Source organism: Fusarium pseudograminearum, chromosome 1, assembly GCF_000303195.2.
Source record: "Fusarium pseudograminearum CS3096 chromosome 1, whole genome shotgun sequence".
NCBI lineage: Eukaryota > Fungi > Ascomycota > Sordariomycetes > Hypocreales > Nectriaceae > Fusarium > Fusarium pseudograminearum.
Window position 1 is genome coordinate 2,974,071 of NC_031951.1, and position 222,980 is coordinate 3,197,050.

General features: G+C 48.6%; 68 protein-coding genes across 68 annotated transcripts, besides 23 other annotated features; 32 read left to right on the forward strand and 36 right to left on the reverse strand.

Moving 5' to 3' along the window:
* Nucleotides 1-383: 383 nt before the first annotated feature.
* On the reverse strand, nt 384-1,861 carry FPSE_01429 (uncharacterized protein; the record flags this gene model as incomplete). The annotated part of the gene is made up of 3 exons (XM_009254549.1): nt 384-1,072; nt 1,135-1,603; nt 1,649-1,861. 3 exons carry the CDS (start codon nt 1,859-1,861, stop codon nt 384-386), a joined length of 1,371 nt encoding a protein of 456 aa, XP_009252824.1.
* Nucleotides 1,862-2,873: 1,012 nt separating this feature from the next.
* Nucleotides 2,874-2,908: a repeat region.
* Nucleotides 2,909-3,310: 402 nt separating this feature from the next.
* On the reverse strand, nt 3,311-4,636 carry FPSE_01430 (uncharacterized protein; the record flags this gene model as incomplete). Its single annotated transcript, XM_009254550.1, has 3 exons — nt 3,311-3,709; nt 3,784-4,357; nt 4,416-4,636. 3 exons carry the CDS (start codon nt 4,634-4,636, stop codon nt 3,311-3,313), a joined length of 1,194 nt encoding a protein of 397 aa, XP_009252825.1.
* Nucleotides 4,637-5,976: 1,340 nt separating this feature from the next.
* Nucleotides 5,977-6,843, forward strand: FPSE_01431 (uncharacterized protein; the record flags this gene model as incomplete). Its single annotated transcript, XM_009254551.1, has 1 exon — nt 5,977-6,843. One exon carries the CDS (start codon nt 5,977-5,979, stop codon nt 6,841-6,843), a length of 867 nt encoding a protein of 288 aa, XP_009252826.1.
* A 3,640-nt stretch (nt 6,844-10,483) lies between these two features.
* FPSE_01432 (uncharacterized protein) lies at nt 10,484-13,108 on the forward strand (the record flags this gene model as incomplete). Its single annotated transcript, XM_009254552.1, has 1 exon — nt 10,484-13,108. The coding sequence occupies one exon, from the start codon at nt 10,484-10,486 to the stop codon at nt 13,106-13,108; it is 2,625 nt and encodes an 874-aa protein (XP_009252827.1).
* Nucleotides 10,834-10,965: a microsatellite.
* A 1,256-nt stretch (nt 13,109-14,364) lies between the features above and the next one.
* FPSE_01433 (uncharacterized protein) lies at nt 14,365-14,924 on the reverse strand (the record flags this gene model as incomplete). The annotated part of the gene is made up of 2 exons (XM_009254553.1): nt 14,365-14,790; nt 14,847-14,924. 2 exons carry the CDS (start codon nt 14,922-14,924, stop codon nt 14,365-14,367), a joined length of 504 nt encoding a protein of 167 aa, XP_009252828.1.
* Nucleotides 14,925-17,931: 3,007 nt separating this feature from the next.
* On the reverse strand, nt 17,932-19,186 carry FPSE_01434 (uncharacterized protein; the record flags this gene model as incomplete). Its single annotated transcript, XM_009254554.1, has 2 exons — nt 17,932-18,951; nt 19,001-19,186. 2 exons carry the CDS (start codon nt 19,184-19,186, stop codon nt 17,932-17,934), a joined length of 1,206 nt encoding a protein of 401 aa, XP_009252829.1.
* A 1,412-nt stretch (nt 19,187-20,598) lies between these two features.
* Nucleotides 20,599-20,659: a repeat region.
* A 3,277-nt stretch (nt 20,660-23,936) lies between these two features.
* FPSE_01435 (uncharacterized protein) lies at nt 23,937-24,519 on the reverse strand (the record flags this gene model as incomplete). The annotated part of the gene is made up of 3 exons (XM_009254555.1): nt 23,937-24,001; nt 24,098-24,129; nt 24,305-24,519. 3 exons carry the CDS (start codon nt 24,517-24,519, stop codon nt 23,937-23,939), a joined length of 312 nt encoding a protein of 103 aa, XP_009252830.1.
* A 2,632-nt stretch (nt 24,520-27,151) lies between these two features.
* Nucleotides 27,152-27,178: a microsatellite.
* A 7,975-nt stretch (nt 27,179-35,153) lies between these two features.
* Nucleotides 35,154-36,143, reverse strand: FPSE_01436 (uncharacterized protein; the record flags this gene model as incomplete). Its single annotated transcript, XM_009254556.1, has 3 exons — nt 35,154-35,174; nt 35,289-35,504; nt 35,862-36,143. 3 exons carry the CDS (start codon nt 36,141-36,143, stop codon nt 35,154-35,156), a joined length of 519 nt encoding a protein of 172 aa, XP_009252831.1.
* A 462-nt stretch (nt 36,144-36,605) lies between these two features.
* FPSE_01437 (uncharacterized protein) lies at nt 36,606-37,886 on the reverse strand (the record flags this gene model as incomplete). The annotated part of the gene is made up of 3 exons (XM_009254557.1): nt 36,606-36,842; nt 36,893-37,637; nt 37,687-37,886. The coding sequence occupies 3 exons, from the start codon at nt 37,884-37,886 to the stop codon at nt 36,606-36,608; spliced, it is 1,182 nt and encodes a 393-aa protein (XP_009252832.1).
* Nucleotides 37,151-37,264: a microsatellite.
* A 1,764-nt stretch (nt 37,887-39,650) lies between the features above and the next one.
* Nucleotides 39,651-41,309, forward strand: FPSE_01438 (uncharacterized protein; the record flags this gene model as incomplete). The annotated part of the gene is made up of 1 exon (XM_009254558.1): nt 39,651-41,309. One exon carries the CDS (start codon nt 39,651-39,653, stop codon nt 41,307-41,309), a length of 1,659 nt encoding a protein of 552 aa, XP_009252833.1.
* Nucleotides 40,355-40,387: a microsatellite.
* A 1,860-nt stretch (nt 41,310-43,169) lies between the features above and the next one.
* Nucleotides 43,170-45,514, forward strand: FPSE_01439 (uncharacterized protein; the record flags this gene model as incomplete). Its single annotated transcript, XM_009254559.1, has 2 exons — nt 43,170-43,654; nt 43,708-45,514. 2 exons carry the CDS (start codon nt 43,170-43,172, stop codon nt 45,512-45,514), a joined length of 2,292 nt encoding a protein of 763 aa, XP_009252834.1.
* A 1,439-nt stretch (nt 45,515-46,953) lies between these two features.
* Nucleotides 46,954-48,803, reverse strand: FPSE_01440 (uncharacterized protein; the record flags this gene model as incomplete). The annotated part of the gene is made up of 3 exons (XM_009254560.1): nt 46,954-48,444; nt 48,507-48,590; nt 48,660-48,803. The coding sequence occupies 3 exons, from the start codon at nt 48,801-48,803 to the stop codon at nt 46,954-46,956; spliced, it is 1,719 nt and encodes a 572-aa protein (XP_009252835.1).
* A 407-nt stretch (nt 48,804-49,210) lies between these two features.
* Nucleotides 49,211-49,268: a repeat region.
* Nucleotides 49,269-51,702: 2,434 nt separating this feature from the next.
* Nucleotides 51,703-53,897, forward strand: FPSE_01441 (uncharacterized protein; the record flags this gene model as incomplete). Its single annotated transcript, XM_009254561.1, has 4 exons — nt 51,703-52,136; nt 52,186-52,687; nt 52,736-52,830; nt 52,880-53,897. 4 exons carry the CDS (start codon nt 51,703-51,705, stop codon nt 53,895-53,897), a joined length of 2,049 nt encoding a protein of 682 aa, XP_009252836.1.
* Nucleotides 53,898-58,179: 4,282 nt separating this feature from the next.
* SYN1 lies at nt 58,180-59,249 on the forward strand (the record flags this gene model as incomplete). The annotated part of the gene is made up of 2 exons (XM_009254562.1): nt 58,180-58,942; nt 58,999-59,249. The coding sequence occupies 2 exons, from the start codon at nt 58,180-58,182 to the stop codon at nt 59,247-59,249; spliced, it is 1,014 nt and encodes a 337-aa protein (XP_009252837.1).
* Nucleotides 59,061-59,095: a microsatellite.
* A 751-nt stretch (nt 59,250-60,000) lies between the features above and the next one.
* FPSE_01443 (uncharacterized protein) lies at nt 60,001-60,711 on the reverse strand (the record flags this gene model as incomplete). Its single annotated transcript, XM_009254563.1, has 1 exon — nt 60,001-60,711. One exon carries the CDS (start codon nt 60,709-60,711, stop codon nt 60,001-60,003), a length of 711 nt encoding a protein of 236 aa, XP_009252838.1.
* Nucleotides 60,712-62,004: 1,293 nt separating this feature from the next.
* Nucleotides 62,005-63,305, reverse strand: FPSE_01444 (uncharacterized protein; the record flags this gene model as incomplete). The annotated part of the gene is made up of 4 exons (XM_009254564.1): nt 62,005-62,100; nt 62,205-62,776; nt 62,845-63,076; nt 63,126-63,305. 4 exons carry the CDS (start codon nt 63,303-63,305, stop codon nt 62,005-62,007), a joined length of 1,080 nt encoding a protein of 359 aa, XP_009252839.1.
* Nucleotides 63,306-66,158: 2,853 nt separating this feature from the next.
* Nucleotides 66,159-67,423, forward strand: FPSE_01445 (uncharacterized protein; the record flags this gene model as incomplete). The annotated part of the gene is made up of 5 exons (XM_009254565.1): nt 66,159-66,461; nt 66,520-66,589; nt 66,635-66,652; nt 66,705-66,909; nt 66,955-67,423. The coding sequence occupies 5 exons, from the start codon at nt 66,159-66,161 to the stop codon at nt 67,421-67,423; spliced, it is 1,065 nt and encodes a 354-aa protein (XP_009252840.1).
* A 584-nt stretch (nt 67,424-68,007) lies between these two features.
* FPSE_01446 (uncharacterized protein) lies at nt 68,008-68,775 on the forward strand (the record flags this gene model as incomplete). The annotated part of the gene is made up of 1 exon (XM_009254566.1): nt 68,008-68,775. The coding sequence occupies one exon, from the start codon at nt 68,008-68,010 to the stop codon at nt 68,773-68,775; it is 768 nt and encodes a 255-aa protein (XP_009252841.1).
* Nucleotides 68,776-69,065: 290 nt separating this feature from the next.
* Nucleotides 69,066-70,658, reverse strand: FPSE_01447 (uncharacterized protein; the record flags this gene model as incomplete). The annotated part of the gene is made up of 3 exons (XM_009254567.1): nt 69,066-70,022; nt 70,075-70,575; nt 70,626-70,658. The coding sequence occupies 3 exons, from the start codon at nt 70,656-70,658 to the stop codon at nt 69,066-69,068; spliced, it is 1,491 nt and encodes a 496-aa protein (XP_009252842.1).
* Nucleotides 70,659-72,629: 1,971 nt separating this feature from the next.
* On the reverse strand, nt 72,630-73,898 carry FPSE_01448 (uncharacterized protein; the record flags this gene model as incomplete). The annotated part of the gene is made up of 1 exon (XM_009254568.1): nt 72,630-73,898. The coding sequence occupies one exon, from the start codon at nt 73,896-73,898 to the stop codon at nt 72,630-72,632; it is 1,269 nt and encodes a 422-aa protein (XP_009252843.1).
* Nucleotides 73,899-78,813: 4,915 nt separating this feature from the next.
* On the forward strand, nt 78,814-81,339 carry FPSE_01449 (uncharacterized protein; the record flags this gene model as incomplete). The annotated part of the gene is made up of 2 exons (XM_009254569.1): nt 78,814-79,339; nt 79,391-81,339. 2 exons carry the CDS (start codon nt 78,814-78,816, stop codon nt 81,337-81,339), a joined length of 2,475 nt encoding a protein of 824 aa, XP_009252844.1.
* Nucleotides 81,340-83,483: 2,144 nt separating this feature from the next.
* Nucleotides 83,484-86,540, forward strand: FPSE_01450 (uncharacterized protein; the record flags this gene model as incomplete). The annotated part of the gene is made up of 1 exon (XM_009254570.1): nt 83,484-86,540. One exon carries the CDS (start codon nt 83,484-83,486, stop codon nt 86,538-86,540), a length of 3,057 nt encoding a protein of 1,018 aa, XP_009252845.1.
* Nucleotides 86,541-87,405: 865 nt separating this feature from the next.
* On the forward strand, nt 87,406-90,564 carry FPSE_01451 (uncharacterized protein; the record flags this gene model as incomplete). The annotated part of the gene is made up of 1 exon (XM_009254571.1): nt 87,406-90,564. The coding sequence occupies one exon, from the start codon at nt 87,406-87,408 to the stop codon at nt 90,562-90,564; it is 3,159 nt and encodes a 1,052-aa protein (XP_009252846.1).
* Nucleotides 88,615-88,793: a microsatellite.
* Nucleotides 90,565-90,835: 271 nt separating the features above from the next.
* On the reverse strand, nt 90,836-92,388 carry FPSE_01452 (uncharacterized protein; the record flags this gene model as incomplete). Its single annotated transcript, XM_009254572.1, has 2 exons — nt 90,836-91,859; nt 91,907-92,388. 2 exons carry the CDS (start codon nt 92,386-92,388, stop codon nt 90,836-90,838), a joined length of 1,506 nt encoding a protein of 501 aa, XP_009252847.1.
* A 595-nt stretch (nt 92,389-92,983) lies between these two features.
* On the forward strand, nt 92,984-95,704 carry FPSE_01453 (uncharacterized protein; the record flags this gene model as incomplete). Its single annotated transcript, XM_009254573.1, has 1 exon — nt 92,984-95,704. One exon carries the CDS (start codon nt 92,984-92,986, stop codon nt 95,702-95,704), a length of 2,721 nt encoding a protein of 906 aa, XP_009252848.1.
* Nucleotides 93,366-93,399: a microsatellite.
* Nucleotides 93,524-93,598: a repeat region.
* Nucleotides 93,709-93,765: a repeat region.
* Nucleotides 95,705-95,920: 216 nt separating the features above from the next.
* On the reverse strand, nt 95,921-96,902 carry FPSE_01454 (uncharacterized protein; the record flags this gene model as incomplete). The annotated part of the gene is made up of 4 exons (XM_009254574.1): nt 95,921-96,184; nt 96,239-96,743; nt 96,794-96,822; nt 96,873-96,902. The coding sequence occupies 4 exons, from the start codon at nt 96,900-96,902 to the stop codon at nt 95,921-95,923; spliced, it is 828 nt and encodes a 275-aa protein (XP_009252849.1).
* Nucleotides 96,903-97,521: 619 nt separating this feature from the next.
* On the reverse strand, nt 97,522-99,474 carry FPSE_01455 (uncharacterized protein; the record flags this gene model as incomplete). Its single annotated transcript, XM_009254575.1, has 5 exons — nt 97,522-98,057; nt 98,124-98,404; nt 98,451-99,017; nt 99,072-99,157; nt 99,214-99,474. 5 exons carry the CDS (start codon nt 99,472-99,474, stop codon nt 97,522-97,524), a joined length of 1,731 nt encoding a protein of 576 aa, XP_009252850.1.
* A 1,272-nt stretch (nt 99,475-100,746) lies between these two features.
* On the reverse strand, nt 100,747-101,409 carry FPSE_01456 (uncharacterized protein; the record flags this gene model as incomplete). The annotated part of the gene is made up of 1 exon (XM_009254576.1): nt 100,747-101,409. The coding sequence occupies one exon, from the start codon at nt 101,407-101,409 to the stop codon at nt 100,747-100,749; it is 663 nt and encodes a 220-aa protein (XP_009252851.1).
* Nucleotides 101,410-101,812: 403 nt separating this feature from the next.
* FPSE_01457 (uncharacterized protein) lies at nt 101,813-103,552 on the forward strand (the record flags this gene model as incomplete). Its single annotated transcript, XM_009254577.1, has 1 exon — nt 101,813-103,552. One exon carries the CDS (start codon nt 101,813-101,815, stop codon nt 103,550-103,552), a length of 1,740 nt encoding a protein of 579 aa, XP_009252852.1.
* A 195-nt stretch (nt 103,553-103,747) lies between these two features.
* FPSE_01458 (uncharacterized protein) lies at nt 103,748-105,444 on the reverse strand (the record flags this gene model as incomplete). Its single annotated transcript, XM_009254578.1, has 6 exons — nt 103,748-104,668; nt 104,719-104,786; nt 104,840-104,876; nt 104,928-105,106; nt 105,163-105,286; nt 105,346-105,444. The coding sequence occupies 6 exons, from the start codon at nt 105,442-105,444 to the stop codon at nt 103,748-103,750; spliced, it is 1,428 nt and encodes a 475-aa protein (XP_009252853.1).
* A 1,901-nt stretch (nt 105,445-107,345) lies between these two features.
* FPSE_01459 (uncharacterized protein) lies at nt 107,346-109,799 on the forward strand (the record flags this gene model as incomplete). Its single annotated transcript, XM_009254579.1, has 1 exon — nt 107,346-109,799. One exon carries the CDS (start codon nt 107,346-107,348, stop codon nt 109,797-109,799), a length of 2,454 nt encoding a protein of 817 aa, XP_009252854.1.
* Nucleotides 109,800-110,852: 1,053 nt separating this feature from the next.
* FPSE_01460 (uncharacterized protein) lies at nt 110,853-111,820 on the reverse strand (the record flags this gene model as incomplete). The annotated part of the gene is made up of 4 exons (XM_009254580.1): nt 110,853-111,144; nt 111,245-111,433; nt 111,507-111,552; nt 111,610-111,820. 4 exons carry the CDS (start codon nt 111,818-111,820, stop codon nt 110,853-110,855), a joined length of 738 nt encoding a protein of 245 aa, XP_009252855.1.
* Nucleotides 111,821-113,225: 1,405 nt separating this feature from the next.
* Nucleotides 113,226-113,265: a repeat region.
* A 30-nt stretch (nt 113,266-113,295) lies between these two features.
* On the forward strand, nt 113,296-115,189 carry FPSE_01461 (uncharacterized protein; the record flags this gene model as incomplete). The annotated part of the gene is made up of 3 exons (XM_009254581.1): nt 113,296-113,444; nt 113,501-114,983; nt 115,034-115,189. The coding sequence occupies 3 exons, from the start codon at nt 113,296-113,298 to the stop codon at nt 115,187-115,189; spliced, it is 1,788 nt and encodes a 595-aa protein (XP_009252856.1).
* A 406-nt stretch (nt 115,190-115,595) lies between these two features.
* On the reverse strand, nt 115,596-118,178 carry FPSE_01462 (uncharacterized protein; the record flags this gene model as incomplete). Its single annotated transcript, XM_009254582.1, has 1 exon — nt 115,596-118,178. The coding sequence occupies one exon, from the start codon at nt 118,176-118,178 to the stop codon at nt 115,596-115,598; it is 2,583 nt and encodes an 860-aa protein (XP_009252857.1).
* Nucleotides 118,179-118,670: 492 nt separating this feature from the next.
* Nucleotides 118,671-119,997, reverse strand: FPSE_01463 (uncharacterized protein; the record flags this gene model as incomplete). The annotated part of the gene is made up of 3 exons (XM_009254583.1): nt 118,671-118,777; nt 118,824-119,450; nt 119,508-119,997. The coding sequence occupies 3 exons, from the start codon at nt 119,995-119,997 to the stop codon at nt 118,671-118,673; spliced, it is 1,224 nt and encodes a 407-aa protein (XP_009252858.1).
* A 730-nt stretch (nt 119,998-120,727) lies between these two features.
* On the forward strand, nt 120,728-121,855 carry FPSE_01464 (uncharacterized protein; the record flags this gene model as incomplete). The annotated part of the gene is made up of 2 exons (XM_009254584.1): nt 120,728-120,895; nt 121,253-121,855. The coding sequence occupies 2 exons, from the start codon at nt 120,728-120,730 to the stop codon at nt 121,853-121,855; spliced, it is 771 nt and encodes a 256-aa protein (XP_009252859.1).
* Nucleotides 121,856-122,006: 151 nt separating this feature from the next.
* Nucleotides 122,007-123,936, reverse strand: FPSE_01465 (uncharacterized protein; the record flags this gene model as incomplete). Its single annotated transcript, XM_009254585.1, has 6 exons — nt 122,007-122,107; nt 122,158-122,683; nt 122,735-123,120; nt 123,174-123,219; nt 123,345-123,746; nt 123,829-123,936. 6 exons carry the CDS (start codon nt 123,934-123,936, stop codon nt 122,007-122,009), a joined length of 1,569 nt encoding a protein of 522 aa, XP_009252860.1.
* A 1,231-nt stretch (nt 123,937-125,167) lies between these two features.
* On the forward strand, nt 125,168-125,343 carry FPSE_01466 (uncharacterized protein; the record flags this gene model as incomplete). The annotated part of the gene is made up of 2 exons (XM_061988429.1): nt 125,168-125,225; nt 125,327-125,343. The coding sequence occupies 2 exons, from the start codon at nt 125,168-125,170 to the stop codon at nt 125,341-125,343; spliced, it is 75 nt and encodes a 24-aa protein (XP_061844458.1).
* A 745-nt stretch (nt 125,344-126,088) lies between these two features.
* FPSE_01467 (uncharacterized protein) lies at nt 126,089-127,726 on the reverse strand (the record flags this gene model as incomplete). Its single annotated transcript, XM_009254587.1, has 9 exons — nt 126,089-126,110; nt 126,155-126,180; nt 126,212-126,233; nt 126,353-126,391; nt 126,908-126,911; nt 126,952-126,970; nt 127,062-127,137; nt 127,595-127,632; nt 127,664-127,726. 9 exons carry the CDS (start codon nt 127,724-127,726, stop codon nt 126,089-126,091), a joined length of 309 nt encoding a protein of 102 aa, XP_009252862.1.
* Nucleotides 126,754-126,779: a microsatellite.
* Nucleotides 127,596-127,621: a microsatellite.
* Nucleotides 127,727-128,867: 1,141 nt separating the features above from the next.
* FPSE_01468 (uncharacterized protein) lies at nt 128,868-132,351 on the forward strand (the record flags this gene model as incomplete). Its single annotated transcript, XM_009254588.1, has 2 exons — nt 128,868-130,151; nt 130,213-132,351. The coding sequence occupies 2 exons, from the start codon at nt 128,868-128,870 to the stop codon at nt 132,349-132,351; spliced, it is 3,423 nt and encodes a 1,140-aa protein (XP_009252863.1).
* Nucleotides 132,352-133,443: 1,092 nt separating this feature from the next.
* FPSE_01469 (uncharacterized protein) lies at nt 133,444-136,791 on the reverse strand (the record flags this gene model as incomplete). Its single annotated transcript, XM_009254589.1, has 3 exons — nt 133,444-135,052; nt 135,102-135,845; nt 136,562-136,791. 3 exons carry the CDS (start codon nt 136,789-136,791, stop codon nt 133,444-133,446), a joined length of 2,583 nt encoding a protein of 860 aa, XP_009252864.1.
* A 2,840-nt stretch (nt 136,792-139,631) lies between these two features.
* FPSE_01470 (uncharacterized protein) lies at nt 139,632-143,167 on the reverse strand (the record flags this gene model as incomplete). The annotated part of the gene is made up of 3 exons (XM_009254590.1): nt 139,632-140,259; nt 140,304-140,395; nt 140,447-143,167. The coding sequence occupies 3 exons, from the start codon at nt 143,165-143,167 to the stop codon at nt 139,632-139,634; spliced, it is 3,441 nt and encodes a 1,146-aa protein (XP_009252865.1).
* Nucleotides 143,168-146,234: 3,067 nt separating this feature from the next.
* Nucleotides 146,235-146,944, forward strand: FPSE_01471 (uncharacterized protein; the record flags this gene model as incomplete). Its single annotated transcript, XM_009254591.1, has 3 exons — nt 146,235-146,387; nt 146,508-146,607; nt 146,664-146,944. The coding sequence occupies 3 exons, from the start codon at nt 146,235-146,237 to the stop codon at nt 146,942-146,944; spliced, it is 534 nt and encodes a 177-aa protein (XP_009252866.1).
* A 2,240-nt stretch (nt 146,945-149,184) lies between these two features.
* On the reverse strand, nt 149,185-150,778 carry FPSE_01472 (uncharacterized protein; the record flags this gene model as incomplete). Its single annotated transcript, XM_009254592.1, has 3 exons — nt 149,185-150,201; nt 150,253-150,652; nt 150,717-150,778. The coding sequence occupies 3 exons, from the start codon at nt 150,776-150,778 to the stop codon at nt 149,185-149,187; spliced, it is 1,479 nt and encodes a 492-aa protein (XP_009252867.1).
* Nucleotides 150,779-153,618: 2,840 nt separating this feature from the next.
* Nucleotides 153,619-153,658: a microsatellite.
* A 2,150-nt stretch (nt 153,659-155,808) lies between these two features.
* On the reverse strand, nt 155,809-156,209 carry FPSE_01473 (uncharacterized protein; the record flags this gene model as incomplete). Its single annotated transcript, XM_009254593.1, has 2 exons — nt 155,809-155,982; nt 156,033-156,209. 2 exons carry the CDS (start codon nt 156,207-156,209, stop codon nt 155,809-155,811), a joined length of 351 nt encoding a protein of 116 aa, XP_009252868.1.
* Nucleotides 156,210-159,025: 2,816 nt separating this feature from the next.
* Nucleotides 159,026-159,799, forward strand: FPSE_01474 (uncharacterized protein; the record flags this gene model as incomplete). The annotated part of the gene is made up of 1 exon (XM_009254594.1): nt 159,026-159,799. One exon carries the CDS (start codon nt 159,026-159,028, stop codon nt 159,797-159,799), a length of 774 nt encoding a protein of 257 aa, XP_009252869.1.
* Nucleotides 159,800-161,864: 2,065 nt separating this feature from the next.
* On the reverse strand, nt 161,865-163,068 carry FPSE_01475 (uncharacterized protein; the record flags this gene model as incomplete). Its single annotated transcript, XM_009254595.1, has 5 exons — nt 161,865-161,984; nt 162,087-162,229; nt 162,288-162,385; nt 162,436-162,631; nt 162,681-163,068. The coding sequence occupies 5 exons, from the start codon at nt 163,066-163,068 to the stop codon at nt 161,865-161,867; spliced, it is 945 nt and encodes a 314-aa protein (XP_009252870.1).
* A 2,890-nt stretch (nt 163,069-165,958) lies between these two features.
* Nucleotides 165,959-165,987: a microsatellite.
* A 9-nt stretch (nt 165,988-165,996) lies between these two features.
* Nucleotides 165,997-168,138, forward strand: FPSE_01476 (uncharacterized protein; the record flags this gene model as incomplete). The annotated part of the gene is made up of 5 exons (XM_009254596.1): nt 165,997-166,702; nt 166,990-167,318; nt 167,382-167,721; nt 167,771-167,959; nt 168,011-168,138. 5 exons carry the CDS (start codon nt 165,997-165,999, stop codon nt 168,136-168,138), a joined length of 1,692 nt encoding a protein of 563 aa, XP_009252871.1.
* Nucleotides 168,139-168,357: 219 nt separating this feature from the next.
* On the reverse strand, nt 168,358-170,733 carry FPSE_01477 (uncharacterized protein; the record flags this gene model as incomplete). Its single annotated transcript, XM_009254597.1, has 4 exons — nt 168,358-168,547; nt 168,604-170,067; nt 170,128-170,353; nt 170,715-170,733. 4 exons carry the CDS (start codon nt 170,731-170,733, stop codon nt 168,358-168,360), a joined length of 1,899 nt encoding a protein of 632 aa, XP_009252872.1.
* Nucleotides 170,734-174,084: 3,351 nt separating this feature from the next.
* Nucleotides 174,085-174,109: a microsatellite.
* A 712-nt stretch (nt 174,110-174,821) lies between these two features.
* FPSE_01478 (uncharacterized protein) lies at nt 174,822-176,711 on the forward strand (the record flags this gene model as incomplete). The annotated part of the gene is made up of 1 exon (XM_009254598.1): nt 174,822-176,711. One exon carries the CDS (start codon nt 174,822-174,824, stop codon nt 176,709-176,711), a length of 1,890 nt encoding a protein of 629 aa, XP_009252873.1.
* A 1,218-nt stretch (nt 176,712-177,929) lies between these two features.
* Nucleotides 177,930-177,954: a microsatellite.
* An 85-nt stretch (nt 177,955-178,039) lies between these two features.
* FPSE_01479 (uncharacterized protein) lies at nt 178,040-179,143 on the reverse strand (the record flags this gene model as incomplete). The annotated part of the gene is made up of 1 exon (XM_009254599.1): nt 178,040-179,143. The coding sequence occupies one exon, from the start codon at nt 179,141-179,143 to the stop codon at nt 178,040-178,042; it is 1,104 nt and encodes a 367-aa protein (XP_009252874.1).
* Nucleotides 179,144-181,137: 1,994 nt separating this feature from the next.
* Nucleotides 181,138-183,211, reverse strand: FPSE_01480 (uncharacterized protein; the record flags this gene model as incomplete). Its single annotated transcript, XM_009254600.1, has 3 exons — nt 181,138-182,118; nt 182,167-182,703; nt 182,756-183,211. 3 exons carry the CDS (start codon nt 183,209-183,211, stop codon nt 181,138-181,140), a joined length of 1,974 nt encoding a protein of 657 aa, XP_009252875.1.
* A 1,250-nt stretch (nt 183,212-184,461) lies between these two features.
* On the reverse strand, nt 184,462-185,922 carry FPSE_01481 (uncharacterized protein; the record flags this gene model as incomplete). The annotated part of the gene is made up of 3 exons (XM_009254601.1): nt 184,462-184,749; nt 184,801-185,834; nt 185,889-185,922. 3 exons carry the CDS (start codon nt 185,920-185,922, stop codon nt 184,462-184,464), a joined length of 1,356 nt encoding a protein of 451 aa, XP_009252876.1.
* Nucleotides 185,923-187,737: 1,815 nt separating this feature from the next.
* FPSE_01482 (uncharacterized protein) lies at nt 187,738-188,772 on the forward strand (the record flags this gene model as incomplete). Its single annotated transcript, XM_009254602.1, has 1 exon — nt 187,738-188,772. One exon carries the CDS (start codon nt 187,738-187,740, stop codon nt 188,770-188,772), a length of 1,035 nt encoding a protein of 344 aa, XP_009252877.1.
* Nucleotides 188,773-189,550: 778 nt separating this feature from the next.
* FPSE_01483 (uncharacterized protein) lies at nt 189,551-189,950 on the forward strand (the record flags this gene model as incomplete). The annotated part of the gene is made up of 2 exons (XM_009254603.1): nt 189,551-189,582; nt 189,632-189,950. The coding sequence occupies 2 exons, from the start codon at nt 189,551-189,553 to the stop codon at nt 189,948-189,950; spliced, it is 351 nt and encodes a 116-aa protein (XP_009252878.1).
* Nucleotides 189,951-190,414: 464 nt separating this feature from the next.
* Nucleotides 190,415-190,444: a microsatellite.
* Nucleotides 190,445-192,118: 1,674 nt separating this feature from the next.
* On the forward strand, nt 192,119-193,791 carry FPSE_01484 (uncharacterized protein; the record flags this gene model as incomplete). Its single annotated transcript, XM_009254604.1, has 2 exons — nt 192,119-192,371; nt 192,422-193,791. The coding sequence occupies 2 exons, from the start codon at nt 192,119-192,121 to the stop codon at nt 193,789-193,791; spliced, it is 1,623 nt and encodes a 540-aa protein (XP_009252879.1).
* Nucleotides 193,792-194,324: 533 nt separating this feature from the next.
* Nucleotides 194,325-195,517, forward strand: FPSE_01485 (uncharacterized protein; the record flags this gene model as incomplete). Its single annotated transcript, XM_009254605.1, has 4 exons — nt 194,325-194,654; nt 194,706-194,839; nt 194,889-195,065; nt 195,121-195,517. 4 exons carry the CDS (start codon nt 194,325-194,327, stop codon nt 195,515-195,517), a joined length of 1,038 nt encoding a protein of 345 aa, XP_009252880.1.
* Nucleotides 195,518-197,812: 2,295 nt separating this feature from the next.
* Nucleotides 197,813-197,840: a microsatellite.
* A 7-nt stretch (nt 197,841-197,847) lies between these two features.
* FPSE_01486 (uncharacterized protein) lies at nt 197,848-200,751 on the forward strand (the record flags this gene model as incomplete). The annotated part of the gene is made up of 3 exons (XM_009254606.1): nt 197,848-198,176; nt 198,753-199,022; nt 199,302-200,751. 3 exons carry the CDS (start codon nt 197,848-197,850, stop codon nt 200,749-200,751), a joined length of 2,049 nt encoding a protein of 682 aa, XP_009252881.1.
* Nucleotides 200,752-201,215: 464 nt separating this feature from the next.
* FPSE_01487 (uncharacterized protein) lies at nt 201,216-202,124 on the reverse strand (the record flags this gene model as incomplete). Its single annotated transcript, XM_009254607.1, has 1 exon — nt 201,216-202,124. One exon carries the CDS (start codon nt 202,122-202,124, stop codon nt 201,216-201,218), a length of 909 nt encoding a protein of 302 aa, XP_009252882.1.
* Nucleotides 202,125-202,906: 782 nt separating this feature from the next.
* FPSE_01488 (uncharacterized protein) lies at nt 202,907-203,882 on the reverse strand (the record flags this gene model as incomplete). The annotated part of the gene is made up of 2 exons (XM_009254608.1): nt 202,907-203,789; nt 203,845-203,882. The coding sequence occupies 2 exons, from the start codon at nt 203,880-203,882 to the stop codon at nt 202,907-202,909; spliced, it is 921 nt and encodes a 306-aa protein (XP_009252883.1).
* Nucleotides 203,883-205,995: 2,113 nt separating this feature from the next.
* On the forward strand, nt 205,996-207,322 carry FPSE_01489 (uncharacterized protein; the record flags this gene model as incomplete). The annotated part of the gene is made up of 5 exons (XM_009254609.1): nt 205,996-206,160; nt 206,219-206,323; nt 206,379-206,755; nt 206,813-206,880; nt 206,940-207,322. The coding sequence occupies 5 exons, from the start codon at nt 205,996-205,998 to the stop codon at nt 207,320-207,322; spliced, it is 1,098 nt and encodes a 365-aa protein (XP_009252884.1).
* A 235-nt stretch (nt 207,323-207,557) lies between these two features.
* Nucleotides 207,558-208,796, reverse strand: FPSE_01490 (uncharacterized protein; the record flags this gene model as incomplete). Its single annotated transcript, XM_009254610.1, has 1 exon — nt 207,558-208,796. The coding sequence occupies one exon, from the start codon at nt 208,794-208,796 to the stop codon at nt 207,558-207,560; it is 1,239 nt and encodes a 412-aa protein (XP_009252885.1).
* Nucleotides 208,797-209,605: 809 nt separating this feature from the next.
* FPSE_01491 (uncharacterized protein) lies at nt 209,606-210,917 on the forward strand (the record flags this gene model as incomplete). The annotated part of the gene is made up of 2 exons (XM_009254611.1): nt 209,606-209,728; nt 209,790-210,917. The coding sequence occupies 2 exons, from the start codon at nt 209,606-209,608 to the stop codon at nt 210,915-210,917; spliced, it is 1,251 nt and encodes a 416-aa protein (XP_009252886.1).
* A 328-nt stretch (nt 210,918-211,245) lies between these two features.
* Nucleotides 211,246-211,888, reverse strand: FPSE_01492 (uncharacterized protein; the record flags this gene model as incomplete). Its single annotated transcript, XM_009254612.1, has 2 exons — nt 211,246-211,502; nt 211,564-211,888. The coding sequence occupies 2 exons, from the start codon at nt 211,886-211,888 to the stop codon at nt 211,246-211,248; spliced, it is 582 nt and encodes a 193-aa protein (XP_009252887.1).
* A 386-nt stretch (nt 211,889-212,274) lies between these two features.
* FPSE_01493 (uncharacterized protein) lies at nt 212,275-212,735 on the reverse strand (the record flags this gene model as incomplete). The annotated part of the gene is made up of 2 exons (XM_009254613.1): nt 212,275-212,432; nt 212,510-212,735. 2 exons carry the CDS (start codon nt 212,733-212,735, stop codon nt 212,275-212,277), a joined length of 384 nt encoding a protein of 127 aa, XP_009252888.1.
* Nucleotides 212,736-213,176: 441 nt separating this feature from the next.
* FPSE_01494 (uncharacterized protein) lies at nt 213,177-214,779 on the forward strand (the record flags this gene model as incomplete). The annotated part of the gene is made up of 3 exons (XM_009254614.1): nt 213,177-213,692; nt 213,749-214,356; nt 214,407-214,779. The coding sequence occupies 3 exons, from the start codon at nt 213,177-213,179 to the stop codon at nt 214,777-214,779; spliced, it is 1,497 nt and encodes a 498-aa protein (XP_009252889.1).
* Nucleotides 213,474-213,550: a mobile genetic element.
* Nucleotides 214,561-214,716: a microsatellite.
* A 2,206-nt stretch (nt 214,780-216,985) lies between the features above and the next one.
* FPSE_01495 (uncharacterized protein) lies at nt 216,986-218,261 on the forward strand (the record flags this gene model as incomplete). The annotated part of the gene is made up of 2 exons (XM_009254615.1): nt 216,986-217,082; nt 217,138-218,261. The coding sequence occupies 2 exons, from the start codon at nt 216,986-216,988 to the stop codon at nt 218,259-218,261; spliced, it is 1,221 nt and encodes a 406-aa protein (XP_009252890.1).
* Nucleotides 218,262-220,725: 2,464 nt separating this feature from the next.
* On the forward strand, nt 220,726-222,476 carry FPSE_01496 (uncharacterized protein; the record flags this gene model as incomplete). Its single annotated transcript, XM_009254616.1, has 3 exons — nt 220,726-220,974; nt 221,088-221,285; nt 221,343-222,476. 3 exons carry the CDS (start codon nt 220,726-220,728, stop codon nt 222,474-222,476), a joined length of 1,581 nt encoding a protein of 526 aa, XP_009252891.1.
* Between the last annotated feature and the right edge of the window lie 504 nt (nt 222,477-222,980).

Below are 222,980 nucleotides of genomic sequence, written 5' to 3' on the forward strand. Positions count from 1 at the left end.
GGGGGGGGCGAAAGGGGAACTTTGCAGAGGATAGCATCGGAATACCCACGATGCCCGGCGTATGGAACCATTTTGGCAGCTCACTTTCGTACTTGGGATTCTGGAACTGGTTGATTGGTTTTGGGGGGCGTTTACGTATGCACCATGCACCATGTACTTTTTGCCTCTTGAGTTTAAACCAGAGGCCATATTATAATCTTGTTATGATAGACAAGGCGTTTGTATTAATTTCTCGTTATGCGTCGTGTCAAAATCGTTACACTTGCTCCTCCATCTTGATGCACCCATCGCTAGTTTCCATATATACATGAAACGAAGTATTCGACAATGCAAATATAGCCACCGATTACATATCCTAAACTAGATCAACCCGTCTCTTTTCCTCACATACGCCTCTCCGCCTCCTGTCTCCTCATCTCATCACGGAAAGCATTACCACCGGTGCCCTGGTGCGAGAAGTTGGCATCGACAGGGCTACCAGCCAAGCTACCGAGACCGTCGCTGTCGGCACGAGCACGCTGAGGAGCATCGCGGTACTCGCCGGGAGGAGGGACGGAAGCATCGAGCTGGATGCCGTTGTCACGGGCACCAAAAATGCGGCGCTTAGCACGACCGGTGTAGCCATGACGGGCGCGGCCAGAGATGTTACCGAGCCCGATGTGGCGGGTCTTGCGGTTCCACAGGAAACCACCGATAATGAGAAGGAGAAGGCAACCAAAGACGACGGGTAGGGCGATGATGAGAGTCTGACCCTCAGGGAGCTTCTCGTTCGCCTTCTCGGGGAAGTCCTGGTCTTGGAGGTAGAGAAATAGAGTCGTGGACTCGGTCTTTTCCAGCGAGTTGTTGCTGTTGCTGTAGAGCGTGAGGGAGATGTTATGCGAGTGCTTGATGTAGTCCGACTTGGCATCGAAAGGCCAGTAGCCCCAAGCAGCGGGGACGGCGGAGTCGGTGAAGTCCTGGTACTTCTCCCACTTCTTGCTTGTGCCGTTGAAGAAGTTGAGACGGGGGGTGATCATGAGGGTGGAGTTGTTAGAGGACTTGGTCTTGTTGAAGTAGTCAGGGTCCCAGGTCACTGTAGCATAGATAGTTAGCAATTGGTCGTGAATTGATGCGCTGATAGCTTTGGCAACTCACCGAAATATGTCCTGCGAGCATCAAGAGTGCTGTTCGCGTAGGGAGAGCAGAAAGGAGCATTATCACCATCCTTGTTGTAGCATCGCGAAAAGACACCCTCGCCGTGCTTGCCAGTCGCCTGAGGGTTGGGAGGCTCGCCAGTGCTGGTGTATATCTTGGCCCAGCTGGTGTAGGTGTAGACGGTGGCAGTGAGGTCGTGGGGAGCAGCGTCAACGATGGACGTGGTACCGTCGACGGTAGTGTACGAGGGAGTGTAGGTCGTGGCAGGCTGCTGCTCGTCATCGACGGTGACCCAAGCGGCGGTCTTGTCGGCTCGCTTCTCGAGAGCGGGAGCATCGGCTTGAAGATCGCGCTCGTAGCGAATGACAGTTGCATTGACGAGGGCCATGAGGCCAATGGAGGCCAAGATCTTGGAAGCGTGCATTGTTTTTGTTTTGTTGCTTGTTCCCTCGGTGATGCCGATCCCTTTCTACAAAACGAATGGAGGAGCTCTTTCTTATGGGACTCTGCACACGAAGAATCGCCGACGGAGAACAAGGGCGACAACGATGTTCGAAAGAAAGTTGAAGATATACGAAGAAGAGAGAAAAAGAAAGGAAAAGAGAGGTAGAAAAGCTGGAACACGGGAGATTTGAATGCCAATGCGATATCCCAGTTCAATCCGAGTCCAGCCCAGGCCAGACAGAGCCAGGAGAAGACCGCCGATCGGGCCGGACGGAAATGCCATGGCCTCAAGGTATCAGAAAAATTGGCCGCTAGAAGCATAAGAGACGAAATTATTAGGTCAGTTTGTGCTATTTAAGTCACACTCTTTAGGCTGTTTTTTTTTGTACACCAAGACTCGAGGGCGCCTACTAGCATGGAGCCAACCACAAGCTGGACTTTTTTCTTCCATTCCCGTTTTCTCATATTTCGCGCAGGTTGATAGTGGGCCTAGCGCGCATTCCCCAGGCGATAGCCAGGGGTTTTACGGGGCTTCATGCATTGGACGCTAGGTACGTACCTACTTATGGCGTGGAGCAATCCATCGCCAAGACTGCCCAGACGGGTGAAGGAAAGATGGTGTTGATGGGAGCTGGGCGTGATGTCATGGTGATAATTTTTAACGGTTGATAACGAGGTCGAGAGAGTATATAAGAGGCCTATGAAGGATAGAGTGTTGGGAGAATATGACTCTGGTGGTTCGGATGGCCAACTCGTGCAATTAAGGGCAAATCACACCCAGGGATCACTGAGCCATCGTTTCTTCCAAAGAAACACAATCGAGACGGGACTCCGAGATTATGAACAGTCCATGCCATAACATCCAAGCATTCCAGGATCTCACATGCGGCAAGCTCGATACATGCTTCGTTTGTCGGTTTGCGATGACAAAGTTGCCTACTTGAGCCATAAGAGACGAAAGTAATGGGTCAGCTTATGATATTTATGATATTTAGACCAAACTTCTTAGACTCTTTATTTTTGTACTCCAATATTCGATAGACCAACATTCCTGCTGCCCATTATCTAGGTACCTAGGAAAGTTGTTGAACCCGTTCTCGCTCGACAGTGAAAATTGAATCAGCATGTATGTACCTGCTAAAATGGCTGCCGTTCATCAAGCGGGTCTATAGACTCTGCAACCTTCCGGTGAGATGGCCGAGTTGGTTATGGCGCCAGGTTAAGGTTAACCTTAACACCAATTTCCTGGTGGAGCAATCCTCCTGGGTTCGAGTCCCAGTCTCATCAAGATTATCTTTTTATCTTTTTATCTTTTTATTTTTTTTTTAATCGTACTGTCTTTCTATTACGATGAATTTAGTACTTTGTTTTTACAGCCCTATGGAATCCGGTATATCACCAAACTTTCACAAGTCTCAGGAAGATCTAGATATGCCTGCGAAGAGTTTCATTAATGCACTGTCAATTTGTAGGTAGAATAGCTGCAAGACTCTTCCCCAAAAAGGTCGAGGATTCGCATGTCGAATCCATGGTCCCAAATCGAGATCGCAATAGTTGAAAGCCACAATGGTAAAGCGGGCCTACAGATCACCTGTAACCTTCAGTAAGATAGCCGACTGTCTATTACAGTATATCCATCGTATCCCTTCTTCAAAGGCTCCATGCCACTCAGCATAACGACAAACACCTACGAGTCTGAAGTAGGATGCCGCTATGTTTTAAGTCTGTGGTCCTATTCCCCCTCGCGTAACTCGGTGAACGTCCCTCCATTATCAAGGCGGTAGCCATAGATACAAGCTCCAAGTCCGCGTCTGCAAGCGGGACAATAGCATTGTCCGCTGGATTCATAGTATACCCTCACTGTACGCAAGTTTGGGCAAGCGCTGATGATGCGGTTGGTAAGATTGACATTCCACTGGACGAGATCATCTTCGTCGAAACTAAGGCTGTCGTCGACATAGTCATTTTCGTCAAATAGGTGCTCACATTCGGCTTCTGATTGCCCTTGTACACCTATGGCGATGGAAAGGGCTAGAAACTCATCGTCAAAGCAGTCTAAATTAAGACCGATGGCAAAATGCTCGACATTAGAACTGTTCAACGCTTGACAGAGCCTGTCAACATCGCTGTCCTAGTCGAAATAATTAGCAAAGTATATCACTATAACAGCATGTCAGTCGCTTACGAAGCATATCAGTCGCTTACGAAGTACCAGTAGCATTGATGGAAGGGTTCGTCAAGGGGCCCCAGGCGTTTACAATGTTTGAGTAGGCGGGATCCATGAATGTACAGATGCTTGAGACCAGGGAAATCCTTCACGGTTTGATGCACCCCATCTATGTATTCTTCAGCCACTAGGCCCATGTTGTAGTGTTCCGAATGGGGCTTGAAGCATAAGGAGAGGGCCTTGAGTGACTGCGGCTGAGCTGAATACATAGACCGGAGATCTAAGTACTCGTCGCTTGTGTCGTTGATGCTTTGGGACCAGGCATTAAGTGACACACTCTTCAGAACGTCACGATCGCAATGGTTGAGAGCAGCAAGAGCGATGGGCGTTGAACATTCCAGGCAGAGTGTTGTGACCGTATTCCATCGAGGGGTCCCGGTCAGAATACGAGCGAATTGAGCACCATTTATAGGAAGACAAAAGCGTCTCTCATCATACAGAATAATCTCCTTGACTTCGACCATCTTCGAGAGACTATCGACAAGGAGCTTAATAGGGTCGGCAGATGATGGGTAAGACTTGCTCCAACCCTGTATGTGAATAGTCGCCTTTCTATACAAGTCAGTTAGCAATTATATCAACTGCGACAATAGTGAGATAATAAGCCTACCTTATACGCTTATGTTTCTCGTCATACTTCTCATCAAGAAAGAACTTGAAGATGGGAGATAGATGATCGATATAGCCGCAAAACTTGACCTCTCTCCAATTGGTTGAGTCAAAGTAGTTGTAGAACTTTTTGCAGGTCAACGAAAGATTCAGGCGATCCTGTTTGGTGAGAAAGGAGCTGATCATGCCGCGACACTCTTGTGGGATTTTGTCCATGGCCATGGCCAAAGGAACGCCGAGGCTACACCTCGGAAGAACAGGCGGATGGAGGTGCAGACGTCTGTATGCCTACTGACAGATCATCTGACAGTAGCGTTAGCCCGAAGGACGTAAATGAAGGGATGCCACGATGTGAGTTTAGTGGTGTTGGAAGGTTGAAAAGATTCTGGTGATGAATGATGCTCCAAATGAGAGAGTCGCCGGTCACCTGCAACTGTGCTGTAAGATAGCGGAGGGAAAATAGGGCAATGCTGCGAAGTAAGGTTAGTGCTGGGTGATATTTTAAAGGAGAAAGTCGCATACATTTTGCAGATGTGCTGTAGTATGTTGTAGGACGAGTGTGATGCAGGAGGATGCAATAGCAAGAGGATGATGATGATGCAAGAGAACGATGCAGCAGCAAGACAATGATGCAGGAGGATGATGATGCTGCTGCACGAGAAGGTTGCAGGTAGAGGATGAGAGGAGAAGAATTTCAGAAAAGAGGAAGGCCAGAAAACCGGCTTCTTTTATACCTACCAATGTGAGTGCAGTGCCAGGTGGCAGTTAATCATTGCAGTCGGCCAAGTGGAGTAATTTCATAATTCTATTATGATTTTATGATTCTCTTTAGGCAAACTCGCATCTTTTTTATAAGTACAGCCCTCAATGCTAAGTGTGTCATAGAAAAAGGAGACTCAGATACTAGAGCTATTGCAAGAGAATACGAGGAGTCAGGGGGGAGGAAGACAACGACTCGATGCTCTAGCCCAGGCGTCTAACGAACCTAATAAGAAGCCTTCAGAGACACCAGAATAGAGAGTGTCTATCAAATGATAATGATTCTGACGACTCTTTTGACACTAAAGTGGTGGCGATCTAGAGGAGACCCAGTGCTGCGTGTTCGTTCATCTACGCCTGTCCCTGAACATCAGGTCCTCTACATCTATTCAGCTTGTCGACAAAGCCTTTTTTGTGTTCATTGTTTTTTGTACCAGACTAACTAAAGTGAGGCATTGTGTTTTCTGCTATCATCTGCTGCCCAAGTAACAAAATGCTATGTTCAACTTTTGGGGAAATGAACATGATCTTTGTTCTCATATTTGCAAAACAAAATGTTTGTATTCTTAACTGGATACTATAATTGGGATAGAGAGAATGCATTAAAAAGGCTTCTTCTATCTGCTAATATTCCTCCTCAGTAGACTAACTCATCATCCACAGATTTGTATTTGCTGACAAGTTCCAAGTTTCTTTACAACCACCGTTAAGCCAGTCTCGACGGTAAACATTGCCTAACCAAAGATCCAAACGACTATTCATCAGTTTAAATCACCCAAAACAGAAATTTTACTTCTATCAACATGTTCTCCTTCTTTCAAAGTCGGATCTCGCCCCCTGGGTTCAAGATCTACATGCCTCTGAGCAGCGACATCGGCGTAGAGCGATACCTCTGCCAGATTAACATCAGGGATCTCGCAAAATGGAAGTATGAGCTTTCCCCAAAGATACGTGCTAATCAGGTGAACAGGTTCTATCAATCTACCGCCGCTATCAAAGGTAAGTGGACTCTAGGAAACTCCTCCTTCTCATTAAATGAGGCCATGGACCCGGTCGAGCATTCGCCTGCCAGTGTGTCCTCGTGCGACTCGGCAATGTACACACTCGAGGAGGCGCGTCTTTTCATGCCTGGAGAAGAGAGTCAGATCAACGCCGAGATCATCGCGGAGCGGATGAAAACGAATCTGATCCTCGAAGGTAAGTTGATTCCTCCCCCTTGTCGCGACTATGAAGGTGATCTTGCTGTTTTCTTTCACGCCATGGCCATCAAGGAAGAACGCGAGAGAGCTCGCCGTACTGTACTTGGAAGGGTCAAAGAAAATTTACACTCTCGTCTTGCTAGAGATGCTCCCAAGGGCTGGGAGCATCTACACCCCATCATCTACGATGGACAGCAAGAGTATCACGGGTTCAAAAAATTCCCTCGGTATCACGCTAACCAGAGAGCTTACCTCGTCACTCGAGAGTTCAGGGACGGTATTTATATCGCGACCGCGATTCGAAACCTCAGCGCTTGCTCCCAGAGGGAGATTGTGAGGCTGCTTGATGGGATTGAAGACCAAGGACGGGATGATATAATCTATGTGGCCAACCAAGGTGAGGAGATTCCCTACTACTTCGAGAGCGAGGATCCTGATTTCATTGAATGGATAGGGACTCGTTTGGTATGAATGAGTATGGGAAAGGGATTATGGTAGGGGCAAGGATAAGGAGTTGAAGGATGAATTTGTATAGGAATAAAAAATGCATTGATGGTGAACATCTATACCCAAGATACCAACTATATATATTGTGATCTTAACCCGTATGTTCTAGATATCTCATAAATTCAAGACTTAAGCCAACATTGAATACACCCAGGTACTCCCTTTGGTCATAAGGTAGGCTCAAGTCAACATAAAGGGCCAGAATTGGGCAGCTGGCAAGCACTTTATTCTGAACTGCTCTGCCACTGTGATTCACTGTCAAGCGGATAATTAACGAGCGCTGATTTACGAAAGCCTAGATTGCTGCCTGGTTCAATCTGCATACATCCATCTGCTTGTGGATTCCTTCTCCTCCCCTCGCTGCAACTTGACTTTATAGACCATCTTGCACACTATCTACGATGGACAATTCCAGTTCAATTTTCGCCTTCAATGATTCAAATGTTTCCTACAATACAGGCAAACCCAACCGAACCGAGTTCCAGTCCATCCGCATAGAAAAAGTTATAAAAGACAGTACAGCAGCTGCAGAATGTACACGACAGCCATGCTATCTCATCGAGCAACAAGAACACGCTCGCAAAGCCCTAGACCTTAGTGATGCTCCTATGTAAGCACTGATTTTCTATTTGCAAGTGCATAAGCTAATATAAGACAGTGAAAAAGTAGTTGGTAGTTGGAGAGTATCTACCAGGAATGCTGCCTAGTTTCAACCATAAAGACCTTCCGGAGAACCCAGGTGATTTCAAACAAAGAAAACACCGCTACTTGGCAACGAGAGACAGGACTGCTCTCATTTTCCGAATGGTCAGCGATCATAGGAATATCTTTTACCGTTTATTGAAATGTAAGGACGGACTCTGGACTGCTGGCCCCTTATCCGTAGAGATCAACGAACACATCTTCTTCTACCGCGAATTTGTGCGCGACGTTACAGATACACAGAAAACCCACCGATCTATCAAATATAGAATGAACACCCAAGTAGAAGCAGTGAGGGTCTCCAACACCTACACTAGAAACCGCATCAACGGTTCCAACAACAAAAACCACACCAATGGCGCCGACGACGAGAACTATACTAGTGATCCTAACTTCACTAATGGTTCTAACGATGAGAGCCATACTGACGATTCTAGCAACTCTGCACAAGCACCTATCTCTAGGGTTGAGCCTAATATTGTTATGCAAGAACAAGAAGATACCGATAATCTTCTTCTTACACGGGCTGCAGAGGATGTGTGCGCTTTGCTTCGGACCGCTAACCATTCCGCTCGCAATCATCCGGTCCCACGGAAGAGCATTGATATTTTCGAAAAACTGTTTCGCCGACAAATTGTTGACGAGGGTGCTAAAGCTGTGGCTGAACAATGTGTGGTATGTTTTGCAGTTAGGGGCGAGAGCAAGAGGAGGAAATAACTAACAGATACATATCTAGGCGCTATGGAACCATGACTGTCCATTACCGGCCATTTCAGCACTGGCACAGAGCGTCTGTAATGGTGCATTAGGTCAGATAGATGAGGAAGCTTACCTGGCACGAACTTTGATCTACAAGTTTTGCACTCTCTACGAGGTGATAGGCAGTATTGCCGACCACAATACGCTCGCCCTGAAAGCTTACCTACTCACTACGAAAACTGTCGACAGGCCGTACATGCACGATGCTACAAAACAGGAGGAGAGCGTCAAGATTCTGGATACCATGCTCAACATCCAGAACTTACAGATCAAATCGATTGACGAGACGCGAGAAGCTGATAGGGCACGGGTTCCCGATTTGTCCGAGCTGCTTGACAAGCTTGTAAGCCACATGGGCCATCCCTATGTAGTGGAAAGGGCAAAGGAAATATTGGCCTCGCAGGGAGTCAGGCATGACAGAACCATGGGAAAGGTTGCGGACATGATCAAAACAGGACACGAGGGTTCGACAACGCTGCGGGAGACCTTGGCAGGTCACAGCGGCGAGTGCGAAGACAGTGATGAGAGTGATGAGAGCGATGAGAGTGATATCGGGATGTCTTAGGGTTAGACCGAGAGAGACTGGGGGGTTGCTGTTACATTGTGCATACAATATGTGCTATGAATATGATACCCTCACCTGGAGCCACTATGGGTCTAAAGGTCAGACAGGGAAAGATTTTACTGGGAATTTGTTATAATACTTGGGATTTCCAGGTAAAGGTACTTTCAACTCTTGTTAAACAAAAACGGGACCAGACATCATGGTTTACAAGCCTGTGCTGTGCATATTAGTAGACAATGTTTTATAAGGGTAACCTGGTGATGCAGGGTCCGGTTGTTAGGTATATTGTGGATGGATGTCTATTTCGTTTAGAATTATCGTTCATGCCCCTTGTTGATATCACAATCATTTAAGGTATAAGCAGTGACCATTGACACTGGGGAAAGCCAGATCCTTGCTTAGCTTGTTAAAATGCATAACATACATGACGAACAGTGCCGTTAATAGTTTGCATATTCATTTAGTGCATAATCAAGTCCAAAGGCACGAGATTAGGCCGAATGTTGTGGAAGAAGACTTGAGAATGCCGCGTGGCAGATGTGAGGGTTGACCATGACATGTTTTCTTGGTGGAGATAACTTCAAGTTGGTTCCTACCTTAGTAGCTAGCACAAGACAAAACAACATTGGCTGTTGGTTTGTTTTTGCTAGTTTCACGTCATGAACTCTAGTATCCCTGTAGACTACAACTATAGTTCTCACAGAACAAGGTTATGTTGACTCAATTGACCCTTGGATTGACCTACAAAACTCACGATCCAATGCCTCGTCTATTGGTTCTTGTCGAGTTAACAAGAGATTTGAGATTTATCGAAGCTGGCTGGTGGTCTGAAACGTGAGGGCGTTACCCCACTAATGGCCACGCCTGTCGAACGCTGCCACATGTTCAGTGGGCTTGTTTTGGTGAGTTTCTCCCCTGTAAATATGGGGTAATGTAGTGGATCTGGAGCTGTTCGATGATCCGAGGCGGGTAGGCGGGAGGCAACTGACGATGTAAATGCTGTAGCAAAACGTGGGACTCAAGATTAACGAATCGTTTCTTGATCCAAACCATGTCTCATATAGTGGAACTCAGTGATGTACACTCTGATAGAAACCCAACTGCCCACTCTGTGATGTACTACCAAGCATGGATGCATCTCACTGTCCTCTCAGGCAGGTTACTAAGAGAATAGGGACTTGAAGTAGTACAGACGAAATCATTAGTCCACTCTTAGGCTATACATACACTAAGAGTAATCTAATATTTATATCAACCACTAAATCAGTTGATGCATCTGCAACTGCTGCAAGCTACTGTACCTACTAGTGGACTTTCGGCAGCCCCAAAATTCTTCCAACAATGGATCAACCCACCTTTTGATCGTGCGAGACGAGACGCCTCTGGATGATCCATCCGCTTTCATATCATCGTGATTGGCGAGCCTTCCACTTTGCCGCCAGTCCGGGGCGGTGACAGCTGTTCGTGTGTGTTTTTGTTTATTCTGTCTTGTGTTTCTGCCTCTTTCCCCTGCATATACTGCCTTTCTGGTTCACCAATGGAGATTCATTCGTCTTGCAACACCATCAATCAATCATCATGACCGACAGACGTAGTCGTCGTGACCGCGATCGCGAGAGCCTTCGAGTACCCCGCGCTCGACCCCACCGCAGCTCAAGGAACTCATCCGTCCGCTCTTCAGCACGCTCCTCGGCCAACTACGAAGAACCTCGTCATCGTCATCCTTCGACCGGTCCAACTTCTTATCCAGCAGCTGCTCCAGCTCCTTATCCTACCAATAGTCCTTATTCCTATCCATCAGCCGCGAATTCTGCTCGATCGCTAAGAGCTGCCTCGTCTCGCTTTTCTCTCAATGAGCAGTTCGCTGCTACTCGGCAAGACTTCAACCTCTGGGACGATGATGCAAGTTCCATCTATGACCAAGGGATCAACGAAGATGACGAGGAGGACGATGATGAAGATGAGGAAGACGAAGACAAGGATGGGGACAAAGATGAGGACGAGGACGAGGAAGACTCTGATGATGACGACTCCGACGATGAAGACTCAGAAGACGACGAAAAGGCTGCTCTAAGCTCGACAGAAGGAAATGACGATACATTGCATGAAATCAGCAATGCACCCCCCGTTCTGCAGGCTTCGGATTCCAACTTTTATGACCTCTTCTGCCTCCCACAAGGCACACAGGAGCTCTCGCAACAGCAGATCCGAAACGCATACTACCGCCTCTTTGTTCTCTTTTACCCCGACAGTTATCCTGCACATCTGCGTCCAGTTGCTCGCCAACAATTCCTCCGAGTCCAAAATGCTTTTGAAACGCTCATTGACCCAGTGCGCCGAGCACAATATGACGTGGACCAGTTCCTGCAAGCTGAAGAAACGGGAGCAGTAAAGTCGGAGTACGAAACCGCGTTTGATGAAGCTGTTCGGGACCGCATACAGGGCAGTATCAGTACCAACTCCGATTTGGGTGTTCGACTGGATGCATCTGAGTCTACCAGTGGCCGCCCAAAACTCCAGATCCTGGACTTTGCTCTCAGCCATTCCGTCACGATCGAGCTTCCAGGAGTACAGAAGTTAGTGCAGCCCCAAATTGCCCGGGTAGAGAGTTTTGCTTCAAAGAACGAAAAGGAGGCAGCCGAGAGTCTGTCACAGCCTGGTATTCAAGTAGCTACACCCACAGTTACTATTACTGGATCTACTTATGGTATCTCAAAGGATCTCTCATCAGTGCCAACATCACTCTTGTGTGATCGGTACCAGCCTCTTCTGCCCCTGACAATTTCGAGACATAGACTTATGCAGCTTGTCGAGAACAAATTTGCACCATTGGCCACTCTTCAGTACAGACAAGAGTTCCTCAACCGCAAGCTCTCACCATCGCCAGAGAAGTTTAGGTGGATAAAGACAGCTGTTGAGCTCGAGGCGGATGTTTTGCCTGAGCTTACCGCTAGGAGCCGCCTCTACCACCACTTCCTACTGCCCAAGTTCACTGAGCCTACCATTGCTGAAGCTAGCATACAATCTCCGCGGGATTCTACTGAGTTTCAACCCCGTGTTGCTCTTGGGCTTTATCAGAATCTGCGCCACGGAACTGGCTTCCTGCGCGCGGATAGTGGCGACTGGGCCTTTGGTACCGAACAGTACTCTCGATTCTTCTCTGAGCACTCAACGATAAACCCGGATTTCTTCAATGCCGAAGCACCCGGGGCCACTCCCAGCATTGAACTAGGGTTCCGAACGGGACAATCCGACCGATTGCCTGCCCCAGGTTCCTCGGATACCCCTGGTGACGAGGGTGGGATTCGAGGTCTCGACTACGAGATTAACACATGCCAGCATGGAACATGGGCTATCTCTGCTTCTGCCTCGCCTGTTTCAGCAGCGGGTGCTATAAGATACAGCAAGGACCTTGTTCTGCCTTTCCAAGCTCCGCCAACGTCATTAGACCCAGGCATGCCTGCAGCAGCACGCCTGGAAGCAGAGCTCTGCTCAAACAGATTCCAGGATCAATACTTGGCTGTCCGTAACCTCTGGTCTGTTGGTCGTTTTGCACGCATCGGTATCGAAGTTGGTATGAGCATACACAATCTCCATCTCTCCGTTTACTGGTCTCGCCTTGGTCAACGTCTGAGTGTCCCCTTGCTCATCGCTCCGCGGTCACTACTCGGACCCGATATACTCTTCTGGGCTGGTGCATTGCCGTTCGCCGGTCTTGCCGCAGTGCAACTTGGTCTTAGCTACCGCCGTCAACAGACTGCGCGCTCGCATCGACGTAGTCGTTTAGACATCGCCTCTACCGACAAGCCAGTCGCCATCGCCCAGCACCGATTTGAAGCGGACAGCATCACCACACTTCTTGCACAGCCTGTTGAAGTTCGGCAGAAGGGCCAGATGACCCTCAAAGGCCTTGTGATCCTCAGTGCAAGGTTCGGTATCCCTAGTGAAGATGGCTCACTCGTCCCAGGCGACGAAGTTGCTGATGTGACTGTTGCCGTTGCGGCTTTGATCAGTGAACCTTCTTACGCCAACGGACCTGCCCTTGTCATTCCCCAAGGGGTGCGTAAGAGCCGCTTGCCAGGTTTCTGGGACCCTGCGCCTGGCCAGGATAAGGTTCTCCGTGTTGAGTACCAGTTCAAGGGCAAGGCGGGCTCTATTGAGGTCAGCAATCGTGATGAACTTGTTCTTCCACCGCAAGCTTGAACCATCGAGCTTGTTTTTTTTTTTGTCTCGAAGCGCAAATAGAAAAAAACATGTGCTATGAAGATTGATGAAAATTTGAAGACGAAACGAGAGTTATGATAAGAAAAAAGGGAAAACGGTGTCGGAAAATGGATGATATATGATTGCATACATAGGGTGTTGTATCATGGCGACTGTACTACAGATTATTCGTTTAGCGAACAGAAACGTATAAACATTCAAAGAATAGCATAAACATTGTTTTTAACTCAAGTTACAATACGTCGTGATTGATCCTTGCCAAGATAGAAGAGCCCTTAAGAGTATCAGAAAAATTGGCCGCTGAAAGCATAAGAGAGGAAATTAATAGGTCATCTTATCAATGAAGTCAATGAAGTACTCATTCGATCTGTGAAGAGATATGAGTATAACTGTAAAAAATAAAATAAAATACTACAACATTATGTAAGGAACTGTAGGATAGGTCATCTTATGCTATTTAGACTATTACTCTTTAGGCCATTTATTTTTATATACTAAGACTCCAGAGATTGACTCTTCTGCTACCTACTGGAGAGCTTATATATACTATATAAGAAGAGAACGAATAACTATCAGGGAAAGATACAGAATTCATGAAAGATCATGGATATTTATTTCAACCAGATGTCCTCTCACTTGGAGAGACTGGACCATCCTATTTGCAACTGGCTCTTTCTCTCAACTACATAGTCCAACGGAAGTAGATAGCAGCAGTTGTATATTGCTCAGTAAAAGCGGTTGCTGAAGTGACTGCTGACTTTGATTGATTCTCAAGTAGCTTTCTCATTTCCAAGTCGCCACAGGCTTGGATGGGTTCCTAGCTTGCCGACTTCATACCTGGAGAGTAGTTTTTCGCTACAGAATTAAGTCAGGACCTGATCAGGGTTGCGGACCGGATAATGATATACTCTTTTGCGTTTTTTATGAATCTCTCATGTCGAGTTGTACATAAGCCAATCCGATCTCATGATGCGACGTTCGTGGGCCTGACACAATGCAATTACAGTAGTCCTTCTTTTGGGGGGCTACTGGGTAGCAGAAAAGTTGACCCCCCAAGTCTTGGGGTACAGAAATAAACAGCCTAATGGCATAGTCTAAGCAGCATAAGATGGCCTACTAATTTCGTCCCTTATGCTCTTAGTGGACAATTTTTCTGATACCCTGAGGGGTGGTATTGCGCATAAAGTCGTGCCATCAAAGTATCTCCGGAAAAGTAGTAGAAGTATACGCAAGTCTCAACCAGCAAGCGGATTGGCGTGAATCGTCACGTTTTCGATACGAACTGGCTCCTTCGGTCTGTTCTTTCGATCAACTTCGACAGCCTCCATCTTGGCCAGCGTCGCCAGACCCTCATCTCCGATCACACGTCCAAACACAGTGTTGAGCCCATCCAGATGTGGCGCCTTGTCGAATGTGATGAAGAACTGCGATCCGTTCGTCCCGGGTCCCTTGTTGGCCATTGAAAGCACACCTCGCGCGCCGTGTCGCAACGCAGGTCGGATCTCGTCTTCGAATGCGCCTCCCCAAATACTGCGTCCGCCTTTAGGATTCTCGGGAGGGTTCGGTGTTGCGGGGGCGCCTGTCTGGGCCATGAACTTGGGGATGACGCGGTGGAATGGGGATTTATCGTAGTAGCCTGAGCCGCAGAGGGCGAGGAAGTTCTGGTAGGTGTTAGTCCAGGGTGCATGCAATTGCAAGTTTGACTTTGTTGACGAACCTCTGCTGTTTTGGGGACGCTTTCGCAGTATACCTCTACTTTTATGCCGCCGTGCGACGTGTGTAGTGTGACTGACATGACTTTTGTATGTGGGTGTGGTTGTTATGTCGAATGAAGTCGCATCGAGAAAGTTGGAGGGATGGTATTCTACGAGGCGTGGTGTTGATTCTCTAGGTTGTGTATGATTGGACAAAAATTGTAGATGCCGATGACTAACGTTTTCAACGACATACACTGCCTACTAACTTACCAAGGGAGGCCATATTTCTATAAGCAAATGTCCATAATGTTTCAATTGTGAATATAGTCAACTGACTTTAAGATAAATATGCAATTACTTTGTAACTTATATGGTGTCCTCCTTAATACATTTAGGCATGCTGGGTTGTTGATACTGTGATGAGACTGACAGCCAAACATCCCACCCAGGATTCAACAATACTCTATCTAATTCTGAAAACGACATCAATACTGTATCGAAGCTAATCTCAGATTCAGGACGTCTTTGTAGCTGCACATTATATCAGGAAACCTGAACACTGCTCACGCGCGAGAAGCTTGTCCATCATGAACCTTGCATAAAACAGCCAGCGAATAAGAGTCTCAAGCGACACAGCATAACTCAACCTATGCTCGCCCGCCACATTACATACATCGGATGTGGCTTGCTGTGGCGTCTGTTCGCTACACGCCCCCTTCTTCCATGTTGTATATAATAGTCGGTGTTATTTACATACAAACTGCACAATATGTGAAAAGACGGTGTGCGATTGTTTGTTGTTGCAGTCTCGCGTCGTGGGATTTTTAATCTCCGTCCCAGCCATGCAGTTTCTCCCCGGGTGGAGAAGTTGTAATTTCATAGGCTTTATTCGCTTTCGGCCGAGTCAACTATTGCTACCCTACATGAACAAGAACTGGATCAATGCGCGCCTCGTCAATGCGGTGAGCACTCCCTCACAGTTGACTTATGCGGTGTATCTGTGCTGTTTTGGCTTTTCATCTGGTCTTTGTTTATACTACACGTGTTAGTTATGCGGTTTCGACTAGTATCGTTCTAAAATACGAGTCTAGAAGCTGTGTCTTTACCGTCATTTTGTAGACTTACACCGTTGCACGGGTTCCTGCAGAGTGAGGCATGGAACGGTCTTTGCTAGCTTGACGGGTGATATGCCGCCAAAATAAGACAGAAAATCATCAAAGATTTGGCTAGTAAATGATGATCCTCAGCTATGGGGATCGTCGAAGTCAGCAATTCGGAATCCGTGTCTTGTCTCGGAGGGAGGAAACAGGACAAGAACCCTGTGGCATTCTCACCACCTACACTTAGACGTGAGGAACATGGACGAACCAACAAAGACAAATACAAACACAAGCTGAACCGTTGCTTCCGACTCATGAGACATGCATGCATCCCAGCATCCGTTTATTATTTCCATACCCATTTTCCAGGATGCTGGTTCGTAGGAATGTGAAAAGGTCCAAGCCTCCTGGTAATGTGATCTGAAGAGACACCACACCTTATCACGGCCCAGGAATGTAGGCTCTAGCGCCTTATACACTATGACACGACGTATCTGTGCTTTGACGACCGGCAGCCAAGATTAGCAGTTCCAGGTACACCGCCAATAGTATCGGATTTGATCGTTAAATGCCAACATGCATTATCCAGGGGGCCAAGCCTTAGGAACCTACCTCCCTTACTCCAAGACCGCAAAGTACAAAGTTAAGTTATTCAATACGCTACTAATATGTATCATGCCCTACATCAGTAGTTCTATGCATGTGTGACTCCTAGTCAGGGGTTCTGAATGGAGCGCCGTTAGGGAAAAGAAAAAGGGACAAGAAAGCGACAGCCATTTGGCGTCTGTCCCGAAATTACAGACTCCCCACAGTAGGAAATTCCCCTGACGTCAATGTGCTTTCCAACCTCCACTTGGTGAATCGACGATCTAGACCTCTTCTGCCTAAGAAAAGTGAACACAGAATTCAGAGTCAAAGAGAGTTAGAAGTCTGAAAGTCAGTCAGGAGCCAGACAAAAAGAGAGATACGGCTGAGCCCAAAAGCGCCCATGACCAAGTATGGACTTGTTCAAATCAGATCACAAGGAACAATTAATTGCGGTAGCGACAGTCATGGATGCTGTTTACAGTCATCATGATTGTCATTGGAATGAAGAAATTGAGAAATGAATACGATTTGGAACAGTTCAAAGTTAAAGAATTTTTACTTCTTTTTTTGTGCCTGTCTTTGTTACGTACAACTACCTATACACAGGACAGGGGGCTGCTTTTGAAGAGAGGAACCATAGTCCAAACTTCGTAAATCCAACCAAAGGCACTAGTAAATGCCAAAATCCCTCCCCCGAGACCAACTACCAGTCGGCTTTCCCGACTGAACTCCATGTGGTCCCGTACACCTTTAGAAGAATTATGCAGACGTATCGTGTGCTGCAGTCGTGAAGAGTAGGCTCGCCTCATCGTACCAGACCGAGGTCAAGACACCATCGTCCCCGTTTTAATAAAACAGGTCGGTCCATAGACCGCCTTTTCCCATAACCGGGAGGGTATCCTTTTATCCACTGCGAGGGACCTTTTGGTGCATTCTCGGTCTCCTTTTCGTTCTCTGATATCCGTGTCGTCGAGAAGGCTCCTCAACTGTAAATCTATGTCGCCAACCAGTTTACCCCGGATGGAAACCTGTTGTAGGACCTTTTCGGGGTATGCGGATTCTTTCCACACCGGGGGAGCAAGTCGTATGGAGCCTAATAAAATAAAATGCAGAAAATTTGCTGAAAAATTGAAGAAAGGGGTATGATCCGCGTATTCCTTTTTTTGGTGCCGCTAGACTTGATGTTGATAAGAAAAATGTTGTTGAATCGCGAAAAAAAAAATGGAAACAAGTCGCTAAATGCCAAAAAAAAAGAGAGAGAAAACATATGTGAAAGATCATTCTGTTGTGCGACCATGCAATGATTTCGAACAAGTAATAGAATGTCGCAAAAGATTGTGTATGAAAAGGCAAAGTGATGTACATGGGTGAACGTTGAGGTCGAATTGTCCGATTCAATATCTTGTCATGAAGAGCATTATTGGTTCATGCCATGCTGGTTAACGTATCCGACGTATTGGCTTTGTTGTTGCTGTTGTTGTTGACCATATACTGCCGCATGGTGAGGAGGCGTGGGAGTGACTGGGCATCGAGGAGGCAGGACATATGATTCCTTGGCCAAGTTGTGGTTACCCATCAGAGTGTTACCGTCCGGGGTGATCGGGGGAGTTAGATATCCATCGAACCCCATCGCGCTGTGCCCTTTTGAAGGCGTGCTGTAGATGTTGCTTGTGTGCTTGTTGATAGGCTCGGCAAGGGGGGTCGCAGGGTTGGCGCTGGCAGCTCGACGGGCGATGGCAGCTTGCTCAGCCATGAACTCAGCAAGCTTCTGGGATACGCGAGAAAAACCTGTCGTCGAGTACTTGCGGGCGAGTGTGGGTGAAGGCTGGTGAAGGTGGTGCGATAGAGTAATCAAGGTAACGTTCTCTGTTTGATCCCAACCACCATCGTTAACTTCTGTGCGACCGAGGATGGCACGAGCAAGTGCAAGCGAAGATCGAGCCAGGACTGAAGGCTTAGTGGAGACAAAGTCGCGGTGGTACAGAGCGATCTCACAGAGGTAAGCAGCCATGTGCGCAACCTCCTGGTCATCACCCTCTTCCGCCACCATGAGTTGAGAGAAGAAGTCGACGGTAGGGTGACCAATGATCCAGTCGAGGGTGTTGAGGACGTGCATCTCCATCTGGGTGAACATGCCAGCATCATAGAGGCCGCAGCACATGTTGTTGAGCTCGTGAATTTGGGGAACGCGATCCTTCTTGTCTCCGTACTTGGCAGCGATGAGTAGGGCGGCGCATCCAACCAATTGGTAGTGTTGCTTATACACAACTCGCTTTGAGCAGTATCGGTCCAGTAGGTTGACAGTCAGGAAGAGAGTTTCAGGTAACAGGCCGAAGGCGGCGTGAGCCTCGATGAGGAAGTCGATCAAGTAAGGTCGCATAAACCATTGGATCTCGCGTTGCATATCGATGAGGGAAGCGTCAGGTAGAGTCTCATCCTGTTACTGGTTAGCATATGAGATGTGCGAGAATATCATCTCTACGTACCTCCATTTGTCGCATATGCTGCATGATATCCTCGAGGTATTCGTCACCTGCTAACCGTGAGAGTTCGACACCAATGATATCTTGTCGTTGACGGGCCATCATTCTCGCTGCCTCTTGGGCTGTGATTCTGTGTTGAGGTTCATCGGACTCGACGAAGAAGGTGTCGTCATGTTGAGAGTAAGCCATGTTGGGCAATGTTGATTTGTCGGATAGTGTTGATGAGTGTCAGTAGTCTTGTATGGCTTGGTGTCGAATGAGAGACTGTCGGTTCGCCAGGAATCTTGTGGTCGGATAATTCGAAGTTGAGAGCGTAAATGATTGTTGATTACGGATGCAATAAAGAGTGATGCAAACCGATAAATTAGGATATTAAGTTATTAAAGAACGTGCAAGAAAATGAAAAGATTGATGATGGCTGGTAGAAAGAAACCAGGTGCATGTAGCTTAACGGATAGTGGAGGCAATAAAAGGGATTTGAAAAGGGGTTGTTTAAAGACGAGATCGACTTAAGGGCTCTAATGCGGCATGTGCGTCAGTATGAGGTTTATACTAGTACGTGATCTCGATTTTGTCAGGGACACTCTTTAAGAGCGGTTTGTGCGGTATCCCTTGGGCGATAGATTCTAACAGACAGTCGAGGCTGGGCTGGCACGAGTTTGGTATCGAGGGGGGAAGGAGTAGGTCTTACCTGCACAGGTCGGGGAGATGGGCAGAACTCGTTGAGAAGATGAGACAATCCCTAAAATTGAGTGGAAACAACGAGCTAACGTCTCCCACGGGCAATCTTCAAGGATGGAAAAGAAGCGTCGTTGTGGGGAAGAGAGCGGTATGCGGAAGTAGGATACTAGGCATGCAGCTGTTCGGACAGTTAGATACCCATGCTATTAATAAGGCCAGACCGAATGTCTGGTTAATGACATACCTCTAAACACTCTGGCTTCAAGACAGTCCGATCGAAATTGACAGCGACGGAATCGAACAAGTCGGTGGTTGGTCAGTTGATTGCGATGGTGCTTGATGAACAGAAAGTTGGATAACTATCTTGTCGTGTAGTTCTCCTTTCCTAGTGGTCCGAAGGGTCACTGGGGAATTTGATTGGCGAACTAGTTCTTCGTTGCTTCGATGAAGTGAATCAAGGGAGCGGGCACTTCGATGGGAGGCTTTTCGTCGGCGGCGGGAGCGAAAGCGGGAGCGAAAGAGGGAGTGAATTGAGTTGAGATTGGAATTCCTGGTGGGTTTGAGATGCAACCGAGGAATTTTACAGTCAAGCAAGCTGGAGTGAAGGAATTGGTAGTTGGGAAAAAGAATAGATTCAAAAAGCGAAATACCAGTAAAGGTCTTTTTGATTCACTTTTTTCTTCCTGTTCCTTTTCTGGTTCGGTTCGTCTCACAGTCTCGAAGGGTTTCTTGCTTTCTGGCCTAGATTTAATAGGTTGGGAACAGCGAGAGGGAGAGATGCTGAGCGAAAGAAGCCCTTGGGGGTGGTTGGGGTGAGTGGGTGGGAGAGTCGATGATAATTCTCCTCGTCTCAAATTGTCTTCAGGCCTGCTCGGGAGAGTTGAAGACTTAATGAGAGAATGAGGGAATCAACAAAACGAGAGGAGGAGGGGGGGAGGGAGGTTGAAAAGAGGTAGGAGGAGGATAGAGAAGAGGAAAAAGGACTGGGTGAGAGGTACGCGACCAGAGTAGTTTTAACCAACTGTACATTAACTTAGCTAGGTAGAGTAATGCAGAGCAGCAGCGTAGAGCGAGATTCATGGATCCCATGGATGGATTGGATGGGACCAACCCTTGCTGGGGGGTGAAGGTGGAGAGTTCATGGTGTGTGCCAGGATGTTGGGTGTGCAGCATAATAATGAGAGTAGTAGGGACCAAAGGTAAAATGTACAGTCCATATGCACCTCAGGCTAGAGCTAGTAGTTGTGCTGAGCTGCTTCTTGCTGCTTGCTTCCTGCCTCCTGCCTCCTCTCGCCCTGGGCTGCCTGACCTTGACCTTGACCTGCCCACTTTCCTTGGTTTCCTGGCACGGGTACCGCTTGCGGGTACGCGCTCCAACGCTACTGTTGGGTACGGCAGGCAGGTACCGTTGGTTTCTGCGCGCTGGGCAACGCAACGCAACGCCTGGAGTCGCGGGTGGAGGTACCTAAAGCGGCCCCTGTTAGGAGACCGTCCGAGGAGAGGAGGCCACCAGGAGTCGCACACCTACTACTGGACCCAGCCCATTACCCACTCAGAAGAGCGGAGGAAATCCAGTCAAACCAAATCCTGGTAACAAGACCGAAACATGAGAAGAAAAAGGAAGCTTCGATTTGCTTTTACAGATCCATGAATTGAATTCAATACCAATCAATAACCCGTCTAATAATTAACGTCTCCTGTTTTGCTTTTTCTACTTTTTCAATCTCTACCAAGGGAGTCTTCATCTCCTCTTTCCTCCTTACCGACACATCGGGCATCGCCTCAACATCTCAAAAGCTTCTCTGCACGTATTATTACTGCTTTCGCTTTTGCGGGCTGACTTGCGCTAATACTTTGACCTCGCCATTCAAGGAACGAACCCTCTTCGGAGGCAGGCAAGTGGTAGTAGGGCAGGCGGGGGCATGTCTTGGCTGACTTGGTTCGACGGGTGTGAACTGCACAGCACAGCACAAACTTATCTGCATAGCACAAGCAACGGGGTGTGCAAGGCACGGCAATGTACATACATAAACATACATACATTACCAGCTTTGGGCGGACGCTACTGAGCTAAGATCCAAGGCTTGACGTGAAGCGCGTGTATCAAGCGTGTGAGCCTCCGCTGGTCCTGGACGATTTTGTGCCAATTGTGTCGTGTCGTAGCGTGTTCTTGTCTCTCGGCTTGGGAACATACGGCCTAGCTTTGAATCTCAAAGGCAGGGATCCGCGCGGATGGATATGGAGATGGAGACTGGGCGTGTGAGACGGTTCAAGATGCGATATGTACGAAAGTGAATAATGAAGTAAAAAGAAATGTTGTTTGACGATGAGGCGCTGGAACCAAGAGAAACGATGTCGATTTAAAAAAGAAAGCACTTTACGATCCGATTCCGGTCTATTCTGGTGTTTATTGATCGGATTGATTCATCACGATTATAATTGCAGTTTCTTATTCATCCGGTTCAATAATAGAGACATTTGTCTGATACAAGATGCGAAACAATGGCTTCTAGACAGGTTCTTGATCATGAATGAATGCAGTAGTAAGGCAATCTTGAATTATTTACCGCATCGACGCTATTGCGGAATGGTTGGCGCTGTCATCAGCCAGATTGAATAACCTCAATTTCTCATGCACTTGGCCGAATGATAGGTGAATTAAGACAGTATATTGCATTCGATCAGCGTCAAAGTTGAATTCGTCCTCTCTCTCTTGAGGAGCCACGACATGTCGCCTTTTTATTTATTTGTTTGTTTGTTTGGAACTTCTGCTTCACGGTCGCTTGACGGGCACCAGGCGGCCACAGAAAGCGGCCCATTGTCCTTGTTTATAAGCATTGTACGTCTATTCAGTGACGGGACAGAGACCAAGCGGCCCATTGAGAAAGCACTGCGTAGGCTCACCACAGCGAGTCGGCAGACACCAGCTGTAGAGGACCGTCACATTTACATTACAGTACAGCAAAGCAAAGCAGCATGCAGGCCTTTATCATGCCAACCAAGACAATAGAAAGACATGTTGAAAGAGCATTCAATCATTGTCAGGTGTGTCAGGCCTCGTAGAAATCGTCATATTGATTCAGTGTCAACGCACTGACTGGTCGGGTGAATAAGAAAAGATGGCCACGACCGGGCTTAGTCTGATGTAGACGAAACAAGAATCATGAGATACTTTACTTTTGCTCTCTGTAGGTACTGTACTGTAGCCATCTCAAGATAAGGTGATGGATACCCAGGGGGTTGGTTTGAGACGATGCACCAATTATAGCAGGAAAAGAAAAAGTATAAGTATCATCTGATAGAATATTGCATCAAATCCGTACCTAGCCCACCGAAAAAAGTCGCTGTTGCTCCGGTTGCAAAATGCCTTCAAAACATGGAAGTCTTGTCTTGTACAATGGTAGTGTCATGACTGACAAAGAAAAAGAAAAGGCTTGCTGCAAGATGGCACACGCTTCTGCACTTGAATGGGGTTTTTGCTTCCGTAACTTGGACAACATGAACAATGTACATGGTCATCCAACGAATGGCTGGTCAAGTAAAAACTCAAGCTGCCGTCCGGAACGAGTCTTGCGTTGCGTTGCGGTGCTTGCGTTGCCCGGCACAAGTAACCCGCGTACGAGTTAACGTGGAGTGAGTTAGCCTATGAACCAAACCAACTGCTACTGCGGCTTATCACCCACAAAGCTTGCAGTAGCGACGGGAACGTGAAGCCATCATCGCGTCCCGTCTCGTCACGTTTCGACTCGACAACCGTGTCGTTCGTTCCTCAACGTTGAAATTCATACATGCCTACCCGACGCGATGCTGCGCGACCAGACTTGTATTGATTAGTATAGTACAGCCTTGGTAGTGTAGTGACTCTTAGGTTTGAGCAAACACCTATTGATCCGGTCCAAACTTGACTTTTATCTCAGACAGCCCGACTCCCCATCCCATCGCTGGTGACGGAAGGGGTTTTTTGAGGCGTTGTCACATCAAAGCCTGGACCTATGGCAATGGCTGCTTTATTGAACTGAAAATGGATGCCTTCGTACATTTCGCCATACAGTGGTTGGTGTTAAGTTGAGTGCTGCATCCCTACTTGAACCAATCACTTGGCTATGTCGCGCTTCAGCGTCTCAAGGCCAATTAATCATGCATGCATGTAATTATGGATGAGAGGAGAAGTAGGAGAATAAGGCAGCTCGCTATGCTTCCTGCGCAATTCTCCACAGAGTGTCAGCAGTCGTCCTAAACTTATTAAAGGTGCTCACTACTACCTTAGCTGCTCTACTGTACTGGAGCTGTAGTTGTAGGTAGCCGCAACTGTGTAGGTAGCCACTGAAGTTACCAGATTAGATTTAGCAGATTGATATGCCTCTTCTTTCATTGGCCCTTTACCTCTTGTCCGCCATCTTGTGCTCTTTGCCTTCTAACCTTGGTGAGGTACGTTGTGCTGTGCATCGCAGCTGTCACTTGTACATAAGCAGATGCATATATGCATACATCCCATCCATTGATTATCGACCCTCTAGCTAGAAACGTCAAGATTATTTTTATTTTTTATCGCGGTTCCCGTGGTGTTAGTTCATCGACGCGGTCCTTGTCCTTGTCCTTCGCGTTGCCTGGTTCGAGCTCACATACGGACGGATACGTTGTTCAAGGTCATGCTCATCAGGGGTGACGGCCCGGGCGTGGTACGGCGCACAGCACCAAAAGTTGTGAGACGTTTGGGTTGTCAGCGCTGTACGTACTGTACCAATGTCATCAGGAGTAGTTATCTGCTGGGTTTGAATCTGAGTTTGAGTCTGGGCTGAGCTGAGTCTGATTGCCAAGCCCGCTTTGTTCTTGCGTATCATTATCATTTGCCATCGCAGTAGTCAAGTTTGCTCTCCCCGAGCCCCCACTTTGAAGACGCCATTCACAAATATGACACTATTCGCATATCCCGTACATAAGCATAATCAACCATTCAAGGAGTTTCCTGCAATTGTCTCTCCATATGAGCTGTCAATCTCCATCATCTCAAGCCTCATCTGTCTATCCCAGACATGATCCCCTTAAACAATATTAATCTCAACATCAGGGCTCAAACAAGTGCCAAAAAGCGCCACCCCAATCAAAGAAACACTAACTATTCATCATTTTCAACTGATGGGCATCCGGCTGGATCTCGTACGCCTATTAGACCCATTCTCATAATACTCCGTATTTACTCCTACTCCGTAGACGATCACGGATTTCACCAGACCCCCATACGTATCATCCATGCACGACGGGTATGGTACGGTAGTTTCCTAGTAAAAAAAGGAGGTGCTTGGCGATACTTTTTGACATGCAGTAATAAAACGTGGTGATTATTGTAACGAGGCAAGTTAGTCCTTGTTGGTGCGTAGTGGCAGGTCCATATCAACCGTCATTATACATAGCGCCGCCATGGAGATGGAGACCTACCGCCCGAGCGACCTGAGGCCAGTACCGTACCTTGGTGCGGTGGGTTTGGGTTGATTAGTAGGGGTGGGCTATTTGTAGATTGAAATACCGTGCTGTTGTACCTAGGCATATCATGTCACATCACATTGTGTTTCAAGGACATCTATCACCAACAGTTTTCTCTGCTCGTCCCTTTTTCTGCCCCCCAAGGATATGACTCCTTTTGAACATGTTTGTCTGATTCATCAAAGCCTAGCTTCACCGAAACTCTCGCTCGCTCATCTTGCCTGTCTTGAACGTGCCATGCCTGCCTGCTTGCCGCTTCAATTTGCTTCTCTGCAAGGGAAGAAGGAAAAAATGGTACTATCTCCACCACCTGCACTACCTGTCTAACTGCATACGCCGCTCACACATGACAAAAGGCAAAGAAGAGGTTCCCCATACCCATGCCGAGGGAACCGTAGCTTATGCTTGTGGTTTAGTATAGTAAATGGCTCGCATAAGTGGTTAACTAGGTCACAAGCATAATTGCCTACATATGTGCGTGCTAAGAATCTTTGTGAAGATTATGACGCAGTGATGCTGTGCAAGCAAGAGTCAGTTATCACAGTGGAGGTGAGAACAAAAAAAAAACTCTACTCTCTAGTGAGTGCAAACCTCCACAAGTTGCCCAGTCGACGAGGGAAAACAGGTTCGAGATGGAGGACCGCGAAGGACCAGTAACGAGTCAGAGTTCTGTGGAGGTGGTGCTGCGGGAAAAGGCCTCCATTTGACGATGTCATCATAGGAATGTTGCAGTAAATCATTCAGGGTCCAACATTGTCCACCTAGACCACATGTTTGTCTCTCTACATGCAATTATATAGCGTAGTTAGTTATGTTCCGAATACCAATGTCATGTCCTGCCATGATAACGTCCAGACATGAATTCAGCCGCTTTGTACTTGGTGCCACTGTAACCCCCGTATTGCAAAGCAATGGCGTGCCCATTGACATCACTCGGTGTAAAGAGAAACTGAACTTGTTTGCTTCAAAGTTTCACCAAAGTCAGGAACATTTGCTCGCGTGCCATCTGCAGCCAAGCGTGCGTGGATCGTCAAAAACCTCGACATTATATTGCTCGCGAAAACGATGCACTAACTAGATCCAACAGTTACAGCCCAGACAGAGACACAGGCACAGCACAGGCACAAACAGGTACAGGTAGGCACAAGTACATGTAGACACGCCGAGCTACTCTGTACAATCAGCCGCAATGGGCGGACGTGAGAGAGCGAATGGGCCCGAAAGCCGGACAGCAGTAGTAGCACCAGTAAAACTAATAGTTAACTACACGTCCAACTTAAACGGCAGCACCCCTTTATTAAAAGACCCCGTCGAGTTCGCGCACCCACGTTTTTATAACGCGCTCGCGTCAAATGGCGACGAAGGAGACGCAACGCAAGTTTGCTGGGTGCTCAATCAAGCCAATGAGACGCCTCAGACGCGCACCTCAACCTCAAGACTCCTTCACTCTAGAGTCAGGCTCAGCGCACTCTGGGTTCTGGGCTGGGGGGGTCGGGACCCAGGTTGGTGGACTTGTCACTCAAAAAGGCAAAACGGAAGATTGAACCCATGGGCGAGCTAAGTTTAGTTTGTTGGACCACGAACCCTGTAAACTTGCATGCAGGAGGGAAGTTGGGAGTTTGGGAGACAGAAATCCGTGAGGCAAGGAATAGTTGATCGACAGTATTGAATGTGTGAAAGTGGTAGCGAGGCGAGATTGAACCAAAGCAAGGGCGATTGTTTAATCTTGGGTAAGGCAATTGACATTCGACTGTAAACGAGTGAGTCTCTGGGCATCAATAGCCTGACGATCGATTTCTCATCGAATTCGAGATGCTTGTTTCCTCTCCTTTCCTTTCTTTTTTTTCTGTCATCAAACTTGTTCTTGCTCACTTCTCACATGCAGTAGTTTTGACGCCAATGAGGGGTAGCCCCAGGAACCACGCCTAGGATCCCCTGGACGTTCCCGACGCGGAGGGTCAAGTCAAGATCTGGACTACGCTACCAAGAAAAGGATGGATGGATGGATGGATTGGATGGTGTGTGGTGTGCCAGTCTGTAGATCCTCTAATCATGCAATGCCTCATTCGTTGCAGAATTGCATTGTGCACTGTTTGATGATGATGATTCTTTGTTCCGGTTTTGGATCCATTGTGACTAGGAGGAGGCTGGAGACGCCTGATTGTCACATACTTACTCAGTACGGAGTATACGTCTGTTTGCTCTCTACTATGACAATTTACGGACTATGGTTTAAACTCAGAACAGTTCGTTTAGCCGAACAGACGAAAAAAGGACCTCTTGGCTCAAGAAACCCCTCACGTCAGAGGAAGAACAACTCCGAGCAGGAATCAAGCAACAATTGATGATGTTGAAAACACATTGTTTGAGACACTATTCAATGTTTCCTCCGCAATCAAGCATCTCATCTGTCACTGTAATTGGATATACGCTCTTTAAATTTCAGGGCCTACTATTTCATACACTCAGACAAGAGACAAAACAATAGGTGGCCTGGGCGGATGAGCACAAGCCACAGACAGTCTCGCGGAAGCCCGGTTGAGCCACTTTTATTTTTCCAACGTCGATCCTCCTTGAGAACGGGCCATTGCTGTACCAAAGATTCTGCTTGTCCCTGAATCTCAACACCAAACAGCCTCAATTAGCTGGGATATTCAGTGTAGTGTAGCGTGGCAGATTCGCGATTTGAACGTGAGTCAAGCTGAGTCTAAGCTTAGTCTTTGCGCTACTGTCCTGTACCGGACTGGACTGGAATAGAAATGCGATGTGATATATGTACGGTACAGCCTACCTGGGTAAGTTTGATCCATGTCCCTAGGAAGTGGCTTTTTGCCTATTGTTTAGCATGCGTCAATGGTCTGACTGGATTCAATATTTCTACGTCAATCTGCACAGCTCAGTACCGTATATCTGGAAATCGGTCGATAGCCGCGTCAATCGAGACAAATTCAAGTTCTACAAGGCTTCTGGGCTTGATCAGTTCCCTACTTCCAGGATGCAGGTTTCAATTCTCCCTCACATTTTGTTGACTTGACTTGACTGACGTCTTCACATGGTGGATTTGAGCCTTGCAGCACTTTTCCATTTAAAGCCTAGACCCCTGCAACTATAGGCAACTAACGAGTGGCTTCTGCCCCGCATTCACTTTCAGATTCACGGTCCGACCTTCCAATCAGGGATCACCATCGGGCTCAGCGAACAGACGACGACTCGGCTCCATTCAGCAAAAAGTCGTGAGTATATTAATACGTACTCAGTTGCCTCTTGAGATGCTACAGTCTCCCCAGAGACGACAGGATGGGTGAAACAATGACCAGAGCGTGTTTCGGACCCTTCTATTCATCTGACTCCCGGATCTTGCGCCCTTGACCTCCAAGACCGGCTGTTCTTAATGCAGATTCCCGTGAAACCGTGGAAATGAAGGCCAGGCATTGATTGAATGGGATTGAGCAGAGCCGCAACACGTCGGAAGGACTTGTATTGTCTTGTAAAGTGGACGGTAGAGTAACCTCGGCCATGTACTACTTACTGTGTCACCATGTGTCGTACGGCACGCCTGCACAGGGCTTGCAGAAGTTCTGTCAGTCTCACATGCTGCAGAATGCCAATCGCAAAGCTTCGCAGACGTGGTATACGTCAGGATGTGCAAGCACTTTGGAAACGAGGCTTTGTCAGAGAGCTCGTATGTTCAATTATCAGCTTCACTTTCCCCCTTGCAAAAGAGCCCGGTAGGTTTTGGCTTAGTAGCTTGGCTGTCTTGGTGCTGCAGAGTTAAGGGTCAAGTTACAAAGCCTGCCTGCCTGCCTAACCTTGGGTAAGGGTGCGAGACAGGACAGAGACAGAGACACGGTGATCATCCCGTCTCGGATCGAGTTGCTCAATTCTGGCGCCAGGTCAGGCCAGCCTAATTTGACATCAACTTTTTTTTGTTTCTTTCTGATAATGCACCATCCCTCGCTTCGCCCTGTTGCATAGTGTTGCGTCGTTGCCTCCGCCTCGACACATCCACCAACGAATAACACCCAAGCCGAGACGCTGATGCTGACACTTGACACTGAAAATGACACGGTCACTTGCAATGCAATGCCTGTAGCTGAACCAAAGACCCTTAAGATCTACTCCGTCCCACCCATTCCCAACCCCCGTAACCATTTTTTTACAACGTGTCTGGTGAGATAAACGCCAAAAGGTGACTTGGAAACGCGCGAGCCTTTAGATGATTTGCAGTTCAACACACGTCCCACGTAACATGGGTTGCTGCAACACGCGTGAGATAGAGGAGCCACTACAGTAGTCCTAGTCCAATACACCAGGGGAGTTGGACAAGTACATACATAAAATTATCACCGTCATCGTCATCAGTGACTATTCCACGCCCATACTTAATTGAAGCTTGTCACCAAGGGGTAGGGAGTCTGCATACATTGCATCACATCGGTCACTCCATTCCCTTGCTGGAGTCACCACCGAGCGCAGACTTTTCTTTTGCATGAAGCTGTCACAACCAAACAATTAATTGATGCTGACTACACACACTTTCCGCCTTTTGGCGAATGTTGCGGTTCTATCTGCCGGCGTGCAAGGACCATGACAATCACTTTAATAATGAAATTTGAGTCTACGATGGACATTGGACAAATGATGATCTCCTGATACAGTCGGTTCCCCTCGAATTAGTTGATAACTGCATAACATATCTGGTTGAAAAAGTTGCACGCATTGACTTGAACATCCACTCTTTTTTTTCATCCTCATCGTGTCGGAACCGCCAAAGAACTTAGCGACTCGTGGAGAAAGAGATCTTTGCCTCTCCGAGGACTGAAACCCGAACGCTGTGACTGCGCACATGTCACCAAGTGGTTCGGGGTGGATTTTTCCCTTTTCCCTTTTCTCTCTACTTCGTCTTCATCCGGCCCGCGGCGATGGATACAGCCCCTCTCTCTATCCTCGACAATTGCCGTGAGCCGTTAATTACATACGTAAGATTTAACTTGGTTTGCCCGACAGAGTGGTACTTTATGGGGCAGCAGACGGGAATTCCTGCCTCGACCTCAAAAACTTTTTTCTCTTCATTTCGTCCCCGACCATACTGCAATTTGAGGTTATCCACGATCACCCGCCAAGGGAACGAATGAAATAGCGAAGATGGATCCAGAAATTGCACAAGCACAAGCACAAAACGCACGTGTCAGGATCCTTGAAGCTGCACCTAACTTGGGTTAAGTTATGGTTAGGGGCTAGCTTCTGGACCAAAAATGTTCCAGAAGCCTTCCATGAAGCGGAACTACCCGCCTAAAATGACGGCACCTCTTTTTTCTTGTGCTCTCTTTCTCAGGCTCGCATTGAAATGAGGCTGAATCACCCGAGCGCCAATCTTTTTTTGGGTTAGCACTTACCTCCACATGCCGGGTTCTGAAAGCACTAAAATTACGGCACCGTACCTTCCTCCATTCAGGGTCCCATATTTACGCGCTTCAATTCAGTATAGGGCAAGACGCATCTCTACATACCTGGCTTCTCTCATCCTTTCATCAAACTCAAGTTACGGTTGTCTCCTCTATTGCTTTCTACACGCCTCTTTTCCCGCCACAGCAGCGCCGTTCTGGGTCTCGTGACCAAACGTTATGCAGACCTTGACTTGCCTGCAGAGATGATCCCCTAACTACTAAGCGGGCCAGGCTCCATCCCTCGCTTCTTCACCACAGCGACGCAGGGCAAGGTTGAGAAGCGAACCAGCCAGGCCAGCTGAATTGGATCCATGACGCCTCCACCGATACGGAAACTCCATCGTCTTTCCACGAACGCTTTCAAGATGCAAGGGAGTCTTTTATGCTAATATCTCAAGAGAGAAAAAGAAGCAAAATCCACTCGGGTCTTACTTACCAAGTGCCAAGCAATGCATTGCAGAACGACATCACAACGGCATAGATACATACGGCCTGTCGGTGTCCAAAGAGGGGGGTGAAGAGCCAACTAAGCCAACCTCGTTTTTTTTCCCAACGATCGCTCCAGCGATAAGCATGAAAATCTTAACCTTCCCCCATCCGAAAGATACACCTTTTACTTAATAACTCTTCCCAGCTCCTCTTTCGCGCATCGTTTCTCTGGTGAACCAGGCATTCGCCACTGAACCATGCCTTAATACTCGGTGCTACTGTGCCCCTCCGGCTTGGGATTATTCAACAATCCCAAAGGAAATGAAAACCTCGGCAGTCACAGTACAACGTCGATTCACAAAAGGGCCCCGCAGGAATACCGATGGGTTTGAAATCATAATTCCTACGTATGCCGTTGGCAAATGTCGGTATGCAACCTTTTTGAGACCTAGCAGGCGGAGAATACCAAGCAAGGTGACTCAGAAGAAATTTTCGTGATAGCTTCATCCTGTTGCTATCTCAACTGTGCTCTAGCCCTTGGGTTCTGGCCCTAGGGTCCGGTGGGCCCTCAGGGCAAACATGTCGTGTAGATCGACTTGACAACCATTCTTTATCCAGACATCTCTGGATGGCTGGTTGAAGTCAATCTTTGAGCCTTTATGGATACTCAAATCGACACCAGACTGTCTGATGTGCTATTACCTTGAGCTGCTTCATACCGTGAATACTTCTCTGTTGAAATGGAAGGGTTTTACAACCTTACCTGCTTGTTCAGATCCTCTTGCACTTTTGAGAATGGCAACAGGGTCGGCATTCCGTTACAATGTCTCAATGGACCCTTCTGGTCCCTTGACGCAGGCATAAACAAGTTGACGTTGTCAAACTTTGAAGCCATGTCTTTGGCGCTTCTCCAGGGTAGGGTCCACTTGCGGGACTGTTTTCGCGGGGATGCATACACGTATTATCATTGGTCAGTTACCAACTGGGCAATCTGTTCATCAACAAGCTCTCTTGGTTGGTGTTTAGTTTCACTTGAAACTTCCCCGCATCTTGGTTGTTGATGCCCTCATACCTTGATGCTTTATTCCCCGCAAAGCAACCAGTCAACAGGCCGCCAAGTGGTCACGATGTCAATTTTACAAGGTTCATAGGGATGAAACTTGAAAGTCATGACCAAGATATGTGCTTCAAGTCATGCATTATTGTGGCCCAACAGCATCACATGCTGAGCAGAAGCAATAATTGCCTGTCTTATGTTGCTGCTGGCGATGGGATTTATATCGCACGCGGTATGGGATTTCAAATCAACAGTAAACAACAATAAACATAGGCATGGAGATAAGACACAGAAACACCCGAGTGGGTTGTGTTCTGCAGATGCGAGTGAGCGGCATGGGTGTTTTGGCTCAAACACACGATCTTGAATCTCAAGCCGAAAAGGCCAAGAAGCCGGCCATCCAGTCAAAAATTGAGGACGTCCCAAAAAGGATTGGTTTCCAGCTTTGCATGCATTTTGATGACGACGAGTTGCAGTCAATGGTTCGTCTTTGAAGGCCAACCCCTGGCCTTTTTAGGTTGATAGCCGCCACTTTTTACTCCCAAGGTCTGCCCTACCAAAGACTATCCGCCTACCAACCCGTTGCGGACCAAGTCCCAATTGCCTAGTTGGGTTAAATGATTGCCTCCAGGAACTGGCTGACTGGAAACTGTCAGCTAGAGGTGGGAGGCTGTGAAGATGGTCATAACCGAGCAGCCTATCAGCGTCCAGAATCGACATTTTGTCGTGTACGCGAACGTCCCTCCTTTGCAGATCCGCTTATCTATCTACCCATGTGTGAACTCACTGGTGTTGTCGGATTTTGATGATGACGATTTCCATGGGAATTACGGAACAGGATCATAATGATGATACTACTGCTGTATAGCACAACGCTGTGCTGCACCAGACTGTCAATTGATCAATTGGCATGACGGATGATCTACGAACCCCGGATGCATCGGAATGCGGTCAAGAAGCGGCATGCTATTCAGAAACCCTGACCAGACCCAACATTTGTACAGTAAACAACTCTATCACGCAATTCGCTGTCAGAGAATGGCGCTGGCAGATTTGACAGGGCATAGCCTTGTTGGGGATCAATGGTGATGTCGAGATATGACCTCTGGTTGGCTGGGGGCCTTTACATGTTTGCTTTTTCGAGACACCAAACTCGGAAGCTGGAAGCTGGAATCTCCAACGACAGCCACTGAAAGGAGGGGTCCAGTCTAGGCGAGGCCGAGGATTCGTTTGATTCGAAACTTACCTGTCTTGCTGCGGAATCCATCATTATGCATGACAGATGGCCCGCGGAATCTGTCGAGCCGGATAAAACACTGACATTTGCCGCATATCTGTCAAGATTATAAGGGTAGCGAAGCAAGTTGCCATGGCGGACAAACATCCCAATTGCGACACGATATTGAAGCTTTGTCGCCGTTGAGTTGGCCAGAGCGCCGTCTCTCCATACCCCTGCTCCGAACCTTGGCTCGTGCGGCGGTCATACGGTTCGTTGTCTTCTTTCTTGGTTCATCCCCGCACTGAAACTGGAAATGGGACTGAACTTGTGGGGTTCACAATCGTGATTCAAGAGTCGATTCAAATTATTTGATTCAATGTTACCGAGAGAGAAACAACAAGATAGTTACTCAGAGTCTCGAACCTACTACAGCATGCCATGTTCATGTATGGCATGAGACTGACAGAAGTACTTAATGGCTTGGCGATATCGGACTCATTGTCCAACTGTCAGCGTGCTGTAAGTTCAGTCCTGACAATTGAACTAACAAGGCTCAGGGTTGAAGACTAGCTCTTGAGAATCAGCCGATTTACGGACACAGAGTATAGTACGAACAATCTAGCCGTTGAGGCGCCCGCGTAACGCCATATCCTAGGGCGAGCGTGCGTTGTCAAGCCTAGTTTTCTTGATTGTGATCAGTTCTCACGATCCTCCTACCCCATGTTTGTTTCAATAGCTCTAAACAGAGATGCGATGTAACTCGGGTCGTGTCAAAATAGCTCACTCACCATGTGCCGAGTGGGCCGAGGCGATAAGCACCAAGATTCAATAGAGAATAGCATATGATGCCTACTCCGGCTCGTCCTTTGGAACTTATGGCTTGCTGGTTGTGGTCTTGGCCTTGATTGTCAATGGTTAGATATCTCCATTTACGGATTCGATGGCGCCTTCTAACCTATGGCTTGGGGCGTTGTTGTGGCTTGAGCTATTGTTGACAACACAACACAGTTGCAGATCTCTTATTACCTGATAGACATTGGTTTACCAAGAAGACAGTTCTTGTTTACCAAATTCTGCAAGTCAAAGCAAGAGATATGTTTCGCGTGTGCCGAAGCTGCCCTACTGCATGCATCGAATATGTACTGCGCCACGATAAAAGGGCGACTGTCCATGCTAGGCCAGGATCTTTACAGGTTATTCCGTTATTGTTACTCTGAAGCATTCTATTGTTTCCTCTGATTTGACACAACGATCAATAACAATAAACAAACTTTCAATCGGAAAGATCGATATCCGAAGGCATCGAATTCTCCGATAGGATAGGCCGAGTGTCCTCTCTCTCTCTTACCCTAATTCGATAGACATGGCGCCATTGTTGATTCACGGCTGGGCCTCGCCCCCTCTAAGATGCAATCAGTGTGGCTTACCTTTTTCGTTTTTGCTTGTTGGCTTGCTTGCTAACGCATAAGTTCTTCATCCATGATCCATGTAGACAGTTCAATAACACGAGTTTGATCCAATAGAGAACAAAGGCACGATCACGCTATCAAATACAAAGGTCAATGGTTCTTTGTTAATACGCGATGCAGCTGAAGAAAAGCCTGAAACGACTCTCTTGGCCCTGCGCAAGCAAACCCATAGCTGGCAGTCGATTATCGTGGAAATCTGGGATATGGGATACAATCCTTGCTCTCACTTCTGAAGCTACTGTACAGCACAGACCCGCATGCTTGCATACGAATTACATCTTAATCGGCGATTGCTTTGCTCCATCGATCTATTGCTGCCAAGGAATATGGGAAACATGGAAATCTGCTGATTTGCGGTGTTTTTCTCAAGATCCTATGCCTTGGTCAAGAGAAACTAGCACAGGTACAGTAGCAAAATCAGCAATAGTGCATGCCAACTTCGGTCCTTTGTTGATGTTTTGGTGTGCTGCAACCCTGGCTTGCCTGCTTCAAGGTACAGCACACATACAGCATTATTAGCACATCTATAGGGCTGTAAATCAGGGCATTTGCAGGATATCGCCCGTTTTAAACGGCCCAACACATCTGAGTACGTGGGATAGATGTTCGTTGAACCCTTCACGAGCCGCTGTACGACGTCGCGCAAGTGCGCTTTTTTGCCTCCTCGTGCAACAAACGGGATGCAGTCGTCCTTGAGGAACAGGAGCAGGGCGCTTCTCAGGTTCTACAGCGCAGCGTAGTTGAGATAAACAGAAGAGAGGCAAAGCAATTCGCTCGTCGAGGCCAGGGCAAGCGAGATGGATGGACGGCTTGGACGCTACGGCCCGTGGGCGTGTTGGTGCTATAGGTTAAGCAGGCTTGACATGCAATTTGTTGACGGTGATATGACTCTACTTCAGGTATATTGTTATTGTTGTTTTGTCTTGAGCGCGTCTCCCTCTTCGGCGAATCATTAATACAACCTTCCAAGTCTAAGCTGAATCCTCACCGAAACGACCTGGGGGAGCCAGTTGAGTTGACTTCTGTGTGTGCATGTCCAAGATAAGAAGGCCATTAGATCTCGACCAACAGGCTTACTCACACAGACAGTCAGCCTCCCAGCCTGAGACTGGTCAACAAAGGGCGGCCCATCCATTACAGCACAGCCAAAGAAAAGACCCATGGTTAAAATGCTTGCAGGTACTGCCATGACCCTGACTGCGGCCAGGAGTTCTCCTGCCAGGGCTTGTACACTGCTCCCGATAGCTGGGTAGGCGCTTTGATTGGTGCTCTTGATGCGCTGAGGGTAGTTGTCGTGGTTCCAATCGACGCTGTCGATGTTGACACTGGGTGCTTTGACAGGTGCGATAGATGCTGTGCGCATGATTGATTGATTGACAGGTATTTTAGGTACATCCGTCTTCCTGCATGTTGAAGTTTCTGGTTCATGCGATTCTGCTAGATATGAGGCTCGTTATCTAATGCCTAGATGTCATCAAAGAAGAAGGGGTAAGTAGGGGAGAATATGGCAGTATGTGTTCATGTTTGTCTGTCCCGTAGACAGTAAGAAACCAACTGCTAAGGTCATAAGGGGCGAACTAAGTTGGCCTGAGGGCATCGGAAAACTTGGTCATTAGAAGAATAAGAGACGAAAATAGTAAGTCAGCTCATTCTAATTAGATTAGATATTCTAGGCTATTTATTTTTTGTAGCCTAGAGATCAGAAGTCAACCTTTCTGTTACCAACCGGTTTGGTCACTTTGTAGCAACCTGGACTAGTTTTAGGATATTTTCTTGCTGTAATCTAAGTCCCAAGTCCGAAATAGAAAGCCCCAAGTAAGAACTCTTAAATAAGCATAGTTCGGCTGCAGATTGAGGCAAATCGGACGGCACTTCTGATATTGCTGTAAAGGTTGTTGAAGCCGCCTGAGCTGGGATCGTCATGAAGTTCGCAGAATATGGCCGTGAAGTGTCCATACAGAGCTGGATCGATCACAGTTGCAACTCCAGCCAAAGCCCCTTGACGCAATCCCACTGAAAGAAGCATCAGTGTCTGTTCCTCAGTCTTAAGTTCCCACTTCCCCTGAATACTAGTCAGTACAGTCCTGTGTTCGGTAGACTCTCAAGATATACCTTGCAGTAAGACAGAAGCTTTGCAGTATCGCCGTGAGCCAAGAAGCCAGGTCCATTCATCAGGCAATCGAATAGACTTAAAGTTTCATTACTAACTTCGGGCTGCGAGATGGTCAGGCTTGTGTTGGGGGGTGCATCGTGAACGATCTGATCTCTCTCCTCGGACAACTGATCCGAGGTCTCACTCTCAACAAGATGATTAGAGTAAGAGTTCATAGAGTGATAATAACGCCCATGATGGGAAAAACAGCGATGCTGGTCTTCATCGTCGTCGTTGTCTTCATAGTTATTGTTGTATTTATCATCGTTGTTGCCATCATAGTTGTTGATGTCTTCATCATCGTCGTTATCGTCTTCCCAGTCGTTGTTGTCTTTGCGCCTTAGGTAGTTTTGATTGAAGGCAATGATGTTTTTCAAGAGTTTGGACATTCTCTCACGTTTGCTAGTTGTGCTGATGCCCTTTGCATACTCTCTGTAGAAGAAAATACGATCCAGAGCCTCATCGCCGTCCGGAAGGCTGTGGGTGAATTTGAGCGGAGGGCCTTGTCCAATGAGACGATAGAAGGAAGGTTTGTTATCAATGATCTTGCTGACGACAAATTCGGTATCTGTTCTGGTTCTGATGTGGGAGTGATGAGCAGGATGGAATTCGCTCTCGTCAAGACTAGTCGTCTGCCCTCTCTGAAGCCTCTGAAACGATATACTAGGTGGGAGAATCTCTCCAACAACTGCCACTAGATGCTCCCTGGCGTACATCAGTTTTAAGTAAGATACGTAGATAGTTGTGTACTGACCTGGGGACGTTCGGCTCCTTCAGTTCGTCGTACGAGCAGTAACGCTCACCCAAATGCTTCAGGGTTAGCATCTTGAGAACGTCACTCCGACCCTTAGTGCTTAAGAGATGATCGAAGTAGTGTGCTACGTCGTTTTGTCGGCGATTCTGTCTTCCAGTCTCGTAGGCAACACCCTGCCAGTTGAACGCAAAGTCAGCCATGGCTGATGATGCGCCGGGCGGCCTGGAGAGGAGGCAGGGCGGAAGGAAGCAAAAATGTGGTGGGTGTTAGATGCAAAAGGCGTGGGGTGGTTGTGCTTTTCGAGGTGGAGAATCTGTAATTAGCAATTGATGTTTAGGCAGCTGAGCAGGGCGAATAAAACTGCTTTAGTACCTAATATTGAGGCTATTAAACGGAACACCGAGATAAGTCGAGTGCCGGCCCAAGGCTAATATAGGTAATGATGAAAGAGCACCAATATTAATCGTCCAATATCTCCAATAGATAAGAGCAGAATTTCAAGCTTACCAGTCTCTTTAATCCTACAAAACCTACGGTGATTATGCCACTAAGAGGCCTATTGGGACTAGAAGAGAGGAAACAGTCTACCCAGCATACCCAGAATGTCTGCAACACACCAACTATATAGTGATTGCTTATGGGAAGTGTTGTATTTTACGTCTAGGCCCCAGATTTTGTACTGTTACCCCGTGATGAGATTCGTAACTGATATACTAGAGGAAAGGGGAATGCGTTAATACTTCCACAGCCAGGCCCTGTAGTTTATTGACTTGACCACTGTTTATTTCGTTTTAGTTTTTCTGGTCGTAAGGCGGAGCCCTAGCCTTCTCAATATACTCAAAAAATATCAATAATGGATCGATCCGGATCAAAAACTCAATATATTAAATCAAGGTTTTCCTAACAACTAACTTTCCCAACAAGAACACACAGATAATAGAAGAAGCATCTCCCGGGCTTTACGCACAGCAGCTATTTCTTCCTCCTGCAACACAACATCAAGCAACTTCAAAATGTCTACTCGATCCACCAAGTCTCAAGCTACTCCAAAGAGCACCAAGTGCCAGCAAAAGCACTTACCGTCAGTCAATCCCTGGTCCATCACTCCACACAGCTAACCAGCGTCGCAGGCATCGCGCAACAATACAGCCTGGACAAAAAAGCCTCCACAGTGACAATGGCTGTTCCAGCTGTTTATTTCATATAGTTGCAGTACTAGAATGTATTGCTGCGCTCGCATCTGTTCTGGCTGTGGAAGAATGAAGCGAGACCCATTCGATCAGGTAAGAACACAATATATACGATCGGGGCGTGGGGGTTCAAGACTTAGTATGCAATGTTGGATGTTGTTCAGTGACTGAATCGCTTAATAGCTGCTTACATTATCGATTTTCGAATTTATCATCAGTCTGGAAGATTGACGCCGCCGGCGCTTGAACACTAAAAGGCGGAATGGGACCATTGGCCTTTACTCTTGCTTCAAGGTTCAACCTAAGCAGACCATATCTCAGTATACCTACTAAAGACTCTTGAATCGGCAAAGCCTCTTCCTGAAGTTTGGGGTTATCTACACAAGCATGTTTACGGCAAACCTCTATGTTCTATAGCTGAGAACGGTATACTTAGATAACTGAAAGAGTTACGATTGCTGCCTACATACATCTGATAAGATTCACTGTCAAGGTCGACATGTAATACTTGCTCAGTTCATTCTTTTGAGGCGGTCTGGTGAACTGTTTGTTAGTGTTGGTGATGTGTCGTTGGTGTTTAGCTCACGTTCTAACGATTGTACATACAAGTGGAGCTTATCGATAACGCGGGCGTGGATCCATGCAAGCTAGACTAGCAAGCCAAGCTCTTAGCGTTCCAACGACAATCAACTCTTTCTTCGTTGCACGCGTTTTCTTTTGCGACATCAACAACAAACGCCAGCTTCTCTATCATCACGATATAAGAGAGTCGAAATGTCGGCGATCTACAATCTCGAACCGCAACCCACTGCATCCGTCATTATCCACACCACTCGAGGCGAACTCTCTGTCGAGCTGTTCGCCAAACAAGCGCCGTTGACATGTCGCAACTTCTTACAACTAGCCCTCGACGGCTACTACGATAACACGATATTCCACCGATTGGTTCCTGGCTTCATTCTGCAGGGTGGCGATCCCACTGGCACTGGCAACGGCGGAGAGTCGATTTACGATGGAGGCGCATTCAGCGGTGATCTGGATCCTTGGCCCATGGACCAGCGCATGGGCAAGAACGCAGGGCCAACGGGAATCAACTTCAAGGATGAATTCCATTCGCGTCTCAAATTTAATCGCCGAGGCCTACTGGGTTCCGCGAACGAATCGCGCCCGGATACAAACGGCAGTCAGTTCTTCTTCACCCTCGACACGGCTGAGGAATTGAATGGGAAAAACACCATGTTTGGACGAATTGCTGGCGATACGGTCTACAATTTGGCGAAAATGGGCGAAGGAGAAGTGGATGAAGCTACAGAACGCCCAACATACCCGGTCAAGATCGAGCGCATAGAAATCTTGGTAAACCCATTTGAAGATATGAAGAAGCGATCTCGAGTTGCTGCCGTTGCGCCGTCTAAAACAACCACAACCAAAGATAAGAAGAAAAAGCGAAAAGGCGGGAAACAACTGCTGAGCTTTGGCGACGACGAAGGCGACGACGAAGGCGACGACGAAATGCCTGTGCTAAAGAAGAAGAAATTTGATCCCAGAATCGTTATGGAAGCGCCGGAGGAAGCTCCGGAGCAAGACGAAGTTCGCAGCAAACCAACAAAGACCAAGAAGGAGCGAGCATCGGAAAAAAGAGTGTCAATCGCTAAAGAAGAACAAGATAACTCAGATCAGACCACCCCCCGCGAGCCACCCAAGGAGGTTCGGCAAAAACCTGCCCCACCTGTCAAGATGGAGATCGAGGACGAATCACCTGAACCGGAAGCCCCCCGACAGACAGCATTGGAACGAGCCAATGAAGAGATGGCAGCACTCAAGGCGTCCATGCGACGAACGATACACTCTGAAGAACCCGTGAAGGAGAAGATGAAGTCTGCGCTGGAATCTATGATCCCCGAAACATCAATGAGGGGACGAAAACGACGACCAGGAGCGGCCAACACTTCAGCAGCGGACGACGCTAAAGCGCTTCGCATGCTCAAAGCCTTTCAGTCAAGATTGGAGAAGGCACCTCCAGAGAAAGAGAATGAACCAGCGGCTCGTGAAACTACCAAGGATGGGGAAGACGCGCAAGCTGGGGACGAGGAAGCTGAGTTGTGTGATCTGCACTTCATCGCAAATTGCCAAAGTTGCACGTCATGGGACAAGCAAGAAAAGGATGAGAGCGACGACGAGGGTTGGATGTCGCATGCTCTCAGCTTTGCAGCAGATAAACTCGGTAAGGATCTAAGCAACCGCAGAAAGGCGGAGGAGGAGCTCGTTGTGATTGATCCACGCGAGAAGGCTCGGACTCTCAAGGATGAGAAGAAGGCAGCTAGGGACGCACGACAAGGAAACTCGGGTCGAGCGTGGGATCAAGCACGAGATGCAGCAAGGAATGCCAAGATGGCACAAGCCGCCTCGCTTGCAGGACGCGGAGCAAAATGAACGAAGAGAATCATGTAGATATATCTTTGAGTTGTGTTGAACCTGTTGGCAGTTCAGCTTGTAGCCATATTAGGAATAGTCAGTCCGTAATACCCAGCATAGAGGCATTGAGACCATGTTCCGTGCCTCAGGGTTTAGGAATTGGTCATTGGAAGTATAAGAGACGAAATTAATAGATCAGCTTATACTACTTGGACTGGGCTTCTTAGACTAGGTATTTGTGTTTATACCCCAAGACTTATGAGACCATCTTTTTTGCTATCTACTAAATAGTAAATAGTAGCCATACTTGCATTCCTTCTCAGGACCTAACTGATGTTGTCCCTGGTTGTTGGTCTGACATGGGGACAATGTCCATGGTTATCCACTATCACTCTAACTACCTACACAAGAGACAAAATAGTTTAGTTACCTTGTACCGTATTAGACCCGCTCTTAAGCTGTTTGTTTCCTGTATCCTAAGCATGGAAGTCTACTACTATGTACCTCTGGATGGGACGACATCCATGTCTGTTTGGTGAAGAAAAGTGACAAGATGAATTGTAACTGCCGTCCCCACATTAGCCAGATCATGCCGATCGATCGTGATGATGATGATGTTGAGTGTCTTCATTTAGGGCATAATTATTATAAGCCGTGAAAAATTAACAAACCAACTTGTCCTTTAATTTCCAAGACATTGTGAGCTTGAACAGCCAAGTGACAGTGATATTGAAATAGCGTCATCAACGTTGAGACCTGTGGCTTTTCTTCAACGTCGACTTGGGACAGATCGAGAGATCCCTTAGTGGGCAACAGAAAAGTTGGCCTCTGAGCTGTAGTGTATAAAAATAAATAGCCCACGAGATCCTATCTACGTGGCATGAACTGACCTACTAATTTCGTCTCTCATGATCCTAGCCGCCAACTTTTCTGGCACTCTAAGATCCTGTCTTATCATCACGTGGAGATGGAGATGCCCATGCGAAATTCTGTTCTTTGATTGGACTAAAAATACTTGACATCTGATCCGCTCGCTGCAAATGCTCCGGAGACCCATAATCGTAGCGACCGTCAACTTCAGCATCACCACCGTCACGGAACTGCACCACTACCTCTAGCACTATTACTGCCCGCCCACCTACTATCCAAGTCGCAACACCGGTACTTGTCGCCTGTACATCGCCTGTAGCTCTACGTTTCAGAATGGGCACGCTGCCCACCAGCTCTTATCATCCTTGATCTATATAGACTCAGGCCCACCTCGAGTCCAGCAATCTGCCTTTTCTACCATCTACATAACTTTGGGCAGAACGCGCTTCGCAACCCATATTGCTTTAAGGCATCACCACCGCGAGCTCCGTACACGAGGTAGAGCAGAAGTGTGGCTGTCTTTGAGTTCCGAACGTTGTTATCCCCTTCCGCGATCCGATTCGCAAGGCTGCGCTGCGCCTCTTGGCCGCAAGATCTCATTGAATTGCTTGATCTTATCCTTTGCGATAACACATTCCACTTTAACTCTTCCACGCGCACCCGCGATTCTTCGCTACCTACTTTTAACCTCAGTCACGCACGCCTATCGTGTTTCTTTCCCCAACCCCGAGACGGCCGAGCAAAATCATCAATCGTTGACCGCTTACTACGAATGACGTTTGCGCAATCTCGTGCGGAATTGTTAATAAATCAAAAATTTACTCTCCAGAGTTACCGGCCTTCCTAGGCAATCATTACGTGAAATCGACTACTATCAAGGCGACAACTCCTCTGAGAACATCACAACTCCCAAACAAACCCAACAGGATTAGGCATCGAGAGCAGCCAATCCACTCGAAACAAACCCCACCGCTTCTGTTGAAGCGCCCGCATTCCAGAACCCTTCTCATGTCTGCACCCAACCCTAGGAAACGAGCAGCACCGGGAGCATCGCCTATCGTGCCCATACCGCAGCAAATGCAACCACAATACAACGCTGGAAACGGGGCGGGCAATCAGGGACCGCGATGGACTGGAATGGACCCCTCGAACTACATGAATGTAGTGGACGGCCTCATGGACGAGAATGAAAACCCGTTTGGTCTCATTCCGGCACAGCAGCAATATTCCCAGCCCGTGCCGACCCCATCAAACACAATTGCGCGGCGGCAAATGAATCACGCACTTGTTCCGACAAACCAACGAAGTTTTGATGGAGTAGTTGAGCCATGGGGAAACTTTGCCAGTGATGAAAACACACTACTTCAAGGAAATTTCGAAAACCTGAACGAGCAGGACAATGTCGAGGTGCTGGAGGAGAGGGCCCAAAAGGCAAAACGGGACGCGCAAGCCAAACGCAAGCAGATCCCGCCGTTTGTGCAGAAGCTGAGCAGGTAAGTTTGTGTGTAGCCGATGAATTGAAAGAGGCACGCTAACAATCTCAAAGTTTCCTAGAGGAGCGCAAAAACGAAGACTTAATCCGATGGTCGGAAAAGGGAGATTCGTTCATTGTGCTTGATGAGGACGAATTTGCCAAGACTTTGATCCCGGAGTTGTTCAAGCACAACAACTATGCCTCTTTTGTTCGACAACTCAACATGTATGGCTTCCACAAACGCGTGGGGCTGTCAGACAATTCAATGCGAGCCAGTGAACGCAAAAACAAGAGCCCAAGCGAATACTCCAACCCTTATTTCCGACGAGGGCACCCGAATCTTTTGTGGCTGATCAACAAACCCAAAAGTGGGAGCAAAGCCAAGAAGGGCTCAAAGGGTGCCGAGGGGGACAATGACAGTGAAGACGACGTTGCCAACGAGGAGGTACTTACCTCTGGGCTGGGACCTACTGCTGCTCAACCTCCTCGCTCTTTGCCGGCAGGTGAATCCCAACCAGCACCCAAGAAAGAAATGGGCCTTATTCGTGAAGAGTTGAGTAAGGTCAGGGATCAACAGAAGCTCATTCTCGGCGCAATAAACCGTCTGCAGCGGAACAACACTGAACTGTATAACCAGGCTCTCATGTTTCAGACCCAGCACGACCGTCACCAGAATTCTATCAACGCGATTCTCAATTTCCTAGCCAATGTGTTCAGGAAAACACTGGAAGACCAGGGCAATTCGCAAAATGTCAGCGACATCATCTCGATGATAACGAATCAAAACCAGCAGTCTGCCCAGCATGGAAGTGTGTTTGAGCTAGGCGATTACATCCAACAGATGAATCCCAATCCATACGGGACTCCCAAGAAGGCTAGGGGTCTTTTGCCAGCACCTCAGCAGAACAACCGCGCCCAGGCAGTCAGATCGTCTTCTACTCCGAATAGGTCTACGCCTGGCAGTACAGCATACCAGCCTGCCAGTCATCATAATCACAACCCTGAGATGGGTCATGTCACGGAACTCGTCGACAACTCCCCCAGCGACACAACCACTCCCAACCTTCGCCAAGAGCTTGAGGCGAATCCCGAGGAACGAATGATGAGCCTCATCAACGAACACAACAAACACAACAACGGCCATGGCATGGATATCCCTGACGCGGCAGACCTAGTTGCCAGTGCGCCCAGTGCCTTGAACAATGCTCAGCGAAACAGCCTGGCTAACTTCATAGCCGGGCAGACCTCTGCTGCTCCTTCGGGCAGGTCGACTCCGGCATCAACTCCTGTCTCTGCTACACCAATCCCCACTCCTACACAGATCCCCACGTCCAATTCCCACATGGCCATGCCCACGATGTCTACCTCTGCCTCTGTTTCCCCCCCACCAGCCGGTTCCGTCCCACCCCCTTCGCTCTCCTCCATCATGGGCCCGCCAATGGTGCCGCCTTCTATGAACGAGATCAATTCCAACTCGATAGAACTGAACAATCTTCAGCGACTCCATAGCGGACAGGACGCCAAGATAAGCGAGATCGATAACATCCTGGGGCCGTTGAGTCCTTCTGGACATGTCCCCGGCTTGAGTGATGACACGGCAGCGTACTTCGACCCTCAGGCAACTGATTTCGACCAACTCTTTGACATCAGTCAGTTATCAGGTGGCCATGATTTCGCCGATGGCAGCGATTTCGACTTTGCTATGGACACAGACCCAAACCATCAAAACCAAGCACCACTGCACCCAGGACATGTGATGTCGCACACAAGCCTTACCAATACACCCAGTCCTGCCGGCACAGAAGAAATACCCCGTGATGATTTGCGGTTAGAAAACAACCCCCCTGATCGAGGAACCAAACGACAACGCGTCGCCTAGGTGCCCAAGCGTTGAGTCTTTCTCGAGCGGTATTGCAGCTTTTGGCTAGGGCCGTGCTGGGGATGGGTAGATGGGGCATGCCGCCAGGTCTTTCGTTGTATTTAATAAACTACGTACTATGTATAATCCTTTTGGAAATATCCTTACGGGTGGGTTGGGTTTCGTTACAGATAGCGCATTTCAAAACGACGTTCAATAAGGGAAGGCAGGGAAGGGAGAGGGTTATACTTTCAAGTCGGCGTGTTGATCATGTTGCTATGTTATTGCTTTTCAAGGGGGAGAGGTAAGCGTTTTTTTTTTAATCAAAGAAAAAGTTATAGAAACCCATGGGTGAAAACCCCAGGAAGCGTTAAGGGTGCGGCGGCTTTACATAGGGGCTCAGAAACCAGAAACAGAAACAGGAAGGGTTGCGTCTGCGCACCTTATGATATGATGTATGTGATTAGGCACAATCAATAATCCCACTTTTTAATCTGTACTTGAAGTTGAATAACGTGTGTTGGTGATATACCCGAGTGTTTGAGGGTGAGCATATTATTGTGCTAAAAGAAGCCCAGACTATTACCGACTACACTGTGAGTGATAGGCGATGAGAGATGCATGCACTTACGTTGATTTCCGGGAATAAAGAGTCCTAAGCTGGCTTTTGTTAAATTGTAGGGGTTAGAGGGAGAAGGAGGACGAGGAGGAGTTCGAGAAACTTTCCAGAGCAGAGGAGGCTAGACACCAGTGACAGTGCAGCTGTAGGCAGTAATTAACTACTGCAGTCGGTCAGTTTTAGATCAGTGACTGGTGCTCTTGTTTATATGTTTATCAAATTGCAAGAAGCCGTCTTGGGCAGCTATAGGCATCAGAGGCGGTCTTGCTTGTAGACGTGTTGTGATATTGTCGATACACAAGGGCTTGCAAACCATGAAGTATAGTCACATCTTTATACAATAAAGGACTGTTTCATTCTTTACCCAGAACGTAACTAACAAGGACGGCTGTCTCATATACTCCTCGATGGTATTACGTTACGCAACACCGATCGTACTCTCGAAACATGTCACAAGGTCACTCGCAAGGAACCGAGTCCCATCCAGCACCAGAACATCACAAGAGCGGGTATCGAGTATAGTAAGGCAAAAAGAACCAATGCTCATCAATTACTATCTATCATACATCAAAAAAAGAAGTACCACGCTTCTCTAGCCCACACACAACGTCTCGTGCAAAGCGCTGCCCAACAAAGATAGTTCCATGCCTAGCTGAGAGAACCCAACACGATAGAACGCCGAACCCTTTTTTGTGTTTAGTGACATAAAAGAAACAAGATTATTTGGTATACGGAATGTAATAGCGAGAGAATTAGAGCCAGTACATCCACAGCGCTAGGCTTTAAATGCCCGAGAGCAAGAGTCTGAGATGAAAAAGATCAGAGGCACAACCGGAGCGACTTAGTGATTGTGGCTATGGTCATGACCATGGTCGTGACTGTGTTCATGCGCACGAGGACTGGAAGGGCTGTGCGACGATTCACTAGCCCGTCTTGTGGATGAAGCCTTGGATGATGAGTCGGCTGGACAGCAGCCCTGCGCCTGGCAGTCGTCGATACACTCGAGGAGGCAACTATCCCCCTTGTTTGAATCGGCTCCGCCATCGAGGGTAAGAGCAGCGGCGTCGGAATCGTGAGCGTGCTTCGAATCGAAGCAGAACTCGGGCTGTATAGTAGCACTGTGAATGCCGAAACCGTGGAGGCACTTGCGAGCGCGACGAGCCAACTCCATGTACTTCTCGCCACTATGAGAGTCAATGGGGAAGGAAACCTGGAGGTGCATGCTTGCGACGAGCTTGGTGTCTGAGAGCTGCCATACGTGGATGTGGTGGCAGGTAATAACGCCAGGGAGAGCCTCGATGTCTTGTCGAATCTCGGGGACGCTAATATGCTCAGGGGTAGCCTGCAGAAGAACGCGCGCAGTGCCTCTGGTGAGGGGAATACATGTCTTGAGGATAATGGCAGTAATGAACAGGGAGACGGCAGGATCAGCGTAGACCTTGCCAGGCCAGTCGGTAAGCCAGATGATAAGAGCAGTAACCATGACACCAATGTTACCAAGCATATCGCCAATGACGTGGAGAATCATGGCATTCATACCCATATCAGCGTGGTTGTGACCGTGGCTATCCTTCTTCTTGGCATCCTTGGGGAGGGTGTGGTGGTGACCTTGATGAACGCTCGAGTCTCGTCGAGGTCGTCGGGAATGGGAGTGAGAGTGGGAGTTGCTGTGACCGAGAGATGAGCCATTCTTGGCGACACCCTTGAGAAGAGGAGACTCTTCGTTGGCCTCATTCTCTTCCAAGATCAAAGAGTTCTCGGCGTCAGTTTCGCTCTCACTCGTGACCTCGTTGGCATCGCCTCCACGGGTGGCTTCGATGATGCTCTGTCGGAAACTTGCGGGGTGGATGCTCAAGTCATCAAGACTAGCGAAACGAGAATGTCCACTCCTACTGGATCGATGATAGTCGCGGCCTCGTGAGTGTCGGTTGTTCTCGTTGGATTTTCCGTTGGACTTTCGGGAAGTATTTGCGCGTTGCATAACAGCCTCGGGTAGAACCTCAGCGGCGCGGCCGCTTTCATCAGCAAGAGCGCTGTGGTATCCGGCGTTGCCCTCCTCGGCATCGTGGACATGGCTGTGCGAATGTCCATGATCATGGTCGTGGTCGTGATCGTGGTCACCAGGTCCGTGGGAGTGGCCGTGGCCACCGAGGACAAAGAAACCGACAAAGTTGGATAGTAGACCGGTGGTACCGACGATGAGCATGAGCTTGGGGTTGTCGATCTCCGGGGGTTCGATGAATCGGGTAAGGGCTTCGAGGACGATGGAGACACAAAGAGCGATAAGGAAGACGGCGTTGAAGAAAGCACCTAGAATCTCGGCGCGAACCCACTGGAAGACAGTTAGTTATGCGATTCGGCGTTTGAAGTTGTTGCGACTGGGTTTAAACGTACGCCAAAAGTGAACTCATCAGTAGAAGTCTTTTGCGCGGCAGACACGGCCCAGAGACCAATGACCAAGGAGATAATATCATTGAGCTGTGTAGAATTAGTTTCCATTCGTTAATTGGTTCGCGCGCAGTGCGACGGAGAAGTTAATCGACGTACCATGTGAAAGGCATCAGCCATAAGAGCAAGAGAGTGGGCAAGGAAACCAGAGACGATCTCGACGAGGAAAAAGACAGTGTCGATAGCGATCATGACCTTGATCCTGGTGCTCTTGGACCAAGCCATCTTTTGAAGAATACCCATGATGAAATAAAACGGCCTAGAAACAGAACAAAAAAAGGAAGAGAAAAAGTGGTTGTGTTGATGAAGATGGAAAAGAGAAAAAAGCTGGAGGGAATTGCGATTATGGTTTGATCTGGGCTTGGCTGGGTTATCCTTATCCCAAATATCTGCGGGCCCCCCCTCAAGGAGAGAGAGAGAGTGTGTGAGAAGATTTAACTCGGGACAAGCAAGCGCAAGCTACCTCTCACCCCAGTCTGCCTCTAGTTAGTCGTTAGTACATGTATGTGCCGTAGTTTTTAGGTGCTATAGGTAGGTTACTACTATGACGGAATGCAACAGTGGAGAGGTTGATTGATCCCTGGAGTAAGGGAGAGGTTAAGGCAAGGGTCGGTTACGCAGTGGTTAGAGGGTATAACTCCGAGTGACACAGACGATAAGAGAATAAGACAAGGGGGAAAGAGAAGATAGAAGAAGAGAGGAAAGAGATTGAATCGAATTGAAAATCCATGCCAAAGCGCTGATTAATTTATTGAAATAGTTTGTCGAGTAGTGGCAAAGTTTAATCAGCCTTGATCAACGGCACGATCCAATGCACGCAATTAGCACCTCACTTAGCACCTACAGAAAGAGGGACCTACAGACACATTTCTTAGTTGCAGGCTTGCAGCTAAGACATCATCACCCTGCTAGTTCAAATTGAGACAGCCGTGGTAGCCGTAGCCGTTTTGTTGGCTACAGGTCAAATGGAGGGCTGGAGCTATCGAACCTACAGTACTCCTAGCTCGGTACAGATACCGTCGCTCGTTTATAAAAAGAAGTTTTGTATAATTGTTACGGAAAACTCCATCTTTGAAGCTATAAAGTTCCACTACTTGGATGCCTAGAGAGTTACAAGTGGTTCGATAACAATGAATGTCACTGTAGCGGTTGCTGAACATGTTACATGTGTTATGAAACAAGGGACAACAAGCATTAATCATCGTTTCGGTTCGGGGATATTTTAAGCAAAGTTCGCGAGGCAAGAGAATCCGTTCTGCCGGTTCGGCATTTGATCGTCTCTTGGCCATATCGGTTCAACCATTTGACTATTAGTGGAGTTGGACTAGACTCCGATTTCGGGAATAATTGCATCGCAATATATAACTCTATTCATTCATAGAGGACCAAGTAAGAAGATAAAGCATCGAGACTTTACTTATGGTGGTTGATAATACCAGACTAATTCCCCTGCAGCATAGTTTCGTATCAAACATCTCGACTGCCTACCACTCGAGGTAGCGATTCGAAAATACCCATATATACTCTCGAGTACCTACAAATCAGTTCTCATCCTTTTCGTAAAAACAAAACGAAAACTTGACCATTCCCCATCCGAGCGTCTCTTCTCGGCGAGATCCATCAATTCGTGGGGCTTCTCTTCGGGCCATTCTTACTGTAATTTAACAAAATGGATCTTGTTCATTACTACTGCAGCTATGCAAGAAGAAATAAGACGGGAGAGAAAATCCAATGGCCAATCTGGACAACAATTCTGACTCGATCATATCTGACAGTTTTACTTTTGCCGTTGTCTTCAAGCCAGCCAGCCTCAATCTTTCAGCTCCGTAGCGAGTCTGACCACATGCCAATTATTGAAAAGGGGAGCATTCCTACTGGTTGTTTGAGAAGCCACAATATTGGCACTATCGTTATCATCAACATGCAAGGGTCCTTTGCACGCTGATCAGCAAAGCCATGTTGTTTCAAGTTCAGGGTAGAGGACTTGTTTAAATTGAGGAATCTAAAGACGTAACTGCTGTCTTGATGCCAGAAGAACTGGTGAAATGTTACCAAGGTCTTATCCGTCCATCCTGAGGAAAGATACACGTACCAGTCGTACACACACTTCACAAATACACAGCCTCTTCGTTCAGCATTACCTGCCACACCGTTATGCGCCAAGGGACGGGAAGTGAACATCTTTGCATACCTGCCACCACAAGGCTTCTTTCCAATTGTGATCTGATTCTATACCAACCGGGAACTGGCATAAAAAAGAGGGTTCTGATTCCAAGCACAGTTTTTGTACGAGCAATCTGGCAAAATCCCGCGCTGGTTACCGGAGATGTTTTCTTTTGTGCAATTTTCGGTCATGACCATTGTCCTGCAGGACGCTCAAAGCAAACCGATTGCAACTCAATATAGGTGCCTGGAGATGCAAGCCATATTGATTGGTCCAAGACATCTGAGCTTTGTATACAAATACCATGGTTGCCTCACCATGATATCCTTGAGTATGGTTGGTTGTAGGGTAAGAAATGCCAGGTTTGGATGTTTTAATAACCAACAGTTAGTGGAGTCAGTCAACCTTTAGCGCCCTGCCAGCGGCCCTACCCGCACCCGCTCCCTTCCGTCCGTGCCTGCGTCTACAAGCGCGCCTCATTGAGGTAAATGACATCTATTAAACATCTTTTTAAAAGGGTTCAATCGAAGAAGACGCTTTGTTCAGTGGGATATACAAGAGGCCTTCTCTAGAGATTATACTTCCATTGATCTGGATATCATATGATTCAATGCATCGAAACACAGCTCTGCTGCGGCTTGCCGCCCCCTGGTTACCTTGTCGTCCATACCACCATCCTTTAGGCGCCATGCCCATGCCTGTAGTGAGTGACATGACTAGCATGAGCCGTACTGGTTGGTCTAAGTCTTTTTGTCCGTAACAGTCACTGCATGTCCCACTAAACACGAAACTTGTTGGTTGTCGACTTCATGATGAGGCAGTGCTTGTTCGACTGAGGTTCGTGGAGGCGACATGGAGCTCCATTATCTGTCTCTATCCAAACTTGATTTCCATCTCTTCCTTCTTGCCACTTTCCCAAATTACTAGACAAGTATTTGAGTCTTTAACCTAGCCATCGAGTACCACACAACGCACAACATGGAAACTGCTGCCAGTCTTATTGCATTCATACAAGTCGCTGGGAAGATTGTAGAACTCATCATCGAGGTCAATCAACTATGGGGCGAGGCCAAAGATCTCCCAGGTGATCTCAGAGACATACTTGAAGAGCTGGACGACTATGCCCTCGTATTCGAAGAGTTGAAGGAGCAAATCGAATATGACCAGACACATAATACGCGGTCTAACGGCTCCTGCATGAGCCGTAGTTTCATGGCTGCGACAAAAGCGAAGGAAATCCTAAAAGAACTCGTTGAAGAGATCAATATGACCATTCATTCGAAGAAGGAAGGCTTACAGCGTAGGCTGAGCTCTTTCAAACTTCTTATGAAGAAGGAAAAGATCGAGAGGTATCAGAAAAGGCTTCAACGGTCTATCACATTGCTTCAAACCGCCATAAGTACTTACCAAATGTGAGTTCCCACAGTTTGTACTGAGCTACAGTCGAGCTAATAGCCGAAGTGCGATGATGAGACAGAACACGGAGATAATCGTGGGCAGAGTCACAGATAATTTTAGTGAAAAGTTCGAATATCTACAACTGAATCAAACTTCGATGCTTGCCACATCTGCAGCTTACCAGACGGAACAAAAGCAGCTATGTGGAAGCTCAAATAGCAAACAACAAGAATTGTGCACTCCACAGCGAGGAAGACTGCCTTCCTCCAAACAATATACCTCTTCATGGACAGGACACTTTTCCATGAGCCGTACCAGTGCAGAGGGTGCCTGGCAGGCATACCTTCAACTTCCCAGCTGGCTCTCCCAATCAACGCACATCTTCCAATCGTATCCGACTAGGTCTGGTTGGACCTTCAACTATCGTGTGTACAATATCGTTGCTCCAGATTCCGAAATCATTGCGCGAATTCACAATGGGGATAAGAACGGCGTTTTAGAACTATTCAGCGCACGAAAAGCATCCCCTTTTGACAAAGATTCGGATGGAGCTTCATTGCTATATGTTAGTCCAATGCAGACACACCCTTGAGCGACTACTGACATTTAATAGCACGCTGCGCGGTCAAAACATTACGACATCTGCAAGCTTTTGTTAAACATGGGCTTGGAAGATACATTATTTGAGGTCGTAGGCCGTGATAGAGAGTACGTCTGTCCGGTTATCTTATTAATAACTGGCTAACCCCATTTACAGAAGTCCCCTGAAACCGCTTGTGTACAATCCAGAAAAGGATGCCATGGGACATGACTGGGAAAGAATAGTGACGCTTTTCCAAACATATCTTCAAGATCCAGAAGATATGCCTGTTACACGCCTGTTCGACTTCCTTCACGAATGGGCACACTCTGACAATTTTGTCTTTATCTTCCGGACCAGATTCATGCCCAAGTATTACACATGGCCCAGCCGAATCCGGTTTGAAGCAGTGAGACTGGGCTCATTTCATTTGAGATCTTGTGCCAGCCTTCCAAAACTTCTATCAGAGGACTCAAAGGTCTCACAGTTGGATGTGTCTCTGTCGAGCCACGAGAACTTCTCATTGTTGCACTCAGCAGCTATATCTTTAGGGATCCGCTTTGCAGACGAGGCAATACCGAAACGACGTGGAGAGTTCCAATGGGGTACTTACAACGATGGTTGGGACGACTTTGTGATCGACATTGCGTCAGTTTCTGAATCCGAAGACCTTCATCATGTCGAAGCAGTGAGTCCATGGGATGTCTACAAAGTACCACAATGGAAAGGGACCCCCTTGTTCTCCCTTCTTGGAGGTACGCTCTGCTACTTGACTACTGGAACATCCTTCTTCCATTGGAATCATGTATTCCAGAAAACTCTACACCAGTGGCTCGGAGACCTCAAGATAGCAGGGGTCGATTTGCTACGATATGGCACACGAGAGAGGGGTTTTTTCCGCGACCATGTGTTGCGTGGTGCGTTCGATTCCAATGCGATCACATCGTCTCGAGTGTTGATAAGAGAGGCCATGGCAAACGGGTCTTACGATACCAACGTGACCCATTCATTGCGGGAAAATATCTCTGAAAATCGCTGGATCCCAATTAGATTGGTTGACTTGAAGGTTGGCGAAGATATAACTGATTGGGAGATACTGTGGGCTCCAGAGTTTGAGTATATGGCTTGTGAGTTTTGGAGGCTGTTTGAAGAAGAAGAAAACACTATGATTCCAGGCGCATGGGTTGAGGACTAGACAAGTTACATGCGCCTAGAGATAACCGGATGTGGAGATGAATAGCCACGGCCAGGACGAGCCGCTGTTGAACACAATTGTACACATAGACAGCGAGTGTTGCTTTATTGAGATTTGTTACTTTCAAACGAAAAAAACAGTAGACAAGAGAACGAACGGGAAACACGGACACAGGTAGCTGTTCAGCGTCTACACAATGCTACTCTCCGGCAGCAAGACACATTTTAGCCGCGTGAAACGTCATATCACTTTGATGATGCTATCAACAAAACGTTGCATGTGGTAACTCAGTACAGTACCCCGCATGGCGGGGACCTTCGACTGGAGGCATGCCATGTCATGCAGGGAAGGTGCACGACTCAGCTCGTCCTGCTCGAAGTTATTTAAACCTTTGATCTGAAGCTTTATTTTACATCTTTTCATCCCAAATAACAAAAACTCATTTATTTACTCATTTCAGTTATGATGGCTGCAACTCGACCCGCAAAGAAGGCTGGCAGCTGGTATGAGAAAGAGGCCAAGGTGTTGAAGAGTGAGCTTGAAAGATACCTAGCGGCTGTGCCGGAGAGCATCGATGGAGTTCCTGTGCCCATTCCTGGAGCTCGCGTTGTGATTGCACCGTGAGTTTACTCATCCAACGCACCGGATGGGTTATCAGCTAATAACACTGTTTATCAGTCATGCAGGATACAGCTACTCGGGCCCGTGTGCTGCTTGGGCATACAAGACCCTTGATTTAAGCAACGCCAAGCGAGTGTTTGTGTTGGGTCCATCCCACACGTACTATCTAGAAGGCTGCGCAGCTACTACTTTCGGCAAATACGCTACGCCTTTCGGTGATCTCACGATCGACCAAGAACTGGCCAACAAGATCCGTGATGATGCTGAACTGGAAGATATGCCCCAGAGAAACGAGATCAACGAACACTCTTTGGAGATGCACATGCCGTACCTATACCTCCGCTGCGAGCAGACTTTTGGTTCGCCAGGCGATTTTCCCACGATTGTGCCCATGTTGATTGGCAGTAACACCGGGGCCGAGGAGAAGATGTACGGACGGGTCCTAGTGCCTTACCTTAAGGACCCAAGCAATGCTTTTATCATCAGCTCCGACTTTTGTCATTGGGGCGATAACTTCAGCTACCAGGTATACTCGCCGGACAACAACCCAGCAAATCTCGTCAACTTGCGTGTTTCCGATCGGGCCCCTACCGAGCCTCCTATCCATGAGACGATTCGTGTGATCGATGAGGCCGCCATGGAAGCCGTTAAGAGCGGCAGCCATGACGATTTCCTAGCTACCCTCAAGCAAACAAAGAATACAGTCTGCGGCAGACATCCCATTGGAGTCATGATGGCCGCTTTGGAGCTGTTGGGCAAGGAGCCTGAACGTATGGGCAAAGGACGCTTTAGCGTCATCAAGTATGATCGAAGCAACTTGGTCGAGAAGCCGTCTGATATGAGTGTGAGCTACGTTTCCGCCTATGCTGTACTCTAAGGGGCGCTCAGCATGACTACAGGAGTGTGATTTTCGGGAGAACAGAAAGCTTGTTGAAATTGAACGATTGTTTGGAGTTTGGTTGGGATAGAAGCAGCAACGAGTTATGAGCACTTGATGTTGAAGAGGAGTTATCAAGGCTAGAGTATTTGCCCAGTCCATTTGGAGTCGCTAGAAAATACGAGAACCCCATTTGATGGTTTATACAACGTTTAAAAAAAAACAGATTGCCTTACGAGAACCCCATATTATTAATCGTCAAACTAGTATTTTCGGAGCCAACCTAGACGGAGTCTGTTGGAAACAGAGTTGGTGGAGTGTCAGCTTGTGATGCGTTGTAAGTTTCTGCGGCTGAGATGTAAGACGGCTGAACGGCTTCAAGGCGTGAAGCATACATATGTATGTACGGATCTCCGCACGTAAGACGAATGGTGGAGTAAACCAAAGATCCTTGACGAGAGAAGATTACGAGAGGCATTGGCTATTCGTATTATGGGATTATTAGTGGCAACTATGTATGATGCTATGCATTCGGCTGACAATGGCTCGAGTTGCCCATCGTGTACTCTATATCTTTAGTTGACATCAATAAGGCGGTATAGATTCACATGAATGATCGTCTCTACTTTAAATTGAAGAACCGGATTCTCATCTCATCTCATTCGGAAAATATGTACCACAAATAGCTCACGAACAAATGATTGGCTTCCCTTGGCAATGTCGCTACGAGCCACTGTTGACCCACGCGGCGAAGCTTAACTTGGGGTCATTCGAGACCCCTCCCTTGTCTCTGAGTCTGAAATGGGTGGACGCCATTTTTGCTGAGCTGAGGCTCACTCCAACTAGGTAGTCTGTGTCTACGGAACATCTGGTGCGCAAGATTCATCAATTGGTGATTCAGAGTTTGGAGATCTTGGCGATGATGTCGGATAGGGCCGAAGATGCGGATCATTGGACATAAAACACCAGACTTGTTACAGATTTTGCGGTTCAGACTCTTGACGATCCAAGGATGAATGGGCAGCAACCGCTCAAAGGTGAAACAGTGGGGAAGGCATCGCCAATGAAGAGAGACATGGGAGGAGGACTGTAGTTATTTAGGGATCAACCCCTTGTCTGAGGGAGGTGAATAGAATAAGCCAAACATAGAGGATGCTACTATACTGGTAGTGCTGTCGCGAATGATTTTGTCTTTCCATCACGCCCTAAACCACATTCATGTTAAGCTCATTTATAGCCCTGGTGCTACTGCAGGTCTCTCTCTCCTTCTGGATCCAATTGAATGTGCTGTGTCGCATGATTGTCCAGACTCTTAAAGTGTTTCTGGCTGTTGCATCTCTGGTTTTGAGCACACCGAATACCACGTCGCCTGCGTTTTGACCAAGACATGACTAGACCATGTATGACGATGGAGACAAACAACAACATGATCAGATCTCTTACGTAGGTAAAGCCCTGACTGGAATTTACATGTTAGGATACCAACGATTGGACCCTGCATCATCATCAAGGGGCAATCTTGTATGTACCTACGGAGTAAGCAAGCCTTGGGGTATCAGAAAAGCTGGAAACAAAGAGCACAAGAGACAAAATTATGAGGTCAGCTTGTGCTATAGTAATCACCCTTTTAGGCTGTTTTATTTTATACTCTAAAACATAGAGGCCATCTTTTCTGTTACCCACTGCCTCCTAGGCAAGGTGCGGCTTGCTCAACAGGGCTAAGCTAAGGCTAAGCTAAGGTCAAGTGTAATCTTCTAGGGCCGCTAATGGCAGTGAGCGGCGTCCCTCAAGCGCCCTTGATACCCCCCGGACCCGCTAATTACTCAGTGGCTAAGTGCTATGCTATGCTGTCCGGGCTAGGTACTGTCACTGCCACTGCCACTTTCACTACAACCTTTGGATGCACAATCTCGCACTCGGCCTCGCTCGCTCTCTCCCCCATTCCTTACTGGGCTCTTCCTTGTAAACTCCCGTCACGTCTCATTTCCAGATCCTTGAATCTTCTTGTTTTTCTTTAAGCTTACACCCTCCTCCTTCTCTCTTTCATACTTTTTTACCCTATTTGCCATCTGTTTTTCTTTTTTAAACCTTTTCGTATCTGTGTCGACCTACTCCACTAAAAAAAAGGACCTTGTTTCTCCTTGATTACCTATTCTTACTCTCACTCTTACATCTACTCCTTTCTCCTTGCTGCGCGACGAGAACCAGTCAACTTTAATATCGTAACACGGACACGACACCGGACTACCACAAGAGAAGAGATATCATCGCAATCAATTGATCGGATACGAAAGCCCTCAACAAGACGAGGTGATATTGCACAAAGAATCACATTCCACATTCTTTCAGAGCTCCAGCTCAGTCGTTACAATGAGTGTTAGTTGCGCCTCCTATCCAGCCCGCCCTCGCCTTACTCCTGTCTTGATGTCGCTTCAATCTTCGGATGTTCCACAATCGGCGCAAAAGAAGCTTGTTTCTGCACATAATTTCACTCGCTCTCTAGCTATTTGTACACTGCTAACATTTCAATAGTACGGGTATGTTCTAGATCAGCTTCAGTCGCGCGACTCCTCCCGACCAATCTATTAACTCGCGTCCTAGATACGGAAGACAAAATCCTTACGATTCCCCTGACCAGGGCTACGGCGGTAATAACGGTTATGGCAACGGTGGTGGTTACAACAGCCCGCAAGCTCAGGGCTATGGTGGTGAGACTTCCCAACTTTGTTTATCCGTTCTCTTGTACCATTTACTGACATGATTTGAGGGATAGGTAGCGTCGAAATGGAGCCCCTTGCTCACAACGGTAGCTCCTTTGCTCAAAGTGACCCCAACGCTATTCTTAATGAGTGCCGTGATATCGACCGTGGAATCGACACCGTTGAGCAGAACCTCGAGCAGCTTCGTATGATCCAGCAGCGAACCCTCGACGATGCCGACAGCTCGGGCTCCAGTGCCGCCAACCGTCAGCTCGACGCTCTTTCTACTGAGACCATGTCGCTTTACCGTGAGCTTACCGAGCGAGTTCGCACCATCAAGTCCAGTCCCGAGGCCAGCTCTGCCAAGAACAACCCTCATGTTACTCGTATTGATCGCCGCCTCAAGGCTGCCATTACCCAGTACCAGCAGGTCGAGTCGCAGTTCCGAAAGCGAACCCAGGACCAGATGGCCCGTCAGTACCGTATCGTTCGCCCCGACGCCTCTGAGCAGGAGATCCAGGCCGCTGTTGAGGACACAACTGGTGGTCAGGTTTTCAGCCAGGCCATGATGCAGAGTGACCGTCAGGGTCGCGCCCGTGCTGCCCTGAGCGCCGTTCAAGACCGTCACCAGGCCCTTCAGAAGATCGAGCAGCAGATGGTCGAGTTGGCACAGCTCTTCCAGGACATGGACACTCTCGTTGTTCAGCAGGAGGCTGCCGTCACCCAGATTGAGCAGAAGGGCGAGGAGGTTGTCGAGAACCTCGACAAGGGTAACGAGGAGATTGGTGTGGCTGTCAACACTGCCCGCAAGACTCGCAAGAAGAAGTGGATCTGCCTGGGTATCTGTGGTATGTATTTCCGGCCAGAACTTGTCGCTCAGCGATTTGCTAACTTTACAATCCAGTGGCTATTATTGTCGTTATTGTCATTATCGTCCTCATCTACATCTTTGTTATCAAGGGACAGAACAACAACAACAACAACAATGGTAACAACAACAAGAGGCGAGCCATCGAGGCTGCTTCTGACGCTATCATGCACACAGCTGTCATGCCCTCCCGTCTAGCTCGTCGCGTCGCTGGCGGCAACGAGGCCGCTTCTCTCATCAGCAGTGTCGCAGGAAGAATCCATATGCCCCAGCTACCGAACAACTAATTGTTCAAGGTGGACGGAGAATCATAAGCTCATTGTATTCGAACCATGTATAAGGCGACTTCCTTTTCTACTCGGGATATCTATACGCCAAACAACGACAAGCTTCGAATCGGAGGGAATTAAAAAGCAGTGTCAGGCTGTGTTTGTTTTGTCTTTTTTTTTTGCGTATTCCCATTGGATTATAACTGCTGCTATAGCCCGATAGCCTGTATGTTTTTTTTGTTGATACAACCGGGGTTTGAATCTGCCGCTGTCTGGGCTTGGTTTTTCTTTTATCAATTGCATTTGCTAGGGGCGTTTATAGTATGAGCTTTTAATCACATTTCCCTATTTCAACTGCTCTTTGCAAAACTAATGCGTGTGGTGATTCAAGACTCTCGAATGGGTATATCTCAATGGCGGCAGCATTCTAAGAAGTCGGGGTGATAATTTATGTAATAATATACAAGAGCGTCAGGATCCGTACATCTAGTACGATTCAGCAAGCTCGTCAAACAAATTCCATACGCCAAGAGCCATACCCAAAGGTGTCTGGTCCACCTGAAACTGATAACCCACAAAATGTTGGAAGTGGTGTTGTTTTATGTTGCCCAAGCTTTAGTTTTATTGAGTCGCCATCTGATAATATATTAGCATCAGCACGTAAAATACAAGAACGGGTTATAGCTTACCAGGTCATGCTGGCAGCATGTCTTTGTCCATATGTTGAGACACGAGTCTCAAAGGCGATTCAAAGTCTCCAACACAATCATCACTCTTCTTCAGCCTTGGCTTTTCCCTTTCCCTTGTCGTCTTCGTAATCTAGAATCGCTTCATCGGGTGCACTTCCATCATCTTCTACTGACTGACTCTGATCGTTCTCTCCCATAACCATACGCCTCTTCTCACTCTCGTCAACAACTTTCTTTAACACCCCCATGCGTCTCCGAAAGTCCTCTGCCAAAACATCAGCATCCTCACCTCCGATAGCGCCGCTTCCGGAATTAGGCAGGGAATCAGGTCGCGCCTCAACAGGTTCGCGCTCGACGCCTTCGACGCGGAGTATCGCGCCTCCGCTCTCGTCGCCCTCGCCCTGCTGCACTGCAACGCTGGACTCTGTCACGGCAAACTCGGGCGTCAGGCTGGATGCCCATGACACGGCCCAGCGGTTAGCAGAGCCTTCGGGGGCAGGGGCGAGATCTACGACGAGGGCGCGGTGGGATGGATCATGAGAGGGTGCTGAGAGGATGGACTGGTCGTCGTCTGAGAAGAGGTAGTGAATGCGCGGATGAACGGTGGTATTCGTAGTTGAGTTTGTCAATAGTGTGAAGAGCGGTTCGAAGGAGGGCATCCCAGTCTCGACCGGATCAGCCTGGTCGACGGCGGGAGGAGATTGTTCGTGCGAGAGTCCGATATCCGGACCACCCTTGATGGACGGCGAAAGCCCATCTGCAGGAGACGCATCCCTATCGGTAGTAGACATTGTGACGAGAGGTAGGTTGTGCTGTTGAGCTTCTAAAGTGGCAGGGATAAAGCGACCGAGCCAGAAGCATCTTTACTTCCACTGGATCGTTCTTGCTAACAACAAGCTGTTTGAGCTGTCTAAAGTTGGTTGTACATAGATCGAGGATGAAATGATGGGATGACGGAGGGAGCTATGAGGGCTTATCTTATCAGCACGTGGGTACTTTGGTGTATAAGTGGTGATCTGCCTGATTAAATGACAAACGAGATGCAATTTGTACGAGATGAGATTGGATATAGATCACATCTTCAATTCATTCTGACAAAGTTCTGGCCGTTTTTGGAGTCTTTGTTTGTGGCTCAACGTTGTTAAAGGTTAACTTGGAGCTGCATATGCAGTATGCATGGAGAGCAGTATCGTGACTTGACATGTGACTGACTGAATGTCTGGAACCAGCCACCTGCAAAACATAGGTAATCTTCAGTATCTACCTAGGTACGTAGACAGAGCACTAACACGGGAAGCAGATATTTGATTCAGATCTTCATTTAGAGCAACGTCATAATCGCAGGGTCCATATGTGCAAAGACAATCCGGTGTGTTTATGTCAGATGATGCTTCATGGTCGCCAACATGGCCAAAAGTTTAGCCTGGACCCTGTATCTGGCAACTCGCTGCAGATAATAATTTATAATATTTCTTAGTACTGGTATTCTAATAATAATTCGGTTTCTTCATACACCGCGGTTTAAGAGTCTGCATCTTCATGCACTCTGACGTCTCTTGTCACCCATGACTTGTTCGTTTATTGCCCGATATGGCTTTGGTTTCCTGCAGCCCTGACTTGTTCAACACCCTTTTGAAAAATTTATATTACACTTGACTCAACAGTCATAGCCTCCTACGTTCCTCGTGGTTAAATCGTACTAATTTGGTTTAACAACGAGTCGTGTGCTGGAAAAAGGGTGGCTGTGAACTTATGAAAAATGTTGATTGAGTTGGGCAGAGTTAGGCACCTAGAGCCTTCACTAACCCAGCTTCCCAAACTAACGCCGGCCCCGTCTATTGAATCTATCTATGCATGTTCCCACGATGGCTGTATCATTGCCTCTATTTTTGGGTCTTTCCTGAAGACCTTCCCTTTCCCGACCATGATTTCGTTCCCGTGATATCGTGACAAAAGAAATCTATAACAAATAGTAACACCACACCAGTATGTGCCCGCTCTGCAGGCAAATAAAACGCCACGTCGCTAAACGCCCAGTATGCAAAAATGCAGAGTGTAATCGAACAAGAAGCGGTAAAGACTTTTCAGGACGAAGACGAATGCAGGGCACGGAAGCCAGCCGCAACCAAACTTCTCGACTTGTCCTTGGAATCAGCTGGAGCATTCCAGTAAAAGAGTCCCTGTAAACTCATTGTTAGCGGTCTGCCATCAATATCAGATGGTACGATGTCGGTATTGTGCCCAAGACACTACAGCCTTCATCATCCACAGTTGGGCTACTCACACCTAGTCCCTTTTGCTTACAGAAGCCCGCCTTCATCTTGACGGTGTCCGGGTTGTCGTACGTCACGAAGCCACCATCTGCTCCCATGCATTGTGCTGCCACATGGCGTTTGTCAACGACCTCCTTGCAGCCCTTGCGTGGGAGCTGGTTGTACTCGAAGGTGCCATCCTCAGCGCCACCAATGCCCTTGTACTTGTGCCCTGCACCAGTGCAGTGAAGAAAGCTTCGTCCGAATGTTGGAATGCCAAGCAGAATCTTTTTGGGAGGGAATCCTTTGGACATGAGATACGAAACCCCTGAAGAAGCCGATGTCTCTTCCTTGTCCATGGCGTAAAGTTGTGCGTGGTGACCGGCTTTGGGGGTCCACGAACCGAAAAAGTCGTAGGCCATCAAATTGATGAAATCCAGGTATTCGGCAATCTCCATCAAATCTAGAAACTGCAAGACAGCCTTGGCTGCAGGAAGTGCAGCGGTGAGGACATAATGCTCCTCGGGGAGGTGAATTCGGACGGCTGCTAGTAGAGCCAAAAAGTCATAACCTTGTTGCGCATCACAAGGGTACTCCCATGCAACTGTTTGGAAAAGTTGGTCAGTTTCTTGTGTCACAGTAACAAAACTGAGGCAGTTTCAAATGACTCACTGTCGATTCCATCTAGGCCAGAGGCCTCGACAAGTCCTCTGGCTGATCGAGCAAAGTTGTCTCGCAGAAGAGTGCTTGATGCCACGACGGGGAAGATTTCTGACGAGTTTCCTCCACCAATTGACAAAACAACTCGAAGATGAGGATGTTTTTGCTTAAGATGCATCAGAGATCCTAAACCTCCCTGAACACCATCAACAGGCGCACCAGCGTCCGCCCACTCATCGCTTAACTAAACGAGTCAGTATCATCCACTGCCGAGACTTGTAGTGAAAACTTACAAATACACCACCATCGGCTGAAACACTGGCGTATGCGTAATAGACATGATTGATGCAACTGTAGTTAAGCATGCCCGGTGTATCTCCTTGGTATATCCGGTAGTTGGGGAAGTATACAGCGTTTGTGAACATGACATCAGACAAGTTGGAAGCCATCTTGGACTTTCTTGAGGAGCTCATGTTGGGTGGTTTGAGAGAGGGAGAGACAGAAGAGAAGAGAGGAAGAAGAAAAAAGTCAAGTCTGACACACAGGTTTAAAAGAATAAGAGAAAAATGTTCACCGAGTATTTGTTGCTTCGAGTGTGTCCAGCAAGAACCTGCATAAACCTGGGATCAAAATCTTCGAGGTACAACTAAGAACTGGTGTGTCGGTCAACAACGTTAGGCACCAAAAACTTTCTGATGAAATTCCATGATTGCGAACGAGAAGGATCCGAGCTATATAACGCTCAACACCACACCAGCGCAACTAGCTAATAGAAGGAGGGTCATCTAGTTGATGCGAGGACAGCAGGGACTAGCATCCAAATTACGGAGGGTCCTGAATGCGGTCGGCAGTACTGATACATGACATAATTGCGGGGAGCCGTGAGAAGAAACACAAACGCGCTTGCGTTTGTTAGAGCTGAGAAGCAGAGGCTTCTTGGGAGACCGTGAAGTGCAGTTATCCTGTCGGATCGCGTCGCTACCTGCTATTAGCCTGTCTTTTTCGATGCTTTGACCAGGCCTATTCGGGCCTTGTTAAGAAGGTGAAATATGCGCCTCATGAAATGACGGTTGGTGCCCTTGGCAGTCCAGCCCTGAAATGGAGTCGGAGATCCGGGGGGAGAACACTAATTCCCCTTCAAATAGAGTCCGTGTAAGAAGAGACCCTGAACCGTTGACCTGAAGAGGACATGATTCTGGGCTCGACGAACTGACCTTCGGCTGCTGAGGCCGAACGGTGATGCTGAAGCATTGACGGGGCGGCCTTCCCGAAGCATCGAATATCCCTGCTACGATGGACAAAGATGAAACACTTTGACAGAAGGACATGTAAATGACATGCATCTTTAATACCTAAAAACAGTATAGAACGGCGGTCACGTTGTTAAATGCGCCGTGAACCTCGGCGCAAACCGAGACGGCATATGTCTTCGGCTCAAGTCGAGGCATTATTTGAATGGGACTCGACTTGTCATCATTGACCTCTCAGTATCGGAGCGAGTCACCTGCGTAGGATGCAGCAAAGTTCAAGGGATGAGACAGTCTCGGTCAGATAGGACAAGCTCAGCGGCATTGTTCTGGATGACACAACGTCCGCATTTAGTATCAGGACGATCCAGGCACAGTACATACAGCACCATCGTCCTTGCGCAAGGGTAGTCCTAGAAACGCCGAGTCAGAGGCACAACTCGTCGATAAACAGTCGAGCACCCGTGCGGCTCCATGTATTCGTCCTGCTATCAAACTTCTCGAAGGTTTGGAACGCGCTACGGCGAATGGTGAAGTTAGTTCCATAATTCAAACCCGTCAGGGGTGATGAATTATGGGCTCAATCTTGAGTGGACCAGACGCTATGTTTGGAGTTCGCCCTCGGGCATGACAGCGTACGGATAGACAAACCATAACCATTCTAATTATGTTTCTGTTTCAAAGCTCGCGCCTACATGCGCGTGCCTTGGCGTACACAACTGTACATACTTAAAATTGGGGGAACCACCATAGTGAGCAGTTAACTGACTCCTTGCAGTAAACCAATGGTTGCGCTTTGGGTTTTAGCCTCGCCTAGCGGATCTCTCACCTAACTGGCATGTGGAAATTAGCGTGTTTTTAGAAGCCATCCTCACACTCAATTAAAGCAAGAGGCTGAGATCTGCAACATGTCAGGGCTGCAGTGCATAATTATTGTTTGTCCTGATTTTGAGGCATGAATCCTACCAAACTCTCGAGCGCTTTGCCTCAACTCTGCCTCGGATAAATCTGTACCTGCTGGCCAGCACTTCTATTCATAAGGTCATGCGTAAAGTATCGCGACCTCATGCAAGTGTGTGATATTTTGCAACCATAATCCGACATCCCTGTACGCAGATTCAGAACAATAACTTCAGAATGGTTTGTCCAAGGTCGGAAATAAAGCCAAGAAGCGGCAAGAGTTGATCTATCCCCGCTCAGCTGCATTGACGTATCTCATGGCTTCTGGCTGGTATGCTGGGCGATTACCCGAAAGGCGATAACCGATACACGCGTAGTGATGCGGAGGCGGAAGTGAATGTTGGTTCTGCATGTGAGACTCTGGTCAGCAAGTTGGCGGTAGACGGCTGGGGATCCTGCAGGGCTCCTTCGTACATAGACAAGGTGACCTCGAACAGCAGGAGGTGAAAAGAGATGTACTACCGAGCCGAACCCTTGTTGATAAGGTCTGTGCTAGGTTCAACATCTGTCAAACAATCGTGTTCAAATAGTTGTCTGGTGGAGCTGAAATGGCAGGGCGACAACCAACATCCTTCCAAGCCTGGTCAGTGGAATGCGTGAAAGCCTGTTGTGTCCAAGGAAATTCATGTCTGTCTCAGCTTCGACCATATTGAGGGGGATTTTTGGCCTTCTTGGGCAGGGCGATGCGGATCAGGTCCATGGGAAGCAAACAAACATCCAATACACCGCACCCCCAACTCACAGATTGGACCAACAGTCGAATGGCAGATTGCCTATATGCGCCATCCGCACATCCTATCACCAACAACTCGCACAAGTATGTAGGCAGCTGAAAGAGATAGCGCATGTATGCCAATCTTACCAATACTAGAGGTGAAAGCCTTTGTCAGAAGGAGGGGTCTTGGCATCGTGGTAGCAAACGTGCAGTATTCCCATGACCTCTTGCGTGATGTCCTCGAGTAAGAAGTGTCCATCCCTTGTGTACTTGACCGGTTTCACAGGGACGATCATTGTGGCGCAACCATGATCAACAATGATAAAGTGCATTGGGCCCATGTTCTGCACACCTCGAGCAGTTTTGCTTTCGACTTCTAACCAACCCACTAGTCAACAAGCAAGATGCCAGACACTGATAGCCACTCCTTTTCTCTGATCTCTGAGCCGGGTATCGAGACGATATACACACCAACGGAACAAGACACGGACGATTATGATTTCGTTTTTGAAGACGGCCGATCTGAGTGTGTACAGCAAGATGATGGATCGAGTTGTTGCACTTCACTGGCGCCCAGCATGTTGGACTATGAACACTCTAATGGGCGACGCTACCACGCCTATTTGAGCGGGAGATATCCTCTGCCGAATGACAAAGGCGAGCAATGCCGCGAGTTGGCTGAACATATTTTGATGCAGCACCTTCTTGTAAGTCAAGTCTTGTAACGGAATAAAGCTCGGACGTACTAAGTTCCCATATTTGCAGGATGGTGAACTCTTCTTGTCCGACATTGGTGACGAACCGAAGAAGATAATCGATATTGGCACAGGCACTGGTGAGTGTTTCGATAACTGGCCACTGCTTTACTGACCACTTGCAGGAGCTTGGGCAATAGATGGTACCGATTTAACTGCAAACGACTCGGAGGTTATTTGCTAACAGCTCGCTAGTCGCCGACTTGTATCCAGGCGCGAGCGTAATTGGAACTGACCTGTCACCAACCCAACCCAAATCGATGCCGCTGAATGCATGCATGTTTGTTGAGGACTGCGAAGATCCGTACTGGGCAAACGGATACGACTTCGATCTGGTCCATTTCAGAGGAATGGCCGGGTTTCTTCTTGATCTGGACTTCATGGTCGCTAACGCCTATGAGTAAGTAACATACCGCCAAGGATAGTCACCCGCTAACGAACAAAGACATATAAGAAGCGGTGGATGGATCGAGTTCCAAGACTTCGACTACACAGTTTGCTGTGACGACGGCACCATGAAGAAAGACGACCCTTTGCAAGTGTTTTTCGATACCTGCGCTCGGGGAATGCGAAAGTACGGCTGTACCAACTTTGGCATGAGTAATATTCGAGAATCTCTCGTCTCTGCTGGCTTCACTCAAGTTGAGGTGGTGAACAAGAAAGTGCCCATTGCACGTTGGCCAAAAGATGAGGGGCTAAAGGACATCGGGACGATGATGGAAGCCAACATCTCCGATCTCATTGGGGCCATGGCTATCAAGCCTTTGATTGCTTTGGGAATGTCGACAGATGAGAGAAAAGGAATGATCTCTCAGGCTTGCCGGAGTCTCAAGAAAGGCAAGGCTCATCGGTATATGAACTGTCGCATCGTTTTTGGCAAGAAAGATGGCGATGAAGGTGCTTGCACGTCCTGATGCGGAGCCTCGACGTTCGAGTAGTCGACCTGAGATGTTTGGATGAGGTTAAATTAAATCTCATGAGGGGGTGGTGTTGGGATATTTATTAAGAAAGGCGCAGGAGTGAAGAAAACAGACACCTTCGATAATGGCAAGTCAACCTATCGTAGGGTAGGAACTGGCTATTGGAAGGAAGGAGCTTGAGCTGCAGATTGAGCAGGACACTTTCATATATCCATATTGATTTTAAGCTCGGACGAACTAACGAATGTCATGACATGATTAATTTCACTCAAAATTAAAGATACCTCATAAGCAATCCCGAAACCAAGCTCATGTGGAGTGACGTTGGTCGGTTTAGAAGTCATCCCAGTCGCTGACAAACCTTAGCAGAGCCACTAAGTTGTCGCCTGCAGCTGGAATTTGTTAGCTCAGCTTAGTAGCTTTGACCTTGATCCTGACCTCAACACAGCAACTGTACCACGCGCCAAACAGTATTTACAACGACCCTGCGACATAATATTGAAAGCACATCAATAAAACCAAAGTAGCTGCTTCTTAATATCTTCAATAGCAGGCGCTCTGCCTGCGCCTTGCCCATCATGCCCTCCGCCGTCGAATCTCCCGCCGATGCCATCCTCAATCACTCTGCGACGTCCTACAACTTCCGCTTCTCACCCTTCCTCCGACAAACCTACCAGGTCGGCCTCTCCCCCGATCGACCAGTATGCAAAGCCTTCCAGTCCGGCCATTGCCCGAATGGCACGCGATGCCCTGAACGACACGTTTCCGATTCTAAGACGTCGCAACCGACTGGCGGTCTCAACTCGCTCGTGTGCAAACATTGGCTGCGCGGCCTGTGCAAAAAGGGCGAGCACTGCGAATTTCTTCACGAGTATAACCTACGAAAGATGCCTGAGTGTAACTTTTTCATGAGAAATGGATACTGCTCCAATGGCGACGAGTGCCTATATCTTCACATCGATCCTCAAAGTCGACTTCCGCCTTGTCCTCACTACGATATGGGATTCTGTCCCCTCGGCCCCAACTGTTCTAAGAAGCACGTGCGTAGGAAGCTCTGTGTCTTTTATCTAGCTGGTTTCTGTCCTGATGGGCCGGATTGCAAAGAGGGCGCTCATCCTAAATGGTCAAAGGATCTTGAGAAGCCAACCCTCAAGTCGGAAGAAAAGAAGGACGAGGAGATGAGAGTGGAATTTTCCCAGGACGACATGGACAGACAGCGCGATCAACAAAGAGACAGAGATCGGGATGATGGAGGAAGACACCGAGGAGGTCACGGTGGCCATGGAGGACATGGTGGCAGAGGAAAATGGCGAGGAAGAGGTAGATACCGTGCTAGAGGCCACTAAGACAGGTTTTTGCATGTGGTTTTAATTTTATTCAGACGATGATACCCATACAGCCTTTGGGTAGTTATCCCAGGCGCAAATCATCAAAGCAATGGTCGAAAGCAGTTGGTCAAAATCAAAACAATTGGATCTGTATTTTTCCAACAGCCATAACATAAAATCATCAAGAGTTGGAGTCGTGACGGCGTCTATATGTAACAATATCGAATCTTTTTACGTATCCCATCATAATGCGTATCATGCGGACCCAGTGTACATTGCATGGTCAGCATGATTTTCCATGTCATCGTTTATGATGCTTCAGGTGCCTTGTGAGACCAGACAGCCCCAGTGTCTGCGTGCCAGACGTTGTCGTCTGAGACAGCGATGAACTCGCTTGATGTTCCGTCTTCACCCTTCTCGCTCTCATCGTCCTCGTCGTCACTGCTTTCTGAACCTTCAAAGGCGCTTGTCTTCCATGTGGAAAGCTCATCAACCCGACGGATGCCCATCATCCAGGAAACGAGACTACGAGGAGCCCATCGGCCGACAAAGCCATAGACGCTGGCGCCGAGACCGACTCGGACAGTGTCGGCAACGATATCGCCATCAATCACGTCAAAGACAGAGTTGTGAAGACGTCGGAGCGAGCTTCCCTTGAGTCCGCGGATACGGCCTCCAGAGATGGCAGAGCTGGTCTGGGCGACAAAGTTTCTGGCGTAGACATGTCGAGCACCCTCAGGCCAGACGAGAGGAGATTCGGGGTTTCCTGCAGGCATAACAAGACCTTGGTTAGGTCCGCCTCGGGTAGGGACGAAGCTAGAGAAGTCGAATGTGCCAAGTTGCATGTGGGTCACTGGGATGTCGAGGGGTCTAAGTTCGGCGGTGAGGACTTCGGTAAAAGCGGACAAGGCCGAGCACACAGTCGCCTCAGGTGCATGGAAAGGCGGGTTGATTGACGAGATGATGGAGGGGGTAAAGACCAGGACCTTGGGGGGAATCCATTTTTCTCCAATGGGGTTCAAGCGGGATGTGAGTAGTGGGAGGAAAGCTTGGATCGTGAGGATAGGCTGGAGTAGGTGGGTATTGAAGAGGTCGGCAAAGTTTGAAGGTGGGATTGTCGCAATGGGAGATGTCTGGTAATGGAGGCTCGGAATCAGGATAACGGACTTGAGAGTGAGCTGGTTAGACTTCATCCCAGGTCCGGGAGCTTGAGGTGACTGTAGGAAATGGGCAAAGCGCTCAATGGCAGAGCCAGCATGAGGAGGCTAGGAATGTCAGTATAATCACGCTATGACCATCCATCCAAGACAAACTCACGTCGGTGGTATCAATGCTTAGAGGTCGGATATCAGCTCGTTTCATAGCCTGGACCATGGACTCGTCCTCAGCAGCGTTGCAGACGATAAAGACGATGAATCCTCGTCTCTCCATGTCCAAAGACAAGGATCTTGTCAAGGGGAGAGTTGGGGAACCAGCGATAACAACGACATCAGTGCGACCGCCGTTTCTCGCTCTTCTCGCACGCCTTGTCTTTCTCATGGAACGGCCCTCATAGTATCCCTTGTAAACGACGGTACCGCAGGTCAGGACGATAACGCCGGTCAAAATTTTATGCTCCGCAATCCAGGTCTGCAGTCTCTCAAAGCGAGACAGAGACACTACCGCCACCACTTCCTTGACAGGAGGACTCGGCCTCACTGACTCTGGCACCCATTCCGACGTGGAGAGGGTTTCTCTAACGACGACGGCAGCGCGGTCGACATTCTTATCGATGAACTCGGCGGCAATGTCGGAGTACCGGCGGGCCTGGGTTGAGAGCTACACGATAGTAAGCAAGATGGCCTGAAGCAAAGAGCCATAGTACCTACCTGATCCAACAGCTGCTGAGGATCTATCGACATTGTGGTGGTTTGATGAGAGAGAAAAGATTGCTACTGGAGGCTCTGCTCATATGACGGTGACCTTCATGCGGTGGAGAACTTCAAAGGCTTCTGATACCCAACCTCGTTAATGTGAATCTTTCGTGCACGGACCATCCGATCTCCGCGCCGGAACCCGGGATTTAGTAGTCCGATGGTCTACCCGAGGTCGGGTATCTAGACGAGAATATCATCTGTACAGGGTTGGATTCTCATAAGTGAATAATTGTTGATGATTTGTTCTACTGAAGCTGGTAAGTCTCTTATTCGATGTCGACCAGGAGTGCTTCATTGGTCTGTCGATTGGAGCATTATGCCCGATATTGCATAGCAGACCACCGTTTCAAAGTGTTCTGCATGCCCAACCATAGCGATGAAATACAGAACTCAGTCTAGCTCAAAGCCAAGACCAGTCAACCAGGTCGCTGTCGTGGAAGTGGGTAACATGAGACAATACAACGACTTTGTTCGTTAGACAACACGCAACTTCATAATCTTGTCTTGTTGTTCGGTATGAGTTGTTGATGACTCGCAATACAATCAGGTCAGAGTGTTACCCTCTTGAGAAACGTGGCCCAATATGAGTGCTTCACACATTGGTGGATATACAACAACGAATCATCAGTTTACACAAACCTCGTTGAAGGAGTTGGCCAGTACCAACAACGACGTAGCATAACTCAAACACGACTCAGCAGTACTATGTTAATAATATTTGCTTTGTTCGAGTATAATTTGAGTTTCTCATATTTCTTGTGGTTAGGTATCAAGCACGAGGGTTATGTCCGTATTTGAAAAAAGGTGCAGTAGAACTCCACCCCGGAAGTGTATTTCCTATCAACCCGCGCTGGAAGTCTTACTGGCCCTAGAAGTATGGAGTACGAGGGGATACCAAGCCAAAATATGAGACCGTTGTAGATGGCTCCATAGACCCACACTGCTCCCAAACTCAACTCACTTAGACGGGGCCAACTGCTGGTGATATCTTGCTCCTGATGCTTTCCAACTCACAACGGCCCATTAATTCCCCAGAGAACGGTAGGAGCGGAGAATGTGGAGCATCATGCGGTTATCAGCGGGTCCACTCACCGGCGTCTTGTATTGAGCTGCACATGCTTTCTTCAGTTGAGAGATGGCTTACAGATGGACTAATTAACTTGAAAGGGCATCAGACGGTTATTTTGAAGAAGGTTGTTAAAGTGAAGGAGATATTTGTTAATAGAATTGGAGGCAATGTTGCCAGGAACGATCGCCCTCCAGTTCAATTCTCCGGTTGCTACGTCCTAAAATGATCGACGTGCAGATGGCCCAGGACAGTGCTGTGACGAGTATCCCAGGCCGGCCAGGACAGTTACCCCGCGGTCTATAGCTACATCAACGACTTGATCTTCAGATGAAGCGTTGGGCCCACGAGGTGGTCTGAGAGAAGAGGAACACACAGACAAGAAGAGCTTAGACTCTTGCGCAACTGGCATTCTCAATCTGGATTGAGATATTGTAGCCCAGTACTAAGTAGGAGCTTCAAGAGATGAAGATATAAATTTGGTTCAATACTGGAGTCGACTGCATCATTGCTCTGTCGAATGCTACTGCAGCGTTCCCTCGCAAAAGCATGCACGGCACCTTTAGTACCCACGGATACACTGCTGTTTTTTAGTTTATGCCCCTCACGATTCCATGGCTCTTGATGGGAACCAACTCGAACATCGATTACACTGCCGGTATTTTACACTCGGAGAGGTGTGGATACTCAATGAGAGGAAAGCTTCCCTTTGTTTAAACAACCTAGACCAGACCTGAATACTACTGTACAACACATCCCTGTTCTTCTGTTTCAACCCTTCCTTCTGCAATACTTATCCCAAACGACATGCCAACAAATTCGAATCAAGGTGGCATCGAGAAATATAGAAAATTCCGCACTTAACAACATCCTTTGCAGTGCCCTACTGTTTATCTGAACGCTCGCGCGTCAACAAAATCGATTTTGCCATACTTATCTATCACTGGTCTCTCACTAGCATAACAGGTGTACTGCTGGTTGCCTCCATGCTCGATATCGAAGCCCTTGGGCCCCCAAGCCTTCTCCATCTCTTCACGGAACTTTGACTTCGGTTTTTCATCCTGAATGCGCCTTTTTTCGAAGAAGATGTAGGCCGCGTAGAATGCGATGTTGGTATTACCACCGCGAACATCTTTGCAGCCCATAAAGTATCGCAGGTTGGCCGGGGACACTTTCTGTCCATCCTCCGGGAGGTTCTTGTTAAGGGCTCGGATGAAAGCCGCTTGCGTCATACCCTCTTTGGCTAGAAGAGCGCGGATCTTCTTACGAATCTCGTTGCAAGTATCGTAAACGGCAACTGTACCCTGGGCCTCGCCTGGAAGGGGATCAACACTGCTCACATCAAGAAGTTTGTCGATGACCTTTGAAGCAGCAGCCGTTTTCGGCTTCTTGGGTTTGTTCGCCTTGAGGGGCAGTCCTTGAAGCTCACGTCTCTTGAAGAAGTGATGAGCTTTGACAAATGTGTCAGTCTGTTCACCATCCCAGGTACCAGTTCGGTTCATGAAGCTGTTGTAAGACCTGCTGCTGACACCAATGGTCTTCTGGAACTCGCCGACTTTCTGGGCACCTGATTCAATCCAGGTACGAATTTTGCGGCGAATGGTGTTGCAAGTGTCCGAGCCTAGACTTTCGAGACGCTCATCTTCACTGTCAATTTCCGGCACATCGGATGGGAAGAGGTCCTCTTTGGTATTGTCAGGGGAAACATCAGACTTGCGCTTTCTGGACTTGGTAGCTGGTGCAGGTGGCGCAGGAGCCTGAACGGGAGCATGCGCAGGGGACGACATAGCAGCGGAGGTTGTTAGAGGAGGAGGAGGCCCGCCTGATGTTTGGTATCCGGGTGAATGTGGTACAAAGGGTGGTGCTGGGTTATAATAGACGGGTGGTGAAGCTGAAGCAGGAGGTAGGCCGCTGCCAGGAACAGGAGGAGGTGCCGGGTTATTATACACGGGTGGCGGTTGAGCAAAGTTCCCATGACCAGTTGCATAGCTAGGAGTAGCTGGAGTTGGAGCCGAAAAGGGGAGAGGAGGATGGGATAGATTGGGAGCAGACATGCTGGAAAGGCCCTGAGGCGGAATACCAGGCTGCGGTTGATAGTTCCAATTGGATTGATTCATTTGTAGCATTACCTGCTTGGGCGACCAACTCCAGCCCGACATTTCTGCAGAAATAAAGTATTTGTACTCTGTACGGCAGAGAGTCTCGAAGGTTCGTTAACTGCAAGGTAAATTGACGACTGCCGAATTATGACGTTGCGTTGGTCCACGCTTCTTGTTTTTTCACGCGTCTTGTACCTGGACCGAAAAGCGGCGCGTTCATTTGAGTGGGGAGTACCTGCGTCTCAGGAACACTGTCTTTTAGTGTTGATGGGTGCTCCACTTAGATGACCCATCGTTATTTCCGGGTATGACAGGTTGAATTGGAGACATGAGGGGTAGCTTTTTGGCGTCAGTCTCTTTTTCAAGGGGTTTGTGCAGGTGGGAGACTTACTGGTAGACAGGATTGGGTAATTTGATTTTTGTTCAGCCTCGCTCTTTGTAGTAGGTCGCGATAAACCTTCTCGCTCTTTGTAATAGGTCACGATAAACCTTTTTGATGTTGATTTTGGTTCAGCCACGCTCTTTGTAGTAGGTCGCGAGAAACCTTTTTGATGTTGATTTTTGTTCAGCCACGCTCTTTGCAATAGGTCGCGAGAAACCTAATATGACTTGAATGTCGATAGAAATGCGCTGAGGGTAGCTTCAAGTATGAATTGATCTGGCAGATCACTTGGCTCGGCTTCCGCGTTCTGAGTGGAGTGTTCCTGTCCGAGGCCGAGCTGAGAACTGAGAGCATGAGAAATGGAGTTCGTTGGCTGATATGGTCGGCGATGGCCCAGCCCTTGGAATTAAACAGCGCAATGGGAAGGACAGTTGCCAGTTCTCGCATTGTGGGGGCTTTTTCGATCAACACGAGCGGGAACAACTCATTGCAGACGACATGACCGTGCGAAACGGTCGCGCAGTAGCATTAGAGTAACCTTATTGTTGTGACTTGCTGAGGTTGGACCATCCTACCTCCCGATTTCCAAGACGACTGGCTCGATGTCGAAGTGAGAACAGAACTGGAATTTCGCAGCAGCAGTTGTTGTGGATAACACAACACCTTCGAACTGGAGAAAATACTGCGCGAACATTTCCTTGATCCAAGATTTGACAGTGAGAAATCATCTGAGACAAGTGCTGCAGGCGTGAACGAAGACGCTGTGCTTTGCTTTCCAGCTTCCGTGCGACAGCTTGGAAACTAGTTCGACAAGATATGAGCAAAACCAAAGAAAAATAGAGAACGGAAATGACTTACCGCTATCTATCGCAACACCATGTTGGTCCGATAAAGCTACCCAGTTATGGACTTTGGGGGACTTGAAGAAGCACGTCTGAAAATGCAAAGGGTGTGAGGGAGGTAGGTAGGTGGGTAGGTTTGAGTGGAGGAGGTGGAGGATGTCAAGGTGGAGGAACTGAGATGCCGGGGTAGCTTTTGTTTTTGGGCGTTCAGTTGTGCGGAGATTTTTCTTGGTGGGCATGAACCATTGGGGGCCCCACTCCAGGCTCTCTTGCTTCCATCCTCGCCTTTGGAAGGTAACTTTGAGTTTGGTACCTGCTTCTAGGTTCCAGAAGGATCCTTGAGCTGCTTGCCTGGAGTTTAACTGAGCCAATCAGAAGATACCAGTAACACATCAGAGATTGGGCCATTATCGAACTCAATGCATCCAAATTCGAACGGAGCAATACCTTTCTCGTGACCCTCAGCTTAAGACGATACGGGCTGCCGTCGCGCAGCAATAGTTCATGGCCTCGTTTCTAAAGTTAAGTTATTCACTATCGTCAAGGGGCTAATCACTATCAGAATCGGAGCTTGAAAATATCACACTTGCGGTCGAATATGTGTTGGATGCCTGATGCCCTTGTTTGCATGTATTTACTGATTTCTCTAGCTGCCCGTACGCAGGAATCCCCTCCCAATCATCATATAACATGATATGTATACATCAATAACGGGAGGGTTCCTCCATGTTTGCTATACAACTCTAAGAGCCCATCAGCTTTATAAAAACTGCGTGAGATACTTGCTCTCCTCCCACTTTCAAGTCTTGGATAATGCTTCAACGCAAAAGTCTGGTTCTAGCGGTACCTAAGTAGTTTTAGTCAAACGGACAATTGACAGTCACCGACACTGCGCTGCCACCGCTTACTGATCACAAGAGTTAGACAACCCTGATGCCCCAATCTTTATGTGTTTGTACTTTCCTTTGATGCCTCATAGGCAGAAGCTTATACTGACAATAAAGGCAAACTGGGCGCAACCCCTAGTGAGGTGATATTCACAGCCTGGATACTATTATGAATCGCCCTCCGATTCTTCATAACTTAAACTTAGTTATACCATCTTCTCTTTTTCTAAACACAAGAGTTATTCTCTGGCCCTGTTATTCAGCACATCAACAAGTATCTTCTTCCTAGTTGACTTCTGTATTAATAATTTCCTCCGTCTGATACTCCGCTCTTTGCTCTCATCGACAGTAAATGCAGTAATCTCTCAATTTTACAACATTTCCTCTCGCCTTTCCGCCCAACACTGCCGATGATTCATCTGAGTTCAGACGCCATCCCCTCTCCCACATGGAAATAGTGGGCTTGTACTGTCGCATCTGCCAGATATAGTTATACTAAAACGTTCGTAGATCGTGGCCAGGATTGTGAAGATACCATTTACTCCGAAGAGCGATACATCTACCAGGGTCAGGGCGACGTTAAATTCGCTCTTACACGCTTCATTTATATGAAAGCTAAGACGACCAAGTGCCTGGACAAGGGAGAGGAGAAGCAAGATCAGTTGGACAACTGCTTCATGGCTATTGAAGAGGCCCAAGCTAGATTCTTGGAGTCATGACTGTAGGATTTACACGCGTCAACTGGTGATTGATCTTACTGAAGATCGCTCTTGCTCTCGCTTCAGGTCCTCTTGCCTTGACCAGGATAATGATAGTCACCGGCGCGATCGCTCTACTATTACTGCTGGGCGTCATACTCTTGCTCCTGCTCTTGCGCCTACTCTTGTCAATCTCGACAGCCTCTTATCAGACCAACGACTTACCGACGCAGTGCTCGAAGCTCTGCCCGACGTGGTAACCCATCGTCAGCATGGTTATATACGATCCAGGACCATTCTAACCTCACTGTCTTAAAAGGAGGATACTCTCTATCCTTGTAGAACAGGCTGTCAAAGCTATGTTTCAAACTCCTGACAATTTTGTCACTGTGGCCAGCCTATTTTCTGCGATACCACCCTGAACTACAAATAGGAGACAGTCGTCCTCTACCTCGAAAGACGCATATGGTTATGGCATCACTCAAAGTCTTCTCCTACTTAACAGAGACCTGATTACCCAGAAGGCTCGCTATGGGGTCATATTTAATTTGATTAAAGTATTTCTTATGACAAGTTCAATTGCTAGCCTTGCTATTAAGCAAGTGAAAGACGAGTATTCGACAATCGACACCTTCTTACTGTGACTTGCAGAGATCAATAGGAAAAGGCCACAATGGGATAGTGAAGATGTGAGGTTGACTTATGATAGGTGTGAGAATGTTATCCTGACGAGAGGTGCGTAAATACCTAACTAAATCCGTTCGTTCCCCTAGCCTTTCCTTCTTGCACCCGATAGCAACCTGTTTAACATTATATCTTTCTTTCTGACAACTCTGCTATCACTTGCTTCTTTACTTTTCTACATCCACCAGAGCCCATGTCCTACCATCAGCCGACAATCCTCCTGTGCCGCCTACCTGTTTGTCGACTTATCAATGCATCGAATCCTTGTTACGGGACCTCGCAGAGATGAAGAATATGACGGAGCACATATTTCAGGCCATAGAGACCATTATCTCCTGGTATGAAACATTTGACCATGGTTTACTCTCCATGGCTAACTGTAATGACTGCTCTGGATGGGACAACAAGCTGCGCTTCCATAGCATCGTAGAGCATTAAGCGGTCTAGGGGAACTTGAGACTCTTGAAATACAGAAACCAAATAGCCCAAGAACGGGTCTAAGGCGCCATAAAGAGGTAACCAAACTTTGTCCTTTAGGCAAGTTGCATACGGTATTATGGAGCCGTCTCTTGATGAGTGATCATGGTTTCAGAAGCCTGGGCACTGGAGTTTGCCAGTTAGTGCATATCATTAGCGTTTTAATTCATCAATTTGGCTTGAGCTTACGGTTCGCTCAAACTAATTTTGCGTCCTGATGTTAATGATAACCGGCGATATCGTGACATGGAGCCGGCAGAAAAGGTTTGGCTTTGTACCTCACTCGTCACACACATGGTCCGCAACAGTCTATGAGACTGTGTAGCTGATATCCTTTAGTGGCGAGAACTCTGCATGTCGATGTATGTAAAAGCCAATACAGAACACGTGAAGTAGGTATGTTCGGATGTAAGCCGTATCTAAGAGCTGGTCTAAGCTATGATAAAGTGATGGAATTGGTCTGTTTTGTACTGCTAGAGTTAGATTTTTGCTATCCCGGCGCATAGACGAACAAAACATGCGCAGCTTTTGTGGAGATAAACATACGTAGTATCAATCTTGGAATCAGGATAAAGTCGCGTTGATATACTTACTATAGCACATGGTATATCTAGTACCAAGACAAGTTTGACGCATTCGTATTTGCTTTTGTCTTCTGTTAGTGTTGTTGGTTGCTTGCCCGTGGAGCTTGTTGGCCGAGGCTCCGTCGCAGTGTAAGCTTGTACCTGCATCGTAAGCAGTGATTGGCTTAGACAGCTCCCCGCCAAGACGCCAACGTGAACCTCCTCCATCTCCTTTCGCGGAATACCCATGACGTTGCTTCTTGACTCCTCCCTCGATAGCTCAACTAGTTCCTCACTTTTACATCAGCATCGTATCCTCAACGCTCTCTAATCTCCCCGTCGCCTCTGTCTCGAACATGCCGTCGTGTAGAAATGCTGCATCTGCCATCCAATAGTCGCCTCAATCCACGCGCTCGTCGCTGAGCGGCCTCCCTTTCCCGCAATGGCTCCCGAAGCACCGAGCAACATCCGCGTCTTCATACGCTGGCATGATCAGACTGTCTTCGCCGGCGAGGAAGTCAAATGTACGATTACTTTTAAGAACGTAGCGCCTACACCAGGCCAGGCGAAACCACCACCGCAACAATCGGAACGAAGTCGACTGGCCTCACCCTTGCATACCCGTCCCAGGTCAAACCAAGGCTTGACCCCTCCGCCGTCAGCATCGTCAGGCAGAGGACACCGTCGCTCTGCTCTTTCATTGAGCGTTCCTGCATCTCAATCGCATAGCCGAACAGGCTCAGTCCAATGGCCCTCATCACCAATTACAGGCGATCGCCGTTTAAGCCACTCTCACAAACGTTCCGTTTCCATTGTCTCGATCGGATCAAATAATACTGTAGAGGACCACACACAGCGCAATGATCTTCCAACAAGACCTCAAAGACCGCATCGCGGTCACGGGCGCGCTTCAAGTTTACAGATCCTTCCTCGATCACAGGGCCAACTTCCGACTGGGCCTCATTCCGGTAGATTACTCTTGTCTTGTTCTCCCTTGACTACTAGCTAATTAGTGATAGCCTCTTTCTCCCCACACCGTCTTTCGAGTTCCCCATTATTTCACGCTTCATATCCTCCACCTGACCGATTCGGACGAATATCTCGTTCGCCGACAAACTCTCAGACACCCATTCGACGAGCATCCCCGCTGGGATCGCCCTCAGAAAACCCAATGCCGGAATTCCGCTTTCCTGCCGCGCCTTCGCCTACTCGAGAGCCACGCCCAACGTTATCTAGAAGATCAACGAACGAAAACATGCTCAGCCCTAGGAATGCTGCAGTTGATTCGAGCGGATTGGCAGTTCGTCTGAAGGATGGCGTTCCTACTATCAACGAACAAGCTGCCCCTGCCCCTGCAGCCCGGATTTTGGCAAGTAGCGGAATCCTAGGAGGAACGCCGAGGAGTAGCGGAGAATTTTATTCAGTCAGCAACAATTCGTCAGAAACGCTGGTTTCGGAGTACGTGACACAACCGCCTAATCGTGGGCATGCACGACCACTCCGGCGAAGCCTTGGTATGCCTGCGCCGCAAATGAGAGCACCAGAATCTCTCATGATGGGTTATGCTCAGTTACATGGCTCTTTCTCGCTGGACGGCTCATTAGTCAGTCTTGGACAATTCGATCAAGTTAAAAAGAAGGGCATTGTCGGACAGGGAGGCGGTGTTGTTGGACTTGAGTCCAAACGCGATAGTAGTCTACTGGGAGGATTCGGGTGGGGTCGCCTCAGCAGTTCACTCGGCGACTTTCTGGGTGGAGGGGAGCTCAGTACGATCAAGGAGATGCGTGGCGTTGCGAACTCCAAATCTGTGCCTCTCTTGACGACACCACAGTCTATTCTATTCGTCGATCTGCAACTGGCCCCTGGAGAGTGTCGCGTATTCGAGTACTCATTTCGACTACCAAAGGGTCTTCCTCCTTCCCACCGTGGAAAAGCTGTCAAAATTTCCTATAGCCTCGTCATCGGCACTCAAAGGGCCGGCGGCACCAAGGAGCAACAAGTCAAATCCGTCGAGGTACCTTTCCGAGTTCTGGGAAGTGTTAACAGTCACGGTGAGATTTTGGGGCATGATCTGATGAACCCTTACATCCTACTACAGGATCTCGCGCAAGTCAACAGTCCGCCAAGCAGTGATAAGGTCAGTGATAAGGCACTAAAGACCAATGGTGACGGGACGAAAGGACAGCAATCAGCGTTGAATGACTTTTTGCTTTATGTGGATGACCTGGCTCATCGACCAAGAGATGAAAGTGGTAGTATCTTGCTTTCTCCAGGTGCCGGTAACTCTAGGAGACCATCAACATACGAGGAAGCCAGTACTGCGCACGAAGCCATCCATATGGCAATTATGCGAAGCAATATGACTTCTGGTGGGCAACAGAGCCCAAACCGTTTCGAAATTGCCCGCAATGGGCAGAGAGTTGGCGTGGTAATGCTTACGAGGCCTGCCTACCGACTGGGCGAAGTGGTGACAATGGCGATTGATTTTACAGATGCGGATATCCCATGTTACGCAGTGCATACTACGCTGGAAACATCAGAGAAGGTAGACCCGTCTCTCGCGATAAGGTCCGAGTCGAGCATCCATCGAGTAACGCGAAAGGTTCACTCATCATCTTCTGAGGCAACAATGTACTCACGGCGGGTCACATTTAAGCCAACAATTCCAATCACAGCAACCCCAGAGTTCGTAACTAGTGGCGTTAGCTTAGAGTGGAAGATCCGTATCGAGTTTGTGGTGCCTTCTACAGGAAGCGATTCTCCAGACGAGAACGAGAGACGCGCACCTCATCCACTTCTTGAGCAGATCTCACAAGATGAAAAGGGAGGAACAGTGCTTGTGGCCGTTGAAAATCTGATATGCGAGAGCTTTGAGATTGCAGTACCCCTGCGAGTTTACGGAGCCGTTGGAACAGGACTTGAGCGTCTTGAACGAGATGAAGCGTCCGAGGAAGGCCTTGTAGTATAAGGGGAGTTGGATGAACCATAAACACCGAGATTAGGGAGTTGGATACTTGACCATGATGATATTTGAACCAGCTCGGGCTATAAAGATAGCCCTTGTTTTATAAAAGGGTGTTTGGCGTTAACCGGAGATATTCAAAAGAGGAGGAGTACGTATAATCGAACAAGACGTGTTTAGACGCTCGAGCCATTGACATGAGTATGTACGTATATGCATGTGTATTATAACTGTGGTCCTATGTGTTGTTCATGCATTTTAGGATTGCATTGCCTAAGCAAAACCATGTGCTTAGCGAAGGCTTGATGCCAACGCGTCTCCAATATTGCGTCCCCAACATTCGAGGCTGTCGATTTTTGTTTATGTCTTGCTTGGGACATGGGGGTCGAGTACATAGGTGGCTTCCACAGATATGGTTTGAAAAGGAGACTCGTCTCGCTCGTGCACAGATGATTGATTACGTTGCTGAATTACCGGGATTAACTGATCGGCTGGTCTAACGAAAGCCAGCGCACAGGACCTTACAGCCCGAGCTAATTAATGTGGCAATCACGATTAACATATACAATAGAAACAAGCGAATAGTGGCCGAAATCTAGAGGTACAAGACTAACAGAGACGGGACAGTGTTGGGAGCATCTTCATTTCACCAAGCGCCGGGATTAGTTTAGTAGACAAGCGGATAACGGCTATGGAGTACATTGTAGTAGCGGAGAAGATAGGGCTTCAATTAGAAAATGGGGCTCTTGAAGCAGAGTTTGCTTCTTTTGTTTACTTTTGTTTCGGTGTCGATATATGTAGTAGGTACCTTACTCTTGGGTAAAGTGGATGCTTTTGATGTGTTGTTGTTCTTGTCTATGGGGTCGGGTATCGTGGCTGGTGGCTCGACAACAATTGGAGTTTAGAAAGACACAGATCATATTGGGTTGTTTCAGAACGAAGAGAAGTGTAGAGTGTGTTTTCATAATAGAAAACTGAGATTCGTGAACCCCAATTGCTGCTGTGATTGCTCTGGGGCTCTTATCATTGTCACCAACAAAAACTCCAGGTTCAATATCCATCACCGTCCTGGCCTGAAGTGATTCAAGGTGACAGCCACTGATGGGAGAGCTGGACGACAGGGATCAAGCGGCCCAAGAATCAGCTCGCCCAGACCACATGAGAAGAAGCACATGAGATGACCCGGGGTATCAGAAACATTGGCTGTTGGAGCCACAAGAGACGAAATTAGTAGGTCAGCCTGTGCTGCTGAGATTAGACATTTAGGCTATTTATTTTTGTAGCATCAAGCTTAGAGGTCAACTTTTCTGTTACCCACCAGGATAGACGTCAGGGCCCTTGGCTCTCATCAAAGGATGGAACAGGGGCCCTGGGCAACCATGAACAAGGGCCCATGTAAACAAGACACTCGAGCGCCTATCTAGGAGGGACCAAGACTTTTGGACTCTTTGGAGTTGGACTTGGGGCTCTTTTTCTCGACTATTGACGGGAAGGGAATGGCCTGGGGTTAGGCTAAGTCACCAGAGAGTCATCGACATTCCATCCCACAGATTGGTGTGAACCTTCTTTTTCTTCTTTTTCCCTCATCGCCAACCGCTTCCGTAGGTTGGGACGTTTCGTTATTCCTCCATGTCTCCTGTCGCTCATTAACCAAATTTAGATAGCACCAACCTAGTCATTGTAAGTGCAAAGTGCAAGTGCAAGAGTTTGGTTCTCGTAAACTAAACTCTTCCAACCTCTCTCTATTCTCTCCACTGAAGCAACTAACGCCCCTCCCCGCAGCTTTTTTACAGCTTCAAACTTTTGCTTGCCTTTTGCATCTCATAGCTTTTGCAGTCCCCGCTGGCCCGCAGCAGCTACCTGACTTACACCGCCCACCACCCACTCTTCGCTGTACAGCATCATCCGACTTCTCTTTTGCTCATAACTCTGCATATTCTTCGCATATTCGATCGTGGGCGATAGGCATTGGTTGTTCATTCCTTCATTTGTTTACTTGCAGTATTCCCTGTTCTTCTTTTGGGTCTTCATTCGTGCCTGGAGGGTTTCTGAGACTTGGCATTACTTCTTAACGCCTCACCATAGTAGTCGACTTTCTCGACGGTACATAACTCAGCGAATATCCGTCACCAAGTGTCAATGGCAGAAATATGGCTGCGACTCCTTCTCACAGTCGCATGAAGCTTACTCCTTCCAACTCTCCGTTCCTAGGCCGTCCTTCAAGGTCTTCAAGATCGCCAATGCGTGGCCGACCCCAAGATTCTTCAAAGCTCTCCCTCAAGCGTGTCATTGGTACAACCTGTTCCTCGCCTACAGGATTCGATACCCTCTCATCTGCATTTGCATACATTGCTGGCGGTGCTGTTGTTGTGGTGGATGTCGATGGAGAAAACCACTCCCAACGGTTTTACCGAGCTCGGCCGACTGCCGTCCCTCTTTACTCTGTAGCAACCTTTCAGAACACGCCCTCGACACCTTCAGGAACACCAAAGGCGAACGATAGCCGTGGTCGTGCAGGTCCAAGATTTCCCAATTCACCTCATACGTCATCGGACTGGAACGAGTCTCCCAGCAATACATGGACGAGCCGTGAACGGATCAAGGCTGCAACATGCCTTGCTCTCAGCCGAGATGGGAAATATCTAGCTGTGGGCGAGACTGGCTATTCACCCCGAGTTCTGGTGTTTAGTCTCCACGATACCTCTTCCGACAGCCCTCTGATATCGATTAGCGAGCATACTTATGGTGTCAATTGTGTTGCGTGGTCCGCGGACACGCAGTATCTGGCGTCTATTGGAGCCGCCAATGATGGATTTCTCTACATCTGGAAGGTTGATCCGCGGACAGGTGGGGCCAGACTTTTCAAACAAAACCGATGCACTTCCTACGTCAAAGACATGGTCTGGATAGGCAACTCCCTTGTCACCTTTGGGGTTCGCCATGTCAAGATGTGGAAACCTGAAGATGGACCAGCTCTTTCGCCCACGAAACAGAAGTTCTTCAGCGAACAACCAGCATCTACCCCACCCTCTCAAAGGACCTTGTCAGGGCGTAACATCCTGCTCGGTTCCCTTTTGGAGGAAACTTTTACTTGCGCTGCTGTTGTCAAAAACTCTAGCCTCATTATTTGCTCAGAAACGGGCAATGTATGTATCATGGAGGAAGATGATAAACAGATGAAGCTGCAAAAGGTCCTTAACTTGGACTTTTCTATTTCGACGATTGCAGTCAAAGACAATGTCGCATATATCGGCGGCAGTCATGGCCATTTTGCGGTGCTAGACGTTGAAGCTGTGTTGGATGCCCAACCACCATCAGCCTGCATCAAAGACACTACCTTTCTGTCCGAAGGCCAGCTTGCTATGGGATTTCTTGCAGACAACTTTGTCACAATCGACTCGCAGCAGTCCATCGACATCTGGAGCTCAGACCATGTGCCTGGCAAGGATAGTAAGGCCATGGCTAGCATTCCTATCCCTGGACACGGACAGCCCGTGACAGGCATCCAGGTTCTACAGCGACCCAACCACTTGGATGCCTCGTTTCTCACATGGACTGTCGGCGGAAATGTAACCTTCTGGACACTGGAGGGTCAGGTCAAGGCCTCAATTGATGTGCCTATCGGAATGACCGAACCCGAAAATGAGATGGACGCGGTCAATCAGCTCACGTGCGCCCAGACAACAAACGATGGCAAGCTGCTCATTTCTGCTGATCGCATGGGCGTCTTGCGAATGACGGACATTGCAACCAAGGAGCCTGTATTAGACATCAAGGCACACACAGCTGACTGCCGTTCTGTCAGTGTGTACGACAATGATGGTAAATTTCTGATGGCATCATGCGGACGAGATCGAACTGCACAACTCTTTCATCGAACCGCAGATGGATCAATTGAACACTTCCAGACGCTAGAGTTCGCCGCCAAGGTCGTCCAGGTTATGGTCCCGTCCGAGGACAAGGTTTTGACCTGCTCCTTTGATCGAACACTCCAAATTCACGACATCATCACCAAAGAGGGCGACCCAGACTCTATCGCTGCTATCCCCTCGAGGGTCATCTCACTCAAGGCTTCGCCAAGCTCAATGGTTTTGGGCATGGGCCAAAGAACCGTATTTGTTTCCATGCTAGACCGGACGATTTGTCAATTTGATCTCAACACGGGACGTAAGATTTCGTGTTTCAAATGCCAAGATGAGACCCGAGGAGAGTCTGTTGTTCTAGACTCGTTGTGTTTTGGGCAATGGCTCCCTAAAGATCAAGATTTTCTCCTCGGAACTTCCAACACGGATAAGTCTATCCGTTTATACGATGCCCAGACAGGCGGCTTTTTGGACAGAGAATGGGGTCACACCGAAGCCATCAATGGTGTGTGCTTGATCGAAAACGATGACGGAAGTCGCAAGGTCGTGAGTGTTGCATCAGACGGGACAATGATGATCTGGTGTCTGGATCTGGATGATCCCGTGCCTGGCACAACAAGCAGGGAGCCATCACCTGCAAAGGATTCAGTCTCAGCACGGCCACCACTTCGTAGGGTTCTGTCAAAAGCTGAGCTGGCCGAATTTCAGCGACCTTCGCCAACTTCTGGTCGAAAGTCTCCTGCGTCCGGTCGGAAATCACCCCCACGAACCCTCCAACGACGTACTTCTCGATTCAACCTCGCTGCCAGTGTAAGAACATCTGCACAAGCAGCTCCAGCTAGCCCTACCAGCACGGTGGCAGATGATACGCCGTCACGACGGCCTTCGGGCGATGTACGGGCTACTTCTCCTGTATCCCCGAAAGCCAAAGTCAAGAGACGGCCTTCTATTTCTCAGGGCGTCCGCAAGAAGACATCCTCGACAAACCTGCGTGGCTTCGGCTCATTAAATATGGCAACAGAACAAACCTGTCGTCAGCTGAGGTCATATAGGAAGAAGCTCGCCTCTTCAGATCCCATCAGTCAAGAGAACTTGACTGAACTAGACCAGGAGTTGCGAATGACAGCGGCAGCTCTTGGTGACCGGGCTATTCGAAGCAGAGCCATGAACGAGACGGCCCTCAGTGGCCTTTTAGATCAGTACTCAGAGAGACTGATCACATTATTAGACGAAAAGCTGCGTCTTAGTTACCAGCCAAGGTCTCCAACTGAAAAGGATGGAGATAGTCAGGACGACGAGACCCAACGTAGTGTGGATGGGTCCTCTAGTTCGCTTTCATCATAACATATTCCTCCCTTTTGTGTACTACTACTGAAAACCCAGTCTTTTTTTTTTGTTTGCGCTTTGAGATTAAGCAGGCAACGGCGTTATATGGGCTATAGATTTGATGGGATGGGTGGCTATTGAACTAGAGCAAGCACGGAGCGTATCCGGCTGACAAGTTCTGACATGATACCATGGAGTCTGGAGTCTTACTGCTACATGGTGGGATTTATTTCGCTATAACAGGCCGAAACCGGCGTTTTGCAACCAATCAAATGGTCTGATTCGATGACCACCTTAACAATGACTTTCCCTCCTTCCATCTGTGAAACTTGAGAAACGAGATAGTAAATGTTTAGATGATTCGGAAGAATAATTCCTATCCGTTTAGAGCGATTTACGCGCCTGTAAAAAGCGTGTTGGTCTTCAGGGGTATCACGTGCTAAGCCAGGACTTAGCGTAGGAACAGCTTGGGAAGAGACGCAGCCCGATTTTTCTTCCCTGCATCATCGAAAATCAACAACAGAATTCCGCGCAACATCTTCGGCGAAACTACTCACGTGACATCTCAACAGACGATCGCGAATACGAGCAAAAATTAACTACACCACTGGTCCGACTATCGAGCGCGTTTCGCAACGAGAGGTTTTAGACGCCCAGCACCCGATGAAAGGCCTCGAGGTCGCCATAGACGGTTTTGGAGTCATTGACTAAGGTTGCCTGTACGTGTTTTTGATCCATAGAACCCCGGCCATGACGTAGCCATACTCGTTTCGCGACAGACGCCTAACTGGACTTCTTCCAAACCATATAGACCGTGGCGCCAGTCCATCTACTTGCACGACGTGAAGGCCCTCTGGAAAGCTGGCGAGGTGGATCGCGGGGCATGAATCAATCAGCCGCATACACGCCCCTCGAGTCGCTGTTCCTATTCCAGTCGTTATTGACTCAAGGCGCCGACCCTGGGGCCTTCGCGCGTATCTCTGAACAGCTAACGGAGAACTCACTCATCAAAGAGGGAGCCACCTATGATCCCACACGATTAAAGCCCGATGCGCTTCAACATCTTTTTCTACGACTGTTTGGGGAGGAGTTGAGGGGCGACTCGGACAAGGATACAGCCGACAATCCAGCAGCATCACCGAATACTCAAAAACGAAAACTCGAGAGCCCTCCGCTACCGACATTCAAAGATGTGTACGACAATGTCGAAAAGGTGCATTCGCTCGTGCAGCGCCTCTGGCAGCAATATAGCGCTAAGATCGTTGGCCACATTCGGGAGGATGAACAAAAGATCGACGCGTTGCAGAAGGATATCCATTTCTTAGACCGAACTGCACGAGAACGGCGCGCTAGAGCCGCAAGTCAGAACGGTACGCCTGTGCTTGCTGCTAGGGACCAGAAGGCTTCTGTTCCGTCTAATGGGCCAACTCCTCCACCTGCTGCGACGACGGGTGCAGCGACTCCTGTTCGAAAAGGAATTACACCTCAGACGCCAGTGCTCCCACCGAAACCTCCTGTTCCTCACAGCAATCAACCAAGCGTTGCACCGCCCAGCCACTTGCCCGCTGGAACAACGCCGATACGACCTTCTCCGTCACCAAACCCGCCTAATGCTAATGGTTCGGTGCTTCAACCTCCCCCAGGAGTTCCTCAAACTGGACCACGACCGCTGCAGGCATCGCAGCCTCCTAAGCAGACTCTAACCCCTCGGCCGGAAGCTGCAGCGAAGCCGAAAGACAGCACCGCGGTTCCTCAAAATGCGTCACAAGGAGCTGCTCTCAAGTGGGAGAAGCCTTATCAACCACCGCAGACTCATACGCCCCCTCCTCGACAGCTTCAGTCGCCTCTTGCTCAAGGGGCAATAGCTCCGCCCCCAGCACAGCAGCATCCACAGCAACAGCAGTACTCACAACCCCACGGACAATATCCTCAGCAAGTGCCGCAACAGCAGCAATGGTACCCTCAACCAACCGCGCAATTCTCGCCAAAGCCTGGAGCTCAACCGCTTGCGTCCCATCCTCAAACGCCTCAGCACGTTCAGGTTCAACCTCGACCACAACCTGTTGCTCCGCAACCGCCCCAGGTTCAACCCCAGCAACAGGGCCAGCAAACGCAGCAACAGGGTCAGCAAACGCAGCAACAGGGTCAGCGAGCGCAGCAACAGGGTCAGCAAGCGCAGCAACAGGGTCAGCGAGCGCAGCAACAGGGTCAGCAAGCGCAGCAACAAGGCCAGCAAGCACAGCAACAGGGCCAGGAAGCGCAGCACCAGCAACAACGTTCACAGCCTCACATACAACCCCAGCAACGACTACGTGCTCCCCAGACACAGCATTCTCAGCAAAATCCACAAGTCCCTATTCCTCAGCAACAACAGTCCAAGCCTCGGCCGACCCCTGTAAAGCCAGGACTAGCACCCCCACAGCACGCTGGCCAAATACCACCACCACTGCAACCAGCGCCACCACGATCGTCAATAGACTTGACTGGAGGCCAGACGCTCCAGGCTCGGCCATCTTCAACCACACCAGTGCCACATCCTCGTCCTGTTCAGCCAACGCAAGGGCAATCTCAGCATGTTCGACCGATTGTTCCAGCTTCGCCTCCTGTAGGAAGCTCAGGCCCGATTGCAACGCCTCAGCAGCGCCAGCCCTCGGGATACCAGCTCCAACAACCTCAATATGCGTCGCTAGCGGGCTCATCTGCTTCACAGGCCTCAAAGGCAGAGAGCAAGAACCAACCTTCGCAAAATGCTCCCCAGCAGCCGGTACCTGGCGCTTTGGGAAACATTATTCGTCAAGTCTTGAATACTCCAGCGAAGAGACTTGCGACACCACCCGGGCCACGCACCCCTACTTCGACCTCAGCGCACCTTCTTCAAGGATTTGGAACAAAATGGGCGCCTCAGTCGACTCCATCGACCCCTGGCCCTGGCCACGTGTATGCTGCCCCCCAAAGTCCAGCTTTCGAGCCGGTCAGCCCACCTTCTAAGAATGCGACGTTGCCTAGTTCTGCTGCGTCTACGCCAAAACCCAAGAAGAAAGCACCCAAGGCAGTTCCAAAGCTTGAGCAACCAGCGCCTAAGCCCCGGGGCCGAACTGCCAGACCCATTCAGAAAGCTCGAGGTGTTAGCTCTACTCCTTCAATCAGTCGGTCAAGGCGAAGCCAGTCTGTCATGTCTCACACCGATGAGCAAGCGACGCAGGCTAGCGAAACAGCACCCAGAATCAAGGATGAGGATGCCACACCTCGGCCCACTGAAGAGACAGGCGATACGACTGCTGACGAAAGTGTCCCCGGTCGGGCTCAGATTATGACGCCTGGGAGTGTCTCTTCGCGCCTTCAAAAACGAAAGCGACAAGGCACACCTCCTGACTTGCCCCCTGAGACTTCCCAGGTTCTGTGGACTCGAGGGTTTACAAAGGTGTCATCATCTGCTCTTGACCAGATCTCGAGCCACCGTGATGCCAACATGTTTGCTACTAGACTTCGCGAGAAGGACGCGCCCAACTATCGCCAGATTGTGTTGCAGCCCCAAGATATAACATCTATCCGGTCTGCTATCAAGCATGGAAATAAAGCGGCTGTTCAAGCTGCGGCAAACCTCCCTGGAGGTGACCCCAGCACTGCCCATGTGTGGTTGCCAATGTCTGAAGAGCTTGTCCCGCCTAAAGGTATCATAAACAGCGCTCAACTCGAACGCGAACTGGTCCACATGTTCTGCAATGCTATCATGTACAACGCCGACCCTGATCGCGGTCCCGGACCAGCCTTTATGAAACGGTCTCAGGAAGAGGAGGAGGAGATAGTTGGCTACCGCCTCGACGAGAACGGCGTTGTGAAAAACACTCGCAGCATGTTCGTAGAGGTCGAGAAGCTACTAGGCGATCTACGAAGCGCAGAAAAAGAGCGTAGCGCTCCTCCACCGTCTGCTCGCCCAGCCAGCGTCGCCACACCCGCCGAGGAAACGGGTGACGATGATGACGATAATGGGGAACGCGAAATTGGAACTGCCAAGAGACGTCGCATTGGAGGCAGGGGCTAATCACCCTGGATTGATATGGATATCAGCTTCATATGCTGCTAGGAAATACAGGCAGCTTGTACTTGTTTTTATTGTTCTGTCAAGCGTCTAGAATAGCTAGCTCACTGTTAATTACCACCCACCACTCAAGGCTCGCGTTATTTAACGCAAGAGTCATACACGCATAATCTTTGTCTATCCGCTTCGTGAACTGTATCAAAATGTTCCTCCAAAACCTAAACTCCTCGCTCCTTTAATTACACCATACCTCGTGGACAGAAACAGAAATAGTTTATTCCAGTTTCGTAACCCCTTGAGATGTGCTTGACCGATTACTATGTGCGCCCTTCTTAGAGCTGGCATCGTCATCGGCTGGCCGCTTGCGAGGCCAGTCAGGGCAGATGTCAATATTGTCCCTTGGGAACCACCACTCGAGAAACAGAAAGAAGAGGTAATCCACGACACAGCAAAGACAAAACAACTTGCCAGCCCAGATACCACAGCCATAGTAGCGTTTTAAGCGATCAATGAGAGCGAAATTTCGGATGCGGCTGCCGTAGCCGGAAGTATCGACGCCGTAGAACTCATCTTCTGAAATAGTTCCTGATATGCCATCATACACACGCTCCGTGCGCATGGCGACGTTCTGCCACGAGTACATCTTTTTGACCTGTTCATGGAACTTCTCTGTCCGGATCTTGCCAGCGCGTATTGCGCTGATTGCTTTGCTTGTGGCGAGAACGACATCGTCTTCTTCTGGCTTGGCAAATGTTGTCATGTGCGAAGGAAGAACTTCAGGGATACCGCCGACCGCAGTGCACACGACGTAGAGACCACAGCTGGCGGCCTCAACAATGACAGTTCCAAAAGCCTCAGTAAGAGAAGGGTGGAGGTAGATGTGGCCGCGAACCATGACATCGCGAACTTCTTCGTGGCGGATAGGACCAAGCATCTCGACACGGTCTTGAAGGACGTTGGTTTCGATCATCTGTTCAAGATCAATGGCTTTGGGACCGGAACCTGCGATGATAAAGCGTGTGTTTGGGTGATTCTCAAGCACGCGTGGGATAGAGGCGATTAGGAGATCTGTACCCTTATTGTAGAAGAGACGGGAGATGACGACAATAGTGATGGTGTCGCGAGGCCCAATTCGCTGTGGTGGAGGATAGAGAGGTGCTTCAGGGTTAAAAGAGGTTCCTAAAGGTGAAGGTAACGCGGGGACATCTTTTGGGCGAAAATTCTCAGCGACAACAGCGTTGGGTATGACGGAGACCATGACTGGGTCAAGAGATGCACGAAGCACTGTGTTTTCCTTGCTGTGACGAGTTAGAGAATGTCGGCATCTTAGATATTAAAGACTTACCATGTATGGCTCACACAGATACTGTGATCAACGTCACTCAGAATGAATTTCATGAGTTTGTTAGTGAGAATGGTACCCGCATCCGCAAAGCCAAAGAGAGAGTGATCGGTAAAGACAGTTCTCAAGCCCATTGTGCGAGCATGCAAGATAGCCTCATGGCAAAGACTGCTGAGACTTCCATGGCCATGAACAATCTCGATGCGCTCACGAATACATATGTTTCTGAAGATGGGAAAGAATGAGAAGACAGTGGGAAAAGTGGCAGCGCGGTAGATGACGAGGAAGGGAACGTGGTAGACTTTGACGCCGTTGGTGAGATAGCGGATGCCCTTGCGATCGTCGTAGGCGTGTGTGATGATGATGACCTTGTGACCACGGTCAACGAGCTTTGTGGCGAGTTGGTAGATGTGAGATTCGATGCCTCCTGGTTGCGGGAAGAAGAAGTCGCTAACCATAGCGATGTTGTATGTGCGGCGTGTCATGATGGCGGTTAAGAAAGGGGGGTTCGCCGGCCCTTTACTAATAGATTGATGTGTCGATCAGCACTTGCTGAGGTATCTGTTAGTATTGCTGATTGAGATTGACAGGTAAGACAGGCGGCAAAGTGCTTGGTAGAGATGCGTCTCATTCATAGTAATTGTCTTCTCATGTTGAACCACGTCTAAGTGAACAGGGGTGAAGTACTAAGGCAAGCGTTGGATAGTGGAGCTGGCCAGATGGAGAGACGGGAAAAGAGGGCGCAACGCTTGGTATCTAAGTTCTGCGCAGCAGTCTCACATATACCTAACAAATGCTTAGAAAATTCAACAAATAATAATGGATACGGCATAGGCTCGAACGGTATTTTAACCTTACATGAATTAAGTCAATTATAGCGAAATACTTAGTTTTCTGAGAATATAGTCTGATTAAGCTAAGTACTACTCGTGTCTGAGCATCCAGTATGCTGGCAGATAAATTTAGCGGTGTAAAGCGGCAGAAACCCGATAAGATGTCAATCCATCCAAAAATTTGGGAATTTGAAGCGACTAAGGCCCCTCCATCGCGAAATCTGGTCCAGCAATTGTCTTCGAAATAATGTACGCCAGATATATTCCTCCCGCAAAGGGCGGGAATACATCAAATTCCGCCCCTTCCAATCCTGCGCCGTCACCAAAAGTCGAATCCAATTCAGCTCCCGCTGTCGCGCCTGTCGCTAATGCTTTTGGCTACTCGCGATACATCCCTCCAAGCGCAAAGCCTGCGCCGCCTCAACCTCAAGCTCCCCAAAAGCAATACTTTGACGATGAGCCCGCAGCGACTCCCAAGAGGAAGTTCGACACCACAGAAGAGGCCCAAAGCTATGCTCAACCTGACAGCAAAAAGTCAAAGACAGTAGAGCCAACACCAAAGGATAGCGACGAGACGCCAAAGAAGAAGAAGAGGGTCAGACGAGGCAAGCGAAGAACTGCGGTTGCCAACGATGATGATGACGATGACGATGACGAAGACGAGCCAGCTAAGAAGGCGACTGCAACAAAAGCCGAGTCTCAAAAGCTTGTGGAACGGGAAGAGCCCAAGGAAACAAAAAAAGTGCAAAAAGAGAGTCTTGCTTTAGAGGAGAGTGCCGTAACGGAAAAGGAGCAGAAGAAGAAGGATAAGAAAAAAGAGAAGAAGGATAAAAAGAAGAAGGACAAGGAGCAAAAGCAAGAACAGGAGGAGTCCAGCACCCCCACGGTCGCAGCCGAGGACAACGATGAAGATGTTCCAATGGAAGACGCTACAGAGCCCGCAGACGAACCCAAGGCTGCTTCCGAGGATCCAGTAGCAGAAGAGCAGAAGAAAGAGAAGCGAAAGGAAAAGAAGAAGAAACACAAGGAACCTGAGCCAATAGAGGAGGAGGACAAGGACGAGAACAAAAGGCACAAAACTGTTATGGATCGACTAGAGAAGTCCCTCAAGCTAGCTGGTGAGATAGGCCCAGGTGAGGAGGACGAAGAGGATCAGGGTGAACTCCATGGTCTTGAACCCCTACCACAACCAGCACCAGTGGTCACACTCACCAACGCGAAGCGAAGCGACGACGAGACTCTTCCCCCTTGGTTAGCAAAGCCTCTGCGGGTTTCTCAGGATACCCGAACCCCATTCTCCGAGCTGGACATTCTGCCCAAGGCCTGCCGTGTGTTGGAAGAGAAGGGCTTCCGAGATGCGTTTGCTGTGCAGACTGCTGCCATTCCTCTCTTGCTCCCCACAAGCAGACCCGGCGACGTGTGTGTTTCTGCAGCCACCGGTTCCGGAAAGACACTTGCTTATGCTTTGCCTGTCACGCGAGATATCAGCCAAGGATGCCTCACTAGGTTACGAGCGCTAGTCGTTCTGCCAACACGAGAACTTGTCAAGCAGGCTCAAGAAACTTTTGAGCTTTGCGCTAGAGCATTCGATGGTAGTGATCGCAAGAGAGTGCGTGTGGGTGTTTCCGTTGGTAGTCAGTCTTTTGAAGATGAGCAGAAAGCTTTTATGGAGCAAGAGCTTCGATATGACCCTGAAGCATACAAGAAGCTGCAAGACGAGGTTCAACAACAAAATCAGTTGAAGTTGGGTCTTTCTGCAACGGATAGTCTCGACGATCTGGAAGATACAGACCCTCGGTTGAGCAGCAAGAACGGCTACGTCGTTGACTTCCTCTCCAAGATTGATGTCTTGATCTGTACACCTGGTCGACTCGTCGAGCACATGGAACAAACACCAGGATTCAATCTCGACTACGTTCGATGGCTAGTAGTCGATGAAGCCGATAAGCTTCTGGCGCAGAGCTTCCAGGGTTGGCTGGATGTAGTTATGGAGAAGTTCCGCGTTAGCAAGCCTACCGCTCGAGATTTCCCAGACATCAACTTTTCTGGCGTTCGCAAGATCATTCTTAGTGCTACACTTACCAGAGACTTGAGTCTTCTCAACCAGCTGGGTCTGCACAGGCCACAGATGATCGTTTTGGAGAGCGACGGTGATGTCCAGATTGCTGAGCATTCTCTGCCCGCACAGCTGAAGGAACACTCTATCCGAGTTCACGACACGGGTCTTAAGCCGCTCTACTTGCTCGACCTTCTCCGCAGCCAGGACATGCTCATGGCTAGCCCCAGCAAGGATCAGGAAGCTTCCAAGCCTGATGAGGCTGCAGATTCAGATACCAGCTCTGACTCGAGCTCCAGCTCAGAATCCGATTCCGACTCTGACTCTGACGCAACTTCAGACACAAGCTCCGACTCGGATTCGGAGTCAGAGTCTGAGGCTAAGCCAAAGGCTTCAGGTCGATCACTCAAGTCCCACATCCCCTCTTCCCTCATCTTCACAAAGTCCAACGAGGCCGCATTACGTCTATCACGACTGCTCGCCCTCTTGGATCCTTCGCTGGAATCTCATATCGGCACCCTCACATCAACAACACCAACACACATCCGTCGCAAGACCCTCCGAGCTTTCTCAACACCCTCATCACCCATTCGTCTCCTCGTTGCCTCCGACCTCGTTTCACGTGGTATTGATCTTCCCAACCTCGACCACGTCATCAACTACGACATGCCCGCCAGCGTGGCAGGTTATGTGCACAGAGTTGGCCGTACAGCACGTGCTGGCAAGTCAGGAAGCGCATGGACACTTGTTGGAGATGACGAGAGTTGGTTCTACAACAAGATCGGCAAGAACACAGGTATCAAGAGAGGTCAGAAGATGGAGAGGACAAGAATTGAGGAGATGGATGAGAAGCGAGTTGAGGAGTACGAGGCTACTCTGGAGAAGCTTGGGCAAGAGGCCGGAAGGCGATAAGGGCGTAAGAACATAAACTTGGCATGCTTAGGATTAATATATAGACCAAAAGCCTACATTTTGACTATCTACACTACGGTCATCCCTCTAAATCCACGTCATTCGTGAAAGCCGTAAGGAATAGCTTATCCTAGGGCCTCTGCCATACATTGTTTACATTGTATCCGGGTTCTCGCTACCTTGACTATCCCACCAAGTCGTCGTTATTCAATTAAATCATTCGTCGGCCCAGTTGTTTCGCTCAGCAACAGACGAAGGTACAACTCTAGAGCCAGACACGTTCACGTTCAGACTTCCGTAGCCCTGCGACTCCCCCCCTGGCTGCTCAGGCTCTGTCTCTTCCTCCTCAACGACATCTCTTTCTCTGTCAATCAGAAGCGGTTGACGACTTTCGCTCTGCTGGTTCCTTTCTCCAAAACGGTTAACGCCCCAGGCATTGCGCCAGTTTCCGCTTTCTGGGACGACGAAAAGACCCATTATCTATACCTGTCATCAGTGCTGAATTAACACAATACTAAGTCATGGTATACATACTTGTATCAGTCCGACACCTACGACAACAGCAAAGTCTGCTAGTGCATTGGTCTGCAACGCTCCCTGCCATGGCTCACGACAGGCTGTTCTTCGTCCGTAAGTGGCAGCACAGGTACTCGGCGCTGTGCCAGGAAAAGGGTACGCCCGGTCACGAACTGAGTTGAATCCGCAACAGTCAAAAGCATCCTGGATTCTACGTATACCACCTGCATCATGGGAACGAAACATGCTCATCCATTGGTTCTCCATCACACAATTCGTTACGCCAGATGGTATGACACGCTCGAGGAGTAGTGTTGCAAGGATGGTGGTGATGAGTGCCTGCAGGACTTGGACTACCAAGGGACCAAGCTGGGCCACACGGCTTGGAGAGGACTTGGTAGTGCGTCGGAAGCTAGGATAGCATGCTGTGTTGAGGAATCCGACGATGGGGAGAATGATGGTGATTATGGAGACGGCCGGGGCGATGGCGAGGGAGAGGTTTGAGCTGCGAACGTGGACAATTCTGTACTCAAGTTAGTTACTTTCAGATGACTGATCTCGTGCGATACTAACACTGCGATCACCAGAAGCGCGATGCTGAGCTACAGAGCTGGTTAACTCATGATGCTACGCTGTTGTGGGACTCTCTCACTGTCAAGTACAACACTGTGGGATGAATCATCGTGTAAAGTCGCTGGCGCGCCAGGGAATTCAATTTGGTTTAGAAATGCGATGATTAGTAGAAAGACGGAGGAAAATATGACTTGTTTAATGTTTGTTTGTTTGTTCGGCAACTGCGTCAATGACGAGTCTCTTCCCCGCCTGGGAGGCCGACCATGGGAGCCTGGTTGCAGGACGGGTTGCATGATAGGCCGATTAAAGCAGTAATTTGGCCCAATTGAACAAAATGAAACAGCTCTGTGGAACATTGAATTAATTGCTATTTGTTGTATCTGACAACACAGAGATAGGAAGTAGAGCTATTATGGCAGCACAAATGAAACATAACCCAATGAGTGACATCGATAACCCTCATTACTATTCAAACACATTTCTTACATGGCTTGAAAATACATAGGAAACAAACCCAGATCAAACCAGACACCAGGGCGACATAAGAAGAGTGAGCGAACAACCAAAATAAGTAATCGTCGACTGCCGAAACGTGTATCTTGGACGAAAGGTGCAAGGAACAATAATAAGGAATAACGAGTGGCTGACATGCTGCGCAAGAAACAAATATAGTAAAACATATATGAACAATATGACTGAGAACTGGGAGCAAAGCAAGTTGGATAAGATCAAGGATGCTGATAAAACTGTGTGCTGGGCAAATTGTAGTCGATATTCTGTGTCAGCATCGCGGGCTTAAAGTCGAATTGCTGGTATGCAGTATCATCTCCCACAGAAGTGCCCGAGCTGTCTCCAGCCAGATAAGTATCTGAAGAATCCGAAGACTCAGTGAAACCCAACTGGAGCTGATTCTGGATGTCAATTCCAGTATCAAATACGCTAAAGTCAAAATCGTCCCCGTTGCAAACATTAGGGTCAAAGGAGTTGAAACAGTCGAAGAGCCCAATGGTATCGGTTGCAGTCGAGGTTTCTTCGGAGTTGAGACCTGGGAAAGGGAGCAACTCTGCAATTATGCGAGGCAACTCTTGCAGACGTTGCATCACCTCGCCCTTGATTTGAGGTACAAAGTCACCAAATGCTTCATTCACCGTCTTGGTGACATGGTGACGAACTGCTGGTTTTGCCTGGTACCAATATTCACGCCAGTGCTCTACTTCATCGATTTTGATGGGAAATTTGGCGCCAGGACGGGAAGAGTCATGATCTTTTCCAATTTTTTAGCCAACATCCAGTCTGATTAGAAACGGAATGGGTATCTTGAATAACTTACATGGTGAAGGAATTTCAGGAGAATCAGGTTGAACATCGAACAGAATACCATACCACTCCCTCCACTTTGCGACGGGTAGCATTCTTGGTCTTCCCTTCAGCTTTTTTGCTTGTTCTTCATCGTATCCATCAGAGAGATTTCGTTTAGAACTGTCTGATTCTTTGACTTGGCACGGTTTCTTTTCTCGCTGGTGTTTCTTCAAAGCCTCGGCGTCACCCAAGCGACATAGGCATCTGAGGCACTGGTGAGGAGGCAAAGCATGTTTGCGCTCTAGATGCTCCCTGTACAGGTCAGTAATATGTAGATAGAGTCTTGAGGAGAACTTACTTCACACGTGAGATGCTGATCCATCCTGGACCACAGCATGTCCTTACGCTTCCAAATCTCGCAGGATCATACTGATTGTAGGGGCACGCAAATCGAGGACGGGTATCGTCTTTCGTTGTTTTGGTTCGCTTGTTGTCCCGCTTCCTTCGGGAACCACCTTCATCTTCATCCTCGTCGTCCTCACTTTCATCCCGGCTGCTGTGGTCCTTTGACCGCTTCTGGCCGGCCGAATGAGAGATGGGTTTTCCGTTCTGAACAGCGCTAGAAGAAGAGTGCGATCCTGAACTTTGATCGCACTCTTCTTCGAGTGCCTCCAGTCTTTGTTCAACACATTCCGCGATTACAGACATCAAATTATCAATGAGGTTCTGCTTACGACGTTTGACTTCTTTGTTGATACAGTAATCCAAGTAGGCCGCCGACGTGTTCGTGGGCTTGACGTCGGATTCTCTGGAATCGGCGGCTTTCCTTGCACCGGCGGTGGGCAAAGGCACGCTTAGAAGATTTGTGCAGTCTTTAGCAACCTTTAAGCGGCGACTAGGAGCGGCTGGATTGGCTTGACCGCTTCTGAAGTTGATGTCAGTTACTCGTATCGATATTCCATAGACTTATGGAACTTACTTAGAGGCAGGAGAACCTCGAAGGCCCTGACCGCTCTCCTGGTCCTTTCTGACCTGAGATTTATTTGATCCACCACTCGACTGTTTCTAAAAGGCAAAGTCAGTGTTGGCTTCCGCATAACTAAAGGGGAAGGGGTAAGTACCGGTCGTGAGTGTCGATTCTCAGTAGGCTCAGGAGATTCGGAAGACCTCTTATTTCTAGTTACAATGGCTTGTTTATCTTGGCCGGGTCGAGGCATGTCCGATCGCTGGTAAACCAGACGATGGGTAGGAGTGATTGAGGGGAAATTGAATTGGTAGCAGATCTTGGCCAGATACTCCTTTCCAGAAAGATAGCTCTTTTTGAAGGCGGATCGTTTTCGATGAAAGGATCTTTGACTTGCTTTGTCCACCACAGAGGGCATTATCAAAGTTCGTTCAATTGCATGTTTTTTTTTTCTTGGTGTAGATGATTGCAATCAAGTGTATGAGGGTGGTTGCAGCAATGAATTGGTGTTGAGGGAGGTTTGCAGAAGAAAGAGATGGCAGCCATCAGAATCGGGGAGTTCTTGAGACGTTGGGGGCTTAAATAGTTGGAAAAGAGCCTCACGATGTGCTTTACATCTCTAGTTTCGCAATTGCGAATTCCGCAAAGCCGAGTGCGCCTACTTCTTAAAGATCGCCTTACGGTAGGACTCGGCTGTGTGATAAGATGACAGTAAATGGGTGCGATCTAGAAACGCCATGACTGGTCAGAGGGGGCGACATCGCGAACACCCTCGGTCAAGACTTGAACTAGCTAGTGGGTGACAGAAACGTTGGTTTCTCAAGTCTTGGGGTATAAAAATAAGTAGTCTAAGAAACCTATTCCAGTAGCATAAGCTGGCCTACTAATTTCGTCCCTTGTGTTCCCAGCGGTCAATTTTTCTGATACCCCGAGGTTGATGTACCTATTCAAGTATGCAAGTAAGTACTTAGTCTCTACAATGTATGTCATGTATGACTTGCCTGTCAATGCATCAACCCGAACTCACAAGTTGAAGGCCTCATTTTGGCGTCTCCTGTAAACAAACCGATCCCTCTTTGGGCCTCCCCCACGCCTATCAGCTTGCTGCAGTAGACGAGGCGACAGCATGATGGTTCGCAAACAACATCGTCAACGCCATTCGAGTGGCTGTTCAAGACGCGACCCCCGCGTTTCAATGCGACTATCAACAGAGTCCTGCAGATAATTCATGCCGTGTCAGAATGAACCGGTTCGACCCGGTTCAGGTACCTATAGATGATGCATTAGTGGAGGATGCAAGTCGCACGCGTTGTCTTAGTGGACTTTTGGTTTGCTTTGCAGAAAGGATGGTGATTTTCTTATCATGGGGTTCAGTCGGGAACGCTGCGAGTAGACATTTTGCTCTTGATCGCTTTTTCGCAATTGGGTAGATATCTCATTAGGTCTGCTCTATGTATGCGGGAATTCTGCTGCTCCCTCATTTGTACTCTAGAGCACACAGGCGTGTCTTGGTGTGCAAACTGTCTCGGCCTATGAGCTTGTGGTTGTCGGTTACCTTTCTTCAAACCTGTGCAAAGATGTAGCCATCGCGAACAATCGTTGATAGACTACATCCCTGATACCCAGTTCTGAAGCTTCCTCGTTTTATCTCCCGAGACAGACTAATTCTTCTTCATGTCGAATACAACCATCACTGTGTCTTGCCGTTCTTGTCCTGCTTGCGGGCCACGATCCCATCCACACGCTTGAAAGCAGGGAATCCCTCAAAGAAGCAGTTGATGAGCCAGAGCCACCACTGACTAGAGAATCTCTCAACACCATGTCTCTGTAGCTTCTTGTCAAAGAAGAAGCACTCGACAACATGGATGCCAACAACAGGCCAGAAGATGGTGTTGACCAGCCAGTGGAAGAAGCTGGCTCCGCCAGGAAAGTTTTCGTTCAACAGTTCCCAAGCACGCGAGCCGGGCTGGATCCATGGCAACGACGCCTCGCAAAAGAAGTAGAATAGAACAGCGCCGGTGACGATAATTCCAAAGCCCTCCGGTGGTGTGTAGGCTGTGATGATGACGTCGCTGAGGCCCAGTGCCTCGCGAGCCGTGTTGGCCATTTCGATAATGCGGTCCTTCACTTCGGCCCAGCTAGCGAGGGGAGGCGTGAAGGGGACAAAGTGTTCCTTTCCGTCGTCAGACTTGATAGTCATTCCATTTAGTTCAATGTCTTTAAGGACTGGCGACGTAGCGGCCGAGGCAGAAAGGCGAACGTAATGGCGGAGGTAATAGGAGATTTCCCTGGTGTGTTCCTTGTTCATGTGCGAAACGATGCGATTCCTGCGCACATCATCTGTAGACGCCATTTTTCCTATCAGATTCTCGAGTCTTTTTGGTTGCGGAAATGTGAGTGAAGAGCAAGTGTTTGGTGATCGGTGAGGAATATGAGCCAGATAGATTCCTCGGATGAAGTCGAAAGTGGACCCATGATTTTCATGTGAAGATCGACCGCCGACGAGCCTGATCAATACTGAATATGGACATAGTATTGATTTATTTAAACAATCAATTAATCGGAGTGGCACAATAACAATTTTTACTGATCTATATCATTAGATCTGACGACTATTTCCACTGTCAGATATTAGTTTCAGGTGTTCTTCTTGATGGTTGCCTAGAATCCTTAGTCATCAGTTAACCAAAGGACCAACAGAACTCTTCCCAACACAAACCTCTGTCTCTCACCTGCTCTTTATCTGTCTATCCAATATGTCCCTTCCGACTCTGAGTGTTTCTGATATACTCAAGGAGGGTGACTATAATTCGTACCCTTTGCATTTCTACATCGCTATTGGTAATCTTGGAACGCTTCAATTCTTGCTCAACAAAGCATCTCTTAACACTATCAACGAATCTGATGATAAATGGGGAGCGCCATTACATATAGCAGTATATCTCGGTAACGAGGGGGCTGTCGATATGCTGCTGAAGGCTGGTGCTGGCCCCGTTCGAAGGCCCAATTTCGTCTTCGAAGGATACAATGCCACGCCTATAGGGGTAGCTGCCCGTTTAGGTAATATGGCTCTCCTGCTGAAGCTCTGGCAACATGTCGGCTTTGGAATATCAGAGCTCGGTAGCTGTTTGATCGAAGCAGCAGTGTATGGCCAACCCTCTACAATTGGAGCCCTGCTGGATTTGGGCCGTGAGAACTGGCCTACGGAGTCAAAAGTTCGTGCTTTGAACAGAGCGGCCGAGAACTGGAAGGCTGAGAATATTCGGGTTCTTCTGTCTCGATGCGTCTTCGATAAGGGCATGCTCGACTCTGCCTTGGCTCAAGTGCCACCCAAGGTTTGGCTCATTAAAGATCAAACAGAATCTGATCTCTCTGCGCAGTCACAGTCAATAAAACTGTTAATGACAGCTGGAGCTGATCCTAGTACTCTTTTGCACTATTCTTCTCAACCGCTTCTTGCTCACACTGCTATTCACAGACAGCTCCATGGCTGCCTGGAAGCGTTGCTCAACAACGGTGCGGACCCGAACGCATCCGTGAATACCCAGGGGCAAACTGCATCGCATTACCTAGCAGTTAAAGGGCGAGGGCCGACAAAGGATTGTCGAAATGGGGTCTTATCGTCGCCAGGAGAGCCTAGTGAGGCTACTTTTAGAATGTTCTTCCGTTTCCAGGCTTCAATTCTTCGGCAAGATGTATTTGGAAACACTCCTCTGCATTTTGCAGCATCTACATCTGACCTGGAAACCTTGCAGCTTATGCTCTCAAGCTTGCCTACCGAGTCGGAAAGAAAGGCTGCTTTAATGTTACGGAATCACCAAGGTGAGTCGTTGCTCCATTTTGCATCCAGTGGTGCTCAAATCGACGTTGTTGAATATCTGTTATCTGACGAGGTTGGTCTTCCTGTTGACGAAACCACCTCGAGGGGATGGACCCCGTTTCTGAGCGCTCTAGCGCCTGTATCGACAAACGCAAGGTCTGGTAAGATAAAAACAGCTCAGCTGCTTCTCGATCACGGCGCTGATCCAGCTGTGGTCACACACGATGGCTGGACGGCATTGCATTGCCTTGCCATGAAGTATGACGCCCATGAAACCGGTGAGTTGGCACATTTTGTCGATACGCTTGTGTCGGGTGGCATGCCTGTCAATAGTCGAGCGCGATTCGCTTTCGATGATCACGATGTACCATTCAAGCACGATGCCAGACAAGGCATCCCATATGGCTGTTTAGAGTTACGCTATCTCGAAGACCCTAAGCTATGGGGTAGAGTCGTCCAGTCTGGTTTCACACCATTGCATGTTGCAGCCCGTTCTGGGGCGATTAGTGCTGCAAGAGCTTTGCTCAAGCATGGAGCTGATCCTACAACTGAGAATTCAGAAGGGAAGTCCCCGGCTAGGTTGGCAGGTGATTCGAAATGCTACCGCTTTGTCTATCCAGATGATACTCAAGACATAATGATTTCACTACTTCTAGAAGCAGGTGGGTCATATTAAGAAGTGTAGGTAAGTACAGCATTGTCTGAACACAGTGCGCATCATTATCTCTCCTATGCTTTATTGGTTTGTATCATAGATGTCGGCTATACAATTAGCGGGCAAATAGCAGGATAAGTATTTCCATTCGTCCTTTTTGATCGTGAGATAGTCTAGTCTATGTTTAAAAATTACAAATACGGTAGTCCAATTTCATTAGTCGTCAGCCTTTATGTTTTCTCTGGCAACTCCCTTCTCCGGATCCCATTCATTATCTTCCACGCGCCTGACCGTCCTCGTCTTGACCTGAATGCCAATCAAGCCTGTGAATTGCGAAATCATGGAGAATCTCTGACCTCCTTGTATCTCTGTTCTGACATTTCCATATGTCTTGTCTCCCAGATGCAAAGTGGATGAGAATGGTTTTTTTGTACGCGACCTTGTCAACATTCCTAAAAATCCAGTACTTCGTATAGCTGTCTTTGTTGATTTCGATTTCGTCGCTCTCTTCTTGGTAGAGTCGGCGCTGGTGACCAATAATGTCGATTGGTTTTGCACCTCGCTATCGCCAGGATCCGAGTCGGCGAAGAACTGCCAGGCAGGCGAGCATGCCCATAAAATTAAGATAGCTATCTCAATGTCCATCCAGATAAGTCGTTCGTGGTATTTCCATACCGGTTGCATTTTCGTAAAGTAGTCGACCAGAAGCTGAGCTCGAAGACCAGGTATCGCAAGAGCGAATGCCCCTAAAAAGACTGCGAATGCGTGACTTAGCCAGGACATCATACCTCGAGGAAATCGACTCAAAACTAGGGATATCATCGTTGCAAAAATGATAATGTTCAGGAATATGTCGATAGCTGATGCTGCGTATGCCAGTGAGTCCTGCGGCAAGCATCCTCCCATTTCCTTCTCTTTCTCATCTAAAGCCCATGCTTCCCAAGAAAATGCGATCGGCGAACATCGGAATACTCTTAGCAAGACCAGAACGACGGAGGAGGCGAATGTGAATACGATAGTTGTACCTGTCGCTATCATGTGGTGGCTAGAAAGAGTTGTGCGGAGACAGACGAGCAGTATCGATACTCTCAATAGACAAGAGCACGCTATTTCGGCTATTTCGGTCAAGTAAATAAACTATTCCCATGTTAGAATCTGGATCGTAAGTTGATAGTTTGGTAACATACCTTAAGGGCATCTGTGATGGAACTGGGGACCGTGTCCCAAACAATTGTGCCGTTGGCTGCGGTGTATGCTAATCGTTCACTTGTAAGCCAAGGTCATAAAGTGGATTGTGTTGACACTTACACAAATGAACGAGCGGAACAAACGCTGTGTATATCAACTAAAGTTAGGTTAGAATCATCCTAAGAGAAACTCCAGAACATCAACTTACTCCGCAGACCGTCATCACATAGTCGTCCAAAGCAAGTCGTTCATAAGTAACCCAGCTCAAGTACAGTCGAAGCCAAACAAAAGTCCACGCTGGAACTTCTGCAAGCAGCAGGATATAATGGTCGAACCGATTGTCCTCGGGCTTCACGGCGCATGCGTTGGCATAAACTTTTGCGACTTCTGCAAGTTGTTAACATGTCATTCGCTTTTCCTTCCCAGACTGAAGCAAGCCATACCGAAGCGTTCGAAATCGGAACATTGGCGCGCGATGCAATTATTAATTTCATTATCTAGGTTCTTGCCGTTACAAGTATCGGCAATGTTGGATATCGAGTCGCTGTACAAATCTAGACACGGAGACTGGTAAGGGTCAGTGAGGCTCTCAGCGCAAAGGCAAACTAGGTACTAAGTCAACTCACAGTGCAATCCGGGAAGCCTTCGAAAAGTTCAGATCTTTCGGTGCCGAAAACTCCAGCAATAAGCCCTAGCGAGCAGATTGCCCATGATGTGAGCTTCATACCAATCCAGTGGCATTAGAGCTTGGCAACTTTAGAAGAGTGAACACAGAAAGAAACGCGTTGAGGATGAAATGGGCGCGAGTTAAAGAGGTTTTGTTTTCTATTTTGAAATATATACAGAGTATTAATTGTTGGTCTAATGCAGCAAACCCCAGATCGACGTGGACAAGGGGTCTTCGCTCTCAAATAAGGCAGGCGTCAGCTGCAGGTAGCTGTAACGAGGCTAGCAGTGGCTCTGTCGGTCGTTACATACTTGTTATTGATATAACATTCCCTGCCAATATAGCATGAATAAGGTGAAGCATTGACAATCATCTCAAAATAGCGGACGTGCTTCTGCACGGGCCGGTTGGTGGATCAAGTGGATTTGTTGTTCGCGTCGAATTCTCGATCTGCCATCTTATCGAGATTTCATTCGGTGATTCCGGTCTTGTTGATGAGTTGGTTCCTGAGTGAGCTTCGCCGAATGGAACTGGCGGTCGACGCAAGGACGCTCCTTCAGCCTTGTCTCATGCACAACATTGGTAGTCGTCATGATTGGCGAAACGAGAGGGTTCAAGGTTTAACAACAAACTTGAGTACCGATCCGATCTTGACTGAACCAAAGGTCTTCCTTGCTATGTAACCAATTAGTATGTAATCGCTATTCTGCGCCGGCGCTTTCTTGGGCAGTTGTTAGGCTGAGACTAACGCCAGAATTAGACCCCGTATCGTACCACAACGTGTAATCGACTTCATGTGAAACAGCGATTCCTGGATAGTTGCAGCAGAGGGTTTGATTCGGTTGTGATTTTCTGCTGATCAAATGTCCGATCATTGAAAAATGGAAGGTTGCAGTGTAACAAACATGAGACTTCCGTGAAGCCTCTGGCTTGATTGGGTGCGACAACATTTTGAGTTGGCGAGCCGAGAATGCATGTTGATCGACCGTGACCTGGAGGATTATCCACTTTGAGAAGCACGATCTAAGACGTTTCCAGAACAATTCCGTTCTTCTAGAGACGTTAAGAGCTGACCGTAACAGGCGAGTCAGTTTGCGGTTTCAGGTTTCGAATAGCCAATCGCTCTGCTCCGTATGTCAGGTAAGTTAGCTTGGAGGTGCTCACGCGTGGACAGTCCTCAGGGTATCAGAAAAATTGACCGCTGGGAGCATAAGAGATAGAATTATTAGGACATCTTATGGCACTTAGACTAAGCTTCTTTGACTACTTATTTTTATACCCTAAGACTCGGGAGGCCAGCTTTTCTGCTACCCACTATCTAGACAGTCTTGTCAATCTTGTAGGGGCAAGGACTGCTTGTTTGCTTTTTATATGGGTATCATTTCCATATTTTGTTTTGAATCATCCGAGTTTTCAGACAGATGTCGCTGTAGCATATCCATAGACTGATCACAAAGTCAGACATAAATATCCATAGAGCAATCACTGCTACCTGTGTCATAGGTTTGTGGTTTCTTCCTGTTGTACATGTCTTGTAAGGGAAGGTGGCACTTCGGAGCTCCGAAAAACCTGAATACCGGCAGCAATGGGCAAAGACATAATGCGTGGTAAGCGGAACGTTCGGATTGGCGACACGAGTCCTTTCTAAGATATCAATCAGACAAATTCCCTCCAACAAATCGATTGAAGTTAATGGTGGTGGTGTCTTATTCCTCAAACAGCAACTGATCACCTGACCCTCCAAGCCCAAGTCGTATCTCCGCTCGGTACAAGCAGAAACTTCTCCACAACAGTTATCAGATGAGATTGATAAAGATATCTCTTTTCACTTGCTAATGCCCCTCAGGATCGGCCATCGAGCGATTTCTCCTCCTACCCCTTCGTAACTCCGAGAAGCACCCGCATTCGCATCGGTATTCGCACAGCATTGGACCAAGCTCCGGCTGTCATCGACCGACTATGACTTCTTCAGACCGAAGTGAGACCCCGGACTCGGACGGTGACCGAAAGCCTGGGGCCCGAGACGACTCGAGCCAGCCCGCCCGCAAACGGCAGCGTGTCCGCCTCAGTTGCCTCGAGTGCCGCCGCCGAAAGCTATCGTGCGATCGAGGCTTTCCGTGCGAACGTTGCATCAAGAGCGGCACGCCTGATCGCTGCAGCTACGAGTCCCGCAATGGAGAGGTTGTAAATGCCTCGTCGGGCGTCCCGCCCCCGTTTGCCCAACTCGACTCCCGCCGCTTCGTCGATCCCGCGACGGGCTTGTCCCCACGGGACCCTGAATTTATACGCCAAGATCACGACCGAATCCGTCGATTAGAGCTTGAGATAGCTCACTTGAAGAGCCAAATCACCCGACCTGGTGCGTCTTTTGATGGGAGCACCATCGCTGGCACAACTACCTCTCCCCAAACGAAAGATGATCCCAATCATGCAAACGCCAACGTCGAGGACCCCTCGGTCCGCGAAGTACACGAGTCTATCGAAGCTACCAACATGTCGGGCGAAAAGGGCGAACTTCGATTCTTCCGAGGCAGAGGATTCCGCACGCGATACTTCGGTCCGCACAATGCCAGTATGGCGTTCGTTGAGCTGACCGGACTGTGTCCCTTCATGAAGGAGACGGCCGACGAATGGCTCCGTCCAGTCATTCTTCACGATCGCAAAGACCGAAAGAGAAGGCGCGAGGATCGTGAGAAGATCTTCGAGGATCCCGATATGGAGCTTGAGGTATTGTTACCAAACAAGGAAGAATCTGATGCTCTCATCGATGTCTACCTTGACCAATTCGAGCAAGTACATCGCATTGTTCATATTCCCACTTTCAAAAGAGAATATGTGGAATACTGGACACCTGGCTCCAACAAGCGTTGTGCTGCTTTCACAGCGCTGATCCTTTCCATGATGGCTGTAGCGAGCTGTGTTCACACTCATGAGAGCCTCAAGTTCATTGGCATGATGTCGAATGCTCGCCACTGGGCAGAGCGATGGATCAAGGCATGCGACGAATGGTCGTCGAAGCAAAGCCAAAAGCACCGACGCTTAATTCACTATCAGGTAGCTTGTCTCCTGTACTTGGGCAAGCGAGTCAACACGATCAAGAAGAAGCGCTTCTGGACAGGCTCTGGGGCCTTGATCCAGGATGGAATTGCTGTCGGTTTACATCGTGAGCCGAGCCATATGGCAGCCAAAATCACCGTCTTTCACCAAGAAATGCGCCGAAGAATCTGGGCTACAGTGCAGGAGTTTGACATGCAAGCGTCTTTTGACCACTGTCTCCCTACTCTTGTGAGCCAGCTGCACTATGACACCAATGCACCTCGCAATCTGGATGATGACGACTTTGATGAGAGTACCACTGTACTCCCGCCGTCGAAGCCTGTCAAGGAATACACATTTTCTTCTTTTCAGCATTTGGCTCGCCAGAGTCTACCTTTGCGCCTAGAGCTCAGTCGTCTTTTAACCGGTCCATCATCTGAGATAGACTACGAGCAAGTCATTCGATACACCAACGACTTGACACAGGAGATCGATGCACTCCCTTCTTGGGATATGAATCTGGAAAACGTCAGAGGGAAGAAAAACCCTTTGATCGCATATACTCTGTTGCACGTTCAGCTGAGGCAATACATTATCCCCTTGCATCAACCCTACCTCAAACTTCGCAAGCAAAACTCCAAATACCAGTACTCCGAAATCATCTACTACAACGCAGCGCGCGACATCGTTTTACTGCATGATAAGCTTTACGATCAAGGCGTTCGCAGTCTCAACTTCCTCCGCGAGGATGCCCTCACAACGGCCATTAACCTCTGCAGCGTTACAATGTTACAGCCGAGGGGTTCTACCAACATGATCATGATCAACTCGCATCATACACTCAAATTGATTGAGAAGTGCATTGCGATGAAAGAAGACCGTCTTTTGCGGTGCGGCAACAATGAGCCATGGGGATATTCTATTATGTGTGCAGCATTAGGATTACTTGAGGCCCACCTGGGAACCAAGGAGCCCGAGGTCGCCAAGTCAACATCGGCGGAGCGCTTTGTCAACTTGCACTATCGGCTCCTTGCTAACCAGGAGCCTCCTGTGTCCGGGGAGCAACTGGCAGCTGCCATGAACGGCGTGCCACCAGGAAACATGGGACCCGGGCCTACGCCCAATATACCGCTGCATGACCGGCCAAAGGTAATGAAGCTCGACTTCCACGGCAGGGCATTTCCTAATATTGGTATCCAGTCGGTGACCCCTTTCTCGTTTACGCCAACGATGCCCGTCGCTGCTCCGATCGACCCGAGTCAGGCCCCGTGGATGATGGGAGGGGATCCCACTCAACCTTTCAACCTGGACCCGAGTCTGGAGTTGCTGGGAATAAACCTGAACGAGATTTGGGGCGAGTCCTGGGAACTGGGCTGAAACAGAAAAAGAGGAAGAAAAACAGCCCTTTATTGGCTGATGAGTAATAATAATACCTAGCGTTGAAGTTTGTGCTTCACAAAGCGATGGAAAAGTATTAGGCCGGGCGTTTTGTTTTCGGATTTTTTTAAATTGTCTGTTTGATGATACCAGGTATACTGAATCACGACAATGCGAGCACTCTTGGAGCAAGTCTTGGCGTCAAATGCCAACGACTTCCATAGTGTCTTGGAAAAGCAACTCCTCTCCATATATATCTTGTGGGTTTGAATATTGAGCTCCTTGTTTGACTGACGAATTTCTCTTCAGAATCATGTGCTAATGAAATGCAACATCTACCAGTGATGTGTGATATACTCACGCGGGCGAAGAGACATGTGTTGAACCCTCGCAAATCTACGGGTTTCAACACATGGCAGACTTTTGTCTTGAGTCTTGATTGAAGACGATTTGGCGACTTTGTTCTAAAATGGCAATTGGGCGCGTTTGAAGGAACGTTATCATCGGGGTTCAGCATGTGTCCGTGATTACTGGGACTGAAAATTGATATGTCAAGCGATGCAGCGTACGTCTGTAACTACAATTCATGTCGTGTGGAAATGATCATAACGAATTTGCAAAAAATTGAACCCAATGTGCTGTGCAGCTATCAACATGATCAAATTTAGATTTGCTGGGCACTTAACGTAAAGCCATACTAAAAGTATTTCCAAGACTCCGTTCTCACGAGAATTCATGGAATAAACTGAGGAATTCTTATTGCAGCGGAGAGATATGTAAAAAGACAAAAATCTCGCCCTCCCAGATGGGGAAGGGTTCGATTTCATGATGTCTGCTGGCAAACATCATATTGATTCTGTTGGTCCAAGATGGATTCCTTGGCTCAACAGGAGTGCGATAGAAAATATGGGTGTCAATCAGTACATATATATTCAACCAATTCAGATACGAAGTGGTTATAACTTGTAGTAGTCCAAGACGCATGGCTCTCAGTATTGGTCATGTACCAATTAGTTCCATGTCAAGTTTATCCAACAGTATATGACACTCTAGTTAGTCCAAATCTTTCTTGCGGACAACAATATAGCCCTCGTTGATATTGTGTGGGTTGCCATCCTCCTCGTCATACACGAACTCTTCTTCCACGTCTACCTCATCTGATGGTTCTGGCGGCTGCTCGAACGTGCCTTCGTGCCATAGAATATCTATCAAAGCGTCGGCAATGTGGTTACCCATCCAGTCGTAGCCCTCTTTTCCCAGATGCACATGATCGTCCCAGTACCTGTGGCGATCTTGTTGTGAGAGTGAATGAAACGGAATCTTGGACTTGAGGTCAAATGCGTAGCTATTGATTATCAGTGACATGCGCAATAAAGACTGGGCCTGGGATGATAATGCCGCCGAATCTTGTCGTGATTTTTTGTCATATACACGCATCTACTTACTAATTCCGACTGTTGTTCTTGAGAATGCGTTCGTTGAGCGCATTCCTCGCTGCCATGGTTCTCTCGTTATCTGCGCTGCATTCTGGGACAGTAAGGGCAAGGACTTTGGCACCCTTGTCCCGAGCAAAGTCGTAGGTTTTTTTCAGAGATGAGAAAATGACCTCTGGGGGGATGCCGAATGCGATATCGCTGCAGGGTTATGGATCAGCTGTCTGTCTCCAGTGCCGATGATGTGGTTGTGCTGTTGGTTTATACTACTCACTTGGTGCCGCCAAGGACAATAGTCCAGTCATATGCTCTCGCGCGCCCTATTCATTCTTAGCTTTGTTCGAGTTGGCAATCAACTAGATTAATATATCGCATACAGGCAGTTTTCGTTCTGATAGAGAAACGTTCAGAAGAAGCGACGTCGCCGGGAACACCGCTTACAACAATGTCAAAGTCCACCTCTGGAAAGGTGCCCGTGAGTCGATCCTCTAGCTTGGCAGCGTACGGGTGCGACATCAGCCCCTGGCAGTAATAGCCCGAGGTGAGAGAGTCGCCAAAGCACAGTATGCGGAGCTTCTTACGAGGCATAGTGATGGTTTCTCTGGTGTTGATGTGATGGTTTTGTGAATGAGGTCGGAAGAAGTGGCGGGAGGGGGGATGTTGGTTGAGCTGATGGCGTAGTTTCAGTGTAAGCGAGTAGGCTACAGCGCTGTGATCACTGTTAAGAGGTAGTGTTCACATAGAAATGCCACTGGGCAGCATTGGTCATGCAATCTTTGGGTGACCAGTTAAGAGTTGAGTTTGAAAACTTGGGTAGTTTTTATGCTCGTAGATGAAACTGTATCATCTCTGATTCATTGCTGTCTGGTAGTGGCTTTGATTTGCTGATCTCCATGCCCGCGTGATTGATCATCCTCTGTGTCATTCATTGTTCAATAGTCGGTGACTTCTATAAAACAACAACTACCGATCATACACCCAAAAAAAATAAAAAAAATTGTTTAGCCCTTTTATAGGCTTCCTGATACCGGATGTATATGATTGGCTCATAAATGCAATGTATGTATGTTCATCGAGTTGAACGGTTGACAAGATTCAAATCATAGTTGTCTGCAGGGTAGACCGACTGCCAACTTGAAAGGCAGCCAGCCAACAGAACAGCTGTCTCAAACCACACACAACATATTTTATAATGAGAACAAAGAAATCAACCGACGGTGATGAGTTGGGTTTTCGCGTGTATACAGCATCTAATTAGGTGAGTGAGATCAGGCTCGTCAAGGTTATTGCACAGAAGAATGTGCCAGGATCATATACCCCATTCTGTACACTATCTTCAACAACTACCATTGGTGAGATGGCCGAGTTGGTTATGGCGCCAGGTTAAGGTAAACCTTAACACCAATTTCCTGGTGGAGCAATCCTCCTGGGTTCGAGTCCCAGTCTCATCAAGAGATTCTTTTTTTGCCTATTGTACTGAATCGATAGATAAGAAAAAGCTTCGTTGCGCCGCCCGTGCGATGACGGAGCCTTTGCCACGACATCATAGCAAAAATTTTGAGGCTAGTCGGAAGCTTCAAACTCAATCCGTACAGCTCTTGCTAGAGATGGATGGAAGCTTGATCCCCTCCAAGAAGCAATAGTCTCCCCTCAAATAGAGTAATAAACATTCAGTTCCCTCCGCAATTACTCGTCATACCCATCAAGCTATGACCAAGTATAAGGCTGATTCCCCTGCAAAAAATTAATAATTTGTAGACGGCTTCTGGTATTGTTGTTACCGGCACTTTAGAAACGACCCACGCTTAAGCGCGGATTCTTTGATTTTTTTTCCTGCTCTTGGTCCTATCTGCTCCTTCTTGCCCCGCCCCCTCATCAGCTTGCCATTGCGAAATCGCTACTACCCCGCCAAACTTTTTCCTTTTGGCCTTTCCTTACTCGCCAGGAGCCCAATCCGCACCTGAATGAGGCGCCTGTTTTCTACTTACAGCTTTTTTTCTTCCTTTTCTTCTTCGTCCTCTTCTTTTTCATCTCCAAAAAGCTTCTCTCTTCTAGCTTCCAACATGTCCTCCCAGCAGAAGATCGCCATCGTCTCGGTCTACGATAAGACCGGTCTGTTGGACCTGGCCAAGGGTCTTGTCCAGCAGAATGTTCGAATTCTCGCCTCTGGAGGCACCTCTAAGATGATCCGAGAGTCGGGCTTCCCTGTCGAGTAGGTGAACTCAATTGTTTATACTATGCGACAATAGAGCTAATTGACTTTCACAGGGACGTTTCCGCCATCACCAAGGCCCCTGAGATGCTTGCTGGTCGCGTCAAGACTCTGCACCCTGCCGTCCACGCTGGTATCTTGGCCCGCGACCTCGCCTCTGACGAGAAGGACCTTGCCGACCAGAACATCAACAAGGTTGACTACGTCATCTGCAACCTCTACCCCTTCAAGGACACTGTCGCCAAGATCAACGTCAGCATCCCCGAGGCTGTTGAGGAGATCGATATTGGTGGTGTTACCCTCATCCGCGCTGCCGCCAAGAACCACAAGCGTGTTACCATCCTCAGCGACCCCAACGACTACGCGGGCTTCCTCAAGGAGCTCGAGAAGGGCGACGTCACCGAGAGCAGCCGCAACCGATACGCCCTCAAGGCCTTCGAGCACACTGCCGACTACGATGCCGCCATCTCCCAGTTCTTCCGCAAGGAGTACGCTGGTAACGGCGACCAGTACAGCGCTCTCCGATACGGCGCCAACCCCCACCAGAAGCCTGCTGCCGCCTACGTTTCCGAGGGTAACCTTCCCTTCAAGGTCCTTGGTGGCTCTCCTGGTTACATCAACCTCCTCGACGCCCTGAACGCCTGGCCTCTCGTTAAGGAGCTCCACAAGGCCCTTGGCAAGCCCGCCGCTGCCAGCTTCAAGCACGTCTCTCCTGCTGGTGCTGCCATCGGCCTCCCTCTTACTGAGGAGGAGAAGAAGGTCTACTTTGTCCACGACATTGAGGGCATTGACGAGTCCAGCCTCGCCCAGGCTTACGCTCGTGCCCGTGGTGCCGACCGCATGAGCAGCTTTGGCGACATGATTGCTCTTAGCGACGTCGTTGATGTTCCTACTGCTCGCATCATCTCCAAGGAGGTCTCTGACGGTGTCATTGCTCCTGGCTACGAGGAAGCCGCTCTTGAGATCCTCAAGAAGAAGAAGGGTGGCCGATACCTGGTTCTTCAGATCGACCCTGAGTACAATCCTCCTGCTACCGAGACCCGCACTGTCTACGGTATCAACCTCCAGCAGCACCGTAACGATGTTGAGATCACCCCCAAGCACTTCAACACCATCATCACCCCCAAGGACACTGCTTCCCTCCCCGAGAGCGCTGCTCGCGACCTTACCATCGCCACCATCACTCTCAAGTACACTCAGAGCAACTCTGTGTGCTACGCCTACAATGGACAAGTCGTTGGTCTCGGTGCTGGACAGCAGTCCCGAATCCACTGCACCCGACTTGCTGGCGACAAGGCCGACAACTGGTGGATGCGATTCCACGAGCGCGTTCTCGGCATCAAGTGGAAGAAGGGTACCAAGCGTCCCGACAAGAGCAACGCCATTGACCTGCTCGTCAGCGGCCAGCTCCCTAAGGATGGTCCTGAGCGCGAGGCTTTCGAAGGTGTCTTTGAGGAGGTCCCTGCTGCCTTTACTGCCGAGGAGCGTGAGGCTTGGATGAAGCAGCTCAAGAATGTTTGCGTTTCCAGCGACGCTTTCGTAAGTAACACCTATCTTGCTTTATCAACAATCACTAACATAGAACGCAGTTCCCCTTTATTGACAACGTCTTCCGCGTGTCTCAATCAGGAGTCAAGTATGTTGCTGCCCCTGGAGGCAGCCAGAACGACTCTGCTGTCTTTGACACCGCCGAGAAGCTGGGCATTACCTTTGTTGAGCAGAACATTCGTCTGTTCCACCACTAAGCGACACCTGATGAGAGAATTTGTTTTTTGCTGATTTTTAATATGAAAATGGAACCGGAAAAGTAAAGACCTGGCTTGCAGGACTTGGCATGGAAAAGAGGGATTCCCAGAAATTGTAATCTTTATGATTGCGATGTTGTATATATGATAGACTTAACGCCGCGCTCAGACGCTCACTTCAACGTGATTATGATGATTTTTGAACCATTCGTAAAGTTGTATTCCCCGTTTGTTTTGTGACTCTATCTCACTCGACGGCTTTCACACATAAGTGAGCCTGGCCGAAAGCATCTACTCCCTTTGCTCCGTTCCATGGTTGCTTCCCTTCCAATCCCAAAAGCAGATCAAAATTAAATGAAATCGCAAATCGCAGCATTTTTTGCAACCCAATCCCATTACCCCTTTATTAGTCTTCAATGTCATCATCGCTGAGCACCAATTTCTGAGCAAGCAATCCCGATACGTTTCCATCCTTTATACCCGCGCGCTTCTTTCGAGGACTCATTTCTTCTGAGGGCTTGTCTGTTGCCCACGCTTCTCCAGGTGGCATATCGTCTTCGGCATCGGATTCTTCATCTACAGCGTTGATGCCTTTAAATGCGACTACCTTTTCAAGATCGCGAAGACGGAATGTGGATGTCTTGCGAGCTCGGGCAATATGAGCCATGTACGGCAGACGCTCAAGCAGCAGTTCGCGCCGGGCTGCGCTGCCGAGTGAAAGCAGAGGCGTGTCCTGAGTCTCATGTTCCTCCTGTTTCTGCTGCTGTAGCTTTATAGCAGCCTGTCGGCTCTGTTGCTTGCGTTGCATCCAGGAAGTTTCATCAGAATTCTGTTGTGGGCGACGGAACGCTGTAGCGCCATCGGTGAGGTTCTTGGTCGCTCCATCATCGCCCCTGAGTAACTTCGTGGACCACATATCCACAAAACCCTCCAGCTCTTCCTTGGCGCGCCAGAGTTTTAGACTGGTTGGGTAGAACATCTTGAACGCATCAGTACCTTTGAGCATGGACGACGATTTGCGTTTGACAGGGTTGGGAAGAGAGAACAGCATGCCGCGAACGGCGACCTGAAATGTTATTTCGTCTTGTCGCAACACATGGCTTCCAGAGTCTGGACTTGAAAAGCCGCCTCTGCCTCCAAAGAATATGTCTCTTGACGGAGAGAGGAGGTCGGCCTGGGAGAGGTACTCGATACAATCATTGACGTAGTCCATTGGTGTCGACAGGTCCATAGGGTCTGTACTCTCGCATGATAGAACGTAGTTCTCATGTAACGCTGAGACAAATGTGTGTGTATCGGTGCCAGTCTCATCAATTAGAGTATCCACGGAAACTTCTGACCGTTTTGGTCGCGAATGTTGCGAAAGAAAGCCCGGCAGTCTTTCAGTGGTATCATCCCGCGGAGCAAATTCGTCTCGCTTGTTGTAAACCACCTTTCCAATCGCGTGGAAGATACCGAGACTCGCCTCACGCTGCGATATCAACTCCAGGCTCTCCTCTTCACCCTGGGTAAGCTTGATGGCATCCTTCGTACCCTTGGTCTGTTTCGTAAAAGCAACTTTGTTGCCCCAGTCACCTTGTTGGTCACCTTTCAAGCAGAGGAACTCGAGGGACGAGGCGGCGTTTCTGATGTCTCCAATCTCGCCAAGACGCTTCAGAACCTGAGGACCTGGAGTTTTCCTTCGTCCTGACTTCCGCGCTTCTTTTTGAACGATCAGTTCAAGTGCTTTCAGGAGGAACGATGGTGCGATGGCGTTGAACTCAATCATACCAACCCCTGGATGTTGCAGGATTTCAGGACCAAGGAGTCGATGTGCGGTAAAACTGTCGGCTGAGGCGGATGTCGTGGTGAGATGAGTCTCTGAAATGATCATGACTACTGGTGTCACGGGTTCCTGTTGAAAAGGTTTCGCAAACATAGACAGAGAGGGCGTGTTATTGGCAAGGTATTGTAGGATGGCATTGCGGAAAGATGTCAATGCGGTCGAGGACTTTGCAAACGTGTTTGGGAACTCTTCAATGAGTATTACTCGTTTGGAATCGCTTTTTCGTACAGCCTGCGAGCTACTCTGGGAGGATGGCAATGTCGGGACATCTGTATCCAACGCTCCAAATTTCCCACCGCGACCAAGAAATTCTTCGAATTGCGCTGATGCCGAAACGAATCCCAACCCGGAGCTTCCTGCAGGGTTCCTCCATTCAAGAAGCTCGCAACCCATGTCGTTCGCCAAGAGTCGCATCGTTGTCGTTTTCCCAGAACCTGCTGCACCTTTGAGGATGAGTAGACGCTGTCGCATGCGTCCAGCTATAACATCCTCCAACCATCTTCTCACATCTGATACTTTCTTCTTGTTTACCGCGATTTCCTCTAGGTTCTTCGGACCAAATCGCTCGGACCATGGTCGTGTATCGTCGTTGGCGGTGGCAAGGGGTATTGGTTTCGGTGGTTTGATGAACTTCTGGCTAGCACTGGGCGCGGCCGGGAATGCCGTCTGTGAATCATCTCGTAGCCTCTTCTTCGCGTGTTGGCCAACCAAACTCGAAGAACTTGCTTTTTGTTCAGAAATATCATCGTCTTCTGAGATAGGATCGCTGATAATATCGTCGAGGGGAACGGATTGTCTATCCCCTGCTCCTGTCTTTACAGCTTTCTGTGCCTGGTTGGAGAAGAGGGTCCTCAAATCTGCCGTCTTCCCCTTGTCCGCCGCTTTTCCAACATCCTTTGTTCGCTTCGTGCTGGGGCTCGTACTGTTGCGCTGGTTTTGGTGCGCGCGACGTGGTAGGCGGAGGGAACCATTCTTGGCTGGCTTGCTGGCAAGGATTTTGGGTTTTGTAGGACTCGGAGAAGCTGTAGGGGCGCGGTTTTTCGTAGGGGAGCTTGGTGAGGAAAGGAGGAATTTGTTCAGGGTATTATTAGCACGGGGCTGTTCGTCTTCATCGTCTGAAGCTTCGACGATGTTCCGCCGGCGGCGCTTCGCGGGCGGAGCCATCAACGCAGATTATGCATTTACAGAGGCAGCATACCGTTATATAAGAGTACGCGACCAAGCTATAGATGTCAAATTGTCGAGTTTTATAGGCCCTGGTAGAAGTGATGATGACGATGCGATGTTGCTGTTGAGCTGATAGCTGGAGCTCTGGAGCCTGCCTTATCGTGAATTGAACACCGGCTCCACAGCACAGTAGAGACCCACTTTGATAGACACCCCAACTGGAACTGAAGGTCATCGTGACTGACAAACATGATACCTAGATGAATAAATATACTTGATGATAGGTAATAAATCATTGTATATGAGTTGGTCATAGGCCTCTATGTCATTTCATACATTCTCATTACAGCTAATCGATAAAAACCGGTCAAATACCAGTGGTGGTTTTACAGCGAGCCATTCCTATTGACCTGGTATAAAAGCTACAATTTCACTTCGTTTTTCATACAATCCCATTCCTATTATTCCATTTCCTCGCAGAACTTCACATCAAAATGTCCAACCTTGAAAGTTGTCAACAAACGTAAGGGCTGCCAGGAGGTAGCGGTCGTGAACATCACCCCATGTCCTGGATGCTTCCTTCAAAGCACGAATTGCTGCTACAGGTTAGCTGAAATCTTTTAATCAGGATATTAAACTTACCCTTGACGTAGTGAGCATCAGTGGCCCAGTCCGAGTTTAAAGCCTTGTCCTCAACATACTTCCAGCCTCGCTGTTTAGCATCGCTATCGACATTGTCCGGATCAGGAAGAGGCCGGCCCTTCACAATGAAGATTCCTAAGACAAGTAACCACCACTCCCGGACAAGAGTAATGTGGTATTTCTCGGGGATGAACGGAAGTAAAATTCGAACAGCATGGCTTGTTGTTAGCAGATGTACAAGCAGGAAATTGAATGCATGGGTGCCTGGTTTGACTGTCGCAACGAGAAGAGCAGCCGCAGCTTCTTGGGACAACTCAAATTGCTTCAAGGGATCATTAATCTCCCATGCATTCCAGTATTCCAGAATGATATCCTCATGCTTGTCAAAGAGTTCTTCCATGTCGCTTAGGTCAGGGCTGATGGAGTCGAATCGACTATCTTTGGCCAATTTGGTGAGAAGATCTAGTGGTGATGCCGAATTGAAAGGCGCTTGCTTGGTATATGACGAACTATCGAGATACTTGTGGAAAAAGTTGTACTGGACACAAGCCAGTCCCAAAGCTTCCATAGCGAGTTCCTTGCAATCCATCTCGAAAGCATAGCCCAAGTGGATAAGGGGATGTCCAACTATTCGAGTCAGCAATTGAACCTTTGGCTCTCATATGAAAGGTATAGTAAACGTACGACCACAGATCAGACCATGGAATAAAGGTTCATCGCCAGTGAACAGATAGTGTTGCATCTCCTGGCGCCAGTCATATTTGAATCGCATAACAAATTTGTCTTCAAAGAAGTCCACATAAGCACGCTGGAATCTCTTGTCGCCTCTGTGTTGTTCCCAGTCATCTTCGCCAAGCTCGGCGGGTGAAGGTACCCATGGGTCCAGTTCTCGAATTTCCTTGTCATAGATGTCGTTCATCTGAGAAATACTTGCTCCTAATAGATATGCAGAGCTAAGAATGTGAGAGTTGTGATTGTCGTATTGAAGATTGTGATAGACGACGGAGTAGTTGGCATGATTTGCCTTGATTAGATGCTTCAGACATCTTGCCCGTTTGTCCGGGTCTGTCTCAATGTGATGAATCTCAACAGAGGGTACATTGATCGCCTGGCGGTTAGAATAAAGCCCCAATAGTCGATTGACCACGGGTACTTGTGAGAGGATGCCAGACATGATATCGAAGTTGTTTGAGAGGTGAGATTGATAATGTTAATGAGGAGAGAATGACAATGACGTTCAACCAAAAGCCCCGGCAGGAGCGATCAAATTGAGCTTCCGTTGGGGCTTCCAGCGGACACTAACAAATGAAATAGCGGGGCTTCTTTTCCTTTGGGGGTCACGATGTAGCTGCACCTTCCCCAATGACAAGACGCGTGCACGGACCATTTACTTATCAATCTCAAGAATGAGCCGCGTCTCCTTCTTTTTAAACTTCATCCTTTCACTTCACTCTCCATCGAGTAATACCTCGAGTATGGTCTCTCAACCCCCTGCAGCGATATATGCAGAACTGCTCTCGAATATCAAGCAAATTTCCGTTGTGGCATCTCTATCAGCGCCAGCAAATCCTTCAACAAAAGCAGACATCTCAAATGGGGGCCGTCAACTTAACGTGACGCACCAAGGCCATACGGAGAGTATCACTCTGCCGGCACAAACATCTGTGGCTGGAGTCTTACCTGTGGCTCAGACCGGTCGCCCAAGTCTATCATGGAGGCTTCCAGTCTCACCCGCAGAGGCAAAACCTGCACAATTCTCCTTGGAGAACCAGGCGTTACCGTGGACATCTGTTGACATAAAGACGGGCTCACCGGTAGGCTGCCGGGGTTGTGGAGGTGGATTTGTTTCTCAGGGTGCCATAAATGAATGGAAAGACTTGCCAAGTGAGAATTGGGCTGAAATGATGGAGTTCTGGCACTGCCATAAACCTCATGACCACGAACACCAAGATTCCGAGTCTCTGGCCACCAAAGGTTACGGTGCCAACTCTGCTATATCAGCGCAGCAGGGTGTCGGCTTTGTCGACTTGACTTCATTCCTGTTCACAGAATCTGACTGCCGAGGCTTAAAAGTAAGTATTTCATCCAATCGCCACTGATTTTGCTCTTGACCATGTTCGGCCAAACCTCGAACCATTACCTCTGGGGAGAAAGAAGATGTCCATGTCGGTATTTCCAAACCTTTCAATGATTCGGCCATCGATACAACTCCCCAAGATTGATGCTTTTGTCGTCCCCACCCCAATGGGCAGCTAGCCTTTTGGAAACCTTCCGCACGGAATGGGTTCCTAGGGTGATGCTGAAGACGCTGCCTCCTCCTTTCATCCAACCTCTCACAGGCATGGGAGTTTGGAGATTATCAAGAGGCATATTGTCCAAGGATTAGCGTGATGCCTTTTGTTCATCGACTGTCTGCTTACATGTTGCAGTATTCTTCTTCGACAATGGATGCTGGGTTCGACATGTTGTCTTTGGCGCTTGAGGACGATGAGAGTAACAAGTTCTTACACGTATTTTGTCGAAAGTGTGCAACAGAAGTAGGTCTGTACAACGTTGCGGCATCATCTGTTACTCTGTTTAAATGGCAAATTACTTGTCAAACCAAAACTCCAGATCCCAACCCAAGCAGCCCAGAGTGTCTTGCAGCGACTCTCATGGCTACAATTTCGAGGTCGGGGTCATCCAAGTCTATCATCACGCCGCATGTGCTTGGATCTGTAAAGCCGGGTTCAGCGGTTGCACGCCAGAACCTTCATCTTTGGGTGTTGAATCCCAATGTGATATACACAGTATCTTCTACCACTGGCTGCAAGACGGCTATGAAGATACTCTACAAGCATATCGACTCGGAAGAGGGCGATAAGCTGATTACATCCATGACCTCGGATGTCCAGGAGATTACTCTGCCAGAGACAGCCATCAAAGCTGCAGAAGAGTGCTTGTTGGCGAGCAGTCAACTGCTGCCAGCTCAAGAACGGACTTTTAAGGAGTGGAATGTCGGGTTGCTTGGAAGATGGGAACCCTATTCCTGAGTAGTAGAAAAAAAATAGAATAGAAATAAATCATTGGTATCTTGTATGCCTTTTCGTTAAGCCTATCATTTGCCCAATTGCCGCCGCGACCGCTATTCGCATGAAACCCCAACTCCTTGCCATGGCATCCAACATGTATAAATAGATGCCCTCAGTGACTAATCTGCTTGGGTCTAAGCCCTGCTTCTCGATCCAAAATCATTCTTCGCAGTAACTGATCAGGCGATGCTGACATGGACATGGATTCTCTTTCTAAATTTAAGGTCAGTTTAAAGTTCAGGGATGAGTAAGAAATTACCTACGAAAATAGAAACTCTCTGTACGTAGACTCATGAAAGCTTCTATGAGAGATTCATCATCATCTAACAGCTTTCGCGTAGCTGCGACTCGAAAATCGGCGTACAAGGGACTGGTTACCCGGAACATGGCCGCGTATATGGATACTAGATAGTGATAGAAGTGCGTGCCGACTTCCAGCTTGCATTCTGGAAAACCACTATAGTCCTCTGGTACATGGCATGGGAATTGTCGAAAAGCCATGTATGTGTGGACCAGTTTTCGGTACATCAGAATCAAGCACCAGAGACTGGCCCAGAGGGCTATTGAATTGTCGGAACCGATTCCTGTAGGCCCAAAAACTAGCTTCTCCAATTCTAGGAGAACTTCTTTCTCAATGGGTTGGGAGGCCGCTTTCGAGATCTGTCCGAATTGGGTATGTAGAGCGCAAGAGGGCGGTGTCATGTCGCCGCCTTCTTCGACACATAGAATCAGTCCCAGGCGGATCTTAGTCAGGCAATTGAGTTTGTGCACTTTGCGGACAAAGTCATGCTAAGCAGTGTCAGGTGGCGGAGCAAGGGATCACGACAGGATACTGCTTACCATTGGTAGGGGTGACTTTGATTGACTGTATCTCAGGATGAAAGAATCCACAGTTTGTTGGAACCCTATGCAACGGGTTTCTTGGTAGCTGATGATTCTTTCGACCCAACCAACTAAATGACTGGGTGGAAGAAGTTGCGGCAAGGCATATCGGGCACTTTCCTGCCGGTAAGATTCGACTTGGCCGCCGGCTTGATCTGTCACGACCCAGCAGCAGAACCATGGCGGCGTCGTGTTTCCATAGTAGTCCTGGACTTCGACCTCCAGAGCTGGGTTGCCAGGATAGTCCATCGCTAACGACACTTTACGGTGAGGTCCCAGATGGGTCGTGCCAGCAATGAGCTCCTGATCAAGCAGACGCGCAGTGTAATCAATGTAGTGAAGATCTGGAGATGTTAGACTGCTTCTGATATGAGATTCAAGCCAGCGTTGTACTAACCTCCAGAACTGAATCTCATTTTGGTCAGTTTCTCGCGAATACACAACTGTTGTCCGAGGATACCAGCAGCTTTCTCGCATGACTGGCATGGCGCTCCTACGCCACACTAAGAGGTCAACCTCTGCTTGATTCATTCGAGGCATTCAGCAAAGCCAAACGAGATCAACATACAGAAATCCTTCGGAATTTGCATCGAAAACAAGCACCGCTTTTGCGTACTTGAGCAACTTCCTGTCGTCTCTTTTCGTCAAAGTCCTTCCTCTTTTTCTTGATACCGTTCGGTTTGGTGGGGTTGGAGGGGAAGCATATGACGGAGTATTCGGGTATCGATGAGACACTAGAACGAATTCCTCTACGTCTTGGCTGCGTACGTGAATGATTCAGTTCACTGCCACGTTGTGTATCATCTTGTCTCTTTTGCTTGTGTTGTATCTCGTCGCTGGCGGCGGCAGGGATAACGATCTCGTCTAAACATGTCTGAGCCTGGGCTGGTTCATTTGGTGGTGTTGAACAAAGACGCTGAACATGGAGGAACTCGTCCAGGTCAACATCATTAGGAGAGTTCGACACAGACTGAAAGATTTGCAGAGGTGGAGAATCCATTTTATGAAGAAGTTGAGGACTGAAACAGAGATGAGGTTCGATTAAGGTATACCTCCTTCCTTCCTTGAACATTCGTGATATCCTCCATGTCCTCGCAGAAAGTGGGTCTCGGTGAGTTGAAATTTGCCGTAATAGGAAAGTTTACGTCACGTGAAGTCATCATGTATGAACAGAGAAGGATCCAATCGCAAGGGTGAGTTTCTCTTTGGGTGAGCTTCTTGAGTCAGGCATTCAAGTACAGTGGGCGACTCGTCTCAGTTTTGGCTTAACGAGGCTTGTATCACGAATGGATAGAGAAAAGCGCAACATTGAATTACATGTGCATGCGCACAGTCAGGGTCTAGGGTCTAGTTTAGTATATAAGCACTTGTTGCTTGTGTTGTTTAAATTAAGCCGACACAGCCAATTTGATATGTGGACGCGTCGTAGCTTTGACTTGGCTGTACGGGGGATCAATTGAGCTTACCAATAAAATAGGTAGGATCAGTGAGGCGGTTGTGGTTGTGACAGAGAGTTAAGCTTGCTTTAACAATGAGGCCCACTGAACTTATTGCAACATCTCCGACAATGACTGATGCAGAGTTCATAAAGGCATCTATCACCCGAGATATTGCTTGTGTTGTGGGTTTTTAACTACTCGCGATATGAGATGAGATTCTTCTTTCTCCATGACGGTCGCCCGCCGGGATCCGCAGGGCCGTTTTGGGACTTGGTGAGGGGGGAACAGACCAGGCTGGCTCTGGCTCGAGACCAGGGTGGGACGATTTTCCGGAATGTTCTATAAAAAGGTACAGTATGCAAACGCAAAAGCAGACGCAGAGACGAGATGCAGATGCAGATGCAGTTGAATGTGGATTTTTGGTACCCTTTTAGTTGAGCATGTAACTCAAGAACTGGAGCCCAAAAGACGGAGAAGAGAGGTTCAATAGCCATTGAGACGTGGTCAACTCCTCATGCTACCTTTTTTCTTGGTCTTGTTCATCTGTTACTCCCTTTTTCTTCTGATTTGCAGGGCCAATTTCGGCTACCGCCAAGTCTCCCTCCAAGCGAACGATGAACTAGACCAGGGGACTAAACTATGACGCAAATCTACGATACCTTGGTGGTCTACCAGTGCATGTCTCTCTCTTAGCGTCGGGCAGTTTGGGTGTTCCTCTTCTGCCGTCCCTTCAAAAATCAACCTGTCAGTTTGTGGATTGCGTTGCATGAAAAGCAACCACAACAAATGCACTTCCGTTTCTGACAGACAATTCTCTGCTGCCAATTATTGTCGCGGCGTTAATATTCATTCGAGCTCGGTTCCCGGTGCGGTATGCACCTTGGTTCGATGACAGGTAACTTGTCATGTCTGTTGGCCGAATCCTTGAACTTGTTCCTTTCTGGAGCAAAGAATGGCGACGATCATGGGCGTTGTTGGGCGCCGTGCTACCGTCCTGTGCATGCAGGGCCGTAAGCCCCCTGTTTTACGGACACTTTTTTCCTCCTGTGTTCCGTTATGTGATGTGTATGGCGATTCGTGTAACAGCTAATAATAAGCTAGCATGGCACAGAAAAGTCGGCCGAGTAAAGCCGGAATAAAGAATAGACCACTAGGTACGGATACTATGTATGGAGTACGAGCCCGGTACGAACTTTCCAAGACTCACTAAGGTTGGAAAATGGATTTTCGCGAACACAAGTTTACAATTTTACCATCATGTGCTGTTGAGTCGGTCTGCAATACGAGAAGACAAGAACTTTCTACCTGGGGTATGAGAGGGAATTCCTGCTGCAACCGACAAGACAGTAACAGCCCAGGCGATCCATTCGTGACGCGAGATGGAAACGACCAACCAGGGCGTCATGTTTCGTGAGTTGGTTTTGCAGATCGATCTTACGAGGCGACCCTCAGCCACGAGACGACACGAAACGGCCGAGAGGGGAATAAAATAGCCCGACAGACATGAGAGACAGAAGGAGGGGGGGAAAAGGGGGCACTGCAGGATTACAGTAAGTAGGTAGGGGCGGATAATATTTGCCGCGTAAGTTGGGGTCTTTGGAGTTTGGTTTCTGACTGTGATTTTCATTGTTTCTCATCTCCAATGAGCATCATGACGGGTGAGGCCTATGATGTGGTTGATGTGCCGTAGCCGAAAGAGGGAGAGGGACTGGCGATGACTGGACCGATAATTGCAACCGGTTTAGGCGTTATTTTTTTATTTTTTTTTGACGGTAGCACCACCCGGGATGTGGCAGAGACTCGGAGGTTCCAAAGTTTACCCCATGTTGATCACGGTTTTGAGGAGAGCAGAAAAAACCACAACGACAGACATTCAAACGTGGATTGGACAGAATCTGAGATGATCATAATTAAGCGCTGCGTATACAGATATACGTACAACTTCCAGATGCTAGCTTCCCATCTCTAATTTTGAGGCATACTTTAATCTACATACTGTACTGACTGTATTGCACTCACTGCACAGTATCAGCAATTTCAGCCCCCTACAAGACGAACAAGCTGAAACTTTGAAACGGCCAAGCACTGTGAAAATACAGGGAGCGTGGGGTCGACGGTTGGCTGTCGCTGATCTTACCCTCGAATCCCTGAATTGCTCAATTGCGATCCTTCAGCGCTGTTACCATGTAATAATACCTGACTTTATCCAGTCCAGTCGAGGATGCCCGATGAACCATCAAACATCCAAGGCACCAGACTAGATGAATGTCACTATGATGTATCTTCAAGTACTCCATCTAGGGTCCATCGCAGTTTTTCATTATGAGGAAGTATGGAGCTTTGAGAGCTCCAATCCCGCACTGCCTACCAGAATCGGATCTTGGGGGGGGGTTCGCCATAGCGGAAGCTAATTGCACAAGATGAGTTATTGCCCAGGTGTTGGGTTAGGTTATGCTATGTTGCACACTGTTTTTTTCTTCTCGGTCTTTTTGTCAATGCCAATACCGAGTTTCCTTGTCTACCTTCAGCCGCCCCCTTGCGAAGCACAGCAAAGCAAAGCAAAGGAACTGATTTGGACCGACACTCGATCCTCACCAGAGAAATCCCTGAGGGCCGTTGGCCAAAGCCACCCTTGGCCGAGAGCATTGGTCAATGGAGATTTGCAATGCTAGTATTTCTTGCAGAAGCTTACCGTACTGTTGGTGGTACAGTATATGTATACTTCATAAGCCATACCTGGTACGTGCTGGGACTGCTAGTCAGATTTCAGGTCTGTTTTATGCTTGTTGTGAGAAGTGAGGGAGGCACACAAGGTTGTAAAATTCGAGATTCGACGATGTACATACAAATTGGCAGATCAAACATTGAATACGAGGAACCCCTAGCAACATGGATGTCTTAAAATGCCAGGGTCCAATGTGGCTGTACATGCCGTAGTATTGATTCAACCAGCCCAGCCCAGCTCAACAATAGTTCAGTGGCATCACCAAGTAAGACAGGCGCCTAACTCAGCTAGGCATTTTTTCTGAAGCTCGTTCTAGAAACTCAAGAGGGAGTGTTTACTTGCTCACTACTCTTTACTTCACACAGCCGGAAAACAGCTCTCAAACAGACTAGGATTCACATGTTGATTATCCGCTTTATTGAGATGAGGTCTCCCTTCTTTGATTATTTCTCCTCTCGGTCTTAACCTTGGCTTTTCACAAGCTACTCCACTTTGTCAGCAGTCTGAACTCATTCCACAGACGAATAATGGATGAATGGGTGGAAGAGCCGCCTATGTTGACCCGCCGCTAACTGCGAGATGATGGGGAGGACAGGATTGGATGCCTCGTTTCCGATGCCACGGATCCGTAATGAATATAGCGCGTGTACACACACAGGCAGGCAAGCAAGCAGGCAGGCATGGCTAATAAGCTATGTGTACATATAAATAATTGTTACATACGACGCGACACAGAGTGACGAGGCGTTGGCTGATGAGGACGAGGATGGGCATGAGGATGAGCATGGCATGGCTGGGGCAGGAGAGAGTAAACAATAATAACACAACCCGTGTGAGGTGTATACATGTGTCAGACCTGAATAGAGAGAAGCACTGTTCTAGACACGGTATATTAATTCACCAATGTCTCAACCGTCCGTCAGTTCAATTTAGTTCACTACAATTCAGGAGAAGGAAAAGAAAAGTGGTGGTATAGATGGATGGATGGAAAAAAGTGGCTGGATTTAGGTCCCGTCCAAGAGCACTCAGCAGCCAACGTCATTGCGTATCCACCCATCCTCTATGGTCCTCCATGGATGTCCCGAGGCCCCGAAACCCGACCCCGTTGATGCAGAGACGAGACCAGCTCACTAAAAGTAGCAGCATACCGCATACCGCCCAGGTACCAGGGGAGTACTGCCTGGAACAGCCACCCAGAGTCGAGATTTCTCAGGGCTTTTATGGAGCTCTTATGGGGGCGTTTTTAGATGCAAAGTCTCCATCTTTTTGGTTCTACTGGGGGGGCTTGTCCCGGTGCAGGGAAGAGCCGTCCTAGATCTGACACGCAGCCACAGACAGTCTACGGATCCAATACATTAGTTACGACTAAAACGCTAGGCTGTCTGTCACTGTTCAGTTTACTGTGCTCTACGTTACCTTTTTAGTGGAAAAGGGCTTTGCCTGACTTTTTTTTTTCTTCAGTCGTTATTGCCGATTGTTCCTGCCCGTTCCTGTGCCAGTTCCCAGTCAGTGTTTGAGCTCTGGTCCCTTCTTTCCTTCCTTGTCATGCTTTGACATAAAGAATTGCCGACCCGCTGGTCCCCTTTTACTACACTTCTTGCTTCTCTTCTTACACCAAACGGAAGAAAAGCTTTGAAGCTTGCTTGTTCGTTGCTTGCATTAAGCTTCTTATTTACGGATCACCTCGCCTTGTCTGTCCGGCTCTGCTTGCTCTGTCCTGCTGCTTTGCCTCGCTTTCTTTCAGTAGCTACTGGCTCACTCCTTGACCCCTCCGCTTTGCCTTGCCTGCCTTGCCACACGCACCCTCTTTTCTGCTGCCATTCTTAGCTCACTCGCTGTACTCTTTTCGCTCGCTGCATGTAACGCTGGCGTTTTGGAAACGATCCGCTCAGCTTAACGACAGGCACAATCAGGACTGTTGCCCATCATGACGTCGAGCAAGTCCTTCAGGGCTTCTTTAATGCCCTCCATGTTACGATCCAACACGGATCCCGATTCCTCTTCTACACCTTCCTTCCGCAAGAGTATAAGGAAGTCAAACACTGCAGACCTTTCCAAGCTCCAGGGCTCAAAAATTGGTTCGTCAAAGTCCACCACCAACCTACCTCACATTGGACCCAGTGAGCGAGAAGACGCTGTACAACAGAACGAACGCCCTCGTTCCGCCGAGCAAAAGACTCTTCGTAAACGCAACGACTCGGCCCCAAAGGTTTCCTTGCCAAAATCACAATCAACCACAAGTCTGGCTCCTTCAAAAAGTACAAATCGAATGTCGAGGTTCTGGGGCAATCGCCTTTCGTCTTTTTTGCCCTCACTTGTCGTACCGTCAGAGTCTGCAGAGTCCCCAACACCAAAGGCTGCACCAACACCACCAGTACCTGCAGTCCCCTCAGCGCCCGCTGCAGCAGCGGCCGTTTTGCCTGCACCCACCAAATCCTCTTCTCCGACAGACACTTCGACTACTACTAATACGGCTGGCACCCCTCCCACGACTGTCGACGACAGCGCCTCGTCAACTACTCACAGCATCACTGATCCAACCGCCCAGATGCAGAACGAATACCACGACACCATGTCATACCAGAACAACGGTATTAACCAGGCTGGCTCACCACCTAGCCCAGACTCAATTCCTCCCCGCGGCAGCGACAGTATGGACGGTCAATTAAGACCCAACCCTCAGATCATGGCCCCGATCCCTCCGTCCCCAGAGGTCCAGCGAGCGGCGATGAGTCCTCAAGAGCCCAACATGCCTCCTCCCCCGATTCCCACCTCTTCATCGGAGAACTTGAGCAACGGAAGCGGAAAGCTGCGCAAAGAAAACCCCGCCTCTCGAACGAGAAGTGGCTCTCTCCAGCATGCGCCGAGCAAGTCTTATGGCGGCGGCGAGATCCAGGCTCTCAAGACCCGAACAACTTCCCCAGCTCCTGACCGCGGACGTCGTTCATCGTCAGTCCAATCCCCGAACAACCGCAACAGCAACACCAAGAGCCGCATAGTTTCCACGCCTCTTGCCATCAGACCCGGATCATCCAAGGGCGAAGCCAGCCAGAGCCCATCGCGGGGTCGCCTCCGAAGAAGTTGGTTGCCTGGCGGAAGATCCCGATCCAACTCGATGGATGTTTCCAACGCAAACACCTCAACTGCTTGGGTTTTGTCCGACGATACACAAGCCGAGTACAATGCCTCGTTTCTCAAGAACGGAGAGAAGGTAAGTGACGTTACTCCCCCGTTAAAGCTTATTTTCAGAGTTAATCTTTGCGCTCAATCAGGTCCCGGAACTCTGGAACGAAAGCGGAGCTGTGCTTGTTTACCTGTACCCCAAGGGAAGTGGCCGCGGGCCCTCCTTCAAGGTTCAAGAGTTTACAATTAGCTCATCTTGGCTTTTCAACGAACTCATCCAACGCGAGCGAGAGACGCCCACGAGAAATCGCAATACGAGCTTTAGCGGCCGTCTTAGTTTGACTGCCGAAGATGCGTCCCGATATATCTCACCACCAAACTCTCCTCCCGTTCCGGAAGAGGGATCAGACGATTGTTTCCACCTATACCTGCCTACAGGGGCTCCTGGTCAAGAGATGGCTCCCGATGTCGACCGTCTGATTGCCATCCGCAACTTGTTTGCTTTCTTGACCGGACAGCCTCTTGTGGGAACCAAGGCTAAGCCTTCCAACTTCCACGCGTTCCTCGACATTTCTTCCCTTTTGGAAGAGTATGGCTTCACCAGCTATGATGGAACTACTTTCGGAGACGCAGTTGACCTCAGCTTCGGGTTCTACATGGATCAACACGCCCTTGCGGACTGCCGACACAGTCGAGAAAAGACGTTGGAGGCAGTGATTCTCGGTGAGCGCATGCGATCGGCCGACCTTTACAACGAAGCTTTTGCCCATGCCGCTGGCAAATACGCGGCCATCATGGATCTCAAGCTCCCTCTTTACGAGCAAATCTCACCCAAGACACGCGTCAGCCTGGAACGTGCCCATCTCGATTTACTCAACCGTCAGCACAGCGCCAACATGCATCTGGAACAGTTTGACTTCCCTGCCCTTTTCTCAGGTATTGCCAACTCAACTTCTATGAGCGAGCTTAGAAGCGTCCGCTTCAAGATTTGGAGGCAGTCATTCACAAAGATGCGACACTTTGCCTTGAGCTACTACAAGACCGCGTTTGGTAACTGGCCACCAAAGGCTAGCAGCAAGAAGAATCCTTTCTCCGAGAGTGGACTTAACCGACTTGTTCTCAAGGTTCTGTATTCTGACATGTGCGCTCTCTACGACCTCCTTGTTGATCGTAACAACCGAACATCGAGAATCATGGATGAAGTGCCTGAGCTCTCCAACGATCCAGACAAGATGATTATGTCCGCCCTCCGAAACATCATGTCCGAGTTTGATCGCTCAAAGCCGCCCGTTCTCCCTCCCATTCCTTACGATTGTCCTCAACTGCCTACGGCGACATCGATCTTGGAAACTTACGACACGCTCTCGCCTAAGAAGCAGGCAAAGTTCGACAAGGGTATTAAAGAGCACGAGCTTATGCTCATGCTGAACAAGGCCTACAACTACGACACCAACTCTGCCAAGGTTCCTTTCCTGGACAAATTTAAGGAGTTCGAGCTTCGTGAGGCCAGGGGCAAGACACCTCAGGACTTTGCTGACCAGCGTATCGGTTACTGGCTGTTCCTTTACGTGGCGATTCAATCGCTGCCTGTTCTCGTTGTGGATGCTCCAGGCATGCAGTTCACAGAGGGTGTCGAGTACTTCCTTTGCGAGCCCCCCTTGGGCAACCCTCCCTGGGTCCCCGATCAGCAAGTCAAGAAGATGTGGTACGAGGTTGCTGGCGGAGGTGGCTTGGTCGAGCTTTCTCAGGACGCGGTTCTTTTCAGTGTCGAGGCTACCTACCACCGAAGTCACTGTTGGCTCGCCGCTACCCAGTGGGAGAATGGCGGTGCAACATCACAGGCGCCAGAACAACCTCAGATGTCTCCTTTGCAACCTCCCCGATCCATGTTTTTGGACAACGAAGATTTCATCTCACCACCCTCATTTGGTAACGGTTACAGCACTCCTCCTTCTCCTATGGGCAGCCCTTCAGGCGCCCTACGACCTCGAACACACTCTCCTGGTGGAAACAGAGCAAACCAAGCTTGGCGATCAAGTATCGCACTGGGATTGGAACCTGTACCTCTACAACCCCCTAGCCCCTTTGGAGAGCGTAGCAGTTCTCTTGGAGGACGCCCTCCTAGTCTCATGATGGGATCCCGAAACTCATCTATGGCCAACCTGGCTGCCCTCGGCGGCCACTACCCTCAAACAGAGTCACCACCTCCTGAGCCCACTGGCGCGACATTCGACGATATTCTGAAGCAGGAGCAGAAGAAGGAGAAGAAAAAGAGCCGATTCTTCTAAACCAATTGTGTCACTTGCCAGGTTTTCTTTTTTAAAGTTATCCGCACTCGAGAGCCACACCTTTGTACTAGTCTTGTTGCATTGGATGCTGAGTTGTCTCGTGCTGTTTATCAGAACATAACGGTTTTGATCGGGGAGCGGTCCCTAAGTCGGAGTTTCACGATGAGCTACATTTATGTTGGATTGTATTGCAGGCCATCTGCTTGATTTTCTTTTACTTGCTTTTTTCTTTTCTTACTCCGATCTCATCATATACGCAACACCACATAATTTCTTGGAAAGGAGATCCTGGCGGACTATTCTTTTTATAACGACTTTTAGCATGAGAAAGAAAACAAAAATCTACACAGATATGTAGTCGGGACGGAACAGGGTCATCATCATAACTCTTTTGTTTTAGACATGGTTGATAGAGACGATGTCAGTAATTGGCCGGACGAAAAAAAATGTTTAATTGGTTTGAGTCTTTTTGCATACGAGGCGCATAGCAAGTTCTGTTCACATAATACAAGGGGGGTGTAGAACGGCATAATGGCGTTGGTTCGATATTGAATTGATATATAACTCTTGACTGAGTTGGTTGCCTCGATTTGGATGTCTCTTGTGTCTTTTTTGTGCATTTTGTGTGTTTATGTGTATTGCATGTTTCCCTTGCGTGTATGTTGAGTGTGGCTTGTCGGTTATGCCCCTTTTGTCTGCATATAAGCAAGGTTGGCACCATCTTGGCATGTTCTATTCTACTTGTGTTGGTAGCTTGATACTTGTCACCAAACTGCAGTCTGTATAGATGGTAGGTAATGATTAAAATATAGTGTTTGGATGCACCCTGCACCTAATCGTAGTTATTATACATTTAGTTTTACTATACGCTATATATATATGCTATAAGTTCAATCTTGTATGTGCCTGCTCTCGAGTAGCAGGTCTTTAAATTCAAAACGCCTTTTTGATGATGTTCCCGTTCCCGTTTATGAGAACTTTCTATACATTAGGGCCTTTGCGGTCCAGTTCCGTACACATTCCATCCATAAATCGTAGCCATATTTTCCATGGCTTTCCATGTTTATCATACTCGGTTGAGAGTGCTTCGTCTCAGAGCGTCACCTTTTGCCAGCGGCCTCGCTCAGTGTGCCACCACCACTCCTTCTCCTTCTTATCCGCAACGATTCCCTCGCGGGAGTTCCATCGGCCATTGCATCCCGCCTTTCCACCTGCTAGGTTCTCACCCGCGTCACTTTCGAGGTCTCTTATGTCGATCAGGCCCCCCTTGTCATCCGTCGTTCCCCGGTCGGGGTGGAGATGGTACTTGATGGGACTTCCAGCTGTGCCGATAAATCCCGCCATGGTGAAGGTGTCGTTGAAAGTGCCGTCTTCCTCGATGACGTTGACGGTGAATTTTGGTTGCGATCGGGCTGCTTCGAGACGTGCTTGGGCGGCCAGGCGTGAGGTGTGAAGATTTGAGTAGGGAGCGCGGCGCGAGTCGCCCAAGGGAAACGCAAAGGGAGAAATGGGCTCTCGTGGGGATGCAATGGGTGATGCGTTGGTGGATCTAAATAGGCGGGTAGGTGACATGGGACTTGGTGTTGAGCTAGGCGGAGGTGTGGAAATTTGGGGTTGCTCAGTGGATCGAAAGCGATCGCAAGGAAGATCGATTCTTTCAACAGGGTAACAGAGTTCCTGGAAGATGCCGTCCGGATCGTTGGGAGTGCGCAGAATCCTCAAAGCTGGGAAACCCCCTGCGCCGATACTTCGAGCGAGGATGTCGTCTGCGGCGTTGACGCACGTTGCGTGGCTGGTTATGTCCCAGTGAAGCTTTCGAATAGTGTTGCTAGTCAGATAAGGCATCAGCCACAGCGTGAAACTGTCGTTCTCCGGCATGGTGGGCGGAAAGGCTTGGATGAAGGAGAAGTTGACGAGGTTTCGAAGGTTAGAGAGGATGCGGGCGAGAGCAGCCAGTGAGTTCATTGGCGTGTGGCGGAGGGTTAGTTTGCGCAGAGGGTAGCTGTTGGATTGCGTCGCAAATGCTGACAGGCCGGCAGTTGTAATACCGCTGATGTGAGAGAGGGTGAGGGTCTCGAGAGGAGGGAGGGTGAGAAGAGAGCAGTCGTCGAAGCTATTAGGCGGCAGGTTACAGAGATGAAGGTGCTTGATGTTAGGCAGACGCTCAAGGGTTTTTGTAAGGAGTGTTTCGGGTGTGAGAGTTGCTCCAGGCAGACAGTGAACGGTGAGACTCTCAAGCCGTGACCAATTGGTGTTGAATGACAAGAATGTTGCTTCCTGAAAGGGCTTGAGCTCTCCCGGCATGACCATACCGGGCTGCTGAGCATTGCCCTGGGTACGGTGCTGTGTCTGATGTGGCGACGCCTGAATGAGCCAGTTCATCTCCTTCAGGTTCGATCTTGTGGACAGCGCATGGAATATCTTGCTGAAGGAGTGGTCATACATTGGCGACAGACCGCGGAGACTCTCTAGGTTGGGGCATGCCATGACCAGCGTGGCGATGAGATCCTCATACTCGGCGATTGTAGAACCCTTGGGGACGGTTTCGGGAGCTGGGACTTTGAGTGTGCGGACGAGACTGGCAAGTCGAGGTTTAGAGCGGAGCATGCGACGGAGCATGATGACGCGAACGCCCTGAGACATCTTGTACTTCTTTTTGTGGACAGCTGAATCTGCGCCTACGAGTTGGATGTTTCCGTACCTTGTGGTGTGTTAGCGTATCATCCTATGTATTGATGAATTCAACTTACAGAGCTGCTTGAGCGGGCTGGTACCACTTGCGACAAGAAACAGCAACATTGGTCGCATCTCGCATCCAGCAAGTCGCACAACTCCCGCTGTTTTCCCCAACATGAAGATTCCTTAGCTGCTCCATGATACACGACAGTACTTTGGTAGGTAATTTGGCGAACAGTTCATTTGGCTTCATGGGTGTTCTCGTTGAAGAAGAAGAAAGGTTCTTGATGGGCATTGGTCGCTGGTACATGTACTCTGGTCGCCATTTAGAGGCCGAATCGGTGGATTCCATGCTCGGTCTGCTTCCCCAGGAAGACTTCATTGTTGGCGAGTTTATAGTTTGGGACTGAAGTGATGCTAACGTTGTGGCTGAAATATTGGAGAGCTGTCGTGGGCGGTTGATGTTGGGTTTCGGTTGAGAGATAGCATCGCGGCTCTTTTTGGGGTCTGCCAGGGGAGTTTCGAGAACGGTATAGGTGGGACGAGGGAAATCGTCTGGTGAGAAGGGAGCTTGGTTTGTCTTTGGTGATTCGACTATTGTGCTTGTGTTTGCGAGAAAAGCACTAATGGCGGTTTCTTGAGATGTCTTTGGCGAGCCAAACATGGTGGGATGCACCGGCCGAACCGAGACTGTAGTATCCTTCATTGTGAGGTCGAGCGAGAGCTGGCTTTTGGAGTGTTTGTCATTTCCTTTTCTTGTCACTGGAGGAGGGCCGACAGAAGATCGTTTTGATCGGAGTTTGTTGGCACCAGGACGACTGATAGAGCAGCAGTGGATGTTAGTTTTAAGTGAAGCGTCCAAAAAGGGTAAAATGTTTGGAAACAAAAAAAGAGTTTCGATGTACGGGGGAGGAAAGACAGGAACAAAAACAAAAGCTGGTGCTAGAATCACACCATTTCTTCTCTTCGGGATCGGGGAATAATAATAGACTAGGACTAGGCATATTCGGCCTCAAAAGGCCATCCGCTTTCCTTTCTAGAGGCACATTAGATCTGACGTAGAGCGAATCTGACAGGCGATTCATGACTGTACCTTGGGCTTGGCCTGTTGTAGTGTGAGGCTGGCTATGCTGGTTCCAGGGGACAGGGCGCCACTTAGCACCAAGGAAGGGAATTTGTGGGCATGTAATTTAAAGAGTACGGGCACTGAAAGCGCTAAAGATGGACATCGGATGCGGCCAACACGCAACACCATCGAATAGCGACGCGCGCCATGGCTTGAGACAATCAACCAAGAGTTTGGTAAAGACAGGGCAAGACATTAGAGTTTCTCTCTTTCCGGGGGAGAATCAATTGCCAAAGACGGAAATAGCAAGAGGTATTAACCGCAGAAACAAGGGGGTAAGCATAAACAATGGGCGTTGTTGTGGTGTATAGGAATGGTCAAATATGGCCATGGGGATAATAAAACAGCTGACGAATACAGAGTACCGAAAATGATGATAAAAACAACAATAAAAAATAACAAACTTACACAAGGTCAGTCGATCGGCGAGAGAGCTTCTTCTTCTTTTGCGTCTGAGCTGGAGTCTGTGTGTGCATCTGTATTTGTTCTGTAGGTTCCTCATCAATCATGGTAACAGCCCAGACATGTCTCCTAAACTCTTCTGCTTTTCTATCATCAATAGCCGACATTGAACTCCTTCCACGATGGAAGAAGCGGTGGAAGTCTTCGCCATGATGGTTGTGCTGCACCTGGAACATGGCCATTTCCTTCGTGATACAGTATCTCGTGTCGCGCCGCGTAGATTTACTAATCTGATCTGATCCGGATCGGTCTTTGTGGAGATTGATTGGTAAGATCGGCAATGAACCGTATAGCAAGATAAACTGAGCTGAAATGAATTGATGGCGTTCTGAATTGAAGTATTTCGTGATAGTCCAGGTGTCACCAATAGAATCGGTCTGCCGTCGATAATGTTCCGAGTATTGATCAACTGTCCAATAGCAACGAGAAAATAAATATAGAAAAGGACGAGTATAGGCAAGGAAGAAGGGTTGGAGAGGATGTCGGGAACTTAAAGAGAAAAGACGATAGATCAGGGAGACTGTTCTAATTCGAGTTCAAGGGGAGTTGATTCGATTCGTGAGGGGACGGGCGGGGGCAGATGGAGGTTCTCAGACATGCATGAATTTCGTACATGTATTTTTAATACAATAATTTGTCAGTTAATATATAATGATATGAGAAAGAGAAGAGTATTAAACTCAATAGTCGAAAAATGAATGCGACTCTTAAATTGAGAAACCCTTTAAAAAAAAGGCTGGGTCTACATCCAGCCAGCCATCATTGATGATGAAAAATCCAACTATTTTTTCCGATCGATCTCATGAACAATAATGATCACATACATGAGAGGGGAAAAAACAAATACCATGATGTTACTCCATCAGTCCAGACCAACAAACAGTATGAAAAATCAAGATTCAAATGGAGAACCAATAAAGACCCATAGTCTAGAGCATCCCTGCTCTTTACATCTTCTTCTCCCCCCCAGCTAGTAGCCATTCCCTGCTTGCTACTGGTTAGGTCGTTTTGGATTTCTGCTCGGGCCTTGTAAGTAAAGAGAGTTATGAAGGGCCTCTTCGGCTTAGCGATGATAGGTTCACAGGTGAATAGACTCCAAAGCTGAATCAACTTGGGGTTGCAGTATGACTGGACAGTAAAAGTAAAGAAAGACAGTCTGACGTCTACTCTTTGTTTGTTACTGCCAACTTCAACTGACGAGCAAACAAAACTCGAAAAGAAAAGTTACACCGCACTAGTACCTGGTTTCTTGCATCTTGCAGCAGTAGTACGTGCAGAGGAGAGCAGTAGACAAGGGGCCAAGCGGCCAAGCAGCCGAGTCTCTCCAGCCGCTCGACCATGATCAAAAATAGCATAGGCTCTCCGACATCCCTGCTGCTGTCCTACCATATACCGTCTGTACACCCAATTTTCTCTTACCTCGAATACCTATCAAGTTGCAACTCCATTCAGCACAGCCCAACAATCAACGGATCCATGACTTGGAGTCAAAGATGGGCTCATCCAGTCGCTATCCAAAATGACCCCCAAGGTCTGGTCTGCCTTTCTGGGTTTAGGCAGTAACTCCTCTTAAGCGACCGTTTGGTGCGAGAGTTTACTAACGCCTTAGCTGCAGTAGTAAATCGGTGGCTGGCTGCCTCTTTAACGAGTACACAACGTGCAAAATACTTTGTCTTCAAGTACATATCAACTCACACACTTGCCGAGTATATTCTGCCTCAACAGTATAGGTAGTCAATCATGGTATGCATTTGCCTTTGTAACACCGACTGATCATGGAACATCGTTCAGTTTTGACAGCCAGACCTGTGCAACACTGACAAGGGTCCCCAGACTTTCAACGCTTCCGATCAGAGCAGGGAACATTTTAGTACTGCTACGGAACAGATACGTATTTTCTCCTGCTTCTTCTCTCCCCCTTGCCCAACCCGAGCAGGGGAACCATAGGTAAACAGAACGAAAAACATACACGAAAAAAAGCGCAATGACGGACTTCATCTTCGCTTACAGAGTACGGGCATAGATTCCGGAGATTTGATTATCCACTGATAATATTCTTCAAATCCTGTTATACGTTGTAAGCAAAACAGGATGGAGATGAACATAAAAGTTGTGCATTCTCTTTGCACAAGTTTCTCGCCAAGTACGCTCGTGATTCGTAGGCTGCGCGTCCCTCTTCCGGTTCACCGTAGAGTAGTCCAGGATAGTATATGTAGGATAACTGGAACAGAAGGATACGTGCGCTGTCAATTCTTCTGTGGGGTCTCGTTATTGCAAAAGAACAGGAACAAACAAAAAGAAAGGCCGGTAGATCCGTTCGTCTCGTAACCATTGCTGGACCAAGTTACCTTTGAATACTGCGTCTAGTCACGGTCTCATTCTCCCGACTGTATCCCCATCTCTCGATTGCATGTTCTAACTTTCATAGAAACTCATCATAACCTTAAATACAGACATACCTCCACCGCCGATTCCATACCGCCTCCTGTTGCAAAAACAAAACATAAGCCGAACACAAGGATGCCCTGACGTTGGTAGGATTTGTATGACATGTTTCTCATTATCCATCATGACATGTTTCTCCCCAGTCTCGGGCTCGCCTATTCGCTTACAGAAACTAACAACCCAGCGAGTGACCCATCTTTGGTTCCAAGTTTACGACGAGTTCACATCTCCTCGGCTCTGTGTAAGCAAGTTGTTGGATTCTTAGCTTGTGGGTACATCCAGTTCAAGTATCCGTGTACAGAGAGAGTACTGTACATTGTATCGTTCGTTATCTTAGCCTCAACATTACTTCATCAATGACGCCAAACTCCAAAACGCCTCTCTTCCCTTCACATGCTATGCAATGCAGCATTAACCAACTTCCGACTTGGTTCTGAAACTCAACCGAACACTCGCCACATCTTGGCGCGGGGGAAAGACACAGCCTGTGGCTTTCTACTCTCTACAGGTGGCGCAGTTCTGTACATCCTCTTGCTAGTGTATGGAGGCAGGACAAGTCGATCAACTTCATTCAATCTTCCTCTGAACTGCCGGCAAAGCGCACTCTTTTCGATGGACGCGCGGCGATATCGCTTGTGGTGCTTGATGAAGCCGTGCCTTCATTATGATGCTCGCCAATTGTAACTTTGTCGGATTGCGATGTCCGCTTGAGTCCATTCGTCATCTCAAGACTTCCGAGAACCATCCCTGCATCGCTTGTATTCTTTGTGGGGGAGTCATCCAATACCAATCCTTCGTCAGGGTGCATAGTGCGCCCGAATCCCCTTCTGAAGATGTACTGAGGCGTGCCGAGAGGTGCCATCTGACCTTCTTTGCTAAGCTCGCCTTCAGCCATCGGCATTGGGTTGATTCGTGCGTTCTTGATCCAGTTGTAGATCGGACCAACGTCCAGAATCGATTGCGCTCGGTGGTGTTCTGCCTGCGTCATGTGTTGTTTTCGTTCCAATATCACCTCTTCTATGCTGTTCTTCAACACCAATGTCTCAACGAATACCGCCTTTTTCTGACTAATGCGACGCGCACGACCAATGGCCTGCGCTTCCACCTGTGGATTGAGTACTGGACTGATAAAGAATATCCTCGATGCCTCTCTCATGTCCAGACCAAAAGCTGCCTGTGAGATGTCCATCAATAGAACCCTAAATTGTTAGCGCCTAGCTTGAGATAGGGAGTTGGTAGTCACCTGAATTTCGGATTGTGGTTGAATGTATTGACATATTGGGATCTCCTCTGGACGGTCAAGCCCTTGGCATAGATGAGGTGTTGTATTTGGAGCTGTCTGGCGTTAGAGATTCACTTTGGCCAGAGTCAGTCTTGGTCACTTACAACTTCAAGCATGCCCGCTAGGTACCATGCAATATTGTCATTTTCATAGAAGATGAGTATCTTTTCGTCTTCCTGGTATCTCAGAATATTGTCAATCAGATACGAAAGCTTGATGGATGCAGTAGACGTTATTCTTGCTTCTTCTAAAGGCCCAAGAGCACCATCAGGGATAGCCTCAGCTTCAGGCTTTGCATCCTTTGTGCTCCGAGCACGTATGCTTGGGTGCTGGTCATTTCCTAGTTTCGTATTTCCAGCCATTGTTTGCGAATTCATTTCTGGATCATCCGACGCAAGCATGCGCTCTCTCTCCGTAACTCCCTCTTGGGCTAGCTGGCCGTTAAGCAGTGAGTTGAACTTGTCAGGTTTTGACACCGATTTGTAGACGAGTTTCTGAAGGGCCACTAGCATGTTTGATGAGCTGCACATGCCATCTCCTGTGTCACCATCCAGTGACCAAGACGAGCTGAGACTTTGCGGTATGCCCTTGACGAATACTGGCATCTCGTGGAATTGATTACCCAGTGCCTTGAGCTTGTTGTCTATTACGACATGGCCAAACTGTATCGCTTGCTCAAGGAGGCAGCGATCTTCATCGCTGATGGGGATTTTGTTTTCCTGGAGAAATTCTTCAGCAGTCTCAACAGCTTTCACAATATCTCGCCGTGAATAGAAAGAACCACCAAAGAAGCTTGCTTGCTTGAGATTTTGAACAACTTGCATCAGTGCTTTCCGCTGCTTGGCGTGGAAGAAGTAGTCCATGTCGGTTCGCTGAGATTGTACGGCGTTGAAGATGATCATCATCGAGAAGATGTTGAGTGACATTTGATCTTGGTACGAACCCTCTAAAACGACCAATTTTTCGTTCACGGGAGGTAATAAATCGCCAACTTCTGTGAGGCGGTGCCTGATGATGAGGGAGTTCAAGGTAGATCTCAAGATGTCCCAACGACCTTGCCCAGTCGATTTGTGCTTTGGAAGCAGCATATACTTGGCCCAATCCGCTGTAGTATCCCCAGGTTCCAGAGAGGTGTTCGCCCAGGGTCGAGCTTTAAGATAGAGCGCTGCAATCGCGCCTATTCTTGTCAAATCTTTCGTTTCCATCTCGAGATCAGAGTGGCTCTCATTCGCGTCAGCTTCTGTCGAGATGCTGTCCTCGCGTTGTACACCATTTGATTCACTGGCCCTCTTTTGTGCATCTACTCCGTACAAACCATGAGACGGGGTACCAGTCACAATCCACCGCGACGAGACATGTAGGGATTCCAAAACCAGCAGCATATCGCTCTTGCCACTTATTCTGGAATTACCAAGCTTGTGTCCCTCGTCAACGATGCATCGTTTGAAATGAACCTGCGACAACGGAGTGGCATCGACTCCCCCTGCTTGTCTTTTCAGTGCTTCTAGTCGAGACTGAGAAAATAGAATCATGTCGTACTCTAGCAGAACTTTGGGCGGTGGCAAGTGATCGTGCCCTTCCATTACCAGAACCCTCAAATCCTCGGTATGTTTTTTAATCTCCTGCTTCCACTGCGCTAGCAGGTTGGAAGGTACTACGACGATGCTTCCATTGCTGAGATAAACCTGCTTCTTGGACAGTTCAAGTGTCCCGGCAGAACGTCTTGCGGTTCGCCGTGTTTTTGGTGGCGGAACAAAGTAATGACCAGGGTTTTGTTCGAGTGCTTGAATACATCGTGTGTGTTCGTGGCCCGACTGTGCCTCGAGAAGGCCGAACCAGGGTTTCCATGGGACCGAGTGTCTTGTAGCACAGGAAGCGGCCATGTCTGCTAGAGAAGCCAAGCCCTTCCTTACTGGACGATCTCCAGTGCGTAAATGCTCAGGAGGCTGTGCCGGTAGATCTCTAGTAGCAAGAATGAGTGCGAGGCAGATGATGGTTTTGCCGGCACCCATCTCTTCGGCGAGAATGCCACCACAAACGCCATCATAATAGCGTGGATCCCTCAAGATTGTACTGGAGACTGGGTCAAAGTACCAAGATCCGCCTTCTTGGTCCTGGATTTGAAGTAATCGGGGGTCGAGAATCTGCTCCGGTTGAACCTCTTTTTGCAACATCAACGCCGCCGACCTCCGTTGGTAAGGATACAGCTCTGAATTCAAGCCCACAATTGTGCCGTTCAAAAGATTGCGGATGACTGATCTGTCATAGAGATTCTCGACAAGGTCAATTTCAGGCGCAGGTGATGGGATGTTGTTAAAGAGCTGAAGAAGGGACATGCCTTCTTCCTGGTCGCTTTTCAAGTTGATAGACGTGCAGATGTGCGACCTGTGCAGCCATTTAGCATCAGTGCTTCCGTTCCATGCTTCTTGAGAGTAGTTCAATTGATCGAAGATTTTGTCTCTGGATCTGAGTAAGGACCGATCTGATCGATTGACGGTGCGGCGCAGCGCGTCATCCGGGAGGAAGTATAGCCTCAAAGTGCCTCGATCGGAATATTGATTGTTGACATTGAATTCAAGTCTCACCCAGGACTTTCGGCACAAGTCGAAGTGTTGTTTGAGTCGTTTTATCTTTGTCAATTTAACCTCCAGATCATTCGGTAGATAAGCGTCGTGATGTTTGATGTCTGAGTCACTTGACAAAGAACGAAACATTTTCCACCCTTCGACATTATCCGAAGCCCAGACTCTCGACTCTGGACATAGTTCTTCTTTATTAATCGTTAAAGATCCAATGGGAATTAGAGGTGCTGTCTTGAGGCACATTTGGGCGAGTGATGCCTCTATCAGCGCCAGCGCTGCAGAAGGTGGTAGGCCGACAACAAAAAGGGGCGCGGAAGATTTCAATGGATTTTATCAAGCCATGTAACTATTAATCGAGTATTTCTGGGCTTTAGCGGTATTGCAGATGGAACTGAGTTTGTGTGAGCGAGTGGGATGATGATGGTGAGTAGAGGGGAAAAGGATGGATGGATGCCTTGATACAGTTTAGTACTAGTGATCACACCGTGCTTACATGCCAAGATGTGCTGCACATGACAGTGTCTAAACACTGTAAGGCTGTGTTACATAACCCTCCATTCCAACCAACCCAAAAGGTACCATTCACTCCTTGGAATTTACCAGCAGCAAGAGGAAACTGTAGATACTCTGCACTTTTCTGCCCTGTTGAATCCCACCACCAACAATATATTGCTTACATCATGGACGTTTTGATTGGAGATGGATCTGATAGTCGGCCAGTTATTTGCGCAAGAGTGGTGATGAATTGAGATTTGCTATCTGGGACACAAAGAGTACTAACACCACCATTGTTAAAAGTACACAGTTTGCATTAGAGTCCCGCTTCGCCCATCAGAATATGGAGGTGACTCTTGGTTGTCATTGGGTATTTCTCAAAGGCTGATTGTGAGACATTCCGTGCGAGTGTCAGTCAAATCATAGATCAAACATGAGCCTTGTCTTCCGAAGGTCTCTCGCCAGTTTCCACGGCCCTTTCTGGTGCAGATACTGCAGAGATGACTTGTACAGAAAGCGATAGTATGGCCTGTTTTGAAAAGGACCAAACTCGTATTTGTTTAGGGAGGGTCGGAATCCTCGTATTTACTCAATCATGGAAATAGATTGTGATACTCTGCACAATGTATGTCGTTACGTGGTTGAGTTAGTGGATCCAAAGATACCCTGTACAAAAGCGTCTTCAGATCTCGTCTATTTTGTCCCTGTTCATGAATGGCAAATACCTAAGCAGTCAAATATGATAATCATATAGAACGGAGTAGGCTGACTGAGTAAAGACTTGATGTCTCTCTCACAAACCAACCCGCACAATGACATTCATTCTTATGCACGCATCAAGTCCTACATCGTGGTGTACAATCCGCCCACAACTCAAATTCTACTACGTGTACTGTACCGTGTCTTTAATGATTTGTAGTCTCTAACCAATCATAAAATTTCCGTATACCCAGAGCGGCAATCCACATGACGTTCCTATGTCTTTAAGCGATAGTTACTATCAATGAAACTATTGCACCGACCGTCCCTCATCGATATCATTCAATGGGCGCCCCATCTTTGCAAGATTACATTGGTTACCAGTCGATAGACCGGGCAAGTGGATGATTGAGCAAATACGCGGCAGTCATGATTGACGAAGTGGAAGCAGCTCAATAAACCTTCGATGGTTATCGGTCCATACTTGCGCTAACTCATCATTGCCGTAGATAAGCGACAGCAAGGCCCAGTAGCTTGCCTTAGTCGACTTACTCCCCTTGACCAATTTCTCAGAAATGTACGATAGGTCATTGCTGCAGAGGGAATGATAGCGTGCCCATAAGGTATCAAACACCGTATGTTCCGTGGAGACTGCTTTATGAATACCTTAGTACCCATGTGCGGATGGCCTAGCATTTGGTGGTTAGTAATGGCCCACCTTTAAGGTTTCTCCCCCACTATTGATTGACTTCCTCCCTTCACCTCCTCCATTCTGGCCGCTTCGGCGTGTCGGAACCTCCACTATCTTCTCTTTCTGTCCGCTTCGGCGTGTCGGAACCTTTACATACTATCTCTATCTGGCCGCTTCGGCGTGTCGGAACCATTACCTATCCCCGCTCGATCAGCACACCCTTACCGCACAGCTAGGTAGTAAAAAAATAGGGACTTGAAGCAATCCTGACTAAATCATTAGACCACTCTTAGGCTATATCAACACTAAGAGTCATCTAACACTTATGCCGACTACTAAATCAGTATCGGTTTTTATGTAACCCGCCTGCCGCAGTACTTGTTCTCTGCGGAGCCAGGTCGACATAGACCAAGTAAATGATTGAATACGGGCCGTTGGTGCTGTGCGAATATGCACCTACATGCCCAGGCAGGCAAATGAATAGAAATATGGCATACAGTTATCGCCAGGACTTAGGCAGCCGCCATCACAATCGGATTCCACTTGTGCGATTGGTAGTGGAGGGTAAACACATGCACCCCTAACGCGCTGATTTTACAAACTTCGTACCTACAACCTCGATAAAAACATCAGCATCAACGCAACTCGTCAGCATTTGTTGAGAAACAGTGCTTGACTTAAAATATCATCTTTTCACTAAACTTTAGTATTTATTTCTCATCCATCTTTCTATCTTTCAATTTTTTTAGTCTGCATTGTATGCACCCTATATATCATGATCACCTCCCAGACTCTACTTCTAGTGGAGGAAGGCGTGAGTTTACTATAGACACTCACTTCTTATGCTACCTCTAGGCTAACCATCTACCTGGATATAGATTTTGGGCATACTATTTCCCGTGCAAGCGTCACGAAACCCATTTCCACTATATATAATCCCGTTGTTCCTTGCGCCTGTCGTGCGATCAAGAAGTGGGACACCTGTGACCCTACAGGTATTCGGTGGTGTTCGAAATTCAAGAGAAGGTGGACGAGCACCGGAAAAGGGCGAACAATCACGTTAGGCATCCAGAAAGCGTGCATATTTCATGAGCCGACCACAGCAAAAACTGCCCCTCCTCTTCTGCTTCCTTCCCCTCACCCAACACACACGCTCCCAGTCTCCTGCTTTCGCACATTCGATTCGTCCTCTGTCCTTCAAACTCAACTCTTTATATTGCACTATATGTATATATGCTACCAAGCGATCACTGTAAGCTGGTTCTCTTGTTTTTTCTTTCTTTTTAATCATCTCTGCTTATACGTCGTCAGGGCCGTCAGCGGGTAAAGAGTCAGTCAGCCTCTACTCTAAGGCACGAACATAAATAGCCTAAGAGTCTGGTCTAAGAAGCATAAGCTACACTAAGAGCTGTGCCATTGACCGAGATGCGCCGCGCAGATAATGCTATATCTAAGCGAACAATCCCTCTCGTCGTTCGCGGATACAGTGTTCGCGTTGAGGCTCTTGGTGTCATCCACATCATCGGCAAAGATGAGACCTCGGCCTCTGTAACATACAAGCAGCAGCAAACCGGCGCTGTACGTTGGAACAACATTTCGTTGTCGCGGACTGAATGGTTACTTATCAAGTCTTTTCGTACTTCGTGAACAGGTACAGAACGAAGATGTTTGAATGTTTTGCTCATTCGATCTTTGCAGAGATATGAGCTTAACAGTATAAACGAAGATGTATATGTTGATCTGCGACGATTCATTACATCCAAGACATTCAAACGTCCAACTGAGGGTCCCGCTGAGGGTTCTTCTGAGATATCCTCTATTAGCATCACTATCAACCCTATTGATCCTGAACAGGAGAAGGAAGACCGGAAGCGAGCCGCAAAGCGATTTCAGCCATCCTTGAGTGTATCCTTAAGTCAACGAGACTTATCTACACTACGCCAAATGCCGCAGCCCAAAAACCATACAAGCAACATTATAAAGCCGCTCGTGCGGTAATGATCGGCGAAGCAGGAGCCATGGCCGTGAGCGAAGCATCGATGGTGATCGGCGACAGGGAACGGGATTCGGTACAATGCACCGGCTTGACCATTGAGCGCCATGAGAAGACCGGCGAGCAACTGGCCACCGAGTGAGCAGCCCAGAGCCTCCCACAGGCTAAGACTAGCGGACTGGCCAGTACCTCCGTCCGTTGATCGTTGCTGAAGATGAGAAGCAACTCCCGCCTGCCGTCATGCCTACCACTCACGACAATTTCTTGAACGTATTCTCATACTTCGGTCGCATCTCTATCCTCGACCATTTCAAGAGAATTGGAAGGTCTTGCTTTGTCCTCAATGAGCAGCTTCGAATTGCTGATGGTCAATTCGAACCTTTCACAATCACTTATCTATCCTGACGCCGCCGGTTTCTCATACGGACCCAAATCGTCAGCGGGCGACAGAAGAGTCTGTCTTTAACCTTCAGGGCGCGAAAACAAATAGCCCAAGATTCTGGTCTAAGAAGCATAAGCTGTCCTAAAATTTCATCCTTTATACTCCCAAGGGCCAACTGTTCTGATTCCTCTGTTAGCATCTAAAGCACATTTTGTTAGGTCACTTCGTACATCTGCCCCCATCTTTATGATGGAACCCTTGCCTAATGAAGAATTAGCTTTTGCTAGCATTTCACCGGATGAACTTGCTCAGAACCGCGAAAAGATATCAAACCAAACGCTCAAAAGCGGTGTACCCGGCACAGACTCGCATCTGTCAATGTGGATTAAAAGACTCGATAACTTCCGCCAAATGACTTTGAATCAAGAGTAAGTGATCCCTTTGCTTAATATATTTTTCATTTTACTAACCAAGTCAGTTTGACATCACCTCCATCACTAGAGGGCCTTCAAGTCTTCCTGTATTTTCTGCCTAAAATTATTAAAGGCCAGGGCGAAAATGGATCAATTTCCCTCGAGTACTTCCAAGTTAGCCTCTCTACAATTAAGAAGAACCTAACCTTCCGGTACAAAGGATTCAATGTGGACAAGCATGACGACGCACGTTTGAGTAAGTCACTGACACTGCAACCCCCCTCATTTCCCTCCATCTACAGACCCTTCGGGGTTAATGAATCCAACCCTGGCCACACCGGCGAGAGCCACAGGACCGCACTCGCATTGACTCGTGCGTCAATGCTCACAGTTTTCATTCTAAACCGGGGCAAATTCGTGGGCTGGGAGGTCAAGAAAACCGCCTCTAAAAGAGCTCAAGAACTGTACAAGATATTCAAGTATTACCAAGAACTGGGCCTTGTAGTTCGTCAACATTGTTGCTATAAGTGTCAGGTTGTTGGCCACGATGCTGCTACGTGCCAGTATGAGCTACCCACGAACGGGGACGTCACTTGTAAACGTACGAGCTGCGGAAGAGTCGGACACGTCGCTGACAACTGCCCATTGCGTTTCTTTAAGAACTGTTTTGGCCAACGACACAATGCTAACGAGTGTTCTTCACCTCTGAAGTGCGCTTATCGCCGCGGCGACCATTTCACTATGGATTGCACCAAATGCTCAGAGGAATGGTTTTGCCACAAATGCAATCTTGCTGCTCACATAACCTTTGAATGTCGTTCAAGTGCCCGGCCTGCAAGGGCTGGTAAAGTGAAGAGCAAGTAAATAACGGATGTCAACGGCATGAGCATACCTCGCAGTTGAAGAAAACATGAGACCCAAGCTTAGGTCCCAAGCTTAGTACATAGAAAGTAAATAGCCAAAGAGACAAAATACTTTAGCCCCTTTATACTGTTCCAGATCCCCTGAACTATCATTGAACTTGACCTATCCAAATTCATGGTACCCCTCGATTCAGCATGAAAAACTCTTCCCGTGGCTCCTTGTTGCGTCTTCGACATATACGGTTGAATTAGATGCATGACCACGGGTGATTTGGCATCATGTAGCGATGTGTGCAAGATTTCCAAACACATGCGTAGTTGCGAGTCGCCAAGTGGATTGATTGGCAAACTTGCGTTGGTGGAGGGAGGATTGTGGTCGTGATGCGGCGACACAACTCTATGGAGATACATAAATGGCATCAGATTAATATCAGTGATAAAGTAAATCTATTCATGGTACCGACTCATTTCTCTGTCGTGTAGGAAACAGACTTATCGTTATCATGGGCCGAGCGGGAATACCCGTCCCGCTGAAAATTTCCTAATTGGGCCAAAGACCAAAACACCAACCTCACAGATCACGATATCGAACAGTTTTTTAGCGATTTCTTTAACATTTCTTCATTGAATGCGTAAAACTAAAGTGGAATCATATACAAATTGATCATGCAGTTACAACGCCGCCCATATTTCCTTGGAAAGTCCCCAATTCGCTTTGCTATGCTTAGTACAGCTTGATGGCAACCGACTTGTTCTGTGTGTAGTTGGCGAGGGCTGCCTCGCCGAGTTCTCGTCCAATTCCGCTCTCCTTGTAGCCTCCGAATGGGAGCTGGTGATGTAGCATGTTGTAGCAGTTCACCCAGACAGTTCCGGCCTTGAGAGCGTTGGAAACGCGGAGGGCAGTGTTGAGGTTCTTGGTGTGGACAGCGGCAGCGAGACCGTAAGCGGTGTCGTGGGCAAGGTCAATGACCTCAGCCTCGTCCTTGAACTTGGAAATAGCGCAGACGGGGCCGAAAATCTCCTCCTGCATGATCTTCATGTCGGGGCGGACGTTGGAGAAGATGGTGGGCTTGATGAAGTAACCCTTGTCACCGAGACGCTCACCACCGATCTCGACGGTGGCACCCTCGTCCTTACCGGCCTTGATGTAGCCCATGATACGGTCGTACTGGAGCTGAGAGACCTGAGGACCCTGGAAGGTCTCCTCGTTGAAGGGGTCACCGACCTTGTTCTCCTCAGCTCGCTTCTTGAAGGCAGCGAGGAACTTGTCGTAGATGGACTCCTGGACAAAGATACGGGTACCAGCACAGCAGCACTGGCCGTGGTTGTAATAGATACCAAAGTTGACCCAGTTGATGGCCTCCTCGATGTCGGCATCCTCGAAGACGATGTTGGGGGACTTGCCACCAAGCTCGAGGGTGACCTTCTTGAGGTTGGAAGAAGCAGCAGCCTTCATGATCTGTCGGCCAATGACGGTGGAACCAGTGAAGGCGATCTTGTCAACGTCCATGTGAGAAGAGAGGGCGGCACCGGCAGTCTTGCCGTAACCAGAGACAAGGTTGAAGACACCGGCAGGGAAACCAGCCTGCTCGATGAACTGAGTGAAAACGAGAGCGGAGAGAGGAGTCTGCTCAGCAGTCTTCATGACGACAGTGTTACCGGTGGCCAGAGCAGGTCCGATCTTCCATGCCAGCATGAGAAGGGGGAAGTTCCAGGGGATAATCTGACCGCAGACACCGATCTATGAACGAATTAGTGTTGAGATTTAGTGTTTTTATACATGATAACTCACGGGCTCGGATCGGGTGTAGTGGAACATATCGGGAGCAATATCAATGGTCTTGCCCTCGATCTTGTCAGCCCAACCACCGTAGTATCGGAGGCAGCCAACAACGGCACCGACATCACCACGGGCGTTGGTGATGGACTTTCCATTGTCAAGAGACTCAACAGCGGCGAGGAGGTCGAGGTTCTTCTCAGCGAGGTCGGCAAGCTTAAGGAGGAGGTTGCCTCGGGTCTGGGGAGCAGTGTTCTTCCACTCGCCGTCGAAAGCCTTGCGGGCAGCGGCGACAGCTAGGTCGATATCCTTCTCGGTACCTTCACAGACGGAGGTGATGACCTCCTCGGTGGAGGGGTTGATAACCTCGAACTTTCCCTTGTCGACACCCTCAACCCACTTGCCGTCGATGAAGCTAGAGTACGTGTTAGCATTTCTGAAAGGTTCTTGGTTTTAGGTTACACAGGGTGGTAACTTACAGGCCAATAGGCTGCTGGTAGGTACCAGTAACGGGAGTGGACAGCTCGACGGTGAGAGCCATTGTGTATGATGTGTTATATGATATAGAGAGAGGGGGTATCAAAGGTGAGGAGAATATATGAAGAGAGTTGTGGATGAGAGAGATGATCTGGAGGAGAGAATTGGAAATCGACGACGGGAAGCAGAGTATTTATTCTTGAGAACAACGCGGGGTTTTTCGGTTTTTGGGTGGGAGAATGGAAGCACTACAGTAAAGGGGGGTGTGTGATACGTGAACCTCGGTGGAGGTGGTGGAGGGGAGAGAGGGGGGTGGGAGTGCTTGGTGACGCCAACTTTCCCCGCAACAGCCTCGCCTCACACGTCTCAAGGTGCATTTAGTTGCAATGCGAAGCAAGGTACAGGGAGGTACGTACAGCTGTAACTTGCTTTTCTAGGGGACCATGTGGGTTGTGGTCCATTCAATTCGGGTGATAACCTCTCAGGTTCGCTCAGATATGCGGCGGCGGCGACAAGAGTAGAGCGGCGTGAGCGGACGGACGGCATCCGGAAGAAACAATGGGTCCCCGAAAGAGAGGAGGACCTTTGCGGAGCAAAGTACTGTAATTATTGGGTTGCCGTAGTGGCGGAGGTGGAACAAGAGAATGGTTGCTGCTGCTGCTGCACCAACACATGTGGTTAGTAGTCGAAACGTCACGTAACTGTCTCGGCTTCTAGAGTTTCTAGAGTTTCTATCTACAGTGAATAGGTTCGGGACGGCTCAATGGTAAGAGTCTCGTCTAAGCCGGTACAACCCAACATCGAGGTACATTGGAGGCAGACACGGACATCTCAGACTGAAGTGAACTGAAGCGCGCGGCAGTACAGGGATATGCTTACAATGCATGCCGACAAGAGGCAAAAACTATAGTAATCTGACATTTCTTCAGCAAAATGCCAGTGTTATCTGTCTTTTTTCCCTATCTCTGTAACTTGACGGATCTAGTTTCTAATTCTGTTCATAGAACCCGGTAGCTACCCTTTGATTCCACAACCATCCTTTTTCCCCCGCCAAAGTGGATAAGAGATCTGGTAAATCTACAAATCAAAAGAGCCGATTCCGAAGCAAAGACCCGAAGCCGTCACCAGACCTTGAAAAGCTTACCCCACAGCCAAATCCACCAGTGGCCAATGGATGGACGCTACAGGGGGGGGAACGTTGATGGAGTTTTTAGGAGGGGATCGCTACTAAACAGGTCAAGCTTAACAGTAAATTGTGAACATGTAAAGATTACGAAATTGTCAGAGCTTTTTAAAGGGTCCCTTCGAGACGTGTCGAGGCTTTACTCGACTCATGCGTAAGCAAATAGCTTGAGTAGAGGACGTCAAAGCTTTGGGTGGGACTTGAGTCTGGATATCTGTCTTGACTGAAGAGAGAGATACAGTGAGTGCTGTAGACCCCCAGATGCTGTAATTACGTGGGATACAAGGAGCTCTAAACAGCCACAGTAGGTTGCATAGCACCACCACCGCCATCTCTGACAAATCAAGCTATCAATGATGCATGCAGAACCCCGGAGCCGACAATCCCAGACACTCTAGGTACTCTAGGTAAGTAGGTAAAGACGTGCCCGCTCACTGTTGTACTGTAATCGTGGACTAATGCATGCGCGGCAATGGAACATCAAATGCCTCCAAAGCTTGGACAATTCATCCTTGAACGACGACTAAACAGTCGGTGTTATTTGCTAATAATGCCGTATCAAGCAGAATGCCGCACGTTTTAGGTCGTAACCAGTTACAGTTACAGTTACAGTGCAGTTGGTGCTGATCAACTCTAATGAATACCTTAGTACCAAATTGAATCAACGACATTCTGCTGTACAGAGAACCGCAGCCACATCGTGATCGAACCACACGTTATTATCCCGGACCCTATTTCGGGTTGAAGGGCGACCAATCTCATCGCTAGCGCATTCCTGTAGACATGCAATCACTACATGTTCCTTTTGTCCATGGTGATGGTGTCTAGGGTAATGGATCTCAATTATCCGCATGGCCAAGCGATGCCTACACTGCAGTTGAATCCTTGCCCGGTCTGGGGAAATCATTCGATGATTTGGACAACCAACATGGGGTAATTATTGATACGAACGAACAAGGTGCTGATTATTGTCGGTTCAACACTTCGGAACCGCTTTTGACCACCCCCAAGAAAAGCCACAGCCGCGCGTGAGAAGGACACAGACAAAACGGCGCAGTACATACCTTGATGGTCTAGCCAATTCTATTCTCCTGGCAGTTGGTCTGTACCCTGATACAGTCCGATTTGCTTTGACGAGAGCTGTTCTCTGTTCTCTGTGGCACAAACCCAGTGCACTAGTGGGGCAATTAAGATCTTCACATCTGCCGTCAAACACATACATCATAGTTTCCTTTCTCGTACATTAAAACTCGTCAACAAGCATATCATTTCGCCTCCACAAATATTATCAATGTTATTCAGATTTTTCATTTCAGGTACAGCAAATCCACATTTTGCTGTAACTGGTTGCTATGAGTCCAAGAGAAAGAGGGTCTTCGTCTTCGGCGTAAAGGATAGCGAGCATCCCATTCAACTGTAGACTTGACCCCGCACGTAACGAATGACCCTGCTAAGGAGGCGTCTAACTACAGCATATGGAAACTCACCCTTTTTGATAGGTAACCTATCATTAGTAGAGTGAGCAGCGGCTCTCCAAATTCCTGGGGAAGAGCCGTTCACCCTAGTCTGAGAGTGAGCATCTGTATGTACTCTGCCCATATTCCTAATCCTGTCTAGTTCCCCCGCCCCCCGTGACGTTCCCTATGACCGAACAAACGTTGAAAAGTAAAAAAAAAGACTGTTTTTCTTTGGTTTGGTTTTGACTTTCGCGGACCCGCAGACTTGCCTTACCTTGCCGCTGGCCTTGCCCTGCCCTGTCTTTTGTTTCAAGACCTTACCTGAGAGGGGAGGCAATTGCGGCTCCGCTGCGTCTCCGTCTCCGTCTCGCCGGCAAAGGCGGGGACGGCCCCACTCACACTCACACCCCGCTTCCGTAGCGACTTTTGCTTCTGAACATCCCCCAGACTTAGACTCTAGACTCTCATAAGCCGAACCGACATCAAAACTCAACTTGACCGAGTTGTATTACAGATTCGATCTGACCAATCATTTCCGTCCTCATGGCATGATGCGCCTCATTTTGATGCTAGACTAGTGTTCAACAACAGACATCATCAACAGACTTCGTCTCAATCTCTTTCCACATCAAAGCGTTGATACGTGACCACATGAGTTTAAGAATGATCTGCTATTTCAAATATGTTGCCTGGGTCTAGCTAGCGCCCAAGCATAAGTCTTAGCTTAGGTATATCCATCGTGGGGCTAAATAGTCTAACCTCAAGATCAAGGTACCCGAGGCCTAGATGACCATCATCAGACTCACAAAATACGACCAAGACAGTTGGATTTGCTCCAAAATCGAACGGAAACGACCATTCGCTCCTAAACAAGACCGCATTCACCCTTCCAACAGTCCCCTTCCAAGAGCGGCCAACTTCAGCTTACAACTCAGCCTCATCCCTCCACAGACCCGTCCCAACCGCCGTCAAGATAAAGCAACATGACAGGTCATGCACTCCACACAAGACCCTGGAGCCGCAATTGTTGAGATTGGAGATCCTCAGGCCTCATCCTGCCACAAGCCCCCATTGCAACAAGACATCACCCAAGCTCACTCATCCGCACCCTTTGACATTGCGGCATCTGGAGTTGGACTACGGGTCCGCGACCCCAGTTTTTGCTTCTTTACCCCGCTAGATTAATGATCACTGCTACGGCTGTTCAGGCCTCTCAATGCATATGCGGTTACCCCACATCCGGGGCCGCAAGTCTTTCTCCTCATCCCCGACTAGGGACCGATTCAATCTGGGGCGGACACGGCTCCGTCCTTGTGAGCTTTGGGTGTGTGGTTAGATGTGTCAGTCGACGTATGTCTACTTCCTGCAAGTGCTGCAGATCTAACCTGACCCCAGACTTCGTCTTGCCGCAATGGACATCAACATGGTTGGGCACTGGTTGATGGGAGCTGCATTACCACGCGGTGAGCTGGGTTCTCTATTCCCGACACCCACGCTGCGGGCAGTAGTTCAGTCCGGCCCAGCGGTAATGAGTGAGTCTATTCCCCTCAATACCTGACAGGAACGGCCCACGATACTGGAGCTAAGGAAGAGTTGCACCGGCAGTCTTCGGGGCTTGTGAGGCCCCGCGTCCCCAGATGGTCTGTCACCCAGGCTAACATGTCATAGCTGTCCCAGGAACTCCTGTTTCGCCGGATTATCTCTTTCCTCAGACACTCTTAAAACCTTGGAGACTAGATTGTCTGACTGCTTTGGCTCCTCACGTGAGTTTGGACATGTACTTGACTGCACCAACGGCGCTCCAAAATCCATTCCAGTGGTAAGGAACCAGTGCAACCAATATTGCTCCCAGCATGTTTAGGTCGCGATATATTCAAATGGCACGCCATATTACTAGGGACCCCATTCGAATTATGTATTCATAGCGCCCATTCTTTGATATTGACATCGTCTAATAACCATCAAATAGGGGTCACGTATTTATATGTCGTGCAGTATTGGCCTTTATTACACTCTAAACTAGCCTATTACTGTAAATAAAGACAAATGAAAAACTCCGACCCCAAATTTCATTCCAGTGATACAACACAAAAGACATTTGGTGTCTTTCGTCTGCTATATCTTGTGCAAGTGTTGGATGAAGACCATCTAATGATTGATATTCCTCAACAAATACAATAAAGCCAGACGATTTGTTGATGGATAGTAAATACTTGATTCGCTTCCGGGCAATGTAGGTGATGTATGTGCGGTTGCGAGCTGCATAAGCCTGCTCCTGAAACGCGCCGTAGAGTCGTAGGGCTTCGTGTTTGACTTCCGTTAACGTTCGCGATGGTTTAAGCTCAATTATCTTCACAGAGCGATAACTTCCGCTGATCCCTTTACACAAGATCTTGATTCCGGAACTCTGCGTTACGCTTGGCACGCAGTAGGCGATTCTAGTTACGATCTTCTTTATCGCTTGTCCGGGGCGTTTTTCCGGTTGCCTTCTGTGTCTTTGCTCGCTTGAGTGGATGAGTCGTCATTCTCAGCCTTCCGTTTCTTTGTCGGCGAGGAGATTGGGGTACTTTTGAACACTCCAGCTTCGCCTTCTGTGTCTTTGATTGTCGGGGCCGTTGGGGCGCTAGGCTTCATCTCATCAATGGCACTGTGCTTTGAGTTCCCTGGCCTCAAAATACATCGTGCCACATGCCATAGCGGTCGCGATCGGTGATGCTGTCGGTGACAGTTTCGGAACGTAGCGCCTGACAAAGGTCGTCGAAAGAGTGCCACTTCATACCCAAAGAAGAGAGTTCCTTCTCAATAGGTTCATTCTCAAGTACCAAATCCCTTCGAATTGCCTCGAAGTCATCCATGACACGCAGTCACTCCAGATTGTTGTCTGGGTATCTGTTTGAAAGGTTAGAGTCGGTTTTGTAGCGGACCTGGTTACTCACTCGCCAATAACATCATCAAAGTCACCATAGAGACCGCTCTTCTCCTCCTCACAATACCGCAAAGAGCATCAGATATGACTTGCCCGATCCTGGAACGCCTGTAGTGAAATGTGTTCGAGTATTAGGCTCCTTCATATCACTGCTGGCTTGGGAGGATGCGACTTTGACGTCTGAGGGTACTTCAGTCAGTTTATCGTGAACGATTATGCCTTGACGGAGCTTCGCATGCCAACAAAGAACTTCTGGATTTCGTTGAGCTGTGTCAAATCTTTTCCGCCAGGGAGAAGTTCGTTCAGCTTGTGTCGGCTAGGTACCTGTGGGTAGCACAAACATTGGCCTCCTAAGTCTTAGGGTACAAAAATAAGATTACCTAAAGAATGGAGCCTAAGTAGCATAAGCCGACCTAATAATTTCGTCCCTTATGCTTCCTGCAGCCAGTCTTCCTGATACCCTGACAGTTGGTTGCCTGGACCATGGAGATAGTATGCAGCGTTGACAATGGTGGGTGCCTGGTATCTCTCCAGCAGCCCCGGCATTATTGCCGCCGGTTGTGCCGTCAAGAGTAGGAACCTACATCATCACTGCCAGTTCTCAAACGTCAGTCACATATGGACCTCTGGTCACAGACATCAGGCAACAGGCCTGTCGCAGCCTGCGCACAAGGAGAACAAAAATCAATCTGCTGAGACAAGCCGGGGTAGGTAGTGTAAAGCTGGCCCGTCACCATCGACGCCTCTCGTCAGCTACATCCCAAACTGACGCCGATTTGTGTGGCTGGGACCTCTAACACAGCAAGCAATTGCCTGCTGCAAACAGCTGCCACTCCAACACCACTGCCTGCTGCCTGCTGCCTGCTGCCTGCTGCTTCCTGCCACTCCAACCTACACGGGCTGCCAGTCGGGCAAATGCAGTCCATGCCCTGTTCCATCACCGGCAACCAGGGAATTACCACAGGTTAGAGGGTTGGTGCAGGTCCTCGCTTTCTCACCCACATCCTCAACTACCACCACCACATCATGGCTTTTCACAACATTTCACCTCGGCTTCGGGCCATAGCCCCGACCTAAGGTGTCGTCGGATACTCCATTCGGCACTGGTACTCGTAAGTTAAAATGTCTTTGTTACGCATGGCCATACTAACCCTCGAGAAGCCAGCAATCAAGAGAGCGAGCGCGATCGTCATTACTTCTCTGAACCCCCCAGCGATCATGTTATTGATCTCACGGGAGAGGATCCCACTGCTACTCCCATGCCTGGATCTCGTCGCTCTCGTCGCTCTTCATCTCGTAGCAACCTTGCGCCTGGATCTCGCCAGAGAGACAATGACGGCCACCGTCAAGACCTTTATGTTCGCCACGAGCTTGCTATTGCTGCTGTTGAAGCGAACCCCGATCTAGCATTGACGGGGGATTACTTCTTGGAGCATCCATATGTGATCTCAGAGCGTCGCGGACCCTCTCGAGTGTGTCGTTTTACCAATCTGACCAGGAAGGAGAACGAAGCGCTTATTCCGATTATGATTGAAGGAATCCAAGCCATATACCCTGGCAAAACTCCAACTATCAAGGATTGGCATGACTTCGTCCGGGGCGTCTTTGGTGGATGGACATCAATGTCAGTCGCGCCTCGTCACCCTGTATTACGCGAGCCTCGGTTTGATGAGACCCATATTGAAGTTGGTAAATTGACCAGAGATGCTCCTTCAGAGATGAATAGCACAGCCCGCCGTGCTGGTGCACCTGTGTTCCTTGGCGTCTCGCTCAATTATGAACAAGGACAAGTTCTCAAAACTTGGAGAGATAAGAATTGCAAAGGAGTCTCCCATTCACTCGTGGAATTGCACAGGGGTCTGACAGTGGCGCCCGAATGGTTCCCCGCCTTCTCAAGAACATACAAACCAAGTTTGTTTTTGAGATCTACAATGTGCTACCAAGAGCCCAAGCCGAGATTGAGCCTATACCAGCTTTCGAGAAGAATGCATCGGAGTACCTACAACGTTCGCTCACGGACAACGAGTTATCAGAACTACTGGATATTCTGCAAGCGGATGATGAAGATGCTTCCTATCGCCTTGTCGCAGAGGTCCTTGTTGCGATCCCGCCACTCTTGAAATATCCTAACGAGCAAACGACAACAAACCAACAGAGCCCGGAGTTACTATGGCTTAGCGCAACACGTATTGGACTCCAGATCCCGTACCTGGACTCCAAGTACCAATTGCTTGCGGTGAGAGCTCCTGTGTCAAATACCGACGACAACAACGGATCTCCAGTAGCAGTCGAAGTCCCCATCAACGTCACTGTACCTCAGCCAGAAGAGTTCACTCAAGGGTTCTTTGACCGACTCACGCGTCCCGAAAACGCCCTTGATCTCATCGTCAAGATGGATGTCTCACTCAAGCCTATTAAGGCAGAGTCGCTAGCAGTCAATTCACTGCACCATCCCACGTCGGCCAACCCACCACCGGCTATGAAGAGTGTCGAGGTGTACCAATACCTAGTCTCGTGAGGGTATTGGAGTCATAATGCTCAAAAGTATGATTTATGATGGAAACCTTATCCCTAGGTACCAATACCTGATGTATTTCACTCCACGCGAGGATGTTGTCAACCTCTTGTATGAGTTGCCCGGTATCAACGACGTTGTGTAGGGAGGTGGACTTGATCATCTTGTCACTGTCTTCGGTAAAATGAACAAAGAAATGCAACAGGCGGTCCTCAACATGAAGTCTACAAATGCCGGTGTCCATTTCGTCCCCAGTGTTGCTGGGTGGCAAGTCTTACTTACTCGAACTCCTCTTCCATTGTGTCTTTTATGGCACTCGTCAAACATTCGATACCGTGAAGGAAGAGGGGCCGTCCAACTCAAAGGTGTTGCATCTACTCGATAACAACATTGGTCTGGAGTCATTTTACGAGCGACTAAGCGAGACGTTACAGCGCCTGGGAATTGACGAAGCTCGCCACTTTTCCATCATCCGACTCTACGCAGTGGACGGTGAGGTGGGCTCAGGTGTGAAACGAGACACTCAGAAAGGTCCCACCGGACGCCTGGACAGAGCCGCTGCTGAAGCGGAATTGAACTCTTTCGCAGATGAGTTCATGTTAGAGGCTACACTCACACGCATCTCTGTTGACACCCAGGATACTCGGGAGGCTCTTCGCAATGCGAAACATCGCCACAACGAAGGGTCTTTGTGCAGTGGTGCCTTCAATTATTTCGAAGACAACACCGACAAATTCACACAACTGCATGAGCTCGTGAACAAGGTTAAAGATGGTCAGGAACTCGACACTGCAGAGTTTGGCAATTTCAAGGCTTGGGTCAAGAACTTGTTCGAAGCATACCTGCTGCAGTTCAACGGTGTTGTCCTATCTACAACAACTGCGGCCTCTAACTTTTTGTTCCGAACTGCTTTTGCCCCAGAGCTAGTCTTGGTTGACGAAGCTTCAACGATGCGAGAATTAACAACCATGATTCCCATCGCATTCTTTAACCCCAAGGGCTAGATTATTACTGGCGATGTCAACCAGAGAGCTCCATTCATTATCATGGAGCATGACCTCCAAAGTGGCATTTCTTCCAATCCATTCGCAGAGCAGTTGACCACATCTCTGCTTACGCGAGCTGTGAATGCAGGCGTACCCAAGTCGTACCTGAAGGTCAACCAGACCTCAGGTTATCAGAGGAATTGGCCGCTGAGACCATAAGAGACGAAATTAGTAGGACATCTTATGATACTAGAACTAAAGTCTTTAGGCTATTTATTTTTGTATCCTAAGACTTAGGAGGTCAACTTTTCTGCTAGTACCATCTGATGAGATTCAATCGTGGTCGGAATGTGCCACAGCTGTCAACACTATCTTTGAACACATTCAGCGACACATTTGTCCCAAGGTCAAGCAGAACAGAGGCAGCGTTCTGGTAGAGTTGCCTGGTTGCCGGACAACAGTTGAAGACAATTCGAGGAAGAATGAATAATTTGGCGGTACTTTTCATCTTCAAAGAGAGCAACAACCTTGACAGAATAACCCCTTTAATACAACAACAAAAGACAACAATATAAAGTTCAATAAGGTCACAAGGCCGCACAATCAATAATGATAAGACCCCACACGAAAAGACAAATGAGCAATCAAGCAAGTCATCCAAGCCCGAACAAATAAAGTATAAAGCTAACCTCGATCATAGCTAAGATGTTATATTGCCGCACTATCTGACCTGACGACCGTAGCACCCTAAGGGACCAGTACGAGCAGGTCTTCCAGTGCGGCCGTGACGACTTCACCGACGCGATGAGGAAGAATGAATACCACAAGGTGTTCGTCTGGAATCAGGTTCTTAACATCCTTGCATCCGACCTAGTTGGTGTCGCCAAGAACCAAGGCCAACGTGCTAAAGTTCTGATTATCTGCTACTATATGGCACAAGTCTGACAGCTTTTGCGACACTTCGATGGTCTTGTAGCAGCAAAGCAAATCTCACAGGCGATGCGATCTCGGGTCAGCATCAAGACTCTTGATTCAGTACAGGCCGATGGGGCTGATATCGTCTTTGTCGATACTGTCAATCATCCTCGGTCATATCGGCGCAAAGCAGCAAAATACGCTCACCTCGACTCACATTACCTCCTAAGGCTTATGCTACAAAAATAAATAGCCTAAAGGCTATAGTTTTAGTAGCATAAGATGACCTACTAATTTCGTCTCTTATGGTCTAAGCGGCCAGTCTTTCTGATACCCTGAGGGATGCCCGCCTCGGTAAGTTTCCCTTCCATTACATTGTGGCGTGTCTGTAACTGAATTGTTCGCTAACCTTGTCTTCAAAGGTGCTACTCTCCGCCAACTTTTACAAGAACGCAAGCTTACTCTAGAGAGTGGCTGTCTAGTGAATTCGTCTAGGATTTAGGGAATAAGAATAAATAACCTAAAAGTCAATTCTAAATAGCATAAACTGATTTATTGGTTTCATCTCTTGCATTACTTGCAGCTAGCTTTTGTGACACCCCGAGAAACTGTGCTCCCAGTAAAGTCGCCTCACTCTCTGAAACTGCAGCGATGGAAAATCAGCTTGTCAGGTGACAATATTACCTTTCCAACCCCCGGCATGCTTCATGCTTTCTTACCGTCCTGCTCAAGTTTTTGCCTTTTCTTGGCCGGACCACCGTAGAAAAATTAAGCTTCATCCGCTCAAGGATGTTTAATTTTCCTCTTAGGCCAGTGGTGAGGGAGCGGGAGAGTGCAGGAGGCTGTCACGAAGCTGGTATTTTTATCTTGCTAAGAATCACGGCACATCTCTGTGTACTGCCTGGCATACTACGTGATTTAGGTGCTGTCAAGTTTATCAAAATAAAAGGCTTGTTGTCTCATATCAGTGCCATATACGATCGTTTCTTTCCCATTCTTAGAGATGGTGTCCCAATTGTTCCCTTTGCCTCAATACGCCGTGCTTAAGATCCACCGTGGGTATCTCAGATCCGATCCCCTGTTCCAGTATAGCAAGCTCCTGTCGAGACTCCAAGATTCCCAAACGCCTTAAAGTTCACCTTGGTTATGGCGCCTCCAAAATGGATCATCACTCATCCGTCAAATCAACGGCTTCTTTCCCGTCGTCGAGCTTGACGACTTTCCATGGTCTAGTGGTAGCTGGATGACCATTCGCCTCGTGTTTGATCCCAGAAGACTCCAGCTTGATCTGAGCCAAGTTAGTCAAACAGGTATAAAACACCAAGCGCAGTTCTCATCATTTGGGAATATAATAAAGTTTCCGTCAAATTCCAAGGGGCAAGGAACTTACATTGCTATCACGCAGTCTTTCCATTGCGAGACGTCGTATCTCACTCTCTGAGAGATGAGAAAGAACGTCATCGCCATCTATGGCCACAGCTGGAGGCTCTGGCGAAGGAGTTCGTGGGATGACCATTTCATTCTGTAGCGCTTCTGCGTTAAAGATAGTCAGTGTGTTGTCACCACTCTTGTTGGGATGTATATGCCATACCATGGGATCGGTAATGAAAGAAGAACTCTCCGAGATTGATTCTATTCTCGATATCGATAATTCGGTGCCTGGGAATAATATCTCCCGTTGCTGCCAGGCTATAATCTGTCAATTTTAGATCGGCAAGAATAGAAGGTTTCACACATACGCAGTCGCATGGCTTATCCCTTTGCCCTTCAACGCTTTTTCCGCAAAATCTGATTGATGGACAATGGTGACCCCGGGAGCATGTCTGTTTAACTGTTTCTTTGAAGTCTTGGCCGTGTAAACGACTACTTTGATTATTCCTAAGCCCTTGGCCCGCAAGGCATCTTCCTCGATCTTTGATCTGGATGCGGAATCGCCTGTTTCTGTATTTAGTGGAAACTCTGAGAGAGCCTCATCTTGACATACTCTTTGTGATGGAAGTAAACATAAATTTCTTGACTTCTGCTCCTCCTTCTTCTAGATTAAATACCGCGTCTGTTTTGATTCGGGTGACCTGTCTCTCTAATTCGTGTTTCTCTATGTTCAAACTGCCCATGTATGCTCCGTCGATGAATATCAACATCCAGACGGTGTCGTTCATCGAGGGGATTTTGAAACCAGAAGAGACAGTGACTTCGATAGCAAACTCGGCGCCTGATTTACACTCGATGTAGCAGTGTTTGCTCGGTGTCGTATCTTCTTCTGCGTTGGGAGCAATCATCTCGACATCATCTGGCACATCGTATTCAGTCGCCAACTCTCCGGCGACCCGAATCCGGGCGGTAATGTGAGGAGTCCCATCTATTACCGCCATGGTACTGATAGAAGTCCTAGGACCGAGTGGCCTGGACTTTTCTGATGATGATGTTGATGTTGAGTGACTGGTGCGGGTTGAGGAATAAGAGAGGAAGAAGTAGTGGCAGTTGGATTTATTCTTCAGTTGAAATGAGAGAATCAAGGAGCGGAAGGGGGAATTAGGCATCCAATACTAAGGTAGCCCACCTGGTAGGTACTTGCTTACCGCTGCTCCTGCCACTGAACAGAGGTGCATATGATATGCCATAAAATCAAGTCGGCAAAACTAATAGTAGTGTGATTGTTTGTTTGTTTTCTATTTTGCATCATATAACTTGGCTGCGCAAGTGCCTTTCGGGGTGACACTCTCGTCATCTGAGCTTGGGCAGCCTACCCCAGAACGGGATCAGACATTACCATACATTTCCAGCAAACTGATCGTAGATAGCGTGTTCGTACGGGTTGATTGATAGTTGGTTTCAAATTGATCTACTCCTAGCTGAGAATGAATTCAACTGGTGGTAGAACGCCCTAAATGTCCCTTCCTTAAATTAGGACACCCGTTTACTTGATGCACATACTAGAAAGGTCGAAACAATTGTCTTGTATTCAATATCCCGTTATACAGTGATATGTTCCTCATAGTTCATTCAACCTTGAAAAAAAAGCATATTACCACCAGATGTCATTATCCAAGTCCATAGGAGCAACATCTTCGGCATACCAAGGATTTTCATCGGAATTGCCCTCCGGCTGGTAGGAAGAGTCGACGTTGTTGATGGCGTTCTCGGTCTGAGTAGAAGCTTCGACGTAGTAGCCGGTACTCTCCTCATACTGAGGGGTAGAAATAGAGACGCTGTAGGAATCGTAATGCGGGCCGAATTCGCCCATCCAGGTTTCAGGATCGTAGTTCAGCAGTCGTTTAGGAGTGAGATACCAGGTCGTGGTTTGGTATGCTTTAATAGGCTCTGCTTCACTGTTTATTTTCTTTTTCGAAGAAGTGAGGGGATAAAAAAGTCATTTCCATGGTGACGTAATCTTTATCTGTTTTTTGTTTGTTTATAAATATCATTTTGGTATCTGCGCGGCCGGCTGGCAGCTGGCAGCAGTGTTTATGCGGTAGCGCCTGGTTTAGGAAATTCTCAATTGGCATCCCTCTCAGGAGCCGTCTCCTATCAGACTCCTTCAGACTGTCTTGATGAAACTCGAGGTTTCTGACTCTGGGAATATTCAAGCAGTCTGGATTCTTAAGGATATAGGATGCCCTTCTAGCCTTCTTCTTTAGCTGCAACAGTCCTCTGATATGATATAACCTGGATTGTCTGCATAAGCGACAAAGGAAGATGCCTAGATCATGCAAATCGTATAAGTATAGAGGTATAAAACCCCCCCTGTTGGGATCGGTTGGGCTGTTATCGTTAGGAAGGAGCTCTGCCGACGTTTCTGAAGAACTATGTCACATGGCTTTTCATAAGCTCTCCTTTTGCTGCATGTCTCGCATCAAAGCAGGAGCACATGACTTTCTTGCTTCTGATTCGCTAGTCGTTGCTCAAGAAGGAAGGCGTGGCGGGGCGTTCCTTCTGTTTCAATATTTAAGCGAGCCGGCGTCGACGTTTAAATTTAACAACGACCGGAGCTGTCTCACGGCCCCACCATCGGGATAGAACGCCAGGTGCTTAAATTTAATTTTGGTACACAACAAGCCTGTCACGATACAATGTTTTTGAGTATCTAGCAGAATTAAATGTTAAATTTAAGTAAATGTATGTCATCAGTCGTATTCTAGAAGCTACTCATGCTTGGATATGAGACCTATAAAAGATATAAAAGCTATTAAAACTTCCAAGACCAATTGAGCTACAAGACTTGAGTGTTGTTGAATGCGTTTCTCGATGATATTCTATTCTTCCTCTCCATCAGCACTCCCGTGATGGCAATGGCAAGCATGTACGTTGAATATTGCCCTTACACTATACCCCTGTCTATACGCCCGCACGTTCCACCTCGAATCTGGACGAACTAAGGACACTCCAAGTTAGCAACATTGACAAATTAGGTGCTGACACTTAAAAAGGAAAGGCCAAGAGAAATCAAGTTTCTTATCATGGCAAATCTCGCGATAGATTTGAATATCGGGACGAGTTGTACGATTGATGGCTGTCTGTGTTCTGGTGAACGACATCCAAAGTATAACTAGAGTTTCTGCGAGACGAACGACCTCCCAGGGTCGCCCACAACAGGCTAATAAAGAAAACTATTGGAGTGACAGTTGGAAACTCCCAATAACTAATTCAGGTATCTGAACTGCCAAAATAAGCTAATTGACAGCCTCAACTTTAACATATCGTGCCTTGTCGTTTCGACATATGTAAACACCAAAGAAAGCATCACGGAGATTTTGGTAGCTTAACAACGAATTGGCCCAGCAATGCTAGCTTCTTCCTGACTCCCAACTTCCTATCGATAAAGTTTTCGCCTCTCTCCTCCCACAAACATATTGGTAGACACTATACCCGTGATCCGGGCCTACTAGCAAGTCGTAGCGTTGACCCAGAATCAATTCAAGAGGTCGTTTTTCGGTGAGACCAGGGTCATTCATTGGTCAATGGCTTGCAAAAAGAGGGGAATTCAAAGAGATGCAACCAATCAATACCCTGGTTCTCACCGATTTGTTCATGAGGAGTGATGGTGTAAGTGAGCAAGTCCACCATGAGCCTCCTTTGAGGCCGAATTATAACTCTCTGGTGCCAGGACGTGTCTCTGAATCGCTCGAATCTTGCACGCAAGCATCAGGCACATTGGAACTTTTCACCTTATCGTCTTCTGACAAGTATTTGCTGCGTGCTTCAATTCGCCCAGCGCATGAGATCGAGGTTCCACCAAGATACCTCCTCGTGACTTACACCGGATACAGTACATTACATTACATTACATTACAGTTCTCAAGATGGATAAAGGAGGTGCTTCTGCTGCTTTTTGGCCCAGGGACTTGTCCCAGATAGGTCAAGAAAACCCGCGTGTTCCCACCCTCGAGGGGCTGGAGTACGAGGCGATCTTCGATAAATTCTTTGACTACGAGCTCTACTCTGATTCCACTCAAACCCAGGAGCACTTAGCAGCTTCTAGCCCTTTTCGTTCAACCCGCCGGGAATCTTCCCCGTTCATCACTGATATCCCTTACTTTTTTGATCACCTCTCACTTGGGAGAGACGAGGCCGGGTACCCAAACATGACCCCTGGCCTGAACCTGGACGATGGGATCACCACATCCGAGTCCATGGGTCAGACCCCACCGGGACTTGTCAGAGGTGATAGCACCTCTCCTTCGTCTCCCTCGTCTCCCTCGGGCTCTTTCTCTCTCGAAGGCGTAGACGATCCTCGTCGACGTCCTCGACACAGTCTTCGAGAGTTTCGGGCCCAGGATGATGAATGGACCTACCCTCAGGCCGTCTCCAGCAAGCATGCCCCAAAGGCATATGGATACCCGCCCCAGGTTCAAGTCCACGAGTCGTCCTCTCGCCGCTCAAGCCACAGCAGCAAGACATACTCCCCCCCATCGACCTCTGGTGTCAAACGTCAGCGATCTGTGGAGAAGAGGTCCAGGCACCTCTCTGATCCTGACCAGACAGCCGACGTCCGCAAGAGTGGAGCTTGTATGCCGTGCCGTATCTCCAAGACTCGCGTAAGATAACCATCCAATGCCTATACAAGGTCGTTCTCCCCCCTGAAGCATAAACTGAGCCAATCCCCAGTGTCAAGACTGTGGCGTCTGTCCCTTTTGCCGTAAGGCGTTCCCAGACCACTCACACCTGGTCTGTACCCGTAGGACCCCTGCGGTTGCTCCGCCTGTGATTCGTCACATAGCCGGTATGTCGAACAACACCCCCTGGTTCCCCAATATCTTAAGTGAGACATGTGCGCTGAGACATATCGCTTCCAGATGTTTGGTCCCCCGACCCTGCCGAGGAGAGGCGTGTGGTCGATAACGAGCCTCGTTTTCCCACCGCCAAGCCCAAGGACATCCTCATCTACTTTACTCGCGATGCAGAGTCTCCTTACCTTCGTGCAACTGTCCAAGCATATCATTCCAAATACGGTGTCGATGAGAGCCCAAGGAACGCTGCTTTCGAACGCGACAGATTCCCCAGCTATCCCGAGCTCCAGCGTTGGGTCGAGGCCCAGATCAGGCGCGAGCGTAGCTCCAGATTCGAACATGTAGTGCAAAACTTTTTGCTCTCATACTATGAAGAGGGCCAGGGACTTCCAAAGGTAACACTCGCAACCCATCCTTGTTCGCCCTTGCAGTCTGCAGTATGACTAACATGTGGGTAGCACAATCTCGTCTCCAAAGTTCACACTATGAACTGCTTCTTCAGGATCTGGAAAGCTCCGCGCTTCACCTGCTGCAGCTCATCCAATAAGATCTCCCAGGTTCCCTTTACTGTCCAGGCTGAGTTGAGACGCATTGCATGGAACGCACTTGTGTCCCATGAGCATGACATCCTCAAGCTACTTGAGGATGTTTTGGCTCAACAAGACTCGCTCAAAGCACAAGAGAAGCTGGCAGTATGGGCAAGCTTGTGGCAACTCCTTCTGATGTACAGAGACTTGATCATTGCCCACGATGGGTATTTCTCTCGAAACCCCAGTGCTCAGCAAGATCAGAATACTGGTAAGGCATTCCGAAACAGAGTTCCAGTATTGTTACTAACGAATGTCAGTTGGCGCCTTTGAGAACCTGTACAACAGCTTCTTCCCTTTGATCGCCATGTTTTACCACTGCCAATTCAAGACCCCCAAGAGAATGGAAATGTCTATGGATTGGCTCAAGGACTATCCTTCTCATGCACGACACAGCGCCAAGCTCCGACAGGTCTCCCAGGATATGATGGATGCTAAGAAGGAATTCTGTAAGTACACATTGTCTCGTTCCTGCTGGATAGCTACTGACTTACTTCCAGATGAGAGAGTTCAGCGATCGTCACACAAGGTCGATGAGCGACTGTGCGTCTTCGTGGTCAACCACGAAATGAAGAAGATCTCGACAAAGAGACGCCCTCGAAGTAGCACCAAGAGCAAGGGCGCGTGATGTTGCCAAGTCATCGCAACCATCACGTCCAGTCATTACAGGAAAGTGATTTGCACAACAGAAAATGAGAAACCAATAAAAAAACACGTGGAAAAGCGACAAAAAAAAAAAAGGGTTTAAATAGTCTGTTTTGTTTATGATAACGAATACAACGACATTCGCTTTAATAGGGATGACTCATGGGTCAAGGTAAAAACATGGATGTATTTGGGAAGCGCATCATGGCAACAGGCTCACTTGGGCAGTTATCTTGAATCTTGGCTTCTTTCCCCCGTTCTTTTTAGCAGTTTTCTCCACTCTATCGGCGAGGTCTTCTAGACTGACACCCGCTACGTTAGCGGAGGCGACTCCGATCGTTAATACGATTCTGTCTTTCTTTTCATCTGCTTTCTTGAGATGTGCTCGTATGCTGTGTGACTGTTAGGCAACAGGATCTTGGTGGGACGAGGGCAGGTAACCACTTACCTAATGGCATTCGTGACCTCATCTGCAGTCTTTGGGGCGATGGGTAGAACCATTGCCAGAAGCCCAGCTACAGCACCGACGTATGAAGCCCAGAAAGGAACGTCGTCGTGCTGGCTTGCGAGAAGTGCAGAGAGGCTTTGGTGAAGCTGCAAGTCTAGGCCGTTCAGGTGACCACCCCATCTAGCCGAGGTTGAAAGCGCCAAAAGGGCCCTTCCAGTGTGTGAGAGGCCAGGAGCTTCAGCGTCTCGGGTGATTGCATGATGCAGTGCGAATGATGAGTTAATCTCCGTGTCATGCCCCTGACGAGTCCAAATATCTCGTGCAAAAAGAACATCCAAACCAGGGATTAAGACATTTGGCACAGCAGAGAGGTCTGTCTCTTGAGGGATTGCGTCTTTCAGCATCTTCACTACGGCGTCAAACACAGGCTTCTCTTCCGCAGTAACGCTGGCAAGAACGTTAAGGGGGTTGGACTCTCGCATTTCGACAGGTAGCTTCATTATAAGAGCACCCTGTCGGTTCGAGCCACCGCAAAATGTGACATTTCCGATATTCGGCACCGTAGCAAGTAAAGCCTCAATGACAGTAGCAATTGCAGGAAACTGCTGACGGCGGCGCTTTGAAAGTCCGAATATGCGATCATCATGTTCTTCATTGACGCGGCGCATGTGTCTTACTTGAGAGAACAGGGTCCCGGAAGCCGTATAACCATTAGTAAAGGGAATGGGATAGGGGCTCACTGGATCTTGGTGCATAAGCATGCTGCCATAACCGCGAAAGCCACCGCCACACATGTAAACGTTGACTCGGGAGCCCTTGTCTCGGGAGGCTTTGATGGCTTCCAGAGCTGGGAATCGGGAGCATAGATTGGCATATGCCTGCTGCATACCGACCTGGAGCTTGGAGATCTCGGATGCCTGGACATCGGCTGGTTGCTCGTGCAGCACGTGGATCAATCTCGCAGCTCCAAACGGCAGACTCACACCAGCTCGGGCGGCGTCAATCTCGTAGTTGGGCTTACTGGTATCAACCCACGTCATCTGCACGCTGCCGCCGCCGAGATCCAGGAACAGAGCGCCACCTTCAACACCAGCGAGACCACTTCGAGAACCCATGACAGCGCCAAACAGGGTTTCCACAGCGGGTTCCAGGATGCTCACTTTTAGACCGTTAGTCACAGAAGCGATGGCATCAAGCATCTCGGCCGCATTGTCAGCACGGCGCATGGCTTCTGTGGCGAGGATGGTAACGTGCCTTGCAGGTACTCCATGCCGCACGGCAAGCTGATGGAAACGCTCCAGGGTCTCGGAGACAGCAGCGATGGTCTCGGGCAGAAATACCAGACCTCTTGATGTGGTCTTAAGTGCATCAAACAGTGAGATAGCAGCCCGAGTTGAGTAGATTGGGCGAAGGAGACGTGTGAATGGGGGCGCCAAAGAGGTGATTGAGAATCGAATGCCGTTGCTGGAAGACAATTAGATGATGAGGGACAGCGTTTTGGACTCTGAATGAAGGTGTATATACCTTCCCATATCAACTATGGCATATAGCTGACTTTCACCTTGAGGGTTCCATGGTGTAAGAGTCTGCGACAGGTTGTCGAGAGTGATAATGTCGGGCGCATTTGAAGCCATGTCCAGTTTTTGCAGTGAGGAAGTTTGATGCTTTGTGAGAGAAGATGAAGCACGTCTGTAGTATATGGGAGACCTGCAGCGTAGGCAATGCAGCATGCGTGTGCTGTGAATTGTACCTAGGTTTGAGTTAACTTACTAAGATAGTAAGTTTATTTAGGATGGCAAAGGATGGAAGCTTGGCGAGGTACTTCTAGGTATTCTATGGGGCTCATGACTGTGGGGTTTAGTACTGTCGGGTCTCGTCTCCACTCCCCGTGACGGCGCCGTATTACCCGGAGCCGTTACTATTCTTAGGTCGTGAGAGTATCACCCGTCTACGGATACTGATGGCAGACGGCGACAGTAGCAGTAAAATCTCAAGAGTACAATTATTTTGTTTGTTCCATGTCCCAGCAATACGGCTAGATATAAGACTGCTTCCCTTCCAGGCGGCATTTTGTCATCCCATGTATTCTAACTATGTGCTACAGTACTTACACCTGATGATATAAGTCATATAGGCTTGAAAGAATGACCTAAGGCATTTCGCCGACAATTATTTGTATCAGGTAACTTCTTTGAGTTTGTAGTGCAGTGACAGAATGCTATCGTCTAATGATGTTGTTGTGATACTTGGCAGACAAGCCCATGTGATGTTTGCCGTCGAGTTACTTCCTCTATTCGTTAAATATGCAAATAGCAAATTCAGCTAGACTAGAGAGATAGTGTAGATCCCATATAGTCAATGAATCTTATTCTACAAATATTCCCATCAGATCTTTTCGATCGCTCAACATAACCTGCTAGAGCTCTCATCTACCTGGCCTATGTATATTGAGGTTAGAATTGTGCGGGATATGAAGAGAAAATACTGCAACAGAATACAATATCGAAGAAACAATGGGATGAGATAGGGCTAGGCAATAAATGACCTCAACCCTCCTAGCGTTTTGCGAGGAAACAGAGCATTGTTTGTCTTTTTTCTAACAAACTAGAAACGGGCAAGCATCTTCATGCGATGCATAGCACACCCTAACACCCAATTGGGCTTCTAATGTGGCACGTCATATCTTGTCTAGTACGGCCAGGTAGTTTATCGGCAGTCACTTGTTTTTCTTGAGCGTATTGTGTTTCATAGATCTTGCCTGAAATGACATCAGCACCAGTTAGGTTGCTCATGTGATATTGGCATATTCCAGTATCCAAGCTCGTCTTCCTTGGGCGATGCTGTCATACAGTATCAAAGCTTAGCTATACCATTAGACAGGTCACAGGTCGATGAAATCAGCACATAGATAGTTGGCGAAAACACAGTGTTCCATCCACTTCCCTTCTAGGCCGAATCTTCAACACACTCTGACCTTTGATTCGATAGGTCTTTGTTAGTCTTGTGAGGAGTATTGGACGAGCAGCCCACCCTAGAGCCTGGACACAGAATGCAATGCATCCATTCCTATTAATCTGGATAAAATTCCCTTGCTCTGGCAGACGACATGCATGCCTGCTACATACTCAGCCCAATCACAAGACAGGATACCTACATAGTCACTGTACATAATGCATGTTCTCGTCTTGATTCTCTGAGAAAGTAGTACAGGACATCGAGATAGATTGAATGCTATGATTCGTAGCTGATTCCAGCGACTGGAACCATTCCATGACTGACAAACAGAGACATTTTCTGATTGGCCCAATTTACAGTGACGCGTTGAACGCGCATTGTTTTTCGTTTTTTTTTCGCGTCTGTCTACCAGCCACCTTCCTTGTTTTTTTATTTCTATTTTTTAAAATGCTAGTTCTAGTTCTAGGTAGGAGGTACCCAGCTCTTTCCAAGGTTTTCACCGAGACCTAGGTCCAGAACATGGTTCCAGGAAGGAGCTACCCAGCTGAACAAAGGTGAGGCCAGTCTACACCTTTTTTAACGTGGAACTTTAGAAGCCCAAGTCACAATGGGGTTGTGGGTTTCTATTTCCATGGATGTTTTGAGTTGTTTACATGTTAGCATGTACATTAGTACATAGCGTGCTCTGTACAGTAGCGTCATGCTGACCCAGTTGGCCAGTTCACCAATGATTCGACTGCCCCTCACCAACTCGTGTCACTCACTCTAACTTAGTTTATTGACAAATATCTACATACAGAGTATTCAAACAAACAACAAACCACCAGCCCCCATTCCGGGATCAACAAAATGCATGCAAGTGCGGGCAGGCGTCCGGTTGTGCTATGCTATACTTCTCCCTTGCGCTACACTACGCTGCTCTTGCTCTAGGTTCTGTACTCTGTGCTGTCTCTCTTTCTTGCCGCCGGCCTGCAGCTTCGACCCGGGGCTTCGACAGGGGTCGAAACGTGCTGGCTTTGAATCTTGTGCGAGCTGTCTCCTCGTTGGAGCGTCACATCATGCTGCTATCTTTTAGCTCTCGACGCATACACCCCCTCGTCTTTCGCTCCCATCCAAGCATTCATCGTCGACTTTCTCTCTGCAGACGCACACGCTGGCCGCAATAAGTGGTGCCCAACTTCAACTTTCAGCCAACGGGGAGCTTGGAAATCCTGGGTTATTTGTGTCTCACCAAAAGGCTCGCCTTTTTTTTATTAATATCATAACAAACAAACATGACTTGGAGCGCGTTTCGACAAACGTCGATTCCATGCTCGTCATCAATCAATACCATACTTTGTCCTCGGAACAATCTAATTTCACTTTCAATTCCAATTCTTTCAAACGAGACAAAACTATTGCCTCTGATTGTTCCATGTGTGACAGATACTCGGCTATTATTCACGTTTGTCTACCTATCTGCAACCTCTCCCATCACACCCAAGAGGCTAGCCATATTACGCCGCATCTCTATGCGAGGTCCCGAGCAAGTCTCAGTCAATACTGGACCAGAGGCCGGCCGCCTGGAGCTGACCGCCCCTGAACCAGATCAGAGGAGATACACTTGATACCAAACGCACCTAGCCACTGCCCGTCATTCACAAAAAGCCTGCGACAATTAACTGGGAAGATCCCTCCCAAGCAAACGAGCACCACGATTTACGATATCGTGCACATCACGTTTTTTTCTTCTTACAGCACAGTGAGGTACGCAGGGTCTCAGTCGGTTGTTCTCTTGTGCCATTCCATCACATGGTCTCGATCACCTTGGAATCATCAAACCCCTTCTAGAGACCTATCACAGTTGTTTCTTTGGCCAGGGTCCCTGCTCATTATCGCACAACGTACCCTCGACGCCCACTGACCGCTGCTTGACCTATTCCTTGTCACGGACGCTGCTGGTGTTGATTTAGACAAGGGCTTCGCACTAGCCCGTCGCTTGTTGGGGCTTGCTACGCTGCTAAAGTGCTCACCATCGTCAAGGGATTTACCTAGTGGACCTTGAGAAGCTCGTAAGAGCTGTAGAGGCCAAGACACGATCATAAAGTACAACGCAGCGCGTCGAATAGCATTGCATTATATCGTGGCCTATTCTGGTACGAGTCCCGCAGCTCTGTTCCCTGCCCGTGACCTTGGTCAGCCAGAGTTGGAGAAACACAGCAACCTCGAAGCCAGTTGGCATCCAACCAACAAGCATCTGTACAGCTCGACTGCCAGGTACTGTACCTACCTCGACTGCAGCGTTCGCGCCACCCGCTGTTCGCTGTCGACCCACATACACGGTCTTGACCACTGGCCTTGTCACATTTCTCTGCCCTGGCTGAGACTAGACACCAAACGGAAGAGACGTACTGGACCTAGCGAGCCGCCCGTCCATTCCCAGCTGCCCTGCTCCCCACTCACCTCCCGGTTGAGCAACTTGGCTTGCCCGTTCATACATAGCGCACACTCCCGCCCACCACACCCACGTTTACTTGGTTGCTTCTCCCTCCTCCTCCTCCTCCTCCTCCTCATTTCACGACTTCCCCCATTCCAGTCGCTCGTTTGCGCCCAATCCACACTTCGTCTTCTCGCGATTCTTGCATTTTGCGCCGTCTGTCGGTCGCGCAAGCCCAGCCTGTTGATTGCCTGTCTATTCGAATATCGTCAATTTATCAAAGCGCGTTGAACGGGATCTTGCCCACTGTTATTGGTTTGCGATCGGATGTCCACAAATCCCGCGGTGGTGAAAACAACAAAACAGCCAGCACTTCGCAGATGACGACAACAATTTCGACGACGACTCTCGACCGATAGTCATTTTTTCTCGATCACCTACCTGCATTCTACATACCGTGATCAGTACGCGCCCGGATCCTTGTCGAATTTCCTCGTGTTTTCGCACAATCCCCGCGATACTATCGCCAGGCGCACAAAATAAACAATTAAATCGCACACCGTCGCGCTTTCACACTCGACCTGACTCTGAACTCCACGACAGTCAAATTTACCGATCGAAGTCGCCCAGAATCCACACCGAGGACTATTCACCCAATATCGTTCGACTGTCGTGTTACGTCCCGACCAGATCTAAGACACTACTGTCGCATTCCGAAACATCTGTGTCGACTCAATTTGCGCTCGAATCGCTCCGGCTTTCCGTGTTCTTTCTCTCTCAAATATTTATACCGGGACTGCAGACTTTGCGCGACTACGAAGCGCATTCATATCTCTCGTAGTTCACCATGTCGCACTTTCAATCGCTGGCGGCCCCTTGGTCAAGAAGTGCACGCCGTGAAGACATCCCCAGGACACCAGAGCCTAATATGAGTAGCGAAACTCTCCCACCATCGCCACCCCGTCCTCGTTTTCGAATCAAGAGGAGAAATGCGTCCAACCTTAATGCACCAACCGAGCAATTTCTGGCGTCAGTCGCTGCCGCAGACATCCCTATTCCCAGCATCGAGGAGCCTCGCGTGCTTGATGAAGAGATGGAAGAAACACTTTACCCTGTTTCGCACTTTAACGACTTGACGGGGATGCCTTTTACACCACACGAAGCCCCCGGTCGCATGTTTTCGCCCCCCAAGACTCCGGCTCCTGATGCGTTACCGACTCTGTCCACAAAGCAGTACCCAAACTGGTCCATTGACTCTACACTCAGCAGTCTTGACTCCAGCCCTGATTATGAGTCCAGCCGGCCCTCAACTGCTCATTCGACCCACACGAACGCTTCGTTGTTAAGCTACTTTTCTATCAGCTCAGAAGATCTGAGCCAGTGTGTCAGCCCGGAAAATGAGAAGGCAGATGTCATAGATGAAGCATCTACTGCCGACGACAACAGTAAAACCTTGAAGCCAGCCAAGAAGGAGGTTTCAAAAGAAACGATACGAAGAGCGCCTTGGACAAAGCCTATGAACCAGCACTTGTGGTCTACATATATGATGTATCTGCAAGATCCGAAAGTCACCCCCTTCCGTATCGGCAAGAGCGGTATCCCTCCTCATGGGGTCTGCTTGCGCGTTGCTCGCGAGTCAAGAAGGAGCTGGAAAGGATCCAAGGCTCAGGGCAAGGTTGACATCGGAAGTGGCAGCATTACCCCCACACAGGGAGCTGCCGGCCCATATGTCCAGTGGCCGCACACCTGTGCAGCTACCCGAGCCCAACTTCGAGAACTTTGCAAGATGGATGCCAGGTCTAAGACGCGCGGCTCACAGTACAAAGCACCCAGCCCTGCCCCATTTAAGAAATCTGCAGTGCGATATCGGAACCGTCGCGCTGCACCGGCGCGCTCGCCATCAGTCTTCTCTGGTCAAGATATGGCCATCTCGTTGGCAGTTAGCACATCGGACTCCATGCAATTGCATGGCCCTCTCGCTCAATTGACCAACTCGGAACCTGAACCTCGAACTGATGAGCTCTCGTTGCCACCACCAAACAATGAGACTTTGGAGCCGCCAGAGTTAGCTCGCCCACGACTGGCGTCTCCTTTTGGAGCTCGAAGCTATGGGCCTAGTTCGTCAAGCTCGCTACCCTCAAGTTTCGCTGTGGATTCAAAGCTACAGAGACAAACACACACTGGCGGCCCGCGCCGTGGCTTAATGTCACCGGTCCGACTTACACGAAGCCGATCAACCCACAAGCGTCGACCCAACCATTTGGAGACGCGGAAGATTAAGCGACCCAGTCTCGGTTCCGACCTGTGGGTTGACCCAGCCTCGCTTGTTGATCTGTCAGCCACTCAAGACCAATTTACGCCTCAGACTGAGCCTAAGATCAACGCTGACGTCGTTGTCCCACGTAAAAACCTTCAGAAGCTATTCGAAGCTTCACAATACCCGCCTGCTCAAGAGCGGACATTAGCACACCCTTTCGCGGAGATGCCCCCTCGACTAGGTTCCCCTTTCGCGCTTGGAGGATCTAGCTTTTCCTTCCCGAATCGCCTGTCGCATGGGACTGTGCCTGATTCCGATGCTGGTCGTCGGCCCTTTGCTACGGTTCAACAGTCGAGCGACAGCAACACTGGAGGAGTTACCCGTGAATCGCTAGCAAGCCGGCTGGCCTACATTGACGAAAGACTTAAGGATTTCCGCCGCCGAGATAAGCCACGCCGACGATCTGAGTCACCACTCTAACCCCACACGACCGCTTTTTTCTTCTTTGTACATTTGCCCAGACTTTATGTCGCTTGACGAGATTTATGAGTCCACGGACACCCGCACTGCACTTATTGGTCGAATCTTATGATGGGACCACGACCCATTATTTACATGATGCATCTAGACGGCAGTTGTCTATCTGATGATAGTATTTTACCTCCATGGCCCGCCTCCGACTTTTACACTTTGCTTTGCTTTACTTTTCTTATAAGCGGGAAACAACCGCATTTGCTCGATCGTGTTTGCTCATACGCGTTTCGGCTCGACACTCACTCGACACAAACCTGTCAATTTTTTCTTTTGATGCTTTCTCTCGACGAGGGAAAGTGCTTTTTTTGTCAGCAACTCATGATGATATGATGGAACGAACAGCACGCAGGCCAAACAGAGCCTTACCGTTTGCCGTGTTATTTTTTACTTTTGGAGTTGAGTAAAACAGATGCCCCCGTCTGCGGGGGCATCATGATGAGAGACATGATGTACTAGCTTGCGAGCTGGACCACGGTGGGGTACCAGCTTGGATGAATGGCATGATGGAACTTAATATCCATAAAACGAGCAACGATCTGAATGATGAAAAACAAATTTTATAAAATCGGTTCCTATGTGTGAATGACATTATACGTGCGCCCTAATGCAACAGAAAAGTTGACCGCTTGGGATACAAAATATAAACATAGCAAGTCAGTTTATGCTACCTAGACCATGATTTTGGACCATTTATTTCTATACTCTTAAAGCTTCGAGGGTATGTTTTCTGCTATCCATTATATGTACGCGATGAGCAAGGTGATATTTATGTAAAAGAGTCCATGGTCTTTTATTGTGTATTCTGACAGGTTTACTTCTTGTAATGTACATTAAATACTAATTTACAGAGAATATTATCATGCTATGAGACTCGCTTGTCTGTCAGCCCTCTCCGGGAGAACCGAGTAATTTGTAGACGGGAAAAGAAAATATGTAGGAAAACCGGTAGAACAACCAGTATCGTCGACTGACGAAGGCCCATGTCACAGACATGAGGCGTTTGTGTTAAAAGGGCCCTGAACTTCCCAACGCCAAGCGTCATTGACTTGCTCGACAGGAAAGGGATGTCGATCTAAGTAAGCTCTTCACCGTGTTTCGTTTCAGTGGAGAGATACTCAGACATCATTCCTGGAGTCACACTCGGTGTGCCTTGGACCAACAGGGTGATGATGATGATGATGATGATGATCAAGTCGATCGAAGTTTCACCACCAGCCAGCCCCCTTGTCAGATTGACCTTTCTGTTACTGTTTTCAGAGAGATTCTTTCTCCCTTCATGATTTGAGCGTGCTTGAGATCGATCTCACATGCTTTATCGCCTTCGAAATCTCGTCATCGTCATCCTCTTCGATATCCGAGTCTGTTGGCCCTGAAAAGAGCGGCCTGGGGACAACGTCGCGATACTTCCGGTTGGGAGCAGAGAGTCCGGTAGACTCTGGACTTCGCTCTTTGGACTGTCGGCGAACACGGTAGTGTTTTGTTGAACCAGACTCATGAGGGCATCGGCGCTCGCCGACACTTGATCGATGTGAGTGAAATGAACATTGACGGAACCCAAAGGCACGCTCATCATTGCGGAGACGGTTGGCTGGAATGCGCAGCTGTGGGTTCTTGAAGCGAATATCAAGCCCAGAAAGTCGCATCTTCTCCATGTGGATGTCGTAGTCAGCAGCAAATTCTGGGAGCTGTTCAAGCAGATCGCTGAATCGAGTGGGTTCCGAGGTCGCAGATTCTTCTTGAGGGTCAAATGTCAGACGCGGTCCGCCAGTGAAAGAGAATGCAACCATTGCAACAGCCCATCGTCGGAGTCGAATGGCAGCAAGGTCCTCGCATTCGGTGTAAAGGAATCTAATAAGTCCCGAGGGAACATCCCAGTCGCAGCGGAGGTAGAGGTCTTGGATGGCGTCCATGGCAAGGTCTTGGAGGCGATAGAGACCAAGGCGAGATGCAAAGAGATGCAGCCGAATCAGACACCAGTGAATATCCTGACAGGTCTCAGGGCCGGCATCGTAAGCATTTGAGATCATCTCCTCGAGGTGTGGACGAAAACGGAGGCCCAGGTGAACCCAATCAACAAAGAGACTGAACATAGAAGACGATTCGCGGGGGAGCCATAATGAGATCGATTTCGAGCTTGACGGGTCACCGAACCGCTCAGCAAAGAATGGCGAGGTAGCGCATATCAGTCGCTTATTGACCTTGAAGCGATGTTGCTTGGGGCCAATAAGCAATGTTGCCATTGGCTCTGGTGGAGGTTGTGAATGCGCAGGCGATGGCATCGGCGAAGATATCGTTGACTTTTGCGATGAACCGGTATTCAGACGGCTATGGCTGTCTATGAAACGGCCAAAGCTGGAGGGACTGAAGAGAGGAGCCATGATCGTCACAGACGTTTCTGGGCAGCGTTGATAATAGGGTATAAGAGTTTCAGCAGAGGACGAGACCCAAGAAGAAACAAAAACAGAAGGAGAAAGAGGGTGTTGAGGGAGTAGAAACAAATATAAAACTAAACCAGACTATGCGCAGAAGGAGAGGTGCTGGGCCGGCCAGTTGTGAGCAAAAACAAACCAAGGGGAGAAGTTGAAACTGAAGAACCGTCACATGGAGTGGCTCATGGGAGGATTATCAACCCATCTGGGGAGAAGAAAAAGACGTTCTCTGACAGTTCTCGCTTGAGCCCCTGGCAGGAAGCGCAAGGATGTAGAAAGTTGACCAATGATAGCGCCACCACCAGCACCAAAGTTGGCTGTTAGCGGGTTTCAAGGCGATCATTTGGGGCACGTCCTAGCCTTGTAGGCTTCTAGCGTTCCAGGCCTCCTGGTGGCGACAGCTCAAAGACCCTTGGCCGGTTTCAAAATGTTGGATCCAAAACGGACCCTACCCTGGTTGCGGATAATCCATCCACTCAGAATGAAGGCCCTTGCATCACCATCGACGCTTGTCACACTTGCGCACCGACCGCATCTGCATCTGCACAGCGCTTCCGGCCATCATAGGTCGGAGTTCCTGGCCTCCGCATCCGCTTAGGCGCCTGGCTAGCCAGTTGAATGACGAGATAGGGATGAGAAGGGAAAGACTCCTGAAGGAGGCGAACGTGGATCGACTTTGTTTACCTGCGGTAACTTCGCGTGGCCATCTGCTAACCCTATCTTATTCCTACGTCGAATCGTATCGGACAATCGGAAGTCTTGGCCTTGCTCGACAAGGTTGAACCGGAGATTCTTTGCGAAGCGCGCCCCACGAAAGGGTGAATGGCTGACATAGGAGGAAATGAGGTGAGAGGCTTTGGTTGTCATGAGTAATGCGACACAGCGCCGTCATGATACGAAAATAACCAGACTTGGAACAAAGATGGGATACAAAAATAAGAGCAATACAAATAATTTGTTTCTAAAAGGAAATGCTTCTTTACTTCTTTGTCTCTATGACTGTTTCGAACAAGGCTTTTGTTACCATAGAGTATGAACGGTTCAACAAGGCCGTGCTGGAAAAACCTCCACTAAACATACCCTTGTCGTTCGCTTTACACCAAAACCAGAACGGGGATGCTCCTTCCCGCCCACGTTTTCTTAGTTAGGTACTATTAAGGTAAGCACGGCATGTCAGCTTGTCACCTGGCGGTTGCGGAAGGCACGAGCTTGAAGGCCTGTCATGCCTGTCTCTTCGTCTTGCCTGAAACATCAATCGCATGTTCCGATATTGACACTTGAACCTGTTGATGATATCATGATTGCAAACAGCGATGACCGACTGTTATTTGAGTGTTCATGGGCCCATATACACATACTCTAATGTGTATGCTATCATACTATGAAACAGTTACGGTCTTAACTAGCATCGCTGGGTAGCAGGAAACTTTGATAAGTCAAACACCTGTAATTTTCCATCCCATAATGGCACTGTCCTCACGTTTCAACACCTGTCACGCGTCCAAGACCTCGCAAAATCACCACGTAAGCTAAGTTCATTTGATACTCATTGAGTCCAAGCTACCATCCTATCTGTCTTGGTGCGTAGATGCGCAGCGAGATGAATGCACCCGAGGCTGTCGGGTGATGAACTGCGACGAGTTCAATCGAGCATGCAGATATATAGTGCCGGGGATCAAACTCCAAAACTTAGTTTTTACGGCAGCACCTCTGCTACAAACCGTTTCACCTTTCCCATGTTGGCCCGTTGGTTTTCCCATCAATGACCAGATTCCAATCGACCAGCTTTTTGTTTACCGATCCCCATCAAGACCTTAATTTAACTCCTTTTCCCAATGGATGCTCCAAAACTTGGTGCCTTGATGCTTCCATGCTTCAATGTACGGGGTATCAAATCAGAAAAACCCAAACGCCGTGCCCATGCTTATTATTAGTTCGCGAAATTAGTTGAGAGTGGCCGGAATGTCGCCATCGTCGCTGTCACTGTCACTATCGCTGTCCGTATCAGAGTCGTCCTCGTCAATTGACATGGGATCCTCCTGAGTCCCCACGTGTACTCCAATCCGCTTTGAAGACCAAGCTGGTCTGGTGGCGGACGGCTTCTGGGGTGTGTACCGTGGCTGAGGTGGATTCAGATGCGCTGTGGGATCAGTAAGCTCCGCAGTCGCTTGTGATCCAGATAAACCACCACCCATCTCTGCCCTGGAGACTCTCTTCTGTGGAGGTTCGAGGTTGCCATTCACTCCACTTGCTGATGCTTCCATATCATCTGTCCGGGGCCTCTTATTTGGACGAGATTCGTGATCAGGAACAGGAGTTCCATTTGTCGGCGTTCCTGCACCGCCTTGACTGTTGAAAAGTCTATTCTCCTCGGCCTCAATCTCCTCTCGAGTGCGTCTCTCGCGGAGACGAATGCCGAACTTCTTGCGGGTCGTGCTTTGTTTTGTGTTGTAAGAATTCTTCAGGCCCGCCAGACGCTTTGATCTCTCCGGCTCGTCGAGAAGCGCGGCCTCTCTCATGAGGCCCCCGTATTTCTCTTCGGCAGTCTTCATGATTGCGTTGAATTCTCTGTACTTATCGGGGGTAAGATGCGCATACGGATCGCGTTGAGTGCTTGATGGCTGGGATGACGTCGGCGTGGCCAAAGCTGCATGATGCTCCCTTGACGGTGCTTTTTCTCGACCCCGGGGAGTCATCAATGAATGAGCAGCACGGTAATGTGCACTCCTTCCATGTGTGCGAAAGTGCTCAATTAGATCGATCATCTTCTGGCAAGTATCTGCAGTACGCGGTCCGCAGACCTCAGACTTCTCGTGATACAGTATCCCGCCATTACTGCCGAACCTGCAGCCACAAAGGACGCATATGTCTCTTCCAGGCTGGTCGGTCGGATGAACCTTGTAGCAAGCGTTCTTCTTCTTATGCTGTCTCTTGTTAGAAACAAAATTGCGAATTTAACTAAACGAACTCACGTAGTTAAGGGCCGTTTCGGAGGCACACGGCCAACCACAATTGCACCACACGATTTCTGGCGGACCCATAGGAAGGTCGTCGAGCGACGAAACCTTTGGCGGTGGTGCCCGAGCGAATGGCTGAGGCTGAGGTTGTTGCAGCTGCTGTGAAGGAATAGGTTGAGGCTGGTAATGCTTCATACGCATTGTGTCATTTCCGGGAGGTATCGTAGATGACGTGAGTACCGAGTGCATAGATGGAATAACTTGTTCATCATGCTCCCGAACAATGTCCCGGACATTGTAGCCTAGACGCTCAGCGCGTGCCAAGGCGTTAACAAGCTGCCGTGCCGATACTGTCTCAAGGCGCCTGGCAAGAACCCTATCTAGGAAATCTGGACTGGCACGAGAAATGATCGAGTCCGCCAGCTCGTCAATATCAGTAGAGCTGAGATGGCCCACGAGCTCGTGCTTTGCGTTTTGGACAAGATTAGCCCCAAACTCCTTGACAGCATTGCCAACGGTCTCGGGAGATGCTTGGTGCATAGTCGCATTCAGCTGGCGGGGGGTGGTTAGTAACGTTTACCATGATTGCGAGGAGTCAACTAACCAAAAAAGCAATGTGATACTGTGAACCCAAAAGGGACTTTTCCCATTTGTCACGAATGACATGTCGAACGACTGACGCAGGTGCCCTGTCAATCAAAGCAACCAAGGCCTGGTAAGTACCCACGGATTGAGTCTGCTGCGGATTGCCTTGTGCTGATGGTGACAGGTGCCCTCGCAAAGGAGTTGGTGCAACATTTCCATTCTGCATTGCGGGTGGCTGTGAATGTCCCTGATACAATGTACCTGGCTGCACGGGTGGTGAGTGATGCTGTTGAGAGGGGATTAAAGGACTCGATTGTGCTGGCGAAGCACTGGGTGCTTGCCTCTGGGGCGCTACGTAGGTCGGCAACGGTATCGGAGTTTGTGAATGGGTATATGGATGCGCAGCTTGCGCAGGACTTTTTGTGCCGTAGATGCCATTTTCCATATGTGCGGTAGGCACAGCATTCGCCGCCATGTTCCTTTTCTGGGATTCCTCCGAGACAAACCTAGCAAATGTGTCGTTCTGCTCTTTGCTCTCAGCTGATGTCCCTGAATTTCGAAAGGATGCAAAAGTCTATCCAGAGCTGTTGATGATGTTGATAAATCAGGTATCGTCATTGGTTGTGATGTGATGAATAGAAAAAGGGACTTCCCTGATGACCAGGGTATTAAAGATTAAAAAGGGGAGACGAGATGGATGATAAGCCGAGCAGCAGCAAACAAGTGAGTGAGTGAGTGTTCTCACGATCGCATGAAATTCGTCGCGCCTTCCTTTCTTGATATCTTCGAGACGCGTTCAGGCACTTGCTTGCGCGCTAGCGGGGCTTAGCAAGTTAGTGGGTGCTCCGTTGTTCAGAATGCGCCAAGGGCGTGGAAGAAATAAGCAGGGTTGCACTTTTTTGGGGTAGCTGCTTAATTTATAACGATTCACTAGCGCGTAATTAACACTAGCGTGATTCAGAGTTCAGTGCACTTTAGCAGTGTGGGTGCCTCAAATCTCAGGCCTCAAAAGCTTAGAAGCTAAGAAAGCTAATAAGACTAACAAAACACTTATAAAAAAGTGCAGATTAATAGTAACAATTACATACTCTGTACATTAGTGCCGTATCAACTGAGCAAGTTCGGTAGCGGGCGCCACAGTAAGCTAGCCCAAAGAACGGTTATATTATGCAGATCTTCCTTATCGATATCAGACTGGCCAGCTAAAAATGCTCCAAAATGGAGAGTCGCATCTACAAGAGGTTAACTTAAAGTGGCGCCCGCTACCGAACTTGCTCAGTTGATGCGGTATACCTATTATAGAGTTTAGACGGGCTGCTTTATTAATTGCATGAAGTTTATTTAAACAGGCTACCCACAGTAATATGTGCGCTCTGTAAACTCCTTTTCAACTTGTATAAACGTAAGCTATTAATGGCAGCATTATTTATTAGCCCAATAAGCTTCTGCACTCGGCATAACCAATAGCATTTGTAAGTATTCTATGAATACACACGGGCCAATTTAATAGAAATAAATTATCATAACTCTTGGTTCAATTCATACGTTGGTATCTTAATCCATACTCCATAGAGGCCGTCAAAACTCATCCATTCTGTCAAAGTGTCATGAAGCCCCAAACGCCTGATCATAACAGTGAGCGTCGGCTGTGAAACCCAGTTTGCATCTCGTAACCATCTAATATGCTGTGTCCCTCTTCCAATCTCTTTTTTCCGCGCTGGACTTTTAGTAAGGTTCGCCAATCGCTGCCAGCAATGTCTTTCTGTAGTCACCCGAAGTCTCGCCATAGATGCGTTTGCCGAGACTCTTGCCATAACGTTGCTGGTAGGCGCCCTTTACGTTGTTCAGGGTGTTGCGATCCCAATGGTAACGGATGGTTCGGGATACGAGAAGGTGATCCTTTGTTCCCATGCCAGCCATTGAGTCTTCGAGCAGCTTGGCTGCATGCATGTATTTGTCTGTTGCATTGCGCAATTGGAAGAGGAGAGCGTCCTCCATGTGGCCAGAGAATTCCTGCTTCAAATTAGTCAAGATGGCTCGATCAAGGTATGAGATGTGACTTACGCTCTTGATGACCCTTTCTAGGTCCTTGTTGAACTTTTGCTTGTAGGTGTGTGCGATGGCACGGATTTGGTTGTCGTTTCTTGTACTCATAATACTGCACACAAGAATCTCGTCCGTACCCATCTTGCCCTCGGTGGCCTTGTAGATTTGCATGACATCGTCGTCGACTTGTCGGGGGTCGACCGGTGCGGCGTCCTCGGCCCTAGTAGCACCCAGAACAATCATGAAGTGTCGCTCAGTCTTCATGCTCAAATCGCCCTTGACTACATCCTCGAGCTTGTCATGGAAAGTGTGGTAGTACGCGCTCTTAATGGCCTTGAGATCCGCGTTTGATCGCCCGAGCAGAACATCGTTTAACACAACTTCCTTTGTTCCGGGACCAGACATGGCGTCGTGTAGAGCGTGAACATCGGACAGGAGCGGGCCGCGAGCTAGCGAAACCAAAGCCTTCTCAAACCAGGAACTAGTCTCGCTCTGGATATCAGCAATTAGATTGCGACGGTGCTTGCGCTCGTATGCTTGTCGAATTGTGTCAACCTGCAGAGGATCCTTGTTTGAAAGAATGGCGATTAATGCCTTCTCATCCGTACCAAAGCCCTTCATGGACTTTCGCAGACCGTCAGCATCGGGTTCGCCATTCCATTGGATGATCTGAGGTGGTCCGTAGCCGAGTGAGGGAGGAGTAGGCTGGACTGGTGGTGCACTGTACTGCTGAGGAGGAGGCGCGCCGTACTGTCCTGGTGGAGGACCTGGAGGCGCAGGAGAATGATGGCCATACGGCTGTTGTTGAGGAGGGGGACCTCCATAATGGCCTTGTGGAGGTCCAGGAGGTGCGCCGTAGTGCTGTGGAGGAGGCTGTTGCTGGTAGCCGCCATAGGGTTGCTGAGGCGGAGGCCCGCCTTGAGGAGGATAGTGACCCTGAGGTTGCTGATATCCGCCTTGCTGGGGAGGATACTGCCCAGGAGGAGGTTGTTGATAACCGCCATATGGTTGTTGAGGTGGGGGATGACCATAACCTTGAGGCGGCGGCGGTTCTAGAGGCGTTCAAGTCAGAGTTATTGTCGCAAAGTGTATATATTAGTACTTACGGCCGTAGGGAGCACCATAACCTTGGTAAGACATAGCGCTAAAACTGTTTATATGTGTATATGAGTTTGTATGTAATATGGGATGTTAATGTTAATGTTCTACTGCGGGGTGATGTCAGGGAAACGAATTGGCTTTTATAAGCGGAGTAGGTGGACGGAAAGAAAGTGACAGAGTAGAAACGTGGAAGCTGAGCCCAAAGTGGCACACGGGTCTCTCTTATTAATACCTAAGCTCCGGTACAGGATAAGAGCTGATTATCTTCCGGGCTTAAAAAAAAGAGACGCGCCTGCATAGCTCAGCCTTGGAGGCGCTGCACTACTACATTAATGATGGCGATCCAAGTGGGCTGAGAGGCGGAGCATCAGCAACAGCCAAGTCCGAAGGATCGAGTGGAAACGTCATTTGCACCACACAAATGTTGTTAATGAGTCTTTGCCCCCAGTTTTCAATAGCCTTATGAGGGGCACTTTTAATTAACGTCTGGTCAGTGCTGCCGAGACTCACTCGCTCGTCTGTCGTGCAGGACACGAGCATGCAAGCCTTAGAATGACAGGACAACAGAAGCAGAAGCAACAATGCCTGACCCGCTTCTGCAGCATGGGAACCCAGACTTTGGACGATAGATAAATGCGGAGTTGTTTCTAACATACTCCCGGTAGAACGGCAACCATTCGAGGCTGAGTGTTGACATTGCGTGGGGAAACAAGAAGCTGCCAAGCTTGCCAGTCGTCATCACATCCATCACACGCTCCGAGGAAACTGTCAGTGGTCACGAGTCGTCTTCTGTTTGTCCAGCTCTGCTCAGCTCTGCAAGAGTGGCGTTTGATGAATGGATTTCCGAAGTCAAGGGATTGGAACTGGGAACTCGTCAATGTCTGATTCTACATATATCCTTCATATCGCTGTATGCAATGAGAGAATACTTAACAATTTAACTTACACCTTTGACATTAGTAATCTGTCTCAAGAATGGTTATGATCTCATAGAATGAATGATTCCCAAAAGTCTCTTCATTAAGAACCTTGATTCTTAGAGGTTACCGCATTTGGACGGACCCAGTAGCCACATCGCGAGGCACGGAGCGCCACTCCACAGCCACAAACGCGCAAGACGACTTATCATCATTTCTACCTGAAGTAGGACACCGACAAATGGGACGTACAGAAGGGAAAAGAACAAACCAGTCTAACTCGACATCGGCAGTTTTACTAGCAACCTCTACTTATTGATCACCATTTCGGAGAGCCCCTCACATGCCTTTGCGACCCAGGCACGGATGCTACCAAGATTAACGTCGGCCCATGTCACTGAACACTCAACCAATCGGAGCTCTTCGTCAGCCGTAGCGGGTGGTTGGTGAACCTCGCTCGCTACAACCCGCCTGGTCCGTCAACGTTCGAGCCCCCAAAAGCACCCGATTGTTCCTGGATGTTAGTGCGTCCCAACCACCACAAATTCACGTATTAGGCATTTGGCTACTGCCGAAGTAGGGAGCACAAAGTTCACCAGCCATCTCAATTGTAACGGAATGACTGCCCTTAATAAAACTACATTCTCTCTTCGCAAGTGGCCAGGCTATTCTATCTTTTACTCTCTCTCGTGAATCAATAATTACCTTGTCTCTCATTCTTATTAGCGACCTACAGTAAAGCGTGCTTGTGAATCACTCCCTATCAATGGTCACTTGTTAGTTGCCAGTGCCAGCAGCTGCAAGCACCTAAAAAACAAAACCACAACCGAGCACAGCAATCACTCATTCTCTTCACTGCACTTTTTTCGGCCCCCCTCTCTGGATCGGAGAAACAAACAAACACACAAATCATCTTTGGCAAAATAGCCTCGACAAGATGCGCGGATACATCCCCCTTCTACTGGCTCTTTCTGCCTCTTGCACAACCGTTACTGCGCTCCCCAAGCCCAGAATTCAACTTCGCGATGATGCAAGCAGGCCCAAATACTCAGTTGTACCTCTGGAGCCTGGTGACGATGATCCCTCCTCAGATGGCGGAGACGGAAATGGCGACAGTGGCAGTGGCAGCGAGAATGGGAGCGGTAGCGGAGATGACAATGGAGATGATGTCGTGACAGTCATTCAAACAGTGGTTCAGACACAAAAGCCCGTCACTCAGGTCATCACGCAAACAGAGAAGCCTAGCATCATTACAGTGCCTGGAAAGACTGTCACTAAGGCTGTTCCCACCACTGTCTCCATCATCAACCTGGATGATCAGCCATTTGTTACCCAGACAGTCACTGTTTCTCACACCAGTGCGTCCGCGTCCAAGAAGTCGGAAGAGCCGACAGCCACAGAGGAGCCAGAAACTGCCGAAAGTGAAGCGGCGACGACGGCTCAAGAACCATCCGATTCTTTGACTTCTGCTACCGCCCCAGGCGTGACCTCCCAGCCTCAACCCAATCCCCAACCACAGCCTCAACCTCAGCCAGAGCCAGAGCCAGAGCCATCTACCATCGTCGAACCTGTTCAGAGCATCGAAACATCAGCAACATCTGAGACCCAATCTGCAGTCATTGAAACCGTCACCGTAACTCTGACTTCTTCATCAAGCGAAAGCTGGTCGGCGACTCAAGCCCCAGAGAGCATTGCAGCTCCTTCATTGGACTCCTCAGTGGCACCTATTCCACCGCAAGAGACCTTTGTTCCCGACCCTGCTAGCAACCAGGGCGAATCCTGGTCTTCTGCCACGGCACCCTACGAACCCCCGGTCGTGCCCACGACTCTTCTTACATCTTGCATCACTACCACCACTACCTCAGTCTACCAACACATCACCCCTGAACCAAACCCTTCTTTAAACACACATGATAATGGAGCATGGCACACTACTTACCCGGCCTGGAGCGACAATGATTTGGCAATGTGATTTTACACAGCGTGCAGAGAACAAGCTCTGAGTTTCTAATGAAGGGCATATGTTTGCGAGAGGACAGAAGGAAAAAGGCAATCAAGGCAGCATGTCGAACAGGAAATGCATTAAGCATGGTATAGCACGGCATTATGAGAACCCCTTTTGGTTTTAGAGATCGGGCGCAGGACATATAGATCAAGCAAGCGATGGAGGCGACGGACCAAGCGCTGGACGTATTGCCATATGTAATGAGCAATAATCGATTAATTCACATGGATCCCCTTTTAATTTTCAGGCTACTGATGAACAAAGCGAGAGGCTTGGATGATTTTTTTCTAAATTAAATGAACCCCCTGCTTGAATAATAACAACCTGGCGCAGAATATGACCGTTCGTTATAGTGTATTATTTTTGATTGTTGTTGAAATGATATATCATACAATAGCCTGTAGAAGAGGTGGCGTCAACAAAGCAGGACAGTTTTGCTAATGCATTCTGACACAGGAACAAACAAAGGCTCATTCAGCCATGAGAGAAGAATTCTCACGGTATGATAGATGATATTAGAAATGGAAGACTCAGAGAGTGCCCCCAAGACTAACATTTTAAGATAAATACCTGGCACTTCCATGGGAGTAAATGTTCAACTCGGCCATTCATTTCATTCTCTAAACTGTAAGCCTGGTGCAAGCAGTCGAGCAAGTTATTGTCACAAATTCACCACTTCGTCACACCCGTCTTTACTCTTGAGCTTCGTATTGCATTCTCAACAGAACTGTTCGATTCGATCCCAATGTTTGACCATCTCTCTACAAACTCAAAACTGTTCGTGCTCCCATATTCCACACCCTAATAGCTACTAACAAGTCTATAGAAACATCTCAAACCACACACTTCACGCTTCTAAAGCTCCCATCATGGACTCCTCCATCAACCCTTTCACCGGCACGGCCAACGACCCAAACAGCCACTCCAACTTTTTGGCCAACAAGAACTCCAGCCGCAACGAGGCTGTCATCATGGGCGGAGTCATGATCGGCGCTATCGTCTTTGTCGTGCTCGTTGGTGTAGGCTGCATGTTTTATCGGCAGCGGGCTCGGAAGATGAAGGCTCAGCAGAGCAAGGACGTTGACGATGATGGGCGGTCTGTTTGCTGGGTCCTAGGGGACCAAGTTTACAATTCTGAATACTAGTTCTATCAAGGGTATCACTACGAAGGTTCAAGACTACGGCATATGGGGCAAACTGTGGGATGGAATGGGGATGCTGAGTTAAGACTTCTGTTTGTCCAGGCTGGACAACTATTTTATTTCATTCTTGAGGCGGCAGGCTTTTTCGAAGTTATTTGAATCTACACTCATTTTTTCCTTTTGGTCTTTATTTTTAAGTACTTGCTTGAGATTGAGTACTTGTTGGATGTCGTAATTGATCTTGTCAAACAAAGTGGTTTCCGACTTGTTATACAGGGGTGCAATACAAGGTACCGAACCATGATTATTGGTCAATCGGGCTATTGGATCTCAGACATGCATACACCTCGAATTCGGCAGATATTGCTTGCCTTGTTCTTGATTGGTTTATAAACTGCCACAATATGTAGTCAAACTCGTATGTGCACAAGTTGCAACATTGAATCACACACAATAAGCAGAGCCCAACTTGGCTCGACTCGACTCGACTCAATTCGTCCAGTTTCCTCACTCTGCAAGCCTCATCACCGCAATGATTTAGTGTGACAAGGGGGCCTCGAGCCTCGTTCCTGCAGAACCCATCTCTCCCCCATCCAATTCTCGCTTCCAGTCTTGCTCCAATGAGACTGATACACGTCCAGAACATGACCCACGCTGGGCACCGATACTTGACTGCGCCAAGTGAAGTGATACGATGCGAGGTGAGGCGGTATGTGAAAAAAGAAAGGAGAAGTAGGTTTATAAATATTGGTATATCAGAACAGAGTGTAACTACCTACTATTCAACGCTCTACTATCTATTATTCTCTACAGTTGATTCTTTTGGACGCCAAATTGACTAAGAGTCTGCTTCCCCACAACGCCGGCCCCATCTTTGTCTCCGTCTCCGGCTCCGATCCCGAAAAGGCCCATTTTAACGGGAGATCAACCTCACAATGCGTCCTTCATTTATTCTCCAACTGCCCACAACAATAGCAATGGCTATGATGCTCTTCTCATGTCTCGTCCTGGCATCACCAAACTCTGACGGCAAATTAATTCAACGCGACGAAGAAGAAGGCTCAGGATGCAGCACAGAAGGTCAATGGCACTGTATGACCAATTCATTCCAAAGATGTGCCCAAGGCCACTGGTCCATGAAAATGAACATGGCTGAAGGGACGAAATGTGTGCCAGCAGGTTATACAGATGACTATAATTTCCGCATTGAGCATGAGGGAAAGGATGACGACAATGGTGATAACCGAAGTGATGAAAATCGGAGTAATAGCGGTACAAGTCTTGGAGCATGGAATTCGAACACCGTTATGGCAGTCGTAGCTATTTCGTCGTTATGGGCTGCTTTAGGAGTTATTGTATAGTGTATCTAGGTATCAGGGTTTATTAGTACTTGAGGCAAGAGACTTGGATTTACGCATATCATGATAGAGTGCATGTACTCATGGAGAGAAATACAAAGGAATAGCTACAACACCAAAGAGTTCCAAACGAACAACTTAATGTCCAGAGGTCATCAGCCTGATTACCTTCCTTTGCCCTGGGAAATTTCTCATTGTTCGTCAAGTAACCCTTGCATTATACACGGTTGCCCGTTTTTATTACTTCTGGTATAACAATAGGAATGGAAATCTTCACAGGCATAGGGTAGGAAAACTTCCCAACTCTCATGGCAGCACGTGAGGCAGTTCATGACCTCGTCTAGAGGATAGCAGAGAACCCAAGACCCAAGCTTAGGGTACAAAAGACAAACAGTCTAAGATGGCATAAAGTGGTTACATTATTTTATTTCTTAGGTAGGCAGGTAGTATCAAGATTTCGGCAAACTCGGCCGAGACTTGGCTAATTGTATTCTCCGCGATTACCAGAGAAGGAAATAACAAAGACAGTTCCGCGTGGACGGTAATTATCAGTTTCAAGGGTTTCGTCGTTTCTTAGTTTCTCCTCCAATCGTAGTCTCTGTTTCATATATCTGAGGTTACAAGGACCAACTCCAAAGCCCGTTATTACTGGTCCCCATACGCTAATACTACTCTACATAGTAGCTAGTACCTATTCATGAACAGATGACTTCTTCTTGGGGTTGACCTTCATTTATTCCTTTTGCAATCACTCTTTTATCCTGTATTTCTGTTTTTATCTTCTCTTGACCTCTCGATCTGGAAATCGCAGAAATGGTCAACTTCAAGTATCTTGGCGCTCTTGTTAGCGCCGCTCCGGCTCTGGCAGCCTTTGGTGTCACCACCAGTGGGAATAACCTCATCGTTGACTCTGGCAACTCCAACGGCTTTTCAGTCTCTGTCAGCAAGTCTGACTGCTCAATCAACTCTATCAAGTACCGTGGTAGCGAGTACCAGTACAAGTCTCAGACTTCTCATATCGCATCTGGCCTGGGATCAGCCAGTGTCCAGTCCACCGTGCTCAACAGTGAGTACTTACTCCTAGTCGTGTAACAGACAAAAGCCTAACCAGACCAGACAAGTACATCAAGGTCACTTGCACCGCCAAGTCGGGCGACTTTGACCTGACTCATTACTACGTTGTTCAGAACGGCCAGAGCAATGTCTACATGGCCACCGACACAAAATCCGAGCCCAAGATCGGTGAGCTTCGCTACATTGCTCGTCTGGATCGCTCTCTGCTGCCCAACGAGATCCCCTTTGGCGAAGCCTCCAACACGTCTGGTGGTTCAGCCATCGAGGGCTCTGATGTCTTCAACGTCAATGGCCAGACCCGCTCCAAGTTCTACTCGTCTCAGCGCTTCATCGACAACGACGTCTGGTGCTTCCAGAGCAGCGGCAAGGACGTCCACGCTTGCATGGTCACTCACGCCTCGCGCTCGTACGAGAAGAGCTCTGGCGGTCCTTTCTTCCGTGATATCAACAGCAACAACAATGGTGACTTTAGCGCTCTCACCTTTTACATGAACTCGGGTCACGTTCAAACCGAAGATTTCCGCCAGGGTTTCCACGGCCCCTACGCCTTGTCTTTTTCCCGCTCTGGTGTCCCCAAGGCCAAAGATGTTGACATGACCTTTTTCAATGACCTTTCTATCCCTGGCTACACTGCCGACTCGTCTCGTGGTCGGGTCAGCGGTACTGCTACTGGTGTCCAGTCTGGGTTCCAGGGTACTGTTCACTGGTTCAACAAGGATTTCCAATACTGGGCTTATACTTCATCCAACGGTGCTTTCACTTCTCCCTTCATGGTCCCCGGTACTTACACCCAGGTTCTCTATCAGGGTGAGCTCAAGGTCGCTTCCAAGAGCGTGAGCGTCTCCGCTGGTGGTACTGCATCTTCTTCCATTGCTGCCAACTCCGACATCACAACTGGAAAGCACACCTCTGTCTTCCGCATTGGTAACTGGGACGGTCAGCCTACGGGTTTCCGTAACGCTGATAAGCAGCTGCGCATGCACCCCAGCGACAAGCGCATGTCCAGCTGGGGTCCTCTGACATACACCGTCGGCTCCAGCTCGGTCGGAGACTTCCCCATGGCCATCTTCAAGGCCGCCAACAGTCCTGTTACCATCAAATTCAATCTTCCTTCTGCTATCTCGGGCCAGGCAACCCTCCGTATTGGTACCACTCTTGCCTTTGCCAGTGGCCGACCTCAAGTCACCGTCGGCAGCTTCAAGAAGGCCTTTGACGCGCCAACCAAGATTGACTCACGAGGTGTCACTCGCGGAGCGTACCGTGGCCATGGCGAGGTGTATGATGCTGTTATTCCTGCTGGTACGCTGAAGCAAGGATCCAACACTATCACCATTGAAGTCATCTCTGGTAGCTCTGGTGCTGACTTCCTGAGCCCCAACTTTATCTTTGATGCCGTTGAGCTATTTTACTAGATTGCTTTGTTATTCAGAAACAAAGCCGTCAATAACTTCGACTACATAAATCCTTTCATGTAAATATTTTCAAACAAGAGATTGGACATACAGAGCCATATAAATGAATTTCAAGGCCATATATTTATTTTGTACATATGTGGCCCCCTATCCACTTGATGTTGCGAGTGAGTGACATGTCCACGTCATAAGGTCGAACTAGAACTTTTTAAGCTTAACACTATTACATATCATGGAAGTTCAAGTCTACTGTACAATTAATCATGAGGTCGGACTTAACATAGATGCGGAGTTTGTGCTGGTTGTGCATTCCAGTGGCTGATATCAGCCAGTTTTGTTAGTACTAAACTTTAGTTACCTTGGTAATAACACTATATAGACGAATACCACTAACAAAAGTGGACTGAAGACATTCTGCGGACATTAGAGCTACCTCCATAAAGCTTCAGTATAAGTATAACGTTCGCCTAAGGAAGAAAGCGTTGCATACTCCTCGTTCTACTCTTGACGAAGAAACTCATTGTCACATAATCATGTCAACTCCCAAAGGCACTGTGCTGGTTACCGGTACCAATGGAGGACTTGGTTCCGCCATTATCACTGATATACTTCACAAGCCCGAGTTGGCGAGTAATTATACAGGGCTGTACACTGTCAGAAAAGCAGCAACGGCAACTCGACTCCAGAAGATTTTGAGTGCAGCTTCAAAGTCTCACAAACACGATGTTATCGATATGGATCTCAGCTCACTGGCCAGCGTCAAGGCGACGGCAGCTGAGATCAACCGTCGAGTAGCTGCTGGAGACTTGCCTCCTATCAGGGTTCTTATCCTCAACGCCGGGTATCAAGATCACGAACAAATTGTAAGCCATGTCTCTATAAGCCTTGACGTTCTGAGATGCTTATTCCCATAGACCATGACGGACGATGGCTACGAGACTACCTGGCAAGTGAATTACTTGGCCAACCAACTCCTGGTTCTCCTTCTACTTCAGAGTATGGATAAAGAGAAGAGTAGGATACTCATCATTGGGAGCTGGTCCCATGAGTGAGTCAATACGAACAGGCAGGTTTTCCCAAGCTAACGAAAGCAACAGCATTGATGATTCGCGTAACAACCTGGGCGGCGCGGCCTGTTATGAGGGTTATGATAGCCTCTTTCCTGGTCCAGATGAGCTCGCCAAGGGTAAATGGAGTAGGCCAGACACTGGCGGAGGGTGGCTTACTGGCTTTCGACGATATGGAGCAAGCAAGTTGTGTGCCGTGATGCTCATGTAAGTCACACATATATTCGTCAATTGAACATTGAACTGACCCATCGACCTCCAGGCATGAGCTAGTGAACCGTCTCGCCCAAGATCCGCAACTGTCCAATATCACAGTAACCGGCCTAGACCCAGGTGCTATGGGTTCTGACCTCGTCCGAAGAGGTAGTTCTCTCATGTATAATACCATTAAGATCGCCCTCCCGATTGTTTCTCCTCTTCTTGTCTGGTACAACCCCAACGGACCTTATCGTCCCCTGTATAAAAGCGCTGCGGATGCAGTCCGCCTGTCTTTTGAAACAGAGGCCCCAAAGGGCAGATTGCTGTATTCGAATGGCACGGATGAACTTGAGACGGGAAAAGAAGCAAGAGATGAAGTCAAAAGAAGATCCTTGTGGGTCTATGGGTTGGAAGCGGCTCAAATTAAGCAAGGAGATACGATTTTACAAGACTGGCAGTAAACAGACAAGTCAAAGAGTTTGCTGGACCATGAATGGGTGCAGGTCTGGACCTTAGTATTGTCAGAGTTTAGCTTTTATTTATATGATTGATTATTGTGACTTGAAGTCGGAAATTAAGCCAAGACAAGATACTTGACAAATGACGAGGACCTATACTCTGTCTAACACGGCATATTGCTTTTTCTATACATGGGCCATAAGCCGGAATCACTTTTGAGAATGGAAATATTCTCCGGTATATATACTATATATATAGTAGTAGCGTGCGGATAGTCGGATCTGGACATGGACTTAACGCATTGATGTACTAAGAAGAGGACAAAGTTTATTGTTATTACGATCTGTTGACCCGCTACAGGGACTCGGATAACTCAAAATCTCCTGATGGCTTTCTATTAGGAACAAATAGAACAACTTACGCGAGCAGCGGTAACAGCGGTAGAATACGGGTCCAACGGGATTGTCGACAAGGGGATGTTGTCCAAGACTAGGACCAGGGTTGTTCATAGGGCTTCGACTTTAGCTGAGAAAGGAATATCGCTGCTCGATTTAGGCGGCCTCACGACGAGAAGAAGGAACAAATTCCTAAACAGAACAAGTTACAGAAGTCTGGCACCTAGGTAATTAGCGATACCTCATTAACAACCTGTCGATTATCTACTAATTCTGGCCCGAACGAACTTGTGGCTTACAGACTAACAGGCAGGAAACGACTGGGTTGTTGTTTCTTTTTCTGCTTTGAAAGGATCCACTTGGCGTTGAACGCTGAAAGGCACAGAAGGTGCCCCCAGTTTCACACAAATCTACATGCGTACTTGCTCTACTTTAAGAGGACCCGTAGTGGTCCCCTGAGAGAATCTGAAACAGGCTGGGACCAGGGACAGTATCCCAAATGGGAAAGATGTCTTTCAAGGTCCAGTCGATCCTGCCAAGATACAAGTTTTTGGAAATGGAAGCTTTTACCATCCGACAGGTGATACAGTAGCTTGAACTTTAGCCTGTGACAGAGTGAAGATCACTCCTGATTCTGGTGAACAAGCAGGGTATCTTTCATCTGATCTTTTCTCAATCACCGAGTCACTGCACATCTGAGCGACTTATTTTACTTATTTGATTACAAAAAACCTACTTAAAATTTGGAACAAAACAAACATTTAGACATAGGTAGTTAACTCATTGGGTAGTTTGTCTTGGTGCCTCTTTTGGTTAAAACAGGGCAAACTGGCGCTTGATGGGCGACTAATTCTAATGTCAGTACTCCGTAGTGTGCTCGCGGCTCATCTGAGCCAGTCAAACTACATGGCCATACTCTAATCGCCGCAACTCTGGCGCCTGTACATCCAACAACCGTGTCTGACCTCCATACTTTGCGCCCTGGCCACAGCCCCAGAGTGTTCAAAGGAAAACACGAACCAGCGAGTGGGCGGTTTCTCTTATAGTGTCGGTCACAAGACCAGCCTAACGATGCTCGCTCGGTTGGCTGTCTGTCGAGGACCACAAATCTGGCGAGACCGTTGTATTGCCGTATCCCTGTCTCATTTCATCTAGAGGCGCCAACAAACCGAATTCGAATTGGTTGGCGCTGAATTGAATGCAAGCACCGGGCCTGAAATTAATACACCACCCGAGCGAGTACAGTGGACTCCAGCTAACTGGAGACCAGGCCAGCCGCTAGCCAACCGTCATCGTTGCGAAGATTCTCATTAAAGAACCCCAGGTCAACATCTTCCTTGTTGACAAGGAATCACATCCCCGTTGGCCTTTTTCTCCCTCTCTTATCTGTTGAGCTTGGTTCTCTTTTTTCTTCTTTTTTCCCCCTCCTTCTTCTCACTCCAGTCCACATTCCTTTGTTTACTTGCTTGCCTGTTTGTTCGTGCGTTCGCGCAATTCATCATTCTCTTGCTCGACCTTCGACTTTGGTTTGGAGCTGGACTCGTGCCTCCAGTACACGACTTGTCAATTCTTCTTTTTTCTCTCTCTTATACTCATCCCTTCCAATAATCACACGGACCCTTCTTACATTCATTCAGCCCCGGCTTCTAAAAGGCCTTCGTCTGATTCAGGTCCCCACTGTCAGCACTTATACCATTCAGCATTCCCAAACCAGATCTCGTGCCCAAGCTAAAGCTGAAGCTGAAGGCATTTGGATGGATATTGGAGGACTACGCCAAAAAAAAATAATCGCCAAACTAACTATAAACAATACTGCACTACAGTAGCGCCCAGCACGAGGCACTCTCTGGCCACTCATTCCCCACGAACGTCTCAATATCAGCCAAGGCCAACAGTGGCTGACACTGCGCTGCATTGCACTGCACTGCACGACAAAGATGCCTGCCATGTGGGACACCTTCAAAACTGGCAATGGCCCCAGTCTTCACCAGCAACCACCTCAAGAACTCAAGAACCGTCCATTCCTTCGCCAGAATCGCAGCTCTTCCAGCGGACTGCCACAGAGTCGATCGACCTCGAGCGCCCACAGCAATCAAACCGCCAATTCAAACAAGTCCCGTGACGACATTTACGAAAGCCAAACCCATCTTCACGACGAGTTCGAAAACCGACTCAACGGACTTGGCATTCAAAACGGTCCTTTCAGATACGAGATTCGCCGTGGCAAGACAGTCCGAACACCAGACATCTCGGGTCCACCACGTCTGTAAGTGCTACCTTGCTTTCATATACTTGCTTCTTTTTTCGAATTTATTGTTCATCACCTATTCAACAACTGCCTTTCCCGATTCGAACAAACCGTTCCTTCCGTCAGCCACGTCAGACAAGCCGTTAGACATTTAGCCGACTCAGCCGTCGGTGCAGCGATGTTACCTGCATCCACCACATGTCTTGTATACATGTACCATGTAACAAAGCGACGAAGGCATTCAGTCTTCCCCTAATAGTCGACGATCGGCAACTACTGGAGTCGTTCGTCATGCAATACGTGTGCTCGAGATCGACAATCCTGTAGTCAAGTGCATGATACCAAGCCAATTTGGGGTTTCAGTCTACTCGAACCGACTGCGCACGCAACCTCGAGTGATGAGTCGATATGCACCTTATTATGCCGGCTTCGAGGCATCTCACCAGCAATGCCTCAATCCTGATGCCATAGTCGCTGACGCTTTTGCGTGTCTTTTTTCTCTTCCGCACTTTCCATATCACCACTTAATATCTTAAATGGCATTAACAACAACGTATTCGCACCTGACTAACATGTTTCTTCTTTCCTTCACAGTTCCCCTGTCCTCGGATCTGACGATATCCGAGTGAAACCTCCTCGAAATCCGCAACAACTTCAAGGCGAGGACGACTCTCCCTGGCGTCCTGCCTCCTCCATCTACACCAACGAAGACGTCCAAGACCGAAGAAGCAGTCGTCACTCCCGTTATTTACAATATTTGAAGCCATCTCACTCAAAGGTTCCTGCCACAGACATGTATGGGCGTCCTATGGGCGTCGAGATCTCGCCCCCAAGCTCTCCCGAGTTTGATGCTAGACAATACAAGTGAGTCCATCTCCTAATTTCGAGCCTTCTTTTGGCAATCTTTACACGTTCTTGGGCACACCGTTTGCTTTGATACACCAACCTTGGTTTTTGCTCTTTTGAAAGTACAGTCAATTTTGGCATTCGAGTATCGAAAACTCTCAGTTCTCCGTTCCAAGATCAGACACTTCCTGTGTTCATTCCTGTTCGGTTCCTACTACTATCGCACGCCGTGCTTTCACACAATATGAGAGTCCTTCGGTTCAGAATTAAATCGCTAATCCGATGCCTTGCTTGCAGGCCAAACTCACAAGATGTCTCTCCAATCGACGACTCTCCCAACCCATCTCAGTTGAATCTTCTTGGAGAACGCCGATTAACACCCTCTCAATCACAAGCGCAGCTTCGTAGCCAAATACCGCAAATGCGTCGTGATAAGCCAACGAGCCCTGGCCTTTCTTCACAACTTCGAACCACCAAATCCACCGATGAGCTCACGGATGCTAGTAAGCCATGGGAAAACATGCACCCGTCATATTACGGCAGTCAAAAACCATTCGGATCCACAACCATTGTCACCGGTGGGCAGCAAAGCAACACTTCTCCGTCACTTGGACAGCGGATCCGAAAGTTTGCCAGAGCGAAGCCCGAGCCTTTCGACACTAGGCCACCATGGAATGGAGCAAGTGGACGTGCACCCATGATTGATCCAGTCCGGGATGATCCATCAGTTGCTCCATTGAGCTTGCGGCGCAAGGCCAGTAAGCGGATTGCACTTAGTGGTGGTGTCAAGCCTGAAACACATAGCGGCAATGCTGGAACAGTTCGACAACACGTCCCCTCACGGCCCGCCCAGAGGTCCAACGAGACTTATAAAACACCATCACCCGAACTTGTTTCGCACTCTTATCCTAGCCCTCCAAATACTGGCTCGCCGCCGCCGTCTCAGCCCGCCATGTCACAAACCGCGACATCTATGCTCACGCCAAACATGGTGCCTGATCAGATGAAGGCCATAAGAAGGAAGCCTTCCCCCTCCACGCACAACCCTCATTCTTCTTGGTCGAGTTCCGTCTACTCAGCAATTACCGAGAACACGATCATCGGCGACAAGTCACTCCTCAACCCAGTTGAACCGGCAGGACTATCCACACCAGAAGATCCTTGGGCGCAGCCTGCATCTCGTTTCAGTGTTACAACTTGCAACACAGCTGCTGCCAAGTCACCAGTTGTGCCTGACGAAGAAGAGCGACCAGATACACCGAAGCAAGCCCCCTCAGTGATGGATCGTAGGAGACCAGTACCAGGCGGAGACAACTTCAGAAGAGCTTCCAACGTACCAATCGTCATCTCAATGAAGTCGGCTTCACCATCGAATGAGCATTTTGACTCGAACGTTTCCACCGACAAGGCACTTCCACCTGCACCGCCTGAGCTTCAATCCGCACATGATCGTGTAGCGTACCTCACTGCTCGACTCGATAGTCTAGCACATAGACGCAACAACATCAACAAGAGTATCAAGCAGATGACGGAGTTGATGCCCACCGACAGAATTTTGTCGAGCACAGAAGTGATGCGTAAGCGCGAGATTGAGAAGAAGAAGGTTGAGGGGCTCAAGGAAGAGTTGGCCGAGATTCAAAGAGAAGAGCATGACTTGGGTCTCAAGCTCTACAGGGCTAACAAGCGTGCTGAGAGAGAGGCGGCCTTTGAGCCTTCCACCCTTTGGGTCAGGCGTGTCACGTCTTGAGGGACTTTTAACGGATATAAATTATGGGTTCGAGATATAGTATCCCTGGTGAATAAGCAAGGCGTTGATGAGACATGCATAGCATATGGAGTCGGTTTTTTTTTTTTGTTTCTATTCGGTTTTTCTTCTTCTGTTCTCTTCTCTTTAACAAACCCTGAGTCACAGGTTCTGGACTGCCTATTGTACGAAGAACATATTCTTTGACTGTTTCGGGACATATTACAATAGATCATTGTTGAACGATAATACATAAAATTCACTTATGTTCTCCATTTTGGTCAGCCACCTTTGAACACACTTGTTTTGTACGAACATTGTTTCTCCTCTGTACGATTAATAGTAAAAGCAAATACCCATCGCCCAAAACCATGTATGGATATATCCTCCGTCTGGTATCATGCCCACCCACTCTATCATGCCCATGCTGCCCTTTGCACAATCTCAAAGCAATGTTCTCATCCTTCTTACCATAGTGACCTTCTGACCACTGATTGTGGTGGTCTCGGCCCATCACAACGTCCTTCCCAACACTTTTGACAGTAGTCCCCAACTCCGTCCTCCTCTAAAGCAGTGATACAAGCACACTCCTCAATAAGATAGTGCCGGCAGAAAAGATAGGCCCCGGTACGCGGTGGCTGCGGGGGAACTTGATCTTTGTTCGATTCCGAAGCCAAAAGGTTACGCACACCACTGACGAGCTGCTCCGAGAAAGACCGCTTACTGGTTTCGGACATGGAAATGTGTCGATGAGACCCTGTGTTTTCCTGTTCGTCTTCTAACGAAGAGGGATCTGAGTCGGGGAGACGAGGGAACGAGACGAGATCACTGGGGTTGGCGTGCACTGCCGGTGGACCGATGTAGTTTCCTGCTTCATCGTAGTGATCCGACGGATACGTCTGGCGAAGATTGCGTCCACCGTGGGAGGCAGAGTACGTCCTTCGGTTCTGGTAGCTTATGGCATAGCGACCTGGCTGGCTGAAGTTCCCAGAGTAGGAGTTTCTCTGGTGCTGGTATGGAGAGCTTCCGGGAAGATCATTCCCGGGCTGGGAGTCTCTTCTTACAGATCCATCGGCGTGGGTATGGGATCCTCCCTGGTTAGAAGGGATAGGCCTGGGTTGCAAAGAGCCATGCAGATGGTTGGCCGTGGTGTAGTATGTCCCGTGAGGACTAGGACCTTCGAGCTCGTAGTCGCTGAGATCGCAGGAGCCTTCTTCGTTGAACTCGTCCGAGTCTGCGATGGAGACATTGCCCGGCAGGACTGAGCTGTGGGTGTAAGTAATGCCGCTCTTAGAAGACGCATATATATGCGTATCGACATCGGCGTCGCATCCAGCCTGGACATGCGAGGCACTTGTGGTGCGCCTATGAGCCATGGCTGCTCTGATCTCTCTCCCGGAGGCCTATCTCTCTCTATTAGTTCCTACGATCGGGGCCAGGGAAAACTTACCTTTTTGTTGTTTCTGTCTTGACCTCTTTGTAGGAGAAGGCCGATTGTTTTTGTTTCTCACTCCCCTTTGTCGTGCAAATGTCTTTCGGTAGTTGTTGACCAAAAGCTAAAGAATTGATCACGAGAAGGTATCTTGTCGTACAGGTTACGTTACCAGTGATGTATAATGTTTTGCTTTTGACAAGGGATGCTGTGTGTGTTTTGACGAGAAAGGGGAAAGGGAGTCTGACTTGAGAAACAGAGTATTTTATATACTGATTTCGGCCAGATGATAGCAACATCGTGTACAGGAGTTTGGATAGTCCATTTGTCGGTTCAGTGCATTGTTCCGCTGAATGATGGGTGGTATCTGAATGGGTGTTCTTTTTTGTGCTATGCGAGGGTGATGTCCTTGATGGGACAAGGACAGGGGCCACGAGGACAAGCGCTCGCTCAGTTCCGTCGCAAGAGAGGAGAAGAGTAAATAAAGAAGTGAACAAGGTCGGAAGGACATGTTCGGATGTAATAGTGGTAACGACAGTGGTTCGCTGTATTTATTTAGGTTGTTCAGAAGGGATTGTCAGTCACTGAATGAGGCAAACATGGAGGTTGTGCTACAAGACATTTGTTTATTTCGTCTGGGATCCTGTCCTACAGAACATAGTAATAGCCCAGCAGCTGTGGATCAGGGAACCTCATTTATCCTCTTCAACTTTTGTTCTCTAGTTGCTAACGGTTCATGAGTGTGATGGTGTATGTGTATGTATTCACAAGCCTCCCCTTGACGGAGGAAGTGGCAGGCTCTGTCTTTGCTCTGATGCGGCGTATGCTGAACATCTGAACACCAGTCTGATGGGGAACTTCAGGGTCCGGATGTTGGGTTTTGACGAAGCGAAAGTTGAGCGAGATCTTGAACGGGTGGTTCGGCTGTCCGATGATAACACGAGCGGTGTCATGCCAGTACATCTGGTTTACTTCACGACCCTTGACCACGCTGTCCTCTGGGCCGAAGACGACTGGTTCGTGCTTGTCATTCCCGATTTCGAATTTGAGCTTGATGCAAGTCGCGGCGCCGTAGGCGACTAGATAACTCCGGTTTGTCTCTTGAAAAGGAAACACGTCTTTTGGATAGATGCCGAAGTCGGGATTCCACTCATGTTCAACGCCACCAGGGCCGATGCGAAGATTGACGGTAGTACTACCGTTCTGAGCAAGGTTCGGATAGGGGAATCCGGAACCGACAACAGCGTGGTAGTGGTTCACCGGCTGAGCAGCGGTAGAGTGGTGAGGGAAGAAGATATTCTGCAGTCCATCTTCATCGGTCCAGTCAGGAAGCTTTGACATGTCGAGCTTGGTCTTGTCTGCTGCATTAACTTCATTGAAGATGTAGACAGAGTACTCTGTCGTGGGGATGTCGTCGATGAGCGTCTCAACCAGGATGCATCTCGCGCTAGGATAGATCCCTTTGTGCCTCTCCATGTCATATTGGAGCATGGGTTCTTTGAAATCCTTGGGAGGGCCGCGGCTGTATGCGGAGTAGACGGAGAGAGTGCGAGCCTTTACGGATGTAGCATCTGATACTGGAGACAACAGCTCGCCCGTCTCGCCAGCGCTTCATGGTGGTTAGTGATGGTGATGATGAGTTGGATTTGTGGTTGATCACTTACACTCGGTCCCAGACCGGCAGCCGAGTATTGTCTTCCATACTCTTTGATGTAGTATGAATGATCAGTTGGTAATGATGTTTTCATTGGAGTTGCGATGTGTCTTTTGTATCATAACTTTGGACTTGAGTATGAAGCTCGTGGATAACAAACGGGCAGCAGTATGGCACTGCACGCCAACGCGAAAACGGTCAGTCGGACATTAGATGATATTATGTCAAATCGCCCAGGGGTTTGTAAGAGTAAGTCTTGGTAAGAAAAACATTCATTTTCGTTTGTCTACAGCGCTGAGAAAAGAAAGTCAAGTCGAGCTGTTTGTTATTCGGTTTGAATAGGTCAGGCGTTACAGTACTCAACAAACGAACCTACCCTATGACGATAGCGATAAATTATTATTTAGGCACACGACCTAATAGAAGCTCTACTGGGTAGCAGAAAAGTTGACCTTCTCAGTCTTAGGTTACAAAAATAAATAGCCTAAAGAGCATAGTCTAAGTAGCATAAGCTGATCTACTAATTTCGTCTCTTATGCTTCCAGCGGCCAATTTTTCTGATACCCTGAGGAAGCTGCAAGTTAATCAACATCCACTATGACTGGCCCAGTATAGCCCTACTGACTATCCTAGCTACCCCTGACTTCTGGTATGGAACTATTTGGTTCCGTGTTTGATATCTGACAGCAGCTCCATTCTCGGATACTGTGATCTCCTCATTCCATTCTATTATTTTCTCCGCTCATCTCCTGTCACAAAAGAAGCATGTACTGTAATTTGTAGATCTGTAAACAAACCGGCGCCTCCGGGTTGACGGACCTGACAATGGTGGACCTGATGTGACAGGTCCTGTTGTGGGGAGTGGGGAAAAGATGCAAGGAGGGAGGGTATCATTGAGTGCTGAAAGTAGCAACTTCAGCGAATTTGTGTTGGCCCTTCTACACGATCAAGCACTGCATCTCGGCTGGTTTCAAGATGAATATGTGCTGTACTATCTCTCAGAGTATGTTCCATGTGTATTCTTCCGTTACAGCTTTCGAAAGATTTGCTAAATACGAACATTGCAGACAATGCAGTAGAAAAGTGCGCATACATTTCTTATGATCTACGTTACATGCACTTATATGCCATATCTTGCATGAATGTGACATGAGATAGCCTCAAAGAACCGAAAACTTGGTTTCTGGAAACTTGTCAAAGCTTAGCAAGGTTGGGCTTATTTTTCTTCTTTTCTTCTAATTCTTTGGACCGATTACTCAGATTCCGATCGATCTCGCTACCTAGTGTTCTGCTGATCCGTTGCGTCGTACTGAGTATGTTTGCTTTTCCCTGGAGCTTTGTCTCTGGATCCTGGTACTCAGCACTCAGCTGTAACAGCCAGCAGAGCTAATGTCTCACTTGGAGGCTGCAGCAAAAGAAAGCGCAAGTCACGATTGGCTGGAATCCTAGGCAGTCTGATGGATACTGTAGTTCCTGCATACATGGTGCAAATGAGAGAGAGAGAGAAAGCCAGAGCCTTTCGCATGAAACCATTGAGTGAGCTGCAGAGAAAAAAGAAATATACACACACTTGGTATTAACACCACAGTAACGCGCCCCCGGCTGTGATAAATGCCGTCACTAAATAGCCAAGATGCTATAATTCTATTCGTTCAGGAACCTATCTTTTCAATAAAAAATCCATACGATCTTATTCAGGGCTCAATACCCCGGCTGATGTCCAATATCCATATCAACTACCACTCTTCAACAAAACAAAAAAACAATTCCACGGGCATACCGATACAGCATGTTTTACTGTATCACACACCTCAGCTGTCATCCCAGCCCAGCCCAGCCAGCCCGTCAAATTTATAATTGGGTATTCTTAATCTATCGTGGACCGTATCAACCCCCCTGTACAAAAGCAACGAGAATACAGAATTTCATCCCAACGAGCCAAGCCAGGCCATGGCCATGCGGATCCTCTCAGAGATACCAAGGCTGAAGAGAGCCTCCCTTCTTTACTTACTTATATCTAACGTGCATCTCCAGATCTGTCTCGACTCTCAAACTTGGTGTCTTGCAATGTTACATGTCACTATATAATACAACAAAACACAACACTACAGTACACACTGTCACATTTCTTTAATCACATTTACTACCTTAATTGCCTACAATGGCTTCGGAGTTTACGTCAACCGAGAGCAACGCGATGCAGGTTTATGCTCCAAGCATTGTTTTCTTTCTTGTCACACCTCTTTTCATAGTTTTCCGATTCTGGAGTCGCATAACACGGAGAACGGGGCTAGGCTGGGATGACATGACCATTATAATATCTTTTGTAAGTGTTTTACCACTAGAGCTCTTCACAAGAGATTATACTAACAACCATGATTCAGTCATGTGCTGTGGCTGTTCAGACCATCATGATGGTTGCATGCAATTATGGCTTTGGCCAACATATCAAGACACTGGCCACAAGCGACAAGATAATATCACTCAAGGTACATACCATATTTAGCAACAAAAAAGTCTCTTCAGTATACTAACACGAATTAGCTATACTATATTGCCCAGATCTTCTACAAACTCACCATGAACCTGGCCAAGATCTCAATGCTCCTCCTCTACCTCCGCATCTTCGTCCACAGATGGTTCCGCAGGTGTTGCTTTACCCTCATGGGTCTTGTCACCTGTTACATGATAGCCTCAGTAACCCTGTCTATCCTGCAATGCTATCCCATCAGCGGCGCCTGGGACAAGTCGATGCCCCCCACTTGCATCGACCTGGAAAAGTTCTGGCTCGCAAACGCTGGCTTCTCTATCGCGACAGACACTCTGATATTGATGCTTCCCATGCACCCTATCTGCACTAGCAAACTGTCGGTCGCTCAAAAGAGAGGACTCATCATGCTTCTCGCTACGGGTGGTGGTCTGTAAGTGAAACTCCAAGTCAAACAAACAGAAAAACATTTAAACTAATGCCTGTCCAGTGTCATCACAACGTCTATCGTGCGCACGACAACTCTCTCATTCACAGCCAAAACTCCCGATACAACTTGTATGTTTCCCCGTTTTACATCGCAACGCATGCTTTACCAGTACTGACACTCTTCTTAGTCAACATCAGTTCCACCATGTGGTCTATCATCGAACAAAACCTAGCCATCATCTGCACATGCCTACCAATGTGTCGCCTTCCCATCGCCACCCGCTTCCCACTTTGGGTCTCCGAGTCAGAGTTAACAGCACCTGATGTCTCCCAACCTGCCGACCCATCCAAACGTCAGACTAGACGGTGGAGTCCTTACACCGGACCCAGGAACGTACAAGGGATCACGCGAAGCATAGTCATCACCAGCGACGAAATGAGCGACGAACTCACGTTGGATCCCGTGGAGAGAACTTTCACCATGTCGACACTGTCGAGCGATATTGGTGCGATACGGAAGATTGTTGAGTATGAAATCACATTCGAGACTGCATCCGAAGCCGAACCCTAGTTGCATTGCACATGGCTAGGGTCTTACTGGCTTAAGGACCGATCCCATCCATACGAACTGCTAGACGCAGAACATTTCCTTTGTTTAATTGTTTTATGGGTATTTTATGTTGATTCAAAAGCGAAGCGAGGCGAAGCGTGTACCAAGGGTTCATTACAAGGCATTTAGACTTTCAAAATTTCTTTTGTACAGATATGATATACATTTTAGATAGGCAGCCAAGGACAATGTGGGATTAGCTCATGCCCTCCATAAATTCAACACGATCAAGAATCATCTGACGGTATCCCATGTACTCCTTGAGACCCTCCCACTCAGGTCCAGACTCCTCTCCGTGCCTCCAAGGTTCCTTGAATCCCCAGGCACATGCAATCTTGTCCATTGCCGCTCGCTCCTCTTCTCTCATCCACCGGGTTCGTAGCGGTGTACCGGGTGCCCAAGTCACACGCCTCATCTGGTCCTTGTTACTCAGCTTGGCAATCATTCCCATCGATCCCACAACCATGAAGTATCCGGAAATACCAGCAATGCCAATTCCCGTTGCCGTCGTGATATCCATAGTGTTCTGCCAGTATGTGGCATATGCGGTTGCGAGGCCAAAGATGCCAAAGGGGAGGGTACCTAGAGCGATGGCAGGAGTAGTGGCGTTCTTGATGAGCTTCTGACGCTTAAATGCGGGAAGACTGAATGAAGCCTCTACAATGCCCAGAGCTGCGTCCAGGTGCTTGGAATCAATGGCAGTCTGCAAAGCCATATCGGCAACGTCCTTCTCAATGGCCTTGACTGCAGCATTGGGATTTGACGCCGCATATTGGACTACACCATTCTTTACCACAGGCTTCTTTTTGGTCGCATACATCTCGAACACCGCAGGGAGCGACTCGGGTCGACCTAGTGAGGACTGGATGGCGACGTAAAGCTCAAGGAAAGCGGGTGTGATCTCAACATTGGGCTGTGAAATGATAGAGTACGCCGAGTATGAAATCTTCTTGACGCTATCAGCCAGTCCCGCATCCATGGTGTTCGGTCTCTGGCCAGTCCGCTCTGCTCCCAATTCCATGAGCTTTGACGTTGATGCCCTTGATTGAGCCTCAGCTCTGTGGATCTGCGGTTGAAGAGCCTGAGCAGCCTTGAGGCATGTCTCGAGGGCCGCAGTCGTCAATTGCTTCGCTGGGATGCCATCTGTCGCAAGAAATTTCTTTTTTGTGCTTTCCACGATGTTTGCCAGTTGTGTAGGGTCGGTCAGCTGTCTGGGGACTTTCTCCGCATCGGCAGGCTGGATGTTGAGGTCAGGATATGTCGAAGATGTCGCAGCCCATCGTTTACTCGACCCTCTAATCGCAGGCTTTCGACTATGACGGACAGTGGCTAGGAGAACTCCGCTGACAAAGGCTTGGTTGGCAATTGTAGGCGCTGGTGTGAAAGCGCATCGATAGCAGGCGTTGCCAATTTGACGAGCGGGTAGACGAGACATTGTGAGTGATTCGGTGCGGTGATTCCGATACTCATGTGATTTTGACCCCAGTCGTTTATCTTTCCCTTGTTGCCTGCCTGCGTCGTTCCCTCAAGCAAAATTTCTCCCCGTCTCAGTTGTCGTTGATGCTATTCAGAGACTAGGCCGACTCTGAATTTCGCAAGTCATGATACGCGAGCGGGAGGACCCACATGTCAGTGAGTGACAAACGTTGATAGGTCCCTCAATAAGAGTGAACGGATTGGTAATGACATAATTCCTCGACTGTATGAGTTGGCCATTGACTCAATTACAAGTCCAAGGAGTATCCATGGATATCAGAACAGCTGAATAGACTCATCATGCGTACCAGGCACGGATCCTCAGAGAAACCAGTCGTTATGACTCTTTAAGCTCTATCTTCAAGGAACTTGGGCACTAGAACAAAGCGGGGCGCAGCCCAGCGTGTCCACTGTAGGGGAAGTAGCGGTGCTGCCTTCCATCTTCTGCGGGCAGCGTCAGCGTTCCATTGGCCATGACGAAACATGATGTGGCTCTTGCCTTTGGATATCCGATCCCAACTGATTCAGCATTCCAGGGTACAACTTCAACCTCCTTATATCTGATCCTTGGCTGGGCCTTACTTACTACTGCTGCCTCGCTTGGCTGCGCTGCGCTGTAGACTCTTATATATCACCCAGGATCCGGACACTCCACCGTTTTAGTCCGAGGTCCCCGAATCGCCTAGCTCTCATTCATCCTACCGACGACATCTGAACTTATTCGCGACACCACGCTCGAGGTTTCCAACGTCACAAACCACCTTCGCGATGCCTCCTCCACCTCCTCCACCCCCTCCGCCGCCGCCTGGTGGTATGGGCGGTCCTCCTCTTCCGCCTCCACCTCCCCCAGGGGGCCTTCCTGGACGTCCACCAGCAGGAGCAGGTAACAGAGTATGTCCGCCCATGGCGAAGGCCTGCGCCAGTTTGAACAGAAACTGACAACACCTCCCAGGGCGCTCTTCTGACAGATATTCACAAAGGCAGAGCACTCAAGAAAGCTGTCACCAACGATCGTTCAGCACCCGTAGTTGGGAAAGTGTCCGACTCCTCCGCCGGCCCCCCTATTGGCGGCGCACCTCCTGTTCCAAAAATCGGTGGTGCTCCTCCTGTTCCCGGCCTGGCACCGTCAGTTCCTGGAAGTCGGGCAAGGAGTAACAGCGACCAAGGATCTCGCGACTCAGCCGCAACTACAGATGCCGTGCCGCAGTTGGGTGGATTATTCGCGGGGGGAATGCCCAAGTTGAAGAAGAGAGGAGGAGGTGTAGATACAGGCGCCCAATCCGAGTCTTCTTATCGATCCGATTCTGAAATCATCTCCTCCGCGCCCAGGCCTCCTGCTGCGTCTGCGCCGAGACCGCCTTCAGCTGCTGCACCAGCAATCCCTGGACGCGGACCTCCAGTGCTGCCTCCAGGAGGAGCAGCAGGCTTCAGGAAGACAACGCCGATGGGATCCAAACCTCCGCCTCCCCCTATAGGAAAGAAGCCGCCTCCACTGCCGACATCGCGGAAGCCCTCATCTATGTCGCTGCCACCCTCCGCATCTTCGCCGAACTTGGTACCTTCGGCACCCCCTCCTCCACCACCTCCAAGTCACGCACCGGCCGCTCCTCCTCCACCTCCTCCATCTGCGGCACCACCACCTCCTAGTCAATCCCCAGGATCTCGGTCTTCGGTACCACCGCCGCCTCCTCCACCCGGAGCAAACCATGCGACATCATCTCTTGCTGCGCAAGCTACCCTTCGTGCTGCTGGTCAAGCATCACCAAATGCTGCACCTCCTCCCCCTCCAGCAAGCGCGCCTTCGCCTCCACCACCAACGACACGTTCCCGAGGCTCCTCTCTTCGCCATTCCATGTTGGATCCAAGCATGTTCACTTTGACAGCAAACGGAGGAAAGTCACCAAGCCCCACGCATTCGCCTTCGCAAGCACCTGGCGGGGGACACATTGAGATCAATGACCCCAGGTGGCAGTTCAAGGATGAAGGTCTGTTCCCAAAGCCCAGAGATTTCGTAGGGGGAACAAGAAGATACCGGGCAGGAAGAGGAAGTAGTATTCCCTTGGATCTGAGTGCCCTCTGAAAATGGAAGAGTTTAAAAATGGAATTTGCGCCATTGAACAGTTTATTCCCCAAGCTGTGTTCATGATTACACGAGCAGCATGACAATTCTGAAAGGTTTGGATATGCCAAGTTACATATAACTATAAACAATATAAATAAATATTATACCGTTGAATCAGTAAGCTAAGCTGGCTAGCTGGGTAAAAGGGAGAGCTAGCCACGGCCATAGTGAATATGTGGTTTAGTGGTTTCATTGATATTCAGAATACCATATATAAGGCAAATATAGTACACTCGAGTCAAGTACTCCTCCAAATATTGTACATTTATAAATGGCCATTTTAAGCTTACATAGACTTAAGGTAGTTGGTCTCCTTAATCTTGGCCTTTCTCTCCTTTCGCATCGCCCTCTTAAGCTCTTCTCGCTTTTGCGCAGCCTCGACGTTGTGTTCGACACCCTGGTTCTCCTCGCCGAGAATGTTGACAGACTGATGCTGGATGGGGATCTTGGGAGCTAGGGCCTCAAGGTTGCCTTCGGCCAATAGCTTGGCTTCATGAGCTTTTTGACGCTTTGCTGCCAATTTTCTTTGCTTCTTAGATTTTGCTGTAGAGGTTGTTAGCGAAACTGATTGACATAGATACCATGAGGTATCGTAATAACGTACAGAACTCGTCTCCAGCGTCTGCGTCTGCTGCATCAGCATCCTTCTTCTTCACATCCAAGCAACTCCATAGCCACTCCGGATACTCGTCGTCGTGTTTCGCAACAGGGTCCTGTCCAGCCTTGGTGTAGTTTAATCCGCTAAGGATAGTTCCGGGTGCACATGATGATCGTGGGGCAGGAGCATCCTTGAGGGCCTCGCCAGGTGCTGTGACAGGTGTCGAAAGCGTGGGCTCGGCGTATCGGAAAGGCGTCGTTGTCGTGAATTGACGAAGAATTGGCTGAGAGCGCCGCAGGGCGGTGGCGCGTATGCACCGAGTGCAGAACATGATGGTTGCCGGTGGATGTTGGTAGTCGGAGTGTGACAAGGCTCAAGATTCTGGAGAAATTTTGGAGGTGCGAGATGTGGAGAGCCAATGGGAAGTCAAACAACCTCTAGTTGTCAGCCTCGCCCCGAAAGCCCGCGCAAGCTCAAACGACTTATATAATTGGATCCAATGTGCATAGACTGTGCAGTTTCTTTATGGGTTCTTTTTCATTTCATTTATCCCTGATATATACACAGTCATACAAGGCTAAGGTGGTCATTACACCTTTTATAGCAAGCCGAGCTGGTCACAATCATGTTGTGATATCAAGGCTAAAAGGTCCTTTTCGTTTAGATAACCAAATCCCGCTCACTTCCATCCCAAGCCGTGACTCAAAATCATATCCCTTACGAAGAGAATCGATCGCGGTTCATCTTGGCGATCTTGTCGCTTGTGTGGACCTTGGCCGCCAGGTCAAGATCATGTTCCTTCTGATCGACGTAGTTTTGTTGCAAGAACTTAGTGCCCTTGATCTTGTTTGACTTGAGCAATTGAAGATATCGCTCTATTTGTCATTGTCAGTTGATAACCCAGGGCGCAGTTTCGAGACCTCGGTAGAGCTCCATATGCGGCCAAACTAACCTCGGAGGTGGCCGCAGTTCTCGAGGTGGTTGACACCCTCACGAACGTAGCACTTGTTCAGCTCCTCGCCAACAAGTCGGGTCATCATGGCACCGACCCATTGTTCCCGGATGAGGGCATCCTCGGCAGCCTTGAAGGCCTTGGTATCATCGTAGTCGACGCCGTTAAAGGTGGGAGCGACAGTAGGCTTCTGGGCCTTGAATTGCTCGGACTCGGGAGTAGGCATTGTGAACTGGATTGGGCTTCGTCGGCTTGTAAACTCGGTTTCTAAAATGGAGCGTGGGACGGCGCGCAAGGCTGACAATGGACACAATCGATATCGGCGTCTTGATAATTACGTCCGAGTAGCTTGAAGCTCAACCTAAGATGTCCAATGACAGGCGACCTGATTTCTCAGGCAAGCACGGACCCGCTTCCACCACCACCACCTTCCCTGTCAGTCGCAAACTTGTCACCGCCTTTGGTTGACCCACCATTTTGACGGCAAAAAAAAAAAAAAAAACTCTGTCGCGCATACCAGAGCCAGCCTCCAGCTTAAAACCCAGTGCCGGTCGCATTAGAATTCCTCTTTCTGCATCCGCCCTCTTCCCATCATTCTTCCTGTCTAATCATTCTGCTTAGACACTACATCTTCCTTATCCCTCTTCTACCTTAATACATAATCACAATGGCTAAGTCTACCACAAAGGAGAGCAAGAAGGCCAAGGTCGCTGAGCCTCTCAGCACCGTCAAGGCTGGAAAGGTTTCCAAGTCCTCCAAGAAGGAGGTTGCTAAGCCTGCCAAGAAGGTCACCAAGGAGAAGGACTCTAAGAAGAGCAAGAAGAAGGTCGAGTCTTCTTCCGAGTCCGAGTCTGAGAGCGAGTCTGAGGCTTCCGCTTCCGACTCCGACTCTTCTTCCTCCTCCGAGGAGAAGCCTGCCCCCAAGAAGGCCACCAAGGCCAAGGCTGCCCCCGTCAAGAAGGCCGAGTCTTCTGACTCTTCCGACTCCGAGTCTGACTCCAAGTCTGACTCTTCTGACTCTGACTCCGACAGTGAGTCCGAGGAGGAGAAGCCCGCTGCCAAGGCTGTCAAGACCAACGGCACTGCTAAGGCTGCTCCCGCTAAGAAGGCTGAGTCTTCTGACTCTGACTCCGACTCTGACTCCGAGAGCGAGGAGGAGAAGCCTGCCGCTAAGGCTGAGAAGGTTCGTTTACATAAACTTTATCTGGTTATACTTCATTATACTAACATGTTAAACAGAAGGCCGCTTCTTCTGACGATTCCGATGACTCTGACGACTCTGACAACGACTCTGATGACTCCGACAGCAGCGACTCCGATGAGGAGGCTGGTGCCAAGGTCGAGAAGACCGAGGAGCCCTCCAAGAAGCGCAAGGCTGAGGATGATGGTGATGCTGATGCCAAGAAGGCCAAGTCTGATGAGCCCACTACCCTCTTCGCCGGCAGCCTGTCCTGGTCTATCGACGACAACGCCCTCTACGAGGCCTTCAAGCACATTGAGGGTCTTGCCAACGCCCGTGTCATGACTGAGAAGGGTACTGGCCGCAGCCGTGGCTTCGGTTACGTTGACTTCAACGATGCCGCCTCTTGCACCAAGGCTTACGAGACCATGAACGGTACCGAGCTTGAGGGTCGTGCCATCAACCTTGACTATGCCAACGCTCGCCCTGCTGAGGCCAACCCTGCCGCCCGCGCTGCCGACCGTGCTCAGCGTCACGGTGACACTGTCAGCCCCGAGAGCGACACTCTCTTCGTCGGTAACCTTCCTTTCGACGTTGACCAGGACAGCGTCCGCGCTTTCTTCGAGGAGGTCGCTGCTGTTGCTAGCGTTCGCCTTCCTACCGACCCGTAAGTTATCTTGTTCTCATCGATAAGCTCATTGTACTGACTCTCAACAGTGACAGCGGTAACCTCAAGGGTTTCGGTTACGTCAGCTTCAGCTCCGTTGAGGAAGCCAAGCAGGTCTTCGAGGCCAAGAACGGCGCCCCTATCGGTAACGGTCGCATGTCCCGCGCCGTCCGCCTGGACTACGCTAGCAGCAAGCCTCAGCAGGGAGGTGGCGGCGGCGGCTTCGGCGGTGGCCGTGGTGGTGGCCGTGGTGGCGGTCGCGGTGGTTTCGGAGGACGTGGTGGTGGTCGCGGAGGTGGCGGCGGCTTCGGCGGTCGAGGAGGTGGTGGTCGTGGTGGCCGCGGCGGTGGCCGTGGTGGCTTCGGTACTGGTGCTAACAGCACGCCTACTACCTTCTCTGGCTCTAAGATCTCTTTCGATTAAGCGCGGGTTGATGCGCAACAGTTGCGGACCGAGGGCTTATGGCGGGTTTTCCAACAAGTGGGCTTTTGTGGGCTGTCGATTCAACACAAGTTAAAACTCCATCGTGGAGCAGTGGGCTTTGAGAATATGCTTCATGCGTGAAGCATTGATAGACCTGGGGGCTATTTCACTTGGGACCGTGGGCTCGTGGCATCTTACAAAGGCACCCTCGCCGGTGCCTGTGGCTTTTTGACGTTGGCTTTTGATCGTCTGTTTACACGATGGACAGACACCACGTGGGCTTCTGAGGGATTTGTTGACGGCTCTTTGGGAAGAGGCTCCCTTTGTCTTTGCAGACATTGCGGAGTGGACCAAGTCGGTTCTTGCGAATACTCTGAGGGTCCTGGGGGCTTTTCGAAACACGACCACTACGATGCCATTGCCTGTCCTCAGGCTTCAACTGGTGATGATCTCCTGCCTTTGATGTCTAGACCACCTTGATTTTTTATACCATGTATTTCGTACTCTGGAGTTGTTTTCATCGTTTGATGTTGGTGAGTATACCACTGCCGTTATTCTTTCGATTATGTAGCATCGGGATCCGTCCACTTCCCAGGTATAGGGGCGCAATAAAAGTTCGATCATGATTTCTTTCATATCAAAATTCTAAAATCTGAGTGTGCCTATTATTCGTGAATGTTGTGCAATCAAATGAGACGTCTTGAGACTATTCTTTCATGAAACTCTTGATGAATGATGTGATCGCCATCCGTTCATCGTTTAGGGATATGAATATTTCAACCAACCACCATGAAAGATTGCAAAAGGTTCTGTCTACAGGTATGACGTCGAGTTAGAGCCCTGTACCTGTGGCGTGTGATACTACTCAGCCCGAGACAGCGCGTGCGGAGAGGCCAGTCTTATGGGAAGCTGCTCGCGCGTGAGCAAATGAATATGATCGTGCTACACTGGTGGTCCCTGAATTTGTTGGGGAAAAGCGACATGTCATGGAGGACAAGGAGGTCAGTCATAAGAGTCAGCTGGTATAGTCTATTTCAAGAAATTCTCGGTACAGTATCAAGTTTCTATGTTGAATATCTTGAGAACAAACGCCATAGAATATATATTAAAAACCTTGTGTTAAAACCAATGCGGAATAAGGGCCAGTAGTTTCATCTCTAGAAGTCGCTTTAGGTTTGATGTTACACGCATGATAGAGGCCCATTAAAGTCGGCAGATCGATAAGTATCAAGTAAAGGAAGGGTCTTGATGATTGACCCACGTTTACAAGACTGTAACAAATATGGGCAGACAATCATATTATGAAAACAATGGATATGACGCTTGATGAGTGAGATTGTACGATACAATAGGGTGGTCAGCAGCCTCAGCCAGCCCCTTTCTTAACTGGGTGTTTCGGTGTAAGTTTTGATAATGCGAAAACTTAAACCACAGTACAGGCAACATCGCGATAGATAGATCTGGCTGTTTGATCGACTGTCCAGGTTGTTTATGAGGTTGTTTGACTACCACCCAACCCCGCCTTGTGCTCATGACCGGTATGTTCGTGCTGCGTGCTCATAAAGAGAGGCGGGGATTCAGGTATCGATACTTGGTGAGGACTACTTCACCGCTCACGATGCAACCAGATAGACAGTGTGCGATGGAAACAGCGTCATCGTTACGGCATTAACGTAGATGCATACAATCTGGTTCACATCTCGGGTTGCTAATGCGCGTGTTTCACAGATGCGCGTGATGCGTTCGCACTGTCTCCCCGCACTCTCCTCCAAGTACCGCTACTTCAAGTCGTTATCAATAGTAGCCGTCGAAACGTGCTCTCGTGCCTGTAACAAAGGAGACCAGACCATAATAGCAGCACCAGCAACCACTTATCCATCAGTCAAAGCCCAAGACCCAGGACCCCGACTTCGCTGTCCAGAAGCAACCTCTTTTGTCTTTTTAATTTCTCTACCCTCTCTTTGTGCTTAATCATTTTCATCAACATCTTGCTTTGCCAAATCTGCTCTTGTATGAATATTACCCCGGACCTCAGATAAGCACAGACAAAGCTAGTGGTCCGGTCGATCTTACACCCTGCACTGCAGTAGGCCTGAGCCGTCACGCCCCGTACTCCGCCCCTAGAACTCGACTCGACTGCCAAGTTTCCAGGTAAACTTGACTTTCAACCAAAACATCGGTGTCTTCGAAGCGAAAAGGATTCAACATGGACGGACAGGCAAACCAGAGTTGGCAGGGAAATAGGACGTCCCCTAATCCTGCAAGATCGAACCCTGGGCTTCCTCAACAAAGACGTTATGACGGTTGGTTTCCATCAACTCTATTAACCTTATCGCACGCCAGCTAAACAATCCTTAGAATCTTGGGTAGAAGTAGCATCGCAACCCTCATCCTCATCTCTGTCAAGCATCGGCGACGAGATAGTTACGACTGGACTACGCGTTGGGAACCCCTATGTACGCCGACGCCGCTTACAGCCTGCGAGATCCCTTCCCCAACAAAATACGGCCATCCACAACGTGTCTACCGCCGATATGAGCAGCCAAGAAGAGTACGACGAGAGTGACAGTGAAGACGATCGTCTACTTACCAGCTCGACCGAGAACACTCATCGGTCGGAAGAGGAGATGGATCTTGATTCGGAGGCCGAGTCAGATGGTGATAACGTCACCGCGCTTGGGCGGGTGTCCGATCGACCTGCAGACCAACCCGTCTTTCGACCTCAGCCCAACGCCTTCACACATCCATCAACACAAAGACGGGACTCTGCTCCAGCTGTCCCGACTGCAGCCCCTCCTCACCCTCATAATGGTCTTACACGACCGTCTTTCACCCAGAGGTCACAAACACGGCCCCACCGGGCGGGTCCAAGCTTTATGTCCCCAGCTGTCCGCGAAGAGAACGATGCAGCTCTACGCGCATCTCTAACCACCCTTCTTTCTTGTGCGCACGCAGCTAGAGGCTTGCCAAAGTCAAAGGAGGAAGCTGAAGCTCAGCGAGCCGCCAGCGCAGGCGTAGGACCTAGCAACCAGCCGATGGAGCTGCGACTTGTGCCGGAGTCGGAGCTGTCACAGGAACCACCAAGACAGAGAAGGGTCCAACGACCCGCCGCGCCATCTCCACCCCGCAAGCGGGCCGGGGGCTCAAGATCTCCTTCACGAACCTCCAAGCACGGCTCTGGATCGCCAACGACGCCACGGGCTACCAAGAAGAAGAAGGTGACCCAGATGGAAGAGCCTACCATCATCTCACCAACTCTCCTCACATGGGTTGTCAGCGCCGGCGTTGTCATTGTCGTGTCTGTGGTGGGATTTGGTGCAGGGTATGTTATCGGTCGTGAAGTTGGTAGACAAGAGGCGCTGGCGGCCAGTGTTGGCAGCGTCAACGACACCACGTCTTGCGGCCAGGAAGTCATCCGATCTTCAGGCAGTGGATTGCGAAAACTTCGATGGGGCGCTGTCGGCAAGAGCATCGTTGCTTAGAAAATCTAGCGATGCAACGCTAGCCAAGCCTCATTCTGCTTTCGAAACGACGAGTAGATCGGACATTTCTTCCAGTGAGGTTCAAGAGAGTTGTGTTTGTCGTTTACGGAACTCTGATGATTTGGTGGTGAGATATATTGCTGGCTACAGTTATGACGTACGCAAAGTTGCTCATGAGGTCGACGTTCATGTTATTAACGACTCATCACGTACATGCGAGAATACCTTTCTGCATTTTTTCGCATTCTTTTTATGGGATACACGGTAAATTTGGCATGTTTTCTACTTTTACTTTTTTAGCCTGGCGAGTCTATTCTTTTTACCCGTGTAGATAGTCTTCGTTCAAGGCGTCGGTAATATTCCCCTCATGATTTAATAGTATAGGGTACAGGAATAAAAATATTACTTGCAAATACATGCGCTGACCACTGAGTGAAAAGGATCAGCTGAGGCGTATAACTAACTTTGGGACTTTCATATAAGTAGTCAGTTGGATTCGAGCTGCTGACTTACCCCAGTGTCTCGGCTACTGATCTCGTGAAGAGTGAGATTTGGAGCATGAATAGATAGTCATGTTGACAACATGCCTCACAGGCTTACTCACAGTCCCAATAGGATCGAATACAACACCCCCACGTTCGACACATCCCGATAAAGGGTTGATTCTGCAGTAATACTGCAGGCGATGAGTTGGTTGCTTGGATTAACACCCCCGGGACCGGTGCTTTTACAGGCCCCGGTCCGGGCCGTCGCAAAGGATTGCAGATAGGAACGGGGCAGGCGGCACGGAACGGAATGGTCACCTGCTGGGCCATATTAACGTTTACCGTTTTGCCTTTGAAATACGGAAAGGAAACGGTCTACGTGTTAAATCCTCTACAATTAAACCCCGGGAGGCGTCAGCCCATATTAAGCGGGGCATTAGAGACGAGGTTTAAGTGATCGGAGTGATCCGGGGCTCTGGGATCAGATATAGGATGTTTTCTTGATGTTTATTGCTACCAATTCAGGGGTAGTAACTGGGGATATGGACGATATTCCCGGCGGTATCGTAGCCTCGACTCCATCATATGATGAGTTTTGGCCGAGATGTAACTACTGAGAGTACTACTTACTACCTAGGTATGTATGAGAGGGTGAAGGCTCTGCTGACAGTAATCATGGAGAGATGAGTTTAGATAAAGCTGAAGTCTTGGTATCACAGACGCTAGGATGGTCGTCCTCTGACAGCTTACATAGGTAGTACATGAGCCATCAACAACTCGGAGCAGTAGAAACCAGCATGTGAATGCAGATACTATTTGGACCGTTCTAACCCTGGGAACATCAAAATCAACCCGAACTAATTGACCAATTACCGACATGGCCTTATTCATCAAGGACCCTGAAAATGATTCGAGGAATCGTCACATTAACAAATAGCCGACAATTGACAACAACTCAGAGGGCATATCGGTTTCTTATTCGGACCATGCCATAGCCCTGAAGGCTTTTCATCAGCCCATTTTCTGATAGGCTTTGGAATTTGGTTGAGTAACAACAAGACTAAGCAGTTGCTAGTGAATCTGTGATATGATGTGAGAGTCTTTTATCTCGGAAGGATTGCTGCTGTCAGCAACGGGATCAAAAGTTGATGTGTAGTACTAACATATTCATGATTTGTAATATGTCGATACGGATACTAGTAGGTACCTATTTTGGCAGTTCATCATTTGATGGTTTATACAACGTTAAAAAAAAAGAGGTTGCCTTGTACCAAGAGTCACAGTTCATCATCATCATCACTTGGTATTTCATGTCTTATGTGCAGTACGTACTGCAACCCATTAATACAACTGCAAAAAGTAATTCGATTGGCGGGGCCGATAAGAATGCGAAAAAGGAGGGCAGAGGTCCCTGTCCAGATCTGGCACCACTAGAGTTCTAGAAGTAGATGCGAATACGAATTCGGTGCTTCACAGCCAATCATATCACACCCTTTCATGACGGAAAGACCAGAGCCCCCATTATTTCCAGGCACCGTCCACTATGGTTGGACCATATTTGGTTCCGTTTTACAGGACACCGGGAAGTAAACTGTCAATTGAACCACCACAAGCCACCACAAGAACCACTAAATCTCGAAAGAGTGTAGGCGGTGTGCTGCGCTGTTGCTGGAAGACGGGTGGGGCCCTGCATACGGTACGGTACCTAACTAAAAGGACACCCCGGTCCGAAAAAAAGACGTTCGGGGTCTGTCGCAATTACATATCAGTTAATCTCCTTCGCCATCTGCTTCCAATTTGTTTTCCTGTCAGTCTCTACTCTCCTCTACTTTCAACAGGCTCGCCATTGGAAACCCTTATTTCTTCCTGGCGTTGACTACGGCGACGATTCTCTCTTGATCTTTCTTTCTTCCTCTTAATCACACTTCACATCAAGAGTCGAACCGATACATCGCATCTCCTCCTTACAACACCCAACCATGGGTCTCCTTCAAGAACTGGCGGGCCATCCGCTCGCCCAACAATTCCAGGAACTTCCCCTGGGCCAGCAAGTTGGAATTGGCTTCGCAGCCTTCCTTGTGCTCTCCGTCGTCCTCAATGTCCTCAACCAGCTCCTCTTCCGAAACCCCAATGAGCCCCCTATGGTCTTCCACTGGTTCCCCTTTGTTGGAAGCACCATCACATACGGAATGGACCCCCCCACGTTCTTCAGAGAGAACCGTGCCAAGGTATGTTCGATACAGCCGCATTGAGTTGGGAACACATCTCGAACTTAGGGAGCGCAGAAACCCTCGAGACTGCTCTACCAAAACCAAAACGATCAAAACTAACTTTGCACTAGCACGGCGATGTCTTCACCTTTATCCTCCTCGGAAAGAAAACCACTGTCGCTGTTGGCCCTGCCGGAAACGACTTCATCCTCAACGGCAAGCTCAAGGATGTGTGTGCTGAGGAGATCTACACCGTTCTCACCACTCCTGTCTTTGGCAAGGATGTCGTCTACGACTGCCCCAACGCCAAGCTCATGGAACAGAAGAAGGTGAGAAACAACACTTATCAAACCGTTTTTGACCTGTATACTGACATACACTCCTAGTTCATGAAGATTGCCCTGACCACCGAAGCCTTCCGATCCTACGTTCCCATCATCTCCTCCGAGGTCCGCGATTACTTCAAGAGAAGCCCTGACTTCAAGGGCAAGTCTGGCATTGCCGATATCCCCAAGAAGATGGCCGAGATCACTATCTTTACTGCCTCCCACGCCCTCCAGGGCAGCGCCATCCGCAGCAAGTTTGACGAGTCCCTGGCCGCTCTCTACCACGACCTCGATATGGGCTTCACCCCCATCAACTTCATGCTTCACTGGGCCCCTCTCCCCTGGAACCGTAAGCGCGACCACGCCCAGCGCACCGTTGCCAAGATCTACATGGACACTATTAAGGAGCGCCGCGCTAAGGGTAACGACGAGTCTGAGCATGACATGATGAAGCACCTCATGAACTCTACATACAAGAACGGTATCCGTGTCCCTGACCACGAGGTCGCCCACATGATGATTGCCCTCCTTATGGCTGGCCAGCACTCTTCTTCTTCCACCAGCTCTTGGATCATGCTCCGTCTCGCTCAGTACCCTCACATCATGGAAGAGCTCTACCAGGAGCAGGTCAAGAACCTCGGTGCTGATCTGCCTCCCCTGGCTTACGAAGACCTCGCCAAACTGCCCCTTAACCAGGCTATCGTCAAGGAGACCCTTCGTCTCCACGCTCCTATCCACTCCATCATGCGCGCTGTCAAGTCTCCCATGCCCGTCCCTGGCACTAAGTATGTCATTCCCACTTCGCACACTCTTCTTGCCGCTCCCGGTGTCAGCGCTACCGACTCTGCCTTCTTCCCCAACCCTGATGAGTGGGACCCTCACCGATGGGAGGCCGACTCTCCCAACTTCCCCCGCATGGCTGCCAAGGGCGAGGACGAGGAGAAGATCGACTACGGTTACGGTCTTGTCAGCAAGGGCTCAGCTTCTCCCTACCTGCCTTTCGGCGCTGGCCGTCACCGATGTATTGGTGAGCATTTTGCCAACGCCCAGCTGCAAACCATTGTTGCCGAGGTTGTTCGTGAGTTCAAGTTCCGCAACGTTGATGGCGGTCACACCCTGATCGATACCGACTACGCCTCGCTCTTCTCCCGACCTCTGGAGCCCGCCAACATTCACTGGGAGCGACGCCAGTAAACTTATGCCTGACGGCAATGATGCAAAGACACGAAATCAGTTGTATATATACAGCAAATGCAACGGGCATGCTGCGGAGTTGAATGTTTTGTAATGGCTGGGCTGGTATTATTTCCAAAAAAGAGAAGTTAATTGTCATGCCATGCCGGCAAAGTCTGGCGATAGAATATACATTTTTAATTAGCAACGATCAAAATAAGAATTGTTCAGTTTTCGGAATTAAACCAGCTGTGTCTGTGTATGCGCTTTGTTGATCTGATCTGATATGTAAGTGAGACGATCTTATGAGGCTTTAGGTGAAGTGAAGTGAAGTTGGAAGTTGGCAGAACAAACCCCACTGAGGCGAGCGCCATCAATGACGACTGTACTATATTCTTGCCAGCCCTCAGGGTATCAGAAAAATTGACCGTTACGAACATAAGAGACAAAATTATTAGGGCAGCTTATGCTACTTAGACTATGCTTCTTAGACTATTTATTTATATACCCTAAGACTTAGGAGGC